The sequence below is a fragment of the Lagenorhynchus albirostris genome, chromosome 1 (genome assembly GCF_949774975.1).
Source record: "Lagenorhynchus albirostris chromosome 1, mLagAlb1.1, whole genome shotgun sequence".
Classification (NCBI taxonomy): domain Eukaryota; kingdom Metazoa; phylum Chordata; class Mammalia; order Artiodactyla; family Delphinidae; genus Lagenorhynchus; species Lagenorhynchus albirostris.
The window spans coordinates 132521280-132782606 of record NC_083095.1 but is presented as its reverse complement, the minus strand read 5'-3'; the positions used below and the strand labels follow the sequence as shown (position 1 = coordinate 132782606).

At 49.2% G+C, this 261327-nt stretch overlaps 8 protein-coding genes and 1 non-coding gene across 17 annotated transcripts; 6 read left to right on the top strand and 3 right to left on the bottom strand.

Annotated features, from left to right (window-relative positions):
* Window positions 1–47678: 47678 nt before the first annotated feature.
* CIMAP1C (ciliary microtubule associated protein 1C) lies at window positions 47679–50894 on the bottom strand. The gene is made up of 4 exons (XM_060170190.1): window positions 50706–50894; window positions 49776–49886; window positions 48768–48881; window positions 47679–48160 (listed from the first exon to the last, which is right to left on the bottom strand). The coding sequence occupies exons 1-4, from the start codon at window positions 50824–50826 to the stop codon at window positions 47679–47681; spliced, it is 828 nt and encodes a 275-aa protein (XP_060026173.1). The 5' UTR covers window positions 50827–50894.
* Window positions 50895–61520: 10626 nt separating this feature from the next.
* Window positions 61521–99100, top strand: CSPG4 (chondroitin sulfate proteoglycan 4). Of its 2 annotated transcripts, none has more exons than XM_060154570.1 (10): window positions 61521–61710; window positions 82607–82770; window positions 84264–87785; window positions 89159–89641; window positions 89974–90150; window positions 91786–91984; window positions 92064–92198; window positions 92298–92464; window positions 95902–96085; window positions 96403–99100. In XM_060154570.1, the coding sequence occupies exons 1-10, from the start codon at window positions 61623–61625 to the stop codon at window positions 98229–98231; spliced, it is 6948 nt and encodes a 2315-aa protein (XP_060010553.1). In that variant the 5' UTR covers window positions 61521–61622; the 3' UTR covers window positions 98232–99100. The 2 variants fall into 2 exon arrangements, with proteins under 2 accessions (XP_060010553.1, XP_060010563.1); XM_060154580.1 differs by lacking the exon at window positions 61521–61710 and adding an exon at window positions 70752–70910.
* Window positions 83262–123981, bottom strand: SNX33 (sorting nexin 33). 6 transcript variants are annotated; one of them, XM_060154625.1, is made up of 3 exons: window positions 121275–123977; window positions 115004–115209; window positions 83262–83341 (listed from the first exon to the last, which is right to left on the bottom strand). In XM_060154625.1, exons 1-3 carry the CDS (start codon window positions 122743–122745, stop codon window positions 83303–83305), a joined length of 1716 nt encoding a protein of 571 aa, XP_060010608.1. In that variant the 5' UTR covers window positions 122746–123977; the 3' UTR covers window positions 83262–83302. The 6 variants fall into 6 exon arrangements, with proteins under 6 accessions (XP_060010608.1, XP_060010618.1, XP_060010588.1 ...); XM_060154635.1 differs by lacking the exon at window positions 83262–83341 and adding an exon at window positions 109940–110460; XM_060154605.1 differs by lacking the exon at window positions 83262–83341 and having other exon boundaries at window positions 113995–115209; window positions 121275–123123; window positions 123224–123975.
* Window positions 123982–130672: 6691 nt separating this feature from the next.
* Window positions 130673–131958, top strand: IMP3 (IMP U3 small nucleolar ribonucleoprotein 3). Its single transcript, XM_060170189.1, has one exon. It carries the CDS (start codon window positions 130927–130929, stop codon window positions 131479–131481), a length of 555 nt encoding a protein of 184 aa, XP_060026172.1. The 5' UTR covers window positions 130673–130926; the 3' UTR covers window positions 131482–131958.
* A 16971-nt stretch (window positions 131959–148929) lies between these two features.
* Window positions 148930–168005, top strand: SNUPN (snurportin 1). 3 transcript variants are annotated; one of them, XM_060170180.1, is made up of 9 exons: window positions 148932–149388; window positions 152549–152706; window positions 154583–154730; window positions 159744–159848; window positions 160088–160184; window positions 161316–161413; window positions 164236–164310; window positions 165839–165919; window positions 167378–168005. In XM_060170180.1, the coding sequence occupies exons 2-9, from the start codon at window positions 152549–152551 to the stop codon at window positions 167699–167701; spliced, it is 1086 nt and encodes a 361-aa protein (XP_060026163.1). In that variant the 5' UTR covers window positions 148932–149388; the 3' UTR covers window positions 167702–168005. The 3 variants fall into 3 exon arrangements, with proteins under 3 accessions (XP_060026171.1, XP_060026163.1, XP_060026153.1); XM_060170170.1 differs by having other exon boundaries at window positions 152544–152706; XM_060170188.1 differs by lacking the exon at window positions 165839–165919 and having other exon boundaries at window positions 148930–149388; window positions 152544–152706.
* Window positions 168006–177813: 9808 nt separating this feature from the next.
* Window positions 177814–257709, top strand: PTPN9 (protein tyrosine phosphatase non-receptor type 9). The gene is made up of 13 exons (XM_060154558.1): window positions 177814–178339; window positions 212672–212815; window positions 215113–215202; window positions 215905–216029; window positions 220934–221039; window positions 235270–235380; window positions 237199–237527; window positions 241733–241826; window positions 246952–247018; window positions 252742–252820; window positions 254028–254178; window positions 254600–254807; window positions 255830–257709. Exons 1-13 carry the CDS (start codon window positions 178277–178279, stop codon window positions 256042–256044), a joined length of 1782 nt encoding a protein of 593 aa, XP_060010541.1. The 5' UTR covers window positions 177814–178276; the 3' UTR covers window positions 256045–257709.
* LOC132531987 (protein preY, mitochondrial-like) lies at window positions 202036–202415 on the top strand. The gene has a single exon (XM_060170154.1). It carries the CDS (start codon window positions 202036–202038, stop codon window positions 202366–202368), a length of 333 nt encoding a protein of 110 aa, XP_060026137.1. The 3' UTR covers window positions 202369–202415.
* Window positions 202465–202690, top strand: LOC132531984 (phosphatidylinositol N-acetylglucosaminyltransferase subunit Y-like). Its single transcript, XM_060170140.1, has one exon. The coding sequence runs from the start codon at window positions 202465–202467 to the stop codon at window positions 202678–202680; it is 216 nt and encodes a 71-aa protein (XP_060026123.1). The 3' UTR covers window positions 202681–202690.
* LOC132506386 (small nucleolar RNA U13) lies at window positions 225238–225332 on the bottom strand. Its single transcript, XR_009535813.1, has one exon. It is a non-coding gene; the product is annotated as a small nucleolar RNA U13 (small nucleolar RNA).
* Window positions 257710–261327: the final 3618 nt, after the last annotated feature.

Sequence of the window (261327 nt, the reverse complement as noted above, 5' to 3'; positions counted from 1 at the left end):
CTTGGGAATTTATGCCCCCAGTTTTGCTGTGCAACCTGAGATAGGCAGCACACCCTCTCTGAGCCTCAGCTTCTTCCCTAAGTATGGAGACATGCTGGTGTGCCACACAGGGGCAATGAACATAAATCTAAGTCATTTATTTTCCCTCAGCAGGCCCAGGCCATGTCCCTCTATCCAGGAACTCTGCACAGAGGTAGGCAGGTACAGAAGATTCTTTCGGACCCCCTTATGTCCTGCCGTTGTGCTAGTGACCAGGAACTGTTACCGCCTCTGCCTCCCAGCAGGCTTTACAGAGAGGCAAGGTATAAATATGAACAGACCCGCTTGGAGGAATCACTCTCCACTGCCAGAACAGCAGAGGCCAGGGGCCAGCCCACTGTGGGCAGCTCCAGGAAGGAGCTCCTTCACGAGAAGCTGGGAACTAGCTGCTTCCTGCCACAAGGGCTGAGTCAGTGCCTCTGCTGATGTCTGCTCAGGGCTCCTCTGCTGTTTTCAGCCAGGTCTGCAGGCCAGTAGGGGAGACCTTGGCAATGTCCCAGATCCAGTCACTAAGCCAAGTCCAGCCGGTGGCTAAGTGGCCCACATGGAGTCCCAGGAGGCAGTGGGCATTTCCTGCCTGCCTTCTCAGCCAATCCCTGGCTTCCTGGATCAGGCTGAAAAATAAATAGGGTCACTAAGGCGTTCAGGGAAATAGCCCATCCAGGCAGGCTGTCTCTGTGCTGTCTCTCATCCCATCTCCCCACCTCCAAGTCTTTCCCCACCTGTTCTACGGCCTCTTGGCTTCCACACACCCATCCACCTCTCAAGTCCTTGCATCCCTAAACAGCTTTCCTCAAGTACCCCCGCCCACTCCCGTCTCCCTCCTCCTCTACTCTTAACCTACTATGTGTCAGGAGTTTTCATACATCGGTTCATCTTTACACTAATCCTGATGTTATCATTCTCATTTCAGAGAAGAGAAAACCAAAGTTTAGTGTGTGGTTCCAGGATTTGAAGTGAGAGCCACTGTTGTTCATTCTTTCCATGAACATTTGTTGAGGGACTGCTCCATGCCAGCCTCTGTGCCAGGTGTGGCAAATACACATCAGAGGACTTAGAGTCTGGAGAAAGAAACAGACAGAGCTCAAACAGACAGAACTCTTTACATTGCAAAGAAATGTAAAATTACAACTAGGACAAGTGCCATGAAGATCTATGGGGCTGTTAGGTTGAGGCCCAGGCTGGTTTTGGGAGTCAGGAAAGGCATCCTGCAGGATGTGACATTTGACCTAGCACCAGAAGGTTGGGTAGACATTAACTTAGAGAAGTAATGAGCTCCAGAGAGAGGGACTAGCACGTGCAAAGGCCCTGTGGTGAGAGGAAGGAGAGAAAGCCCATGTGGCCAGAGCATAAGGAGAGGGAATTGGAGATGGGGCTTCATGGGGCCAGGACAACAGGTTCTGGTGGGCCCTGCAAGGAGTTGAAGGTTTAGCCTGATGGCTCTGGGCTGGCCCTGGAGGTTTGAAGCAGAGGACAGTGTCCCACTGTTCCTCCAACTGCTTCCCAGACCACCACCCAGCACCTTTGTACCCAGGGACCACTTCTACCCCCTTCTTCTGATGCCCCGGCCCTAGCACAAGGTGGGGCACGCTGGAGGCTCTTGGTAGCTGAGCTGGCAGCATGGTGGGGGGAGCAGGAGACCTTGGTTCACCTTCACTGAGACTCCAACGGAGTGACTCTCAGCAGCCCCCGCCCCTCTCCGTCCCTCATTTAACCGTAAGGCAGAGATTAAGACCGATTCCCTCTGCCATCTCTGGTTGATCTCGGGCTATAGCCCATAGCAAGGGAATGGAGAAGTCACAACCGTCAAAATGACCCCACCTGAGCCAGATTCCAGGGCCTAGAGCCCCGCAGTGGGGACGGGGGTGGGGGCTGCTTGGGGCCTGGGGCTGGCCTAGTGCCTTCCCATCCCACCTCTCCCCCTGAGCTCACCCTCCCCAGCCCTTCCCAAATGAAGCACTCTAAGGGGCTTTCCTCCTCCCCTCCACCCCCAGCATGGCCCATGCCCTCACCCACTTCTCCCCCATCAGATGTCTGTTGGCCTGTAAGAGCTGAATTGGATTCTTTGGGCCTTTGGTTTTCCTATCTGTAAAAGGGTGTCATTCTTTGCTCCTCCTGTCTCCCTGGGCAGGAGAGAGGATGAAGAAGTGAATTCTTGGTATAACCTCCATCTACTCCATCAGGGGCGCTGCTCCCTTGTCAAGCATCTTCCTGGGACCTTGAAGTCAACAGCACTGGGGGAAACAGACACACCAGCGAACATTTCAAAACCTACTCCTGGCAGACCGTAGCCAGCTGCCCCTCCTTAAGGACACCACATACCTTCCAATAGGACTGCATCACCCTCATGAGTGCCACTGGACAGAGACCGGCTTGTGGGTCCCAGGTATAGATGGGAAAGTGAGGCTCCAGAGACAAGAGGCTGGCCCTGGTCATCGCAACAAGCCCTCCTGCCTTGCTTCATCCCAGCCACCTGGGGGGAGTTCAGGGAATGGGGACTCTGTGGAGTGCCACCTCCCCTCCCCCAGTGCTCCCTTGTGCGTCCAGACAGCAGCCGGAGGGGGGCTGCTTCAGAACTTGCTCCCTTCCTGGGCAGCACTGCCCTCTGCCCTGTGGGAGGCTCTCTTCTCTGAGTTGTAATAGCTGCTTCTGAGCTGGCCTTATCTTTTTAAGGGCCCATCCTAAGGATGCTGGGATGGCCCTGCAGGAACTGTCCCCAGGTCAGCAGGGACCAAGCCAGGTCAATCCACAGTTCTGTCACATCAGCTTTTTCTACAATAATCACACCTACCTATAAGTGGGGAAGTACTTTGCTGTCCAGAAGACTATCCCGTGTGCCTTCTCAGCGAAGGCGTGCTACAGCCTGGAGAAGTAGGAACAAGGATTATCCTCATCTTACAGATAAAGAAACTGAGGCACAGAGTTAAGGCCAGGATGGACATGGGGGACCTGCAGTCCAGCACAGTCACATGACGGGGTGTCAGGAAAGGATGGTGCCAGGGGCAGCAGGAGTGGTGGCTATTGGAGATCTGGGCAGAGCGGTGACCCTGCCTACTACTGAGAGCTGGGGTTGGAATTGCAGTTTGAGAGGCCAGTGGGGCAGGGGGCAGTTTAGGGACCTGGGAGTGTGCACAGCTCAGGGGATAAACCTACACTTCAGCTCCCACTCACAGAGGACGTGCTCTGTGCCAGGCTCTGTGGGGCCCTGTCCTCAGGGAATTCACAGGCTGTGAGCAGACAGGCACCAGGACAGCCACATCCACAGAGGAAGGCCAGGTCTGGAGTGGGCACTGTGTTGGGGTGGCTGGCAGGATCACAGAACTGAGTGGGGAGCCCATGGGGCATGTCCCTGAGCCTCAGAGGAGAGGAGGGGCCTCCTGCACTTACCTGGGCTGGTGTCAACGGGATCTGGCTCTCCCCAAAAGTCTGTGGATTGGCTGCCCTTGAATGGTGCATAGGAATTCACTGGGCGTTGGAAGGGCGCCTGGGGAGGGGGAAGTGCAAGCAGGAGTCATCTCTGCGTCCTCAGCCCCCAGCAGTCCAGGCCTGGCTACTGCAGGGATTTAGGGAGTATGTGCTGGCCACTTGGATGGTGTTTGAATGAAAGAGGGAAGCCAGGGAAGGAGGGAGGGAGGAAAATAAGGAGAGAGGGAGGGAGGGAGGGAGGACTGCATGAGAACAGACAGAAAAATAAGGAAGCACCCACACTGTCGAGGGAGGGGCAGGATAGCAAGTGGGGTACACTGGGGGGAGGTGGCAGGGCAACAGGGCCAAGTCACCAAGGTCCTTGAATGCCATGGGAGGATAATTGAACTTTGAAGGATTTTGGGGGGGAGGCAGATGATCAGATCCGAACTTGTGGACACTTCCTCCAGCTCCTGTGGGGAAGATGGATGGAGGGGCTAAAACTGGAGGTCAGAGCTGGAGAGGAGGCTACTGGGGTCCTCCAGGCAAGGAGATGGGGTGGGGTGGAGGGTAGATACTTAAGAACTGAGGGAGCAGTACTTGGCGAGTGTCTGGGTGTGGAGGTGAGGAAAGGAGGGGCCCCCAAGGCCTTTCAACAGAGTCTACTGTGAGCTGACCCCTCCAGGCTTCATGACTTCGTTCCAGGGAACCCTCACACCGACCTCCCTCGATCGTCTGCCATGTGCAGGGGGCACAAACCCCCTTCAGGCTGAAGCACTTCTCCCTGCTGCTGGGACAGTTGAGGCTGGCTGGCCACAGATGAGCACCTGCCTCTCAGCTGAAGAGAGAGGCTCCCCGCCCAGGGCCTTGCCCCTCCATGGACAGCTGCATCCAACGACTGGTCAAGACAGGGGATAATGGCCCAACCCTCTTGTCCCAATTCAGGACAACCCCACAAAGAGAGCTCAGGTCCAGAGATTCCCATGGCTCTGTACTGTGAATGCGTCGCAACCCAGCTTCCCCCTCTGCCCCATCCTGCTTCCCTCACTCCCTCCACGCCAGGGGGCTTGACCCCAATAAACCTCTTGCATGCTAATCTTCCTAAATACGCTGGTATTAACATCCCCATTTCACCCACAAGGAAATTGAGGCTCAGAGATATAAAGTGACTTGTCCATGGCTGCACAGCTGATAAGTGGCAGGTCAGGGGCTGGCTAGGGAGGGAAGAGGCCAGGGACCCTGGCTGGCTGAAGCAGGGAGACAGAGGTGGAGTCAGTCCCCAGGGAAGGCTGGTCCAGCCTGTAGGCCAGCACTAGACCAGGAGGGACTTATTCCATCTGCCTCTCTCTCCCCATTGCACAGACGGGGAAAAGGAGATCAGAGAAGAGACAAGACTTACCCAGGCTCATAGTGTCAGTTAATGATGGCCCTGGGAGTATTCCCTAGGGTTCTCCCTCTCAGACCAGGTGGGTGTTTCCTTTGGACCACACTAATGTTCTCTTCCCAACTGCCTCCCTTCCCAAGCCCAGCACTAGGTCTCAGGCTCAGAGACGTGGCTGGATTGACCCTTACTCGATTTCCCAAGGCTGGAATGAGGTGCCTGCAGTTCCCCAGGCCTGCAGAGACCTTGGCAGCAGCCTGAGCTGTCCAGCCCTAGCGTGAAGTTGGGATGTCCTGGGCTGGGCGGACTGGATCCGACTGGCACAGCAGAGCAGACGAAACAGACGGGAAGGAAATCAGTTTGAGTGTTTGATTTCCATTTTTAATTTGCACAGAGAGTAATGCAGCCCATTTGACACTGCATACTCCCTGTGAGCTGCTAGCATTCGCCATTGCTGCCACCGCTGCAGCTTGGTGTGCCCAGCGGCTCCCTGCCCTTCTGTCAGGCGAGCCAGTCCCTCGCATGGCGGAAGGGCCTTCTGCAAAGCAGGAAGGAAGGGTTTCCTCCGGGACCTCTGCCCCTTCTGGCCAGGAGAAAAGTGTCTGGTAAGCCCCTTCTGGGCAAGGTGGGAGGAGCCAAAGATGTGCTCCCTCCTGGGAGGAGACCAGTAGGCAACTGTCTGTTCCAAAGTCAGGGCTGGCAAATGAACTCTCGGGAGAGGTGACAGACCAGTTTGGGGGGAAAGGGAGATTCTGGCTGCACATCAGTTCACAAGTGCTAAGTAATTGCCCAGGCCACCTATATTCAAGGGCAACCCTGTACCTAGAGTCAAATCTGTCTTAAAACTAGGACAATCTCAGCTCTTGTATTCTGAGACTTCACCGGCCAAAGCCCTGCTGTCTCTTTGTTGATTTGGAATTTAATCACATGCAGATGGGGAAACTTGGTCTGAATTGAAGAGCTTCCTACATTGCTGGACATAAAGTAGATGCTAATTAAATGCTCATTATAAATGAGATAACTTCTGTGATAAGGCCAAGAATGGGCCCAGTTCATGCTGGTCGAATCTGAGCTGCTAAGAAGATAAATGTCTTACCACTTGCCACTGGAATGGGGCAGAGCTGTGGGTGGAGAGGGGGGCTGTCCAGGACTATGGGACAAAGGAGTTGTCTAGGAACCCAGAGCATTAATGCTAAGACAAAGCATAGAGAAGGGGTAAGGCCACAGGAAATGGACCACTAGAGGCCAGAATCCACTCATCCTTTTTTTTTTTTTGTGGCCTCTCCCGTTGCAGAGCACAGGCTCCGGACACGCAGGCTCAGCGGCCATGGCTCATGGGCCCAGCCGCTCCGCACGGCATGTGGGATCCTCCCGGACCGGGGCACGAACCCGTGTCCCCTGCATCGGCAGGCGGACTCTCAACCACTGCGCCACCAGGGAAGCCCCACTCTTATCTTTTTAAAAGCCTCTCTCTCTGAGGTTTGGGCCTGGATGGGCCGACTCCAAAGGTCCCCAAGTCTTTTGTATTGGACCAAGTGAGGCAGTCAAGGAGAAGGGATGAGAACTTCATCCACTGGGACAGAGAGGGGAGTGGAAGAGACCCAAAATGAGATAGAGACATTATGAAGACAGTCATGTGACAGCCACCAATACACAGCCCTTAGAGCACGTGTGCTTGGCCTTTGCCTACATTTTCTCAACTCATTCTCCAAACAACCATGTCAAGGGTATTGTTATGCCCATACACAGTTGAAGCTCCAAGAGGCTAATAATGACTTGCCCAAGGTCATTGCCTATAAGCCTTGGAGCCAAGATTTGAGCCTAGACCTTTCTGGTTTCTCAAGACCATGCTTAGAACCATGTGAAGAAGAATCAGGGAGGGAGCTGGTGCCAGCCTCTCCTCTGGGTTCCAGAGCCCCTGGCCCAGGGCAGTGGGGCCTCCCAGTTTCCAAACCAATGCTTCCTCAGGTCCTCCAACAGTTTACAAGCCCAGGAAATGTCTGCCTCTTCCCAATCTGATGCTGGAAGCAAAACTGGGAAGAACCTGGCCATGCACCAGAGCTGGGGCAGACATGCTTGAGGTTAAAAAATAATAATAACATTTTGCTGCACTAACTACATGCCAAGCACTGCTTTAAGTACTTTATATATTATGATTCATTCTATAGCACCCTTTGAAGTAGGTGCTTTATCATCCCCATTTCACAGATAAGGAAACTGAAGCATAGAGAAGTTAACTAATGCCCCCAAGTTCACACAGCCTGGAAGAGACAGAGCCGAGATTCAATTTCAGGCAGTGACGTTGCAGAGGCCGTAACTATAACCATCTACCATGCTGCCTATCAGAAGGGCGAAGTACTGCCCCCAAACCCACAGCAACCAGGATGGTGTTGGGGGTAGGATTCGACTCACAGCACTCTTATTTGCACACACTTTTTAGAGTGAAGAAAGTGAGACACCTGTGTCTTTGCAGACTCAGCATAGAGAAGCTAGCTGGGCTGTCCCTGCTTTCGCCTCCGTTCCAGAAGACACATCCACAGGCAGTCAGGCTGCGGGGAAACCTGAGGCCACCGACCCACTGAATGACTTAGGCAAGTCATGTTCCCAGGGCTCTAGTCCCCAGGTCCCACCCATATGATGATTTCCCAGGATGAGCCAGTTCTGAAAAGCCCAACTCCGCATTCCACGCACCTCCGGGGAGTTTGGGGCACTCTCCAGGGTCCTGAAATATCTCTCCTGCCTGTAATCAGGGAGTCTGGAGACCCCAAAGCAGCTGACTTGGTTCTCTGAACACGTTCTTAAAAACCAGGAAGATACATCAACATTTTGGACATGGGCTATTACCCTAAGCACGTGTGGGGAGCTATTTCTGATTCATCACCACCACCACCAAGGACAATCCTTTTGTGAAGTCAATGAATTGATGCACCTCTCCCTCCTCCCTGTGCGTGGCTCCGTTTCCATTTGAATTTTCATGTAAAGGATGTGCCTCAATGAGGTAGGCTGGTCTGTAGTCCTGGAATTGAGGCGAGTGCAGCACGAGGTGTTCAGCCCAGGTGCTCGTAAATGCCATCGGCTGCCATCATCACCACCACAATCCTCATTTTCCCTGGGTAGACCCATCTTCTGGGATAGCAGCCACACCCAGATGCGTACCTCCAGCTTGTGGTCCAGAAAGCACACCTGGGGGGAAAGCAGTGGTCTCCATCGCTGCGTGCAGAAGATGGCCAGATGGCAACCTTTAGGGGAAGGAGGAAGAGGGCCTTCCTTTCAGAGGCTGCTCAGATCCTCTCTGTCCAAAGTTCCCCCTTGAGAGACCTGGAATATCCTTGTCCTACCTGTGCTTTCAAGTTAAGACTGGGTAAGGATCTGAGAGGGTCTCCCTCAGTCCCCCACCCACCATTCACAGGTCCTGACGGGGAAACCCCATGAAGTGACTCCAGGACCAGTTGATTATAGAGCCATCTTCCCCCTCCATACCCGCTTCTTTGGGCCCCAAGACTCCCCATCTCAGTGGAAAATCAGGCAGCCAGGTTCTAGTAATTCTTCTTCTGCCTGAAGAAGGCAGGGGCCCTCCCCATTTAAGGAAGGGGCCCAGATGCTGCGGAAAGAGCTGTGTCCCCACCACACGGGTGGGGAGTGGGGAAAGAGAAGGACTTACTACCCTTTGCTCCCCCCTCCCACCTTCTCCCAGTTAACCCAGCTTGGAAGGGGCAAGGTCTCAAGGCAGAGGCCCCTTACTCTTGTCATCACGTTCAGCCCCAGCCAGCCAGCACCCTGTTACTCAGTCTCTATTACAGAGCAACTCTGCAGGCTCCACTGCTGGGCCTGAGAACCCTCAAGTCCTCCTTTCAGCAGACACTTATTAAATACCTACCGTGTGCCTGACCTGTGCCAGGCAGTTCTCTTACACTTGACCCCATTTGATCCTATGACAACACATGCAAGTAGGTATTTTACAGATGAGAAAACTGAGGCTTAGAGAGGTTATTTTCCCAAAGTCACAGAGCTGGGGAGGGGTGAATCAGGAACACCAGATTGCCCCTTTTCCAGTCTGATGAGAGTGGCTCTCCTAGCCCTGCCCCAAATGTTTGATCCCACAGAGCTGACTACAGCACAAACTTTTGCCTTAGAACAGGTGAGCTTCACTGAGGAATCAGAGGGGAAAGGAATGTCTAGCCTCGTTTACACCTGCTCTGGGAGAACCTGCCCAGCTGGCTCCCTCGGTCTTGGAAGGATACCCCATGTGGGCAATGGTCAAGATGATGAAGGAGGAAAAGTCGTCACTTCCAAGGCTCGACTCCTTCCTTGCTCCCCACCTGACAGGCCATCAGGCACTGCTGAGACTGAGGGGTGGGGAACAGAGGGGGTTGTGCACCGTGAGATCCAGGAGGCAGACGTGCCCTCCTCCCCCACCAGAATAGAGGCCCCTCATTTCTCGGGGCCACCGCAGAAGACCCCTTCTGAAATGCCAACATTTTCTGAAAGGGTCAGGGGTCACTACCCCCAGGGTCAGGCAGGTAACCAGAAACGGACCTGCTGAGGAAGGGCCAGGGAAGTGCAGGCTCTCCCTAAAAACCCCAACTACCCTATGTGGGCCTGCTGATTTTTCAAGAGAAGCCAAAAGCCAGACTTCCCACGGAAACTGCCCGTTTTTTAAATATTGGCCACTAATCCAATTTTTTAAAGTACCCCAAGGGCCAAACATTTGCCATCTCTGGCTCATGCACTTCGATGCTCCCACTGACCGAGGCTTCAGGGGAGACCAGCACAGGGTGGCCCAGCAGTTCACAGAGCCCCTGCCCAGCCTCCTTCTTCTGAGCCTTGGGGATCATGGTCCCCTTTTTACAGCTGTAGAAACGGAGGCTCAGAGGGAAAAGAGTCCTTGGTGAGGCCAGGCCCTGACCCCAGCCGAGGCCCCCTTCTGCTCCCCAGGGCGGTGAGCTGACCCCTCGTGGTAGCCTAGGGAGCACAGGCAGGCTCTTCTATGGGAGGAGACCAAGGCTCCACCCAGATGGAACTGCCCTGAGCACAGACGAGGACACCAGGCTGCTCTGAGGAGCAAGGCTCAGGAGCCTGGGGCAAAGGAGGCACAGATCTTATTCACCCCACCATCCTCAGTGGGCCCTTTCGATTGAGGTGCCAGAGCAGGGCCCCAGGGCCCAGAAGAGGTCAAACTGGGTGGCAAGAGGGCTGCCAGCAGCCCTGGTAGTGGGAAGGAATGATGGATTGGATTGGATTTTCTCCATTTGGACGTGATGTTGGCTCCACCGTCCACTCGTCTCATCAGTATTTTTCATAGAGAAATTGCTACATTGGATGGGGTGGGGACTGAATGGGGACAAGGTTCAGGGGTCTGGGCCCCCAGGGAGCTAGAAGCCAGGCTTCTGATGGGGAGACCACAGGGGTGTGAGAAAATCCACAAGTCCAAGACAAGGAGGCACCAATGTCCTTTCTCGGCTTTTTACACACATGCACACGTGTGCCCAAGACTTGTGCATGGAAACACCAGCACATGCACACATATGTGTATATGGGCAGGTATACGTGCAAATGTTCTCACACATGCCTCCAAAGCCCTTGCTTAAACTGTGCTCCCCGCCTAGGTTATCCTCCCCTTCTCTCTGAATCCTCCTGTATCATTTCTTGGGCCGCCTCCATGCCTAGTCTCTGGAGCCAGAGAGGCGTGTCTGGATCATGACTCAGGCCTGGGGGTAATGGGCCCTGGGTGTATGTCTGAGAGAAAGGGAAAGGGTGCTAGGGAGAGGAGAGCTCAGGGACCAGGACAGCGCCAGTGCTGGCAGCGGGGCAGGGAGGTGTCCCAACACTGCCAGGGTGGGAATGCTGAGGCTGCCGTCAGGGGACTGAGAAGGATCCACTGTTCATAGAAAAGGGGACCAAATCTGGGCCTGAAAATCTTCCTTTGGCACCCCGCTGGAAGTCCTCCAGGATTACCCCAGGCCGGGTGCTCTCTCCTCTTTCCTCTGAGCTCCAACAGCCCTGATGGTGGGCTGAACCCACTGGACACTGTGCTCAAGAAATTTTAAATCCATCTTCCCAGAGCACCCAACCTTCTGGATCAGCTCCAGACCCAGGACTGTACTTTTAAAACCCAAGCCCTTTGGTGGTGGGGAGGTAGCCTTCAGCACCTAGCAACAGAGAAACCCGGCTGAATGTGATTGGTCAGTTCCAGCTTACGGGAGGGAACGTGTGAGCTGATTGGTTGGCGATGCTTATAAAAGGGAGACACCAGCGACCACGAAGGAGCAAGTCCATGCAAAGGTCCGTGGTAGAGTTTGGCTGTCCTACCGAGAGAGCCAGAGAGCCGGCCGGAAGAAAGAAGGAGGACAGTCTGCAGCTCAGAATTCCCCCTCCCACCCAAGCAGGCCATAGAGGAGCACTCCCATTGGAGGTAAGTGTCCAGTTTCAGATCCCAACCTTGGTTTTCCAGGAAGGTGGGCCCGATTCTCAGTCTGCTCATGGAGACTGGCAATAAAGCAAAAGTTTCTGGCACTCAGGGGGTTAAGCCTGAATTAACTAGAACAAACCTAAAAGCATTCCCCAGAGGGTCACAACACCTGTGTCCCCAGGCAAATTCCTGGAAGGTAGGCCAAGAGCTTCCAAGCTGGAGAGGCTTTGGGGATGAAGTAACCCAGTTCCCATTACACAGATGAGGAAACTGAGGCCTAGAGGAAGCAGTGGGGGGTAAGAGGAGGATTTGTCCTTGGTCACACAGGTACTTAGAAGCAGAGCTGGGACTGGGACCCAGGTCTGCTGACTCTTGGTCTGTCCAGCAATCTTCCATCTGGCCCACACAAGCCTGTAGGTCCTTCATGAGGCCCAGCTATTGTGTACCTCCATGCTTTTGCATATGTCCCTGGAATGCCTTTCCCTCCATCTCTACCAGGCAAACCCCTACCCATCCTTCAGTTTTCAACTCAGGGATCACCTTGTCTAGGAAGCCTTCTCAGATGCCCCCTCTGTCCATCCTTGTGCTCCCATGGCTTCCTTCATGCTGCCTGTCATAGCTCTGGTCACAGTGGACTCCTACTGTCTGTTTACATGTTTGTCCCCTGACAAGGCTGTGGCCCCTCAAGGGCAGGGTCAATCTGCTCCATCCTCATGTTTCCACCACCCAGGCAGGGCCCAGGGTGCAGCTGGAAGTTGAGAATTAAATGTCTTTTCAAGAGAGGAATGAAAGACTTTGATGTTTTAATTTCAGTTTGCCTCCAACATGATTCCCATTTTCTATGTGCCCAGCCCTGTGCTTGGGAGGAGAGAAGGGGAGGGCAGAGGGCCAAGCCCTGCCCTCCAGAGCTCCCAGACTGGAGCCATAGAAGATGTGTTAAGGCAGGGGTTCAGGCGTGGTGTGCTCAGGGTTATTACTTAGAGGCCTGGGTGCCAGTAGTGGGAGTAGCACTAGGGCTACTAGGGCTAGGACCCTGTCTGCCCTTGCCTGGGTACCCATTAGATCCAGGGGGAGGGCTGTCCCCTTCCTCAGGTCTTCCTGGTAGCTGTAGAGCTGTGAGACTGCTACCCCGAAGAGCTCTCAGGCCTCAACTGTACACCTCCAGCGGCATTATTCATGTTATTTTCCACTAATGGCACCCCCTGGAGCCCAACTCCATAGCCTATAATGTGAATGGTACCCCCTGGAGCTGGGTAATGTGGTGGCTCTGGGCGCTCAGGCAGCCAAGCTGATGGTGGACCCCAGAGGGAGTCTTTAGTCTCACCTTTGCAGTATCCCTAGTGGTGGTCATGGGTGGGGGCTGACTAAAGACTGCCAGCTCAGATGCCCCTGTACAAGAGAGTCTGGACACTGTCAGCCCGGAGCCTCTCTTCTCAGCCCCTGCTCCCAGCCTCCCCCCTTAGCAGTCATCGACCAGCTAGCTGGACAGGTCCATGGATGACATGTCTGCAGCATGTCATCCATGGCAGCCCGGCAGTTGAAAACCACAAGATGCCCATTTACTGCAGGGCAATATTTACATTTTCCAATACCAGGCGAAGAGGTGGGTAATGTAACAATATTGGGGGCATAAGGGCTGTCCCATACAACAGTGACACCATTAGAGGAGAACCCTCTCTGTGCCAGACACCATGTAGCGTCTCTGATTCTCACAAAAATCTTGGGAAAGAAGTATAATTACAGTAGAACCACTTCACATATGAGGAAACTGAGGCTCAAAGAGGCTCAGGGACTTACCAGGCCACACTGTCATGGCAGAGCTGAATTGAAGGGTGCCCTGCCTGATACCAGGGCTTTCCACCTGCCCCCTAGTAGCCCAGTCCCCAGTAACCTTCTGTCCTCAAGGGCTATAAAGGCAGCAGGAACTTATGTCTGAAGTGGCTTTGGCCAGTCCAGTGTGATGAGAGGGCTGCACTATAAGGGTCCCCTCCCCAAGGCTGTGGGCTATCCTTTCCTGTAGCAGATAAGAGCTGTCTTTGTACTGCATGCAAATATGGCTATATGTGCATGTGACTTTATGTATCTGTGCTACATGGAACAGTCATGTGCTCTGGTCCCAAACAACCTGGCCTCAAATCTCACTCATTCACACAGTAGCCTGGACCCTGGGGAGTCATGTCCCAGCTCTGCCACTTACCATCTGTGTGACCTTAGTGGGCTACTTAACCTCTCTGTGCCTCTGAGTCTTCATCTGTACAATGATAATAGCACCTTCGTCAGAGGTATATGAGTTTAATACAGTGCCTGGTGCATGGTAGGTGCCATATGGGTGCTGGCTACTATATTTTTTCAGCAAAGGCTTACTGAGCACCTACTATGTGCCTGGGAGTCTGATAGGTGCTAGGACCACATCCTTATCCAGACAGGCACAATTCCCACCCTCAAGGGGGTCTAGCAAGGTTCCTCAAGGCTGCCTCCTTCCACAAAGATGCACTTGCAGAAGGGACGGGTAATGATTGAGACAGAAGACGGGAGAGGTGGCATCAGGGACCCTGCTCTCTCTGGTTTTCCTCCTGCCCTTCTGGCTGCACCTCCTCCAGCTGCCCTTAGGCTCCCTGTCCTCCACCAGCCCCAGCTGTGGGGGGCTCCCAGGGCTCTGTGCTTTGCCTCTTCTCTCCACACTGCCCACCCTCACCAGCCCACCCACCCTCTCCCATCTCCACAGCCATGGCACCCACATCTCTTTAACCTGGCACACCCAGCTGCCTGCTCCACACCTCCACCTGGGAGTCCACCATGTCCAGATAACAAATCACCCTCCTCCCCCACCAGGTCTACCCTCTTTCTGGGTGCCCATCTTAGAACCTAGCCCTCCCAGCTACCCAGTCACCCAAACCAGTAGCCTGGAAGCCCCCTTGTCATCTCATGCTCCATCACCCCTTCATTCAACCACTAAATCCCATCAACTCTACCTCCTAAATCACCATGAATCCATCCATTTCTCTCCAGCCCCACCAGACTCCACCTCCCCCAGTAACAGGTGCTGTTGGTGCCTCACCCAGATCCCTTTCACCAGTGCATTTGCCCCCCAGCTGCTGTGAGTGCTGGCTGTTAACAGCTCACAGCTGCCCTTCTCTGGAGCATTGCCCTCCACCAAGGAAGACTGACCTTATCAGGAAATGCTTGAAGGTTTGCAACCCACAGCCAATGGCTGACAGATCCAGGAACAAAAGCCCACTCCCCAGCCCCCTTGTCTCCTGACAATTCTGACACTATTCAAGCTCCAGGGCTCCCCTGGGATCAGGCTGAGACCAGACTTCAGCTGACCCCCCTCATCCTTGCCTAGCTTCCTCCCCATTCTATCTCACTTTCTTGTGGGCATCACTTGAAAGAACTCATTTAATAAACCTCTAGACTCAGATCTCCTTCTCCTACTCTGCTTCTCAGGAACCCAATCTAAGAGACCGTCTCCTTGCTGGGCTAGTCAGAGTGACATAACCCAGCCCCTGGGGGAAAACTTGAAGGACAGGTGGGGGCCAGGCTGGTGTAGGGGACCATTGGGCCCTGGGAAGGGAAAGAAAATGAGCCCTGATTCTCCCCACCCATTCTGTATAGGCTGGCCTGAAGGAGCAGCTAGTACCCACCTGGCCTCCCAGACACTGTGATTAAGTTTTGTGCCAGAAGGAGAATGGGGAGCTAGTGCTTTCCCTCCTCCCCTTTTCTTTTTACTTCTCTTGCTTTTTTTCAAAGGCTGAGCCCAAGTTAATCAGATAAATTCTTCCCCAGTTGCACCAACAATTTTTCTAAGGTTCAGTCTCCCCAGAGCGAATCGTAATTACTCCAGACTGAGACATTAAAGCCAAGGGGAAAGAAGAGGGGGAGAAAAAAATGTTTTTAATTAAAAAATTAATTTTTCCAACAGACCCACTGATGGCTACCCGGCTGTGGTGCTTCACTACCCTGGAGACAATCCCCCTCCATCCATCTTTTCCTCATTAAATCTCGAGCAGGGGGGTGGGCCTGGAGAGAGGAGCCCCTCCCTGAACAGAGCTTTCTCACCCTCCAGCTGAAGCATCCAACTCTCTGCCCTCTTGTAAAGTAAGTGGTTGGATTGCAGGAATCTAGGTGGGAACAGCAGACCCAGAGTGCAGGCTTTGGAGTCAGACAGACACGGGTCCCTAATCAGTCCCTTAGGACATATGCAACCTGGCAGAGGTCCCCGGCACCTCCCTACTCAAGTGAGGTCCTCTGACCAGCAGCATCGACATCACCTGTTAGAAACCAGAATCTAGGACCCCTCCCCAGGTCACCTGAATCCAAATCTGTGTTTTAATAAGATCCCTGGTGATTAACGTACAGACTACATTTTATGAAGCACTGCTGGGACTTCCCTGGTGGCACAGTGGTTAAGCATCCGCGTGCCAATGCAGGGGACACAGGTTCCCTGGTCCAGGAAGATCCCACATGCCGCAGAGTAACTAAGCCCGTGCGCCACAACGACTGAGCCTGTGCTCTAGAGCCCGCAAGCCACAACCGGTGAGCCTGCCCGCCACAACTACTGAAGCCCGCGTGCCTAGAGCCCGTGCTCCGGAGCAAGAGAAGCCACCGCAATGAGAAGCCGGCGCACCACAACAAAGAGTAGCGCCCGCTCGCCACAACTAGAGAAAGCCTTGGCGCAGTGATGAAGACCCAACCCAGCCAAAAAATAAATTAAAAAAAAAAAAAGAAGAGGAAGAAGCACTGCCAAGTGGCTCTGAGCCTCAGTCATTTCCTCTAGGAAATGGGCAGAATAAGGACCTCTGCCTTACAGCTTAGTTTGCAAGGATTATGAAGATGTAGAAGAAAACAGTTTGGCAAACCATAAAGCAGGAACCTCAAAAAACACTCACTACTTATTACCCTGAGCCACTTTGTTGTTTGCTGTCAAACCTCCTCACATCCAGTAGCATTTCAGGAACTTGATTTGGTGAGCCAGCAGCCTTCCTGCTCACTCGGGCACTTTGTTCCCTGTGTCTGGGGCCCAACCAGGAGTCTCTTAAAGGAACTAAAAAGTTTGTAATCAGGGAACTCTCAACCAGAGGAAATAAAGTCACTCACTGTCAGAAGCATTATCTGGGTGCCTCCCCTACTCACAGCAAGCTAGGAGCTGCTGGGAGTGGGTAGGCTGGGGTGAGGGCAGCTCAAATCCCAATGTCATAAGGATGCAGGTATCCACTCTAGACAGATAACAATAGCCAGGGCCTCTGATTTTTACTTCGTCATTCCCTTCTGGGGTCTTTCCTGAAGACATAATCTCAAGTGTGGACAAAGCTTTATGCTATCAGATTACCTCTAATTAAGAGTAACTGGGGAGCTCTGCTACCCTTGTAGGGTGTGAGAGCTCCCCTTTCTGGTCTCCAACTCTATTGTAATTGAGGTTTCTGTTTATTAACTTTTTACAACATTTTACCTGAAAGTTTTGATTTTTCCCACTCTCAAGTGTCTCCATTCCTGGCGAGAACACCAGAATCACAAATAACTGCTGAACAGTCATCCACAGGAAGACACTGGAATTCACCAAAAAAGACACCCCACATCCAAAGACAAAGGAGAAGCAGCAGTGAGACAGTAGGAGGGGCGCAATCACTATAAACTCAAATCCCATAACTGCGGGGTAGGTGACTCACAAACTGGAGAACACTTAGACCACAGAAGTCCACCCACTGGAGTGAAGGTTCTGAGCCCCACGTCAGGCTTCCGAACCTGGGGGTCCGGCAACGGGAGGAGGAATTCCTAGAGAATCAGACTTTGAAGGCTAGCAGGATTTGATTGCAGAACTTTGACAGAACTTGGGGAAACAGAGACTCCACCCTTGGAGGGCACACACAAAGTAGTGTGCGCGTCGGGGCCCAGGGGAAGGAGTAGTGACCCCATAGGAGACTGAACCAGACCTACCTGCTGCTGTTAGAGGATCTCCCGCAGAGGCGGGAGGTGGCTGTGGCTCATTGAGAGGACAAGGACACTGGCAGCAGAAGTTCTGGGAAATACTCCTTGGCGTGAGCCCTCCCAGAGTCCGCCATTAGCCCCACCAAAGGGCCCCAGTAGGCTCCAGTGTTGGGTCACCTCAGGCCAAACAACCAACAGGGAGGGAACCCAGCCCCACCCATCAGTAGTCAAGTGGATTAAAGTTTTACTGAGCTCTGCCCACCAGAGCAACACCCAGCTCTACCCACCACCAGTCCCTCCCAACAGGAAACTTGCACAAGCCTCTCAGAGAGCCCCATCCACCAGAGGGCAGACAGCAGAAGCAAGAAGAGCAACAGTCCTGCAGCCTGTGGAGCAAAAACCACATTCACAGAAAGACAGACAAGATGAAAAGGCAGAGGGCTATGTACCAGATGAAGGAACAAGATAAAACCCCAGAAAAACAACTAAACAAAGCAGAGATAGGCAACCTTCCAGAAAAAGAATTCAGAATTAAAAAAAAAAAAAAGAATTCAGAATAATGATAGTGAAGATGATCCAGGACCTCGGAAAAAGAATGGAGGCAAAGATCGAGAATATGCAAGAAATGTTTAACAAAGACCTAGAAGAATTAAAGAACAAACAAACAGAGATGAACGATACAATAACTGAAATGAAAAATACACTAGAAGGAATCAATAGCAGAATAACTGAGGCAGAAGAACAGATAAGTGACCTGGAAGACAGAATGGTGGAATTCACTGCTGCAGAACAGAATAAAGAAAAAAGAATGAAAAGAAATGAAGACAGCCTAAGAGACCTCTGGGACAACATTAAATGCAACAACATTCGCATTATCGGGGTCCCAGAAGGAGAAGAGAGAGAGAAAGGACCCGAGAAAATATTTGAAGAGATTATAGTCAAAAACTTCCCTAACGTGGGAAAGGAAATAGCCACCCAGTCCAGGAAGCGCAGACAGTCTCATACAGGATAAACCCAAGGAGAAACACGCCGAGACACATAGTAATCAAATTGGCAAAAATTAAAGAGAAAGAAAAATTATTGAAAGCAGCAAGGGAAAAATGACAAATAACATACAAGGGAACTCCCATAAGGTTAACAGATGATTTCTCAGCAGAAACTCTACAAGCCAGAAGGGAGTGGCATGATATACTTAAAGTGATTAAAAGGAAGAACCTACAACCAAGATTACTCTACCCGGCAAGGATCTTATTCAGATTCGATGGAGAAATCAAAAGCTTTACAGACAAGCAAAAGCTAAGAGAATTCAGCACCACCAAACCAGCTCTACAACAAATGCTAAAGGAACTTCTCTAAGTGGGAAACACAAGAGAAGAAAAGGACCTACAAAAACAGACCCAAGGGCTTCCCTGGTAGCACAGTGACTGAGAGTCTGCCTGCCGATGCAGGGGACACGGGTTCGTGCCCTGGTCCGGGAAGATCCCACATGCCACGGGGCGGCTGGGCCCGTGAGCCATGGTTGCTGAGCCTGCGCATCCGGAGCCTGTGCTCCGCAACGGGAGAGGCCACAACAGTGAGAGGCCCGCATACCGCAAAAAAAAAAAAATAATAAGAAAATGGTCATAGGAACATACATATCGATAATTACCTTAAACCTGAATGGATTAAATGCTCCAACCAAAAGACACAGGCTTGCTGAATGGATAAAAAAACAAGACCCATCTATATGCTGTCTACAAGAGACCCACTTCAGACCTAGGGACACATACAGATTGAAAGTAAGGGGATGGAAAAAGATATTCCATGCAAATGGAAATCAAAAGAAAGCTGGAGTAGCAATACTCACATCAGATAAAATAGACTTTAAAATAAAGAATGTTACAAGAGACAAGGAAGGACACTACCTTGATTGATCAAGGGATCAATCCAAGAAGAAGATATAACAATTATAAATATATATGCACCCAACATAGGAGCACCTCAATACATAAGGCAACTGCTAACAGCTCTAAAAGAGGAAATCGACAGTAACACAATAATAGTGGGGGACTTACACCAATGAACATATCATCCAAACAGAAAATTAATAAGGAAACACAAGCTTTAAATGACACAATAGACCAGATAGATTTAATTGATATTTATAGGGCATTCCATCCCAAAACAGCAGATTACACTTTCTTCTCAAGTGCACATGGAACATTCTCCAAGATAGATCACATCTTGGGTCACAAATCAAGCCTCAGTAAATTTAAGAAAATTGAAATCATTTTCAGACAACAACACTATGAGATTAGAAACCAATTACAGGGGGGAAAAACATAAAAAACACAAACACATGGAGGCTAAAGAATACATTACTAAATAACCAAGAGATCATTGAAGAAATCAAAGAGGAAATCAAAAAATACCTAGAGACAAATGACAATGAAAACATGACAATCCAAAACTTATGGGATGCAGCAAAAGCAGTTCTAACAGGGAAGTTTATAGCTATACAGGCCTACCTCAAGAAACAAGAAAAATCTCGAATAAACTATCTAACCTTACACCTAAAGGAACTACAGAAAGAAGAACAAACAAAACCCAAAGTTAGCAAAAGGAAAGAAATCATAAAGATCAGAGCAGAGATAAATGAAATAGAAACAAAGAAATCAAGAGCAAAGATCAATCAAACTAAAAGCTGATTCTTTGAGAAGATAAACAAAATTGATAAACCATTAGCCAGACTCATCAAGAAAAAGAGGGAGAGGACTCAAATCAATAAAATTAGAAATGAAAAAGGAGAAGTTACAACAGACACCACAGAAATACACAGCATCCTAAGAGAATACTACAAGCAACTCTATGCCAATAAAATGGACAACCTGGAAGAAATGGACAAATTCTTAGAAAGGTATAACCTTCCAAGACTGAACCAGGAAGAAATAGAAAATATGAACAGACCAATCACAAGTAATGAAATTGAAACTGTGATTTAAAATCTTCCAACAAACAAAAGTCCAGGACCAGATGGCTTTACAGGTGAACTCTATCAAACATTTAGAGAAGAGCTAACACCTATCCTTCTCAAACGCTTCCAAAAAATTGCAGAGGAAGGAACACTCCCAAACTCATTCTATGAGGCCACCATCACGCTGATACCAAAACCAGACAAAGAAACTACAAAAAAGGAAAATTATAGACCAATATCACTGATAAATATATATGCAAAAATCCTCAACAAAATACTAGCAAACCGAATCCAACAGCACATTAAAAGGATCATACACCAAGATCAAGTGGGATTTATCCCTGGGATGCAAGGATTCTTCAATATACATAAATCAAGCAATGTGATACACCATATTAACAAATTGAAGAATTAAAAACCATATGATCATCTCAATAAATGCAGAAAAAGCTTTTGACAAAATTGAACACCGATTTATGATAAAAACTCTCCAGAAAGTGGGCATAAAGGGAACCTACCTCAACATAATAAAGGCCATATACAACAAACCCACAGCAAACATCATTCTCAATGGTGAAAAACTGAAAGCATTCCCTCTAAGATCAGGAACAAGACAAGGAGGTCCACTCTCACCACTATGATTGAAAATAGTTTTGGAAGTCCTAGCCACAGCAATCAGAGAAGAAAAAGAAATAAAAGGAATACAAATTGGAAGAGAAGTAAAACTGTCACTGTTTGCAGATGACATGATACTATACATAGAGAATCCTAAAGATGCCTCCAGTAAACTACTAGAGCTAATCAATGAATCTGGTAAAGTTGCAGGATACAAAATTAATGCACAGAAATCTCTTGCATTCCTATATACTAATGATGAAAAATCTAAAAGAGAAATTAAGGAAACACTCCCATTTACCATTGTAACAAAAAAAATAAAAACCTAGGAATAAACCTACCTAGGGAGACAAAAGACCTGTATGCAGAAAACTATAAGACACTGATGAAAGATATTAAAGATGATACCAGGGCTTCCCTGATGGCGCAGTGGTTGGGAGTCCGCCTGCCGATGCGGGGGACATAGGTTCATGCCCCGGTCCAGGAGGATCCCACATGCCACGGAGCGGCTGGGCTCGTGAGCCATGGCCACTGAGCCTGCACGTCCAGAGCCTGTGCTCCACAGTGGAAGAGGCCACGGCAGTGAGAGGCCCACGTACGGCAAAAAAAAAAAAAGATGATACCAACAGATGGAAAGATATACCATGTTCTTGGATTGGAAGAATCAATATTGTGAAAATGACTATATTACCCAAAGCAATCTACAGATTCAATGCAATCCCTATCAAATTACCAATGGCATTTTTTACAGAACTAGAACAAAAAAATCTTAAAATTTGTATGGAGACACAAAAGACCCCGAAGAGCCAAAGCAGTCTTGAGAAAAAAAAGTGGAGCTGGAGGAATCAGACTCCCTGACTTCAGACTATACTACAAAGCTACAGTCATCAAGACAATATGGTACTGGCACAAAAACAGAAATATAGATCAATGGAACAAGATAGAAAGCCCAGAGATAAACCCACACACCTATGGTCAACTAACCTATGACAAAAGAGGCAAGGATATACAATGGAGAAAAGACAGTCTCTTCAATAAGTGTTGCTGGGAAAACTGGACAGCTACATGTAAAAGAATGAAATTAGAACACACCCTGACACCATACACAAAAATAAACTCAAAATGGATTAGAGACATAAATGTAAGACCAGACACTATAAAACTCTTAGAGGAAAACATAGGAAGAACACTCTTTGACATAAATCACAGCAAGATCTTTTCTGATCCATCTCCTAGAGTAATGGAAATAAAAACAAAAATAGACAAATGGGACCTAATGAAACTTCAAAGCTTTTGCACAGCAAAGGAAACTACAAACAAGACAAAAAGACAACCCTCAGAATGGGAGAAAATATTTGCAAACAGATCAACAGACAAAGGGTTAATCTCCAAAATATATAAACAGCTCATACAGCTCAATATTAAAAAAACAAACAACCCAATCCAAAAATGGGCAGAAGAGTTAAATAGACATTTCTCCAAAGAAGACATACAGATGGCCAAGAAGCACATGAAAATCTGCTCAACATCACTAATTATTAGAGAAATGCAAATCAAAACTACAATGAGGGGGCTTCCCTGGTGGCGCAGTGGTTGAGAGTCCGCCTGCCGATGCAGGGGACATGGGTTTGTGCCCCAGTCCGGGAAGATCCCACATGCCACAGAGCAGCTGGGCCCATGAGCCATGGCCGCTGAGCCTGCTCATCATCCAGAACCTGTGCTCCGCAACGGGAGAAGCCACAGCAGTGAGAGGCCCGCGTACTGCAAAAAAAAAAAAAAAAAACAAACAAAAAAAAAAAAACCTACAATGAGGTATCACCTCACACCAGTTAGAATGGGTATCATCAGAAAATCTACAAACAGGAAATGGTGGAGAGGGTGTGGAGAAAAGGGAACCCTCTTGCACTGTTGGTGGGAATGTAAATTGATACAGCCACTATGGAGAACAGTATGGTAATTCCTTTAAAAACTAAAAATAGAACTACCATACAACCCAGCAATCGCACTACTGGGCTATACTCAGAGAAAACCATAATTCAAAAAGAGACATATACTACAATGTTCATTGCAGCTCTATTTACAATAGCCAGGACATGGAAGCAACCTAAGTGTCCATCAACAGATGAATAGATAAAGAAGATGCGGCACATATTTATACAATGGAATATTACTCAGCCATAAAGAGAAACGAAATTGAGTCATTTGTTGAGACGTGGATGGATCTAAAGACTGTCATACAGAGTGAAGTAAGTCAGAAAGAGAAAAACAAATATCGTATATTAACACATATATGTGGAACCTAGAAAAATGGTACAGATGAACCGGTTTGCAGGGCAGAAATAGAGATACAGATGTAGAGAACAAACGTATGGACACCAAGTGGGGGAAAGTGGCAGGCATGGTGGTAGTGTGATGAATTGGGAGATTGGGATTGACATATATACACTAATATGTATAAAATAGATAACTAATAAGAACCTGCTGTATAAAAAATAAAATAAAATTCAAAAAACATACAAAAGAGTAAATGGAAATAACACTGAAAGACTGAATAAATAATAGTAAGGACCTTTGAAATATTAAACTATTAATGACAAGAAGAAATGTTTATAATGTAATGTAGGATATAGAACAGCTATAAACCTATACCTATGTTTTAAAAAATTGTAAACATAAGTTTGTGTGTGTGCAAGTGTGTGTGTCTGGGCTTCTGGCCAGAGAATGCTGTAGTCCTGGTTTCCAGGGTCTCTACAAGCCCAAGTCCCCGTAGCCAGGGCATCCTGTAAGCCAGGCCCCGCCCCGGGAGAAGAGGACTGAGGGAGGAAGAGAAAATAACAGAGGCGAAGGATCAGGGCCACAGCAGACAGAGCCAGACTTCAGGGCTTATCTCCAGCACCCACAGAGAACTGCAGAGACCAATAGAGGGAAAACAGAGAATGAGGCAGGCATGGACCACATTGCAGGGGTGTGAGGGGAAGGCTGAGGCCCCAAGATGGAGCTCACTCTGAGCCATGGGATGCAGGGCAGAGCAGCTCCCAGTATACTCCAAGCGTGGCTCCTGGAGCTGGGGCCAAAGCTTCAGCATCAAGCCTTACAGTTACGTTAGCCCAGAATAGGCAGGAACTGACACCTTGTCACAATATCCAAAGGTCTTTGGCACTGGCAGTGTTTAGGGGGAAAGATGTTGGAGTTATAGTAACGTTGAAGTCTATCCAATAGCTAAAACGAGTGGAGCTTCAGTCAACATGCTTCTCTAAATTTGTGCTCTGTGGGGCTACCACTAACTCCCTCTACTTTTCTGCAAAACTTTAACAGTGACAGAGAAAATTTAAAAATAATAAATAAGGCATAACCTAGGAAGGCCAGAGGAAGATGACCCAGCAAAGCCACATTCTGGCTCTGGGACTGGATTTGCAATACCTACAAAATCACCAAGGGCTAAGAGCCTTAAGCAGGGTATAAAAGGAGGGTAAAACCAAAATTTTAGACAATAATAAAAAAAAAAATAAGACCTGGTTTTGCACTTGGGACTTCAGGGGATTATGAGAGCAACTGCAAAACCAACAGTTGTTAAGGACAAAAAGACAGAGAAAAACTTTGTTTTGAAAGTTATCACTTGTTTGGGTAACCCCATTATAGCTGATGTTTTTCTTTTCAGGAGGTTTGATGATGGACTTTAAATACAGGCCTGAATGTTTTGACCAGGGAGTGGGGGTAGAAATCTTTGCCAAATACTTTTAGGCTTCCTACCTCATCCCCATCCTCTCAACACCCAGTGAAGTGGAAGGTGGGGCTATCACTGAGGACCAGAGAGGCAGAGACTGTGGACAATGGCTAGTGGCACAGCCAGAAACAGAATCCATGTACCCCCCCCACAACCCCAGTTTTTCCCGTGTCTCCCCAGGCCACCTCCTAGTTGCAGGGGGTTGTGAAGTCCTTGAAGTCTCCTTCCTGGGGCTGATTTCAAACCAACCTCATGCATATGACCTCATTCAAGATGCCAGAGGTGAGAAAATGCCAGTGCCCCTGGGGGACACTGCCAAGCAGTCCAGCCTCCCCTCACTCTCACTTGGGGAGTACGACAGGTCTTAGACCAGGAGAGCTCTGCACTGGAGCGCAGTCTCCAGCACCTGGTGTTTGAGGCTCACCTTTGCAGGCAGACAGCAGGGAGGGGCTGCCTTATAAGATCAAAGACAGCTTTTTCCAGATGGACAGAAGAAAAAGCTCTTGTGAAGAAAATCGTCGTTCTTTGGATCTGCTTAAGGTGATGCCCAGCCATTCTTTAGTTAATCTCTCCACCTACTTAGGAAGAAAGGTAAATCATTGACAGCTTCTCACTAGAATGACTTGGCCCAATATTGTGGTTATAAAACCTTAGGCTGGTAAATTCCCTCATCTGTGAAACGTCCTTCCCCAGAGAGCTACTGGAGCACGGCAGACATCCAGCGATCTGAGAGTGGCCACAATTAGATCCAGCCTGAGATGGGCCAGAGAGGCCTGCACTGCCACCCTTCTCCCTGCATGGTCTGCTCCATGTTTATTGAATCAAGATGGCATCTGGTTCCCCCACAAGCTCTGACGTAATGGGTTGGACTCTAAGACAACCTTAAAGAGAGTCACCAACCACTGGCCTGGGGGCTAGTAACATGTTTCGCTGGAGGAGAAAGAAGGATGCCCTCATTGCCTGGGGTTCCTGTGGAGCGAAGGGAAGACAGAATCAGCGTGCCCACCCAATTCCTTCACACTGTCATGATCTTGGAAGAAAACACTCTGCAATTTGCTTTGAAATCTTAAAAAAAAAACAAAAAAGCTAAGTCACAGGAACCTCAGAGAACAACTGGTCCAACCCCCTGACTGTTCTGAGAAGGAAACTAAGGCCCAAGGTCACACAAGGAAGATGAGGTGGACCTCAGTCCGCAGCCCCCAGGGTTGGCCTTCACTGCCTACAGCTCACATCCCCAAGACCCAAGCTGCAACGGGGACTGAATCTCAGCTGCCCAGAGGGGAAGTCTAAGGAGCAGGAGAGAGAGGAAAAGAAGGGGAAGGACAAAACACAAGGTGGCAGGGAGCAGTGTGAACTTGCTCAGCGCAGTTTTACTTGATCAATCGTAAGAGGGGCGCGGGAACAGGAGCGGGAGCCGCTGCTGGAAGCACAGGTCCCCGGAGTCCCATCACTCAGCGATATGATGGGTGGCCGGGGCTGGAAAAATGCTATGAGATTCCAGAGAGCTCAGTCTCATCCTGCTGGATAATAACCCTGTTATTGACACCCCTGAGGCTTGTTCTGTCTCCCTCGGCCCCAGGAGGGGATGCAGGCTGACCCAAGCCCAGGGCTGGGAGAGAGGGGAGGTAGGTGGCAGGAGAAACTGACTCCCCAGGGCCACACCTGCCATCAATGTCCCTTGAACCCCAACTCCTGTGTCCACTGAGCCCTCAGCCATTCACGGGCTGTGCCATGAGGGACAGCGGGAGGAAAAACTGGGGTCAGGCTTGAGGGTCCTGGAGTGCTGGGAGCACAGTCCTCACCTGCCAAAAGGTTAGCAGATAGCAGAGATTGTGCGGTTCAGCTGTTGATACTCAGAAGACAGAAAAGGCCATGGGGGTTTCAGAGGGGAAGACAAGCTTCCGGGGGGAGGTGCGGCTACACCGGGCTGGAAGGGTCATCATTCTATTCCGGAACCATTGCCACAGGCTCCCACACATGGATCAGAGAGCATTCTTAACAGCAGGCGCCCGCTGTCATTCTACAAGAAACTCTCCCCAGCAGGCCAACACTTCCAGGAGAAAGTCAAATCCCATCACGTAACAATAATATTCAGCCATGACCAGAAATGAAATTCTGATACATGCTACAACATGGGTGACACTTGGAGTCATTATGCCAAGTGAAATAAGCCAGACACAAAAGGACAGATACTGTATGATTCCACGTATAGGCTGTACCTAGAATAGGGAAATTAGTAGAGACAAAGTAGAATGGTGGCCGTCAGGGGCTGGAGGCAGAGGAGGGGGGTGGGGAATTACTGCTTAATGGGTACAGAGTTTCTGTTTGGGAAAATGAAAACGTTCTTGAAATGGATAGTGGTAGTGGTTGCACTACGTTGTGAATGTACTTAATGCCAATGACTTGTACACTTAAAAATGGTTAAAATGGTAAGTAAACTTCATGTTATATATATTTTACTACAATTTTTAAAAAATCTTTACCCTTGAAACTAATGTTGTATGCGAATTATATCTCAATTTTTAAAAAATCCATCACACGCTGCCATGCAAGGTGCCTGCCACCTCTCCCTAATTTCAAGAGGGCATGGGACTTCCCTGGTGGCGCAGTGGTTGAGAGTCCACCTGCCAATGCAGGGGACACAGGTTTGAGCCCTGGTCGGGGAAGATCCCACATGTCACAGAGCAACTAAGCCCGTGTGCCACAACTACTGAAGCCCGCACGCCTAGAGCCCGTGCTCTGTAACAAGAGAAGCCACCGCAATGAGAAGCCCACACACCGCAACAAAGAGTAGCCCCTGCTCGCCGCAACTAGAGAAAGCCTGCGTGCAGCAACAAAGACCCAATGCAGCCAAAAATAAAATATAATAAAATCAAAAAAAAAAGAGAGCATGTGCCTAGAATGATGGGAGAAGCAGAAGTCTTGCTGAGCACAGGTAAAGTCACCACAGGCACGTGGTTCATCCCCTGAATGACCCTCTGTCCTAGCCTCTGCAAACTGATGCCGCCTCCTGTCGGCACCATGTCCTGTCCTGTCTCCGTGACTTTGCACATGCTGTTCCTTGGCCTAGAACTCCAGCTCCCCCTTCACTTCCTGGCTAATGCCAGCTGGTTCTTCAGGACTCTACGGATGTGACACCTCTCTGTGAATTCTCTCCCACCATGCTCGCTACACAAGCAGAGTTAGAGCCACCCTCCTCTGGGCATCCACATCTCCTTGGATGCCTGCATCAAGGAACCTATGCCGACATGTGCTGAATTTGTGGACACATAAGATGATACCACCCTCTTGAAGTGAGGCTGGACAAGACAGCCCAAGACATCAGAGAGAAGACTTCAGTTTCACTTGCTGTAGGTATTTTTTTTTTTTTTTTTTTTTTTGCGGTACACGGGCCTCTCACTGTTGTGGCCTCTCCCGTTGCGGAGCACAGGCTCTGGACGCGCAGGCTCAGCGGCCATGGCTCACGGGCCCAGCCGCTCCGCGGCATGTGGGATCTTCCCGGACCGGGGCACGAACCTGTGTCCCCTGCATCGGCAGGCGGGCTCTCAACCACTGCGCCATCAGGGAAGCCCTGCTGTAGGTATTCTTAATTAAAGCAACAACAATAAGCCACATCGCTGATCAGAGGTAGAATCTGGGTTACTTCCTAAGCACTTTCAATTTGAATGTAAGCCATGGCTTAAAAGCAGTAGATTCATTTCTAGGGTCAAGCTTAATATTAACTTCCCAAGAGAATGCAGTGATATTTTGGTCCACCAGCAACTGAGAAAAAAAAAAGAAGATAAGGACTTAGAGAAAATCAGAAGAGCAGCTAAAAGCTGGAGCTACACATCTCTCTAGGAGAATTTTTAAGTGGCCCCAACTAGAAGAACTTAAAACATGGATATTAGCTTAAAACCTTTATGATCTATAAAAATGATAATCTACCAATCAAGATTTGATTTCCTATTCTATTTCGGTACAGAGGATACTGAATTTACATAAGTAAGATCACATTCACTAGACGGATGGATAGATAGATAAATAGAGACATGGAGACATAGAGACATAGACGTATATGTAACTAAAAACACTTAGATTATTTGAATCCTTGTAAATCCACGATGTGACTTGCACCCCTGCACATCTTATACATCAGCAAGTCCAGTACAGTGTCTATGTCCCTGTTTCCTCATCTAGACCGGGAACCACTTGAGGACAGGTCCCTTTGTTTGTGGTCCCAGCCCAACAGAGTTTGGCGCTTTGTAATTTAATGAGTTAGTCTTTATTTCTCCAGCGCCCAGCACAGGATGTGGTTCTCAGCCAAAGCTTAGTGTGTGCTGGAAAAAAGGAAGGAAGGACCCGACCACTGACACAGTGTCCTCCACTGTAAAATGGCCCGCCTCCTGACATAAGCACGTGGAGAAGCAGAAGTAGCTGCAGACAGAGAGCTGTGTGTCCCTGCTCACTAGTCCTTCCGCAGGGGAGGACAGCAGGGAGGTGAGGAGGCCCAGCGGAGTTGCCTCCGTCGCTGAGAGGCCAGAATGCCTGAGTTCTGGGGCCACAAAGGCTGAGGCAGGAGCCGCTTGGAACTCTCCGTGAGCAGCTCCAAATCTGCAGTTTGGGATGATGAAATCCAAGTGAAATTTCAAGATGAGACTGTTCACAGTAGCAGTGTTTGTAAAAGCAAAAACCAAAAACACAAACAAATAAAACCTGAACGATCCAAATGCTCTTTGAAAGGAAAATGGGTACATGGTGATAGAATCATTCTATGAAATACTGAACTGTAATAAAACGGGAGAAATCACAGCTACATACAATCGTATGAATAAATCTTAGCAACATAATGTTGAGTGAAGAAGTAAATCTCAGAAGATCACATGTAACATGATGGATGCCTTTCTATAAGGTTCACAACTAAAATCAAAAACATATTTTCGGGCTTCCCTGGTGGCGCAGTGGTTGAGAGTCCGCCTGCCAATGCAGGGGACACGGGTTCGTGCCCCGGTCCGGGGAGCGGTTGGGCCCGTGAGCCATGGCCGCTGAGCCTGCATGTCCGGAGCCTGTACTCCGCAATGGGAGAGGCCACGACAGTGAGAGGCCCGCGTACCGCAAAAAAAAAAAAAAAACATATTTTCACTCATCACAAGGAAAAAAATTTTTCTATTTCTTTAATGTTGTAGCTGTATGAGATGATAGATGTTCACTAAACCTATTGTGGTCATCATTTCATGATGTACGTAAGTAAAATCATTATGCTCTACACCTTAAATTTATACAGCACTGTACGTCAATAATATCTCAATAAAAACAGAAGAAAAACAAAAACAAAAACCTATTATTTCGGTATACTCAGGTATGTGATTTTGGTAACATTACCCAAGCTCGACAAAACTTGCAGTTCTTCCTTCTTTCTAGGTACCTGCCCTCTTGAAATTAGGGAGAGCCATGGGAAGAGCTTTGGCAGTGAAACATCACTGAAGTGTTCAGTGTCACTTTGGAGCAGAAACATCTAACTACGTGTGCTTAGTTCTTACTCTCTTCCCCTCCCAAAGCAAACCCCAGATCTTAGTGTTGAATAGCAATCTCGGAGGATGGTGGCTGCACCGTGCCTGGGGCCCATGTCTGCAGTGGTCTCGGCCAGTCAACATTTATTTCTCAGCATGAGTGAGAAATAAACTTTTGTTGGGTAAAGCTACTGAGATTAGGGGTTATTTGTTACTGTGGCATAACCTAGTTTATCCTGACTGATACAATAATAAAATTATATTTAAAGTCAAGAGAATAATAAACACAAAATTCAGCATTGTAATTAACTCTGAGAGGCAGTCAGGAGAATAGGATAAGGTAGGAGCACAAGACAGGTGCAAATATTGTTAAGGCTACGGATCTCGGGTTGAGTTCTGAGCCCATACGTGTTCACTATATTGTTGTAAACAAAAATATATCACTGTAAACTAATGACTTCATTAATTAAAGTGGCCCTGCATGGGCCAATAATGAGCGTGTCATAACCAAGGTTTGTGATTACCCAGCTCTGTGTACCTGAGGTCCATTTAAAAAGGAAAAGAAAAGAAAAGAGAGTGTCGTTCAGATATGAGCTGGAAACCCAGCCACCATACCTGCCGAAGGGCGCTTGCCTCTCATCCTGTAGCAATGAACACCCACCAAAGTGTGGAAGGAGGGCAGGGGACGAGCTCAAATGTGTGGCTTTTTCCCCTAATTCCCTGAGGTCCAGGGCCAGAGATGCCATTCCCCACAGCCCCTCCTCCAGACTCCCCCAAGGAAACTGTCCAGCCAGCTGGTGGGGGAGGTGGGAGACAGGAGCATCACAGAGCCTTTGTTCCTGGCAGCTTATCAAATCCGCCCAAAGCCTCATTTCAATATATTTGCATGAAATGGTTTCATCCCAGAGTCTCCTCCTCCCTCTCCCCATCGCCGCCCCGCCCCCCCCCCCAGGGTGCTCGCAGGCCTGGCCTGGCTCAGTGTCCTCACAGGCCCCTGGACCAACACCAGGTCCCCTTTGATGATGTCACATTTACCAGGAAGAATTCTGCTTTTTCTGCACCCCGGGCATCATGAATCTTACATAATTTTTTCTCCCTCCACCATGATGCTAAAATCACTGCATTCGATGGGGAGCCATTGGGGAGTTTTCAGCAGAAGAGGATGTGGTGGGATTTGCGACTTGAAGGCTGCTCTAGTTACCAGTGAGGGACAAGGGTGGAGGCGGGGGTACCGCTGGGGCAACAAACAAGACATCCGAACTTGGGGTGGGGGGAGGGAGGCAGAGGTGTGGGAGGCCCCTGGGCAGACCCGAGAGCCACTCAGAAGGTGGAATCAAGAACTTGGCAGAGAGTCAGAAAGGCAAAGCCTGACTCCACGGTCCCTGGGGAGGAAAGAGGAGCAGGCCTGCCACCCACCTGCTCCCGACACCACTCGGGGTGTGGAGAGGGAGAGAAATATCCGGGGAAATGCCTGCATGAAGTTGTGGCCTCTGGAGGAGACTGGGCCGTAGGAGGGGGTGAGGCAGGGACAGCCATTTATCTTTGAACTTTTAAAACTAGTTGTATATATTAATTTGACCCAAAAAAATCAACTGAAAAAAAAGCCCTTAGAGCCAGAGCTCCTCAGTCATGCTTTCTTACACATGTGAGGTTCCAGGAGTTCATAGTCCAAGAGATTATGCCAAGTTGGGTTATGTGGGTGCGGATTTTTTCTGAAAAGGGGTCTATATGTTTTATTGAATTCTCAGAAGAGCCTGGTGACCTGGTAGTACTAATTAACATTTACATAACACCATACGTCAGGCTCCGCACTATATATATGTTCATTTAATCTTCACAGCAGTCCTGTGAGACAATCTACTGTCAGCCCCATTTTACATATGTAGGGACTGAGGCACAGGGAGACGAAGCAAGGTGCTGAGGTTTGCTCAGGTCAGTGAGATTTGAGTTTCCAGAGCGTCAGCCACTAACCTGGACCCAGTCTGGCTCTATACTGAACTTGCCCAGATGGACAAGTAAGGTCCCAGGGCACAAGCGTTCACCCCAGGTCTGAGGTCAGACAAAGCTGGGCAGCCAGGGCGCGTGGACCTCTGTGCTCCCAGCCCTTCTCATGATCAAGTTCAGGGGCAATAGGAAATCTGGGCCCCTCACTGTCATCCCGGCCCATGGCAGGAAAGGCAATTTTGTGCCAGGGTCATCTCAGGAGCAAACGTCGGGGAGGGAAGCCTCCTTCCAACACCCACTGGTACCCCTGCTGCTACTGGTCTCCCAGGCACCACTGCAGACGCCAGCCTAGCCTGGCCGACCCCCTGCAGGGACAGGGATCCTCCTTCCTCAATAACCAAGCCTTGTTGTCTCCCTGGCCTCTCCCCCACACCTCTGCCATCAGCCTCATCTGTGGCTGAGGACGAGCCCCAGGCTCTCCATGCTGGGTGGGCCCAGCACCTCTAGCCTCACTTTCCCTGTCTCTCCTCCCTGCTGTCTAGCCTGAGCAGGGGTTGGTCCCTGCCCACCAGGTCTTGTCCTCTGAAGCCTTGACTGGGTCTAGCCCCGCTCCCTCCTGGGAGTACGTGAGCCCCTCGGCCAGGCTGGAGCCCTCCCCCAGGGAACTGTGACAGAGGCAGGGCCTGGAGTAGAGGCAGGGTAAGAGGCTGCCAGCAGGGTGGGGCTGCCTCAGGAAGTAGCGAGGGCCCTGCCCTAGGAGACATGTGAGCAGAGGCTAGACCCCCAGTCTCTGAGAGGGGCGTGGACCAGCGGTCGTGCCCAGATCTCCAATTCTCCCCTTCTAGGACTCTGTGGGGGGCACGGCGACACTTACAGGATGTCACAATAGCATGTCCAATGGGCTCCAACCAGATGGACCTCAGAGCCTGCTCTACCTTGATTTCACAGAGGGACAGTGGCGTGTCCAAGGTGCCACAGCATCTTGAGGTGCACTAGGGGAAGGGCAGCCCTGGGGGGAGAGGGCTATGTTTGGAGGAGTGGCTGGTCCCTTGAACAGGAGGATCCGAGTAGCTTCCTGGAGGACAGAAGACATACACAAGGGTCCCTCAAGGTAGATGGGACATCTTCAAGCAAAGCGGATGGCTGGACTCAGACATCCTGATGGTGGGTCTCAGTGGGGACGCTGAGAGCTTGAATGCCGAGCCTAGCAGGAGAGTCCCCTATCGAGAGCCCCCCACCCCACAGCCCACCTAGGACAGAACCCATCCCGGTGCACCGTCTCAGCCTGACAAGGGGACTGCCCCAATTATCCTAACAGTGTGGCAGTCGGGGGGGCAGTTCTGGGCCTCCCCACACACCCTCAAGTCGGAGCTCTGTCTGCCCGCCACAGCCTTCCCAGAGCAGGGTCCTGGCTCTCACCAGCCCCACCCACCTCTGGCCCGGCAGGCGGCGCCGACACCGGAGAGGTTGCCCCAGCTGCAGCTCCTGAGCTGATTTTTCCCGGTTCCGGTGGTGGCGTCAGCCAGGAGGGAGCGGGCTATTTTTAGCGGGTTCTCCGCAGCAGCGAGAGGGCTCAGAAGTGCCGGCGTGGTCGGTCCCACACCGTTCTCAGCTTTTAGCCCTTGCAGGGAATGATTCTCGCACCCAGCACGCTCTGATTACCAGGGTGACCTGAGCAGCTGCCAGACATCTCCTTGTGGGCTAAGCCCGCAGGCGGGAGACATGAGAGGAGCCAGGACAGGCCTCCCCACCACTCTAGTGCCCGTCACATTCCAGGACCATGGGGGCAGAGGGTGGGGTGGGTGAGTGACTTCACTGGACTTCGTTGGCTTGATTGGCATAGCCTACCTGGTGCTTCACGGGGTGTGAGGAACATTCCAGGAGCCCACCTGCCTCCGCCCTTTGCAGAAGGACATGCCATGGAGGGGGTAGACGTAGGTCACCCCAGTGAAACGGAGCTCTTTGAGAAGGGCCCCGCGCACTTCCCTTGACAGGGGTCAGACACTCAAATGTTTTCAGGGGGGTTCAGCGGGTGCCAGGAGTGAAATGATCTGCTTTGCATGTAAATCGTTTGTGCCATTCTTCAATTCCACAGAGGGGTGTATGCACACCGTGTGGATAGGGCTTCTCGTTTTTTTAAGAGAACTTTAAAATTCAAAATCTGTTGTGGAATCTCCCAGGTTTTAAATGTTGGCACCCATGTCAAATCTTAAACGAACATTGTGTGATTTAAACAAAACACATTCGGGAACCACACCTGATCCACAGGCCCGGAGATGGGAGCAGTGTTAACAGTGGGGGCAGCTTTCTAATGCCTCTCTTGCCCCAAACCAAGATGTGTCCCCGTGAGAGGCCCCTCCATACCCGGGGGCGGAGCAGGCCTCAGGACCCCAGATCCCAAAAGACAAGGCACCACGCGTTAGGGCCCATCCAGCATTTTTCAAACAGTGATCCAGGGAAACTAGTTCCTAGAGCAGTTCAAAGATGTTCCTTATCTATGGGCAAACACTCTGGGAATCTCTGCCTTAATTAAAGAGAAACAGACTTCTTTACTACAGGACTTGTCTGATCCTTGAACATGCAACAAAGCGCCTTGTGAATCTCTGGGAGCTGAAGCGTATGCAGTGCTTCTCAAAATAGTTCCACGCGGATCCCGTTTTCGAGGCAGGCATACACGTTAACTCTGGAAAAACACTAGTGTTCTATGGAATATGGTTCTGGAAGTAGGGCTCACAACACTGACCTAGGCAGTCCACAAACCAACATCCTAGAGTGGCTGGAGCACGGGAAGGGTGTGGAGAGGGGCATCAGAGAAGCTGAGACCAGCAGGCACTGGTCAGGAGCATGGCTTTGTCCTCAGGGCAGTGGGAACCACCAAAGGGTTTAGACAAGGAGGGGTGTAGTTGGTGGACCGCTCTCACTGCACGGCGAGCAGACTGAAGAAGGGACAACAGGCCGGAGGCAGGGAAGCTGGTGCAGAGGGGATGGGTCCCAGGGGTGTTTTGGAGGTGGAACAAATTGTCAGGACTAGGTGGCTGGAAGGCTGTGGGGAGTGTAGCGGAGGGAGGAGGTGAAGACGAGGCCAGGCGATAAGCTAAATGGGCAGAGCCCAGACGGAGGCTCTGAGCCAAAGGAGGGGAGAACTTCAGAGCCCAGGCTGGGAATCAGTCCTCTCCCTGCTCGTCTCATCAGGGAGCCGGCTTCAGGTAAACTTCAGCCACCTGGGGTTCCCATGGCAACCGGGAGAGCGAATCAGCTGAGCATCTGGTGGGGAAAGGGTCAGGAAGGGTTTCTGGCCTGATCAGTGTGCTGTGGGCCCCAGGGGTTCACCCCATCCCCCAGGCAGCTGGCAGTGGCCAAGGGGTGGCCAGGAGAGAAAAGCTCCTACCCCCCCAAGGCTCCTGATCCCAGAGCCAAGTTAGGAGGGCTGTGCGGGTTCTTGCTGCTGCAGTAAACCCAGCCCCGCTCTGGGACCAGGCCTGTGTCCCTCATCTTTCAGCAGCCCTGGTTACTTCCTCTGAGAGAAAAGGCAGGGTGATTCCCGTGACTGTGTTTCCTGCTGCCCTCACAGCCACGAGGCTAATTTTAGCCCTGACATCAGCTTGTAGCTTGGGCGCTGGGTCGGAGAGGGCCATGTGTCTGCCCAGCTCAGAATGTAGGCCCCGGGAGCCCTACCCCCAAACGAGCCAAGCAGCTCAGCTACACAGCCCTTCTGACACTCCCACCTCCCTCTCCACACCCTCGCCCACCCTCAGACCTCCAGGAGCTGACCCTGCCCACTTTTCAGCTAACTCCCGAGGCTCTGGGCTCTCTCACCAACCGAGTTTAGACTGGTTGGCAGTCAGCTCCCCCAGTCCCCAAAGCAGAGCAAACATGCTACACCATCTCTGTCGACAAAGATAGGATGCTTCCAGCAACCCCAGAACCACATGCTAACCACATCCCACCTTGTGGCGCTGGTCAAATATCACCCCCTCCGTGAAGCACCCCTACTCCTCAGTCAAAGCTAAATTCTCCCTCCTCTGTGCACCCCAAGCTCCCCGTGTCCCCATATGTCACTGTTTTGGGACACACTGTCTCCCGCGTGAGACTCTAAGCCCCTGAGAGTAAGGACTGAGTCTTGTTCATCTCCGTCCCCCCATAAGCCCAGCGTGGTGCTCGGCACACGGTAAGCATTACTGGAGCCCAGGTGGAGGGGTCCGGGGTGGGGGGCGTGAGTGTAACCTCTGAGCCAGGGAAGACAAGGCTGCTGAGCCCAGCTCAGCCACCAGTTTGCCCGGTGGTCGTGGTCCCCTGTCCCCCTCCCTCCCTCCAAGGAAAACAGCATCACTCCCAGGTCTGATGGCTCCCTCTGGGTCACCCTGGAGCCTATGAATGTCTGACCTCTGAGGCCACGCTGTGGGCTGTTCACTGACCGTTGGCCTGGTGGGAAATAACCCAGACCAGACTGTCCCCCTAAGTAACTTGACCTGGGACCTTCCACATGATGCAGTCAGTTCATGGCAGAGGCAGAAGCAAAGAGCACACGTCTAGAGTGGCCAGGATGTAGAGTCAGGACCATAATGGAGATGTAGAAGATGAAGATGAGGAACAAGCAAGGAAGAGAAGGAAAGTTCCATCCCGGGCTCAGCCTCAGCCCTTCCTCCACTGCTGCCCCACTCCCACTCAGTCCCGCCCACCCAGCCCCGCCCCAATCCCTGCTCTGTGCAGAGGCCCTGGGCCGTTCTGCCTGGCAGGTTCGTGAGGCTCATTCAGTGCCTGCAACCCCCCTAAATAGACTCCCCACGCAGCCCAGGTGGTGGGTGACGGTCCAGTTCCCTCTTGCCCGGGTGGGCTCTCGCTCAGGACAGGGAAGCCCAACCTTACCCCTCCCTGGAGGAGAAGGCTCAGGGACGGTGGAAGGACCGCAGCAGGGAGAACACTGTGCCCTCCCACGGAGGTCAGTGGCTTCTCTGCTGGGGGCAAGTGGGCTCCCGAACACGGCTATGGGCCCCAGCTCTAAGGAAAAGACACCCCTCAGCTGTACAGGCCACAGGGATCAGGGTCTCCAAGTCCATGCCACTGCTCTGGGAGGAGAGACAGGGGGTTTCCTCAGGGCCTCTACTTGCCAGCCCACAGAGAAGGGTCCAGCAAGCCAGCATCAGGCAAGGCCCATGACCTCTCCAGCGGGTGCCAGAGCTCCCTGCCCACGGGCCACGGCCTCTGCTGTCCAGTCCTGCTGCAAGGACCCTGATGCTTCACCTCCTAGGCCGGCAGCTACGGATGTGCTGGGCTGAGGCAGGATACCACTGGCCACGTGATTCTCCCCCTGGGTCTCAGTTGCCCCTTGTGTGAGCTCCTGAGGGCAGGACCCAGGGTGGCCCCTCTGTCTCCCAGTCTGGACCCTCTGTCTCCCAGTCTGGACATTCTCCCAGGCAGGGGTGGAGCTCTTCTGATTCTATCCAAGGGCACCAGGGCTGGGCACACGCCAGGCCTGACACAGATTTGTTCCCTCCCACCCCCCTGAGCCAGGAGATGCTGGAGGAGGGGAAGGTGGAGAGGCCCCAAAGCCTGGGATAGAGCAGGCCCAGGAATGACCACCCTGCCTTGCCTCACCCCCACCACGGGCAGCGGTCCCCGAGGAGCCACTTCCCAGGTGGCAGCTGGCGGTCACATAGCATCTCAGAAATGCTCCCGGCAGCCAAACATAAGCGCCCGTGCCGCCGTGAGTAGCACAGCTGATAAATTACCACTGAGGGTTGCACACACGCCCCTTCTCTATTTACATCCGCCTTGGTGCCTAAAAGTGGATATTTATGCATTTTCAATACTCAGGGCAAACGCTCCGTCGCTCAGCGCCGCGCGGCTGCAGCACATTACCCCGGCCCCGCCGAGACACTCCTCTTCCACCTGGTGTGCCAAACCACCTGGTGTGCTTCCAAGTACGGCCTAGACCCTGAGCCCCTGCACGCCCCCCACCCCCATCTGCAGGCCTGTGTGCCCCAAGGGGAAGTGGAGGGAACAAAGGGCCAGGCCAGCCTCCCCGCGGGGCCCCAGGGGTCCCCTCCCCCACTTTACAAACCAGCAGCCAAGGCTCAGAGAGGTAGGGTGGCCTGGGCAAGGTCACACAGCATCTCCTCTAGGTCGGGGTTACACCCCCATGTCCCCAGGTGGAGTGGCTCCCTCACCACCAAGGAAAGTGGCGGAGCTGGGCTGTCTCTCCCGCTCTCCCAATCCTTCTTTGCCTCCTTTACTTGAGGTCTGTCTCCTCTGGCTCTGATTCTCTCTCTAGATTCCTCTCTGTGTCTCTGCACCGGGCTGGCTCTCACCAGCTCAGTCTCAGCGTCTCTCACATCTGTCTCTGTCTCTCCTTAGTGTTCCCATCTCTTTCATCTCTGGTCCCTGTGTCTCTGTCTTCCTCCCACACACCCCCCACACACGCACCCTTTCTCTTCCTCAGAGCCCCTGTCCACCCTGTCTGAGATCAGGGTGGGGGGGAGGCAGATGTACTGATGTCCAGGAGGGGCCTCCTTAGGCCATCGTGTCTCCCCCTCACTGGCCCTGTGAAAGGGGAGCCTCCACGGCCCCTGAGCTGAGAGACCCACAGAGCAGAGTGGGGCTGAGGTGAGAGGTTCAGGGGGGCAGATTTCCACTCACTGGGAGCAAGTGAAAGATGGGCTGAGTTTCCCATCCCAGGATCTACAAGATCAGCCCAAACACTTGACTTTAAAGGACCCATCTGGTTTGGTGATTGGGGCAGAGTGATGGGGTCCTGGGCCTGCCCTGAGCTGAAAGGGTTAATGCCCTGGGCCCTGAGGACTTCTCACACCTGCTCCCACCCCCCCTTCACCTGCACCCCTCCAGCTGCTCCTTTTGCTCTCTCTCTCTCTCTCTGTCTCTCTCTCCATCCATCCCTCTCTCCCTCTGTCAGGAATGATAAGAATTAATTAAATGTGTCCTCAGCTCCTGTCTGCTCACTTCCCCCAGGGAATTAACCAGTCCCAGCACTTCAGGCCTTGTTAGATTCCAAGAAAAACATACCACTTGTGCATCTGTAACATGTATGTGTGCACATAGCTGTCCCTGCACACAAAAGTGCACGTCCCGTCTGCTGGCTCATCAACACGTACAAGATTGTGTACAACTCCATATGCGCTCCTGAATGTGGAGACACGTCAGGATGTTGTTGTGAATACGCATATGAGTCTCTTGGTGTGGCTGTGTGTCTACGCCCTGAGTGGGCATGCACACGTGTGCATAGTATGTCTTCACATTCAGGTTCACTCTGTGTGTGGACAGGTCTCTACTGAGTCTCTGTGCTTGTACTGTGAGTCTGGTTAGACCTCATTACCATGCAAGTCTGTTTGGATGTAAACATATATGTCTCTGTGTTCTGTGTGTGTGTGTGTGTGTGCATAAACCTGTGTGTGCACATCTAACAGTATGCATGCACTGGTGCATGAGCATGTTGGGGGGAGCACATGGGCCGTGTGTGTGCGGTGTACACACACCCATACACCCTGGCTGCCTTGCACTCACATCTCCTTCCTGGCTCCCCGGGAGCCGGCAGCCTTGTCCCCGGCAAGAGCCGTCTTGCCGCATCTCCGGGGGGATGATGGTGGCAGCAGTGGCAGTACAGGTGGCAGAAGCCCGAAGTTAGGAAGGGGGAGGTGGTGGAGGGGAAGACGCTCGCTAATGAGGCCACCTTCCTTGCCAGCCTGGGAGCTGGTGCCACTCATTATCGTCTCAGTAAGCAGCTCCCCTGGGAAGAGCTGCTGCCGGAGCCCTGCTCTCTCCCTCCCCTGGGATCCCTTTCCCCACCTCCCCACCAGTCGTAAGACACTGCAGGAGCCCTGGGCACCAAGAAGAAGGGCAGACAGAGAGGAAGGCCAGTGCCTGGTCCCACCAGGGGACCCAGAATGCCCGCCTGCCTGCCTTCCTGCTGCCAGGAAGCCCACCTTTCAGTGTACTCCTCTGTGTCAGGACCTGGTTTCCAAAAGGCTTCTGGAAATCCAAATGTGCTTCTGGAGAAAGGAAAGCCTACGCACCCTGACCAGTCCCATCACAAACAATGAGCATGCTCCTGTAAAATAAGCACTAGGCGAGAGTCAGCTTGTCTGGCTGATAATCCCAGTGCTGTGTGACCTTGGGCAAGTGCCCATACCTCTCTGGCTCTTGGTTTTCTTGTCTGTAAAATAGGGGAAGAAGACTAGAGCCACTGTTCTCAAAGAATGGTGCATGCATCGTTGGTGAGATATAAGACTATTTTAGATAATACACAGAGATGGGCATCTGCTATTTTAACTATGTATTTATTTTCATGTATATACTCTCATGTATGTGTGTGTGTGTTTGTGTGTATTTAACTAGCACATCAGGCCCCTGACTTCACAAACATTGCTTAAGACAAGGCTTAACACATTTAAATTTTTTTTTTTTTTAAAGAAAATGTTGGGGGTAGGAGTTTATTTATTTATTTTGGCTGTGTTGGGTCTTCGTTTCTGTACGAGGGCTTGCTCTAGTTGTGGCAAGCGGGGGCCACTCTTCATCGCGGGGCGCAGGACTCTCACTATCACAGCCTCTCTTGTTGCGGAGCACAGGCTCCAGATGCGCAGGCTCAGTAGTTGTGGCTCACGGGCCTAGCTGCTCTGCGGCATGTGGGATCCTCCCAGACCAGGGCTCAAACCCGTGTCCCCTGCACTGGCAGGCAGATTCTCAACCACTGCACCACCAGGGAAGCCCCAACACATTTAAATTTTAAAAGTGAGCCAGTTTAAAGAAAAATATTAAGTAAATGAGAGGAAAGGCTAGCATCTGAGTATGACAAAGTCCTGGTGGAAGCTGACAAATGACTGTGGCCCTGGCCCAGAGCATCTCTGAGGCCCTTCCCTCTCTGAGAGGCAGTGGATTTAGGACCCCAGACGCCCGAGAATGAGAAATACACAGATTGGGCCCCGGTTCCCACCTCATCCTCATCATCACCAAGACAGACCATCATGAGGAGTGGCAGGAGAAGCTGCTCTGCAGTAAGTGGGGTGGTCCCTCCTGGCACAGGCCCCCATGAGAACTCAGAGGACACAGAAAGTGTCCACACATGTGACCCCTTGGTGTGATTCAGGCCAGGTCAGGCCGGGGCACAGGAATGGCTGAGACTGAAGGCAGAGGTAGCCGGGGTCTGGACAGAGAGGGCTCAGGCTGGGCCCGATGTGCCACGCAGAGTCGGCAGCCGCATCTCCCATAGAGGCTGGAGGGGAGGCTGTCTGAGCCCCCAGGCCGGTGAATGAGCTATTCTACCTGTGCTGCCCAGGGAGGAGCAGCCTGTCCCACAGCCCCAATGCCTCTGTCCTCCAAGTGGCCGAGTGTGAATCCCAGGAATTTACAGCCCAGCTTCCAGTGGGATTTATGAGTCTGCCTCAAGCCTGGCCTGCAGGGAGTGGCCACCTGTCAGCCCCCATCGCCCCCCATGGCTGCTGATTGATGAGGATGTTTCCTGCCAAGAAAAACTCCCCTCTGTGTCAGGCAGCAGAGGGAAAGTTTCCCAGGCCCAAGGGCCAGCCCCTCACCCCATACCTGTCCTCGATCTGGTCCCTTCTCCTTCCCTTACAGCCCACGCCTTCCCACGATCCCCGCAGCCCCACGCGCTGACACCCAAACAGGAGGTGCGCCCAAGGAGCCCAACTCCTGGGCCAGAGCTCCACCTTCCCAGACCTGCCACTTGCTCATCCCTTCCCAGTGCCCTTCAAAACAGATCCATCCCGGAGCCCAAGGCTAGAATGCCAAATTCCAGAATGAATTACTGAGGGAATCCAGCACACACACACACACACACACACACACACACACACACACACACACACTTCACAGATGAGGAACCAGAAGTCCAGAGAGGGATGGGCCTTGCCCAAAGTCACACAGCAGAACAGTGGTGTGGCTGAGACCTGAACCACAAGACCCTGGACTAGTCATGTCCATGTCTGGTCACGGCTGATTGTCACACAGTCATGCAGATAGTTGTCATCTCCAGATAAGGACTCCTCCTCTCCAGAGAACTGATGGACCTGGGTTTGAATTTCTCCTCTGTCACTTTGGATCTGAAAGTCACCACTTCTCTGTGCCTGTTTCCTCACCTGAAAAATGGGGCTCAAAAATAATCCTGACCTCCTGGGGTCATTATGAGGTTCAAGTGATATAATACAGGTGAAGTCCCAGGACAGAGCTGGGACCCTGGCACTGCTCACTAGGTGGTGGAGATTGTCCTCCTGCATTCCTGATGTCTCAAAGGGCCCCACTCCCTGATTTGCTAGGGGATGGGATAGGGTAGTTTAGGGCAGCTGGAGCAGGAGGAAAAGGAGAGGATGTATGTGGGGCTGCAGGGCAGGACTGAGGCCATTTCTTGCTGGGGGAAATCCTGGAAGGGTCCCTGGAAGAGGTGACTTCAAGCAGAGGACGCAGAGCTCTACCTCTCTTGCTCTGAGGCCACTTGGGGACTTCCTGAACACCACAGGGCTGAGGGGAAGCGCCCTGCCCTGGAGCCAAGCCCAGCCCCAGCCCCAGCTGCTTCTCTGAGTGATCGGGGTCAAGTCTCTCCCCTCTCGAGGCATCTGCAAAACAGGGCCAGAGAGGACCGGAGAACACACTCTACAGGCATCTTCCAGCTCTGACCTTTATGGAAGCCCATCTAGACCCATCCCATGCAATACCTAAGTTTTACCACTGGGTGGAAGAAGAGAGCGCAACTGGAAGCCAGCCTCCCCACAGCTGCCGCTGGTCACTCCCTCGCCCAGCACCAGGTGTTCTTTGCTCCCCCACACCATCAGCTGGCTCTCCAGGGAACCAGAACTGAGTGATCACCCATATCCAGACATCTGCTTCTCCCCACAGCCCTGCAGTGCAGCCAGCATTCTCTACTTTTCAGATGGGGAAACTGAGACCAGAAGCGGGGAGGCCTTGTTCAAGGTCACACATCAGACATGGCAGAGCCAAATCTCTAACCCTTTTTCCCAGCCCCCCACAGCCAGCCCCCTAGCTGAGGCTGTGTGAAGGGAGGACTGGAGTCAGGTAGACTTGGGCTGGAATCCTGGTGCCCCCACCCCTAGCTGTGCATCACTAGGCAGGTTCCTCACCCTCTCTGATCCTTGGCTTATGTAGGCGTCTGGCACATGGCAAGTGCTGAACACACGAAGCCACTGCTTTGTTTCCGGTATATTTTACACTCCACGAGAGCAGACACCTGTCTATCTTACTCACCTTGGTGTCCCCAGAGCTAGCATGGGGTGGATGTCCAGAGAATAGCGCCTGGAGGCCCTCTCCCTCCTGGCCCTGTCTGGCACTCAGTATAAGGGTCTAGCCTCTTCCCGTCCCTTCCACCATCCCGGATCAACCCCTTTCCTTCCCCTCCCCCCACACCCTTGGCAGCCCACAGCCACCCAGGCCCTGAGGTAGTGGCTCCTTCCCACCTGCTCACCTTTTCTCCCCGTGTCTCTCAGCCCCACTTTTCCCTGTCCCTGCCTCTCCCTCAGCCCCTGTCTCCTGCTGAGCCCCCGCTCTGCACCATACACTGTGTTTACAAGAAAACCATGACAGTTTTTTATTTCTGTCTTTTGTCTCCCTTCCTCCCCTGAAGGGAACGCGCTTCCACTCTCCTAGGAAAAAAGGAAGGCTCCGGAAGAGAAAGAGCAAACAAAGGACAGTGGGGCCATTGGTGTCCCCAGCCCCACCCATGGGCCACACGCACATGCGCACACACAATCCTCCTCTTGTCCAGGCCTCCAAGAGCCATTCTGTTATTTGGGGGGTTAATTGAAAAATGTCGATCTTTATTGTAGAGGATAAACTAGGCAGAGGGACATGGGGAGCAAGAGGGAGAGAGAGACGAGAACCAGAGGGAGGCAGAAAGACTTAGAGAGGAGAAGAGTCAGATGGGAGAACGTGGACTCGGAGAGGAGAGAGGAGAAGCCAGAAGGAGCAGGTCGGTGGCAGACTCTTCCCCTACAGGGAGGCTGGCAAGGCAGCTTCTGACCCCACCGGGGATCCCGGGAGAGCCGGGCGGCAGGAGCTCCTATTCGAGCCCTCCTGTCCCTGGGCAGCCCCTGGAGTGGGGTCTCGGAGAGCTGGGGGCAGGGAGAAGGGGTCTGGCTTGGTCAGGGAGGACTCACAACCACATGCGCCCCATCCAGAGGTGGGACCCCAGCCTGGGACCCTGCTGGGCTCCCTTCCCGAAGCCCTCCCCCACTCCACTCCCTCTGCACGGTGTCGGGGAGGGGAGGGTTCTCACGGTTTATCTACTCTGAATCTCCAGGGCAGTGGGCTCTGCAAGGGAGCCTGGGGGACATGAGTACGTACGTGAGATAAGGAGGCGCCTGGAGAGAGGGGTGTGTGTGGTAGTAAATGTGCGTGGAGTATGCGTGTGTCTGTGTCTATGCCTTTCCCTGGGAATGTAATTTAAGGGCCGTGTTTGAGTGGGTTTGGTGTCAGGGTGTGTGTATGGAGTAGGATGCGCGTGCCTGCGCGTGCACGTGTGAGCAGTTCTGTCAGGAGCCTCTGTGTCCTGTCTCCATGCGTATGTGGGTAAAGGACATGTGTTTGTGCACAACCCCCACCTGTGAGCCTGTGTGTGGTGTGGCAGTGTGTCCCCGCAGGCAGGGTCCCTCTTTTGCCCCTGGCCCAGGGCCATCATCCCCCCAGCCCTGGGAGCCAGAGTGACAACTGGCCCTCAGAGTCCCTCCAGCAACAGCAGAATGACGGCGACCTATCATCCACCCCGGCCAGTGTCCAGGAGGGTTATGTGACTTCAGTTTTACCATCAAGCCCTGGCAGGGGCGACCCACGGTGGCCAGGCCTCCCCCTGGCCCTGGGAAAGGAGGGCGGGAGCGCTGGCAGGTGCCCTGCCATGCACTGACCCTCACCCACCCTCCTATGTCTGCCCCCGCTTGGAGAGCGCTGCTTCCACCAAGCCACGCTCTGAATTCCTGGAGGGCGCAGCTGGGACTCCGAGGCACAGCCAGAGCCTGGCATAGGGCGGGAGCTTAGCAAATGTTTGTTGAACGAATGAATGATTGTGTCTGTGTGATCATGTGCCAGGCTCTGGGACCTAAGTACCTGAGGGCACAGGCTGAAGTCCTACAAGAATCAGACCAGGGCTTCCTGCCAGGTCAAGCGTGGCCCCCGATTTGTTCAGAAGGGGCAGGGTCATCACCCGGCCAGGCCTGAGACGCCATGCCCATTGACCTTCTCCAAGTCATCTACATGGTCACCACCACAGGAGAGGCAAGGCCAAGAGATGGGGACTGCTTCGTCCAAAGGTCCGTCTCAAGCTAAATGACCCTGTCACTTCGTGGGCTGAGGACAAGGGAGGCCCCGTTTATCTTCTCTGGAAGCCACATCCCTTTCTTGGCGGGGCCATCTCTCTTCCAAACATCTTCATCCCCCAAAGATTCATACTGAATCCTCCAGCCTCCTCTCCTTCCCTTGGGGCCTCAAACCAAGGGTTAGTTCTAGCTCTAGGGCTCACACCCAGCCCCTGCCCATAACTGGTGGCAGCTGGGGCCAGGCTGAAGGTCTGTCACAGACTGAGCCATGGAGGCAAAAACTAGGATTTAGTCCTAATGTAAGTCAAGGGTCTCACCCCAGACTGAGCCCTCACTCTAATCACACTGCCAAACCTGGCCACACTCTGAGTCCTGACCCTGTCACACATTGAACCCTGACCCTGTCACACACTGAGCCCTAACCCTGATCACAAACTGAGCCTGGACTTTTATTTAGAGACAGGCTATTCATTTGTCATAGAGCCAAAGCTGTTTCCCTGCCTCTGGGCCTCAGTTTTCTTCTCTCTTTAATGGAGGGCCTTGGGATGGGCTGAACGCTAAATCAGAAAACCCCTACTCAGAGGTTGGCCTGTAGCTTCCCTGACCTGGTGACACAAGAGAGCATCAGCCATGCCACCTGCCAACCTCCACCCCTACACAACACTTTCAGCCCAAGCTTCCCTAATTTTTGCAGCCGCCGTGATAAATGGCATTGTCAGCAAAATGACATCTTTCCAATATGCTGCAAGACAGATGGGTCCCCAAGCTCACTTGCTGTCTCTTGAGCCTGCCCAGACCAGCCCTGTGGACAAGTGGGGAGGACAGGACAGACACAATATCCCAGGCATGGGGGCTGGGGCGGGAGGGGGAGGAAATTTCAGGCCCAGAGTCAGGTATGACCCCAGTGGGGTTTTCTACAAGCCCCTTTTTTTAAATATTCAGTTGTTTGTTTCTTTTTGATATTCCAAAGATATTCTCTGCTCCTTTCTATCTGAAATTAGTTCTTCAATAGCATTTTCATTTTCAATGAAAACCTGAATATTGCTCAAATTCGCAGTGATGAGTCACCAGACACTGGTTCCTAGTGGCCCTTTCCTCCCGCCTCCCTGCGCTTTGGGGAGAATGGCTGCAGAAGGACATGCCTCTGCCTGAGACATCGGGCCTGGGGGACATTCAGCCTCCACTCCTCCTTCCCTAAGCCCCTCTCCCTCCACAGTTCCTGCCCTCCCTTCCCCACTTCCGCAGGCTGCAGAGCAGGTGTGGAATTCCTCCCCACATCTCTGGTGACCGGGGGAGCTAGGAGAGGGGCTGGTCCTAGGGCTGGGGACAAGTCGGAACAGGGGATCTGGATACCAAGAATTCAGGAAAGATGACTACCAGACCCTGAGACCCCAGCCTCCCCAGACACCGGCAGGAGAGCTGGCACCAGTCTGTCCAAAAGCGGCGCCTGGAGAGAGGGGTGTGTGTGGTAGTAAATGTGCGAAGCCAGAAGAGGTAGGGGCTGCGGGAACCGCCTGGACTCATGAGTGAGGCGATACTGCCCCCTCCTGGCTGGTTCATGTCTCCTCCTCTCCTCCTCCACGGGGCCCCTGACAGCTAGGCCGTTGAGGCTGGGGACACACAGGCAAATCTCCAAAGACAGCCTGTGACATGCAGACCCTCCTCCCAGCAGCCCCCCTGCGCTTTGCCTATTCCCTAGGCTGATCGCTAGCTTCCAGGCTCTGCCCATCTTGTCCAACTTTCTCTCACTGCCCAAGGAATTCTGAAAAGACCACGTCTTATCTAGCCCCACTCACCAGCTATTCCTGCCCAGCTACAGCCCAGGCGCCTGCCCTCTGAGCCTCCCCCGGTTCCCTGCCCCTGTACACTTTGGTCCCACCTGCACACCTTCCCTCTCATCTTTACCTCCACCAAGAATACCCTCCCTCCTACACACTGTCTCTACTTGTCCTCTTGGGTTCCTCCCGCAGGAAAACTGCCCTGTCCCCCCAGCCCAGCCAGAATGGCTCCTCCCTCCTGCTCCACTTGCCCTGCTCCTCTCTTGGGGGCTGACCACCGTCAGGGATCAGAATCAAACAGTTCGGAAGCTGGAGGGAACTTGGACATCCTCCAGGTCCACCGTCCCCCCTCACAGAGGCCCAGAGAGGTGAGGGAGTTGCACAAGTCCACACGGCACATTAGTGGCAGAGGTAGGCCTAGAACTCAGCTCCCCGGCGCCTCTGCCCAGAGCTCCTTGGAGGACACCTGGTGAGCCACAGCAGAACATCCCCCAGACAGGGACTCCTACTACACTGCCAGTATCCCCAGCCCCTCATCAGGGCCCAAAGAAAGCCACGGTGAGAGTTTGCAAAAAGAAGGAATAAATGAAAATATTTATCTAATGCCTTCTATGTGCTGGACACAGCAGGCATCATCTCTGTTACATAAAACCTTGCTAAGTTGCTCGATTTGGTATAGAAACATAACTTCTGGGGACGGGGGGTGGGGGTGAGTGCACCAGGAGGGGCCTCAGTCATGAATGTCAACAACCAGTGGACACAGGTGGGGCGAGTGCTTGATGCCCATGGTGAAAGCAGGCGTGCGGGACTTGTGCACCGTGACCTGCTGGACGTCATGGGAGCCGGGGCCAGGCCGAGGTGTGTGGTCCAGCGGGTAGGCAAAGCGCCTGGCCATGCTGTACATGGGGCTGCGGTTCTGGTAGACAGACGGCTCAGGCCGGGCGTGCATGGCAGGTCCAGGGCCTCCTGCCACATCCTCCTTGTAGAACCAGTTCTTGTGCAAGGGGCTCAGGCTGTAGCAAGGAGCAGCTCTGTTGGCGGGCAGGTTGGGCCCCAGCAGGAGTGGCAGCTGGTAGTGGTTGGGGCCCGGGTTGGTGTCCATCACTCTGTATGGGCACCGGTAGCCAAAGGTGTACTTGGGAGCCCTGCGCTCCCCAGGCGGGTGGGTCTTCTCCAGGTGGTAATGGCAGGAGGCCAGGGTGGGGCTCAGGCCTGAAAGTGGATGAATGAAGGGGAGGGGTCTCAGGGCAGGAGCCAGGCCACATCTCCTGGTGTCCAACTAACGGATCTAGGGAAGGAGCTGAGGTCGTGGTTAGCCTGGTATGACTTCTCTATAACCACCTTAGCATAGGGCAGGAAGATCACCGCCCCTGTGTGGGACTAAGGGATGGAGGGACTTCAGCCATCCTGATATCAGGATTGTGACACTGTTTTCATAATATAAAAACCCCAGGTATCATAAGAACATCACCCTTGGGCTGTCATTGTCCCTGTGACAGCACCAAGAAAACATCCTGAAATCACTACAGTCCGTGAACTCATTTGCATGACGATATTGCTACCGAGACATGAGCCCTTTGATATTTTTATCATAACATCACCCTGCAACATACATGCATAACGTTGGCCTCAAGACGTTAAGTACTGTGACACACACTGTGACATCAGTGTCTTGATATGACATTGCAGGGAGAGGCCAAAATCCGCAGACACACCTGGCGAAGGGAGTCATCACCCTTTTGCCCCTGCTCCTGTCCCAAGCATGCACCCCCATCCCCCAACCTCCCAACCCCGACCTCCCTCTCCCGGCCCATCTTACGCAGGTTAGAGATGCGCTCCGCCATGGGAACCTGAGGGCAGCTGGACATTCCAAACCGAGTTATTTTAGGATCCAAGAAATAGCAAGGCCCAGGGTTGCATATGTCCACGATCCCTGCAAGGCAGCCAAGGAAAGGCCCAGTCAGCCCCAGAGGCCGCCCCAGGGTGAGTCTGGCCTGCCTCCAGGCAAGATCCCCCTCCCCCAAAAAAGATCAAAGGCTCCTTTCCAGTTCCTCAGGCTCTTGAGTGTTTCGGGAGCCTTGATTTCCTCATCCGTAAAATGGGGCTTTTAACACATGAACTTGTTCAGAGGAACAGATAAAATAACAGCTGCGCAGGAGTTTGGTCAGCCCCCACCCCGCCGGGGATTGGTGCCAAGGGGATAATAATAGGCATAGTGGCTACTGTTAGTATGAAGAAGGGACCCAGCCCTGGAAAGGGGGTTCCCCTGCTGAGGAGGGTGGGTCACCTCTGGGAGGGGCCGAGGTCTCAGACCCCCAGATACACGCCCCTGCCCACCTTCTCCTCTCACTGGCCTTGGCTGTCATCCCCAGCTCTTCGATGGCCCTCTGCTCCCCACCTTCCAGGGGTTTCTAAGCCACCTGGGAAGCTTTGAGGCTGCCCCCCACCACCACTTTCCCTCCACTCACCAGCTATTCCTGCCCAGCTGCTATGGCAGTTGAACCCATGGCAGCCAGAGTGGAAGGGCCCCAGCCAGAGACCACACAGAAGGGAGACCCTTCCAGCTGGATGCAACAGGTCCCTTCGAAGCTCCCTCAGGAGGTCCAGTTGGGAAATGCCCGGAGTTGCCTTCAGAGGGATGGGTCACCTCGCACCCCTGCTGGCTTCCTTGTGGACCCAGCAGGCCACGTGGGTGTCCCACTCAGGACAGGCCTGGGTTCCCAGGCCTCCGGCTACAGATCATGACTCCTCACCTCTCAGCACAGCCCCAAACATCCAACAATAGTAATCCTACACCCACGGGGATGATGGTGTGGTGGGCACTCACGCTTCTCCGAATGCAGGGTGTGCAGGGTGTAGGCTGGCTCCTGGAACATGGAGACGTCATGGTCTACGTAGCCCGTGCAGGATGGCCGGAGGTATTTAGCAGGCCCTGGACCTGTGAGCACCGACAGAGTGGCCCTCAGCCTGGGCCCGCCAGATCAGAGGCAGGGGAAGCCCCAGATACAGGGTGACTTAAGAACTCTGGGGTCTTTGCTCTCACTGATGTCGCCCTGAGACAAAGACCACCATTGAGGTGCTTCCTTTGGGGAAAGTGTTCCCAGATAAAATGTGATTTCCCTTGGACAGGCAATGCATAATCAGAAAAGTAATAGTTACAAGTAACTGAGACCTTATTCTGTGCCGAGTACTATGCTAAGCATTTTCTGTGGGTTATTTCAGTTAAGCCTCTCGACAATTCTGTAAGACAGATACCCTTGTTTTTCCCATCTTATGGATGAGAAAATTGAGGCATAGAAATATCAATTTACCCAAAGTCACACAAGCCATTATTGTGAAAATTCTGAGACACCAGCCAACAGAGTCTAAACGTTTAATCACATACTAAACCACCTCCCACATAGAGCAACCATCAGTCATTAACAATGTAGTAAGAATTAGTTTGTCTGCCTTCAGTTGAGAGTAAGATTCAAGGGAAGTGAGGAAAGCTAGAGCTGGGCTAAAGATGACACAGAATCCCTAGCCTTTTTCCAAAACTGGCCTCACTTCAAACCCCTTCCTCCCACCTCTCCTCCCCCCTCCCCCGCCCAAAATATTTCCCAGCAGCTAATACCGCCTGCAAAGTTTAGCTTGGAAGTGCTGATCTTCTGTGGCTTTGAGGAGAGTCTGCAAGGGCTTTGCAGGAGGCAGGACTGGAAGGCTAGGACACCTTCAGCAGCTCTGCAGAGAGACGAATGAGCCCAAGCCCAGGTCTCACCTTTAAGTGTTGCCAGGACAACAGGGGTCTGCTTTATCTCCTGCCCTGAGGGCACCTGCACCTTCTTCTCTGGCTGCTGCCCATAGAACACAGGGTTCCTGACCCCCTTGGGTAGTTTCATGTCTGGGGCCAAGCAGAGGGCAGTAGCAGCTGCTGAGAGACCCTAAGCAGCGGGCAAGGAGCTGGGCCTGGGTGGGGCCTGTTCCAGGGGCCCCTGCCCAAGCCCCTCTTTCCACTTTCTCTCCCTGAAGCCAGAGGCTGTGTGGAGGCTGGGAAGCAATACCGTCCTCCTGCTTGTGCAGCTGAGGCCGTCTGGGGTACAGCCAGCTGCAGGGCTCGGCAGGCTGGAGCTGGGGATGACATCACTGCAGAACTTAGACTGTTTATTTCCTCCAGTTTCCGTGGCGCCTGAACTGTAGCGTAGAAATTCTACGCTGGCAGCTCAGCTGTGGAACCCTGAGAACTCGGCCCCCCTGTCCCTGCTCCCAACCTGGCTAAGTAGCCTGAGGGTCCCCAGAACCTTGGGGCAGGAAAGCAAAATGGAGAAGTGGAGTGACAGATCCAGCTCTTCACTCCTGGTGGGTGCCCTGAGGTTTCTGAAAGAGCGGACGGGTCATGGGTGAAGGGTTCTTGCCACCTGCACAGCACCCTGGGGTGGTCCTCTGTTCCCTGTCCCTCCCACCTATCTCCCAGGCTCTGGACACGCCCTCCCTTCTATCACAGTCTGTTTTTTCTTGGGAAAGTATCAAGCCAATTATTTCACACTAAGGTGTGACTGTCTGGTAGCTCCCCAGACTCCTATCCCACAGTGTCTTTAGGGATCCACGTCTAGCTCAAGGAATACCTGCCTGCCGCTGGCATTTCAGGCAGGCAATGGGGAGCAAATAAAGGAGGAGGGAGGGTGGTGCTGAGGCCTCAAGAAGCTACTTCCTGTGCCTGCGGTCAAGAGCACCCCCTGTGGGGGCGGAAGTGTGAGAGAAAACACTGAGGGATAGGGAATATACCCAGCTACCATATGATTGATGGATAAGCCCCAGGGCTGAGGAAATGCTAGACACTCCTTCACCCCGAAAAACCCCAGAGGCTCAGGGGCCCTGGGGCCTGCTTGCACCTAGCAGTTCATAGCTCAGACTAAGGGTTTGATCTAGAGGGGTTTCCATCTCGGGGAACAGATGACTGCTGGCTTTAGAGAGAGTGTCTGTCACAGCCCCGGTACACAGATAAGGAAACTGAAGACCAGAAAGGGGCAAAGACTTGCCCAGAGTTTCCCATTACATTAGTAGCAGAGACAGAACCAGAACACAAACCCCAGAGCTCTCTTTAGATCCTAGCCTCTGATCTAATGGGAACCAAACCATGCTCTGAACTCATTCCAACCAACAGGCGCAATGAGGACTCAGAGCAGACCAGCCAGGTGTGCTGGGTGCTCCAGAAACCCCTGGTGGGGCTGAAAGGCTTGGAACAGAAGGCAGGGCTCCCCCCTCCACCAGCGGCAGCAGATCTTTCCCGTGCCTCTCTCATAACCCGTGGGGCAGCCAAGCCTCTGATTTCTGGAGACGGAGGGCTGGGCAAGGCTGGGATTGGCCCAGCCTCAGCTGGCCTCGGGCCACAGGCAGTGCCTCTTCCTCACCTCCGTCACTGTCAGCTTTTCCTGGAGGAAGCTGCAAGCCTGCTGGGCCCAAGCCCTGACGGTCCCCTCTTGCTGATGGGGGCCAGATGTGGGGCTGGGCTCTTCATCTTCCTGGGCTGGGGGGAAGGTGGTGATCTACAAGTATTTCAGACCCAGGGAGCCTTCCTGACACCCACACAAACACTGTTGCTGTCTGCCATCCTTGTACCTGGCTGTCTTAGGGAAACCGAGCCACTCTACACCCCGGAATGTCACAAGCCACCCCACTTCTGCTCCAAAGGCTCCCTTCCCTCCAACTTTAACAGAGACTTAGCTCACCCCTGGAGACAGCCTTCGGCTAGCTTCAAAGCTGCTGCTCTGTCCCTCAGAGCCCAAGGTGGAGCAAGTCCCTGGTTTCCTTGGTATCCACCCAGGCAGTGTCCCCTCCCTGACAAGAGCACATCTCCCCAAGACTCCAGCCTCCAGGGTGCCCCGCTTCATCTCTCAGGGGCGCCATCTGTCTTGACGTGTTGACCTGGTGGCCCTGGCTCATGGTCTTCTTCCCCAGCCCCCAACTCCTGCTATTACCCCAGTGACTTAGGCCTCCCCAGGGACCACCCACCATCCCTTGGCCTCCCAGGTCCCAGACCTCCTCATCTCCAAATGCCTCTGCTCCACTCCCTCTCAGCCACCCTCCCCAGCACATCCTGGGCTTCTCACCCTCCTCCCAGGAGCACCATTCCCTGTCCTTCCATTTCTCACCCTGTACAGATTGCCTGCTATCACTGAGGTCCCATCGGTGACCCTGCACCTCCTCCGCATCCTTCAGGTTGCCCTCCTTGTCCCACTTCTTTGCTGGTAAATCCCAGCCCTGAGTCACCGTGTCTGCCTTGCCCTCCTGTACCAGGCAGCTAAAAGCTGCTGGGGGTAGACCCATGACCCACAGACACTGGACTTTTGTCCATGCCGCCCAGTTGCCCATGTCCGCGCTGGTCAGCTTGCTCTCTCCCTCTCCCCAGAGATCATTCAGACATGGCTTATTCCCCTATGTGTGCCTGGCCCTCCCTGCAGCCCCTGCTCTACCTCCTGCTCACAGAGAGAACAGAGGACATCAGACTGGCCTTGGACTCAAACCCTCCGTACCGCGCTGTCAGAACCAGCAGCTTCCATCTGCTGTCACCTGCTCCCACTTCCCTCCTGGGGTTTAGGAGGACCCACCAAGACCTCCTCCCATCTCCTCTGTGTCTCAAGAACATTTCACTGTTCATTGTCACCTTCTCCTTTCTTTAAAGGAGCCTCATCTGGCTCCTTGCTATCATGTTCTACATACTCTGCATCCCTTCCATCTATTAAGAACCATCTAACACAGGAAACTATATTCAATATCCTGTGATAAATCATAGTGGAAAAGAATATTTAAAAAAGAATGTCTCTATATGTATAACTGAGTCACTTTGCTGTACAGCAGAGATTGGTACAACATTGTAAATCAACTATACATCAATTAAATTTTTTTTTTAATTACTGCTATCGAAAAAATAATTAAAATATTTTTTAAATTTAAAAAATAAAAACCATCTTCCTGGCCACGCACACCTCTCCCCAGTCCACAGACAAACTTCCCCAAAGAGGCATTTTTCCTACAGTCTCATTCTCACCTCCCTTTCACATTCTGACTCCCTGCAGGCTGGCTTCAAGCCCATCGCTGCACCTAAACTGTGACCTGCATGTGGAAGCTGCTGCCAATAGCCACCTCTCACCCTCACTGGACCGGCCTCTCAGCAGCCCTGGGCCACAATGACCGGCCACTGCCTCCTTCTTGCAGGACTTCTTCCTGGTTCCAAGATGTTCTGGTCTTCCTCCCATGTTCCCATTGCCCCTTCCCAAGCTTTCTTCCTGGCTCTTCTTCCTCAGCCTGACCTTTCAGTGTTGGCATATGCTCATTAATTGCAAAGGGAAAAACAGTAACTTTACAGGGAGAATCTTGGCAGGCACCACCCCAACCAAGAGATGTAAGTTAACATTATTGGGACTTCCCTGGTGGCACAGTGGTTAAGAATCCGCCTGGCAATTCAGGGGACCCGGGTTCAAGCCCTGGTCCACGAAGATCCCACATGCCGTGGAGCAACTAAGCCCATGCGCCACAACTACTGAGCCTGCGCTCTAGAGCCCGCGAGCCACAACTACTGAGCCCACGTGCCACAACTACTGAAGCCCGCATGCCTAGAGCCCATGCTCCACAATAAGAGAAGCCACCACAATGAGAAGCCTGCACACCACAATGAAGAGTAGCCTCCACTCGATGCAACTAGAAAAAGCTCGCACACAGCAACAAAGACCCAACACAGCCAAAAATTAATTAATTAATTTTTAAAAAAGAGTTCCTTGTACATTAAAAAAAGAGAGCCACGCTGGTTTAAAATAAAGAGAGAATAAAAAGAAAAAAAAATCATCAACAATGGGACAGATAGATGCTGTGTACCTCCTGAGAGGATACACTGAGAAGGACACAGGATCACTTCTGGGGTGTTCCCACCAAGGGTACATAACCTGAATCTAATTGCAAAGAAACCAGATAAACTCGAATCAAGATTCATGTTCCCAAATAAAATAGGTCTGTACTTGCCAAAAATGGCAATATCATGAAAGACAAAGACACACTGAAGAGCTTTTCCAGGTTAATAGAAACTCAATGTCGTTTCTATTCAAATGCAATGTAGGAGCCAGGAGTTTCTTTTGCTGTCAAGGATATTACTGGGGAAATTGGCAAAGCCAGAAAAAAACCTGTAGCTAGTTAAAAGTATTGTACCAATGTTAGTTTCCTGATCTGGGTTCTGAAAGAGAAGGTCCTTGTTCTCAGAAAATACATATTGAAGTATTTAAGGATAAAGGAGCATTATATCTGCAACTTACTCTCAAAAAAATGCTTACAGGAAAAAAATATGTATATACGTAGAAAAGAATTTAAAGGTGATAAAACATTACCATTTGGGAAATCTAGGTGAAGAGTATGTGAAAAATATTTGTAATGGCCTTGCTACTTTTCTCTAAGTCTGAAACTATGTTAAAATAAAAATTTTTTATGAAAAAAAATGTTGGTGTCTCAAAGTTCAGTCCTGCAGTCTTTTATTGATCACTCTCTCATATATCACAGCAACAAAATATGTATGCAAATTTGTTTAAAATTTGTTTCCTATAACCATAAATAATAAATAATTATTAAATTAAAAAAAAAAAGTTCAGTCCTGGGCCTTCCTCTCCCATTTCACCACCCTCCTCTCACTGGGAAGTATCCCCACTTGTTGCTTCAATCCCATTATCTGTACCCCAACAATTCCCGAATATATATGTCTCTGGCTCAGATCTTCTTAGGAGGTTAGACTCCCATATCTGACAGCCTGCACAGTGTCACTTGAGATTCTCACAAACATCTAAAAGTCAATAAGCCCAGAGCTTTTCTCATGAGATGCTCCCTGTCCCCCATTTATCTCAATGAATGATGTTACCACCTATCCAAGCCAGAAATCTGGGCTTGTCCTGGACACCTCCCTTGTCCTTACTCCCCACATCCAACAATCACCAAGTCATTTGGGGAGCCTGTGAGCTCCCAAAGGCAGGGCTCTGTCACTTACTCTTGTGTCTCCAGCCCCCAGCATAGTGCCCTGACATATGGTAAGTGCTTAAGAAAGGATTGTGGAATGAATAAATGAGTTGATCCATTGATTGATCAAGGAAACATCATTCCTCCTCATGCGAACAGAGTCTTACTTTCTGAACCCAGACACAGACCCAGTCTGGCTGACTGGACTGCAATTTACATTCGTGGAGGTCTGTTTCAGTTATCTCTTGCTGTGTAACAAATCCTCCTCAAAGCCTGAGAGCTTAAAATAGCAATACACATTTATTATCACACACAGCTTCAAGAGTTTAGGGGCCAGGAGTTTAGAAGTGGCTTAGTTGGATGGATCTGGCTCCAGGTCTCTCCAGAAGTAGCAGTCAAGATGTCAGTAGGAGCTGCAGTCATCCGAAAGTGTGACTGGGACCGGCACATCCACTTCCTAGACGGCTCACTCGTGTGAATGGTGGGCTGGTGCTGACCATTGACAAAAGGTCTCGGTTCCTCTCCACAGGGGCCTTCCGCAGGCTGCTTAACTGTCCTCAGGCCATGGTGGCTGGCTTCCCCCAGAGCAAGGCAGAGGCCGCCATGTCTCTTGTGACCTGACCTTGGAAATCATACTCCTTCGTTTCTGCAATGCCCTATTGGCCATTTGGGTCAGCCTTATTCCATGTGTGGGCGGTGACTCCACAAGGTTGTGAATGCCCAAAGGTGAGGACCATTGAGGGCCACATCTTGGAGGCTGGCTACCACAGGTTTGTCACTATACAAGGACACCTAGCCAATGGGGCCAATAGGAGCTGAAATTCAAGCTGTATGTCCTTGGGTGAAGTGGCTGAAGACAGCCCTGCCAGCTTGCTCCAGCTGCCTCTTGGCCGTCAATCTTGCCTCCCCTTCAAAGGATTCCTGGAAGACGTGCAGAGAACACAACCCTGGCCTCATCATAACCACCAGGCACTGCCCTTCATAGTTTATAAAGCCCCAGCACCTCTGTTGGAAGGCATCACCCAAGCATCATGGCGGTTCTACTGTTTACAAATGAGGGAAAAGGTGCCTAGAAGTGAAGAGACTTGCCTGAGGCCACACAGAAAAGGCTTGGCGGAACCAGGCTTCTGGCTCCTAACCCCACATTCTTTTCACTGCCCTGCCCAGTCGCCAGCTCAGACCCATGTCTCCTAAAGCCCACTGAAGCCTCATTCCCAGTTCTGAGCAGGTATTTCTAACCCTCAAGTATGTTCACAAATATTCCCTCCAAATGAGGGCTATTCATTCCCCCTCCCAGAGGCTCTCTCTGCAGCCAGCTGAATGTCCATTGGTGGAGCAGAGCAGAGGGTAAGAGCATGAACCAATATTTAGAAATAGCACAACCCCAGGAGGAATCAGCTGCGGCCAGCTTGTCATAGCCACTGAAGCCACAGCCTTTGTGGATGTGGTGTGCAAGACGACTTCCTGCTCCCGGGAACAGAGGCTCTGAGAGGGTCCTCTACCACCCCCAGCCCCTGTCTCCCCAAGACAGCTTTCCCCTGGCCAGGGAAAGCCCTGCCACCGGCCACCCGACCACAGCCCACAGCCAGCTCCCGAGGGCAGCAAACATAACATTTCAGCTCCTGAATTGTGCAATTGTTGGGAAGAGCTGCCCCCATCCCTCCTGATCCTGGCTGCCTGCACTTGGAGGAGCCCCACGGATGCCGCCAGCCACGAGTGGGAGCAAGACCACGCCTAGCATAGGCCCTGGCCTGGGGCCCACCACCGTGGAGCTCCTGGCCATGTGACTACAGGGCCACAGAATCGGGGCCAAAAAGCCCGTGTCCCCTTGCACAGTAGTGGCCTGAGTGCTATATGCTTCATGGCAGAGGTCACTTCCCTGAGGTTAGGACACAGCGTGAGCTGAGGCACTGTCCCATCTAGGACACAAGCACCGGCCATTCACCAGCAAGCTGGCTTTGGCCACAAGCTCCCTGGGTGGGGCCCAGGCGGTCAGAGTGCAAAACACAGAGGCATTCAGATGCCAGGCACTGGCCAAGGGCAGGACTGAGCCACAGCCGCTGCCAGAGCAGGCGCTCTTCGTCCAAGAGGCATGAGGATAAGAATGACCAGGGGGGCCTGGCCGGCACGCCTGGCTGAACTCTGCCAGCAGAGAAGCGGCAGAGTTGTCTGTTCTCCCAGAGGCCGATCACTTGGGGAAACTGAGGCAACACACACCACAGGTCACTGTAGCTTCAGAAAAATTTGAATCCTCCTTCATCCCTGGGGCGTGGGCATCCTTCTTCAAGTGTGTTCTGAGTCTTCCTCTCCCCTATCCCAGGTACCCTGTCCGGTGATTTGCTGGGAAGAAATCTGTCCAGGGGGCCAGGAGGCATTGACTCAACTACGTGTGCCCTGGGGGGCACTGGGAGAATACAGAGATCAGTACTCGAGGGAGTCTATGGAAAGGGAGGTCAGTGGTGAGAAGGAAGGCTGCGAGGGCTTCCTGGAGGAAGGTGAGATACGGCGACAGAGGCAAGGGCAGTCGGGGATGGTCACCAGGGACACCCGGCCAACCCAAGCCAGAGAAAGTCAGGGCAAAAGTCAGAAGGCAGAGGAAGAAGGCCTGAGGATGCTAGGGAGGCCCTGGTGGGCTCTACTCAGGATGGGGATGTGGTAGGGGCTTCAGTGGGGGCATGCCGAGGAGGCTGGGGAGAGGACAGTTGAGGAGCAGGCACTGCCTGGTCTAACAGCCTTTGCTCTGAGACAGTAAGAGGAAGTCAGGGATCAGTTCCCAGGCAACAGGAGGCCTCAACTTTCTGCCGGTTTTCCTGGCATGAGGCTGCTCAGCACAAGGCGGGGGGTCAAGTTCTAGGCTATAGGCTGAACAAAGGCCAGGCCTATGTGCGCCGGTGCCCCAGCATCCCTTCTCCACTAGAGCCTCAGTCTTCTCATCAGTGAAAAGGGAACACTGTCCCCCAACACACACACTCCCCAGGGTTGCCAAAAAACCAGGTCAATGTTTTGTAAACTGAGAAGTCCCAGCAGAGAAGCCAGTGTGGGCTATTACTGCCGTGCTTGTTGCCATTATTTTTCCAGGCCTGTGTTTCTCTCCCCGGTTAGCAACCAGGCAGGGGGAGGCTGCAAGCTAATCCTGACCTGAATCTCAGCTGTGGGCGGGAATTCCGTCTGGAGGCTCCACAGACAGACCAATGACTCCTGGTAGCGGGTGGGTAAATCTGTGTGGGTGGGGATCAGGGGAGGACATGGGAGAAGATGGGGAGGGGGAAGGATGGGCAGATGGGGTGGGCGGAAAGCGCCACCCACATTTTTGATTCATAAGCAAAAGTCTTCTCCTCCTTTCTTTTTTCATTTCTAAAAAGAAATCTCTTTTCCTCCAAATGTTGTCTTCTCAGCAGCCTCCGCAACTCTGGGCCCACACTTTGCCAGTAATTAGCCCTTAACAAGGACCAGGTGCCTTGCTGACCTGGGGAGAAGGAAAAACAAGGGACAAGTGCAGAATCAATGGCTTTATTGCCACCGAGGCCAGCTGAGCATAGCCCCGACCCAGGCTTCCTAGGGTGAACTGGATGGGAGTTGTTGCGTTTGCCAAAATCCCCACAGAACAGCAACAACTGGCTTCTTACTCAACCCCAGCATGCATTTATTGAGTATCTACTGTGTGCAGCCGCCTCTGGAAGCTAAATGCAAACTTTGAGACACATGGAGGATGTGTAGCAGGACTACAGGGCAAGGAGGAAAAAAGACAAGCATATGTTGAGCACCTGCTGTATACCTCGGGCTGGGCACTTGAGGTACGTTAAAGGATTTAATCCTGGGACTTCCCTGGTGGCGCAGTGGTTAAGAATCCGCCTGTCAATGCAGGGCACACGGGTTCGAGCCCTGGTCCAGGAAGATCCCACATGCCGCGGAGCAACTAAGCCCGTGAGCCACAACTACTGAGCCTGTGCTCTAGAGCCTGCAAGCCACAACTACTGAGCCCACGTGCCACAACTACCGAAGCCTGCATGCCTAGAGTCCATGCTCCGCAACAAAGAAAAGCCACCGCAGTGAGAAGCCAGCGCACCGCAACAAGAGAGTAGCCCCCGCTCGCCACAACTAGAGAAAGCCCACGCACAGCAACAAAGACCCAATGCAGCCAAAACTAAATAAATAAATTTATTTTTGAAAAAAAGCATTTAATCCTCACAAAGCCAATTTTACAGATGAGGAAACTGAACTACAGAGAAGTGAAGTGACTTGCTCAAGGTTGGACAGCTAAGCAGGAGAGCTGGGATTTGAACCCAGAGCCCTGGTTACCACTGTGCTGTGGTGGTAAGAGCCCTGGGCTTGGGGTCAAAGACCTGGCTCCACCTCTTTGCAGCTGTGTAGACTTGCTCAAGTCCCTTAATCTTCCTCAGCTTCAGTTTCTTCTATTGCAAAACGGGGCAAAATTTTGTTGCAAACTCTGAAGGGCCGTACCCATGATAGGACTGTCATCAGGCAAGGGGAGGGGCTGGGGAGACAGCAAGTGGTGGGATGGGGTTGGGGGGTGGGCTGAAGCAGGCAGGTGTGACAGAGAGATTCTGATGGAGGAAAGGAGGGGGAAACACTCCAGGGGTACTCTTCCACCCATTCACTGGACAGAGAAACCGAAGCCAGGCACCGCTGATGCTGGGGCTAGGCAGAGCGCAGGCAGAGCCTCTAGGTGCTGGACGCTCTGCGATAATATTGCCCTTTCTCCTGCTTGGGACAAGGCTGATATTGTTGCCTGGGAGGGAACCAAGAGGAGCAGGACCCCAGCCTGAAGCTGTTAGGTAGGCGCTAAATCTAGGGTCAGATTTCCAGGAGGCAGCCCAGGAAGTTGAAACAGCCAGATTCAGGAGTCAGGCGGCCTGGGGTTCTGGTCCCATGTGGCCAGGGACCTACTCTCCATCTGGTGGCCTTGCAAGAACCACTTCCAGCTCTGAGCCAGCTTCCTCCTCCATAAAGTGTGGGCAGGAGTGTTGTCACCCACCTTGCAGGATTAGTTAGAGGCAACTAAATGATACCAGGGAGTTGAGAATCCCTCCTGCCTTGTGGAAGACTCTAGAACATCTCTCCTTTAGAGACTGGGAAACTGAGGCCCTGTCAGGGTTGCAATGCCAGTGGGCACAGAGCGGGGTAGAACCTCAGGCTGGTGCTTCTCTGTCCAAATGGCGTCCTGAAGAGACTTCAGAGGCAAAGCAGCCCAAAAGCTGTCTGTGGGGTGGAGGGCATCTGTCCTTCCTCCTAGGCCTGGCGTGAGGACGCCCCTGCCACAACCCAGGCGAGAGCAGAGGGCAGAGAAGTGACGGGATTAGCTCAGCTCACATCTCCTCCCGGCGGAGCTCTCCGGGAGCCCTTGCGCCAGAGCCCAGGAGGTCTGGGCTCCTCTGGGATTTTGTCCCAAATCTCTAACGTGGAGCCTGGGGCTGATCGAGCTATAAGGGTCCCCTGACCCCTGGCGGGGAGGAGCAGTCCAGCACGGGCCCTTTAAGAAGACTAGGGGTTGGGGGGCAGACAGGACAGCCCCGGCCTGAAACCGGAGCGCGCGCGCCGGTCGGCGCCTGCCCCGCCCCCGTGTTAAGTAGGCGGCGGGACGCCCAGAGCCCCAGCCCGCGCCAGTTCTCTCGACTCGAGACTCTGGCGTCCAAGCTCCGGGCTCCGAACTCCGCTCCTCGCCAGTCCCGCTGCCCAGCCCGCCGCGATGCGCTCCGGCCCGCGGCTCCTGCTCTCAGCCCCCGCCCTGACCCTGGCTCTGACCTTCGCTACGTTGGTGGGACCAGCATCCACAGGTGAGTGAGGGGCCTGAGACGCCGACCTAGACTGGCAAGAGCTGTGGAGGGTTTCTTAGGTAGACGAAAGGGACAGGAGGACCCAGAGGGGGCCCCCAGACTGGGAAACGAGGGGACTGCACTTCTGCCACCCCAGGTTGGGGTCTCTGGCAGTACCACCCCACCCCCAGGGGATGCAGGACTCCCAGCCGTGGCTCTCAATCTAGGGGGTCATGTGGGCTCTGGTTATCTGAGGTTGGCCCCAGGGTCACTTCCCTAGGGTGTGGCTCTGTGCAGGATTGTTCTCTAGACCCAGTGGAGACACCCCAGTGCCGCCTGGGCTCCCTGTGCCCAGCAGGCTTTCTATGACTGAGTTGGTGCCCAAAGGACACATAGTGACAGTGAGAAGCGGGTCCCCCACCTCAGACACCCAGGCAAGGAAGGGGGAGTGCTGCAAGGCGTGAAATGGGGAGGAAGCCACCCTGCCCCACCCTGTGTGGGGCCCCACAAGCACCCCAGCCTCCTGGGGCCTCCTCCAGCTGCGCCCCAGCTCTGCTCCTGTTCCCCTTGTTCCTGGGTGCATTTTCTGTCTGGCCTCTTCACCACCACCTTCCTCCTGGCCTCCTCCTCCTCCTCCTGTCTTCTCTCTCCTCTCTCCTCACTGAGAAGGCCTAGTTAGTGACAGACAGGACCACCCACTCTTCAGCCTCCTAGAGGCAGGGCTGGTGCCCCTCAGATATCCTGTGCCCCTCAGACAGCTCTGGGCACCCCCCTGCCACACCTCCCTGTCCCAGGCATTGGTGCTTGCTTCCAGCAGAGACTGCCGTCTGAGAGGTGCTAGGATGTAACTGTCTCTATTGCAATGCCAGAAATCCCACCGTTATGGCATTCTTCCCTTAGTTAAGGCATGGTCTAGTTATGCCGTAAGAACTGTGGCCTCAGGACCCATCAGTCATTACTACCCATGTACGTATGAATCAGTGCTTCAGCCTACATCTTTCAGGACCATTCCCAAGAACAACTTTGAGCAAAAGAAGGGCCTGAGTCTCCCTTCCAGGGACCTAGGCCACACCCCTCTCCCCATTAGATGGCAAAGGCAGTTAGAATGGACAGTAATCACGAGGCACCCAAAAGGGAAATGAGTCAGGAGAGGACCCCCCAGTGGAGTGAGTCAGAGCTGGATCCCCAGGCTCCCTGTTCCTGTCCCCAGGGACCCCATCTTTCAAGGTCTCAGGGCCTGGGTTGTGGGCTGGGCCTCTAGAGGGATAGGAAGGGGGCATCTGAGCTGACTAGAGAGGTCTGCTTGCCCAGCCTCCAGCCAAGGGAGGGACTCCGGTACCCACCTCCTTGGGCTTCAACGGAGAGCCATTCTCAAATACCTTCTCAGCATCAACAGTGTGCAGACATTGTGCTGGGCAGTCAGGAGTGCACAGAAATGCATAGGCTGGACTTGGACTCATTCAGGAGGCAGGAAAGCAAATTAAAACTCAAACAGCAATTCCGATCGTGTCTGCAAAGATCCAGATGAGGAGAATGGTGAAGAGAAATTCAGAGGCAAGCTGGGGCAGGGCAGAGGGTGATCCTTGAGCCAAGCCTTGGAGGGTGGGAAGGGGATCTGAACTCCAGGCAAGGGCTCGACGAGCAAAGGCTCTGAGGGCGGATGAGCAGAGGGAGGTTGAGATACGGAGTTCCAGCAGCCTGGCTGGAAGGTATATATATTTTGAGCACAAGCCAGGAAGAGCCATTGGGCTGGGGCACAGAAACCTGAGATGGCTATACCCTATTGGCAGTGGGGAGCCGGCGAAGCTTCTAGAGAGGAGAGCAACATGGTGCCCGTGGGGTTTTATAGCATCAAGCTGACCCCGGCCCTTAGGAGGGATTTGGAAGCGGTGAGGGGGTGGGCGAGCTAGTATCCTGTCCCCCTCACAGGCAGAGCTCCCCTCCAAGAGCCCACCTCTGTTTCCATGCCATGTCCCCCTCTGTCCCCCATCCTGGTCTCTGCAATAGGGACAGCCCCTACCGAGGAAGGTATCACTCCCACCCCTCCTGGACACCCATAGCCCCAAAGGCCCCCAAGTCTCAGGTACCAGAGTGAGGCACACTGGGATGCTTTCCCTGCACTCATCAACATTCCAGGGCATCCAGGTCATGGGACCTGAGAGTCAAGCACCTTTGGAGACCATCTGGGCCAACCTTCCAATTGTACAGACGAGGAAACTGAGGACCCAGGGAGGAAGCAAAGTGCTGTAACCCACAGAGAAGCCCAGCTGCCCAACAAGAGCCCCTAGGCGCACTTTGTGGGAGCTCCCCGCCTGCGTGGGTGGCTAGACTTGACCCCTGTGCCAGTGTGGATGCTAAGTGTGATGTCCAGCCGCTTCCAAGCCCTGTGGGAGGCCCAGCAGAACCACAGGCACTGGGGAGATTGGGTTTGAGCCGAGACTGGGTTTGAGCGGATGTGCTTCCAGCCAGGGGGTACAGCACAAGCAGAACTGGGAGGCCAGAGTGAGCACAGAGCACGCAGTGCCGGTGGCTCCCGCACCTCCTCCCTGCCTGGCATAGCTGACTTTGAAAGGCAGAGGGTGAGGGGCTCACGTGGGACTCAGGCGGGAGTAGCTGGCAGAGAGGGTTCCTGCGTAATCTGGGTGAGGGCTCTGAACTGATGGGGGTGTCTTATAGAGCAGGGCTGGGGTGGGGACGGGGGAGCCTCAGGTGCAAGGAATTGAACCAGGGTAGATTCTGTTGCCTCTAAGGATGGTCTGGGGGAACGAGTGGTGCTGGAGACAGCCTCTCAGCCTTGTGTGTGTCTGTGTGTGTACGTACACTGCCCCAGCCCTCTAGAGCAGGGCAGGGGCCAGGGCCCTAGGCCCAGCGCCACCCCCCGCCCCCCGGACTCTGAAAAAGCCGTTCTAGACCAAGTATAACTGAGCCCCGCTCCCAACATCCACCCGCCTGCCCAGCCAGGACAACAAGAGACTTTCAGTGCTGCCCGCCTGGGGGGCCCCAGGAGGGGGCTGCGCCAGGTGGGCCAGGCGGCTGATGAAGGGCCGGAGGGGAGTGGGGTGTGAGGAACTGGGCGTGCTGCCAAGGAGGGGGCGGGCAGGGGAGGGGGAGTTGGAAATAGCCCTGACCACACTCACTGGCGCACACAGATGTGAGCCCGCGCAACCGTGAACACAACCAGCGGTGCTCGCAGACCTGGGCTGGGTGGGGCCTTCAGGGAAGGAGGTGAGGACAAGATGGGAACAGGGGCTGCTGAGCTGCGCTGGGGCTCCTATTCAGTGCCAAGAGCAAATAAACAAGGGGGCCTTTGGGTCTGAGACTTGAGCCTGTTCCCTTCCAGGTCCCTCCGCTCCTTTACCGCCTTGCCGCCAACTCCTGGCCCCATCCAGCTCCCCTTTTGCCTCCAACATGCCCCTGACCCAATGTGGGTCCAGTTCTGTAGAGCCTTCCAGAGTTACGACTCGTCCTCCAGGTGCAGGCGTAGGGTGTGTTTCAGAAGTATTGTATTACCATTATTACTGAGTGTGTATGAGTAATTTTTGAATGAACCAAATTTGTGTGAACAGTTTTGTACTTGGATTCTCCCTGGGGTAGGGGCTCCTGGCTCTCTGCTTCTCAGGAGGGCCCGTAACTCCAAACAGGGGAGAGGATGGAGCTCTCTTATAACAGAGCTCCTACCTCCCGAGACACCCCGTGGGGGGCACTAACCATGTTATCCTGCAGCTTCACAGCTGCCCTATAAGTCAAGAAACATTCCCCATTTTACAGATGAGGAAACTGAGGCTCTGAGAACGAGAAGGACTGGCCTCAGGTCCCTCTTGGGGTACACAGGCCATGGTGTTCTCACCCCAACCACAGCCGCCTTTCCCAGATCAGGCCAGGTGGGCGGCCACCGACCAGTGGACTCAGGCCCCCCAGCAGAGGAGAGAGACGGGTCCTCAGGAGAGAGACAGGTCCCTGAGGACCCCAGATCTCTGTTCCCATCTCTGCAGACCCCTCCAGTAAGTGACCCCTACCTTTCCAGACCCTCCCCACTTCCTCACAGCATAAGCAGATCTTCTTCAAGGAAGCCCACCACTCCTCCACCGACAGCTGGGGTGGCAAATGAAGCCCCATCTGTCTCAGATGTAGGGTGGTGGCTCTGGGGCTGCTGTCAAGGTGGCTTGGTGGCACGGCTCCCTCATCTTCTGGACAGTGCCTCTCCTGTTGACCATTCCTTCCTCCCACCCAGCTCCTGCCCACGCCCGTGCCGCTCCCCGCCTGCAGAAGAGCCGGCCCCGCCAGCTCTGACGTGCATTAGCCAGGCCTCCCGCCACTGCTCATGCTAAACCGTTTCAGTGTGTGTGTCTCTTGCGGTTTAAGTGTCATGGTGGGTCAGTAAGTCAGCCTCCCCTCCCGGACCTCACTGCAGAGACTCCCCAGCCCAGGCCAGCCCCCCATGGTTCATAGGGAAACCAGGGCCCAGAGAGGGACAGCTATTTTCTCAGAGTCACACAGCAGATCCTTAGCAGGGTAGGGGGTAGACCTCTCTGCTGTTTGTCCTTGTACCCTGGTTTGGGTGTGGCCTTCCCCACAGGACCAGCAGCTCCCCGAGGGCAGACCTCCCATCTACTTTTCTCTGAGGTCTCCACTATCTTGCTGCACCCAGGACTGGGCCCACAAGGGGCATAGAGATCACTGAGCCAACCAGGGCTTTTCAGACTGTGTCCAAGGTGCTCCGGGGCTTTACATTCCCATATCTGGGAATACGGGATGCTTGCACCGCCCCGATCCCTGCACAGCAGTCTCATGAACATGTGTTTACAGATCGGTGTTTTACGTAAGATACAGTTTTGATAAAGTGTTCTGTGGCTTAAAAGAAAGGCTTGAAAACCAATTAATTGCTTTGAGTTAAAACGTACTGAGAGCAGGGGAGAGTCAGGTCACATACAAGAAAGGACTTCCTGGCTTTCAAAGAATACGGATCAAGATTGATATCAATGGCCCCTGGGAGGTGTCCTTCCCCAGGTGGAGCAAAGTCTGGGGACTTGAAGGCAGGGAGCAGAATGTAGTCCCAGCTTCCTCCCAGCCAGCCCTGGGGACCTGGGCTCTCCTGCCCCAGCATCCCATTCCTGTCCCTCTCGGAACCAAATGGGACACTCCTGAGTATCCAGGTAGACAGCAGCCTCATGGTGCCACCTGCCTGCAGGCCCAGAGACACCATGGCTGTGGCTGGGCCCTCTCTCCCCCCAGGAGATCAGCCTCCACATTCAAGATGATGCTGTGTCCCACAGGCTGGCTGATGAACTAGACCATCAGATAATAATCCATAATCCCTGGCACCCTTCCACCTTTGCCCAAGCTGTTCCTTGCAACGGCTCTTCTCTTCTTCTCTCCATCCTTCAAGGTCCAGCTCCAGCATCACCACCCCGGGAGGCTTTTCCAACCATTGATTATTCAGGCCTACAGCCTGGTCTGCCCCCCTTCTGGGGCCCTGCCCTCCATCTCTGTGAGATTACAGGCCTTTCTCCCCCTACCTTCATCTGGCCCCTGCCCCTGTTCTGTGACCTCCATCAGCGTGACACCCAGTAGGTTTACGTACATGGGTGTGCAGATACACACTTGCAAACACACACACACACATAGTGTTCTCAGAAGCCTGGCTCAGGGCCTAGCAAAGAGAGTGTCCATCCCGGAGCCAGAAGCCTGGGGGAAGCCCCCAACTCAGGACACACAGCCCCCAGCTCCACCACCAGGCCGGGGCCTCTAGCCTGCGCCATCCTTCTCTCTGGGAAGATGGAGAGGGGGTGGAGGAAAGGAGACCAACTTCCGTTCCCACCTAAGAGCAGCCCCCACCCCCGCATTCAGCTATAAATATCAATGGGCCCAGGATGCTGATTCCCACGACACCAGCCCTCCCTGCCCCTTCCCTTGTGTGCAGTGACTGGGGCAAGTCCAGCTCTCCTACAGCTGGAGGCCAGCCAGGCAGGCCTCCAGCCCAGACACACACACACACACACACACACACACACACACACTTCTTACCCTGGTGAGGGCAGGAACGAATCACCCTTTTTGGGCGTCTTGGAGCAGCTGAGAGTAAGCTTCCCTCCCGCCCCTCAGTCCTGACTCAGGCCCCACTTCTCCCTCCTCTGAGTCCTCAGCTCCTGGAACCTCTACAGGGCTGGGGGAGACCGGAGGCCAGGCTCACGGTGGTAAAGAACATGGTGTTAGAGAGCTTAGAATTTAATTCCAGCCTCAATACCGGTGACCTGGCCTTTCTGAGCCTCAGTTTTCTCCTCTCTGAAATGGGATAAATAATTCCTACCTCCTGTGTGTGTTGGGGATTAAAGCCCTTTGCTTGGAGTAAATGCTCAGTAGATGCCTGGTCCTGAGGTTGCTGTTATCCTCTTATTCCCATCTTCTTCTGGAGTGGGGCAGGCCCAGCAATGGTGGCGGGGGACGGGTGGGGGCTGGTTCCTGCTTAGGAATCTTTGAGAAAGTTTCCAAAGCAGGGGATTAGAGAGGGTCTGTGTGGGATGAAGTGACATGGAAAGGGGGAGGCAGGCTCCCAGGGGACCTGTCAAGCCAGCCTCTGCCCGCCAGCCCAGGACCCTTCAGAAAGGGGGGTGGGGATGGGTCCTGCATCTGACTGACTCACTGGGCTGAGGTCCACACACCTCTCCTGTGTGAGGAGAAGCAGGACAGCCCCTTGCAGCCCCACCCCAAAGCCTAACGGTCCCTTGGATGGAGATGGTTGAGCCAGGACGTAGCACAATCAATCTGTTGAACGAATGACCAAATGAAACTCAGACCCTGTCCCAAGAGCGGATGGGTGGGGACGGAGAGAAGGAGCAGGCCTCGGGACCTTTTATAGGATGGGGAGCCTAGAAGCCTGTCTTTTCCCTGCTCTCTGCCCACCCTTCAGGGGCCCCTCTGGAGGTAGGGGCTGGAGGCCAGGGCCCAGTGATGTGAGACGGCTCCCATGAAGCTCCCTGGGGCTATTACCACCACTCATTAAGCAGTAGTGGCTGCATCGTGAGAAGCAGGATCCAGAATGAAGGACTGAGGGATTCTGTCTCTCCTGGGCTGCTTGGACCCATCAGGGGTATTGGTGACGCCTGAGTCCATGTATGCGTAAGATCAGAGTTGGTGGAGGAGAGGGGAAGTGAGTCTCGGGAAATGGCTACAGAGTGGGGTGAGCAGCCTTGGGGAGTGCCAACGGGAGGGACACTGGATAAAAAGCCTGGGCCCCCAAGTCAAGATCCCAGTGTGGGGGCATCCTCGACTTTCACCCCCAGAGAGGTAACCTTCTGAACAGACTGTTGGGCAAAGACTGGTCAGCTCCCCAGATGTGTGCCAATAGAATCCAGGCTCCTGCCCCCGGCTGAGGCTCTATCTCTGGACATCTGGTGCCCATGTGCTTCCAGACACTCATCTGGAGCCCAGCTGAGCCTCGCCAGGGGCAGGTACTCAAATGGGAGCCCATCCTTCCAACTGTTGACAGCCCCGGGATAGAAGAGATATTGTAGGGACATGAGCCAAATGTGTAATGGCAGCCCTTGGGATACCTGGCCCTGCTGTGTGGCCTTGAGCAGACCTCTGTCCGTCTCTGGGCCTCTGGGTAGGATCTTCATTCTCCAAGGTCAGCTCTAAGCCTCTTGGGAAAAGGACAAAGATCTCTGCTTCTATCCAGAGACAGCCGGCTGCTTATCTGGGTCCACACAGCAAGGCAGGCTAGGCTCAGAACGGGGCTGAGAGGCAGCCCAGCCTGCCAGAGCTCTCTGGCATCAAGAAACCGTTTTCCTAAGTTGGCACGGAGCCCTGGGGCTCTCCTGGGATGAGAGCAGCGGCTCCTCTCCACCCCCAGTTCCCCTCTTCCACCCCCACCCCCGGCCCCAGCCCCACCCTACCAAAAATAAACCCAGTCACCCCATCTTGTACCAGCCAGACCCACCCAGCCCCTCCAGAGCCAGTTGAGTCACTGCTCAAAGCTGCTCCTTTTTTTAACTGTCTGAGTCACCCGCTGTGGCTGTAGCTGCATGACACATGCCCCAGGCTGTAGCCATCCCACAGCCCCCAACGGCACAACCAAGGGAGGGGAGGGGTCTGAATAGAGGCTGGCAGCAGGTGTGAGCCCAGGCCATAGCCTCAGCCTGTAACTCCTCCAGGCCCGGGGAATTCACCTCCTAGCAAGTCAGAGCCCAGACCTGTCCCCAGCAGTCCTGGAATTGCCCTGCCCGCTCTGTCCAGGACAGTCCTTCCACGATCTTGGTGACAAAGCCCGTGTGCATCAGCTCTGCCCCCACAGCTTTGCTTTGCCTCCAAACGGACCTGGGCCTCCCAGCATTAGATTGCCGGGAACAGAGGGTCTCCAGGTCCTGGGGCTGGGAGGAGGATGCAAGGCCTGGCCTTCTTGGGTACAGGCCACAGAGATGCCTAATTCTTGCCCTTTCTCGCCTGGATCCAACTGACCAGTCTGCCCAGAGCACTGTGAAGACTTTCTGTGGGACGGAACCCCCCACTTCAGATCTCCCCTTGCTTCCTCTATCTCCCCTCTATTCAGGGCGTCTGCTGGGCTGCAGATCTCTCTCCGCGGACCCCTGCCTGTCTCTGTGTCCTCACCAAGGCTGTCTCTCCATCTCTCTCTCCCCATCCCTGCGTCTCTCTCTCTGGCTGCCCTGTTCTCTTTCCTTTACCCAGTGCGCTGGCAGGCGGCACCCGCACCCCCAGAGGTCCTTCTCTGCCTCCTGTGCCTTGCAGACATGTAACACACCCTCACCTCCACCCATTCCCACAAAGGACTCTGGGCCCCAGGGACCGATTCTGAGAGAAAATTTCCATCCTCCTCACCCAAGTCCCCTCCTTCCCCTGCCCCAAAGAGCAGGCTACATCCTGTCCCAGGGAATGTCAGGATCCCACAGGCACTGCCTTGGGGGCTGAGAAAGGGGGGCAGGGGGCCTGGGAACGGCTCCACCCCCAGCGCCTGCCTGAGCGGGAGCTGTGCAGCCTCAGACCCCATCCGTCTCCTGTCTGTGGCTGTGGCCTCCAGCTATAAATAGGTGTTCTGATTCTATTTTCTTTAAAAACAAGCACCAGACTGTCACCACAGGCCCAGAAAAGCTCTCCCTGGATGGGGCAGTGCCCCACTCCGCCCCAGCCATTGTGTCCAGCCTCACCCCACCCCCGGCTGCAGGCACCGGGGCCCTGCAGGGCAGAGGAGGACTGAAAGAAGCTTGGAGGTAAGACAAGTGGGGGGCAGAGCTGGGGCAAGCTCCCAGGTGCAGCCCCTCGCTGCTGGGTCAGCCAGGGAATGTGGCACCCCTCCTGCCCCGTTGGGCCCCTCCCTCCTATCTTGCCATCTCCCGTCACCAGTCTTGTCCCTTTGAGGCTCACAGTGTTAACAGAGAGAGGTGACAGTCACACAACTCCCCAAGCCACGGTTGAGTCTCTTTGCACCCCAAATGCGGAGAAGGAGCTATGGGGAAGGGTGGGGGAGGACTTCTTCCCTGAAGGGGCATGAGGGCATTTCACAGGCAAAAAGGAAAGAAGAGCTTGCTGGGCAGAAGGCCCAGCCTGAGCGAAGGCCAGAATGGGGACCTGTTAGGTGCCCAGGGTCTGGTGAGGCTGACACGTGGGGTGTTCAAAGGAGTGAACAGGAAAGCCTGGCGGGGCAGGGGCAAGGTCACCCAGCACCTTCAGTGCCACACCAGAGGGCAGGGGCTTGATGGTGGGGCACTGGGGAGCCATCGAAGGCATCCAGGCAAGGGAGGAGGTTGGAGCACCTCAGTTTAGGTTAACTGTGACTGCACCTAGCAAAGGGAGGCAGCAAGGGATGGTGACCATGTGTCTTGTGGGATGGCACAGAGAAGCAAGAGGGGGAGACAGACTTGAAGGACAAGTCATGGAGCTGAATGGAGGGAACGTTCATTCATGGTCAGGAAGAGGGAGAGGGTCAGAGCAACCCTCAGGTTTCTGCCCAGCGGTGGGTGCGTGTGGGGCCTTCACTGGGTGGTGAGCAGGTTGGAGGAGAGATGATACTGAGTCTGGCTTGAGCGGGTGGCCTTGGGTTTGGGGGTTCCTATAAATGTTCCCGGTGTAGACGTCTAGGGGACATTGACCAGCAGGCCCAGAGCCCTGGAGACTTGGTGCTTGAGACAGAGATATGGGTACAACAGCAAAGAGGCAGTGCCTGAGGTCAGGGGAGAAGAGGTCGGCTGGAGAGAGGGTGGCAGAGGTGGGGCACAGCTCAGTGAGTGCTGACGGACTGAAGGGGTCTGCAGAGTTGTCAGATGGGGGTACTAGGCAAGGAACTATTCCAAGAGGAGTCAGGCCTGCCCAGCAGTGGAGCAGGGGCCGGGGGGTCTGGGGATCTCTGGCAGAAGCTGGTTAGCACAGAGGCCACCAGCAAGGACACTGTGGTGTCCTGGTCCACCCTCCTAGGCCAGGCACAGCACCAGTGCCAGGAACTTGCTCCTCTGCTTGGCTGCTGTGAGACAGCAATGCTGTTAGAAAATCCCTCCTACGGGGCAAATGTCACCACCATTTGATCCTTGCATTCCCTTAGGTGCTCATGTTTCATCTGTTGGTACCTGTGTATGGGCCTCCTGGATGGCAGATGCGCTGGCCCGGAGATACAGGCCCTGGGTCCTGTCCTCAAGAGCCTGCAGTCTAGCCAGGCCTGTGGCCTCTCAGGCCAGAGGTGGCTGTGCTGTACCCACTGTAGTGATCACACCTCCCCACCAGCCCCTTCCTGCTGGGCTGGGCTGGCCAGGGGCCAGGTGTGTGTGCGTGTGTGTGTGTGTGTGTGTGTGTGTGTGTGTGTATGTGTGTTGGGGGGCTGATCCCTGACCCAAGCCTCTGCTACCCCCAGTCTCCTGGATGTGGGACTTCTGTCTGTGGGGTCCTCCCACCCCTCCTTCCTATATTTCAGATGGGGGAACTGAGGCACAGATGGCTGTGGCTTCGCCAAGGCACACAGCCCGTTGAGCACAATCTGTGCCAAATTCGTCCAGGCTTCTGTCCAGACCCACAGTCATTGCTTCCACTGTCCCCCATCCCAGCTCACACACTCACTGTCTCCAAGGCCAGCCTGCCAGGCTGGGGGAAGCCCTGAGACACCTCCCCAGCAGCCCTGCCCTTAGCGGTTTCTCATCCCAGAGCGATGGGGAGACTTGGAGATGAGCAACAGGCGTCCCACCTCTGGCTTCTGCCCAAGAGAGGGGCTGGCCCATCAGAGAGCAGGCTTCTCACCCTGGGCAGAGCCCACACCCCCTGCCTCTCCACCCTCATCTCTCACCTCCAAGACCCCCATGGGCATGGGTAGCACTATCAGAGGTTTCTGGAATGTGCCATCTGCAGCCAGCCTTGAAGAAGGTCCCTCCCTGATCCGGTGGCCCCAGACCAGACCCCATCCAGCCACACTGGGAAAGGCCAGCTGCCAAACCACCCATCGAAAACAGATGCTCTCCCCTCCCTTCCTCCCTCCCTCCCACCTCCAACCCCGACCCTGAGACAGGGGGCTGAGGACTGAGGACCGAGGACCCGGAAAGGAAGGGGAAAAAGTGTGTCTTCCCAGGCAGGAGGCCAGCTCTCACACCCTCCTCCCACTGGGGCCAGCCACAGATGCTCCACTTCCGATTCACAGGCAGCAACAAAACCCACCCCCACCCTCCCGCCTTCTGTGTGCGCACCCCCCCCCGCCTTCTGTGTGCACACCCCCCCCCGCCTTCTGTGTGCACACCCCCCCCCGCCTTCTGTGTGCGCACCCCCCCCGCCTTCTGTGTGCGCACCCCCCCCGCCTTCTGTGTGCACACATCCCCCCGCCTTCTGTGTGCACACCACCCCCGCCTTCTGTGTGCACACCCCCCCGCCTTCTGTGTGCACACCCCCCCGCCTTCTGTGTGCACACACCCCCCCGCCTTCTGTGTGCACACCCCCCCCGCCTTCTGTGTGCACACCCCCCTCCCGCCTTCTGTGTGCGCACCCCCCCGCCTTCTGTGTGCGCACCCCCCTCCGCCTTCTGTGTGCGCACCCCCCCCGCCTTCTGTGTGCGCACCCCCCCCCCCGCCTTCTGTGGGCACACCCCGCCCCGCCTTCTGTGTGCACACCCCCCCCGCCTTCTGTGTGCACACCCCCCCCGCCTTCTGTGTGCACACCCCCCCCGCCTTCTGTGTGCACACCCCCCCCGCCTTCTGTGTGCACACACCCCCCCGCCTTCTGTGTGCACACACCCCCCGCCTTCTGTGGGCACCCCCCCCCGCCTTCTGTGTGCACACCCCCCCCGCCTTCTGTGGGCACCCCCCCCCGCCTTCTGTGTGCACACCCCCCCCCGCCTTCTGTGTGCGCACCCCCCCCCGCCTTCTGTGTGCGCACCCCCCCCGCCTTCTGTGGGCACACCCCCCCCTTCTGTGGGCACACCCCTCCCGCCTTCTGTGGGCACACCCCCCCCCGCCTTCTGTGTGCGCACCCCCCCCGCCTTCTGTGTGCGCACCCCCCCCGCCTTCTGTGTGCGCACCCCCCTCCCGCCTTCTGTGTGCGCACCCCCCCCGCCTTCTGTGTGCGCACCCCCCTCCCGCCTTCTGTGTGCGCACCCCCCCCGCCTTCTGTGTGCGCACCCCCCCCCCGCCTTCTGTGTGCACACCCCCCCGCCTTCTGTGTGCGCACCCCCCCGCCTTCTGTGGGCGCACCCCCCCCGCCTTCTGTGTGCACACCCCCCCGCCTTCTGTGTGCACACCCCCCCCGCCTTCTGTGTGCACACCCCCCCCCCCCGCCTTCTGTGGGCACACCCCCCCCCGCCTTCTGTGGGCACACCCCCCCGCCTTCTGTGGGCACACCCCCCCCGCCTTCTGTGGGCACACCCCCCCCGCCTTCTGTGTGCGCACCCCCCTCCCGCCTTCTGTGTGCGCACCCCCCCCCCCGCCTTCTGTGTGCACACCCCCCCCCGCCTTCTGTGGGCACACCCCCCCCGCCTTCTGTGTGCGCACCCCCCCCCGCCTTCTGTGTGCGCACCCCCCCGCCTTCTGTGTGCGCACCCCCCCCGCCTTCTGTGTGCGCACCCCCCCCGCCTTCTGTGTGCGCACACCCCCCGCCTTCTGTGTGCGCACACCCCCCGCCTTCTGTGTGCACACCCCCCTCCCGCCTTCTGTGTGCGCACCCCCCCCGCCTTCTGTGTGCGCACCCCCCCCGCCTTCTGTGTGCGCACCCCCCCCCGCCTTCTGTGTGCGCACCCCCCCCCGCCTTCTGTGGGCACACCCCGCCCCGCCTTCTGTGTGCACACCCCCCCGCCTTCTGTGTGCACACCCCCCCCCGCCTTCTGTGTGCACACCCCCCCCCGCCTTCTGTGGGCACACCCCCCCCCGCCTTCTGTGTGCACACCCCCCCCGCCTTCTGTGTGCACACCCCCCCCGCCTTCTGTGGGCACCCCCCCGCCTTCTGTGTGCACACCCCCCCCACCTTCTGTGGGCACACACCCCCCCGCCTTCTGTGTGCACACCCCCCCGCCTTCTGTGTGCACACCCCCCCCGCCTTCTGTGTGCACACACACCCCCGCCTTCTGTGGGCACACACCCCCCCGCCTTCTGTGGGCACCCCCCCCGCCTTCTGTGTGCGCACCCCCCCCCGCCTTCTGTGTGCGCACCCCCCCCCGCCTTCTGTGTGCGCACCCCCCCGCCTTCTGTGGGCACACACCCCCCCGCCTTCTGTGTGCACACCCCCCCCGCCTTCTGTGTGCACACCCCCCCCGCCTTCTGTGTGCGCACCCCCCCCCGCCTTCTGTGTGCGCACCCCCCCACCTTCTGTGTGCGCACCCCTCCGCCTTCTGTGGGCACACACCCCCCCGCCTTCTGTGCGCACCCCCCCCGCCTTCTGTGGGCACCTCCACCCCCACCCCCCACCCCTGAACCCACAGCACTCAGCTCTGGAGCCACACCCACAGGGGCTCGAGTCCCAGCCTTGCAGCTGCTCATCGAACAGATAACTGCTGTCTTTGCCCCTCAGTTTCCTCACCCGTAAAATGGGAGCAGCTTCACAAGGACCCTGCTGCAGTGGGGGACTGCAGACCCATGCCAGGCGAGGGTCCTTCACTCTGTTTCTTCCCTGCCGGGACCCCTACCTCAGCCTGGGCCCACTGAGATGAGGATCCCACCTTGCTTCTGGGGCCAAGAAAGCCAGAAGGAACGGGATGTGGAAAAGGGCATAGACATCCACTCAGCTGCCCCATAAGGAGGAAAATTATAAGGCAAGGGAAGGCCGCTCGGAATTGCTCCATGCCACAGCAGCCCCACCCTGGGGAGCAGCAGGGCCTCCACAAAGACTCCATTGAGGGCCCCGCTTCCTCCACGCCCCTGCCCTCCAGCCTGGGTGGACTCTGGGCTGCTTCTTCCAGCAAAACCTCTCATTTTCCCTCCCACTTCCTCTGTGCCCCACGTGGCCCCGGGGTTGGAACATGTGGCTGGGATCCCAGGACACCAACCCTGCCCCTGTCGACGTCTGTGGACCAAGCTCAGCACCTCGCACCCCAACCCGTTCCCTGCTTCCTCTCCAGGGGTACTCACCTTCCAGAGGGGATCCCTGAATTGGAAGTGTTCCCCAGTGTATGCCACTCAGCATGGGTGGCCTCCGGATGCCTGGTTAGAGGACCAGTAGCTGAGATCAGTGACCAGAGTCAGGGCTCAGCCAATAGCTAAGGAAACTGTTGTCCTGCCCTGGCCTCCTTGGCCTTGCAAGGAACCAGAAAGGCAACCAAAGACGTCAAGTACCCCGAGAGTGAGTCTCAGGGCTCAAGAGTTCTTGGAGCGAGGAGGGATGGGGCCACCTTGACCCCAGCGAGATCTTCGTAGTGTTGAGACGGGGAGGTGGTCAGACAGGGCCTGGCGTTCCTGCTCTCTGCTGAGACAGCTTTTGTCTCCCAAGAGGAAGGCTGCTTCTTTAAGTCCCATGTGATTTTGAACTAACCTACCGTTGTTCCTATGGCTGTGGCTCACAGGGCAGGAGAGGAGCAGGCGGTCGGTAGGCCTCTGGGTTATTCCCCGGTCTGGAATCAGTGGGTAGGAGAGCCAGCGCGGTGAGCACAGTGGGTCTGCAGGTGTGTGAGCCTCTCGCAGGCAACCAGCCCTGGCAGGTAGTGAGCCACCTAGCCTTGGCTCTATGACCCCTGTGTCACCACCAAGGGCAGGTTATGTTGCCCCTTTGGTCTGACCTGAAGTCATCCCCGTCACTTTCGCCCGTTACCTTCAGTGGTAACAGGCTTGGTGGAAGGTCATAGCTCGGTTTGGGAGGGCTGAGCCTTGGGGGGGGACTATGGAACATGCTGAGGGAGGGGCAGACACCTGAATAGATGCCGTGACCGCTTCCCCCTTGCCCCAGAGCCCAGGGAGGCAGGCGTGGCCAGGGAGTCACGGTCCAGTACCCAGAGCCAGACTGGGCCCACCGCACCAGATCCTCACCTGCCCACGCTCACCTCGACCCGCTGTGACGCGTGGCGCTGCCCTGCACTCATTCACACTCAGGCCCACACGCAGCCCACTGTGTCCGTTCAGGAGTCTGCAGTGCTCTGTGGGGCTGAGTCCTCATCTCAGAGTATTTGCTTTCCCAGCCCTGAAATGGGCAGGAGCAGTCAACCTCACCTCCCCCAGGCAGTCCTGGGAGCTGAAGCTCTGGTTCTAAATCAGAGGGAACTTTGCACCCCATCCTCCTCAGGGGTCCCCTGGCTTGGCGGCAGAGTGCTGGTAAAGAAAAAGCAAGTCCCTTGGAGGCGTGAGAGGAGGGGATCAGGCCTGAGGTCCAGAGGGCCTGGGTGATGGGAGCAGAGCCCCGGGCCCATCCCTGCTCTCACACAGGGCCGGCATTCAGCCCGCAGGTGGGCCACTCCACACACACACACACACACACACACACAAACACACACACACGAGGGGAGACAGAGAGCCCTTCATCCCTGCCTTGGCCCTCCCGGAACATCCCACCCCGCAGCTCCCCGTCAGACTCCCTCAGGGGGACTCTCCCAGCCTCACCACTGCCTACCCAGGGCCGGGATCTGGAACCAGCATCTGTCACCCCTGGTGCCAAACCCCAAGAGGCTACGGTGGAAGAGCCCAGCTTCGCCCCTCCCTCCGCAGCTGGCTGGTGGGGTGCCCCCTCCTCACTCTCCTGGATCCTGTGCACAGCAGCAGGCTCACTGCCAACATCCTGCCTTTTCTGTCTCTCTTGGTTTTTCCTCCCCCATCTCCTTCCTCAGGCCTCCGTCTGGATCCCTGAGTTCAGTCTTTGTGGAGGAGGGGGTCTTTATGTCTCATTCTCACTTTTACTGCCTTTCTCAGGCTTTCTGTATCTCCCAGGTTAGTTCTCCTCTTCCATCCCCGTCGCTACATTATTATATTTGTGCGTGAATGAATGAATGAATGAATGAATGAATAATGGTTCCCAAGTCTCTCCCCATCCGTCTCTCACCTCCTGCTCTGCCTTGGTACCACTGGATGTACCTTCCCCACATCCTCACGTCCAGGTCTCCCACCACCCACCCTTGACTGTGGGGCCAGGCACTTTCCACCGGCCATCCTGCCGGCAGCTCTGGGCTCCCAAACTTTCTCCCTTATAAAGTCAGGCAGCAGCAGACACCCAGGAATGCTGCCGCTGCCCGTGACGCATGCCGGCTCTGGGGCCGCCTGGCTGCTCCCAGGCAACCAGGAATGTGGTGGGAGGGAGCGCACAGAGATTGACTGCCTGGGGTGGGGTGCCAACAGGTGGCAAGGCCAGGAGCTGCAGGCTTTCTGCTTCTCTCTGTCAGATTGCTTCTCCCCTGGAGCCTCAGTTTGTCTGTCTGGTAAGTGGAAGCCAAGTACCCTACTGCAGACAAGGGCCACAGAGAATCTGATGTTGTGGAACCCATCACCAAGGAGCGAGGGTCCCGGGGCTGGGGAGGCACGTCTGGCTCTCTGGACTGTTCTGGGGCAAGGGCGGTACTCCCAGTTACAGCCGGGATGGGACAGAGGGAAGAGGGGGGCCAAAGACCAAGAGAGGGAGAGAAGAGGAAAAGCAGAGGCAGAGACAAGGGAGATGTGGGACAGAGACGGGGAGAGAGACAGACTGTTCAGCCCCAGGGGTTCTGAGGACCCAGAAGGAGCAGGGTCTGCAGCAGCCCCAAGACTGGAAAGGCACTCATGCTTGAGACCCTGCCCCTGGCCAGCCTGGGAGGGAGAGGGGAGCCTGAGAGAGACTGAGAGGCCAAAACCCCGCTGATAGGCAGAGGGTTGAGCGCCATGATGGAAGTAAGCCTCATGTTTGGGGTCCCCCAGGGACAGGGACCAGGTCCCCATTCATAAACATCCTAGGAGTGGCCCAGGGAGCCAGGAGATGCCAGCATAACCCATGCTGTGCCAGAGGGTGGCTTGTTGGGGGACCTTGGCCTAGGCTTCATCCCCCTGTGTGAGAAAGGGCCGCAGTGGGGACGGATACAGACTCTTTCTGTGCCCCCAGCCCTCCTCTCAGGAAGAGGGATGGAGCGCCCACCCTGGGCCCAGACAGCAGCGCCCTGTTCGTGGGCAGGAAGGGTGGGAAGCTGTGGGATTCTCCACCTTCAGCAAACCTCTCGGGTGGATGGGTGCCGGGTGGGAGGGGCTGCAACCCTCCAGGAACACACTGCCCCTTTCATGGAGCCAGGCACAGCCAAAGTCATGGCGGGCGGGCACCGAGGGGCAGGACAGGCCTGGGCACAATCACTGCTCTGTCCTGGCAGCTCCCAGCCCACACGCATACACATGCACAAGCACACAGCCTTATGCAAACCCAAAATACACTCCCAGCAGCCACCCACACACTTGCACACACATGCAAGCACACATCTACAGCCCCCTGGACATTCAGCTGTGTATCCTCTTCCAGGCAGAGAAACCCATACCTGTGGCACTCGTCCTGACCCTCCTACTTGTCCCCCAGACCCTTTGGGGCATCCTGCCCCCCCCCATGCCAAAGGCCTGGAGCCACCCAAGCAGTCCACACCATTAACCCTCTGCACAGTCACATTTGAGAGCAGACCCAGACCAGAAAGGGACCTCCAGGACTAATCCCCACAGACAGGAGGAGGAAAGAGTGGGAAGGAGTGCCCATTTTACAGAATGGTGACACTGAGGCCTGAGTTGGGCCCCTTCTTCTGGCCCAGAGGGCAGCACACACAGCTGCTGCAGGCCTGAACTGGTGTTTTGATGAATCATGGGTCTTCTTGGCCCAGGAGAGTCAAGGACAGTTCTCCAGGCAGTAATGATGCCTCCCCTCCTCCCCCCACTGCCCTGGCAGCCCTCTCAGACTGCTGAGCCTGGTGTGGCCCATGCTTCTTTTCTCTCTACGCCTCTGTCTTCAACATTTCCAGAACCTGTATGTCCCTGCCAGTCTCTTGTCCTTGCTTCCCTCTGAGACTGCCCATTTCCCTCCCTCTCTGCTCCTCTACTCAACCCTCACGTCCCCCAAGAAGGCCTCCGGGATTGACTCCAAGCTCACGACTTCTTTATCCTGCATCCCCTCTCCATTCGAAGTCCCTCTCCAACTGTCCCCCTGCCCCCAGCCCAGAAAAGGGACTCTGGGTTCTTACAACTGCAGCCCATCAGAGACAGTAAGAGAGGCAGCAGAAGGAGACCAGGAGGTGGGGGGAGTGGCACTGTCAGAGTTTCCAAAATCCTGGCCAGCAAGGCCTCAGAGGCCTCCGTTGGGGCGAGGGGGCTGCCCGGCCTGTGCGCTCCCAGCAGCACAAGGCAGCTTGTGTGAGCCCTTTCCCGCCTGGCCCCGCAGGAAACAGCAGGGCTCAGCCCCTCAATGGGCCCATTCAGCCCCCAGTTCTCTGGAAAGAACCTCTGCTTCCTGTCACCCTCCCACTCTGACCTGGAGAACCAGGCCTAACAAGCTGCTACTCTCCCCTGCTGGGAGGGTGCTGGAGGCAGGTGGTTCAGTAGTTAGAGACAGCCAGCTACTTAAGTTCCTGCCTGCTCCTCTGCTTGACTGTGCCCTGACAGGTTGACATCCACCTTTAGCAAAAGGGAGTGTGGGTGCGGGCTTGTGCTCACTCCCACACAGGGGAAGCAGTGGGCCCCCAACTCCTGCGTGGCAGGCAGGTAAATGTTTAGCAACAGACTCTCCTGGAGACAGGGAGCCCTGATTTGCAGTGTTTGCCTCTTGCCGTGGTATAAATATTCTCACTGGGCAACATCACCTGGCTTGCAAAATTCCTGAAAATGTAACAATCAGCTCTTGCCAGCCGTCCTGAGTTCCTACGTGCCACCGTGGTGGCCCCACCCTCCGGGGCCACCTGCCCCCACTCTTCGGCTGTGGCTGCCCTCAGCTTAGCGTGCTGCGTTTTGTCCTTAAGAATCGATGATCTTGCAGGTAAGGCACCCCCGTAGGTGCCTGCCAGCTGCCAGTTCCCTGGTCTGTCCCTCACGGGCACCGAGGTGTCCTGGGCCTGCTGGGCTGTGTCCGCCTGGATGGTTTTGCAGTTCTCCTTTGATTCCTTTAGCTTCCCAGACAAGGCTCTGGTGTTGCCAGCAAGTGCTGGCCAGAGGGGACAAGTAGAAGGGACTTCAGCTCAACCCCGGGGGGAAGAGCGTCATCCTTCTTGGACATCCCTCCATCCCTCCAGGCTGTGTTGGCTGCCCTTAGGACATACACGTCTGGGACTCCTCCAGTGGTTGATGCTACTTCTTCAGGTGCATGTCAGCTGGCTCAGGCTGCCCGGGGACCAGCATGTGTATGGCTGGTGCCAGATCATTCCTATCAAGGCCATCAGCCTTTACTCACTCTCACCGGATTTAAGAGAAGCCCAAGGCGGGGTGAATCATCTCTGTAACCCATTCCCGTCTCCCCAGCCCTGGGTGTCAAGTGGGGAGAGTCAACATCATATTTGGCACTAAACTCCACAAAAGGAATGGACCAGAAATTGTGGCATCAGGTTAGAGGCCAAGGGAGGCTAATTTGGGGAAACTGCCTGGAGGGGGTGACAACTTAAAAAGAGGAGGTGTCCCTACCCAGGGACCCCTGACCCTGGGAAACCCCAAATATGACCTCCTGTCTTGGGAGGCCCTCTGGCCTGCCCATCAGGCCGTCATCCCCCTCCCAGGCCTTGTCTTCAGCCTCAGACCGAGGCTTGAAGAACTCAGCTCTTGTCATCCCTGACTTCCTGGCCATGGTGGAAATAAAGGGGCCGGATCTGACCACTCACCGGGGACCTTTACTAGCTAAGCAGCAGGAAGCAATACAGGGTGATGGAGGAAGTTGGGCCCATTTTGGGTCCGGCACTGCACGTGGTCTCCATCTAGCCTCAGAGCCTTTGCTCTTTGATGGACTCAGGCCAACAAGCGGCCCCCCCTGAGCCCCAAAGACGGCTGGGAGCATGGCCCAAGAGAGATGCAGGGATGGGTGTGTTGCCTGACTTGCCACCACCAGAGCCCAGCTGTGGTCCCAGCCAACCCAGGGGCTAAACCATACGGGCGCTTAGAAGGAATTTGAGCAGAGATCAGTTTGGGTAGAGGTGGTTCTCCTAGAGCTTCATTCCTGGGGGTTTTGACCATCGAGCCAGGTGATCAGGCCAGTGACCATTTCCCTTTGAGCCAGACCCAGGATGGAGATTCCTCTGGGGCCCAGGGGAAGAGAGCCAGAGCTGCCAGAGACCTCTGGCCCCAGAAACCTCCGAGGAAGAGACCTGAGATGCTTGAAATGCTGGGTCTGGCCTCCTTCAGAGCCAGGGTCTGGGCTGGACACAAGGTGAGGCCGTGCCTTCTGGTGCCAGGACCAAGCAGGTGCTGGGACCAGCTGAGGTCACGGGAGAGCGCCACATAGGAGAACCGTGAGGGTGTACCAGCATGCAATGCCCTCCCTGCAGCCCACCCGTCCACCCTGCAGCACCTCTCCTCCAGGCAAGGGGCTAAGCTTCACCACAGCTCTCTCTGTCACACAGCCTCCTTCTTCGGAGAGAACCACCTGGAGGTTCCTGTGGCCATGTCTCTGACTGACATAGACCTACAGCTGGAGTTTTCTACGTCCCAGCCCGAAGCCCTGCTTCTCCTGGCGGCAGGCCTGGCTGACTACCTCCTCCTGCAGCTCCACTCTGGACGCCTGCAGGTCAGTGACATCTCCCTGCTGGATTCCTTCTCTAACTTTGAGTGGCCCCCAACCGGCTGTGTGACCTTGTGGGAGTCACTTTTGCCTTGAGGTCTCAAGTTCCCCACTGTGAGATGGACAGAGCATCCCAGAAGGTGTGACTTCCTCGTGAACCAGCTCTGCCCTCCTGCCCTCTAGCCACACTTCTCACCACGACCCCTGGCCGGTCCTTTGTGTCCTGACCACCCTGGCTGCTTTCAGCTCCCTGCCGCCTTGTGGTCTCTCGCTTTGGCTCACTACACTCCCTCTGCCTCGTGCAAGCCTCGCTCGTTCCCTGCACCTGCCTAACTCCAGCCTCTCCTTGAAGTCTCAGCATGGGCATCCCTTCCTCACCTGGACTGGGTCCCCTCTCCTGGGTCCCAGCACCCCCGTGCGCTCCTCTGGCGTAGCACCAGTCACCCTGATTCACCACGGTCTGTCGATGATGGAACGGCCAATACTGCCACAGCTTCCTCAGTTTTCTGTTTCATCCTTCAAGTCACCACAAGCTTTATTAGCAAAGAGTCTTCTGGCTCTCTCTTGAGGCTTCCCCCTAACCATGAAGAGTTTGAGAACATGAGGTCTTAGTCCAAATTTGGGGGAGCCATCTGCTTCCACACCCCAGGGGAGAGAGGCCTCTGGTTCTCTGAATCCCTCAGCTGCTTTCAGTCCATCTGATGCTGCCATTGCTTCTCACTGCCACAAGGTGTCACTGTTGAACATGGCCTGGTACAACCTAGCACTGATGCTCTTCCTCCCTGCCAGGTATATTGATGCCACACCCCTAGAAAGGTGCTCCGTACGTGGACTCTCAAGGCCATACGTTCTTAGTGCTCTGCTCTTTCAGCTTCCGTACCACCCATTTTACCATCTGGTTGTGGGAACACCACACCAGAGCCAGCTCTGGTGTCAGTGTCCTGGGGACAGAACCATGTCTCTCTTCTCTCCCCAAGGACCTCCCCTTGGACAGGTCAAAACACAGATCATCTGATTGGGCTCCCCATTTCTGAACAGTGAGCCTGGCTGCCTCAGTGACCCCACGGTGTTTTGGTCTACTTAGGGGGACTCATCAGGGGATTCCCAGGTGCCCGTTGTGCCAGGGGAAGAATCTTCCGTATTCCAAGGTGATTTTTCTAGCACCTCTCACCCAAGGAAAGAGGGGAGACATAAAGGAATCTAGGCTGAATCTCTAGGAAAGCATCTTGCTGTATGACAGGTCTGTGTGGGCAGGGACCACATCGGATTCACATCGGGGTCCCCTGAGCCCATCCAGGCCCGGCACAGAGATCACTTTGGTGAGTGTTTGGGGGATGCGTAAAGAGATGGCAGGAAAGGGAGAGGAGTGGCGTGAGAAGCCTTTGTCCTAGGCCCTCTGCTCTGGGGACCCCAAGTGTGGGGGACCAGTTATGCTTTTACTGCAGAAGTGATGGATTCAGTGTGCCTCCCCCATCCCCCATTCCCCCGTCTCTCCTCAGGTCAGATTTATCCTGGGCCAGGAGGAGGTGAGGATGCAGACCCTGGCAGAGACACTGCTGAGCGACTCCATTCCCCACACTGTGGGGCTGACCGTGTCAGACAGCTGGGCCTTGTTGTCAGTCGATGGGCTCCTGAATGCCTCCGCCCAAGTCCAGCAGGCCCCCCTGGAGGTCCCCTATGGGCTCTTCCTGGGGGGCACCGGGAGCCTTGGCCTGCCCTACCTGAGCAGAGCCAGCCGACCCCTGCGGGGTTGCCTCCACACAGCCACCCTCAATGGCCGCAACCTCCTTCGGCCACTGACCCCAGACGTGCCTGAGGGCTGTGCTGAGGAGTTCTCTGCCGGTGATGACGTGGCCATGGGCTTCTCTGGGCCCCACTCACTGGCTGCCTTCCCTGCCTGGGGCACTCGGGACGAAGGCACCCTGGAGTTTACACTCACCACAAGGAGCCGGCAGGCGCCCCTGGCCTTCCAGGCAGGGGGCCGGCATGGGGACTTCATCTACGTGGACATATTTGAGGGCCACCTGCGGGCTGTGGTGGAGAAGGGCCAGGGCACCGTATTGCTCCACAACAGTGTGCCTGTGGCCGATGGGCAGCCCCACGAGGTCAGCGTCCACGTGGATGCTCACAGGCTGGAAATCTCCGTGGACCAGTACCCCACACGTACTTCCAACCGTGGGGTCCTTAGCTACCTAGAGCCACGAGGCAGTCTCCTCCTTGGAGGGCTGGATGCAGAGGGCTCTCGCCATCTCCAGGAACACCGCCTGGGCCTGGCTGTCAACGTCTCCCTGCTGGGCTGCCTGGAGGATCTCAGCATCAATGGTCAGAGACGGGGGCTCCGGGAAGCCTTGCTGACTCGCAGCATGGAGGCTGGCTGCAGGCTGGAGGAGGAGGAGGAGGATGCCTACGGCCCATACGAAGCTTTCTCCACCCTGGCACCTGAGGCTTGGCCGGCCATGGAGCTGCCTGAGCCCTGCGCCCCTGAACCAGGGCTGCCTCCGATCTTTGCCAATTTCACCCAGCTGCTGACCGTCCGCCCGCTGGTGGTGGCCGAGGGCGGCACAGCCTGGCTGGAGTGGCGGCACGTGCAGCCCACGCTGGATCTGAGCGAGGCCGAGCTGCGCAAATCCCAGGTGCTGTTCAGCGTGAGCCGTGGGGCCCGCCACGGCGAGCTGGAGCTGGACATCCCGGGTGCCCAGGCACGGAAAATGTTCACCCTCCTGGACGTGGTGAACCGCAAGGCCCGCTTCGTCCACGATGGCTCCGAGGACACCTCCGACCAGCTTGTGCTTGAGGTGTCGGTGACAGCTCGGGGGCCCGTGCCCTCCTGCCTTCGGAGGGGCCAAACGTACATCCTGCCCATTCAGATAAACCCCGTCAACGACCCGCCCCGCATCATCTTCCCGCATGGCAGCCACATGGTGATCCTGGAACACACTCAGAAGCTGCTGGGGCCGGAGGTCTTCCAGGCCGATGACCCAGACTCCGCCTGCGAGGGCCTCACCTTCCAGCTCCTCGGTGTCCCCGCCGGCCTCCCTGTGGAGCGCCAAGACCAGCCTGGGGAGCCAGCGACCGAGTTCTCCTGCCGGGAGCTGGATGCGGGCAGCCTAGTGTACGTCCACCGCGGCGGGCCCGCCCCGGACCTGACGTTCCGGGTCAGCGACGGGCTGCAAGCCAGCCCCCCGGTCACGCTGAAGGTGGTGGCCGTCCGGCCGGCCATTCAGGTCCGCCACAACACGGGGCTGCGCCTGGCCCAGGGTTCCACTGCACCTGTCTTGCCCTCCAACCTGTCGGTTGAGACAAATGCTGTGGGGCAGGATGTGAGCGTGCTGTTCCGACTCACCGGGGCCCTGCAGTTTGGGGAGCTGCAGAAGCAGGGGGCGGGCGGGGCGGAGGGCACCGAGTGGCGGGCCACACAGGCCTTCCACCAGCGGGACGTGGAGCAGGGCCGCGTGAGGTTCCTGAGCACCGACCCGCAGCACCGTGCCGAGGACACCGTGGAGAACGTGGCCCTGGAGGTGCAGGTGGGCCAGGAGACCCTGAGCAATCTGTCCTTCCCAGTGACAGTCCAGAGAGCCACGGTGTGGCTGCTGCGGCTGGAGCCTCTGCACCCCCAGAACGCCCAGCAGGAGGCCATCACCACAGCCCACCTGGAAGCCACCCTGGAGGAGGCAGGCCCGAACCCCACCGCCTTCCACTATGAGGTGGTTCAGGCCCCCAGGAAGGGTAATCTTCAGCTGCAGGGCCTGCGGCTGTCGGACGGTCAGAGCTTCACCCAGGATGACCTGCAGGCTGGCCGGTTGACTTATGGGGCCACGGCACGTGCCGCAGAGGCAGTCGAGGACTCCTTCCGTTTCCGGGTCACAGCCCCGCCACACTTCTCCCCACTCTACACCTTCCCCATCCACATCGGTGGTGATCCGGACGCCCCTGTCCTCACCAACGTCCTCCTCTCCGTGCCTGAGGGTGGCGAGGGCGTCCTCTCTGCTGATCACCTCTTTGTCAAGAGTCTCAACAGTGCCAGCTACCTCTATGAGGTCATGGAGCGGCCCCGCCACGGCAGGTTGGTGTGGCAGGGGGCACAGGACAGTGTCCCCGTGGTGACATCCTTCACCAATGAGGACCTGCTGCATGGCCGGCTGGTCTACCAGCATGACGACTCTGAGACCACGGAAGATGACATCCCCTTTGTGGCTACCCGCCAGGGCGAGGGCAGTGGTGACGTGGCCTGGGAGGAGGTACGGGGTGTCTTCCGGGTGGCCATCCAGCCCGTGAATGACCACGCCCCTGTGCAGACCGTCAGCCGCGTCTTCCACGTGGCCCGCGGTGGGCAGCGGCTGCTGACCACCGATGACATGGCCTTCAGCGATGCTGACTCCGGCTTCGCTGATGCTCAGCTGGTGCTGACCCGCAAGGACCTCCTCTTCGGCAGCATCGTGGCTGTAGATGAGCCCACTCGGCCCATCTACCGCTTCACCCAGGAGGACCTCAGGAAGAGGCGGGTCCTGTTCGTGCACTCGGGAGCCGACCGCGGCTGGATCCAGCTGCAGGTGTCCGACGGGCAGCACCAGGCCACAGCGCTGCTCGAAGTTCAGGCCTCAGAGCCCTACCTCCGTGTGGCCAACGGCTCCAGCCTTGTGGTCCCTCAAGGAGGCCAGGGCACCATCGACACAGCTGTGCTCCACCTGGACACCAACCTAGATATCCGCGGTGGGGATGAGGTCCACTACCATGTCACAGCTGGCCCACGCTGGGGGCTGCTGCTCCGGGCTGGCCAGCCAGTCACAACCTTCTCCCAGCAGGACCTGCTGGATGGGGCCATTCTCTACAGCCACAACGGCAGCCTCAGCCCCCGTGATACCCTGGGCTTCTCTGTGGAGGCAGGGCCTGTGCACACAGATGCCGCCCTACAAGTGACCATTGCCCTAGAGGGGCCGCTGGCCCCACTGCACCTGGTCCAGAACAAGAAGATCTATGTCTTCCAGGGGGAGGCGGCTGAGATCAGAAGAGACCAGCTGGAGGTAAAGGGCTGAGGGCGTGAGCAGGGGTATGGGCCAGGTGAAGGGGATCCTTCCCTCCAGCCTTCATGCCACGCGTGCTTAGATGGTTTGGGGTGTGCCTGTGGTGGCTTCTGGGCCAGTGTGTGTATGTGCCTTAGGTATGTAACTGTACATGTGCATGTTGGGTGCCTGAGGGTTTCTGGGGAGTTTATTGTACATACGGCTGCCTATGGGTTACGTGTTCCTCCACGTGTCATGTGCACGCATGTACATGCTGTGGCCAACCATTCAAATTCCTGGGCCCCACCCAGACCACAGACTCTGATATGGAGCCTGGGAATCTGTATTCGAACAAGAGTAGGCTCTCTGGAGGATTTTAACAGGTACAAACTTTGAGGACTATAGGCCTTGAAGACAGGCTTGGTTGCCCCCACCGCCCAGCTCCCATGTCCTCAGTTGTTTTTTTTTTTTTAATATTTATTTATTTATTTTTATTTTTGGCTGCATTGGGTCTTAGTTGAGGCATGCAGGGCTTTTGTTGCGGCTTGCAGGCTTAGTTGCCCCGAGGCATGTGGGATCTTAATTCCCCTGACCAGGGATCAAACCCACGTCCTCTGCATTGGAAGGTGGATTCTTAACCACTGGACCACCAGGGAAGTTCCCCATGTCCTCAGTTCTTTCCCCAGACCTCAGACCAGGCCTCAGGGTCTGGACAGGGCTGCTGACCACCCAGGAACCTCACAGAACAACCACAGGCCATCCAGCAGACCCATTGCCTTGCTGTGCAACCTCACACCAGTTGCTTGCCCTCTCTGGGCCTTATTCTCTTACACTGCCAACTTCTGAGCCTCTTGTGGTTCTGACTGTCTGGACTTTAGGGCAGACTGTGACTAAACATGTCTGTTGTCGGGAAGTCTTCTGCCGGGAGAAGGCAGCATTTGAGCCAGGCTTTGAAGAGTCTGGGATTTAATAGCAGAGAATGAGGGGACAGTATTCCAGGCAGAGGGACAGAACAGGAATGTGAGTTTGGGGGTGGTGTATAGCCTTTTATGGCTGGACCATCAGATGAGGAAGCACCTTCTCTCCAGGCCCTAGACTGGGCTAGGGTCTGCAAGCTGCCTGGGGCCTGTACTGTAGGAGTCTGTGTCGCTGAGAAGGATGGGGCGCCCTCTTGTGGCAGTAGCGTGGCAGGGGGAGTCAGTGTGTGTGTGTGTGTGTGTGTGTGCGCGCGCACATGTGTGCGACATATATGTGTCTCTGTCCAAACATTTGTGTGTGGAGAGACTGTATGTCCGTGTCACTGAACCTGAGGATGTGTGATTGTGTACGTCGCCGAGGGAGTGTGTACCTCAGAGGCTTCAACAGCCTCCTTCTGTGACCCCTCTCCTAACCAGGCAGCCCAGGAGGCAGTGCCACCGGCAGACATTGTGTTCTCAGTGAAGACCCCACCGCGCTCTGGCCACCTGGTGATGTTGTCCCACGGCGCCACGGCAGCCGAGCTGCCCAGCCTGGACCCTGTGCACAGCTTCTCTCAGGAGGCGGTGGACGCGGGCAGGGTCCTGTACCTGCACTCCCGCCCTGAGGCCTGGAGTGATGTCTTCTCCCTGGATGTGTCCTCAGGCCTGGGTGCGCCCCTCGAGGGCATCCACGTGGAGCTGGAGGTGCTGCCCGCTGCCATCCCACTGGAGGCGCTGAACTTCAGCGTCCCCGAGGGCGGCACCCGCACGCTGGCCCCTCCGCTGCTCCGCATCACGGGGCCCTACTTCCCCACGCTGCCGGGCCTTGACCTGCAGGTGCTGGAGCCACCCCGGCATGGGGTCCTGAAGAGAGAGGAAGGACCTCAAGACAGGACCCTCAGCACCTTCTCCTGGAGAGAGGTATGGTCAGGGAGGCCCAGGGTGCAGCCCAGCTCTGGGGGCAGAGTCTGGGGGTATGCACAGATAGGAGGCAGGAGCCCGCATTTACAGAGCACCTCATCTCACCCTCCCTCACTGGCAGAGAGAGATGAATGTCCCCATTTCCTCCACTCCTTCATTCCTTTGCTCTGGGAGAAATGATTGTCCCCATTGCCACCTGCAGAAACTGAAGCTCTGGGGGAGTCAATCTCCTCCTGCACCCAAAGGCAGGGCATGAAACGTGCTGGGCCTGAGACCTGCCATGGGTCTCAGGCCTGCTGGGGCCTGACCTCTAGCCCTGGGCCTGCCTGCAGGTGGAACAGCAGCTGATTCTCTATGTGCATGACGGGAGCGAGACGCTGGCAGACAGTTTCGTCCTAGTGGCTAATGCCTCAGAGATGGACCGCCAGAGCCGTCCCGTGACCTTCACCATCACCATCCTGCCTGTCAACGACCAACCCCCCATCCTCACCACAAACACAGGCCTGCAGGTGAGAGCATTCTAGGACCACCTCCCACCTCCCCTCACAGAGAGAGGCCAGCACATAGCTCCCCGTCTGTGAGCCTCAGTTTCCTCCTCTGTAAAATGGGGATCCTGCCACATGCCTCACTAGGTTATTGGGAAGAGAGAAGAGCAACTGCACTGAAAATAGAACACAGGTGTGGGGCTTTATCACTGGACACTTATAAGTGCAATAGACAGCCTTGTGAATGGACATGCTTGGTCCTGCTGTTCCCTGGACTCACCCTCATCAGGAAGCTTTTTCCATGGCTCAGGACCAGGACTCCTGAAGAAAGCTCTTTCAGACCCTTAAGGGTGGATTCCAACTGCTCTCTACTCCCACCGCCAGCAAGTGAAGGCCACCGCTTGGCTGGCCAATCCCCTGCCTCTTACGCTACTGCAGAGTAGTGGTGCTGCCATCCAGCAGAGGTGGAAGTTGAGGCCCAGAAAGGTGACGAGACTTCTCCAGGGTCACAGTAGAAGTCACTGGTGGAACAGAAAGGGTGTGGCTTGACCAGGGCCGCACAGCAGGGTAGCAAATGGGCAGGGCCTTGAATGCTGACTTCTAGAGTGTGGACTCTGGGTCAGCAGCAGCCATGGAAGGTTTCAAAAGAAGGCTGACTTGGGCTGCCTGTGACGTGGGGCTCTGGGAATCTTTGGTCGTGTAGGATGTGCCTGTGGAGAGCAGCCCCGTGGTGGGGAGGCCAGCAGAGGTTAGGTTTCAGGCTGAGGGCTGCCCTGGACCCACAGTCAGATGGTGCTGTGTAGCACTTCAGCCACCAGGTGGTGCTGTCCACCGTGTTTGTGCCAGGAGCCCGGTGCTAAAGCCTGGCATCTATGCCTTGCCGCCTTCTTTCCAGAGCTCTGGCTGAGGTCAGCCTTGGTGGGGGAGGGAATCCGAGAGGGCTCAGTTTTCCAGGTATGGGAGCCCCTCCCCAGTACTGCTCATAAGTTGCTGACGCAGCAGGACCTGTAACAGGACCCTTGGAACAGGAACAGGATCCTGCCCTGCTCGCAGGTGGGAGGCTTGAGGGGGGATCCCCTTCACTCTGAGCGTGGGGTGGGGCTGCCTGCCCCCAGGAAGCCTTCACCCACCTGCCTGGGGGCTCGTGATTGCACTGGAAACACCTGGGCCCCCATCCCAGTGCTGCAAGACCCTGGCCTCTCCAGCTCACCAAGCCTCGCGCCCCATCCCTCACCAGGAAAGGGAGCCCATTTCTAAGTATCCTGGGCAGACAAAAATCACGATTCCCATCGTGTGCCAGCCCCTGCCCAGACTCACCATGGAGGGTCTGAAGGGAAACCCCTGCCCTGCCAGTGAGCCACACTGAGCAGCACTTTGGGTCAGGGTTGGGGATCTCTGGGGAGGGGGTGAGAGCTGGGGTCTTCTTGGGGTTCATGAGCTGGCCTTGACGGACAAGCAGGACTAGAGCAGATGGAGAGCAGGGAGCCTGGGCGTGGGAGCCCTGGGCCAACAGGGGAAGATGAATGAGGTGGAGGGCCCTTTGCGCAGGGGAGCCCAGATGGCAGTGTGGTTGGAGCCCTGATGGTGGCCCCAGGGCCAGGGAGGAAAGAAGTGGGTAAGCTTGGTGGGGGCAGAACCTTCGCACGCTTCTATCCCCAGATGTGGGAGGGGGCCACTGTGCCCATCCCTCCGGAGGCCCTTAGGGGCACAGACAGCGACTCAGGCCCCGAGGACCTGGTCTACACCCTTGAGGAGCCCAGCAACGGACAGGTGGTGCTGCGGACAGCGCCGGGCGCCAAGGTCCACAGCTTCACCCAGGCCCAGCTCGACGGTGGGCTCGTGCTGTTCTCACACAGAGGTGGGTGCCGAGAGGTGGGGGTACCCCAAGGATGGGCGCCGGCGTGGGCCAGCGAGACCCAACTCCACGTTTGTCCTAGGAGCCCCGGACGGAGGCTTCCGCTTCATCCTATCTGATGGCGAGCATACTTCCACTGGACACTTCTTCCGGGTGACGGCCCAGAAGCAGCTGCTCCTCTCACTGGAGGGCAGCCGGACGCTGACCATCTGCCCAGGTGGGTGTGCCATGCCAGGGGCAGGCTGCCTCCCCAGCAGTCACAGGCCTTGCCCTGCCTCCTGGTCAGAGGCTGACCGTCCCCTTTTGCCTCTCGCAGGGTCCATCCAGCCACTCAGCAGCCAGAGCTTGAGAGCCAGTTCCAGCACAGGCATCGACCCCCACCACCTGTTCTACCGTGTGGTACGGGGGCCCCGGCTTGGCCGGCTATTCCACACCCAGCAGGGCAGCACCGGGGAGGCCCTGGAGAATTTCACTCAGGCAGAGGTAAGGACCACTCTCTACAGCCACCGCTTAGACTCCATCCAGCGTCGAGTGGCCCACTCTGCCCCTGGACACACATGTAGACACGGGTACCAGCTCCAGCCTCGTTGGCAGCCACTCCCTGGGGCTGCCGTGGTCCAGGTTCTGCATGCCCCGCCCTCCAGGAGCTACCAGGCTGGTAGGGCAGATGGGGCTTAGCGTTCCAGGGGGAGGAAGAAGGATGCGGGGAGTCAGGGCTATAGGGTCCCAGGGCAGGGATCAGGTTCTGGGGCTTGGCTTCCAGAAGGAACTGCTGTTGGACCCTAGGGGGCTGGAAAAGGCACACTGCATAGGGGACCCTAGACAATCCAGTGGCTGGTGAGGGGCAGTGTTTGGTCTGGAGGGAATAGAGTTTGAGATAAAGGCAGCAGTTGGGCTTGTGGGCAGAGGTGTGAGCCTGGGGCTCAGGTCAAGAGCCAGCCAGAAGCAGAGTGGGTCCTGAAAGCAGACGAGTGGACAGAAGCAGCCGAGTAAGTCAAGCTGGGAGTGGAGCTGCCATCCATCCGTCGTGGCAGCTTCAGGACACAGCTATCCCAGAGCACAGCAGAGGCCACCAGCCGTGGGAAGAGGCAGGCCTCTAGGCTGCCTCTGCTGGCATCACAGAGCTCTCTGTGCTAACTGTGCCAGTGGGGCCAGCAGCCATCGCTTAAATTAAGGCCCCTTCTAAGCGCAGGAGGTACCAGGCATTCCAGGGCAGCCTTGGATCTCCCTGAAGGCCGAGTGGGGTGGGGGTGGTCTTTCAGGCATGGGGAAGGAAGTAACTTTAACGAGGGTGGGAAGATTTCTCAGGTCGCTGACATCAACATCCCCCAGGCCTGGGTTCTCTGTTCTCCCAGCTTCTGCCATGGCTCCCTTCCTGCCCCTCCCCACAATGAAATATTGAGCAGGCTGCAGCAGCTGTGCACCTGAATCCCTGGGAGGCTTTGTCATCGGATGCCCAGGAAGGGGGAGGGAACAGGATGAGCCCTTCAGGCCCCTCCCCCACCCTGCAGTGCTTCCCTCACACCCCAGCAATCTGAAGGACTGAACTGAATGGCCACCAGGGGGCCAGGCTGGCAGCGCCCCCCCCCCCCCCCCCGGGGAAGCTGGGAGGAGGCTTCGTGGCAGACACACCCTCCCCCCTTGGAGAAGTGGGCAGGGCAGGACTGGGTGGTATCTGACAGTGCCACTGTGCCACAATACTCTGAGCTGGGTAGGGCAGGGACCAGGTGTCCCCATTTTACAGATAAGGAAACTGAGGCTCACGAAGGTCAGGTGACTCTATTTAGAGCCCATGGCTAGTAAAAAGCAAAACCAGGGCTATGCCTTCGGACTGCTAGTCCAAGATTCTTTGACCAAAGGACACTACTGATTCCCAGAGGTCAGGGACCCCTCCCCACCTTGCCTGTGACTTACTTCATCCCCAGCCAGACACCTCCCACCCACGAGTAGCTCCTGTACGCAGGCATCCCGGCTGTCACCCCCACTCCTGAGGGTCTCCGTTTCCTTCCTGCCCACCCGTCAGCCTGAGCCAGAGGTTACAGCTGGCAGTCCTTGCGGGCCACAGCTGGCCCACAGATGTGTTTTATTTGGCCTGCACATGCATTTAATATTTTAAAATTAGGGGATCACACACACCAAAAAAAACCAAAACCCTGATTTCCGTTTCTTAAAAGGCCTGCGTTCCCTCTTCAGGCCATCAGCTGAAGAGCAGCTACCCCTTTGACTGGGCTCTGCTCCCCTTCTCGACCATGCAGGGCTCCCCACTTCACCACAACCCCGCTGCTCCTAGAATCTCCTGCACACCGTGACCCCAGTCGGCTTCCATCTCACTATTGCATAAGTCTTGTTTTTCTGAGAGAAGGAAAATAGTTCCCTGTGTCTCCTAAAAGGGGAAAACAGAAGATAAGCCAAGAGGACACATTGGGATTAGAAGGGGGAGGGAACGGATTTCTTGATGGAAGTGGAGACTATTCCTTGGTGTTTAACAGCGGAAGGCCCTAGAGAACAGTGGGTGTGGCTGGAGTGGAGTTGCCATGGGAGGAGTTGGAGGAGGTGAGGTCATGGGTAACGGGGTCACATGGGGTCTTTGAAGCCAAATGGTGGTGAGCCATTTCACTGTCTGAGCAAGAGAGACAGAACCTGACTTTCGTTTTTAAAGACTCACTCTGATTTTTGCATGAAGGACAAACTGTAGAGGGGGGTGGAGCAGGGGCCAAAGCCAGGACACGGTTAAGAGGCTCTTGTGGTAATCCAGACCAGAGATGATGGTGTGTGAGGGGAGGAGAGGAATCAGGGGTGCCTCCAGGGTGTGGGGCCTGAGCCACTGGAAGAACAGAGCTGTGCCCTCTGGAGTGGGAAGGCTGGGAGAGGCGGGGCAGGTCAGGGATTGTCTGGGACATGCTGAGTTTGAGATGTCCCTCGGACATCCTCGAGGAGCTGCCCAGGAAGCAGGTGGCTACGAGCCTGGAGTTCAGGAGAGCACAGCCCGGGCTGGAGATACAAATAAGGGGGTCATCTCATGGCTGGCATTTGAGGACATGAGACCCACCAAGAGCACATGGGCAGTGCCTGCAGATAGAGTCTCAAGGCCAAGCCACGGACATTGCGGAGAAGGGGAGGGACCAGCCAGAGCATCTGTGAAGAAGCGACTAGTGAGGTTGGAGGAAAACCAAGGGAGCAGAACTTCCTGGAAGCCATCGGGTGGGCTGGGGGAAGGAATGCTCAATTGTGTCCAGTGCCTCTGAGAACCAGCCGCCGGGTCCAGCAACACAGAGGCCGTCGTGCCCTTGGTGACAACAGGAGTGGAAGCCTGGGTGGAGTGCACTCGAGACAGCACGGGGGAGAGTATAGACTATTCTTTTTGGATTTTTGCAGCAGAGAAGAGCAAAAGTGCGGGAGGTGGGACAGCAAATGTTGGTGTAAAAAGTGAAGTCGAGAAGTTTCTTCTTTACGGTGGGCGGATAGCGTAGTTGCGTAAGGATGGGAATAATCCGTTTGGGGGGAAATTGATGCCATGGGAGAAAGACAGGAGTTGGTAGAAGCAGTGTCTTCGCTAAGGAAGAGGGTAAGGGATTTCATGCAAAAGAGGAAAGGCCTGCTGTCGAGAGAAGCACGGATAGAGCATTGCTTTTCCCAGGGGCTCAGAGGTTTGAGGTGACTTGCCCAAGGTGGCAGAGCTGGGATTTGACACGGGCATCTGGCTCTAGAGCCTGGCTCTTCACTGTCATGTGACTGTTTTCTGGCGACCCACTGAGTTGGTGAGGGAGAGCATGGGCTACAGACATAGAGCGAGGCACAGTGGGGAGATCCTCCAGGGAGGCTGGGGTCCGAGGGGCTGTCAGGGAGACCCAAGTGCCCAATGCTCCTGGGCACCATGGGCTGGACCTGCCTCTCGTCCCAGTAATGGGCTCTCCCCGCAGGTATATGCTGGGAATGTTCTGTATGAGCACGAGATGCCCCCCGAGCCCTTCTGGGAGGCCCATGACGCCCTGGAGCTCCAGCTGTCCTCACCACCTGCCCCTGACGTGGCCGCCACCCTTGCTGTGACTGTGTCTTTTGAAGCTACCTGTCCCCAGCACCCCAGCCGCCTCTGGAAGAACAAAGGTGAACAGCATGGTGGGATGGCAACGTTGGGGGGGCTGGACACTGGGAGAGGCCCAGATAGGAGGGGACACAAGGCCAAGGTCAGCAGCTCATGTCAACTCCCAGGACCTGGTAAATTATAGGGAGGGTGGGCAGGTGGGGAGGCTTTGAGGTCAGAAGGAGGGACACGATCCTGGTCCTCCTGGGACCCTGAGCCCCAACCTGGGGTACCCGGTCTGAGGAGGGAGGGACAAACCTGGCCTTGGGGACCCTAATCTGAGGGTCCATGGCTTTCCCCTCAGTGGACGGGACCTTCATAGCCTGTGTCCCACCCCCAGGTCTCTGGGTCTCGGAAGGCCAGCGGGCCGAAATCACCACAGCCGCCCTCGATGCCTCCAACTTCCTGGCCAGCGTTCCGGCCCCCCGACGCTCGGAGCACGATGTGCTCTTCCAGGTCACGCAGTTCCCCCAGCGGGGCCAGCTGTGGGTGTCCGAGGAGCCCCTCCACGTCGGGCGGCCCCACTTCCTGCAGTCTGAGCTGGCCGCAGGACAGCTTGTATACTCCCACGGCGGCGGGGGCACCCAGCAGGACGGCTTCCACTTCCGTGCCCACCTCCAGGGGCCCGCGGGGGCCTCCGTGGCGGGACCCCAAACCTCAGAGGCGTTCGCCATCACAGTGCGGGATGTGAACGAGCGGCCACCGCAGCCGCAGACCTCCATCCCGCTCCGGCTCACCCGGGGCTCCCGCAGCCCCGTCTCCCGGGCCCAGCTGAGCGTGGTGGACCCAGACTCGGCTCCGGGGGAGATCGAGTACCAGGTGCAGCGGGCCCCCCACAATGGCTTCCTGAGCCTGGCAGGGGCCAGCCCGGGGCCTGTGACCTGCTTCACTCAGGCCGACGTGGATGCAGGGCGGCTGGCCTTTGTGGCCAATGGGAGCAGCGTGGTGGGCACCTTCCAGCTGAGTGTGTCTGATGGGGCCAGCCCGCCCCTGCCCATGTCCCTGGCCGTGGACGTCTTGCCCTCGGCCATTGAGGTGCAGCTGCGGGCACCCCTAGAGGTGCCCCAAGCTTTAGGGCGCGCCTCCCTGAGCCGGCAGCAGCTCCGGGTGGTTTCCGATCGGGAGGAGGCAGACGCAGCCTACCGCCTCACCCAGGGGCCCCGGCATGGGCATCTCCTGGTGCACGGGCAGCCTGCCACAGCCTTCAGCCAGTTCCAGGTGGACCAGGGCGAAGTGGTCTTTGCTTTCACCAGCTTCTCCTCCTCTCACGACCAATTCAGCATCCTGGCACTGGCCAGGGGTGCCAATGCATCCGCCACGGTGAATGTCACCGTGAGGGCTCTGCTGCATGTGTGGACAGGTGGGCCGTGGCCCCAGGGTGCCACCCTACGCCTGGACCCCACTGTCTTAGATGCGGGCGAGCTGGCCAACCGCACAGGCAGTGTGCCGCGTTTCCGGCTCCTGGCGGGACCCCGGCACGGCCGCGTGGTCCGCGTGCCCCGGACCAGGACAGAGCCCAGGGGCGGCCAGCTTGTGGAGCAGTTCACCCAGCAGGACCTTGAGGACGGGAGGCTGGGGCTGGAGGTGGGCAGGCCGGAGGGTAGCTCTCCTGGACCTGCAGGCGACAGTCTCACTCTGGAGCTGTGGGCCAGGGGTGTCCCTCCTGCCGTGGCCTCACTGGACTTTGCCACGGAGCCTTACAACGCAGCCCGGCCCTACAGAGTGGCCCTGCTCAGTCTGCCTGCTCGGACAGAAGCAGGGGAGCCAGGGAGCAGCGCCCCCACTGGTGAGCCAGGCCTGGCGGCCTCCAGCCCCACGCCCACCGTGGCCAGGGGGCGCTTCCTGGGCTTTCTCGAGGCCAACATGTTCAGCATCATCGTCCCCGTGTGCCTGGTCCTCCTGCTCCTGGCACTCATCGTGCCTCTGCTCTTCTACCTCCGCAAACGCAACAAGATGGGCAAGCACAACGTCCAGGTGCTGACTGCCAAGCCCCGAAATGGCCTGGCCGGCGACACGGAGACCTTCCGCAAGGTGGAGCCGGGCCAGGCCATCCCCCTCACAGCGGTGCCTGGCCAGGGGGCCCCGCCGGGGGGGCAGCCTGACCCAGAGCTGCTGCAGTTCTGCCGGACATCCAACCCTGCCCTCAAGAACGGCCAGTACTGGGTGTGAGGCCTGGCCTGGGCCCAGATGCTGATGGGGCCAGAGACAGGCTTGCTCAGGCCCCGGCCCCAGAGAGCCCTGGGGACACCAGGGGTGGAGGGTGCTGAGAGGAAGCCCCAGGGGTCCGGGACCAAGTGGAGTCAAGAGCTGCAACCTCCCCAGCTCACTCTGAGCCAGGAGAACTGCAAGGGGCCAAGGGCAGAGGCAGGCTTGGAGTCAGTCCCCTGCCCTGGAGCTAGTGTGGGCTGTCAAAACCAGAGCCACTTCCTAGATGGTCAGGACTCTGGGTCCTGGGTCTGTGACCTTGGGTAAGTCACACCTGACCCAGGCTGCTAAGAAGGCAAGGAGAAGAAAGGGAAGGGAGGGACAGATGGGGATTCCTGGCTTTTCCGCTCCAAGCCAGGCCTCCCCTCGTCTCTGCCCCAGGACTGAGAGGAAAACTTGTTCCCTTGGTTTTTTAGGGAGATGGTATTTCCTGGAGCAGAGGGCAGGAGGAGAGAGTCCTCCCACTCTCTAGAAGGCATAAGCCAGTGGAGTAATGTATCCAGGGTGTAAGGTGGGGGGGTTGCTCTGGGATGGGTTTATTTAAGGGGCATTGCAAGGAAGCTATTTAGCGTGGTGCTGAGCTAGCCCAGACTGCTGGAGCCCCTGGGGTGAGGAATAGAGGAGGGTCTGAGGCCAGCTCATTCCCAGGGCCCCGCCTTGATGGGCTGATGGCTAGACAAGCATGGGTCTGTGGCCCCAGAGTGGGCTGGGCTGGGGAGCGGGCAGGGCCTCAGGCCATGGGCCCCGCGGTGCCTGTGCTCCCCTGAGGACTGGGGCGGGTACTTGGGGACACTCGGCTCCATGGGGCCTGGATAAACGGTGCTTCTGGATAAGAGGTTCTGGACAGCCGTGTGTTGTTTGTCTGACCGTGCACTGGGCCCTTGGCCACACGAGCCTGCACTCCACCAGGGTAGGCCATCCCGCCAGACCTCAGCCACCAGGAGAGGTGGGGCCCGAATTCCCACCTGTGGCCGCACCGCGCGGCTTGCAGGATCTCAGTTCCCTGACCAGGGATTGAACCCGGGCCACAGCAGTGAAAGCCTGGAATCCTAACCACTAGGCCACCAGGGTCTGTTCCTCTGCATTCATCTCTCAAGAGGCTGGAGCAGCAAAGATGAGGAGGGAGGGGGACTTGGGGATCCCAAGGCTGGGGGCAGAGGGGGACCACCAGAGGTGCCTTCCCTCAGCTCCCTGGAGATTTTCACAAGGAAGATTTCTGCTGGTCTTTACCCTTCCAACAAGAGGACCAGGAGTGCTGCTTCTCAAAGGCAGAGCAAGCAGCAAGGGTTCTGAAAAGTCAGCTGTCCCTGTACATGGCCCGAGAGTCCATCATGTGGTCAGCGATGAACACAGCATCCTCAGAAGGCCCTCAATGAGCTGCTGAGGAGCCACCACTCTCTGGTCCTTTCCCTCTAGAGGGTTTCGCAGGGTCATGGGCAATGGAGACAGATTCTGGGTCCCAGGGAATACACCAAGCCCTGGAAGCAGGTTGAAGTCCTCAGAAGAAAAGCAGCTGGAGAGCTGTCTGTGCTCTGGGGGGAGGTGGGAGGGGGTGGCTGAGGCCTGAGCACAGCTGCATTGGGGGGGGGGGGGTGGAGAGCACCGGCCAGCTGAGCGGCATCACCTATCCCTCGTGCTCGACATCTGTAACACCTGAACCGAGAGTTAGGGCAAGAGAGGAGATTCCCTCTCCCCATGGTGCTGCCCCTGGACCACCCCTCCCCACAATGCCTTTCGCATTTCAGCATCCAGCCTCCTAGAGCCTCCCCCACTCTCAGAAGTTTCGGGGAGGAAACCCAGAATCCTGGTAGATCACTGCCGGAAGGGCCCCCAGATAACCAAGAGGGGATTGAGAAAGAGGAGAAGAGGCTTGTCCAGAGTCTTACACAGCAAGGCAACCATAGAGTAGACCAGAGGCACAGCCAACTCCTGTTGCCACACTGAAAGCCTCCCCCTCGTGGAACGTGGCCAGGACCCATAAGTGGGGGGCTCTGCAGAGATCCCTCCATACCCAGAGCTCGCGATCCTGGCCCCAGCTTCCTTTACAAGCCTGGTCTCTCCAGCACACCCCAGGCCAGCCTCATCCAGAGGCCCTGCCCAGGGCATCACGCCACACCCCACACTCTGCCCAGCTTCTCCCGGGAGCTCAAGGCTGCATCCTCAGGGCCCTGATATCCGGGGCCGGTCTCCACCCAGGGCGACGACCAGTTTCCCGGGGAGAGTAAGCCGAGAAGAGGGTGATAGACCTGCCAGGCAGGATCTGGCCTCAGCTCAGGTTTCTCCAGAGGCCTGATGACACCCTCTCTGTTCACATGGCCTGGCCTGTCCTGTCCCCGGTGACCTGGCACGGGCTGACACTGATCCGGCCCCCCCAAGCCTGGGCTGGACAGTGGGCGGGACCTGGGAGAGGGTCTTTCACTGGGACACCAACCTCAGAACCCATTCTAAATGCGGGGCCTCAATTTATTAGGTAAATACCTTGCAGATTTCAGATATACACCCCAGGCTTAAGGAGGTTGCTACCCACCTTACAAAATAACTCACCATTCGTTCCTTTAAGGAGCTGGTTCCTCCCAGGCGCTGAGGATAGGAGCCAACCTATGCACAAGTGCTCAGGAATGTCCAGGAAACTCTGACCCTCTTACACACACACACACACACACAATGTGCACTTGTGCTCACAGCTGTGCACTTACAGACCTTCAGAAACAACACAGAGATCAATACTTTCCTATGTCATTCATAGGCACACACACACAGGTGCACATACAAACTTCAGAGTTAAGTGCTCCTTGCCTATGGCCTTCCCACAGTCCCAGGAGCTGGCCACGTTGGGCCAAGGGCCAGGATGTCCTGCCCATCACCAGACCCAAGTTGACATCAGCAGAGCTGGGAAGTGACCCCACGGTAAGGAGGATGGTGAAGGGGGTGTGGGGAACAAAGTAGGGGTTGCCAGAGAAGCCCAGATTCCCAGGTCCCCAGCTTGGAAACCCTGCCCACCACCCTCAATGGTTTAGCCTCTTGGGTGCTAAAGGTGGGGTTCCTTTTGAGCCCCTCTCCTCATGCTACGAGCTGGCCCTTTAAGTGGAGTTGCTGTGGCAGCTGTGGAACCCATAGAGCTGGAACCATTGTCCTCCAATAGGAAGCAAGAGAAATGGTCCTCCTCCTCCTCCTCCTCCTAGCCCCCGCCCCAACCAACCACTCCTGACCAGTGGGAACTGCCAGGGGTGCTAGCATCTTCCTCTGGGCCCTGAAGATTCCAGATTTTAAACGGATAGAGGTACCTGGGCAGCCCCCCCAGAATTCTCTCTTTGGGTCTCCTGTTCTCCTGGGTTTTGGGGGTTTTTTTGCTGTCAGTGGCTTTTATTGGAGTTGGGCACGATTCCTGCCCTCGTGGGGCTCACAGTCTGGTGGGAGGGACGGGTGTGCAGACAGGAAGTTATGACACAGGGCAGTTTGGCATGGCGCAAGCATGGGGCTCTGTGTGAGCAGCTGTCCCTACTCTTATCCAAGAGGAACACAGGGAGTTCATGCAGCGCTGTCAGTCATCTAACCACCATAACACAGCTGCCCTTCCTGAGGGCTCCTCCGGCCGGGCACCACACCTTTGGTCACTGGGTCCTGATGCTGCTGCCACTGGGTGTGTTAGGGGTATACATAGCATCCAGGCTATCCTCCGAGGGGTGCTGCAGCACCTGGGGTTGGCAGCAGTGGGGAGCTCATATTGCCCGGGGCCGAGGAGTCAGAGTTTGCAGAACTTGGAGGCCACGCTGCGCTCGCTGGAGAGATGGGGTACACGGATGATGTCACTGTGAGGGAGCCCCGCAAGTGAGTGGAGCCAAGATGGAGGCCAGACGTGCTGGACCCCTCTCTCTACAGCCCCTGTCCCATCCCGGGTCCTCTCATAGTTAATGCCATCCCTGGGTAGTTACCGCTAGGATTAGTCAGGCATTTTTGGCAAGGGCATTTGGTGCCAAAAATGCTGTGGGAGATGCAGATAGAAATTTACCTGGCCCTTCCTGAAGAAGCCCAGACATGCCAATGAGTAACTACCACACCATGTATGCCCTAACCCAGCGGCATGAGCTCGCTGGTGCGGGGAAGCCCAGAGTAGGAGGGCAGCTGGCTCTGGCTGCTTCCTTCTCTCCTTACAGAGTGTCGGGCCTTTCCGTGGAAGGAGCAGCAGGGGCTAACGTCAAGCATGACCAACCTACCTCCTGCTCACATTTCCATTCTCAGTGCAATGAGGTACAGTGTTTAACTGATAGCTGCTGTCCTCATAAAACATGCCAACTCCTCAGAGAGCCCCTTGTGGCCACCAGGATAACTGGTGGGTTGTGCTTCACATTTCAGATGTCCTAAGAGCCCCTAAAGACAGGAGCAGCCCTTGGTTACATCAACCAGTGGCCAAGAAGGAATTTTCTACCCAAACGCAGCCTCAGCTGGGAGCTAGAAGAGCTCCCCGGGTCCCCAACACGGCGACTGCCAGCTCTGGTAGCCCAGAGCCTAGAGCTAAACCCAAGGCTTCCTTCTGATGCCTTGTAAGTTCACAGAGGGCTCAAGTGTCAGTCCTGAAGCCCAAATTAGACGGGTTGTCTAAGTCCTTGAAGCAGAGGAGGGTGAGGCCTTGTCTAAGTCCTTGAAGCAGAGGAGGGTGAGGCCGGCAGCCAGGTCCGATCCAGTGGGGAGGGTCTGCAGGGAGTTGTCCACTCCCACCCTTACCTCCCAAAGACAGGTCCCTGGACAGTGCAGCAGCTCCCTGCACCCTGCCTTCTGCAATCCAGCTGGTCTTTCCCTCCCAGGCCCCTCCCTGCCTGCAGAGGGAGGGACTAAGGGAGGGGTCCAGCCAAGGTCACTAGTCAGTGCATTGGGTCTCCCCCAGGGCAGAGCAACAGCAGCAGAGGAGTGGAGAAGCTGCTGTCCGGCCCAGGCCTGATCAAGAAGGGAAGACGGGCCTCCCAGAGCTCTCTATCCTACAGAGGGTGGGGAGCAAGAAAGGCTGAACGGAGGCTGCCAAGCTGTCCCTTCTGCCCCCCAAAACAAATGCTGGCTGTGACCCCCAGCCTATGTGCTGCCCTGGTACTGGGAGTGCCTTTGGGGCACCCAACTCCCCTCCCCTCCAAGGCTGCTGAGGCCCCAAAGCCTGGCGAAGGCCTCAGCCCTCTGCACCTTGTAGTAAACGTAGTTCAGGGCTTCCCTGGTGGCGCAGTGGTTGAGAGTCCGCCTGCCAATGCAGGGGACATGGGTTCGTGCCCCGGTCCGGGAAGATCCCACATGCCGCGGAGCGGCTGGGCCCGTGAGCCATGGCCGCTGAGCCTGCGCGTCCAGAGCCTGTGCTCCGCAACGGGAGAGGCCACAACAGTGAGAGGCCTGCGTACCGCAAAAAAAAAAAAAAAAAAGTAAAATAAAATAAAAAAACATAGTTCAATGCTGTGTGCTCCCTTGGGTCAGTGTCCAGCCAGCCCAGTGCTAGGCATGGAGAGATGACTGGGAAACACCTATTGCCAGAATGTATCCCCTTCTTTCCCGCAGGCCTGGAAGGTCTCTAACCACCAGTCCCACCCAGACTTCCTTTCCCGGCTTCTCTCATCCCCCAGGAGGGCAGGCGAGGCTCCCTACTGCTGCTCTGGCCCCCATCCAGAGCCCAGGCAGACGTTAAGTTTCTAAGGAGCCTGTTTGACTCTGTCCCTTCTCGCTTCTCTGTCTCTCCACGCCCACCCATGGCTCCCTCCCATCCAGACACCTGGGGTCTATCTGCTCCGAACCTCATGGGCAGAACATTTTGACCACATCAAACGTGGAAGCCCACCACAGAGTCAAAGTGGATTAAATAGGGCAGGAGCGGGGAGACCACCCGGAACCCCTCCTACTCAGCTTCTCCCTGCTTCTCCAGCCCCTTCTCAGAACGCCCTGTGCCAGCTGGTTTACCCACCTGATCCCAGCCTCTGTGGGCAAGGAGTAGAGCAGGGCCAAGGGTGGCCCCCCTCTCCCCTACCCACGGGACCCCCTGCACTCAACTTGGAGTCCCAACCTTAGAGGAGTGACTTGCCACCATCACACAGCCATTCACTGGCAGAGCTGGGCCTCCTGGAGGCTCAGAACCCCTCCAGATGCCAAGGATGTGTCTCTCAGCAGTGGGATTCCTGGCACCCAGAAAGGCATCGGGGCAAGTGCAGGTGGGCCAGGGCTGCCAGACATATTGGCCAGGACAGAGACCTGCAAGAACCAGAGAGCGGCAAGGGGAGCCCTGATGGGTCTTGTTGGGGAAGGCGGAGCCTGTTGGAAAGGGCTGTTGAGCAAGCAGGAAGGTAGGCGAGGCTGGCAGAGCCTGGGCACGCCTGGAAGGCGGTGACTCAGGCCGGAAGGGCCCTTTCTGAGTCAGCCCTGCTAAAAGGTTGCCTTGTGGGGGTGGCACCTGGACAGGTGGCTGGGGCAGGGCCTGGGGACTCCAAGAAGGTTCCAGGTCTCGGCACCTTAGCCCTTGCGCCCCATGATCTGCCCTGAGAACCTCAGAGTCTGGCGACAGAACACATGAACTGAAGGAGGGAGGGCAGAGGCCGTGACTGCGTCTGCCCAATGAACTTGTACAAGTCCACCCACCTGTTTGAACTCATGATGGGATAATTGACCCTAGAGAGGATGGAGCCAGGCCTGGGGGAGCAGGCTGCCTGCTTTCTGCCTAGAGCCCCACTTCTTCATTTCTGCCCCATTTCCTGTCCCTACTGGCAGCCATGGGATGTGGCTAGCTAGAGGGCCAGGCCAGCGCCCACTCCTCTGCCTGAGTTAGGACCTATCAAAAGAGAGCAACTGGGGGCTTCCCTGGTGGCACAGTGGTTGAGAGTCCGCCTGCCGATGCAGGGGACACGGGTTCGTGCCCCGGTCCAAGAGGATCCCACATGCTGCAGAGCAACTAAGCCCATGCGCCACAACTACTGAGCCAGCATGCCACAACTACTGAAGCCCGCGCGCCTACAGCCCATGCTCTGCAACAAGAGAAGTCACCACAATGATAAGTCCGCGCACAACAACAAAGAGTAGCCCTGGATCGCCGCAACTAGAGAAAGCCCGCGCGCAGCAACGAAGACCCAACGCAGCCAAAAATAAATAAATAAACGAATTTATTTTTAAAAAAGCAGAGCAACTGACCAAGGCTTCTTCTCAAAGGGTCATTGCTATAGCAAAGCTCTTAGAACAGCACCAGGCACATAGTAAACACTCAGTAAACGTTGACCGTTGTGACGAGTTGCTGTTGTAAGAGCAGCTGTTACTGAACAGCCTAGCGTGGGTCTGGTATGGTGTAGGTGCTTCACAAATGTTCAAAGTTGGGGTTATTGTTATTTTTATAATTTATTACAGGCATCACGGTGCCTGGCTCATAGTAGGTGCTGAACAAATGTTCAGTCTTCCTGGAAGGCCAAATGCAAGCATCCCCCATGTGGCAAGAGGGACATGGAGACACTCTGCTTTGCTGGCTTGGGCAGGGAGAGTGAGGTGTACAGCAAGGGGTCAAGTTCTGGGTAGGAGAAGCCAGCAGCCCCACTCTGACCTCCTCCCTTCACCCCCGCCCCACTGATTCAGAGGACCTCCCTGAGGCTGTAGGGAGCGACCATCTGGCTACCTTGGAAGAGGCTTGGCTCCAGGGACCCAAGAGGGAGGAGGCCCACTGGAACCTGCCTGCCCGGGGGGAGGAGGGCAGGGTGGTGGGGTGAACTCAGGGGGGTCCAGAGCTCCAGGGCCTCCTGGAAGAGGAGGCTAGGCTGTGCCCTGAAGAACAGGGAGTGCTGAGGCTAAGGCAGAGCTTGTGGAGGGAAGAAGATGATGCAAAGCCTGAGCGAGGAGGCGATGGACCCTGGGGCAGACAGGGCTCTGGGGACCAGACTGAGGGACACTCCTGTGGAAGCCGGGTCTGAGTGGAAGCAGCCCCCAGGAGTAAACTGGTGCTAGGCTGGAAGCACTTCTTCCCACTGCCCACCTCCCAGGCTCAACCCCTTACAGTGCAGAACTGGGGTGGGGAATGGGGGGCTCTGAGCCCTGGACCAGAACTTGGCACCCAGTTGCCCCCAGTTTGAGTGGCCTCAGTTGCCCAACTACCCAGGAGTCACCCGAGGAGCCTTAGGAGTTGGCCAGGATGGGATACCACTACCCCTCAAACATACCTACTCAACACCCCACCCAGCTGATGCCCAACAGGGCAGGTTGCACTGTCAGGGAGGAAGGGGGCTGCCTGCTCTGCCTGCTGGAACAGCACAGCCTCCTGCTCTGCTGTGTGTGGAGAACAGGGAGGGGCTCTCCAGGCCACCTTGGCCTGGAACCCAGCCCTCCAGAGCGGGGGTGGGGGGGGGCGGGGTCTGATGCGTATCCCCTTCCCACCCTTTCACACCCCATGCCTTGCTGAGAAAGAGGGAAATGCTCCCCAGAGCGAGTCACTGGGTCCTGGGCGGTGTGGTAGATGACTCCAGGGAGGAAGCATGCATTCAGCCACCAGCTGCCGCGGCAACACACACGTATGCACACACACACGCATATTCAAGGGACTGCCACATGCGGCCACGCACACAGGCACGTGCAGATTCACTCCCTGACAGCAGCCGACCTGTGCAAACCAGAACCCACACACACCCCCTCCCCAGAGACCTGAGACACAGCCGTGTAGACATCCCGGGTCACTGGCTATGAGCCAGGCACCGTGCTGAGCACTGGGAATAGAGCACCGGGCAAGACAGAGTAACACCAGCTCCCTGGTAGGCTGCCCTCTAACAAACAGATACATTTAAAATCTAACTTTTGCACTGAAGTATTTGCAGAGGAGGTTGTGTGGTGCTAGAGTTTCCTGGAAGCAAGTGTTATGGGGGAGTAAGATACTGGCCCAGGATTGGTAAGTGTTGAAGCTGAGGTGTGGACACACAGGGATCCGCTATATTAGCTTCTCTATTTTTGTATATGTTTGAAACTCTCCAAAATAAAAAGTTAAATACATACACGTATATAATTGGCAATTGATAGAAAGTAAAATGAAGAAAAATAAGGCAGGGTAAAGGGACAGAAGACAAGAACTAAGAAGTTAAGGAAGGCTTCTCCAAGGAGGTGACATTTTAAGAAAAGACTTGAATTAACTGAGGTTCACACCGCACAGACATCTGGGCGGAAGAACATTCCAGACAGAGGGAACCAACAAAGGCAAAGGCCCTGAGGTGCAACAAGCTTGGCATATTAAGAAATAGCAGTAGGTCTGGAATTCTGTGACCTAAAGGAACAGGGTTCCAAAGTGAGATCAGAGGCCCTCGTGGGCTGAGGTAGGAGTTTGAAATCTGGCCTAAGAATGGCAGGGTGTCCTGGAGGTTGAAAGCACAGGACAGACATGATTTGATTTAGAATATGGTCTTAAAAGATCACTCTGGCTCCTGTTAGACCGTCGGGGAACGGGAGAGAGCAGAAGAAAGCTTGGAGACTACTGCAGTAGTCCAGGCAGGCGTGGCGATGTCTTGAGCCTCACGGTGAGATGGTGAGACAGGTCAGATGTGGGATCTCTTTTGAGGAGCTAACAGGGCTTTGCTCACAGCTGGCTATGGAGCGAGAGATAGAGAGGAGCTAAGCATGATTCCAAAGCAGGACCAGAGCTTCGAGGTCTGGGGTGTCGCCTTTTCCAGGCGGGTACACGGGGAAAGTCATGTGCAGCCAGATGACTGCAAGCAAAGAGCGTCCCGGTGGGGACCTACACACGAGCACAGGAGCGCACACCGGCCGGCCCCCAGCGAACACACAGGAGGATGCACGCACTCCGGGACACCAGGCACAGGCACAGACACATCGCCCCACCTCGGCCTGCCCCACCCTGCCCCACGTGGCAGCCCCAGGACCAGAGCCCACACCCTCCCCAGCTCAGCCTCGGCACTCGCAGGATCCCCAGTCCTAGCATTTCCCTCCCAGCTCTCACTCCCATCCCCCATATTGGCCCCTTGAACAAGGAGGCTCCTGACTCACTCTCTTCCTTCCCCAGAATCCTGCCTCTGACCCCAGCTCCCTGCCCTTGGCCTCATCTGTCCAGCCGCCTCCACCGCAGCCGGATCCTGCTCGCACACCCCAGCCTGAGGCCCTACAGAAAATTAGCATCGCATATTTGCTCGATGCTCTCTATGGGCCAAGCCCTCTGCCCTTCCACCTGCTGCCTTGAAGGCACGCAGCCACCTCCACCCAATGCCCACCAGCTACCCCCACTGCCCCACTCCCCTCAATGCCCGGCACTCCTGCAGTCGCTCTACAGCAGGACGGTTGCCCCCACCCTGCCCAGCCTGCCAGCCTTGGAAGGGTGGCCTGGTGCAGCGGGAACAGCACAGCTCTGTGTCCAGGCAGGATCAGCCCTACCACTGAGCAGCTGCACGATCTCACACAGGTGACTCAGTGCCCCTGAGTCTCCGCGTGCTGTAAAATATTGGCAGTAGCTCTCACCTTCCAGACCGTTGTGACCAGTGAGGTAACTCATGGGAGGTACTTAGCCCAATGCCCAGCACAGAGCAGCACACGGTCGCTGTTGCGCACTCGGGCCCAGCCCTGACATCCACCCACCGTGTGGCCTCAGAGGGCTCATCCAATCAGTGTTCTCACTCATTTAGTCGGGTAACAATATTCTTGGCCCTGCCTCTCTCAAGTGCTGCTCAGAGGCTGGTAATCCCAGCTACTCCCTGCTGGGCACTTGCTATGTGCTCATATAACCCTCCTAACAGCCATCTGGAACTCCTGTTATAAATGGAGAAATGGAAGCATGGAACAGTTAAGAAACATCCCTAAAACAAGTAGGTGTAGAGAGGATTTGCACTCAGGCGCAGCCACTCGGGTCCTGCCTCTGAGGGTGGAGGGAAAGGGGCTTTGCTGTCTGGGGGGCAGCAAAGGCTGTCTGCTGGAGCCTCATTCTACCCCCACTCAGAGCACTGCTTCCAAAATGGCAACAAAGGGAATAAGGTCAGCCTGGAAGAGGCTCCAGGTGCCTCCAGGCTCCGGCCAGCCTCCAGCTCCTACCTCAGGCATCAGCCATTTGCCTCCCAACACGGGTGGCCCAGGCCCGCGTACCACTCACAACGGCTCGGTTACTCTACGCGTCCCTCACTGGGCCCCATTTCCTGGCCTGCAAAATGATGTTGATAATCTCTTGCATACAGGGTGGTTGTGCAATACTGGCCATCCAGTGTCCACCACAGTGCCACTTGCACTGGGGGAGGTAGAAGCCCCCGAGGCTGGAGATCCAGGGGGATTGGAGACTTGGACCCCTTCCCAGGTAGAACCAGACCTCAGGAGACACAGGGTTACACAGGGTAAGCAGCCTCCCAGAGCGCCTTGTGCTTGAGCGTGCGGTGGAGGCTGTGGAATGATTGTGCCAGCCCCTTGAGGTTCCCTGAGGCCCACAGGGGCGATTGAGGGAATCTGGAGTGCCCCAAACTGAGAAAAGGCCAGACCCACAGAGGCTTAAGGGTGGGGATCAAAGGAGCAGGTGGTGGGAAGGCAGGAGGTAGGGGAAAATGACCAAAGGGTCCAATGCTAACCTAGGACCATGGTGGGCACCACAGGCCCAGTGCCAGGGTCCAGGAGCCCTGCGAGAACCCACAACAATGCAGCCAAGGGGTAAAAAAAGTAGCAGAACACCAAAAGGCAAAAGAAAGAAAAGACAAAAATCAAAATGAAGAAAATTTAATTAAATATCTACAAGACATTGTCAAGTAATTAACAGAACCCAGCTCAAGTAGGTATATGTGAACGACCTTTAATGTGGAATGCCGGCAAATTTTCATGAGTGATAGGATGAGGGAATTCAGCTTCTAAAATTCAAAGTGCCAGGGGCCTGCGTAGGATCTTCAAATGTACCATCCCCAAAACTTACATGCCTCCCTGGGGAAGGGAGAGGTCCCCAAATTGATGTCAGATTACTTTTCTGTCAGGTGGGTTAATGAGAAAGCAAAAGAGAAAGTCAGGTCAGTTACAGGAAAGTGAAGTGATGTTCCTCGCACATGTTCATTTGTAATCGGAGACCCTGAGTCACTGCAGACGTCACTGTGCAATGCTGCCCTCAGCCTCTTCATCCCTGGGGGGCTGGCGGGACTCACCGGACCCTCAAAGCCCCTGCACATTTCAGCAGCTGGTTTGCCAGCCTCCCATTCTTTCACAACTCTGGAGCGAAGATCTGCTACCCCTTCTTCCTCCAGACCTACGTGAGTTAATCAAGGTGACTTTAGGGAATGAGCCAGAATGGGCTCAAGTCCAGCCCCACCTCGGCCCCACTGTGTGATCCTAAGCAGTTCCCATCCTCCCTCTGGCCAAGCCTCAGTTTCTCTGTCTGTGAAATGGAATAATAATGCCTACCAGGGCTGCCATGCGGACCAAGGAGGCCGCAGCTGTGTGAGACACTGCTTTTTAAACAGACTGGACTGCATCGGGATTTGACTCACAAAACAAAACCAAAGGAAAAAAGCTTTGTTGAACCCGGGAGTGGGGTTTCACAATCGACCCTTCTGAGCTATGTCTGGGGAGGTGAATTTTTATGTTTCCTCATGGTCTTTTCGCCAGGGCTCACCATCTCCTCTTGCCCCAAACAGCGTAAGGAGGTACCAGAGCCGCAGTGGTGGGGAAGCAGATTGGGGTGGGTTGGGGGTGGGTGAGGGAGCCAAGCTGGCTTGGCTCCTGGAGGACTGAGTCAGCGGGCAGGCAGGCAGGGCGGGCCCAGTCCTCGAAGGCTTGGGGAGGAGATGGTGCAGGAATGTTCCTCCCGCCCAGGCCTGAGCCCTGCCCACCACATTCTGGCTCCTGCTCTCTGATGCTGCAGCCTCAGCTCTGGCTCCGAAGATGGGAGATGCTTGGAGCTTTGTTGAGCTTTGTTCAGCCAGGGGCCTTCAGAGGCAGTCTGGCCCTGGGGACTGACCCAGGGGTGGGCAAGGCCAGGCCAGAGCCTGATGGGAATTGGGCTCTGACCCTAGAGCAGACCCACGCCCCACTGGGTGATGCAGCCAAATGCCACCGCTCCCTAAACCCCAAGTTTCCCGTCTCTGCAATGAGGAACTGAACTTGGTGGTGTCAGGTGAGGGATGATCGCGGCTGGCTCCCCCAGGAGGCGTTGCAGGTGGAGTCCAAGAGCATCTACATCTGTGACACATTGGCCATGTGCATGTGTGACTTCACGGCCGCGTGTGTCTGAGTGTGTGTGTCGCTACGTGAGTGTATGACCGTGCACAGTACCATGGTATGGCTGTGAGTGACGACGTGGCTGAGACTGACAACATGTATGTGGGCGTGGACGAGTGTGGACGTGGCTGTGAAGGTGTGACAGTCTGTGGCACTGTGGCTGGGACTGCAGTTGTGCAAGCACATGACCGTGCATATGTGTGTGAGTGTGGAGCCTGGTGTGACCTGTGTGCCGCACGCAGGTTGTATGGCTCTGTCTGCTTTGGGTTGGGCAACTGCGTCTGTGACCAGGCCTGGCTCTGCTACAGCCGTGGCACAGCTGTGGCATGGTGGTTCATGGCACTCCTGTGTCCAGGAAGCAATAGGATGCAGAATCTGAGGGCTGCCTCCATCCCCAACCCCCATATGTGGCCACAAAGCAGACTCCTTTCCTGGGCTGGGCCAAGACTGGGGATCAGAGGTCCCCCACCCCCCAGCTCCAGGTCCTGGTAGTTGCCCAGGGCAGAAAGAGAAGCCTTGTTTTCCACCCGCCTCAGGGAGGAAACTGGAGGCAGCTGGGCTCAGCTCAGTCTGGAACATCTGCCTGGCATGAGACTGAGGCCAGCCCGCAGGCCCAGCCACCACCAGGATACCCCCACACACACACTGGTCCCCAGTCCCCTGCCGAAAGAGGCTCCGGCCAGCCCAGACAAATCTCAAATTCCCCCAACACTCAAACCCACACAGAGATAGAAAGAAACCAGAGAGAAGGGCTGTGACGTCCTCACTTCCCATCACATGTATGTCTGTCCCTGCCTAGAGCCCTCAGGATGCCTGGAGGAGGACTGGCCCATCCCCAGACTTCACGTTCTGATGCTTTTCCTAGGCACAAGCCCCTCCTGAGAAAAGCGTCAGACCAACCTCTCACCCGGAGGATGGAAGGCATGGGAGGTGGCCCCCCGCTCAAGAAAGAGACACAAGAGGGCAATACTATTCCCAGGGCAAGAAGAGTGAACAGGGGACTTTCCAGGCACCGTGTGTTGAGAAGAGCATTCCCACCGCCCCAGCGCTGACTGGGCCTGGGAAGGAGACCCCCACCGCTCTGCCCATGGTCAGAGCGCTCACTGCAGAAGGCCGCAGTGAGGTTGGAGTGGGGAAGAGGTTAAGGGTGGGAAGGTCCTCGGATGGAAAATGAACGAAGGAGGGCAGGGAGGAGAGAAAGGAAAATTCCACAGAAAGTCCCAAATCTGACCTAATTTTGACCCAGGGCCAGGGGCCCATTCCAGAAGTTCCTCTGAGGACTCTCTGCCCTGAACAGGGAGCCTCTGCTGCCCCTTCCCCACTGCACCTGCCACCCCTTACTCTACCTCACTGCCATGAGCTCCCCTGCCCCCAGCCCGGCCAAAGCCTCCCCTGATGTCCAGACCCCAGCAGCCCTCCTTCCACCAAGTCCCCATTGCCCCAAGAGAACCGCGGCCCCCCAGCCCTCCTCTTTCCCGTGTGCAAACAGATTCCTGTTCATCCTGCCTGGGACACCCCCAAGGGCACGGCTGGGGGGTCCACCTCAGTTTCCAACTGGGCAGCCACAGCAGGCCTGGGCAGCCTGGACTGGACGGCTTGGGGAAGGACACAGGTTCTGAGACCCACCCCCTCCCCTGGACTGGGGCTTTCCTGGGGGCAAGGCTGGGACATGCCCTCCCGGGGAGAGGAACCCCCTATCGATTAGACTGTCCCTTCCTCACGTGACCTTCAGTCCTAGATCACAGAGCAGCAGAGCCAAACCCCTGGCAAGACTCCACCCATTTGAGAGATGAGGACAGTGAGGTCTGGGAAGGGTATGCATCCAGCTGGGGTCCAGGGCCACCCAGAGGTCCCCAGCTAGCTCCTGCCTCCAGCACCGTCCTCCCCCCAGCTTCTGAGGTTCTGGGGTAAATGTTGTGCCCATCACGACCTCAGAATCTGGTCCAATCGCTCCCAGGGACAATTAGGGCTGTATCCTTCCCCACCCCCTCATCCCCCGCTGGGATCCAAATAAGGAGTCATATTTTTGTTATCTTAACTGTAAAAGGTTTATCAAGAAAACAAGAAAGAAAGAAGATTGAAGCAGCAGCAGCCAGGAACAGCCATGACCTCCTGGGGGGGGGCCAGCAGTGGCACCTGTCAGTTCCCCCAACCCACTGCTGGACCACACGCTGGCCTGGGGGTGTGGGGGGAGCCCCCTCGAGGATGTAAACATGGGTGGGAGACAGCACAATCCCACCAGGACCTGAACCGGCATCACAGTGAGGCTGGCTATGGGCAGGTGGGCCGAGGATCCCTGGGGTGGTGGGTAAGCTGGCCCCTGGGAGCCTGAGGCCCAAGCCTGCTTGGAGTGTGGGAGCTATTGCTGGTGAACTCAAATACCCGGTAACTTCTGGGTGTCCCCTCCAGAAAGGTGCCACCAGGGTCCTGGGATCCGAGGCTTGTCTTAGCACCTTGAGCCCAGGGCAAAGATGCTGCATGGTCCCCTAACCAAGGGGTGAGGGAGCTCAGCTGGTGAAGGGGAGTCAGGAGGGAGTTGGCCTGCAGCCCCTCCTGTGGGCGGGGGGGGGGGGGCGGGGACAGGGGCATGGGAGCAAGGCAGATCCCTCCCCTCTGTCACACAAGGGGACACCACTGAGGGGTGCACCAGACTTGCTTGGGAGGGGCTTCCCTGGCGGTGCAGTGGTTGGGAGTCCGCCTGCCGATGCGGGGGGCGCGGGTTCGTGCCCCTGTCCGGGAGGATCCCGTGTGCCGCGGAGTGGCTAGGCCCGTGAGCCGCGGCCGCTGGGCCTGCGCGTCCGGGGCCTGTGCTCCGTGGCAGGAGAGGCCACGGCAGTGAGGGGCACGTGTACCGCAAAAACAAACAAACAAACAGAAAACTTGCTTGGGAAAGGTAGAGGAGAGAAGACGGGGTCTTTCCATGCCTCCACAGCCTTGCCCATGCTGTTCTTCTCCTCTGAATGCCCTCCCCACCTACTGTCCCCACTTACTGTCCAGCAGGTCCTTGTCATTCTTCAAGACACTATGCCATGGAGTCATCCCTAACTGGCAGAACGAGTGGTCCCTTCTGCGAGCTATTTACCATCAATCTTTCTGTACTGCCCCTGCCTGTTTCTGGGTCTGACCCCCACCTCAACTGGGGACTCCCCAAGAGCAGGCGTGTCGCAGCCCTGGATGCCCAGTGTCTGACCCGGGGCCGCAGCAGGCCTGCGCGTCTGCTGAATGAACGAGGGGATGGTGGCCAGGTGAGCGAGCGCTATAGGCTCTAGGGGAGGCTAAGACCCTGGCCTGACCTCAAGTGACTGACCAGCAGCCCAGGCCTTGGCCTGGAGGGCTTCTGGCCCCATCCTCACCCCTGCTGTGCCCCTATCTCTAAGGGGTGGGGGACTTCCCCAGGGATATCCATGACTCCTCCAAAGCCCACCCCTGACCAGCCAGGCACTGCTGGTGTGGGAAGGTCTGGAGGGCAGCATGCATCGCAGCCACCAGGCCCCAGGGGCGGGGAGAGGACCAGGGACACGTGGTCAGAGGCTGTCATACATGTGCAGCGTCTTCTCCAGCTGCTGGCCTACCCGCTGGTAGAAGAGGATCTGCTGGCGCAGGTAGTTCTGCATCATGTGCTTGAAGTCGAGCTCGCGGCGCTGGTGGAAGTGGTTCATCTCAGCCTGCAGGGCGAAGCCCACCACGCGGCAGCGCCTGCGAATGCCATCTGCCTCGTCCTGTGCCATGCGGCCCTCGTCACTCATGCGCTGGCTCTCCTTCACCTTGGCGAAGGCACCTGGCACGGGCAGAGCACAGGACAAGTTAGGGCTCCGGTCTCCCCAGTTCGCTCCCTAACCCCACGGTGAGACCCGGGTCCAGGCAGACAATACCCTCATCGGCTGAACTCAGGCCTCGCTCTTGGACTCCACAGAGTCCAGACCCATGGTCCAGCCGCCTGGGTGTCTCCACCAGGATGTCCACCAAAACCTCACCTTCAGCACATCCTAAACCAGATGCACCATCTTCCCTCCAAATCTGCGGCGACGCCAGCAGCCCACACCTGACCTGCCCTGCCAGCTGATTGATTTCTAGGACCAGGCCGTCCCCACCCACCACAGGCCTCATCACCCCTCACGCTGGCTCCCCATTCACCTCCAACATCACCTCCTCCAGGAAGCCTTCCCTGCATCCCCAGTACATCAGGTGCCTCCCAGTGCTCTCAGGTGCCCTGGGCTTCCCTCTGCCACAGCTCTTACCACCCTGTGGTTTCTCTGACCGCTTCCTTCTGGGCTGTGAGCTCAATGTCTCTAGCATCCAGAACAAAGCCTAGCCCACAGCCGATCCTGGTATGTGTCTGCTAAGCTGATTCAACCTCACTGGACTGCTACCATAGGCCCCTCATGGGCCTCCCCACCTCAGTCTCAGCCTCTGAGAGGTTCTCCATACCCACAGCTCCAAGCCTCCCCTGGCTTCCTTCTGCCTGCAGAGCTAGGTCCCCCATTCTCCTGGCCTGTGAGGCCCTCTGGGAGTTGACCCCTGCGCCCGTTCCACGCTGACCCCACGTTCATCAAATTCAGCTTTCTTTCCTACCTTCCTATCTCTGCCCCCTGGATCCCTACGCATAATGCAAGGCTCTGACGGGGTGCCGCTTCTACACGGAGCATCCCCCAGGCAGACCGCCTCCCTGTCTCAGCTGACCAGGGCTCTCCCCACCCCCATCACCCAGCCCATTCTAAAACAGAGCCTCAAAAGCCACCTGGAGTTTTCCTTTGTGTGTGTCTCCCCACATATAGGCCCTGCTCCCTCCTCACCCCAACCCCCAGGGGACTAGAGGAAGCCATTATAATAACCAGGTGACAGATGTGGGGGGGTCAGGGGATGAACCTGGGGAAGGGACCCAATTTGGAAGAATGGGAATGAATCAACAAGCACTTGGTGAAAGAATGTCAGCTCTGAATTAACAGCACTCGACTGATTCCATGCTGAAGCCGGCGGGGGCAGTTGCTGAGGCGGTGAGGCAGTCTCCCTGCGCCTGGCAGGTACTCCTCGCAGGGCTGTGGGGAATCCACTGTGTGAAGAAGCTTAAGGAGGTGGGAGGGGTTGGCACGGAGGACAGCACACTCCCCGAGCGCTTCAAAAGCATCCACTGCACACAAGTAACACGCTCGTTTTTCATGTTTCCCACCTCTCCCTTAAGGAGGTCTCTCGTGGACCTTTGAAACGTGTTCCTTTTACTCCAAACTGTTCAAATGCATCCAGGATGCATTTATGGAGCGTCTACCACAGGCTGGAAGTAACTCTGAATGCCTTTAGAAGGAGCAGTACCTATATTAGATGGCAAGTGTGTGGCTAACTGGCAAAGAGCGGCATTTCGGGCGGACAGACTCAAATTTGGAGCGTTTCCAGGGCTGCTCACACAGCACCTAAAAGAACTCTGCAGTCCCCAGCCCCAGCCCACTCAGTCCTTTGGCCACCTTCCTTGAGCCACGTCTCACCTCCTGTTCCACACTGACTGCCCAGGTCTGGGCAGCAGGAGAGGGATCACCCCAAGGCCCAAGAGGAGGACCCCTTGAGAGGCTTCGGAGCTGGAGTGGCCCTAGAGACTAGCTGTCCAACACCCACATCCACCCCTCACTCTCCACCCCCACACCGTGCAGAGGAAACTCAGGACCCGGCAGGAGGGCACTTGCCGAGGGGCTCGCAGCCTCTTTCCTGCTCCAAAAGTGGGGGATGCCTGGCCCAGAGGCATCCCTGCACAGCTGGGGGTAGACACCACTTCTACTGCAAGGAGCCTAGGCCAGGTCCCCCAGGCATACGTGTGGGGCATCCAGACAATGGACTTAGGAATTTGAGAAGGTCCCAAGGGGTAAAAAGAACCATAAGAAGCAAAGTAGGAAAGAGCAGGACAAAGAAACTAGAGTCAGGCTTCAGCAAAGGGCACCTACTAGCCTGGATTCCACCTTCCTGAGAAAGTCTGGGTGCGTTGGGGGTGGACTTGCATTTAAGAAAGCTTTTCTTGCCCATGGGCTTAGAGGAAGGAAACTGAGGCCCAGATAATAGGAATGAATCTATTGCAATTGCTAGGTATCCGCAGACAGGCAGGGAGCCAGAGATGGGGGGCAAAGGCTGTGGGGGAAGGGGGAGGCCCCACCCTGCTCCCTGTCACCCCTCCACCCTGTGACTCCGATGTGGGACTGGGACCAGCTAACACTAATGCACCCCAGAGACAGACTGGGACTCAGGACTCAGGCCTGTCTCCCGTCACCTGACACATTCCACCTAGGACTCAACCTGAGAACTGAGGGCCCAGGGGCACCTCCTAACCTGGCAGTTGTCCTGTAGGCTGGGTCCCAGGAACAGGGAAAGGAGGGTTGGAGCTTCAGAGCCCCAGGGTCCCAGGCATATCCCCTAAACTGCCACCTTAATCTATCTTGTCCCTACCTCTTGGAGGTAGTTACCACCCACCCTAGGTTGAGGGCAGGAGGTCTGAGTCCTAGTCCCACTGTGTCACCTCCAACAAGGGCTACAGGCCTCCCCACTGTCAAATGGGACACACGTTGGACTAGATGTGATGCTGCTGACAATTGCTCACAGCGGAACAGCGCTTTAGAGTTTCCACATCAGTAAAATGGGATGATAATAGTACCCACCCTATAGGTATACCTGAGTTTAACTGAACTAATATGTTTAAAGTACTTAGGATGGCACCTGACAGAGTAAGAGCTCCCCTCGCAACTATGTGCGAACTGCTTTTCAGTCCCAGCCAAGACCCAGCTGGTGGTGGCTCCTGGTGATACAATTCTTTGTTCATCAGCGCCTAGGTAGAGGGAGAGCTAGATGATGGCCCACAGCATAGAGGCTGGACCCACCTATTCCCCCAGGCAAGAACTTGGTCCTGCAAAAGGGCCACTTTGCCTTGGCCAACCTGAGAGCACCATGGCCCCTCCAGCATGCTCTGTGGTCCAGGGCCTGCCTCCAGCCTGCAGAGGATGCCAGCTCAGTTGGTGCTAGAACACCCAACCCCCTCCCTGCTCCCTCCCCTTCTGGCTTGTCTACCCCAGGCACCCATCCCTTAGGGAGTTCCCTCCGCTATCTGTCTGGCACAGTAGAAACAGCCTGGCTGTGGAGTCAGAGACACCTGGGCTCCAGCTCCTGCTCTGATTATCATTCCTCCTCACCGCCCCTCACCTGAAAACGGAGGGAAGCACACCAGTCTCCGCAGCTTGTGATGAGTCTTAGGACCGAGCCCTGCCCTGGCTGGCTCTCAGGCAGGGGCCCTGGACAGTCACTGTTGCCCCTTGGTGTCCCAGGGTAACTATTACTAAGGCTCTCTTTCACCCCCAAGATTGCCCTGGTTTGGATGGTAAATTACATGGTTGCCCTTCTCTTAGGAGACCCCTAAAGTGAGCTCCAGGGGCTGGGCCAGTGGGCAGACAGGCTGGCACCCCGGTGCCAACCAGGTTCCACGGCCCATTTTCCTAAGTTTTCTGAGGCGAGGAAACTCTTTCAGGGTCACCTCAGAGGCAACATTTGTCCAAATCCTGGTCTCCTGACCTCTCCTAGGCCTCCCATCTCCTTCCTTCCAAGGCCGGTCCCACATGCTTACCATCTTTCAGATGTATGAACAGGCTAGACAGAATCCTGGGGACCCAGGGCCCAATTTTCTTTCTCCTTCCTCTGTGAAAGGGCTCCATCCACAGGGCCAACACGGGATCCCCCCTCCCCCCATCAGGCTGTGGTTCCCCCAATTCTGTCTCAGCCAGATTCCAAGCCCCCCTCCCTAACTTGCCCCACCACGGGCCTAGGAGTGGCAGTGCAGAGCCCAGAAGGGGGAAGAGTAAGCCCAAAAGAACCTGGCTTATTGGGGAGGGGTCCTCCAGGTCTGGGAAGGTGGGGCAGCCTCTGCCTGAGGTTGAACACATCACCCCAGGCCCCTCACCTTAGAAACACCTCCAGTGGAAACTCAGAAGTGGCCTCTCTCAGCTCTGTCTCCCTGCCCCAGGGTCAGAAAGGCCAGTCTGGCTTTACTCCCTCCTGCTTCAGTGGGAGCCTGGGAGTATGAGTATGGGGTTGCCTTCCTGCCCCCTGCTCTGCCCTGGGTGAGGGTCCCCAGACACTGCATGGGGGCAGCTGTTTAATCACTACGTCCCTGCTTCCCCCCATCCTGCTGCCCACACAGGAACATGCCATCCAAGGAGCTGGTTGAACCAGCTTTCCCAGGCCGTAGCACAGCATTGAGCGTGGCTCCACTTCCGCACAGGGTGACGCCTGCCCCAGTGGGCCCCAGCCACCAGCCCTGCCCAATCCCTGCCCAGAGCTCAGAGCCAGATCTAAGGCATCACTCTGTCCTCGACCAGACCCTCCCCAGGAGTCTCTCCCCTACCCACCCCTTTGAAGGCCTAAGAGCTCACTGTGTCCGCCCTCCCTTGTCTTACAGATCAGGAAACTAACTCCCAGAGAGGGGAAAGCACTTCCCAGGGACACACAGCAAACTGGGGGCAGAGCCAAGACCAGAACTCAGGCCTCATGTCTCCTGAAGCTGAAAGAAGGGAAGGAGGAAGAGAGGAATGCGGAGAAGAGAAAAAAACGGCAGAGAGGAGAAGGAGGAAGAGAAAGTGAGGGGAGAAAGGAGGCTGGGAGCTGAAGAAGTTCTAGAAGTTAACCTCCTGGTAAAGGAGAACAAGGCGGGTTTACTCCAGACTCTCCTGGGGACCAGGTAGTGTGGTGGTGTTTGCTGTCCCCCAGGCAGTCCAGAGGCCTGCCTCCTGGCCTCACCCAGAGGAAAACTCCCCACCAAGCCAGGCCTGACCTCAGGGCCTAGGGGCCTGGGAGCCAGCCCCACGCCCTGCAGACGTTCTTCCTTAGTTACCCAGCAGCCCTGGGGAGGACCACACCTCTCTCCTGCCCTGCCTGTAGTCCCCAAGACTCAGCCACCTGCCGGGTCAGCTCCTGACTCACTGCTCAGGCAAGAAGAGAAGCCAGGCTGGGGAAGGGGGAATTGGATGGACCATGGGGGTAGTGCCCTGGACCCCCGCTTCCTCCCCCAACCCAGCCCGGCTGCCCCTAGGTGACCCGGCTATGAGTCACTTCCCTGGAAGTTCCTTGACAGCCCCACAGTAACAAGGACCCATCCTGTCCCTCCCGTAGGGAGGGGGCCGTGAGGACTGAACACATGGCTGGGCTTGGGAGGTGGCCAAGATGGATGTGTCCTTGGGGAGGTGCAGGAGGAAGGGGCAGTCCCAGCTGGGCCATGGACTCCTTGTGCAACCACCATTCTGTGGACGCAGCTTCTTCATCTGCAAAATAGGGGCAGCCACCCTCCAGAACACAGATAGGGAGGGAGCTCACAGATAGGATATGCAGTGCTGAGAACAGGCTCTGCTGCTGCAAAGGAAGGGAGGCAAGCTTGTGACAAGTGGGAAGACAGGCTACACTCTGCTCTTGTTATCTGGGTCTGTGTCCATGACCCCTTGCGGGCTCCTCAAGGGCAAGTCCTGGGCCCCAGTCAGCTCCGTGTTCCCAGACCCCAGCCTGATATCTTGAAGGGCTCAAAGCATGATGGGTAAATGAGTAAATGAGACAGAAACAGAGAAAACGAATGAATGAATGAACGAACGAACAGACAACAAGAAGGTAAGCAGTGAACTCTATGAGGACAGGGATCAGGCCTGCCCATAATAATATCCCTGCACCTAGAATAGCACCTGCCACCTGGTAGGTGCTCGACACACTTGTTGAACGTATGAATGAGACACAGAAATTCTAGCTGCACCGTTCTGCTCGGTCTAGGCCATCTTCATACCCCCAGTGCCCAGCAGAGTGCAGATGCTGTAAGGATCTCCAGTCCACACTGGCTCTTACCTTTCTGCAGGTGGATGATGTCGGGGAAGTTGGAGAGCAGGCCCTGGTAGAGAGACAGCGTGTCGAGCATCTGGAAGAGGTCGTTCTTGGGCTGCTCGGCAAACATCTCACCCACGGCTTCATAGGTGCGGCCCGTGTGAGAAATGGCGCTGTTGAGGGCTTCGGAGCTGAAGGGGGGGTCCATCTGGAAGGCATGACTGATGGCCTGGAAGGCATTGCCCAGCTTCTGGAATTCCTTGCGGAAGCCCCCCACATGCTTGCGCACCAGCTCCGATGCTACGGTGCTGAGCTGCAGGACGCTGTCATCCATCTTCTTGCTGAAGGCTTTGAAGGTGTCCACACGATCCTCCACATCCTGCAGGTCCTGGTGCTCCGTGGGGATCTGGAAGGTGAGCAGGAAGCTGGCGCCCACCATCTCGTCCTTCTCGGCCCGGCGTTTGCCCATCTTCCACTGCTTGGCATCCAGGCAGCTAAGGAAATGTTGGAAGCCCTCGTACTGGGACAGCACGGGGTGGCTAGTCATGTGGTCCATCCAGAGGATGAGCCGCCGCTTCCGCTTCTCAATGAAGTCCTCCTCGAAGCGGCCTGTGGCCTGCTTCTCTGGCAGGTGGGGCACCGAGATGACAGTGAACTTGTGCAGCAGGCGGTTGTAGAGCCAGTCGAAGTGTTTGTAGCGCCTGTAGACAGGGGAGCCAGCGTGTGTGGGTGTGAGCTTGTAGGAGATGTAGCTTTTGATGCCCTTGAATTTGGTCTGTTTGGTGGGGTCCTCCACGGAGCAGGCAAATGGGTGGGGGTTGGCCTTCCACTGGGGGCCGCGAGGGCCCATTTCAATGGAGTATGTCTCAGCGATCTTGGCCATCATGGGCACGTCACCCAGGATGAAGGCCTCCACGCCAGAGCGCACAAAGCACGAGAAGCGGTTGAGGTTGCGTCCCACCACGCTGCCTCGCTTGGCAGATGCCAGGCTGTCCTGCCGCTCCAGGGGTGGCTTGGGCCGGAAGGCCGTGTGTTGGCTGGGGTAGGCACCAGGGTAGGAGAGGTTGAGTGGGGGGTGCCCGTTGGTGCCCAGCCCACCAGCCCGTGGCTCCTCCACCACTGTGCATCCATCATCCCAGTCATCCCAGTCATCATCATCGTCCTCCTCGAAACTACCCTGGTTTGAGAGGAAGCCACTGCCCCCCCCACTCCAGGAAGGGTCTGCCACGCTGGAGCCGTCGTATAAGCTCACCTGAGTGCCCAGAGAGCCTGCAGGACTGCTGGAGTAGTCGGCATGGTTGGAGCTGGTGCCAGAACGGATGATCTCCACGTAAGAGGCAGGGAAGAGCCCTGTCTCACCGCGGCTGTTCTGGCCCTGCAGCCATCCATCCAGCGAGGTCTCGCTGAAAACAACCAGGTCCTCATCCTGCTGGATGCTGATTTCCTCCTTGTTCTCGCTGCGGAAGTCATAGAGGGCTCGGCCTTTTAGTGCCATGTCTGGGCCAGTGGTAGAGAAAGATGAGGACAGAGTCCTGCCCAGAACTGGGGACACTTGCTAGGGTGTCCAAGAATGCACTAGCAACTCAAGGTCTGCCACAGCCCTCAGTCTCTCAGCCCCTACGGCGGGGTCTCAGCACCCACAGGTGGTGTCCAGCCTCCCTCTCTTCAAAGCAATGTCCACGGCCCAGAAACAGGTCTCCCTGCACATGCCTGTGAGCAGGGAGAGCTCATGTCCATGGTCTTCCTCCCTTCCTTCCTCAGCCCCTAAAAGGGAGAGTCTCTCTTCCTCCCACTCCCAGAAGAAAAGTCAAGTGACTCGGAGAAGTCAGCTCTGAGAGGGCAAGAATTTGACACTCTCCACTGGAACAATGTTCTAAAATAGAAGAGAATCACTCAGAAACCACCGTCCCAGAAACCCCAGCAGCTCTGGCTCCCAGCTCCTTCTGGCTCCACAGGCCTTGGGAGGCTCTCACATTCCTCTGTAGATCTGCTCCTTCCTCCTTCCTCCTCCTCTTCCTGGGCCACTGGGTTTTCAAAAATCCAAGAGGGGCAAGGAGAAAAGCAGCAGCCTCCTGAATCGAATCCAAGGGTGGATGTGTCCGGCTTCACAAGGAGCCAGGCCGGGAAAACAAGGACTGAGGCTTACACAACAGGCCGCCAACGCTTCGACCCCGGCGGCCCGGCCCGGCCCGGCCCCCAGCCCCCAGGCGGCTGGGGCGCCCTCTCCCCGCCCCCAAGTGACCGGCCCCCGCCCCGGGGAAAGGAGGGGACGCGACGAGGCGCTCGGGCGACTTCTGGCCACTAGCTGAGTGGCCTCTTTTGTTTGCCTAATTTCTCAGCAGTTTCTGAGCCTGAAGCTGACCCAGATCTGAGTCCAAGGACCTCCGGCCAAAGGTAACCCTGCGGTAACCGGTCCCCGCACGCGGGACGTGGACCCCCACCCTTCGCGTGCACGCACACACTCAACAGGAGTTTGAAGAGTGAGCTCTGGAGAGCAGATGGCCCGGCCGACTGTCCGTCCTCCGCTCTGCCCCGCGGGGTCCCGCCGGTGGGCGACGGGCTGCGCCCCCAGCCCGCCTTCCTCTCCAGCGTTCGCAGCCCCTCTGCGCCGCCAGTGAGAAGCCAGCTCCAAAACAACAACAAAAAAGGCGATTCCGGGAGGTGGCGTCCCGAGGAAGGAAGGAATAGCCGACGGGGGGGAGGTGAGGCGGGGGGGGGGAGGTGAGGGGTGGGGAGAGGGAGGGAGAAGGACAAGCAGGCTGGGGAATTGGGCGAACTCCACAGCACTTCCGTGCGTCCTGGCTGGCCGCGGACTGCCCGGCTCCGCCCTCCCACTGGCCTGGGGCGCAGGAGCCGGGGCTCCCGCCTACTCCTCGCTTTTCCTTCTGGCAGTCACCCTCACTCACTTGCGCTGAGATCTGGATGCGAGAGAGAAAGGAGACGGTCGGGGAATAGGGCCAGCCCGTCCGCCCTGGCTGGGAGACACCTCTCACCCCGAGGGGCTTAAGCGCCGAGGGGCTTAAGCGCCGAGGGACGGAGCTCTGCGGCCGCCGCCTCGCCTCCTCGCCTCCTGGGCTCCGTCACCCTCCTGCCTTTTCCGCGACGCAAGTGAGGCAAACTCCTAAAGTTTGTGAAGTGCGGTGCTTACAAGGAGGGCGCCAGAGCCGGGACCCCGGAGAGAGGGTGGAGGAAGTGCGTGGAGACCCGCAGACGCCCCCCTCTCGTTCCCCTGCCCCACACCCCAGCTCCTGGGAGGGGAACGGGGCCGTGGCGCCGCCCGGGGATTGCTCTCTGGAGGGGGCCCCAGAGCCAGCGGCGCCTTCATGGAAGATGCCTGAGAAGGTTTGGATAGTTTAGATACGGGCTGCTGCGGGTCCTAGTACCCTAGCCAGACAAGGCCAAGAGCACCCCTGTCTTGGGCGACTTCCTTCGGGGCGGGGGAAGACAAGACTCTACATCTGTAGCGACGGTAACAAGACCCGGCAGGATCGGGTTCCGTGTCGCTTCGTGCGGCGGCCGGCGGAGACTGGATGTCCTGTCTTTGCCGGCAGCACCCAGGAGAGAGGAGTGGTCGGGGTAGGGTTCCGGGAAGAGGCAAAGGGGACTTGACCCTGGGCATTGATTCTGCCAGGCACTGTGCTGGGCACTGGAGATTACAGTACAACAAGGCAGTCGGAGAGTTTGACACCCTCTTGTCAAATGACAAGTCCACCCTCTTGTTCTTCATTCATTCATTCTGTCTCTCATTCATTCAACCTTCCACTCAAGGAAACATTAACTGAGTATTCTGTACCAGGCCCCTTGGTTTACAAAGACGAATAAGGCATTGTCCTTACGTACCAGAAGCTCAGATGTGTCAGGACAAGTAAAGAGATGTTCCCTGCCCGGTGAGACCAGTGCCATGAAATGTGAATGGGAGGGCACCTATTCCAGCCTGGGTTGAGCAAGGATCAAGGAAGGCTTTCTGGAGGAGGAGGTACCTAAGGTGAAGCAAAGGCTTTGGGCCCTACTCCCCTTCCTGGCTAAGCCCTGGAGCCTTGTCTACCGCTCTAACTAGAACTTCCTTCCCCCTCATTCTCATTCCTCCCACTTGTTGCAGATGAACTGGCACAAGGTAGCACTATAAAGGTGGGCACCTTAGGCTGTTTTAAGGGGTGTAATTTGCATGCCTCTGGCTCCAAAAACCAATTTCACTGATGCAGTGAGTAGATCCAATTCCCTAGGCAGAGCTGGCATTTGGCCAGGATACAGGCTTATGTCCAAACCCCAGAAGCCCAGGTATTAACTTACACAGAGAAATTCAACTGTCAGACCCAAATATTTGTATCAATAGATCAAGGCAGTTTGGGCTGCTTCTTAGGAAGCCCAGTTACCAGAAATTTAGCGCAGGGAACCTGGAAACCCCAGGAGGGGAAGAAAGGATGGTGTAAGTCTCTCAGCCAAGAAGCCTTGAGATCTTGTCCCCCGCCATAGGGGCAGTCTTGATTCTAAGGACTCAGTTCAGCCTAGTATCTTCAGGACCAGAGCCTGAATATGTTTCCCCAGCTGCTTTGGGGGCACCCCTTTTCTTTGATCTTCTGTTCGCAGAGCCTCTCTCCAAGCTGGATTTAAGAGTAGCAGCTACTTCCTTAGTGCTTGCTGAGTGCTAGACTCCTGTAAACATTTTACCTTTATTAGCTCACTTAATACAATTGATGGGATCTCTGCTCACCCAGCTAGGGGCCTAGTGCAGCCCCACCCCACTGAGGGGCCCACAGCCACCACCCTGGTGGTCTTTAGTTGGTTCCCAAATACTTCAGTCACATATTTATGCACATTTACACCTTGGATTTACTCTCATATCTGTTCAGGGGCGGAGGGAGGGTGGTTTCTATCTCACAGTGGCCACCTTATTTCCAGGTTCTTGGGGGAAACTCATTCTGCAGCTTCACAGAGATTTCCAGAACCTATATCTTCTATTTCCAACCCTCTTCAAATCTCTGGGTAACAGGGCCCGCAGTTACTAATCTCAGGCAACTGCACTAACTTTTGTGTTCCCTACACCCTGCCCATGCCTTTGGAAAAAGTCCCTTTATTAAATTGTCCTCACATTACTCTAATTGGAGTGTGTTCTCTCTTTCCTGATGGGACCCTGATTTGGACACAGGAAACAGCATCCATCCCCCATCCAGATAGCTAACTTTCCTCCTTTAGAAAAAGGAATCAGCAAGGGAGAACTGTGGCCAGTGGTTTCCAGGCTGACTCCACTGATGGCAGCGTGGTGGACACACTGGACTATTACTATAGTGACGCAGACAAGAGATGATGAGGGCCTGAGGTAGGGCAGGGGTAATGGGCTGGGGAGAAGTAAATTTGAGATTCTATGGGGGTAGAACAGACTGGAATGACAACCAACAAGATGTAGGTATTGAGGGAAAAGTCAACCCACATCTTTAGAACATAGATTCTCAACTCCATTCTCCCCACCAGCTATTTCCCCATTTATGTGCTCACCTTTGCAGCAAATTCCTCAAAATAGCCATCTCTATTAGCTGCCTGCAACATCTTTCCTCCCTTTCTCTTCTTAAACCCCTCTAGCCATTCTTTCACCCTCACACTCCACTGAAACTATGCTTATCAAAGTCATCAGTGACCTAATGGCTATTCTCAGCCCTCCTCTTAGCCTCTCAGTAGCATTTGACCAGGTTGATCACTGCTTCCCCCTGGATACACTGTCTTCACTTGCACTGGGGAGACCATACTCTCCCGGTTTCCCTTCTGCTACACTGGTTCATCCGCTTCTCTCCAATAATTCTTTTCTTTTTTTAAGATTTATTTATTGGATGCTTTTGGGGTCTTCGCAGACCAGGGCTCGAACCCCTGTCCCCTGCATTGGCAGGAGGATTCTTAACCACTGCGCCACCAGGGCAGCCCCTCTCCAATAATTCTTAACACTAGAGTGACTATTAGTTAAGTGGTCCTCTTGTCTTTTTCTCTCTATATTCACTTCTTTGACGATCTCACCCAGGCTCATGACATCCAACACCATCTTTCTACCAATAATACCCCAAATTTTAAATCACCAGCCCAGGCCTTTCTCTAAAATACCAGACTCAGGGAATTCCCTGGTGGTCCAGTGGTTAGGACTCCGCACTTCCATTGCAGGGGGCACAGGTTCAGTCGGGGAACTAAGATCCTGCATGCCGCAAGGTTTGGCCAAAAATAAAAAAGTAAAAATAAAAAATAAAATACCAGACTCACGTATCTTTCTCCTTGACATCTCCCTTTGAATGTCTAATAGACAGCTCCAACCGAACATGTCCAAAATTGAATTTCTAATCTTGCCCCCCAAATCTGACCTATTTGGCAGCCTTCCCCATCTCAGGTGATGAGTACTTTCTTCCACTTGCTTAGGTCCCAAACTGGAGCCATCCTTTGACCCTCTCCTTATTCTGGGACTCCTCTCTCATTGGCATCTCACAGCTGCTTTCCTGGTCCCAGCTACCACCTCTCTTGCGTGCACCACCACAACAGCTTCCTAATGGCCTCTATGTTTCCAGCCCTGCCTCCTGAGAATATGTCTATTCTCAACACAGCAGTCAGAGCGATCCTTTTAAAACATGTTAGATGTCAATTCTCGGCTCAAGACCCTTCAGTGTCCTCATCTCACTTAACCTAAAAACCAAAGTCCTTAAAAGAGCCTATGGAGCCTCTGTTATCTGAGCCCCCTTTCCTCACCCCCTAGAGCACTCTGCTCCAACCAAGATGGCTTCGTTATTCTTCTTCTGATATGCCAGGCACATTCCTGTCTTAAGGCATTTGCACTCACTGTTTCCTCTTCATGAAATGTTCTTCCCCTAGATATCCACATGGCTAACCCCCTATGAAATATCACCTTCTCAGTAAGACCTACCCTGACATGCCCTGCTTAAAATTACAGCCCATCCTCATCCCAAGCTCTCCTATATCCTGCTCAGTTTTGTTTCATGACACTTATCACCTGCTAACATATATAGTTTACTTATTTATTATGTTTATTGTCTGGGGAGAAGGAAGTTAACCAAGAGTCCTCCTGCAGACACATTGAGCAAGGGCTGAAGATAGAAGGGAGTGAGGCTGGGGGAGTATGAAGGGTGGGGATAAAGTGCAAACTGGGAAAAGGTATTTGCACCATAGATAACTGATTAAGGATTAATATCCAGAACATACAAAGTACACCTTCAAATCAATTAGAAAAAAGCAAACAGTCTGTATTAGTTTCCTATTGCAGCTGTAACAAATTACCACAAACTTAGTGGCTTAAAACAACACAAATTTATTATCTTACAGTATTAGAGACCAGAAATCCAAACTGGATCTCACTCCGCTCAAATCAAGGTGTCAGCAAGGGCTATGTTCCTTCTGGAGGCTCTAAGTAAAATTCCATTTCCTTGCCTTTTCCAGCTTCTAGAGGTTGCCCACACTCCTTTGCTCATGGCCCCCATTCATCTTCAAAGCCAGTAATCACACCTCAGACTTCTGTATGTATCACCACATCTCCCTGACTCTTCTGCCTCCCTTTTTTACTTATAAGGACACTTGTGATTACATGAGACTCACCCAGTTAATCCAGGACAATGTCATGGTCTCAAGATCCTTAATTTAATCACATCTGCAAAATCCCTTTTTTCATGTAAGGTAACATTCACAGGTTCTGAGTGAACATCTTTGGGGGGCCATTATTCTACTTACCCCATAATCCAATAGAAAAATACACAAAAGACACAAAGAGGCATTCTATAGAGGAGGAAACACATATGAAACCTTTATTCATCAGGAAATGCAAATTAAAATCACAGTTAAATACCATCACACACTCATCAGATTGGCAAATATTTTAAAAATCTAACAACCAAGTGTTGTCAAGAATGAGGAGCAAAGGGAACTCCCATGCACTGTCAAAGGAATATAAACTGGTACAGCCCCTTTGGAAAACAATTTGGCAATATCTAGTAAAGCTCAACATGCACTTTACATGTTCATGCATACTTTACATGCATACTTTACAACTGAGCAATTCAACTTCAAGATGTATACTATTCAACAGAAGCTACTACATATGTGCAACAGGAAACCTACAAGAATTTTAATAGTAGCACTGCTAAAAATATTCCCTCCAAAAAAATCCAACAGGAGATGGATTAATAAATTAGATAGAACCAAACAATGGAATATAATGCAACAGTTAAAAAAAACACTGCAGCTACAGATAAAAAACTCCACACGATGTGATGTCTTCTAAGCAACACTTCTCAAATGTCAATGTGCATGCAAATTACCTGGGGGTCTGGTTAAATGCAGATTCTGATTCTGTAGGTCAGAAATGGGGCCTGAAATTCTGCATTTCCAACAGCTCTCTGCTGATCCATGGACTACACTTTGAGTAAGAAGGTTCTCAGTATTTAGGGATGCATTTACAATGATAAAACTATTTTCCTTTTTAAATTTTTTTAAATTAAAAATTTTTTTATTTTTAAACAAAAGGTAAAAATAAACACTAAATTCAGGAGAGTAGATACCTTTACCTCTCACTGGGGGAGTGGCTGGAATATGTAGATGAAGTGGTCCTGGTGATGCTTTCTTAAACTGGCTCTTGGGTCCACAAGTATTCATTATACTTTGTATCTTACATATAGTATATTCCATATATCAAATATTATATTTAAAAAAAACAATGAGAAGCGTACAAAAATAAAACAAAATGATAGGCGAAGAAGCTAGGTGGCGTCAAAGTCTTGGGCAAATAAAGAAGTTAGTCCTGTAGCGCTACACTAAGCTAAAACAGATATAACTAGCAGAAAAAGTGTTAAGTTAACTAAATACTCGGCACCAGAAATGCACCCTGTCAAGCTAATTCGTTTGAGCCCGGATTAAAGGGTCAGCACTTGTACTATCCAAGCTTTTCAAACTTACTGGGTTTTATGAATCACCTGGCATTCTTGTTAACAATACAGATTTCCAGGTGACTCCGGTGTAGATCCCGATTCTGTGGGTGTAGGAAGCAGCCTGGGAAACGGTATTTCATAGGTTCGGTGGCGCCTAGCCCCACTTGGCAGGGAGAAACCGTTCCGCCCGCCTGCTAATGGACCTGGCGCTAGTGGGCGGTGGGCATACCCGATCAGCCCCGGCCGGCTCGGGGAAGCCCGCCACGAGGTGGGAGGACCCCCCCGCCCCGCCACGGTCAGCACAGTAAATTCAACCAAACTAGCCCGACAGTCACCCCCCTTTCCCGGAACTGGCCTCTTAAGCCAGTTTCAGAGAGGCACTGAATGGCAGAAATCTAAATGAAAGGAAATAATTAATTATTTAATTATTCTAGGCGACTTAAAACCGCGCAGACTCGTCTTTGGGCCGAGGTGATTAATTCTAGGCGACTTAAAACCGCGCAGACTCGTCTTTGGGCCCTCCCCTCTCGTCCCAGGTGTCTACCAGCGCTCTTTCCCCGCCTCCCTCAGAGAACGCGAAGAAGAGAAGAATCGCGAGATACGGACGCGGGGCGTGGCCCCACCCTGACCAGTGGAAACAGAGGGCGTAGCACTGAGCCTTTCTTTTATTGGCCCAGGGTCCCCAGGCCCGGTCTAGCAGCGCTGAGGCGGAAGTCGCGCGGGCGCCGGAACGCGCGCTGAGCCACGGGTGCTGCAGCATCCAAGCGGCCGTCATGGTGCGGAAGCTTAAGTTCCACGAGCAGAAGCTGCTGAAGCAGGTGGACTTCCTGAACTGGGAGGTCACCGATCACAACTTGCACGAGCTGCGCGTGTTGCGGCGTTATCGGCTGCAACGGCGCGAGGACTACACGCGCTACAACCAGCTGAGCCGTGCTGTGCGCGAGCTGGCGCGGCGCCTGCGGGACCTGCCGGAGCGCGACCCGTTTCGCGTGCGCTCCTCGGCCGCGCTGCTGGACAAACTGTATGCTCTCGGCCTAATCCCCACGCGCGGGTCTCTGGAGCTCTGCGATTTCGTCACGGCCTCGTCCTTCTGCCGCCGCCGCCTGCCCACCGTGCTCCTTAAGCTGCGCATGGCGCAGCACCTCCAGGCCGCCGTGGCATTCGTGGAGCAGGGTCATGTGCGCGTGGGCCCCGACGTGGTCACCGACCCCGCCTTCCTTGTCACGCGCAGCATGGAGGACTTCGTCACCTGGGTTGACTCGTCCAAGATCAAGCGGCACGTGCTGGAGTACAATGAGGAGCGTGATGACTTCGATCTGGAAGCCTAGCGGGTCTTCCCTCGCCAAGACTGCATTTTATTGGTGGGGAAGCTGAGACCTGATGCCTGAGAATCTGTGAAGGCGCCCTCCCCAAGAGTGTGTCAGCCAAGAACTTGGCTCCTCAGCTACAGGCCCTCACAGAGCCAAAGGGTACGCCCTTTTTCCACAAAATTTTCTTAGCCTTTGGACAATTGGTAATTAAATGACTGCCTTAAGAGACAATGGGAAGCGGTTTTGCGCTGCCCTGGGGAATTGTTACATTCTTGTACCTGAAACATTGTAGTGTGAAAGCAATGACTTTTGGCGGGGGGGGGGCCTACCCCCGGGGGCTACCCCCGCCCCCAGCTTTCCTTTCATTTCTTTGTAGCAGGACAGTTTAGTTTAATTTGTATTTAACCCGAATTCTTGCGCTTGTTCGTGATTAAGCTGTGTACAGATGTTGGAGAGTTTGGTATCAAGTTTTCATATAAAGTGGATGAGATTTTAGTGTTCAGAGTCCTTTCTCTTGTTTAAAGGAATGCTCTCCTAATGCCAATAAATGGCCTAACTGCTCTTTAAGTGCAAATTTCTGTCTGGGTTTCTCACATAGGGTCACATCTATAAGTCTCCCTGGCTCAGGAATCCAGAGAAGACTAGAGACAGCAGCGATCTGCCTGCAGCAGAGCCTGCGTGTGGAGGTTGCAGAATGTTGTACAGGGCTGGGCAAATTTGTCAGTTTACCAATCCCTTCCTCGGAATGAGTGTTTTGGCAGAGCTCTTCCCCACAGGACTTCCTGTTGATATTCCAGCCCCAGGAAATACCATATTAGAGGGCTGAAGTGTTTGCTTGCCTAAGGAAATAATCACCCTGTAGCTTGGCCATCTAGCGGTTAGAAGTGGCCCAGGAGGTTCCTGGAAACTTCTTATGAATGGAGCCCTCAGGAGGCCCCAGGGCTGCCTTCCCGGAGCAGCACCTGCACAGCCTCTGCCCATCACAGCCCACCATGGCTCCCTGCCCAGCCTTTAATTTAGACAGAGATTAATTCTAATTCCCCAATTGGAATGGGTTTTACTGAAAGAAGCAAAGGATGGGTTGGGAGTCAGGGTGCCTAGCCTGATGACAGAGGAGGAATGTGAAGCAAGATCTGCTCTAATCCACTCCCCTCACTGGAAGGGAGAGTAGGGAGACTACCTCATTTATCCAAGACTTCTACAAGGAGAATAATAGAATGCCAAGACCAATGGATTGCTTTTATGTGTGCCTTCTCCATTTCCCCAGGTGTAAGGCAGCATTTGGTGAAGAAACAAGGGAAGGTGACACTGGGGATGACAGTAATAGCAAATGCTTCTACTGTATGTCAGGCACTAAATGCATTACATATCTTAATCCATTTAATCCAACAATCCAATGACGTGGGGAGCCCAATTCTCTACTTTTCAGATGAGGCAACAGAGGCAGAGATGGGTCAAACTGCCCCAGATTGTATAGCCAAGAAGTGGTAGAGCTGGGATGCTCCTTTAAGAGTCGTGTGAACATTGGCACAGCCAGCGCAAGGGATACATCAGGATTTAGAGAGAGTCCCTGAATCAGTTTCTAAGCCAGCAGAGAAGCAGTAGCACTAGCCAACGTTGTTGGTCCCCAACAGGGTGCTGTGTAAAGGTTTGAACAAGGAGCAGACACTGAGCTGCTAAGCCTTGGCTAACATTCATTGAGGCCCTGCTTGTGCTAGGCTGCCCATTTACTCTTCCCAACAACCCTGACAGGTAGGTGGTGTTATTCACACCTTTTCAGTTTGGCAAACAGATTTGGGACAAGAACTTCTCCAAGACTGTGGTTCAAGTCCAGGCTCATGCAACTCCAAAGGCCATGTTTTTTTTCAGTGCCATTCCTTTAGGAGAGGAAGGAGAGAGAATCCCATTCATCAGCTCTGGTGGCTGGGCATAATCTTTGCCCATTTGAGGAGGGATCCCAGGATTAGGGATCTCATCGGGGGAGAGTCTGGTGGCTCTAGAAAGCAGGAACCCCTTGCGGCCCTCCAGCTCTCACCAGGCCCCACAGGGCAAGACAGGTAAACTGGTCCCTTTGGTGTAGTTGAATCCTGCCCTTATTACCCAAGTAGATACAACTTCAAAGTTCACTTGAAGGAAACTGGGTTTAGGAACTTAGGAGTAAAATTCAAGATTCTTCAGAAAAGCTATTCCTTTTCTCCTTTGGGGGAAAATGAAAAAGAAATGACTTACCAGAACCTGTAACCAGAAACTTTGGGCTTTAAAAAAAATAATAAAATTGGGGACATCCCTGACGGTCCAGTGGTTAAGACTCTGCGCTTCAAATGCAGGGGGCGCGGGTTTGATCCCTGGTCAGGGAACTAAGATCCCACATGCCATATGGCGTGGCCAAAAAAATTTTTTTAAATTAAAAAAAAATGGGGGACTTCCCTGGTGGTCCAGTGGTTAAGACTCTATGCTACCAATGCAGGGGGCACAGGTTCAAGCCCTGGTTGGGGAACTAAGATCCCGCATGCCGCACAGGGCAACCAAAAAGAATAAAAAATAAAACTGCAAGACAAGCGATTCAGAAGGAGGCTAAAGCCGGACTGCCAGGTCTGGATTGGGGCTTCTGTGCCTAACTTGCTGTGTAACATTGATTATTTTACTTAGCCTCTCTGTGCCTCCATTTTCCTTGTCACAGATATATGGTAATAGAGGGTGGGAGGAAAGAATGCAAAATTATTGTTTAATGGATCCAGAGTTTCTATTTGGGGCAATGAAAAAAATTAGGAAATAATGGTGGTGATTGCACAACATTGTGAATATAATTAATACCACTGAATTGTACACTTAAAAATGGCTAAAATGACAAATTTTATATATATATATATATATATATTTTTTTTATATATTTACCACAGTTTTTAAAAAGTGAAAAAAAGAGGGGTGGGTAATAATAGTACTGACATTAAAAATTATAGAGAGGGACTTCCCTGGTGGCACAGTGGTTAAAAATCCGTTCAGTACCTGGTCCAGGAAGATCCCACAAGCCGCAGAGCAACCAAGCCCATCTGACACAACTACTGAGTCCACATGCCACAACTACTGAAGCCTGCGCGCCTAGAGGCTGTGCCCTGCAGCAAGAGAAGCCACCGCAATGAGAAGCCCGTGCACTGCAACGAAGAGTAGCCCCCGCTTGCTGCAACTAGAGAAAGCCTGCACACAGCAACAAAAGACCCAACGCAGCCAAAAATTAATTAATTAATCAATTAAAAATTATAGAGAGAAGTAAATGGCATAATTCCTACAAAGCCCTAAGAGAAGCTCCTTGCATGTGGTAAAACCCCAAAGCTGAGCTCCCCACCTGCTATCTCTCCCCAGGCCCCAGAAGTACAGGGAGCTAAACATTTTACAACAAAAAAAGCCTAATGGATTACAACAATGTAAACACAGTGGGCAGCAGGGCAAATTGGTACCTTTCAGGAGAGCAGTTTTACAACATGTATCAAGAACCTTAGAAACATACATTATATACCCTTTGACCTAGAACTGCCACTTTCAAGAATTCAGCTTAAATTAATTATGGATATTTGCAAAAAATTACAAGGATCTTCATCACTGTGTTTATAATATAATATAACAGAGAAAAATTGAAAATGTATCCACAAGGGACTGATTAAATTACTAGATAGCCTTATGATGAAGCTCAACTACTAAAACTTATTGTAGCAAGATAGTTAATGACTCAAAAAGTTAACAGTTAAATAAAACATAAAACAGTGCCAATAGGGGCTTCCCTGGTGGCGCAGTGGTTAAGAATCTGCCTGCCAATGCAGGGGACGCGGGTTCGTGCCCCGGTCCGAGAGGATCCCACATGCCGCGGAGCGGCTGGGCTGGTGAGCCATGGCCGCTGAGCCTGCGCGTCTGGAGCCTGTGCTCCGCAACGGGAGAGGCCACAACAGTGAGAGGCACCGCAAAAAATAAAATAAATAAATAAATAAATAATGGTGTGTAGCAAACCCAACCCAAAACTCAAGAGCTAAAACAATAAGCATTTATTTAGCTCATGAATTTGCAGGTCAGCTGGGCACTTCAGATCTTTGCAGGGCTCACGTAGAATTTGTGATTGAATGTGTGCTGGATTAATGACTCTGCTGACCTTGACTGTGCTTGCCCTTAAGTCTGGGGGTAGGCTGGCTGGCTGTCAGCTGGTCTAGGATGCCTTGGCTGGGGTAACTGTGGCAACTTGGCTGGGATGCATTTGTCTCATCCTTCAGCAGCAGCAATTAACCTGCATGACATTTTAATATTACTCTCAAGTTGCCTGTGGTGGGTATGACTACCCAAGAGAGTGGCTCAGGCACAATGGAAAACTAGCTATATCACCACCATGGCCCCCAGGATGAGGCCCTGCATACAGTAGGTAATTAATAACTGCTTCAAATTCAGCCTCTTTGTTGTGACCAGCTAGGCTGGGATCAAGGTGAGGCAAGGGAGGTACCTAGGGCACTTGTCAGACCCCAAGAATGAGCACCTCCTTACATTTTGCACCCTAGGTCCTAAAACTGTACACTTCAGATTGGGACTTGAACCCATGTGCCAGGACTCGAACCCAGCCAAAACCCACGGTCTTCCAACTGAGATCACACACCTGGTTTCAGGACTTAATGAAGCTCAGGCTCTTGATGTCTCATGGCAGAAAGAATTCAGTGAGAGACAAAGTGATAGGTGAGAAGTGGATTTATTTAGAGAGAAACACACTCCACAGTCAGAGTGTGGGCCATCTCAGAAGGTGAGAAAAGGCACCAAGGTATGGGTTGTCAGTTTTTATAGGGATGGGTAATTTCTTTTTTTTTTAATTTAATTTTATTTATTTTTTTATACAGCAGGTTCTTATTAGTTATCCATTTTATACATATTAGTGTATACATGTCAATCCCAATCTCCCAATTCATCCCACCCCCCCACTCCCCTGCCACTTTCATAGGGGTGGGTAATTTCATAGGTAATGAGTGGGAGGAGTATTCCAACTATCTCAGGAAGGGGCGGGGATTTCCAGGAATTGGGCCACCTCCACTTTTTTTTTTTTTTTTTTGTGGTAGGCGGGCCTCTCACTGTTGTGGCCTCTCCCGTTGCGGAGCACAGGCTCCAGACGCGCAGGCTCAGCGGCCATGGCTCACCAGCCCAGCCGCTCCGCGGTATGTGGGATCCTCCCGGACCGGGGCACGAACCCGTGTCCCCTGCATCGGCAGGCGGACTCTCAACCACTGCGCCACCAGGGAAGCCCCCACCTCCACTTTTTGATCCTTATGGTGGGTCTTGGAACTGTCACAGCGCCTGTGGGGTGCCATTTAGCTTGCTGATGTGTTACAGTGAGCATATACTGAGGCTCAAGGTCTAGTGCAGGTCGACTTGTCTGCCATCTTGGACCCATTTGGTTCTAATCAGATTATGTCATGTCCTCGGGCTATGTCATTCTTTCAAAGGTTGTGCCCTGCCCCCTTGCCTCCTGTTTTCACTCCATTTGCCTCTCCTTAGCTCCAGCCCTGGTGATAGGCATGGTGCTCTCAAAGCAAGGGAGATATGAGTACAGAGGAGGCACGGTCCCTATCCTGAGAGGACAGAGGCTACAGTAAGCTGGCTACTTACATCTCTGGGTTCAGCTCTGGGCTCGGCCAGCCCAGCCAGGCCTCATGCTGTGTTTCCCAAGGTCTGGTCATTCTGAACCATTATCACACCATTTGCCATAGCCGCTTCCCACTAGTATTATAGTATAGTAAAGAATTTAACATTGCCCCAAAAGGTCATCGCCCTTTCTTCTGGGAGGTAATCCCTAAACCTTTGGAATGCCATGTCTGTTAGGAGTGTCTTTGTTTGCCTGGGGTCCTTGGAGCAGTCAGATAACGACAATGTGACTAAGGGTAGGGCTCTGAGCCACACTCACAATATGGTGGAGGGCGGGAACTTTGGGGCAGCAGCTGGGCTTCTTGAGGGGGCTGAAAACTGCCCCCAGGTGGACACTTAACCATCTCTGTGCAATGGAGCCCCAATAAAGACTCTGGCCCAGAGATCTTCCCTGGGTGGCAGCACTCCATGCATATAGTCATCCACGGATGCTGGCAGAGGAATGCTGTCCTGACCCCACAGGGAGAGGACGATGCAAGCTTTTCAGTCTGGGCTTCTTCCCTTAGGTGACTTTAATCAGATCTTTTCCCTTTCCCATAACTGAGAATAACAACTTTCAGTGAGTCTTTCTAGTGAGTTATCAAAGCTGAGGGTGGTTTGGGGAGCCCTGTGAATTTGTAAGTGCTGTCAGAAATGAGGACAATCTTATGTTGACTGAACCCCCCTACTTTGCACTTGGCTAACTCTCACAACTATTATTTTCTCAATCATTTTCTTTACGTTATCTTTCTTTTCTTTCAACTTAAGTATATTTTAAAAGGAAACTGCCCAGGGAAAAGCTTTAAGGATGTTAATCTTCTAGAATCGCACATTCAGGTCTAAGAGAGAAGGCAAGACAAATCACCTTGATGCCTTTGGACTTAAAAGTGAATCGAAGATATATTCTACACCAGTGAAATTACAGAATAAAAGCACTGAAGTCATAGCAGGTGGATGTCAACTGAAGAATGTCGCTCACCATCTGGCTCTACAAGGGTTGAGTCATTAGTCACTGCGGTCGCTGACCTTCAACACACCCTAAAAGGAGTTCAGAGTGGCGATGAGGCATGAGGCACTCCGTGCTCTGGGAAAACTGGCAGAACAGGCCTTCAGATAGTTAGATATTTTCAGGAGAAAATTTTATGAAACTAATTTCTTGCACCTTCCCTCATTTAGAAAAACACTAAAAGCATTAACTAAGGTATGTGTTCCTTGTGACTAGCAGTAGCCTTCTACCAAGATGTGTGCTTAATTGCATGTACCCCTTCTCCAAAATCACATATGTGCTGCCCACCCCTGCCACTACCTTTTAGGAGCAATTCCTTGGAGTTATCTGAGAGGCTGTCTGCTTGGCTACAGTCCTAAATCCCCAAATAAAACAAAATCAGCTCTCACGTTGTGCATTTTTATTTCAGTCAACATAGGTTAACATATCAATATTTCCCCATTAACAAACACCTACTAATACCTGCTCGAAATGAAGGATACATTCCACAGGAGATAACTATAAGCTTTTTTTTTAATTCAAATATAGTTGATTTACAATGTCGTGTTAATTTCAATAAGCTTTTAATATTAAAATGTCTCCAGAGAACTTCCTGACAAACTAGCCAGGCCATTTTCATGAAAATAGGAAAATGAATAAGCATATATCGAATAAGAAAGCAGCTTCAAGGTAACATTGATTTTTTTAATTATAATCAAAGAAAAATACACTTCAAGCATTTTCCATTTCTTTTTTTATTGAGATAACACATACATAAAATTTTACCATTTTAACCGTTTAAGTGTACAGTTCAGTGGCATTAAGGACATTCACACTGTTGTGTAACTGTCACCACCATCCATCTCCAGAACTTTTTCATCATCCCCAACTGAAACTCTGTACCCATTAAACAATATCTCTCCATTTCCCCTCCCCGCAGCCCCTGGCAATCACCCTTCTACTTGAAGGGTGAACATCTACTATGAACATTACTACTCTAGGTATGTAAAGAAAAACTCTTCTGTGTCTCTTCTCTACCCTACTACAACGCTACTCACAGAATACTTACTTCACTTCTGACACTTCCGGTCACCAAATGTGTGAGGCGTTTTTCACACATCAAGCAGTTCTGCAACACAACTGGTTGTCTACAATTCAATTCAGTTCTGACACTATCTATCTAGAGATAATGTCAGATCCCACAGGTTAAGGGTTCAGTCCCACAGGACTGCATCTTCCCTCCCCAATTGAAACCGTTAAGTGTCGTTTCGGGGGGCTCTGAAGAGCTCCAGTCCTTTATGTCTCAGCACAGAAAGAATTCAGCGAGAGACAAAGTGATGGATAAGACGTGATTTATTAGAATAGGATGCTTGTGAAGCTTACAAGCGGGTGGGTGGGTGCCATGCCCTGAGAACATAGTGAGCTACAGTTTTATAATCAAAGGAAAAGTGGGGAGGGGGAAAAGACCATTTTCTTCGTCATTCTTGAGTAGACATCAAACTTCCATCATCAGCTCCTCCTCCAGGTTGGGCAGGGGAGTTTTCTTGTCCCTACATGGTCAGGCTAGGACTGTCATGGCACTATGGAAAAATTATTTCAAGTCTCAGTACTATGAGGGTCTTTCACTTTGAAATGTCACCTTTCCATAAATTATTGATTTTTATGTGTGCAGAGAGCATGTCTTAGGGGTCATTCACTTACTGAGCTCACTTGGCAGGATGTGGGTCTCATGCCACCACTGTTTTATTGTTTGGGGGCATGTCTCATGCTTCTGTTGCATGGTTTGTTGCTAAGCAAGCCTACTTGGTTTTGTGGTTAAGCAAACCTGCTTTTCTGAATGATCATTAACTTACAGGGGTCTCCCAAGCTTTTTTCTTTACTTACAATCCCTAGTGGAGTTAACTATTTAATTACCTACTTTGTCCCTTTACTCTGCCCCATCACAATTTCAGGTGCCAATTAAAAATCTAGGTTATTATGCATGCTTTTGGATGGGCTGGCTATAAATCAGAGGTTCCCATGACCCCCCTTCCTGGCTAATTTGCTAGAGCCATTCACAGAACTCAGGAAAACGGCCTACTTATTAGATTGCCAGTTTATTATAAAAGGATGTGGGATTTCCCTGGTGGCGCAGTGGTTAAGAATCCGCCTGCCAATGCAGGGCACACGGGTTCGATCCCTGGTCTGGGAAGATTCCACATGCTGCAGAGCAACTAAGCCCGTGTGCCTCAAATACTGAGCCTGCGCTCTAGAGCCCATGAGCCACAACTACTGAGCCGGCATGCTGCAACTACTGAAGCCTGCACGCCTAGATCCCGTGCTCCGCAACAAGAGAAGCCGCAGCAATAAAAAGCCCATGCATCGCAAGGATGAGTAGCTCCCACCGCAACTAGAGAAAGCCTGCACACAGCAACGAAGACCAAACGCAGCCAAAAATCAATCAATAAATAAATAGAATTTTTAAAATAAATAAACAAATAAAAGGATATAACTCAGGAACAGCCAAATAGAAGAGAAGCATAGGGCAAGGTATGGGGGCAGGGGCACTGAGCTTCCATGACCTCTTTAGGTATGCCACCCTCCCAGCACCTCCACATTTTCAGCAGCTCAGGTGCTTTCCAAACCTGGTTGGTAGTTTTAAGATTTTTAATGGAGGCTTCATTACATAGGCATAATTGAGGATTATGATTAAGTCAACCTCCAGCCCCTCTCCCCTCCCTGGAGGCATTAGACTAAAAGTTAAAACCCTCTGGGACTTCCCTGGTGGTCCAGTGGTTGACTCCCCTTCAAATGCAGGGGGCGTGGGTTTGATTCCTGGTCAGGGACTAAGATCCCACGTGCTGCCAAAAAAAAAAAAATTAAAACCCTCCAATCTCCCATTGGTTCCCCTTGCAACCAGCCCATCCTTAGGGGCTTTCTAAAAATTACCTCACTAACTTAAATTCAGGTGTGGCTGAAAGGGAGCTTGCTACAAGTAGCAAAAGACATCTTTATCACTCTACTCATATAGGAAATCCCGAGGGTTTTAGGAGCTCTGTGCCAGAAACAGGAATAAAACCAAATGCATATTTCTTACTAGAAATCACAGTATAACAAATTACCTCATATAAGTGGAATCATACAATATTTGTCTTTTGTGACTGGCTTATTTAGCAACATGTCCTCAATCCACATTGTAAGATGTCTCAGAATTTTCTTCCTTTTTAAGGCTGAATAATATTCCATAGTATGTAGTATGCATACACCACATTTTGTTTATCCATTTATCTCTCTATGGACACTTGAATGCTTTCACCTTTCGGCTATTGTGAATAATGTTGCTATGAACCTGTGTGTACAAATATCTTTTTGAGTCTCTGCTTTGATACTTGGGGTATATACCCAGAAGTGGAATTTTTGGATCACATGGTAATTTTATGCTTAATTTTTTGAGGAACCACCATACTGTTTTCCATAGTGGCTACACCATTTTATATTCCCACCAGCAATGCATATGGGTTCCAATTTCTCCACATCCTCACCAATACTGAGTTTTGTTTTGTTTGTTTTTTAATAATAGCCATCCTAATGGGTGTGAAGTGGTATCTTACTGTAGTTTTGATTTGTCTTTCCCTAATGATTAGTGATGAGCATCTTTTTATGAGCTATTGGCCATTTGTATATCTTCTTTGGAGAAATGTCTATTCAAGGGACTTCTCTGGTGGTCCAGTGGCTAAGACTCTGTGCTCCCAGTGCAGAGAGTTGGGGTTCAGCCCTGGTCAGCATCCCATATGCTGAAACTAAAGATCCTGCCTGCCACAACAAGGACCTGATACAGCCAAATAAATAAATAAATAATTTTTAAATGTCTATCCAAATAAAAAATTAAAATAAACAAAACTAAAAAAGTCTATCCAAGTCTTTTTATTTTTTTTAATTTTTTATAAATTTATGTTTTTTATTATTTATTTTTGGCTGCATTGAGTCTTCGTTGCTGCATGCAGGCTTTCTCTAGTTGCAGCTAGTGGAAGCTACGCCTCGTTGCAGTGCACGGGCTTCTCACTGCGGTGGCTTCTCTTGTTTCAGAACATGGGCTCTAGGTGCGCGGGCTTCAGTAGTTGTGGTGCGCGGGCTTCAGTAGCTGTGGCACACAGACTTAGTTGCTCCGTGGTATGTGGGATCTTCCCGGACCAGGGCATGAACCCGTGTCCCCTGCATTGGCAGGCAGATTCTTAACCACTGCGCCACCAGGGAAGTCCCTCTATTCACTCTTGATAGTGTCCATTTTTGTTGTTGTTGTTTTTGGGTTTTTTGTTTGCTTGCTTTGGCCACGCCAAGCGGCGTGCGAGACCTTAGTTCCCCAACCAGGCCTCAAACCTGGGGCCCCAGCAGTGAAAGCGCAGAGTCCTAACCACTGGACTGCCAGGAACTCCTGACAGTGTCCCTTGATGCACAAAAATTTTTAATTTTGATGAAGCCCAATTTATCTACTTTTTTCTTTTGTTGCCTGTGCTTTTGGTGTCATAACCAAGATATCATTGGCAAATTCAATGTCATAAAGATTTTCCCTTGTGTTTTCTTCTACATTATAGTTTCAGTCCTAGTTTTTTTTTCAGTTCTACTTATTTCTTTTTTAAAAAATTAATTAATTTATTTATTTTTGGCTGCGTTGGGTCTTCGTTGTTGTGCGCGGGCTTTCTCTAGTTGTGGCGAGCGGGGGCTACTCTTCGTTGCGGTGCGTGGGCTTCTCATTGTGGTGGATTCTCTTGTTGCAGAGCATGGGCTCTAGTCATGTGGGCTTCAGTAGTTGTGGCTCGCGGGCTCTAGAGCACAGGCTCAGTAGTTGTGGCACACGGGCTTTGTTGCTCTGTGGCATGTGGGAACTTCCCAGACCAGGGCTCGAACCTGTGTCCCCTGCATTGGCAGGCGGATTCTTAACCACTGCACCACCAGGGAAGCTCCAGTTATTTCTTAATATAACTTTTATTTGAGAATAGTTTTAGATTTACAGAGAAACTGGGATGATAGTACAGTGTTCCCATGTATCCCACATCCAGTTTCCTTTATTATTAACATCTCGGGTCAGTATGGTACATTTGTCACAGTTAATGAACCAGTAGTGACACACTATTATAAACTAAAGTCCATATTTTATTTGTTCAGATTTCCTCATTTTTTACCCAATATCTTTTTTCTGTTCTGGGATCCTATCCAGGATACATTATGTTTAGCTGCCATGTCTCCTTAGGCTTTTCTTAGCTTTTGCAGTTTCTCAAACTTGCCTTTATTTTATTTTTTTAATAAATTTATTTATTTTATTTATTTTTGTCTGTGTTGGTCTTCGCTGCTGCGTGCAGGCTTTCTCTAGTTGCAGCAAGCGAGGACTACTCTTCATTGTGGTGCGCAGGTTTCTCATTGCAGTGACTCCTCTTGTTGCAGAGCATGGACTCTAGGTGCGTCGGCTTCAGTAGTTGTGGCACATGGGCTCAGTAGTTGTGACCTGCAGGCTCTAGAGCACAGTCTCAGTAGTTGTGGCACACGGGCTTAGTTGCTCCACGGCATGTGGGATCTTCCCGGACCAGGGCTTGAACCCGTGTCCCCAGCATTGGCAGGCGAATTCCTAACCACTGGGCCACCAGGGAAGTCCAAACTTGCCTTGATTTTGATGAAGTAGATAGTTTTGAGGAGTTGATAGTTTCAGGCATTTTGAACATTGTCCTTCAATTGGACTTGGGCATTTTGTGGGTTTTCATCCTTATCTGAGGTCAGGGCCCTGCCTCCTGGGTGTATCTGTGTTGACACTGTTTGTTCTCTCAAGGTTTTTCTTTTCTTTCCTTTTCTTTTTTTCTTTTTCTATTTTTTGGCCACACTGTCTGGCATGTGGGATCTTAGTTCCCCGACCAGGGATCGAACCCATGCCCCCTGCAGTGGAAGCACAGTGTCTTAACCACTGGACCGCCAGGGAAGTCCTCTGAAGGTTTTTCATTGGAGCTGCTAGCTGAAGCTCACAGCTGTGGCTCTGCTTTAATCTGTAGTTAGGGCTGAATTGAAGAATGTGGATTTTATCATTTTCTCTTTCCACAAAACTTTTTGTATCACTACCGTAAATGGAAAAGCAGTTGCATTTGGAGCAAACAGGTAAAAATAAACACAAAGGAAACAATAGTGTTATTCATTATTAGCTGGCTACAGTTGCTGGCTGAAAGCACTAAACCTGAGATAGGCTGTCCCTGACTGGGTGCTTCTACGCACCACGCTTCGTGCTATCTCATGGAGTCCTCACAGTAACCCCTGTGGGTACTATTATTACGACCATTTTATAGATGAGGAAACTGAAGTTCAGGGACAATAACTTGCCCAAGTCACAGAGTTAGTAAGTGATGGAGGCAGTTTGAACCTAGGTCCCTCTGTCTCCAAGTTCCACACACCTATGGCTTAGAGCAGTGATTCTCAAACTTGAGCGGACATCGGAATCACCAGGAGAGCTTGCGAAAACAGATACTGCCCATCCCCTCTGAGTTTCTGATTCAAGAGATCTGGAATGGGCCTGAGAATTTGCTTTTTTTTTTTTTTTTTTTTTGGCCACGCTGCACAGCTTGTGGGATCCTCGGCAGTGAAAACTTGGAGTCTTAACCACTGGACTGCAAGGGAATTCCAGAATTTGCATTTCGAACAAGGTCCCAGGTGATGTTGGTGCTGCTGGTCGGGCTGTCACACTATGAGAAGCATGAGCCTTGTGCCTATAGCCCAGCCCTTGGCACAGAGCAACCACCACTGAAATGTTAGATCATCTGCCAACAGCTGAGGGGCAGAGGTTGGACCAGCTGCAGGGAAGGGTGGGCAAAAAAGAAAGTGAAGTGGCGTCTTAACTCTGCAGATGACTGGCCCCGTGACTTGGGGCACATCCCTCTCCTGCTCTGAGCCTCACTCCATCTCCTCTCTGTAATAAGAGGAGGCTGAATCAGATGGCCTCTAATTTCTGCTCTGAAAGTTTCTGATTTGGAGGACAGGAAATAAAAAAAGTGTAGTCTGCACTTACAAAGAAACAGAGAAGAAATTAGAGGTGCTTTGCCTGGCCCAGCATCCCCACCCCTGACTCAGGATGAAAGCTGTGCAAGTTTGGTCTTAGCATCTGAGAATGGGCTCCAACTACCTGGCCCTGGGGAAGTTTCCAGAGGATAGCCCTCCTCCCGCCCCCATCTGGGGCTGTGACTCTTCCCAGCACAGAGGGGCAATGTAGAGATAAGCCAGGTCACCCATTCAGCTCACCAGCTGAAAATCAGAAGTGAAACTAGACCTCTTAAGATATAGAACAGGCAATGTCCAATAGGGTAAAGATTAGGACTTTGGAATCAATAGGGCCTGGATTAAAATCCTGGCCCCATCGCCTTCTGGATGAGCTGCTTCAAGCCCTTTAATCTGGGCAAGCAGTTTTATCTGCAGGGACGAGATTCTCTTGGGCTCACCTAGAGGTTGATTTATTGATTTTTTTATGATGTAAGTAAATCAGTAAGGGAAAGGTTATCTTGGTTTTATGTTTGTTTGTTTTTTTTCCGGCTGCACCACGTGGCATGCGGAACTTCCCTGACCAGGGATGGAACTTGTGCCCTCCACAGTGGAAGCGCGGAGTCTTAACCACCGGACCACCAGGGAAGTCGGGGAAAAGTTGTCTTGTAATAAGAAGTTAAATACTAACAAAACAACATTTTTGAGGACTTGGTCTGTGCCAGGTATTATTCTAACCATCCGACGTGGATTGACTCCCTTAACTAACTATAACAATCTTATGAGGTAGATACTATTATTAGCCACATTTTACAGAGGGGAAAACTGAGGCATATGGAGGTGAAATAACTCCACCCAGGCCACAGAGCCAGCATGTAGCTGAGTCAGGATGTAGACCCAAGCCATCTAGCTCCAGAGCCTAAAACCCTAATCACTCTGATGTGCTTCCTGCAACCCAGAGCTGAGCCCCAGGGACCTTGTAGTGATGGAGAAGAGGTTTGCCACCTCCCAGAGCTTTAGAGTCTCCTGTGACTGCAGTTTCTGCCTCCTGGCACATGTGAGTCCCACTGATACATGACTTTGTCACCCTCTCAAGTCAGCTTCTCCTTCCTGCCACAAATGGCTGAAGAAGCCCTCTCCTACAGGTGTCTCCAAGTGGGCGGTGAGAAGCATTGGTCCTCAAGATGACTTAGATGGTGGGCTGGGTGAGTTATTTCACCTCCATAATCTCAGTTTCCCCCTCTAGGCCTTAAATAATAACAAATTACATGGGAGAAAGCTATTCCCTTTTCAGTTCCAATAACCTCAAGGGGAAAGTCTTCGCTGGGGGCTAGACTTGCAGGTGTGTATAATTCTTGCTGACTTCCCCCTTTTAAGAACAATAAGTCCTCTTGGTTTTCTTTCCAGACTATATCCCAAATCCCGCCCTTCCTACCACATCCACTGCCACAACCTGAGTGCAAGCACTGCTTACTGGCCTCCTGACCTCCATGCTTGCTTGGCTAAATTCAGTTCTCTACCCAGTAGCCAGTGTGCTCTCTCTACAGCTCAAATTCAGTTATGTCACAACTGTTTAAAAACCTTCATCTGCAATGGAGGTAAAATCCAAACTACTCATTTTGGCCTACAGGCCTCTGTATCCCACCTGCCTCAGTGACCCTATCTCCCTCTGTTCCCCCTCCTCCTGGCCTTCTCTCTACCACTCACACAAAGCCTCTCTTTACACCCACTAGAAATGGTTGGTTCCCCCATCCTTGTAACTGACTCCTTCTCATCATTTAGGCCTAGATTCAAATGTCACCTCCTGGGAGAGGAGTTCCCCAACACTGTAACTTCAGCAGCTCCACCTGTCTCATTCTCTACCCAGCCACCTGAGCTCCCTGGTACTAGTCTGCACTCAGCTACAGTATCTATCTTTTGTCTTTCCTACCACAGTTGGGCTGTAAGCTCCTGAAGGGCAGGGACCAACTCAGTCTTGGTCATTTTGGTATCTCCTGGGCCTGGCACAGTACCTGACCAACGGCAGGCATTAAACACACATTTGTTAATTGACTGAGAGTGACACTCAGGGCTCCTGGCAAGAGCCTCCTCTTGAGAAAAGGGGGGACACCTTCCTGCCCTCAAAGTCCTGTTTTCTAGATAGAGATTCCCCTGCCTGTAGGTGCTTACGAGATTTTGGGGGGTACACAAATTCCACCTTACTTATTTTTTTTTTTTTGGCCCTGCAGCACAGCATGCAAGATCTTTGTTCCCCAAGCAGGGATTGAACCAGAGTCTTAACCAGTGGACCGCCAGGGAAGTCCCCAAATTCCACCTTAAGTAACATTAAATCATAGCGTGAGAAAGTGGATCTTCTGTTCTCTGTGAATTTTTCTGATTACATAAAAGAAAAATTCTGTTAGTGTTACTCCTTATCAGTTTTCCAACACTTGCTAATCTCTGATTTTTACAAAGTCCACAGTCTTACAGTTTTCTACAGACATCAGTATGCAGCTAGATTATAACATTATACTATTTTCACTATAGAGTTCATAGATGCTTTCTATTAAAGTGGGAAGTGATTTAAGGTAATGTTATGGTGTTCCTCTTTCAAATAAATGTATTAGGCTTTTTTAAAAAGTAAATTGGTTTAAAGACATCAAATATAGGTGTATGTGTATGTGGCCAAGGTTGTGAAGGTGGAGTGCCAATGGCTACAGTTGGAGAATCACTGTTCCAGGTAGAGCAGCCCTTTATGGAACACTAACTGGCCCCAAATGAGCCCCTGGGCTGAGTGACATTTAGTTGGTTTTTTAGTGATATGAGAAGTTATTCAGCTGGTGTGAATGAGGGGCTGGAGCCTTCCTCCTGGACCTCAGTGCATGAATTTGTCCATCTCAGTCTATTTTCCTCCAGCGTAGGGCCTTTGTTCTTTTCTGTGACTTCTGTGGTCATGGGTAGAGAATGGTGGGTTCTGAGACACAAAATACTTAATATCCTGGTGTCAAAGTTTCCTAGTGAAGTCAGGTCCTGGGCTCTTCTTTGTCAGTCTCATAATCAGCTTTTATTTGTCGATGCACCAAATAACCTAGTGCACAGCCTGACCACTGAAAGTTAGAGCTCACCTATGTAAATTCTGAAGTAAAAAAAAAGAAAAGAAAAATTGGTCTTCCACAGCCCCAAGCACCCTCTACCCTCCCTGTCAATCTGACCTCCAAATGGACGGAGTCATGTACATAAAATATGCAACAAGTCCACACCTTGGACTCAAAATGTGCCAACTTTGTGTACGTTGTTTCTGTAGTGTGGTATTGTAATATCCAACTTCTCTGTAAGTCAGACATGCAGCAAACTTAAATATTTGGCTCAAAAGCCGTGTAACTTTGGCCAAGTTGCTTAACCTCTCTGAGCTTTAGTCTCTACTTCCTTGTGCTATTTTAAGATTAAATAAGATAATTCATGCAAAGCACGGGGTCTGCCTCAATGTAAGTATTCAATAAATGGCTATTCACAGTTTTATTTTGCATCTCTTCAATCTTAGCCCACAAAGGCTGCTCTCCAGCTTTATTAAGTTCGTAAATCTCGGCTGCTTCCCTCCACCCTTCGCACCAATTCATTCCTTCACCAGAGCCATGCCTTGTGCCGGATGCAGGAATCAAACCAGGTCCCTACCATTGCCAAGCCCACAGGCGAGAAGGAAAGAGAAACTCCTAAAGCGAGCAAATGGCTGTAATCGAGGTTTCTTTTCAGTGTTCTAAGGGGCGAATGGGTAGGGGACGACTAATTGTCTGAGACTTAGTGGTGGGTGTATGTGTGGGCGGGGGAGGGAGTCATTCAGGCAGCGCTTTCCCGTATAAAGCATGGTCACGGGAGAGGGAGCGGACTGTTGGTGCACTCCTAAGGACTGTGCGTATCTGCGGGAGGCGGCAGGATCCAGGGCCTGGAGGGCCTTGAACGCCCGGCCACGAGACCGGGGTTCCAGCTATTGGCGAAAGTAACCCGGAGAAGCTTCTGCCCAGGAGTGAGGCTTCGGCCCGGCCAAGTCACCTTGCAGGAGGGTAGCAACATAAAAGCAGAAGGAGGACCCCCGCCCGGCCGGACTGGAAAAACCCCGGTAATTGCGGGCGGAAGTAACCGCAAGCCCGTGACAGAACCGCGGAAGAACTCCCGGCGTTCTCTACGTCCGGAGGAGCCGGAAACTCCCAGCACTAGGTGGGTGAGCCCGGCGGCACGGCGGCGGCCAAGGGAGCGGGGCCGGCTCTCTAAAGGCAGCTGATTGGTCGGCCCCCGGCGGCGGCGTTGGCGGCTGCGCGTGGAATTGTCACCTCGCACTGGTGAGTCGTCGGTTCTAGCTTGGGCCCCGCCGGCTCCCGAACTGACCCTGGGCGCCGGCTGTAACTCTCTGTGGCTGGCTGCACACTCCCGGCTTCCCGAGCCATGACCTGGAGGGGCAGAGCGAGGCCGGGGCCTCTCCTTGGGCGCGCTTCCACTCTTCAGTTCCAGGCTGTCGGGCCAGGACCCCTCAGGGATTTTCTTTGTGGGGGAGGGGCGAATCATGCAAGGCCTAGATGACCCCATCCATAGAGAAAAGCTGTGCGCGCCTGTAGCGGGGAGGGCGGCCGAGTGGAGTTCAGTTCCCCCGGCCGCATTGAAGCCCGGTGGGAGACGCTGAGGAGGCCTAGATCCTGGCTGGGGGATTCGAGGCGGGGCGCCCCCGGAGGGGGAGGAGGAAGAGGCAGTAGCGGGGGACAATTGGAGTCTGGAGCTCGGGGGAGGGGCCTGGGTGGGTCGGAAATGGGATACAGGTGGAGTTTGAGACCGCCAGGTCAGAACCCTTGGAGTCATCATCCTCCGAAGAATGGGTTGAAAGAGCAGGAGCCAGCCAAGGACAGCCATAAAGGGAGGTACAGCCAGCCGCCCCAGTATCCAAGGCATCAGTTTTAAGAAGGATTTTATGCTTCTTGGTAGAGCATGAACCCACACCGAGATAAAGCACGATGAGGCCTAATAAATGTATTTTAGATTGGGTCATTACTTTGGTAAGACGAAGACATAATGAATTTTTAAAAGATTTTATTATGGAAGTGTTCAAACTTACACAAAAGTATAGGAAAATACAGAAAATAGCATACCATTTAGGATCCTAAGTACTCATCACCCAGCCTCAACTACGAATGGCCACCCCGGTTGCATAACATACATGTTAAGACACGCCTCAAATCCACACATAATATGCTAATCTTAAGTTTTAAAAAGGTGGGTTTTTTGTTTTTGTTTCTGTTTTTTTCGTGTTTAATGGGTATAAAGGTTCCATTTTGCAAGAATAATAGAGTTCTGGAAATTGCACAGCAATGTGAATGTAATTAACACAACTGGAGTGTACATTTAAAAAGGGTTAAATGGGGCTTCCCTGGTGGCGCAGTGGTTGAGAGTCCGCCTGCTGATGCAAGGGACACGGGTTCGTGCCCCGGTCCAGGAAGATCCCACATGCCGCGGAGCGGCTGGGCCCGTGAGCCATGGCCGCTGAGCCTGCGCGTCCGGAGCCTGTGCTCCTCAACGGGAGAGGCCACAACTGTGAGAGGCCCGTGTACCACAAAAAAAAAAAAAAATGGTTAAGTGGTAAACTTTATGTCATGCGTTTTTAACCACACACACACAAAAAGTTCCTTTCAAATTAGAAAAAAGAAAATCTAGGGAATTCCCTGGTGGTCCAGTAGTTAGGACTCGGCGCTTTCACTCTGGGGGCTTGATCCCTGGTCTGGGAACTAATATCCCGAAAGCCGCATGGTGCGGGCATTAAAAAAAAAAAATCTAATGCTGTAAATTAAGAAAGAAAATCTGAATTCAAATGTGCAATGGAAAATAACTCTTTGCCAAGTAGAGGCCTATAGAGTTGTATTTTTAACTGTGGAGGCTCTGCAATGAACCTGTTGGTTTTGAGGCTCAGAGCATTGGGACCTGGACTGGGGTGGAGTTTAAGCACTGGTGGTACCCTCTGGTTTATACTAGAACTTGAAGGGTTGGGCCAGCCCAGGTGTGTGAATAAAATTTCTCCCAAATATTCCTCTTTTCTTGCAGTCTGAGGCACACTTTTTTTTTTTTTAATTTTTTTTTTCTTCCAGCCTTGGCGGCTTGTGAGATCTTAGTTCCCCCACCAGGGATTGAACCTGGGCCCTTGGCAGTGAAAGTACAGAGTCCTAACCAATGGACTGCCAGGGAATTCCTTGAGGTGCACATTTAATCTTTAGGTGAGCTCCTGTGCTACCTCATACCTTCATTCATGGAAGGGTGAGTGAAGTGTGAATTCACATCTTTCTCTCTACTCCCGTTCTTTAGGGTGGCCCTTGGTAGTCTGTCTCCAATATGATTTGCTCTGTGTCTCCCAAGTGTACCACATGTCTGTCCTTCACATTTTCTAGAGCAGCTGGTGTTAACTGGGAGGCACCCTTCCATATTTTAGCTCTTTTCGAAATGAGTCCTGCATAGGTAGCCCTGAAACCTTCCTTCTGCCCACCTCAAACAAGCAAATAAACAAAACAAGCTATAAAGCAAGAAAGTAACTGCCAGGTTTGGGTTTTTGGCTCCTCTTGTCTTCCTCCCTGGGCTCCAGAACCAGCACTTCTCCTGGAACTAAATTTTCTTGATATGAGTTGGCATTTATTGGAGAACTAAACAGCCAATCAGATAAAACTTGCATCAGAAAATTACATATTTTATTTATTTATTTAAATTTATTTATTTTTGGCTGCCTTGGGTCTTCGTTGCTGTGTGCGGGCTTTCTCTAGTTGCGGTGAGGGGGGGCTACTCTTCCTTGTGGTACGCGGGCTTCTCATTGCAGTGGCTTCTCTTGTTGCGGAGCACGGGCTCCAGGCGCACGGGCTTCAGTAGTTGTGGCTCGTGGACTCTAGAGCACAGGCTCAGTAGTTGCGGTGCATGGGCTTAGTTGCTCCGCGGCACATGGGATCTTCCCGGACCAGGGCTCGAACCCGTGTCCCCTGCGTTGGCAGGTGTATTCTTAACCATTGTGCCACCAGGGAAGCCCTACATTAAAAAAAAAAAAATGTTAAGAAAGAAAATTACATTAGTTATTGAGTAACAGCTTTTTAGAACTATTCAGGAAAAAAATTAGATGATCGATTACTTCACTGCATGTCAATGATTGTAAGAAGGAATTAATGACAGGGTCCCTGGTGAATGATGACAAAGAGCAAAAGTTAGATTCAATCACAAGGTGAATTTGATTGATGTTGAAGTTTATACACTCAGAGCTATCAAAATGCTCATTATTAAAATATCTGCGAGAAAAACATTACTGCTCATATGTAACTCACTTACCCTTTAACTTCTTTTTTTTTTCCCATAGAAATAATTGTGATTTTGGATTAAGTGAGGTTTTTTAGGAATGTAGCCATCATGTTACACCATAACTGCCTGTACCCGAAAGGTGATACAAAACGATTGAACAATTTTCTGATGTTTTCCTTTGTAGGGAAGATGGAAGAGCTGAGTCAAGCCCTGGCTAGTAGCTTTTCTGTGTCTCAAGATCTGAACAGCACAGCTGCCCCACACCCCCGCCTGTCCCAGTACAAGTCCAAGTACAGTTCCTTGGAGCAGAGTGAGCGGCGCCGCCGGTTACTGGAACTGCAGAAATCGTAAGGGATACTTTAACTCCTTGGCTTCTCTCTGTAGGCTGGGAGCTGTGAACCATTCAGGAGGCTCCAGGCTTGTCTCTACAGAGCCACCTTCAAAGTGGACCCTTTGTAGGTTGTTCTTCTTGCCCACAAGGTTGGGAGGGGTAAATCCTGGCAGAGGTAGACATCCTTTACACCCGGAGCTTGGGAAAAATGAGGGAGTAGGGAGAGACTGAAGTTTGAAAGCAAAAGCTCAACTCTCTGGTTAAATTTTTCTTTTCTTTTTTCCTGGCAGCAGTACTGAGCTTTGTAGTTTAGGGACTTGTGAAAGCCACTCCCATACTTCCACTCCCCACATTCCCTGTGTGCCTTCTCCTGCAGTCTGACTCCTGGCTTTGGTGTGGGCTTCCTGTCTTCCTTCAGCCCAGATGTTTCTGTGGAGCCCTTGGGAATTCAAGACAAATAATTCCACAGGGAATCTGAGGAAATGTGTTCCATACACTTCGGTCTCAATACCAAGATGAGCAAACAGGGAAAGAGATTGATTGCAGGATAGGAGTGTTTGAGGATGGGCTGCTCTGAAGGCAGGGCCTATCCTTTTATTCTCAGTGCAACACAGGCCTCTTCTGGTTAAGGAATTAAGGATTAGGAGGAACTATCGACAGCTGCATTTTGCCCACTGCTTCATCACTAGATGTGTTTATCAGAGATGGTTCCCTGTGGCCTCTGGGTTGCTTGTAGATTACATTCTCAGATCACGCATTCCCCCGATCCCCAGTTTTTAAAAATTGTGATTAATTTGGAATAGGTAATATGTTCGTATGGTTCAAAATTCACAATACATAAAAGAGTATATGGAGAAGGGACTTCCCTGGTGGTGCAGTGGTTAAGAATCCGCCTGCCAATGCAGGGGACATGGGTTTGAGCCCTGATCCAGGAAGATCCCACGTGCCGTGGAGCAGCTAAGCCTGTGCACCACAGCTACTGAAGCCCGTGTGCCTAGAGCCTGTGTTCCGCAACAAGAAAAGCCACCACAATGAGAAGCCCCCGCTCGCCACAACCAGAGAAAGCCCACATGCAGCAACGAAGACCCAACACAGCCATAAATAAATAAATAAGTGTTTTTAAAAAAGAGTATGTGGTGAAAAGTCTCCCTCCAAAATGTCAAGTTCCTCTCTCTCTTTTTTTTTTTGGCCACGCTGAGCAGCTTGCAGGATCTTAGTTCCCCAACCAGGGATTGAACCTGGGCCCGCGGCAGTGAAAGTGCCGAGTCCTAACCGCTGGACCGCTAGGGAATTCCCAACATCTTATAGTACACTTGTTACAACTAATGAACAAATATTGATACATTATTATTAACTAAAATCCATACTTCTTTACTCAGATTTCCTTAGTTTTTTCTAAGTGGCCTTTTTTGAAAGTTAGGAACTGCAAAAAGGTCTGGCTGTTCCTCAGAAAGTCCCAGAAGCTGTCCTTGTCTCAAACTTCTCACAGCATCTCGGTGTTTCCTCTCTGCAATCCCTGGGAGCCTTCAGACGGTATATCTGCCAGGCAGGGAAGTGTCAGCTCTCACCTGGGGTGGAGATGGGAGTCTAGGGTGGGGTGGGTAGGAGTAGGATCAGCCACTAGCGAACCCTGAGAATTCCTTTAAATATTGTACCTTGCCTATTCTTAGGAAACTGAGGAAAGCTGAGTGTGTTCAAAGGGGGTTTCCTATTTAGGATCTGTGAGGAGGTGGTCACTAGTTAAGGCTTACAAAGGAAATTTTGTCATCTCTTACCCCACCACAATTCCCAAGTTGCTCTTGAATTTGGAGACTTTGAATTACATCTGTCACATTTCAGGGTGTCTTCCTATAAGACATAAAGACCTGTCCTTATGCCTTTTCTTTTCTCAGAAAGCGGCTGGATTATGTGAACCATGCCAGAAGACTCGCTGAAGATGACTGGACAGGGATGGAGAGTGAGGAAGAAGAAGAAAAGAAAGATGATGAGGAAATGGACGTTGACACTGGCAAGAAGTTACCAAAACGCTATGCTAATCAAGTGAGTGCTCCAGAGAAGATTAGGCGCAGCTGGTCCTGCTCCCTTTACTGTGCAGTCAAAGCTCTTTACTTGCCCTAAAGAGGAGGATGAGGCAGGAAGAAGGAATAGCATCTGCAACGAAAGTGCTGATGTACATAAAAGTTATGAGATGAAAAGAGGTGACTTACAGTTTTGTGTGCTGACAGGGGTCACTGATAGAGTCTGGGTAGTGGGTTTGGGAATCATTACCCCATGCTGTTAGCAAAGGCTTCTGGCCTGCTGCATTTAAAGCCCCTGAGCTACTGATATGCTAGCGGACGCCATTCTTTACTAGCCGTTATACAGTCGTTTTGGATCAGGCCTGCCCAGCCCAGCACTGTCCCCCACCCCACCTCCCAAGCTGGTAGTCTTTCCCAAGTGGTGGACTAACATGCCAGCCTTGGGTCTTCACACTCAGGTGGTAGGAGCTTGGAGGTCCTTGAATACTGGGAGCCTGCCCAGCCACCCCAGGCCAGCCAGTTGGCCTAGGTGAGGTTGAGGCCATGAAACAACAGATCGCTATAACAAACTTGACTAAATGGCCTGTTGATTCCGGAGAGGAAATCAGTGTGGCTTGTGGCGCCATAGGTGAAGCAGGCATGGAGACTGTCCAGTGCTCTAGGCAACACAGTTATTCTCCAGAAGGCAGGGCATGTGTCTGAGTGGGGCTGGGGGTCTACCCTGCTATTGTATACTTCTCTCTATAACCCAAGTGTCTTGTCACTTCAGAATCCTCTCCCACCTTAAGAATATGGTTCCTGGGTGCACACACTCCCATCCTCTTTCTCTGCCTCAAATATAGCACAGACATCTTCTATGACAAAGTACAATTCTGTTGAGCAAACATTGTTTTTTTTGTTGTTTTTTAAATTTTTTGGCCATACTGCACAACATGCGGTATCTTAGTTCCCTGACCAGGGATCGAACCAATGCCCTCTGCAGTGGAAGCACAGAGTCTTAACTACTGCACCACTAGGGAAGTCCCGAGCAAGCATTGTTTTGTTTTGTTTTTGTTTAAAACAGAATGTTGGCTTTTTAAAAAACATTTATTTATCTATCTGTCTATCTGCGCCGGGTCTCAGTTGCAGTACGCAGGATCTTTGTTGCTGCATGTGGGATCTTTAGTTGTGGCATGCAGGGTCTAGTTCCCTGACCAGGGATCGAACCCCGGACCCCCTGCATTGGGAGTGTGGAGTCTTAGCCACTGGATCACCAGAAAAGTCCCCCCGAAGCAAGCATTGTTGAAGGCCCTGTTCTATGTTAAGCTAGGCTATTCTCAGGGGAAGATAGACGTGGGCCAGAAATAGCCCATGCACTCCTCTAATAAGTGTAGATTATGGTTTTTGCAATAAGAAAGTGAAATTAACTTCCAACAGAGAAGGAAGCAGGGTTGTGAAATCAGGAAAAGCTTAATGAAAGAGGAGACAGTTTGGAAACATGGGTAGGACAGGTGGAGGTACAGAGCATTTCAGGGCATTCCAGGCCGCAGGATCAGGCTGAGCAAGAGCCCAGAGGTGGGAGAAGAATATATGATGTGTTCAGGAGGGGTGTGCAGAGTGTGTGTGAGGATGGAGCAACATAGGGTAGGGGGAGGAATATAGCAGAAATATGTACAAGGTTTTAGACTCTGGGTCTAGATTGTGAGGAACCACCGAGACTTTTTGAGCCAGAGGCAGAGGTGGGACTTCATGTGATGACTACCACATCAGTGTAGAAAGGCCTGGAAGAGAGAGACTGTGGTAGGCGGCTTAGGTTTGCTAAAAGATCTGATGAGTGCTAAGGGCAGTGGAAGTGGGAAGGAAAAGAGGTCATGAGTATGAGAGATGTTGCCAGGTGGAATGAACAGAATTTATGGCTAGGAGAGGCAATATGAGAAGCGGGTAAGGGTTTAAGCTCAGGTCGCATGGACTGACCTCAAAGTCAGGCTCTGTGTTGACCATGGGCAAGTTACTTAACCAGTCTAAGTCTCTAGTTTCTTATCCGTAAAATGGGACATCGTAATAGTACCTATCTCATAGGATTGTTAGAAGGATTAAATGAAATAGTGTACCTTAAATACCTAGCCCAGAGCCCATAATGAATGCCCCACAGTATTAGCTGCTACTGCTATTTTTTTAAACAGCCATATTGAGATACAATTCACATAACATACAATTCACCCATTTACAGTGTACAATTCAGTATTTTTTTAGTAATTCACAGAGCTGTGCAACCATCACCACTATCTAATTCTAGAATATTTTCACACCCATTAGCCCATTTCACTCCCCATTTCCCCTTCCCTCCAGGCCCAGCAATCACTGATCTACTTTCTGTCTCTATGGATTTGTCTGTTTTGGACATTTCATATAAATGGAGTCATATGAGATACATCCTTTTGCTTCTGGTTTCTTTCACTTAGAAGGTTTTCAAGATTCATTTATGTTGTAGCATGTGTTAGAACTTCATTCCTTTTCATGTCTTTTCAAATAATATTCTGTTGTATAGATATACCACATTTTGTTTATCCATTCATCAGTTGATGGCCTTTTGAGTTGTTTCCACTTTGGAGCTATTATGAATATTGCTGCTATGAACATTTATTTACATGTTTTTGCATGGACATATGTTTTCATTTCTCTTGGGTATATACCTGAGAGTGGAGTTACTAGGCCATATGATAACTCTGGAGCTATCAGACTATTTTTCAGAGTGACTACACCATTTTACATTCCCACCAGCAATGTTTGAGAGTTTGTTTCTCCACATCTTTGCCAATACTCGTTATTGTCCGTCCTTTTGAATATAACCATCCTAGTGGGTGTGAAGTGGTGTTTCATGGTTTTGATTTTCATTTCCCTAGTAACTAATGATATTGAGCTTCTTTTCATGTGTTTATTAGCCATTCGTATATCTTTGGAGAAATGTCTATTCAAATCCTTTGCCCATTTAAAAATTGGACTGTTTGTCTTTTATTATTGAGTTATAAGAGTTCTTTATATATTCTAGATACAGGTTCCTTATGAGATACATGATTTGCAAATATTTCTCATTCTGTGGGTTGTCTTTTCACTTTCTTGATGATGTTTTTGGCAGCACAGAAGTTTTACATTTTGATGTAGTCTAATTTATCTATCTTTTGTTTCGTCATTTGTGCTTTTGGTGTTGTATTACTATTATTCTTTAAGGGAGTGTTCATTATGCCTTGGGTTTAATTGAATAACACAGAGGAAGGTGATGATATTAACAGGGCACAGAACGCAGAAGGGGAAGGGTGGGTGTTTCAGGGATGGGAGGTACTTGGGCAACAGAAGCCAGTGAATTCTGTTTCGGCTATGCTGAGTTTAAGGTACAGAGAGGACCAACAGAGAAAGAGATAGCAAATGGACAGCTGGAAATATAGGTTTGGAGGAAAGGAAAGAAGTCTGGAGATGAAAAAGAAGAGAATTAGGGGACTTTCCTGGTGGCGCAGTGGCTAAGAACCTGCCTGCCAGTGCAGGGGACACGGGTTCGAGCCCTGGTCAAGGAAGATCCCACATGCCATGGAGCAACTAAGCACATGCGCCACAACTACTGAGCCTGCGCTCTAGAGCCCGCAAGCCACAACTACTGAGCCCGTGTGCCACAACTACTGAAGCCCGTGCACCTAGAGCCTGTGCTCCACAACAAGAGAAGCCACTGCAATGAGAAGCCCGTGCACCGCAATGAAGAGTAGCCCCCACTCGCCACAACTAGAGAAAGCCCGCACATAGCAACAAAGACCCAACGCAGCCAAAACAAAAAAAAGAGAGAGAATTAGGAGGCATCATCTTAGAAATGACAAGTGAAGTAGATGAGTTCCACCCCCACGGGGGGAACAGCATCTAAGAGAAAAGAAAAGGGGGACCTAAAACAGCCCCCTGAAGATTATCTACATGTTTTGGGGGAGTGTGTGGAGGAATGTTTGGAGGAAAAACAGAAAAGTACTGTCATGGGACCAAGGGAGCATGTGTCAAGGAGGAGGATGTGACTGGCAGCATTACACCAGGAGTAGAGGAAGGAGGGGGAGGTGAGGAAATAGAGGTACTTGGCTGCAAGGAGGTCAAGTGGGGCTGTGAGGTAGCAAATCTGGACTGCGGGTGTCAGAGTGGGTGGGAAGGCAGCAGCAAGAAATACGAAGTAGTTGGAGGGTGAGAGGGAGGGAGACACAAGAGGGAAGAGATATGGGAACATATGTATATGTATAACTGATTCACTTTGTTATAAAGCAGAAACTAACACACCATGGTAAAGCAATTATACCCCAATAAAGATGTTTAAAAAAAAAAAGAAATACGAAGTAGTTGAAAAAAGAGGGAACGTGGAATATCTTAATAGAAATGTAGAGTGATAAAAGGTTTTCATTTTTGCCTTGGTTTTGAGGATTAGGGGTTAAGTATTTTGTGGCCTAAGGGGAAGGAGAGATGGGAGAGATGAGAGATTCAGTGGGAAGTATTAATTGATAGGCTAAAGTCTTGTATAGATGGGAGGGACTAGTGATGAATGGAAGAGTAAATTTTTTCAAATTCATTTCACCACAGCCCTTTTTTTAAAAAAAAATTTAAGGTAGATTTCCTAACATCCTTTAGTATAGTATTTGGGTCACTAGTTTGGGAAATGATCTAGTTTAGAGCATCTCAAGGTCAGGGACTTGATTCATCTCTGAGGTATAGCCCCTGGAACATAATGGTTGTGATAGTGGTAGGTGGGTGGACAAAGTAAGGAAAGATAGAGGGTCCCATCCCCCCATACAGGAGGTGAAGTAGTAAGAATGGATATGGATGCAGATAATGAAGGTGAGAAGTTGAAGTTCACAGTGAGCAGGAGATGAGTTGACTACTAAGAGCTAGTGGGGTGGAGGTCCCACTGTCACCCTTTTCTGTTCTCATTCTTTTACATGTATTTTTATTATATATATAGGACGTGAATTCTTTGTCATTGTAAACATGGGAGCAGCACAGCCCTGTTGATTTTTAACACCATTTTTTGTGTTCCCAGTTAATGCTGTCAGAGTGGTTAATTGACGTCCCTTCAGATTTGGGTCAGGAATGGATTGTGGTCGTGTGCCCTGTTGGAAAAAGAGCCCTTATTGTGGCCTCCAGGGTGAGTAGCTGCTCCTGCCCCCGGCACCAGCATGCCTGGCCTGTGGCGGGAGGGGTTCTCTGCACACTCTGTGTTCCTCATCTGCCACAGCAGCTGTCCCTGCCATGGGGATTGAAACGCTTTCCTGCAGGAGGGATTTGATGAGAGCCATCTTTGGGCTGATGGCACCCCTGCAGAATGTGGAAGCAGGAGGGTGAGGAGACCTTGATGCCTGACAAGAATGGTAATTGTCCACACAGGGCTCTACCAGTGCCTACACCAAGAGTGGCTACTGCGTCAGCAGCTTTTCTTCCCTTCTGCCAGGAGGCAACAGGCGAAACTCAGCAACAACAAAAGGTACCTACATACAATTGACTGTTTATTAACTTTTATAATCAGTGCTTGGTTAGTTGCTTAGTTAGTTGTTTTAAAGACCCACTTTAAAAGCATACTTTTGAAACTGCGCACAGGTAATATCCTGCCCACTGGGCTCTCCCTCAAGGTCAGGCCTCCTCAGTAGCAGAATAGTTGCAACTTGTGAGGCCTGCTGGGCAATAAACCCCTAAATTAAAGTCAATGCACCTTTCCCATGGACTTCCATCACAAGATGACAGGTGCAGTTCTCTGGGGAAAGGACCCCCAGAAGGCCAAATGTAATGTACAGTAAGCTGTTGCTGCGACTTCCTGCCGAATTCCCTTTTCTCCTTTCTCAGTGTCCTAATCTTAGCTTATTCCTCCCACCTGGGCCCAGCCAGGGAGACTAAGGTCACGAAAGTTTGCCCGGGGTCATTCAGCGAGGAGTTGGCAGAGCTGCCAGAACCGTTCTCTCACCTCTGTCTGCCCAGGCTCTGCTGGTGGTTATTCCTGTCCTCTGTTCTGAGCCCTCTATTGGCTTTTTTTTACTCGAGCCTGAAATGCGCTCCCACCTCCCCTCTACCCTGTTATTTTAGTCCTCTGATCCCAAAAGATTGTTCATATCCCATCTCTTCCATGAAGCATTTTCTGGAACTCTCGTTTTTCTTAGTTGGTGCTGTATAATTCAGGTCTTGGTTCTTTCCTCTGTAATCATCTTATCTCCTTAACTGGATTGTAACTTCCTTAAAGGCAGGGATTACTTATAGTTAATATTCCCCACAGAACACAGTGCCTGTGTTAGGAACTCAAAAAGTAATTGTAAACTAAAATGGAAGATTACTTCCCTTCAAACTTGAGCTTCTCTAAGGTGAGTAAATGTCCCAGTTTTTCTAAAGGTTCAGAGTTCACACTGAACCTTCTTGTGCTGTCATACCTCAGGTCACCCCTAGACTGTGCCAGGTAGCCAGAAAAGGCTGTGAAGAACTTTGTCCTGTAGTGCCGGTGCTTGCCGTGAGCACTGAGGATTGTTGGATTCGGTTCCCAAGCCCCTAAGATGGGGCTCCCCAGATTGTGGTGGAGGGAACCCTGATGGGAAGGGGTACCCTGTACTGACTTTCTACTTTGCGTCTCCAGACTACACCATTCTGGACTGCATTTACAGTGAGGTGAACCAGACCTACTACGTTCTGGACGTGATGTGCTGGCGGGGACACCCTTTTTATGACTGCCAGGTAAGGACTGACACTCCCCTCATGTCTTCTCCTGTTTTCTCCTCTCCTCCCAGGAAAGTGGCTCAGCATGTGTGTTTAGTACGTGACCAACTTCTTGGTGTGTACAGGATGTGGTATATCAAGAACATTGTCTAATGTTCCTTGCATCTTTGGGTGTGTTTAAATTAGCTTCATTTATAAAAAGAGGTAGGAGGAACTAAGGGAAGCATAGCAATTCTTGAGGGGAGGAAGGAGAAACAGAGTGTAGGGTAGGCTGGGACTTCGTAGAAGCTGTAACCGCCCCCTCCCCTCTCTCCAGAGTGTGGGAGGCTTGCTGGCAGGGAAGGTTGCAGGTGAAGGGGATGCTGCCTTGTGCAGGCGGCACAAGGAAGAGAAGGTGGAATGTTAAGCACCATCAAATAGACTTCTGTCACCTCCACTCTTCACCAACCACATCTTGACCCTGAAAATGTCAGGGCCTCCTTGGTATGACCGTAAGGCCTCGAATCTCTGAGGGGTTAGCTTTGGAAGGAGATTTTCCAAATGGAGAGAGGCCCCCCACCCAATATTCTCCCCTTAGGTTTCACCTTCCCACAACATTTTTCTCAGATTAGTGATTTTTTCGAGTGACAGACGCAGTCATCAGAGAGAGGCTAGGTCACCCCACAGGGTCCATCTCTGCTCCTATGCTCCCCATCGTTGTTCCAGTTTTAAAGTGGTGGGTTTTTTATGCTCCTGTCAATTAGTTTATCATAGTGGTTCTCAGAATGTTGAATGTGTGGCCTCAGAAAGTTGTTAGTAATGCAAATTCTTAGACCTACTGAATCAGAAACTCTGGGGATGGGACTTACGTTTTAATAAACCTCCAGGCGATCCTCATGCAGGCCCACGTGTCCGAATCACAGGTTATCACCACAGGCTGCTTCTTTCTGTAGCCATTACCCCAAGCTAGGTTTCCAAATTGTGCTAGGTGCTGGTACTTCAGAATTCTAGCATGCATCTCATTCAAAAAATAATAGCCAAGGGACTTCCCTGGCGGTCCAGTTTAAGACTCTGCACTTCCAATGCAGGGGCCATGGGTTCAATCCCCAGTCAGGGAACTAAGTTCACACATGCTGCACGGTGTGGCCAAAAGATAAAAAAACAAAAACAACAACAAAAAAATAGCCAAGACCTGCATTGCTAAGCACTTTGTGAGCATGATCTCATTGAATCCCTTACAACTCTAAAAAGTAAGTATGTACTATTGTTATTACTCTTCATCATTTAGATATGAAAGCTGAGAGCCACAGATGTTAAGTACCTTGCCCAAATGCAGAGCCAAGCCTAAAACTCAGAACTCAAAAATTCAATCGAGGGACTTCCCTGGTGGTGCAGTGTTAAGAATCTGCCTGCCAGTGCAGGGGACACAGGTTCAAGCCCTGGTCTGGGAAGATCCCACATGCCGCAGAGCAACTAAGCCCGTGCACCACAACTACTGAGCCTGTGCTCTAGAGCCCACGAACCACAACTACTGAAGCCCACACGCCTAGAGCCCATGCCAACAAGAGAAGCCACCGCAATGAGAAGCCCGCGCACCACAGCGAAGAGTAGCCCCCGCTCACCGTAACTAGAAAAAACCCACGGGCAGCAACGAAGACCCAGTGCAACCAAAAATAAAGAAATAAATAAATTTATTTTTTAAAAAAAGAGAGAGAAAGGCCACGCAGCAACGAAGACCCAATGTGGCCAAAAATTAATTAATTAATTTTTAAAAATTAAAAAATAAAAATTCAATCAGGAACATATTTTCCTATAATTCTGTTGAAGGATGTTTCATAACATGCATTTACAACTTACAAATTTGATAACTAAAGCCACCTATATTTTGACAATATAAAGAAAAGATTGTGGGTTTTTTGTTTTTGGTTTTGGAAATTAAAAAAAAAAGAAAGAAAGAAAAGTCCCTAAATAACAACAGAAGCATATGTATCAGTAATTTAGATCAATAGTAATTTGGAATAAAGTAGTTTATGTGAAGTTACAGCTATAAAGTAGTTTCTAATTCTTAGGTAAAATAAAACAGAGGTTAAGGTAATGTGCTTTGGAGTTGGTGAGTCCTGGTCCCATAGTATTTCTGTGTGCACCTGGGTGAGTGATGTAATCTCTCTGAGCCTCAGAGTCCTCACCTGTAAAATGGAGATAATAATAATACGATTCTCAGAGGATGGTTGAGGATTAATACGATTATGTATGTAAGGTCCTTAGCATGGAGCCTGAGACATAGTAGGCCTTCAGTGACAAATGTTGGCATTACTACTATTAATAATTCTATTGGATTTTAAGGTAAAAACATTTAAAGATTTTATGAACATCTTCCTGACCTTACAGCAGTGTTTTAAGGGAAATGAGGGTGAGAGAACGGCTTAGGTCTTCATAAATCAGGTGGCTGTTTTTTTCCCAGTTTTATTGAAATTAAACTGAATTGCAACACTGTAAGTTTAAGGTGTATAGCACAATGATTTGACTTACATATATTTTGCAGTAGTTACCTGAGTAAGTTTAGTTAACACCCACCATCTCATATAGATACCAAAAAGAAAAGAAAAGAAAAAAATAAATGTTTTTTTTCCCTTGCCATGAGAACTCTTAGGATCTGCTCTCAACAACTGTCATGTATATACCAGACAACAGAGTTAACTATTGTCATTGTGTTGTACTTTCCATCCCTGGTACTTATTTATCTTATAACTGGAAGTTTGTACCTTTTGACCATCAGGTGCCTTTTTAGAATGGGGTGTTTTTGTTCGTATTAGAGTTTGAGGTGAGCAGTTTTTAATCTTTCCCTTTCTCTTCTCTGGCAGACTGATTTCCGATTCTACTGGATGCATTCAAAGTTACCAGAAGAAGGACTGGGAGAGAAAACCAAGCTCAATCCCGTAAGGCCTGGTGTTAGGATTGCAGAGTTCTTTATGGGGATTGGTTTGGATTGGTCTGTTATCTAAATATAATCATTATGAATGAAATTATCTTTTTGAGGCAGCATGGCATAGTGGGAAAAGTATGGACTTAACAGTTATCTAGATTCCAGTTTTCGCTTTAACAATTACCAGGTTAAGTTAATATCTTTACTTGGCCTTAGTTTCTTCATCTGTTTAATAGGGTTAATAATACCTACTTTACAGGGTTGTTCTAAGAACCAAATTATATAAATATACAAGTCTTTCTAGCATAATTCTTACGGTGAGCACTCAATAAACAGTGGTTGGTATAAAATGCTAATAACTGTTTTTATTAATAACACTGTTTAGAATTCTCCAACTGCAGCCTGCATCAGCAGCCTCTGGAGGCTTGGTAAAATGTAGGCTCCTGGGCCTCACCCCCAGAATTTCTGATTCAGTAGGTCTGGGGTAAAGCCTGAGAATTTGCATTTCTAACAAGTTCTCCAGTGAAACTGATACTGCTGGTCCATGGACCACACTTTGAGAACCTCTGCCTTTGCATCTGAGCTAAGAGTGACCTCATCTAGTCAGTCCCCTGTTTATAGATTAGTATATAGGCTCAGAGAAGGGACTGCCTTCCCCAAGGTCCCATAGTCCAGGATGATAACCCAAATGTCTTGGCTCTTCGCTCAGTGATTAAATATGGGACAGTTGTTTTCATTGCATTTTATTAGTTAAGCCCTGTAGACTGGCATTTGCTTGGGTTGCTTACAGCATTTTTAAAAGCAACTGAATAAACAGTTACAGGACAATAAATGGGACCAGTACTTCCCGTGATGTTATCAATAAGGTCCTAGAAGAACATGCACTGAGGAAAGGGAACATGGGTACTGCTTTCTCTGAGATGCTGTTTGGTGTGTGCTACATGTACTATCTCGTATCTGCATAACAATCCTATGAAGTAGATATTTTATTATCCCTTTTTACAGATGGGAAAATGGAGGCATATGGAGATTAAATGATTGACAGAGCTGGGATTCAGACCTAGGCAATCTGACTCAGAGGTTGTCATAGTCCTAATCACTTTGGTATACTGCTTAAGTGTAAAAACTTTTGCTGGTGTGAAAGGGGCTTCACCAGTCCTTCATTAGGGGCAACTGTCATAGAGCTGGGAGAATAACATAGAATCCCTAAACCTAGCACAGGGCAGTGGTTCTCAGTCCTGACTGCATGAATCAACTGGAGAGTTTAAAAAAAAAAAAAGACTGGATCCCACCCCAGAGCAGTTCAGTCAGAATCTCGGGGTGGTGCTTGGGCATGAGTAATTTTTAAGAGTTTCCCAGATGGTTCTCCTGTATAAAGCAAGGTTGAGAACTCCTGACCTAGTAATTCAGAGGATAAGTAGAGGGGAGTGGGTAGGGAAGGATGAGACTGAAAACTTCTCTTCTTTGATACAGCTGTTCAGTTGCTGGAACCAATATTGTTTGTAACATGTACTAATTCTTTGTTCTAATTTATGTTTTAGTTTAAATTTGTGGGGCTAAAGAATTTCCCTTGTACCCCTGAGAGCCTGTGTAAGGTGCTGTCTATGGATTTCCCTTTTGAGGTAACAAAACCATTGTTTTTATTGCCCTGATCTGATTGTAAGACACAGGGAAACTTGGTTATACAGTCTTAAGAGAGCCTCTGACTTTGCTGTGTCAAAGCATCAGAAAAGGGCTAAATGCTGACTCTTGGAAAAGGATGTGCTCGTGGCCCTTCATAGCCTCAGTGCCACCCTGCCAGATACGTCAGAATGCCAGAGCTGGAAGGGCCCTTGAAAGGACAGCTCATCTAACTCCCTCATTTTACAGATGGAGAAACTGAGGCCCAGAGAGAGGTGAGGCTTCCATTCCTAGGTCCTTCTCGTGTGCCTCTTTCTGCTACAAGCCAGAGAACGAGGCCCCTTGTTTGACTGCCACAGCTGGGGCTTCTGTGACTGACAGACTGCAGGGCTGTGAATTCCTAATCCTTCCTTCCTCCGAAGAGCAAATGGTCCCCAGGGATGGCAGTGCTTGCTGAGCAGTGGAATGGCAGTGGGGCGACCAACTTGTCCAAGGTTGCCCAGGACTTCCCTGGTTTTAGTGGTGAAAGTCTCACATCCCCAGAATCTCCTCAGTCCTGGGCAGTCTTTTGTCATCCTCAGAACCTGCAGCTACCCTACAAGCAGACTTCCTTTGCCCATGATACCCTTTAAAATTCTGCCTGGTCACCTGCAAGTATTTGCTTGAACTGGATATAATTTTGCTAAAAGGATCACAGCTTCCCAAATGATGAAATGGCAAAGGCTGAGTTGCCTTCATTTCTGGGAGTCAGTTAAGAAGGTGGTAAGAACACCATCTTTGTTTATAACCCTTATGCCCCAGTGACAATAAATGCTTTTTAGAGATGAGTCACTGAATCACAGAAAAGAACATATGGGACTGTGGGAGGTCTTCCCGTTGAGAAAAACTGAGCTCACAGACAATTTAGGGGGAGGTTTAGGCAGCCAGCAATGGCTGGGGAGCAGGGCTTCTTGACAGGCTGTTTCCCATGCACTCAGCAGTCCAGCATCTTGGAGGGGCTTGTCCAGTCCCCCGGCTTTGTTCCCGGTGTGGAGCACATCCCCCACTACAGAGACCTCCGGGTGGTGGAAAGCGAATGGGATTTGAGGAGAGAAGACCTGGGTTCAAGCTGAATTTCTGCTTCATACTCACTGTGTGTTTGAGGGAGGCTCCAGAACTCCCTGAGTCTGAGCAGCTTCATCTCCCAGACACTTCCATGGTGGGTAAGAGGGTGAAATACTAGGTAGGAAAGCACGCTGTAAACGGGAAAGTACTTTTTATGTTTTTATTTTCTAAAATTTAGTTTTCTAGGCCATTTCTTCTTTTAGAGAAATTCATGTGTGAGAAACAAAGACTCTTTTTCTTCTCGCAGTGACCCAGAAAAAAAGAGCTGGACCACAAGAGCTACCCCAGTGCACATAGGTCTCCTACAAACATGTGGCCCCAGAAGTCGTTCTGATCCCTGGTTTTCTTTCTTGTAGGTAGATGGGCTTCTCTTCTACCACAAGCAGACCCACTATAGCCCTGGAAGCACTCCTCTGGTGGGCTGGCTGCGCCCCTACATGGTGTCAGATGTTCTTGGCGTAGCTGTGCCAGCTGGCCCGCTGACTGCCAAGCCAGAATATGCTGGGTACCAGCTCCAGCAGATTATTGAGCACAAGAGGAGCCAGAAGGAGGGAATAAAGAAGATACTCACACACAAGTCCTCTGAGAATGGACGCTATGAGTTGGAGCACCTGTCTACCCCCAAGCTGAAGAGCCCTCCCCATAGCCCCAAGCACCCAGGGAGCCTCATGGATAACTAGAGAGGGCAGCGTCCTTTGGGAGTCACAGGATGGGGGTTGGTCCCAGAAGGAAGGCTGGGGAGGAGGACAGTGACGAGAACAAGATGACTTCATTTTAGAGCAGACTTTCCAAAGCCACTCCAGCTGGAAACAGCTTATCTCCTATCTGAAGTGCTGGCTTTAACAGTTGGGGGAGGTTTCCAGATTGGGTAGTCTTTGCATTTGAGCAGCAACTCCTGTGAAAATGTATTTCAGATCCACAATGTAAATATATGTAATTCTTACGGAAGAAGTTGTTCGTGATTGTTAAACTTTATTTATTTTATTTTTGTGTGTGTGTGATTCTTAAACTTCAGATAGTCAGGAATCTCCCCCACCTCTACCCCTTCAGGCCCCCTAAACCGTGACTGTTCAAGTCTTGGCCCATTTCACTCTGTTTTTAGCACTTAAGCATTCTGCTGAGTTTCCAGTTGCTGCTGTTGGTAACGTCATTTTCTCAAAGGTCTTACCAGGAACTGCAGTTCTTGGTATTTGAATATGTTCCCTCTTCTGAGAAGACAAGTGTGATTTTCTTTGGTTTAGACACAGCCAGAGATAAAATGCAAATGGAGTTCATTCACTACTTCAGCCAACATTTGAGCACCTTCCAGAAGATAAGCCTTGTGCTTATGTAGAGTGGGTTATGGTGAGGGACCATACTTCATCCCTGCCCTTGAGGAGCTCACGATCCAGTGAGAAAATAAACCCACCAGCATCTAGAGTGGGTCCAGATGGTGGGATGATTGCTTTAGTGCAGAAAGGGGCATAGAGCATGGGGTGTGGGGGGATGCTGGGAAGAGCAGAGGGAGGTTTCACAGAGGAGTTCAAAGCTGGGCTGAGGCTCAGAGGAGGGACAGAAATGTGCTCTGCAGAGAAGGAGGGCAGGAGTTTCTCACAGAGGCAGGAGGGTGTGCAGATGCACCCCTCCAGAGCTGGGAAGGACTTGCTCTGGGACCTGAAGTCGGTTCAGCGTGGCTCAGTTGTCAAGTAGGGCTGGAAAGCTATGGGAAAGGAGGCTGGAAAGAGGTGGGTCTGATCATAAATGGCCTGTGTGTTATGCAGAGGTTTTGGGTTTTATGTATGGATGAAAGGGAGCTGATGAAGTGCTTTGAGCAGGCAGGATCCATTCAGATTTGTGAACTAGAGCTCTTTGGCAGCTGTGGGAGTGGAAGGTGGCGTCTAACACCAACCAGTTTCTGCTCTGTGTTCAGGAAATGTGTCCCATTTCCCGTGGCCTCAATCTGCTCCCCATACCACTTTCCACTTTTCTAGGACTTCTCTTACAAGACAAAAGGACTTCACTGTTCCACTCCAGCAGTACTAGTATCCTGTGGACAAAATTTCAGAGGGATCCAGGGCAGATCTTGTCTGACACGCAGTTGTTTCTTTGTGTTGATTAGTTCTGGGAACAGATCCGGGCAGAAGTTGTGGTTAAGCAGAGCCTCATTACACAAATTCAGAACACCATTGGAACTAGCCTCAGTGTTGGGCTCTTAAAGAGCTGCTCGGGCTGACTCTGTAAAATTGGTGAAGGAAGAAACCCCTTCCTCCCCTACACAATGATGACCCAGGTGGCTGCAGATTTAAGCGTGCCTATATCAATAAGCTCTTTCCTGAATTTAGGTCAACTCTGCAATAGAAACATTGTGTTCCTCTTGCCAAAAAGCTTGTTGTAGGCTGCTTAAAGGTTTAGTCTCTTCTGAATGCTCTAGTCTGCTCTCAGCAGCCAACTGTATCATTTCAGGAGATGTGCATGCTAGTATCAGTAGAGACTTGTCCGGGCTCTGCCCAGAAATAATCGGTCTGGAAGGACTACTTCCCCAAAGAACGCTCTCTGGGGACAGATGCATGAACCAAAGAACATATTAGCCAAACTTATCACCATGCACGACTTGATACTGCTGAATGGTAGCTTGAAGGCTGTATCTCAGGGGAGTGCCCTTATATTTTTAACTGAGGAGCCAGTATTATTTATCATCACTGAATAGAATATGTCTCTTGGTCATATTTCTCTGCGAATTATAAAGTCACCTCCTGCCACCTGTTTCAAATATGGTTGCGTTATGGGTTTCTGGGATTGGATATTGGTTATTTTAATGTTAACTCATAACTTAGATTGTAGAGGAAATGGAGAAGAAAGAGGTGGGACCTAAGGACATGGTGACTCACTAGCTGTGAAAGGTAAGAAATGGACAGGAATCATCAGAATGATTCCTAGGTTCCTAACTTGGGTGACTAAATGCTATTAAGAAGGACAAGAATCCCAGGAAGAACATAATTGAGGGGGACTGGGGGGAAAGATAATAAGTTCAGTTTGGGACATGCTGAGTTTTAAGTGACTGGGAGACTGACTGGTAAGTAGTTAGGCCTTAATTCAAGTCTTCATCATTTCTTTTCTGCAGCACTGCCAGAGGCTCTTACTCTGCCACCAGTTTCCCTGCCACCAGTCTTCCCCCCTCCCCAACAGCTCCAATCCATCCCTGTCACAACTGGCAGAGTGATCCTTTCTAAAAATGCACATCTGATCATGTTACTTCAAGGACTTCCCTTCGCCTACAGGGCACATGTGAAGCTTCTTGGCCTGCTATGCAAGTTTCTTCATGACCTGGCCTTAGTGTATCCGTCTAGGCTCATAAAATACCTTGCTTCCTTTTCTGCCTCCTTTCTAGTGATGCTGCTTTATAGTTCGCAGTACAAACACACGTATTTTATATTTTTTCCCCCCAAAACCATCCCTTCTCACTCTGATTTTATCCACCTGGTGAATATACCTACTCATCTGTTGAATAAACAGATACCTGTTTGAAACTTTACCTCTGCAGGTAGAATTAGCAGTTCTCATCTTTGTGCCCTCCCCATCCCACTACACATCTGTTTCCCAAAGTTACGGAGAGTCCCCAAGACTGCTCTTTGGTTTGATAATTCACCAGAAGGACTCACACATTCACTGAAAACTGTTTTACTCACAGTTACAGTTTATCACAGTGAAATGAAACAGATTTAAGTCAGCCAAGGGAAGAAATGCATGGAGCAGAGTCCAGGAAAGTTTCAAACATGGATCTTCCAGTTGTCTTCTCCCAGTGGAGTCATGGACAGCTTTAAACTTCCTACTAACTGTGTGACAAAACTCATGGAGTATTGTCAACCAGAAAATCTCACCTGAGCCTTGGTGTCCAAAGTTTTTTATTGGACTTGGTCACACAGACCTGGTTGGCCAACATCAATCTCCAGCCCTTCCTGGGGTCTAGTTGATAACGTGTGGTCCAAGTCCCCCTCCCTCCTAGTCACATTACTGGATTATCTAGTGTGGCAAAAGACCCCCATGCAAACAAAGACACCTTTATTAGGCAGGACATTCCAAGGGCTTAGAGGTTCCTTACCAGGAACCAAGGGCAAAGGTCAGCCTCTCTTTGGGCAAGATTAAATTCTTTTTTTTTTTGCAGTACGCGGGCCTCTCACTGTTGTGGCCTCTCCCGTTGCAGAGCACAGGCTCCGGATGCGCAGGCTCAGCGGCCATGGCTCACGGGCCCAGCCGCTCCACGGCACGTGGGATCTTCCCGGACCGGGGCACGAACTCGTGTCCCCTGCACTGGCAGGCGGACTCTCAACCACTGCGCCACCAGGGAAGCCCCAAGGTTAAATTCTTTATTGCACACTTCCTCTATTAGATTGTAAGCACTTTGAGGTCAGGGACCTTGTCTTATTTATCTTTAGGTCGCTGGTGCCTGGCATCATGCCTGCTACTTGTTGTACCAATATATGTTTGCTGAGTGAATGAAATGATGAACTGGAATGAGAATGCAGTCTGGAGGGAAGCCCCTTCACTCTCTGCTGCCCAGGTTAGTGACCCTGGAGAGAAGACTGAGTGGAGGTGTGTGGCAGGCTGCTAAAAGTTGTTTGGATACGTTTCAGACTTCTAAGAACAAGAACTGTATTTAATTCTGTGAATGTGATTAAAAGGATAGCCAAAAACCTTCTCACTACGTACATTGGAAGAGGGAAAGAAATGATCTTCCTAGCTATAGACTTCCTTTCTAATAAAGAAATGAGTAAAAAACCCATAATATGTATTTTTTAAGCAAATGCGGTCTTTTGGTTTATGCCTTCAGATATGTAGGGCAGGAAAAGTTGACAAAAAGCCTTGAGGTTTTAGCCAGAGTATGACTGGTTGCTTTGGTAAAATAAGCTGATTTTTGAGTCCCATGTTATGTTAGGATTCTGTTATTATACCCAATCTTTACATCAAAGAAGGACCAGATTAATCTGTGGACTTAATTTATCCATTCTGCTCTGGCCTCCCCATTAACACAGGTAAGTCAAAGAGAGTGAGAGTAAAGTAACTCAGTTGGTACCTCTCTCCTGTATTGAATGTTTTCCCCGTGAGCAATTAAGTACCCAAGGTAACCAAACCTGTTTGGTACTCTTTGGCAAGAATTGTACCTTGTTTGCTGGAAAAGGATGGGTGCATTCTTTCAGCAAACATTGATTGAGCACCAGCTACTCTGAACTATATATTATGCTAGGTTCTGAAGAGAGAGCGATGAATAAGACATGGCCTCTGCCCTCAAGGAACTCATGGTCTAGTGGGAGAGACAGACAAATAAGCAAATAATTACAATTCAGAGTGTTAGGTAAACTCTAGACAACAGGTATCAAGTATTGAAGTAACAACAGGTATCAAGAATAGTGACTGATTAACCTGTGATCTGGGAGTAGTAAATAGGGGTGTCAGATGAGAAAATTGTTTGTGTGAGGAAGAAGCCAGATCATATTTTAGTTTAGAGAAAAAGAAAAGAATAGAAAAAGCAGAGAATAGCAGTAGGTAAATACCAGGCCCTAAAGTATTGGGTAATGGGGGAAATGTTATCTACAAGGGACAAGATTTTTCACCTTCCTTACATAGCTTACTTCAGCCATCCTAGTGATTATAGCTTTGGCCTATGAGTAAACAAGAAAAAATTTTTACCCTAGACATCGGTTAGTACTTTGACCTTACTTATTCTGTATCTGTCTTTTAGACATGTCTCTTTCATAGGCAGTAGGTATTTTGGAGCAATTTCTGAGAGAAGCTTTAGATTTCAGAAGTAAAGGTGTTTTGGGGGAAAGGTTACAAAATTCTAATCACAGCTTTGGAAGTATCTCTATTCCTAGATCCAAACAAATATAAAAAAAGGCAGGAGAGGGACTTCCCTGGTAGCGCAATTGTTGAGAATCTGCCTGCCAATATAGGGGAAATGGGTTTGATCCCTGGTCCAGGAAGATCCCACATGCCCCAGAGCAACTAAGCCTGTGTGCCACAACTACTGAGCCTGCACTCTAGAGCCCACAAGCCACAACTACTGAAGCCCACGCGCCTAGAGCCCGTGCTCTGCAACAAGAGAAACCAACGCGATGAGAAGCCCTCGCACCTCAATGAAGAGTAGCGCCCGCTTGCTGCAACTAGAGAAAGCCCGCACCCAGGAACGAAGACCCAATGCAGCCAAAAAGAAAAAAAAAAGGCATACGACAATGGTAAGACAGAGGTCTCAGAGTTAAGGTGGCTGTCTTTTTTTTTTTTTGTAATATTTATTTATTTATTTGGCTGCACCGGGTTGGGGATAAAACCTGGGCCCCCTGCATTGGGAGCGTGGAGTCTTAACCACTGGACCACCAGGGAAGTCCCAAGGTGGTTGTCTTTTTTTTTTTTAAGAGAATTTTTTTAAATTAATTTATTTTATTTTTGGCTGTGTTGAGTCTTCGCTACTGCCCGTGGGCTTTCTCTAGTTGCAGCGAGCGGGGGCTGCTCTTCGTTGCAGTGTGCCAGCTTCTCATTGCGGTGGCTTCTCTTGTTGCGGAGCACGGACCCTAGAGCACACGCTTCAGTAGTTGTGGCATGCAGGCTTCGTTGCTCCGTGGCATGTGGGATCTACCCGGAGCAGGGCTTGAACCCGTGTCCCGTGTATTGGCAGGCGGATTCTTAACCTCTGTGCCGCCAGGAAAGTCTGGTTATCTTCTTAATTCAGTCATTCAATACATATTTATGAAGAATCTGTGTACTAGGTTCTAGTCTCTAGGCACTGAGGGTACAGGGGCCTACAGATGTGGTTCCCGCCTTCCTGGCTAAGCAGGCAGACTCTAGGCCAATGACATGGAAACACGTACACAATTACAAATTGTGATCAACTCTCTTTTAAAAAAAACAAGATGGTGCTAGGAGAGAGAGTAACAAGGAGCAGTTCAGGGAGTAGTCAAGGAAGATCTTGCTGAGGAAGTGACTTTTGAGCTGAGACCTTAAGGATGAGTCAGATTTGTCTGGTGAAGGAGGTGGGAGGAAGGGGAGGATAAGCTTTCTAGACAGAGACCTGAAACCTATGCTTTAAAAGCAAAAAACAAAAGTTCAACCCATAACACCCCTCCCCCAAAGGGTCCCTCTTTGTAATTTATTTTCCATTTTCAGATTTCAGTTCATGTTAATTTAATAAAAATGTGATTGTCTGTCACCTATACTCCCCCAACCCTACCCTAGCCTTCCTTCTGAGGTCCTGCAGCCAAGCATTCAAAAGTCCAGGGCTATGTCAACACATATGGACTTACCTTATATATATATTTTGAAGATCAAAACTTCAGCTATCTCATACTGTGATGGAGAGATTAGATGAATGAAACTCATTTAGAACAGTGTCTGGCACCTGGTAAGGATACAATAAGTGCAACTTATTAGTTCAGTGTATGTGTGTACCATGATTTATTTACTGAGTTTCTTAGTGATGGGCCATTATATTGTTTCCAATCTTTTGTATTACAAATTGTTTTACAGTCTCTAAGATCTGATTGAGCAGGATGACAGTATCATTCTTGATTTTGTTAGTTCAAGCCTGCAGTTAAAGGCAAGACTTTGTACTCTGATTCTCCTAAGCTTTGCCACTCAGAGCAAATCCAGCCAGCCGCCTTGCACTTGGTTTTGTTCCCCACGCCTCTGCTCAAAAACTTCCAAACATTGTCCTGTTTGGACTGTGATAGGCAACAGTTCCAGAAAACTGTTCCCTTACACACCCACACGCCCACACACACAGCTGTGCCTCTGAAAACTCCGCTGAGTTCTCTCTCCTAGCTCATTCTGTTAAACTTCTTTTAAAATTTTCCTCACCCAATACCTGCACAAGGAGTCAGAATGCTTGGATTCAAGTTCTAGTTCAATACTAATTAATTAGCTGTGCGACACCAACCACTGGCGTCCTGAGGATCACTGGGCAAAACAAATGTAAAAATGTAAATAGTGGGTTGAGAGACACCATCCTCTTCTGTGTCCACTCAGTGGTTTGTACTACTCAGGTTCTGCAATTTCTTACTCTAGCTTAGTCCTAGAGCCATTTGCCTGCTTAGGGAGAAAAACTAGATTTGTTACTATTCAAAAAATTTTTGGAAAAGTTTATACATCCACGTGCAAAATTTAAACATACATACACACAATGTTGTTAGAGGCCAAGATAGTGGTAACTCGAGTAATGACTGGGAGGGGACATAAGGAGGGCTTTGGAAAGTTGGGAATTTCTTGATCTGTGTGCTGGTTACGTGGGTGTGTTTAGTTTATGAAATTCACCATGCTGTACACATATTTTCATCTTTCTGTATGTATATTATATGTTGTTGACTTTAAAAAAATTCACAACGTGAGAGTTGCAAGTTAAGTTTTATTTGGGGCAAAATGAGGACCACAGCTGGGGAGACAGCATTTCAGATAGCTCTGAGAAACTGCTTCAAAGAGGCAGGGGGGAAGGTCAGTATATATGTGATTTTGGTGAAGGGGGAGTACATGCAATCAAGCACATATTTTTTACAGAAGATTTCTGCTAGTCTCGTACAGGTTACTGCTAGTCACGAGGAGCAGACGTCACCACGAAGGATTTTAGTGCTTTTCTAGATATGAGGAGATACAAGAATTGGGCTCATAAAATTGTCTCTTGAAAATATCTAACTATCTGAAGACCTGTTCTGCCAGTTTTTCCCAGAGCACAGAGTGCCTCATGTCTGCTCTCCACCTGAACTCCTTTCAAGGGGTGTTGAAAGTCAGCAGCTGCAGCAGCACATGATTTAATCCTTGTAGAGGTAGATGGCAAGTGCCAATGGAAAATGCCAATTTGTAGTTGACAATGTCAATAAAAAGCTTTAAAAAAACCTTAAAGGGACTTTCCTGGTGGTGCAGTGGTTAAGAATCCCCCTGCCAATGCAGGGGACACAGGTTCGATCCCTGGTCCAGGAAGGTCCCACATGCTCCGGAGCAACTAAGCCCATGTGCCACAACTAATGAGCCTATGCTCTAGCGCCCGCAAGCCACAACTGCTAAGCCCACATGCCACAACTACTGAAGCCCCCACGCCTAGAGCCCATGCTCCACAACAAGAGAGGCCACCGCAATGAGAAGCCCGCGCACCGCAATGAAGAGTAGCCCCTGCTCGCCGCAACTAGAGAACGCCCACGCACAGCAATGAAGACCCAACGCGGCCAAAAATAAATAAACACACAAAAAAACCTTAAAATGTATAATTGACCATATAGGGAAAAGTCTCCCTCTTCCCTTCTGTTCCTTAGAATCCCAGTTCCCCTCCTGGGAGACAGCCACTGCTATCTTTCTTGTGTATCCTCTCAAAGCTTTTCTATGTATAAATAAATTTACAAATACACATTTTTTTCTTTATACAAATGACAGCATATTATACACACTATTTGGGTCTTGCTTTTTTTCCCTTAATAACATAGCTCAGGGATCATTCCATTCCTTACATGTGGAAGAGACCACTGTCTTGTTCATTGTTGTAAACTTAGTGCAGACCCCAGTGCCTGGCATATAAACATACTTGCTAAATAGTCTTCCAGAGGAGCATCTGGTTACAATACTGAAACTGTAACTCCTGTATGGGGTAATGAACTCAACCTAGAGTCAGCCTTATTGGTGCAAAGGATAAAGTAACCCACCTGAGACAGAAACAGTACCAACCACCAGGGGTTTCTTCTCTAACCAAGTGCAGCCTGAAGTTTCTATTGCAATGGTGCAGAAATGAGGTGAGGTCAGAGGTTGCTTTTAAAGTCCTAGAAGGAGCATCAGAACTCAGGACATCTTCCTCAGTTGTCTGAAGACCTCTCCTGTGGGCCTAGCTCTGTGCGCTCTCCAGGTTTCAGCCTTTGGCACTAGTTGTGGCACTCACTTGTTAGCTGGGTCCCTTTTAGAGTATTTATTTTTGGTCTGGAATGATGCAAAAACATGCCAGACCCAGCCCTGCCTTCCCAGTGCCCCCTCTACTCCCAAACTGACTCCCGTAAGACCCCCAAGCTCTTTGCCGCGCTCGCCTTAGTGAAAATCAAAGGCTTGCAAATGCTGCATGATTCCTGAAAGAGGTTCGAAATCTGATGCTGTTTTCCTGAGAGACTAAAATTAGCCATAGGTGATGGATTACAGGATACCGCGGGCCAGGGTCTGCTCCTTCCACCTGGGCATCCTGGACTTAGTAAGCAACCTTTTCAGGGTCTTTCAGTCAGGAAGTGACGTGGGAATAGATGAGGATTGCGGGTTCCTCACAAGTAAGTGGTAGTAGCAAGTAACCCCAGGCCAGGTGTCCGTGGGCAGCTAGTTTTCAAACATATGCATTTTTTTCCCTCCTCCACGGAGCTTAACCTCTTGAAACTCTTCCTTTTTTTCGCTCCACGCTCCTCCAGTCGCCGAAGCCCCTCCCCCGCCCTGGTTCCTCTGGGTCTCCCCTCCCCCCGCCGGCCTCCCCCGCCCCCTCCTCTTGGCGTCCCCCTCCTCTAGCTCCGCTGCCCCCGCCCCCGGGCTCCTCTCTGTCTCCCCCTCCCGGGCTGCGTCCGAGCTCTGCCGGGCCCTTTTCGTCGCCTGTCTGTGAATGAGACGCTCAGTTTCTCAATGGAGCCGCGGGGGGCTCGGGCGGCCGCAGGGCGGCCGCAGCACTGGCCTTGAGCCGGGAGGGGGGCGCGTTTCCCTCGCTCCCTCCCTCCCTCCCGTCACCGCGGCTTTTGAGGAACGGGGCTGAGAGGCTGCAGCGCAGGGGGGGGGGGGGGGGGGGGGGGCTGGGGGGGGGGGGGGGGGGGGGGGGTCGAGGGCCCCGCATCCCCGAGGACTCCTGCAGGAGCCGGAGTGCCGCCGAGGAAGCTGGACGCCGAGGAGGCCGGGGGCCTTCCGAAAATTTCCCCCGCGGCCCTTCGTTCTGGGCTTAGAAAGTTCTCGATTTCACGTTTCCTTTTTTTAATCCCGATTAGCTCCTCGCCTGCACTATTTTTTTTTTTTCCGGGAGAGGTGGGGGAGTGTGAGGAACGGAACGAAGAAAATAAAAAAGGATTTCCGCCCAGAAGAGAGCGACAGTTCTGAGAGCTTTTTCTTAAGGAAACAGAAGCGGCGTTTGCGGCCGCTGCGGGCGCCGGGCCCCGCCGGCCTAGCTATGCGCGAGCCGGCCCCGGGCTGCTGAGGCGCGGGCACGCGGAAGCGGAGGCCCACCGCACCGGGCTCCCCGCGCTCCCGGGCGACTTCTGTTCGCCGGCGGGAGTGGCGGCGGCGACGGCGGTGGCGGGATGGAGCCCACGACCGCGCCCCAGCCCGACATGGCGCCGGAGCTGACCCCGGAGGAGGAGCAGGTAAGCGGGGCTGCGGCCGCGGCGGTGGGTGTGTCCGGACACCTCAGGCCTAGCCCGGCTGTGCTCTTCGCGGCCGGGGGTCCGCGGTGGCCTCCAACCCCCCGCCCCCGGCGGCCGCGCCCCAGGCCGTCATCCCCCGAAGCCGGGGGGCGCTGCTGGTCGCTGCTCTCGCTCCCGGCCTCTTCTGTCTGCTGCTTACCGGTCGCATATTGCCCCCTCCCCTATTCCGTTGATGATTAAAGTTTCTCGAATTGGGGGCCTCCCTTTACCTCTGCCAACATCTCCCCGCCCCCGACGTTTGCAGAACACCTACTTTGCCTCCGGCCCTGCCGTCCCTGTACGTGTTTTGCTTCATTCCGTGAGGGTTTGTGGTTTTTTAAGGGCAGGAAAAGCCCCACTTTGGGGGCCGGATTCCTGCGGGAACTGTCTCCCCTCCCCAGGACAGTGATAGGCACTGGGTCCATAGATGCCCTAGATTTTCAGACGAGCTCCTCAGGCTTCTTAGAGGGCTGTGGCCTACTTGGACAGATTCTGGAAGATCCAGGCCTTCTCAGGCTCCCGAAGTCCCTAGCCTTGACCGCCCTCTTTAGCTCTCTGCCGCTGGGCACATCCCCTCACCCCCACTTCCCTCCCCTCATCTCATTTCACTGTCTCCATCTTTCTGAAGCCTGCATTGAGCTCCATTGTCCCTTAAAGCTTAAGACTTTCAGTTCCCAGAAGGAAGTGGTTTGTCATGTCATTTGGGGGGCTTGGGTAAGGGAAGAGCTCAGGGCCTTTATAACTTTCCCTCGCCCACATTCCTGTTGGGGAGACATGGACCACTCCTGAGGATGGTAGGAAAGTCTTGTTAGCTGAGATTGGAACCCTAAAGTCTTTTCGCTGTCTCTTCCTTGGCACTGCCCACACCCATGCTCAAATAAATATAGCCATGGTCTGATTTGTTTAAAAACAAAACAAACAAACAAAAAACCCCTAAAATAAGAAAAAGGTGCACTATGCTGGTAACCCATTTCAAGCTTGCCAGCCCTTGCTCCCAAAGGACCACATTTGGTAGTACAGTCTCTAGTGTGGAGACAGTCTGGTTTTACAAACTAATATTGGTTAATGGGCTTAAGACCTGATTTTTAAAAAACGCTTGACTTTTCTCCTCGTTTGTGGAGATGACATTTTTCATATTTGGCTTCAGACCACAGTCTTTTCTTTTGACGCCTAGAGATAAAATCAGCATGGGGAAAAAAAAATCTGCTGCTCTGTATAAGCAGTAGTAATATCCTGGTAACTGAAATTAATGTTAATAAAATGCTAGTCAGGGCCTAGTGCAAGCAGGTGGCCAAGGAACCCACCTTGCCAAAATTAGGGAAATACTATCAGTACTTCAGCACTAAGGTGTGATGGTGTTCGGTTGATTTTAAAGGGGCCAAACTCTTTCACTTCTTTTTCTAGGGCTAGTCAGATTTGAAGTTTTTATGTTTCTAAGACTTGAGGGAATCAGTATTCCACTATGAAAATGCCATGTGAGTGTGAATTAAAAAATTAAAACTGAGAAAAGTAAATATTAAAGTATTCATAGTATTGATAAAGTATTAGCTTTACTCTGTATATGTATGTGTGTATGCATATATACAACTGTGTTTAGTAAAAATCTTTTACATCGAATGAATGTGATGAGAATTAACAAGGACTGGATGGAAATAGTAAAATATATATATATTACGATCACCAAGGTTTCTACAGGCACTTCAAAATGTTGAAACACAAACATAAAAGCATAATTCCAATTGTGGTAATGCCAGATAAAATTTCATATTTTAGTTTAATATCACATGAGAGTACTCTTTTTGTTTTTTGAGAGTACTCTTAACTGTTAAGATTTCTTTAAAATATCTAAATTAAACAGCAACAAATGCATGTTAGTCTTATCAAAGTAGTTGTCATGGGAAATGACATATTCATTCCATAATGCTGCCTCATTGTTCAAACCAGTTTTAGAACTCATTTGGAGTTGATTTCAAAACTTGTGGCAGAATCTTTGAAATATCTTCAGTGTTGGAAAAATCTTGTACATTTGAGAGTCAGTTTGATTTTTGGAAATAGAAAAAAATCTTTTGGAATCCTATTCCATGGGTAAAGTAGGGGATCAAACTGGATAACACAGTTTCAGACCCTTTGTGTGCTGTGTAAACTGCTTTAAAGATGTTTCTGGAGCAGATCCCTCTCAAGTGGTAACCTCTTTCTGTACAGTCATGCAAATCATAAACCCAAAAGTTTTCTTGGATACTTTGTTCTCCCTCAGCCCCTGTGTATTATATACATCATCAGGTTTTCCTGAATATCTCCTGAACTCTTTGACTTCTTCCACCACCACCACCATTATCATCATCCTAGTCCAAGCACTGTCATATCCTGACAGAATTTTTGTTTCCTACTTGATCCATCTGCATTCCTTAGCTCTTATTCGAGAAACCAAAGGCAAACTGCAAATCTGATTGCATCTTCCCTTTGGCCTACCTGCCACCAAAATAAGCATTCATAAAACCCTCAGTGGCTTTTCATCACTCTTGGGATTGACAGCTCTTGAATGATTGTTACAGCTCTTGAATATGGTCTACAATGCCTCAGCCCTTGTGCGGTTTAGATCCCTAGCTAATTCTCACACTTCATCTTTGCTCCAGGCACACTGGCCCTTTGGTCCTGCATTCTTGCCTGTTTCCTTCTGTTACAGGGTCTTTGCACAAGTTGCTTTCCTCTCTCTGGAAATACCCTCCACTGGTAACTCCCTCTTCATCCTTCAGCTCCCAGCTTTCACTTCCTCGGGAAGGTGTTTCTTGATCTCCCCAATTAGGTTAGATCTGCTGCTGGCTCTCAGAGTACCATGTACCGTCCTTTATATCACTTATCACAAGTTTACACTATTTGTATGATTGTATGACTGGAAGCTCCGTGAGGCTTGGAACTGTGTCTGCATTTGCTCACCATCATACACACATTGCCAGTCATAATGACTGGCACTCAATGGACGTTCAGGAAGTACTTGTGGGATGAAAAGTAGTTCTCTATGTGATTTGTACATAGACAACGTCGTCTCCTTTCAGAGTGGCTTATACAAATAAGGACGGGGTCTTCCCTGGTGGTGCAGTGGTTAAGAATCCGCCTTCCAATGCAGGGGACACGGGTTTGAGCCCTGGTCCGGGAAGATCCCACGTGCCGCGGAGCAACTAAGCCCATGTACCACAACTACTGAGTCTGCATTCTAGAGCCCATGAGCCTGTGTGCTACAACTACTGAAGCCCGCGCGCCTAGAGCCTGTGCTCCACAACAAGAGAAGCCACTGTAGTGAGAAGCCCGCGCACCGCAACAAAGACTAGCCCCCACGCGCCGCAACTAGAGAAAGCCTGCACGCAGCAATGAAGACCCAATGCAGCCAAAAATAAATAAATAAAATAATTAATTAAAAAAATAAAGATGTTCCTTATTTTTATATATGTTTTGAAGGTCATCATTATTACTTCATAGTTTCATTTCCTATCTAGGCATGTGCTGAACTGATATTATACCAAGTCCTTTGTAACTTACGATGTTTCTTGCCTTTATGTTTTCAGTTCTCAATATTATAAAGCCTACAGTTGAGTTACAAGAAAAATGTATGCTTTGCCTTTAACAAGTTTACATGAATAACAACAGAGTAATAATAGTAATTGTTTCCTGTGCTCCTGCTTTGAGTCAGGCTCTGTGCTGGGCATTTCACATACAGCTAATCCTCATAAGATTGGAATAATTATCTCATTTTGCAAACGAGGAAACTCAGACTGAGAGGAGGAAATTGCCCAAGTTCACATAGCTAGCAAGTGATGGAGCCAAGATTTCCACCCAGCTCTAGGTTATTCTGCCTCCACTGCAAATGTTCCCTCTATTACACTAACTACCTTACATCTCATGAAGCAATTAACCAGTTTAATAAGATGCCTACATGGGTTAGCTAATTTTGTGGGGTTTGGTATTGATATGTGTGTTTGGTTTTGAAGATGCTTTTTTAAAAAATAAATTATTTATTTGTGGCTGTGTTGGGTCTTCATTGCTGTGTGCAGCTTTCTCTAGGTGCGGCGAGCAGGGGCTACTCTTCGTTGCAGTGTGCGGGTTTCTCATTGCAGTGGCTTCTCTCGTTGCAGAGCATGGGCTCTGGAGCGCAGGCTCAGTAGTTGTGGCGCACGCGCTTAGTTGCTCCGCGGCATGTGGGATCTTCCCAGACCTGGGCTCGAACCTGTATCCCTTGCATCGGCAGGCAGATTCTTAACCACTGCGCAACCAGGGAAGCCCTGATGATGCTTCTTAAAATATAATTTAAAAAATGCAGACAGGAAAAAATTTGGAAAACCTTTACTCAGACCTGTTTATTGCTAGCAGAAACATATTGTACAGCCTGTGCAAGAAATTATTTTATTATTATTATTTTAATATATTTTTTGCATTTGCTTTATTTATTTATTTATTTTTGGCTGCGTTGGTCTTCGTTGCTGCACGGGCTTTCTCTAGTTGCGGCGAGTGGGAAGAACTCTTCGTTGCGGTGCGCGGGCTTCTCACTGAGGTGGCTTCTCTTGTTGCGGAGCACGGGCTCTAGAGCGCAGGCTCAGTAGTTGTGGTGCATGGGCTTAGTTGCTCCGCGGCATGTGGGATCTTCCCAGACCAGGGCTCAAACCCGTGTCCCCTGCACTGGCAGGCGGATTCTTAACCACTGCGCCACCAGGGAAGCCCTGTGCAAGAAATTATGATGGAAATTACTCTTGGAAAAAATTTTTTCCTTAAGATAGAGTTGGCAACTCTGTTTTGAGGTGTGGTCACAATAAAAATTTATTTTTTAAAATGTGTCCTTTTTCTTTTGTATAAGAGAAATAACTATTCTTAGAGCCAAATATGAAGAATATTATTTCTCCAAACTGTAAAAACCAAGGTGTTTTTGTGTCAGGAATACATTCTTTTTTTGATATTTTTATGTGTAAATATAAAAGCCTTTCTTAATAGGTTGGCAAAATTGTAAATTTGCCAGTGTGAAGGGTAATTTCTACATTTCAGTACTAATCTTCATTCTTATTATGTTATTGTCTTAATTTTATTTTTCCAAAGCATACACTCACATTTGTAACTTGACCTGAAGTTGGTAATTTTATCAAATTTACTAAATTATAATTAACTTGACCACCAGGGATAGTTAAGGGTGTCTTACTCAACTGTTCTATGTCCATGTAACCTACAGAAAGTGGGGCACCTTCGGTTACGTCTATTTGGGGTAAGTTGTGAGGAGAACACCCTCTTTGCAATAAACCATAACAGAAAGACTTTTAGCGCGGATTATAAGGCTATTTGATGGAATATCCAAGGAATTATAGCCTTTTAGGGTCTTTTGGGTTTTCATGGATTTCCCAGTAATGACCGATAGGACAGAATAGTAGAGTAGTTTTCTAAAGTAGTTATGCTTTTATTCATATCTTCATTTTAGATGGTTTTAATATCTTACATAGTATTTCTATCACATTAAAAATAATTCATGAGTTTTTAAAAGTTGTTGCAACAAATAATCTACTAGTATTGATTTTCAAAGTCTCCAAAGAAAATTTTTATTTTAGAGTTCATGTTGTGTAGAGCTTATAGCATTGTTGTAAAGATTAATAAGCTAGTGCACATAGATAGTAATGTATTACATAGTAAGCACTCAGTTAAGTTAGCCATTATCATGATATTCTCTGTCTTTGGATAGTGAAAGATTTTAGAGCCAAGTTAGCTTAAACCAATCCCAAGAGGGGAAAATATTCATGCTGGGGACCATCGCTTAGCATGGATTTTTATGAATGCCAGAAAATAATCATCTTGCAACTTCATAGTATAGTTTTCAAAAACCTATTTTAATTCTGTGCTGTGGTTTGTATTCTTATAACGGGATTTTCTAAAGTTAAAAATTTAACTGCCTTGCAGTGGATTTCAGAGATTTTTGGAATTTTTCCCAAGGGCAGGGGTTTTGTCCTGGTTCTTGTGGCCAAGAACTTCCCTTTTCCCACAGCCTCACATGTCCTGTGCTAAATGTCATCTGTCCCCGTGGAAGTAACCATACGTCAAGGACCAAATGATTCATAATGTTGAGGCCTTCCACAGAGGGGAAGGAGAGGAGGGATAGATGAAGAAGACTCATTCTTTTCATTATTGCCAGTAACTAAAGATATTGTAATTAGCAATTAGGTGAAATCTCATTTGGATGTGAGAATTTTATTCTCTTAAAACTTCTGAGCGTATCAAGGGTCTTGGGCTTTAGGTTTGAATGTTAAAGAGACCTGGAGGTTTTCTCCAAGGAACCTGACCTCTAATACTTACTAATGAATTGAAAAGTAAGACAGACACTCTAAAAAGGAGCTGAACTGTTTTACAGAGGTAAAAGTTAAAACTCATTGTAGATCAGTACATCTGAGTCTCATTTTATGACTTGTATATACCTTTTTTGTGTTGGAAAAGACATAGTAATGTGGGAATACTCCAACTTTGATTTCTACATATTAAGACCCATTTTATAGTAGAATGGCTGGTCCACTGCAGTGTCAAGATTAGATGTCATAACCCCTAACTCTGGTTATTTGTTCAGATACTTGGAAGTTCAGTGAAATTTCAGGCATTTCTCATCAGTTTTATCATTCTGCTTTGATGTCTCAGACAATTAGGGGTACTTTCTTTTTCCAAGTCAATCACTATCTTCCCCCACCACCCCACCCTATGCCTCCACACAAGAGATCCTTGGTTGGCCTTTCTGGACACTGGAATAGTCACTGTTGTTTTTTTTTAAATGAAATTTAAAAAAAAATTTTTTTAGTTTATTTTTTGCTGCGTCGGGTCTTTATTGCTGTGCGTGGGCTTTCTCTAGTTGCAGCGAGCAGGGGCTACTCTTCGTTGCAGTGTGTGGCTTCTCATTGTGGTGGCTTCTCTTGTTGAAGAGCACGGGCTCTAGGCACGCGGGCTTCAGTAGTTGCAGCAGGCGGGCTCAGTAGTTGTAGCTTGCGGGCTCTGGAGCCCAGGCTCAGTAGTTGTGGCGAACAGGCCTAGTTGCTCCACAGCACGTGGGATCTTCCCAGACCAGGGATAGAATCCAAGTCCCCTGCATTGTCAGGTAGATTCTTAACCACTGCGCCACGAGGGAAGTCCCCTAATCACTGTTTTCTATTCCTCTTCCTCTGGAGTAGGGCCAGATATTCCTAGAACAGGTAGTTTAGCCTGCACTGTTTAGTGCTGAAGGACCTGTACTTACTGGAATGAGCCCTTTCATATATGATTTTGAAAAGGCTCATTAGAACCTAAATGAGATGGCCTGGGGATGCAGGCTGGGAGTGGGAGGCTGGGAAGCTTCAGAGCGCATGGGAAGAGTTGTTTGTTTATTAAGGATTGGTTATCTCTTAGGTCCAGACTATAAAATGATGAAACCAAAACGGTAGATTAGAGGTGACTTTTTCTTTAATTTCTGCTTCTGAGGGAAGTATTCCATTTTTTCTCTGGGAAAGACAGTTTCTGTTATATGTACTGGTTTCCTCTGGAATACCAAATCCATTCAAAACACACATGCACACTTCTTGTCTTTTTATCCAGCATGGGTGGCACAGATCTGACTAGCCTAATAGAATTATTATGAAACCAGAATTTATTCTCAGAATTGATGGGTAGATTCTAAAGAGCCATCCATGACTTTAGTACTGAAGTGTTTGGGGACATTAATCCATTAATTACTTTTTCATTGCTTGAACAACTGGCTAATCTTTACCTTTGCATTTGTTTTTCTATACCTCATTATTACACAATAGACATCATTATTAAAATCAGTCTTTTTTAAAATAGGTTTTTTATATTCTCTACAATGACCATATGTTTCTTTTATAATTAAAACGAATAACTTTTTGTGGAAAGTGCTGCATGCTCTATACAGGTTTAGTATTATACTTATATATAATTATATATTATAAACTGGTGAGATCACAGTATTTAAGATTAATGCAAATCTGGCCCTTTTCTAAACAGAGCTATTTACAAGTGAAATCTGGGCCTTTGGGGAGATGATGGCAATAAGTCTTAGGTAAATTTCAGGAATCCCTGGCTTGCTTTGTGGCTCCAGGCATTTTAATTAATATTTTTGAGTCTGTTTTGTGTTCTTTCCTTAAGGAGCTTTTAGGAGACCTGCTGAATTTAAGTAAAATCTCTTATGGTTACAAAATGCTCAGTAGATATCTGCGATAATAGTATTCTTGACCTCTATGCTACAGGAGACAATTTTTTTCAGGTAAGAATAGGAGGAAAAATTAAGAATCCTACTTTGTAGCAGTGAAATAGAAGATTTCTAGGTAGTCTAAGACTTCTGACAGTTGCCATGAACAAATACTGTATCTAGAAAGTGGTAGTGAGGCTACCTGTGCTCATTTTTTTGTTTGTTTTTAATTTATTTTATTTATTTATTTTTGGCTGTGTTGGGTCCTCTTTGGGTCCAGGCAAATTCTTAACCCCTGGGCCATCAGGGAAGTCCCTATCTGTGCTCATTTTATGCTGTTAACGCTTAATGAACTATCCATTGGTTCATTTGTTTATTTATTCTTCTAGGTTATAGATTTCTTCTTTAGGTGCACTGATTATCATCTTTTTTTTTTCAGATAAAACTTCAAATGGTCATCTGATGATCTAAAAATGACTCATATTTAGAGTGAAAAGAGTGACAGTTTATATCCTCTTCCATATCTTATTTGAACAGCCTTTGTGAAAAAAATTCTCATTCCACTGTTTATCTCAGTGGTTCTCAACCAGGGTGATTTTAAAACACACCCCCACCCAACATTTGTCAATGACTAGAGATACATTTGATTGTCACGGTTGGGGGGTGCTACTGGGATCTAGTGGGTAGAGGCCAATAATGCTGCCAAACATCTTATAATGGTGGGCATACAGCCTACCACAACCAAAAGTTAACTGGCCCAAAATGTCAGTAGTGCCAAGATTGAAAGACCCTAGTTTATAACTGAAGAATTTTGTAGTTCTTAGGGACAGAGTTACAAATTCTTACTTTTTAATTCAAGGTAAGTCTTTGTTTCACATATTAACTATTCAAATTCTGTGTCCCCAAATACTGGTTTCTGCAATTGACTTCACATACTGAAAAACTCCAGTCTAAAACATAATTATTTTGCAGCATAACCATCACAGAAGATAAAATGAGACGTTTCCACAGCCTTTGCAGGGGTTTTCAGAGATGGGGAGATTTTGTATGACAAGCAGAACACTACTGAGTCCTGCCATGGAATGATGATAATGGGAATTGTAATTTTTGCTTTCCCTTCCAAATATTTCTGTGTTGCTACCAAGTGTCTCTGTTCCTCCAGTGAGTGAGGTGATTATTCTGTATCAATCTCTTTTCCTTTTCATGTTAACGTCTACTAAGAGGAAGGTTTAACAGATCATAAACAGAAATACAATTTCATTCAGGAGTCATTTATTGTCTGTTGCTGTGTGCTAGGTTCTTGTTCAGCATGGATTGAGGGCTCTCTGTCCTTAAGGAATTGCCCTCCAGTTCTCTGTAGGCAGTTCTTGAATTGTGGGGTACCCACCAAGGAGGAGGACCTCTTATCTACAGTGAGGACAGGGACTCAATCTTATACATCCTTAGTGTACATTGTGAGAGTTCAAAATATGTTTGCTGAAGAATGAGTGAAACTGTATACATTGAAATTATTTATTCCTCACACACCCATAAAGTATTATTTTGTTTAGGATGATTATCTTCCTGACATAGGAATGATGTTCAGAGGCTTTCAGTAATCCACCGAGGAGGCAACACTGGAACTCAAACTCTTCTGATTAAATGTAGTGCTCTTTCTAGTAGACTTCATCTCTCTTAACCACGTGTTTCTATGTATGACACACCTATATACATATACACCAGAAACGGCTCTTTCTTGGCGTTTGTGGGTTAAACGTTCCTGGTTTCAGCCATTCACAAGTTCCTCTACAGAGATGTGCCTAAATTGTTCCTAGCTGCTTATTGTACATTTATGAAAAATTATATGCTTTAATGGGGTCAGTGAACTTGAAGTTTCATATAGGTCTCTGACTGTACCTCTCAGAATGTTGTAGGTCTGCTCTTTGCCTTTATAAAACCAGTCTTTAGTTTTCTATAGGTAGAGTTTAATCTTTCAGATATTATTATCAGCATAATGGGGAAGTATATATGGTATATTTGCCTACCAGTAATTAGGATTAGACTACAGCTCTTTAAATTGTTTTGTCCATGACACCTTCAGTTTGCCCATGTTTTTGTCTGTACTTAAGCTACTACTAGATTTCCCTTCTTAACTCTCGCCAAGTGTAAAAGTTGAGGATGAAAATTTTTCCAAAAAAAGGATTTTTTTCTCCTTTTTACTTTCTATACTTACAAATTTTCTCTTTCTTAGATTTGTAAAGGAAGAAAAAGAGTTACTAAGAGAGAGACCTGAAACCTTGAACATGAACATGAGCAAAAGAAAACAGATTTATTTGGGAATGGCCATTTGTCTCATTGACTTTAGCTCTTCTGTCCCAGGAAACTCCAGAAGTGAAGAGAAAACACTATTTCTGGCTAGGTCAGGGATATAGCTAGTAAGATTAAAATATACAGAATTTTCCATCATACTTTTGTTTTCAAAAATAAATCTTTTTAGATTAGGATTCTAAATGTTTTAGAGAAACCATCTGACATTTCTCGTACTGAATGCTGGTATACCATTTTGTTTATAGGAAAAACTCAGCATTGTTATGGAATTAAGTTAACAGAAACATTTTTAAAAAATTGAAAACCATCGATCTTTTTTTTTTTTTTTCCTTTAAGCACCCAAAGCATCATTTTCTTTCATAATTGATATCAAGCTAGGGAAATGTTAGCTTTGGAGGTGATTTTGTCAGAAAATTAGAAGCAACTAGAAACTTGTGTTTTGAATGAAATTGCTAAGACCATTTGAACATGGAAACTAGTCAGAACCTCTAATTGTTGTCATGCTGTCCTTACAGCGCTACAAGTAATTGTAAAAGCCCACGTCAAACTCATGATAATAATAGTGGCTAAGCACTAATTAGGATGGCTATAATTTTAAAAAAAAGAGAGAGAGAAAGAAAATAATAAATGTTGGCATTGCTGGTGGGAATGTAAAATGGTACAGCCACAGTGGAAAACAGTCTGATGGTTTCTCAAAAGATTAAACATAGAACTACCATATGACGCAGGAATTTCGTTTGTAGGTATATATCCAAAAGAATTAAAAGCAGGGAATTCCCTGGCGGTCCAGTGGTTAGGACTCCACACTTCCACTGTAGGGGGCGCAGGTTCGATCCCTGGTCGGGGAGCTGAGATCCTGCATGCCATGCAGCGCAGCCAAAAACAAACAAAAAACAAAGTTATAAAAGAATTAAAAGCAGACATTCAAATAGATACATGTACATGCATGTCATGGCAACCCAAGTGGCCAATGATAGATGAATAGCTAAGCAAAATGTAGTATATACATACAATGGAATATTATTCAGCTTTAAAAAGGAATGAAGTTTTGATATATGATACAATATGGATGGGCCTTGAAAACATTCTGATTACTGAAGTAAGCCAGACACAGAAGACAAATGTATGAGGTACCTAGATAGCCAAATTCATGGAGACAGAGAGTAGAATACCAGGGGCTGGGAGGAGATGGAAAGGAGGAGTTATTGTTTGATGGGTACACAGTTTCTGTTGAGGGTGATGGAAAAGTTTTGGGTATAGATAGTGGTGATGGTTACCCAACTTTGTGAATGCATTTAATGCCACTGAATTGTATACTTATGAATGGTAAAAATTATAAATATTTTGTATATTTTACCACAGTAAAAAAATAATGGCTAAGCACTATTCAAAGTGCTTTACGGGTTTTAGTTCATTTAGTGAATAATGCGGCTGGTGAGTCAAAGGAAAGAGAATAGGTGTTACTTCCATTTCTCCTCTGGCTGCTGATCTTGAGCCTAGAATCTCTTACATAAGTACCATTTATTGGTTACAGGATGTATCTATGTTAATGATTTGTTAGAATGTGAATTGTCATCTGTTTGAACTCCGGAATATTTCACCTGTGAGATCCAGTTGAGGTTTACTCTGTAGGAGAAAAAGGAGTTTTCTGTGTAGGACAAAGCACTGAGTGTTATGATGCAAACGAACCCATATATGTATAGTGTCCTCATCTCCCCCCGTCCCCCGTCCCAGAACTATACTGGGAATGACTTGAAATATTGTTGATCTAGAGCAGTGGTTCTCAATGTGTAGTCTCCAGACCAGAAACATGGGCATGCCCTCGGAGCTTGTTAAAAGTGCACATATTCAAGTGCATCCCAGACCTACTGAATCAGAAACTCTAGAGGTGAGGTCCAACAATATGCATTTTAACAAGTCTCCAAATGCGCGTTCAAGTTTGAGAACTAGTAGTCCAGAGAATAACTAGGGTGCTGTTGTGCTTGTCGGGAAACCATCTAGAAGTGAGTTTAGACACTTAGGCTCACTTCAGAAAGGGAAGGCCTGGATTTACTAATTGGCTGTGGAACTCTAGGTATTAGAGCTAGTCTGAACTGGATGAAACCTGCAGGAATCATCTGATTCTGTACTAGAACTGTGCTGTTCCAAGGGAGAGGAACTGTAAGGCAAGGTTCTCAAAGACTAGCATTTACCTTGATTTCTCTGATCCAAAGAAAGAGCAGAGGGCTTCCCTGGTGGTGCAGTGGTTAAGAATCCGCCTGCCAATGCAGGGGACACGGGTGTGAGCCCTGGTCCGGGAAAATCCCACATGCTGTGGAGCAACTAAGCCCGTGTGCCACAACTACTGAGCCTGCACTCTAGAGCCCGCAAGTCACAACTACTGAGCCCACGTGCCACAACTACTGAAGCCCGCGCGCCTAGAGCCCGTGCTCTGCAACAAGAGAAGCTGCCTCAATGAGAAGCCCATGCACCGCAATGAAGAGTAGCCCCCACTCACTGCAACTAGAGAAAGCCTGCGCACAGCAACGAAGACCCAACACAGCCAAAAAATAAATAAAATAAATAAGTAAATAAATAAATAATAACAAAGAGCAGAGCCCTTATCTACTTGAGAAATAGAAATGGAACCAGGATGTCTGCAAAACAAGGCATTGAGACACTTGATGTCCACTGCTGATGGCATTACCTAGAGAGATGCTTGGCTTCCAAGGGAGTATTGAATGAAAGAAGACACAGGCTGTTCTGACTCAGCCAAGAAAACCTGCCAGCTTTGACAAGGCCAGTCCATAGGAAAGCTCGTGTTACTCCAATGTCAGTTGCCCTTAGAATCTGGACCTAGGAGTTACCAGATTTTACTGTCTGAGTCCTGCCTGGGAGCTGAGCCCAGTTCTGTTCAGAGTTGAAAATGGGGCACTGCAGTGAGGACAGCCAGATTGTAGGCAGCTTTTCCAGGCTTCATTCTTTGTAGGTTTGCAAATGGCCTCTGAGGTACAGTAAGCTGATCTACTTGTACTATTTTATGAGCATGAATAGGTTTGTCCTTTAGTTTATCTGAGAGGCCTTCTTGGATTTGGAAGTATTGATGCAGTGAGTTTGAGATGGCTGAGGTCTGAAATGACTGATGTTGCCTAATTGCAATCTCCCAGCCAGCTGTATGCCTTTGAGGGAGTAATGAAGCTCTAGGTCATGGTCCCAGTTTCCTGAATGTGTGACACTCAGGATTCGGTCACCTGAGGCATAAGTTGGGCTTGGCCTCAGGAAGAAAACAGGAGGGCCAGTTAAATTTGGGGTCGATTAGCAACAGCAGGTCTAATCTGCAGGCCAGGGCCAGATTAGCCTCAGGTCTGACGTGCTGAATCCTAAAGTGTTGGACTAGAAGTCCTCAAGTCACTCCTGTCAGATCCATTTGACATTGGCAAAATTGAGCTTGACGTGTGGGAGAGGGAGAGGAGAGGGGAAGGGAGGGAAAGAGGGAGATGAAGATGGAGGGGAGGAGGTATGGGGGGTGGTGTGTTAGTTATTAGGGAGCAAAGCAGGTGAGAGGTAGCTTCATTGTGTGGAGTGGGAGGGAATATAGAACGAGGAAAGAAGGAACTAGCTACTATGTTTTCAAAGCATCTCACCATTCTCATCTTTTCCTGGACTGATTCTGATTTGCCAGTGACCTTCTTAAAGTTTAGCATCAGAACTGAAGACAGTATTACAAATGAAGTCTGATAGGCCCCTTGTTTTGGGCACCGTGCTTCTGTAATGTGCTCCAAATTCAAAATAATTTTTGGCAGTTTTAGTAAACTGTTGACTCATAGATTCAAGTCAGCTAAGATTCCTAAGTCTTTTCTTTTTCTTTTTTTTTTTTTGTGGTACGCAGGGCTCGCACTGTCGTGGCCTCTCCCGTTGCGGAGCACAGGCTCCAGATGCGCAGGCTTAGCGGCCATGGCTCACAGGCCTAGCCGCTCCATGGCATGTGGGATCTTCCCAGACCGGGGCACGAACCTGTGTCCCCTGCATCGGCAGGCGGACTCTCAACCGCTGCGCCACCAGGGAAGCCCCCTAAGTCTTTTCTTATGTGCTGCTGTTAAATTTCATCTGGTGCCTCTACAATTGATTTTCTTGCACTTATCCTTAAATATCATTTTGTTAGATTTAATGTTCATTACGATTTGTTGAGCTTTATGAGCCAAAAACTTTACAAATATTATGTTTTCTCCCCTCTTACACCAATTCTATGGGGGTATTACTCCCATTTTAAAGGTGTAGACATTAAGGCTCAAAGAAGTAACTTGCTTGCATTCTAAACAATAAGTGTTAGAACCTGGTATTCAAACCCTTGTCTGTCTGACTCCAAAGCCTCACCTTTGAGTACCATTCTAGCCCATTGTTCTGTCCTGTTTTGATCTTTTAGATCTGTGTTCTCTTTTACAATATATTTGTTCTCTTAGTTTATCTCTCCTCTTACATTGTCATCGTGACCCAGTGCCCTTATCTAAGTCATTTATAGCAATGGGACCAGGCCAGGGATGGATGCAGAGCAAATCAAGGGAAAGAGTGTGAGCTTTAGAGTCAGACTTGGTTTTGGAATCTTGGTTGTATCATCACGAGTAGTGTGAGTTGGCAAGGTCCTTAACTTGTCTCGGCCTCCATTTCTTCATATATAAAATGTCTTAATACCTGCTGTTGGAAAGATTGAATAAAACATGGATGCAGAGTGCTTGACTTATGGCCTGGCAAGCATACTGTAGGCTCTCAATAAACATTAGTCCATTTGTCTCCCTCCTTTCAGGGAATTCCTTTAAAATCTTTTTTTTTTTTTTTTAATATTCTTTGGGTATGTTTGTGTATTGTTTCCTGCAGGGTATCGTCTGCCCCACTGTGGCAGCACACTTGGCCATAGGAAGGAGTGGTTAAGAACTGTACCATAAATTTCTCTGTGATTATGAGTAAGTAGCTTAATCTCTTTCTGCCTTAGTTTCATCATATATAAAATGTACGTAATACTAGTACCTACCATAAAGAATTGTTATGAGGATTAAATAACTTAATATATGTGAAATCCTTGGAACAGTGCCTGGCAGATCATGCTGTTTATAATCTTTGCTACTGTGAATATCTGCAAATTACAGATAATAATGCCTACTTTGTAGGGTTATTATGAGAATTAAATGAGGTAAGTAGTCAGCTGCTTGACATTTTGACTGGCCAATATACATAAATTAATAGAAGGATATCTTATTGTCCACAAAGATGCCATGAAATGCTCATCAAATGCCTTGCTGAAAGTAGGTCTGTTCTGTGTTTCAGTGATTTTCAAACTTCATCATGCACAGGAATCATCTGGGATCTTGTTAACATGCAGATTCTGATTAAACAGGTTTGTGATGAGGCCTGTGGTCTGCATTTCTGACTTCCTAGGTTGATGCCACTGCTACTGTAAAGTAAGACTGCTGAAGTAAGACTTCACTTTGAGTAGCACTGCTGTATATATGGTACATTCCTTTACTTTTCAGTCTAATGTATTCTTTCTTGAAAGACTTGTTTTCAGTAAATCACTTTTGGTGATCAGTATTCCCCTTCCTAAAAGCTCAAAACCCACTTTTTTTGGTTTGTTTGTTTTTGGGTTTTTTTTGGCCACGCCACTCAGCTTGCGGGACCTTAGTTCCCCGACCAGGGATCGAACCTGGGCCCTGGAAGTGAAAGTGCTGACCCCTAACCACTGGACCGCCGGGGAATTCCCTCAAAACCCGCCTTTTTAAAAAAAGAATCTATTGGCCAGGGCTAGGTGTATATGTATGTGAAAGAAAGATCAGTTGTGCAGTTTGCCAAGAATTGATGTCAAAATTGTCAGGGACTGGGAACTTTTGTAGCCCTCGGTAGATGCCCCCTCTTGAAGTTAGGACTATGTTTGCTCATTCTCAGGCTTCGACACCTTTCTTGTCTTTTAAGTTCTATAGCAGATGTTCATCAGGTTCCTATGGAGTTCCCAGGATTGTCAGGTTTTGTAGGTCTGGAGGCTTGAACCGATTTGGAATAATTATGGGCTCTATTATTTTGAACTTCAGCTCTTGCTTTCCACAAGGCTTGTTCTTCCCCTCTTCAGGTTGAAGGTTGTACTTTTTTTTTTTTTTTTTTTTTTTTTGCGGTACGCGGGCCCCCCACTGTTGTGGCCTCTCCCGTTGTGGAGCACAGGCTCCGGACGCGCAGGCTCAGCGGCCATGGCTCACGGGCCCAGCCGCTCTGCGGCACGTGGGATCTTCCCAGACCGGGTCATGAACCCGTGTCCCCTGCATCGGCAGGCAGTCTCTCAACCACTGCGCCACCAGGGAAGCCCGAAGGTTGTACTTTTTGATAGAGAAATAAAAGAAGCAGGAGTTGATCTAGACAGTTCTCACAAAGCTCTTTTTGTTATCTTTAGTTTACAGGCCTTGGCTCATTCTGGGCTGTGACTTTCCCAGCACTTTTCCTTTAGGTCAGAACCACCACTCTATTATTATTATTATTTTTTTTACTGTGCCCTCTTCCTTTATACATATGTGTGTTTGTGGGAGTGCTTTTAACATCTGTACTCCTTGGAGAATGCTATGCAACCATACTACTGGTTTTTTTAGCTTGTTCTCATTTTAAATTTGAATTGGCAGGAAGGGGGTGGGATGAACTGAGAGATTGGGATTGACATATATACACTAATATGTATAAAATAGATAACTAATAAGAGCCTGCTGTCTAGCACAGGGAACTCTACTCCACTTCAGTGTACAGTAGAAACTGACACAACATTGTAAAACAACTATACCCCAATTAAAAAAAAAGCAATAGGTTATATCATATCCAATTTAAGTGTAAGCCAGATTGCTCCCACCCCCCAAAAAGAAAAAAAAAAATTTGAATTGGTATAATTCATAATTAATTGCACAATTTATTGTCAGAATCTTGCTTTTGAGGATTTCTTTAAAAAAATACCAACAACTGCCTTCTCTTTAGAGTTTTAGATTATGAGATTTACTTTTGTGAAATCTACATTTTGAAAGCAATATAAAGCACAATGGATAAAAATGTGAGCTTTCTAGAGTCAGAAAACCTGGATTCTGAGTCAGGTTCCACCAATTTTTTTGTTTGGGGGCCTTGGGCATGTTACTTAACAGTTGGAAATCTTAGTTTTCTCAACTGTAATATGGGGATAATGAGAGTATCCACCTCCTAGGGCCACTGAGAGGACTTGACCATCCCTGTAAAACTAAGTGTCTGGCGGTTAGAGCTCAATACCCAATAAATATTTTCTGTTGTTAATAGCTAATTTTGTTAACGGTCTGGTGTTATTTACTGATGTGTAGTAAGGTTTACATAATGCCTTCCCAGATAGCCAGTTATTGGATCCTGTGAAGTAGGCGGGTATTATCCTTTTTTGGTTGAGGAAATTATGGGGTGAAAAATTTTGACTGACTTGAGGGCACATAGCTGTGGCAGAATTAGGTCTTTAATACAGGATTGCTGGTGCCACATCTAGGACTTGCTCTCTTTACTGCAGCCTTCTGACAGCACTCAGCTGTTGGCTATCAACCTTTTTTCTCTCTTTTTTTTTCCTTTTTTATTGAAGTATAATTGACATACAATATTATATTATTTTCAGGGGTACAGCACAGTGATTTGACATTTATATATATTACAAAAACTGAGGAACAGCCAGATGGAAGAGATGCATAGGGCAAGGTATGTGGGAAGGGGTGCAGAACTTCCATGTCCTCTCCAGGCCCAGGTGCGCCACTCTCCCCAGATCTCTGTGTGTTCACCAACCCAGAAGCTCCTTGGTTATCACACTTTCAAAGATTACATGGTTACTTTCTCTTTGAGACCCTTTCAGTTTTTCAACTAGTTTATGTTCTTGATCTGAATTAAGGCCAGTATAGTAGTTCCCCCATCCTTTTATTTTTTTAGATTATTTATTTACTTATTTAATTTATTTTTGACTGCATCAGGTCTTAGTTGAGGCATGCAGGATCTTCGTTGAGGCATGCAGGATTTTTCGTTGCAGTGCGTGGGCTTCTCTCTAGTTGTGGCGTGCAGGTTTTCTCTTCTATAGTTGTGATGTGCAAGCTCCAGGGCACGTGGGCTCTGTACTTGCGGCGCGGGTTCCAGAGTGCGTGGGCTCTGTAGTTTGCGGCATGCAGGCTCTCTAGTTGAGGCGTGCGAGCTCAGTAGTTGTGGTGCGCAGGCTTTAGTTGCCCTGCGGCATATGGGATCTTAGTTCCCTGACCAGGGATCGAACCCACTTCCCCCTCATTGTAAGACAGATTTTTTACCACTGGACCACCAGGGAAGTCCCCCCTCATCCTTTTAGAATGAAACTGTCAGCAAGATTTTATTAGATTTTCAGTCCCTACCCCCTTTTAAGATAAATTTGATATCCAACTAATGATGAGGTACCTGAAGTTTCCTATCTCTAACATCATCATTACCAGGCCAATTTGGGGATCTGAACCAAGAAACTAATCTATATTCTCCATTATCGAGCAGGCTGAAGTGTACTCCAGCAGCTGTATCATGTCCATTACTCTCTTTTATCCTCATTCAGAAATTCTTTAGTGTGGTTTATAGATTTCTACTGGGAATATCATTTTGAGACACACTGCCGTCCCACTTCCCCCTTTAAGATTTGAATGAGATTTGCCCATCATTGGCATACGGCATTCACAAATTCATTAAACTCAGATTTTTGTGGATAGGGACCATGTCTTATTTATTTCATAAAAGTCATGAACTTTAACTGATTTTGGATATCTCTATTATAGATGTCTTTTTAAAAAAAATAATAAACTTCCTTTGTTCCTTTGCTTTTTCTCTTTCCTTCAGTCCTTTTTATTTTATCTTATTTATTTATTTTTTGGCTGTGCTGTGTGGCTTGCAGGATCTTAGTTCCCCAACCAGGGATCGAACCCGTCTGTGCCCCCTGCAATGGAAGTGCAGAGACCTAACCACTGGACCACCAGGGAATTCCCTAGATGTCTTCAGTTAAGATATTGGCAACTTAATTTTCAGATATTTTCTTTTGTGGCTTACTAGTTACCTCTCCCATTGCTTTTCTTATGTCATTCCTGATGTTCTTTCCCAGTTTTATCTGGGAATTTTTCTCTCTTTATTTTCAATTTTAAGCTCTCATAATCAGATTGGCAAGTATTCAGACAAACATGTTCTTCCCACTCCCTGTCAACAACACTCTTTTAGCAGGCTGAGAGCCCATCATCATTCGTATATTTACTCATCAGTATGGAGCCATATGCTGTGCTTGGTGCTGAGTATGCATTTGTGAGCATGGAAGACTTGGCCCTTGCACCTCTCTAAACTTATAGGCTAATGGGAGCAGGTAGACAATAACATAAGCTTTTATAACACTGTGTGCCTGGGTGGAAGACAGTAAAAACTTCCGGATGAAGAAGTGAGATTTAGACTGATCTAAAGGGCGAATAGGAGTAAGCCAGGGTTGGGAGGAAGGGAAGGAGAAGAATGTTCCAGCAGGATCTGGAAGGTCAACTCCAATTTATTGACAGTCATAAACATTCCTCCTTTCTTTCTGAAGTCTCAGCCATCAACTGGAAGCAGAGAGAAAAATTGTTACTAAAGGCCTCCCCCACCCCTATGTTCTCCAAATCCTTTAGATTTTTTTTCCCTAGAAAGACTTTCCAGGGTTCTTCTGGTTGTGTGGTTCACCCCCTTATTAACCAGCTGGAATGGGTAGCAGCTGGCAAGCTGCCTTTGGGTTCTTCCTTATAGGGAGTGACCAATTATGCACCCTCCCCCCGCCACTCCCCCCAACCCCTGTCTCCTTCTGGGAAGCTGGATGACTTTGCACTTGCTGATGGTGAGGAGCTTCCTGTTTGTTCTCCAGATTTCTGTTTTTTTCTATGTTTCTATTCTGTGTTATATTCTTCTGCCCCTCAGCCTCTTGACATGAATTTTCTCCTGTGACAATTTAGAAATGTTTACTTCCTTATTTTTTTGTTGAATTATTTCCTCCATTGTCTCTGGGAGTTCTTCATCCTCTTTGATAACCTTTGTCTGGAGAGTGGTATTTAAGCCTGAGAATAGAGATGCCAGCTTATGTTTAGTAAACATGCTGTTGGCAAAAAACCTCCAGCAGGAAAGCGAGTGTGGCACAATTGCCCCACTGCAAGGGCCTTGGAGCATCCCCTGTTTAGTGCTAAAGCTCCTAAAAGTAGCTATAATCCTTTACCCCTTTGTAGAGCTCCCTAACTCATTATCTTTGGTCTTGATAGGAAGACTATAGAGTATCAACAAACTCATCATTTGGTGGCATAGTTTAAAGTACCCCGCCACCCCCGTCACGTGGCTTGTGGGATCTTAGTTCCCCGACCAGGGATTGAACCTGGGCTCCAGCAGTGAAAGCACTGAGTCCTAACCACTGGACTGCCAAGGAATTCCCTAAAGTACTTTTTTAAACATTATGTTCAGATGTCCTTATTAGATATATATTTTAGTTAAAGACTATATAAAATTGGTACATTTTATTTTGGGGGTGGATAATATAGTCACATGATTTAAACTTAAAAAGGTACAGAGGAGAATTTGGTAAATATTCTCCTTCTTGCCATGTCTCTCAGCCACCTAGTTCTCTGAGGCAACCAACGTTACCAGTTTCTTGTATATCCTTCCAGAGTAATTTTGTGCATAGACAAAGACACGACTTAGTATATATGTCATAATATATATGTCAGATAACATATCTGCTGATGAGATGAATGATGTGTATCCTGTATTTCTCAAGGCCACTTAGTGAGTGGGAAGACTGGAATTTGAAAAGTTTTGAATTCAAACCTCAAAACCTCAGCTATGCCATTTATTAGTTGAGTGACCTTGGGCAGTTTGCTTAGACTCCGTATGCTTTGATTTCTTTATGTGGTTAATAATACTCAGTGTGCCAAGGCTGTTGAGTATGATGTATGTACAGTTCTTCCTCTGGTGCATGTCAAAATGCTTCACAAATGGTTGCTACCTTTGCTGTTTCTTGCTGGACCACACTATTAGGCCTGTGTGAACTGGGAGGGGCAAAGTCTTGCTCTAAAAAATGAATGGATTGAATTGCCTTTACTGTAATATGTGATCAATGCTCTCTACTTATGAAGGGAACCATGAGCCAAGGAAGATAGAAATAGCACTTTGAAAAGAATAGAACATTTTTTGCTCCCCAGGTATTGGAGAACAGCTATTCCTGGTCTGGGGTCTTCACACTTGGCTGGTGGAGTGCTGATAAACCCTAGGACTTCACTTCCCCTGGTAGGAAGTTATTAACACTGAGGAGCTTTTCATGTTTAATGGCTGAATTAGCTCTGGCCCTTCAGTATTGCTTGAAGCTTTGGACTATTATGGGAAGCTTCACTTGGTCAGTCCTATTTTGGGTTTCCTGCTATTCGGTTCCCATTGTTATGTTAATCCTTTAATAGCAGTTAGCTTTCATTCTTTTTGGTTCTTGCACAATGCTTGATGTAATAGATGGAAGAGTCTCGAATTTCAGAACCAGTCCCATGTGGTTTCATCAGGAGGATGGTGTTAAGCCTTCCTTCATGGTTATCTGGACTCAGCATTCTTTTAAAAATTATTATTTATTCTTTTTTATTTTGGGCTGCATTGGGTTTTCCTTGCTGCGCGTGGGCTATTCTCTGGTTGTAGCTGGTGGAGGCAACTCTTCCTTGAGGTGCAACTCTTCCTTGAGGGCTTCTCATTGCGGCGGCTTCTCTTGTTGTGGAGCACAGGCTCTAGGCATGCGGGCTTCAGTAGTTGTGGCACGTGGGCTCAGTAGTTGTGGTTTGTAGGCTCTAGAGCACAGGCTCAGTAGTTGTGGCGCATGGGCCCAGTTGTTCCACAGTAAGTGGGATCTTCCCGGACTAGGGATTGAACCTGTGTCCCCTGGATTGGCAGGCGGATTCTTAACCACTGCGCCACCAGGGAAGGTCCCTAGTTTGCTCATTTTTAAACAAAATCATAATGGGTGTTGAATTTTATTCAGTGCATTTTCAGCATCTGTTGAGACGGTTATATACGTTTTCTTCTTTAGTATCTGGTAATATAGAAAATTGTGTTGGTAGATGTCCCTAGGTTAAACTGTCTTTTCATTCCTAGGATAAGCCCTCTTTGGTTATGATGTATTTGTCCTCTGTTAAACTACTCTTTCTACAACATCAGAGTTATCTGGACCATGAAGGTTTAATAGAATATGGCATAAAAACCATCTGAGCATGTAGGTATTTTTTTTGTGTGTGTGTAGGGGATATTTGACAACTCTTGTTTTTTCATTCACATTTCTTTGATGCTCAGTGGTCACTAGTACTGCTAAAAGTGAATCTTAAAAGTTCCTTGGTTTTTCCTCCTCTGCCCTCTAAATGTTAATGTTCTTTAGAGTTCTGTTGTTCATTATTCATTCATACATATTTATTAGATATTATTAGAGATATTTATTAATGCCAGGCACAGTGCTAGGAACTTCCCTCCCTGCTGCTAGATTTTTTCCTTCTAGTCTGGCTTCCCCACTGCTGGCAGAGTCATTTTTAGCTGGGAGAGGAAGACTAAATGTATTTCATACCTTCTCTTAAAAATCTCTGTTAAGGGACTTCCCTGGTGGTGCAGTGGTTAAGAATCTGCCTGCCAGTGCAGGGGACATGGGTTTGAGCCCTGGTCCGGGAAAATCCCACATGCCGCGGAGCATCTAAGCCCGTGTGCCACAACTACTGAGCCCCCGTGCTGCACTACTGAAGCCTACGTGCCTAGAGCCTGTGCTCCGCAACAAAGGGATGCCACCGCAATGAGAAGACCCTGTACCACAACGAAGAGTAGCCCCTGCTCGTTGCAACTAGAGAAAGCCCGTGTGCAGAAACGAAGACCGAACACAGCCAGAAAAAAAAAAAGTCTCTGTTGAGTCCTTCATGTGTATAGGATCATGGGCCTTTCCTGTGTGGCTCAGCCTCCATGTCAGCTCATATCCCACCATTCTCTGTCATATACACTGGACACACTGGCTACACTGTATCCCCCAGTAATCCCTGTTCTTTCATGACTCTGCCTTTACACATTTTGTTTTCTCTAAAGAGAATTCTTGTCTCTTCCTGGCAAATTTCTATTCATCCTTCAAGGCACTCTTTTAAAAAGATTTGTTGTTGGCCAGAACATGCTGAGCGGAGTGTGCGGCCGGCTCGCCTCAGCGCTGTGGGGGACACGTACACAGCCGTCCGCGGTCGCCCAGAGGTATCTGCACATGTTGTCCACAGACAAGAGCGAGAGGACAAGGAAACCTCCCCGCGCCTTCGACCCAGCGCTGCTGGAGTTCCTGGTGTGCCCGCTCTCCAAGAAGCTGCTCAGATATGAAGCATCGACAAATGAATTGATTAACGAAGAGTTAGGAATAGCCTATCCAATTATTGATGGGATTCCTAATATGATACCACAGGCAGCCAGGATGACACATCAAAATAAGAAGCAAGAAGAAATGGAGCAGCATTAGATCATACTTAAAAATAACAACACACACAACTAAATTTTCTAAATACCATCCACCTTTTAAAAAGTCAGAGTGACGGGTAATAAGTGGAGGAAAAGAATGTTTCTGTCTCTTCCTACGTTGACTGTCCTTATTCCATTGGTCTCTTTAGCAGGACTGTTATACTCGTCCTCTGTGGAAGAAAACTTCCCACAGGGCTGCACTAGCACAACCAGCCTGTGCTTTTACAGTCTGCTCTTGCCGATTACCATACCCGTTTATGTGTTCTTCCACCTTTGGACTTGGATGGGTATTAAACTCTTCAGGCATAATTAATACAACCAGAGCCAAGATGGTATAGCCTAATGATAAGCTGAGTGTCTGTCTCTGAAAGCTCAACTACATGGAAATACTGGAAACCCACTTAATTTGCAAGAAAGATGCTTTGCCTCGCTTCTGTCAGAGGTTTAGGACTATAGGAGGCTTAAGCTGCAGAGGCTTCTTTATTGTACTTTGGTCTTCCCTTGTTTTTTGAAGGTTCTCATTTATACCTGGGGTATCAGAAGAAACATTTCAACAGTGTCTTGTTGGAAGTTAATAGCCCCAGACATCATCTGATGGCTTTATTTCTTATCCCATTCATAATTAAAAGTTACTAATTTGAAATTTTATATGTTTATTTTACATTCAAAGTCTGGTAAAGTCACATGTTAAGGATGACTGAAGTAATTCTAGAGGAGCTCTGTTGGAGTAGTTGTAGAGAAATGCATTTGAACTAATGTGGTATAAAACTGTAATAAAATGGAAATTTCATGTATTTGCCAAAAAAAAAAGATTTGTTTTTAATTCTCGTAGAGAGTTTGAATCCCATAGTACTCTGTTCATAGATCTGTCTTAGAACTTATCAAATTATATGATGCTGATCCATTTATACATGTCTCCATGTTTAAATGACTGTAACCTGCTCAGAATGGGTCTTTCTCTCTCTAAATTATGTCTCCTCAACAGCTACTGTACTGCTTAGCATAGAGTAGGCCCTCAGCAAATACTTGTGAATGCTTGACTGACTACATGAGTGGATGCCTGAAAGAGCTCTGCTGTGCTCTTGCCTTGAAGGGGGATACTACTGCTACTAGTCATGGAAGGTTGCCAGAGAGGAAACAAGTCTCTGCACTAAAACAATGTCTACTTGAATAGTCCCTCTTTCTTCTTCCCTTCCCCCAAGATGCGTGTGTGTGTGTGTGTGTGTGTGAGGGGGGGTGTGTGGTTGTGGGGACATAAACTTAGAAATGTATATATCTATTAGTATTTTTCTGTTGACTTTAACTTTTAAATTATTATTTTTTAAAAATTTATTTATTTATTTATTTTTGGCTGTGTTGGGTCTTCGTTGCTGCGCGCGGGCTTTCTGTAGTTGCGGCAAGCGGGGGCTACTCTTCATTGCGATGCGTGGGCTTCTCATTGCAGTGGCTTCTCTTGTTGCGGAGCACGGGCTCTAGGTGTGCCGGCTTCAGTAGTTGTGGCTCGTGGGCTCTAGAGCGCAGGCTCAGTAGTTGTGGCGCGTTGGCTTAGTTGCTCTGCGGCATGTGGGATCTTCCCAGACCAGGGCTCGAACCTGTGTTCCCTGCACTGGCAGGCGGATTCTTAACCACTGCGCCACCAGGGAAGTCCACTTTTAAATGATTAAAACATGAAAACAGCTGTAGGGTGATGGGATTTTTGGTTGACCTTTTCCTTTTTTTTTTTAATTAAACAAACATTTTTAAATATAGTAATAAGTCAATAAGGGAACTGAACCAGATTCAGGATTGAAATAATGCAGTCTTTTTTAAAAAAAACATTTATTTATTTATTTGGCTGCGTCGGGTCTTAGTTGCAGCATGTGGGATCTTCATTGCAGCATGCAGGATGTTTCGTTGTGACACATGGGCTTCTCTCTAGTTGTGGCGTGTGGGCTCAGTACTTGCAGTGCATGGGCTTAGTTGCCCCAAGGCATGTGGGATCTTAGTTCCCCGACCAGGGATCGAACCCACATCCCCTGCATGGGAAGGCGGATTCTTAATCACTGGACCACCAGGGAAGTCCTGAAATAATGCAGTCTTCCATGAAGATATCAAAGCCATATTTTTCACCACAACCTCCAACATTTCACGTAGGTTAAGGATGTCCCTCAAGCATCTCTAAGCCCTCCGTCCCCCAGCTTCTAACTCATGGCGTTCTGCATGGTGACCTGTGCAGGACCACCAATGCTTATACACAGTGGACCACCTTAGACTCTCAGGAGGCCTGGCCCAGCCTGCAGAGACTGACGGCAGCCCACCCTCAGCCGTTCAGTCCTAGAGGCACCCGCTGGCTGACCGCTTCCTTTTTTTTTTTTTTTTTTTACAGATTTTCTTACATTATTTCATAACAGAAGTTATGAAATAAAATCAGAAAGTTTTTCTTAAAACTTTTTCCTTCCAAGATGCAGTAAAACCCTATTTAAGAGAGCACTGGGGACTTCCCTGGTGGCGCAGTGGTTAAGAATCCACCTGCCAATGCAGGGGACATGAGTTCGAGCCCTGGTCTGGAAAGATCCCACACGTCGAAGAGCAACTAAGTCCGTGTGCCATGACTACTGAGCCTGCACTTTAGAGCCTGCAAGCCACAACTACTGAAGCCCACACACCTAGAGCCTGTGCTGTGCAACAAGAGAAGCCACTGCAATGAGAAGCCTGTGCACCTCAACGAAGAGTAGACCCTGCTCGCCGCAACTAGAGAAAGCCCACGCGCAGCGACGAAGACCCAACGCGGCCAAAAATAAATAATTAATTAAAAAAAAAAAGAAAGCACTGGCTCTTACATGTAAGGCTTACATATGTTGGGTTCTATTATCAATGAAACATTAATTCATTTAAACCTCAACGTTCCTATGAGCAGGGTACTCATCACTTTTAACAGATAAGGAAACAGCACAGAGCTAGTAAGTTGTAGAGCTGGGATCGAACAGAGTGGTTACTCCAGCAGTTAGAATTGCTGAATTTAATATTGCTCCACCTCTAGCTTCATTTAAAGTTTGGGTGCCCAAACAGCACCACTGTTATAGTGATTTGAATTAGTAGCAGAGTTACTAAGGTTTAAGGGTGGCAGTCTTGGGGGAGAATACTTTGCTAGGGACTCAGTACTTCAAAATTGATTTGTCAAATTTACTCCCAAACCTTCCCCTCCCCTTTTTTCTGACTACAAAAGTAACGCATGTTTATTGTAAGGAAAAACTGGGGAAATACAGGAAAACACCAAGATTTCAGAGTGTTCATCTTAACACTTAGTGGTGGTAATAACTACTGCAAACATTTTCATATTTTTATGTATTCAGACTTTAAGAAATGAAAATGAGATTCTGTTGTTACCTATTTGTTAATGATCTGTGTTAATGTTTAATGAGCATTTTTTCATCTTAATGTTACATTCTGTGTACTACCATTGTTTCACCAATTTATATTTTGAGGTGATTTGTACTGTTTTGTTAATTATCCTTATTGATGAAAATGTTCACAGATCTAGGTTATTTTTCTGGGAGTGGAATTGCGGGGACAAAGAATATGCTGTTTTTTATAGTCTTTTAGTGACTGCTGGAGTGCCTTTGCTGAACCCTCACCAACACTAGGTAGTAGCATTGAGCGGGGTGGGAGGGAACCTTGGCTGGTTTTGGTTACATTTCCATGATTACTAATGAGGTTGAATATTTTCTGTAACTTTATTGGCCAGTTGAGTTTCTTTGAAGAATTGCTTATCCATCCTTTACTTGTTATTAATTATTCATTCAAGTATTTTTGCTGAGTGCCAAGCACTGTTGTAAACCTCAGATATAAGGCAATAAAATAATAATAAAAGAAAAAGAAAGCAAGCACTGGCTCTTTTATTTATTTTAGGCTGCATCAGGTCTTAGTTGTGGCACGCAGGATCTTCTTTGAGGCACCCGCGTGCCTTTTTTCATTGTGGTGCTTGGGCTCTTTGTTGTGGTGCGTGGACTTCTCTCTAGTTGTGGCCTGTAGGTTTTCTTTTCTCTAGTTGTGGCCCACAGGTTCCAGAGCATGAGGGCTCTGTAATTTGCAGCACGTGGGCTCTAGTTGAGGCACGCGAGTTCAGTAGTTGTGATATGTGGGCTTTAGTTGTCCCCCTGGTGTGTGGGATCTTAGTTCCCTAACCAGGGATCGAACCCGTGTCCCCTGCATTGGAAGGCGGATTCTTTACCACTGGACCACCAGGAAAGTCCCAGCACTGTCTCTTTTTTTTTTTTAATTTTATTTATTTTATTTTTGGTTGCGTTGGATCTTTGTTGCTGTGTATGGGCTTTCTCCAGTTGCGGCAATCGGGGGCTACTCTTTGTTGCGGTGTGCGGGCTTCTCATCGTGGTGGCTTCTCTTGTTGAGGAGCATGGGCTCTAGGCACGCAGGCTCAGTAGTTGTGGCGCACGGGCTTAGTTGCTCTGTGGCATGTGGGATCTTCCCAGACCAGGGCTTGAACCCATGTCCCCTCCATTGGCAGGCGGATTCTTAACCACTGCACCACCAGGAAAGCCCCTGGCTCTTTTTAAAATTAATTAATTAATTAAAAAATAATTTTATTTTTGGCTGTGTTGGGTCTTCATTGCTGCACACAGGTTTTCTCTAGTTGTGGGGAGCGGGGGCTACTCTTCATTGCAGTGCGCAGGCTTCTCATCGTGGTGGCTTCTCTTGTTGCAGAGCATGGGCTCTAGGCACGCGGGCTTCAGTAGTTGCGGCACACGCAGGCTCTGTAGTTGTGGCTCGCAGGCTCCAGAGCGCAGGCTCAGTAGTTGTGGCACACGGGCTTAGTTGCTCCACAGCATGTGAGATTCTCCTGGACCAGGGATCGAACCTGTGTCCCCTGCATTGGCAGGCAGATTCTTAACCACTGCAACCACCAGGGAAGTCCCAAGAGCGTAGTTTTTAGGTTGAAAATTCAGCAAACTTCACCTTGCTGCCTTATAGCAAGCTAGTGTATTTTAGCTCAGATTCTGTTTCCTGGCAGATTGATGTGGACTAAAGGGATTACTAGACGTTACAAGAAAATTCACAATGAAGGAAAGGTGGGAAAACAGGCATAAGAGGAAGGTAATTTACTAATGCATCTGTCACTGAAATTAATGGGGAAATGGCATATTTGCTGAAATACGGAGGTAACCTCACATTTGTTAAAAGGCAGACACTGAGTCTTATATTGAATCACTTTCCTTATTTAGGTATTCAGTGCAGGGTGACTGATTGCATTTTTTGCATGGTGTTTGTCCTGAGCAAAATTGTTCCTATATTATGATGAGAAATACTCTCAAGTCAGTTTGATGCTGTTAAAAAGGATTAGTGCTCAGGATGGCAGTGTTAATCTCCAGAGCTGCCAGTGTAGGGACAAAAGCATTGAGAGTTGGGAGCAAGGGTATAAATACTTCTTTTTGTTTGTTTGTTTGTTTTTACATCTTTATTGGGGTATAATTGGTTTACAATGGTGTGTTAGTTTCTGCTTTATAACAAAGTGAATCAGTTATACATATACATATGTTCCCATATCTCTTCCCTCTTGCATCTCCCTCTCTCCCACCCTGCCTATCCCACCCCTCCAGGCGGTCACAAAGCACCAAGCTGATCTCCCTGTGCTATGGGGTATAAATACTTCTGGACCTAGCTTTTCCTATGTTGCCACAGAGCCCTGAATGAGGATAAGTTGATCCTTTAGAGACTTTTGTATTACAGTTTAACACATATTGGAAGTTTCTAATTTAAATTTATGCTTTTGGATAAAATGGATTAGAGAGGTTGAATTGCTACAGGCTAAAGAGAAACAACAAAGGTCACTTGATTTTGAGGAACTCTCTGTTGAAAGAAGTTTTAGTGTGAAATGACTGGAGTTAAGAAAAAAAGAGAATGGGCTTCCCTGGTGGCGCAGTGGTTAAGAATCCACCTGCCAATGCAGGGGACATGGGTTCGAGCCCTGGCCCAGGAAGATCCCACATGCTGTGGAGCAACAAAGCCTGTGCGCCACAACTACTGAGCCTGTGCTCTAGAGCGCGCGAGCCACAACTACTGACGCCTGTGCGCCTAGAGCCCGTGCTCTGCAACAAGAGAAGCCACTGCAATGAGAAGCCCACGCACCTCAACAAAGAGTAGCCACCTCTCGCTGCAACTAGAGAAAGCCCGCGAACAGCAACGAAGACCCAATGCAGCCAAAAATAAATAAATAAAGTAAATTAAAAAAAAAAAAAAAAAGAAGAAAGAATGAACATCCATTCAGAGACTGCCTACCAAGTGCCAGGTAGTGTGGTGAATGCTTCTTATCTGTTGTCTTGTTCAAGCCTTATCTTTTCATGAAGAAATAGAGGCTCAGAGAGGTTAAGTGACTTGCCCAGATCATACAGGAGTGAGTGAGAGGATGGGTTCTTTCTGACTCCCAAACCCACTACACTGCTAGACTTGTTTCTTGGTGGTTAGATGGCTGACATCCCAGGACTTTATTTCAAGAGTAGGTTTCACTCTTGCCCACATTGTCTTGGAATACAGGATTTTAGGTACTAACTGTGGAACCAAGGGTGCCAGCCCATTCTTCTGGACCTTTTGGGTTGCTAGCCCCTTGCCTAGAGTTCATCTGAAAATTATAGCTGCTCTTGGGAGCTTAATATAACATGAAGACTATGATGTTGGTTTTATTCTCTCCTATACCATACAACACCAGTAGATAGTGTCCAGGGTGTAATCACTTAACTGACAGATTTCTCAGCCATTTTATAGTGGTTCTCTGGTTTCTTAGTCAAGAAACTTGTTTTTATCAATTTAAACATGATTGTGGGAGAAGTATGTAATTACAGTAAGCTTTGACTATGCTGTAACAAATCTTACCCATACCTAACAAGCTGGTTGAGGAGGGTTGTAAGTGATAATGTTAGTTTTTCTGTACATCAGTTCAGACCTTTTCCCAAAGGAAGACCAAAGCTGTTTGAACTGTGACCACGCCTTTGTTGCCAGGTGTGAACAACTTGTGATTACTCATAAGCCTAGATAGCTTCAAATTATTCACCTTGATCTGAAGTATTTTGTAAGCTGTGACTTAACCATTTGGCTCATTCTTTCTTTCACCAGGAAATACACTGAATATTAATTTCAGGAATTTCAGTGATCCCTTCTGAAGAGTGTATCGCTCATTAAAATATCTGGGGCTTGTTTTTCTGGTAACAAACAGAACCACAAATTGGTCTGTACTTCGTGGCTGTGCCAAACCCTTGTGTAGACGGAGGGAAGGACCTGATGAACTGTTTAGAGAGGGGCTGTGGAAGATGAGACCATCTTTCTAGCTTGTCTAAGAGGTTCATCTCTTTGACCAGAGGAATGGGCATGCAGGAGAGAGAGAATGAGGCTGAACATAGCAGGCGATGTATGAGTGTATTTGTATCCGTAAATATCACATCACTGTTTATAGTACACTGGACTCTCTTCATGCAAGGCCTAGTCCTGCCAAATCTGGAGGAATTTTTCCCATGCTTAAAGCCAAGAACAACATCCTGACCAGCGGGGGACAGAGGTCAGCTCAAGGCAGCAGCTCTTGGGAGCTACAGGACATTAAGAACCTTGAAGGAACTGAGTTTAATGAGAAGGAAGCCAATATGTACCTGGAAGGAAGTGTGTGAAACCTGTGTGACTCTTGTTGGGGTGTGGCTTATTTATGAGAAATGAAAAATCATCTTAATAGTTGGATTTCATATCACCTCCTGGTCATTTAACTATATTTCTCCCTCCCACCTGCATATTGTTTTGTCTTTTGATTGTTTTTATTAGAAAAAGGGGAAAAAGATATTCTGTTATTCTGGTGTTTTACTCTACAGGCAGCTTCAGAGATGCCCAGGAGAGAGCTGGCTTGAGAAGATGATATGTTAATTAAACAAATAGCCTTTACAAAATCTCCTAGGACCTTCCGGACTTGCCACACTTTTGTTTCTGGGATCTTTCTGTGCCGGCTTCTTTTCCCTTCCGTCTTTCCTCATTCTGATGCTGGCCACTCACCCCACAGAGGCAACTCCAACTGTTTTCTGGTGGAGCATTCTAAGTTTGTCCTGTTGTCTTCTCTGGGACTCATTTCTCTGGTCTGACTGTAACTGGTTCTGGGCCAAAGTGATCGTCTGAAAGCTTTTCTTCATAGCCTTTATTTCTTGGCTCTCTTTATGCACTTTGCCTGATTAGTTTTGCTGGTTCTCTCCTTTTCCAGTTGATGTGAGGTATGTTGCCTCAGTTGGAGGGTTCTAAAGCTCAGGTGCAGCCCCAGGCCTCTTAGATTTTACCCTGGTTTGTAAAGTGCCTTTATCCTTTCCTAGAAATTGGGGGAATGAATCAGGTGCTCTGTTATATGAGGTACTGCTGACCCTCTTGGGATTCTAGTTTGCTAGTTATTTAAACACGTATGTAGCAATTTGGATTGTATTTGCAAGGTAGGACTTGTTGCCAAGACTCTGAAGTAGGTCATTCCTGTTACCCTTTCTCCCCTGTTTTTTTTTTTTTTTTTTTGGCCACACCATGTGGCATGTGGAACTTCCCAGACCAGGGATCAAACCCATGCCCCCTGCAGTGGAAGCGTGGAGTCTTAACCAGTGGACCACCGGGGAAGTCCTCTCCCCTGTTTTTGAATTGAAAAATTAGAGACTGGGACTTCCCTGGTGGTTCAGTGGGTAAGACTCCCTGCTCCCAATACAGGGGGCCTGGGTTCAATCCCTGGTCGGGGAACTAGATCCCGCATGCATGCCGCAACTAAGAGTTTGCATGCCACAACTAAGAGTTCATGTGCTGCAACTGAGAAGCCCCCATGCCACAACTAAAAAAAGATCCCACATACCGCAACGAAAAAAGATCCCGTGTACTGCAACTAAGACCCGGTGCAGCCAAAATAAATAAATAAACAAATATTTTTAAAAAGTAAAGAAATATTAGAGACCACGGTCACATAGTAGGTTGATCTTACACCTCTTGAAACATTTTTTTGTATTCCTTATATGTAGCACAGATATTAACAAATAGTTAAATACACAATAGTTTATTTTTTAAAAAATATTTATTTTGGCTGTGCCGGATCTTCATTGCGACAGGCGGGATCTTCACTGCGGCATGTGGACTCTTAGTTGTGGCATGCACGTGGGATCTAGTTCTCTGACCAGGGATCGAACCCAGGCCCTCTGCATTGGGAACGCAGAGTCCTACTGACTGGACCACCAGGGAAGTCCCCACAATAGTTTAATAAATACATCTTAACTGAGGGGTTGGTTGGTTGATCAATTAAATTTCAGAATTCTCATCAAGTTGATCACATTTTGGACCAATAAGTGAGAAACGTTTCTGATTGGAAGGGAAAAAATAACCATGCAGAAAACGTTTAGCAATTTAGAAAATGCATGCAAAAAAATCCTATTCTAAAATGAAGAAACAGAAGGGTGGTTTGGTTAGAGCAGAGGCTGGTTAAAATGTAAGGAGAAATAGGGTGAGAGAGTATAAAAGAGCATGGATTAATCAAGAGATAGGAATAATTATGGAAATAGGCATCTTATCAGCTTGGGATTAAACAGTAAAAATGAAAATTCCCACTCTTCCCCCAGTAGTAGGTTCTCTACCCTCACACCCCTCTCCCAAACCACTATCCAGAGGAGCTGTTAATGACCCTCTGGGCACTGGTGTCCAGTTTTGGGGGCTGCCATATGAAGCACAAAGAGGTCCTGTGGGGTCAGTCAGTGCAAAGAGCAGTTGGCCTTTACATTTGTTAAATTCTTCTAATCATTTTGCTGCTCTCAACAGTATTGCTAATTTCAGAACTAAAACCATTTTCTGATTGTTTTACTTTGTGTGACTGGCTCACGGGACCAAAACAGCAGCTGAGACTGCTATACTACACTGTGCGTTAGGCAATAACTCTTCAGAGGGCCCATCCACTTTTTTTCTAGCCTTAAAAAAAAACAACAACAAAAAACAAACTCTGCTGTGTTTTTTTTTTTTTTTTTTTTGCTTTGGGGCCAGTAATTTGCATCATATTTGGGAGCCTTGATCTTCCCCTCATTATATTTCTTCATACATTCCTGTGCTAAGCCCTGCTCTCTGGACCTGGCTCTGGCTTCTGGCCTCATTGAGTTGTATGAAATTTAACAATTTCTGGTTTCAGATCTGTTTCCAACTTTTGTTTTCCCTGTTCCGTCTAGTAAACTTTGGGTTCAAACTTGCTTGGGGAAAGTTCATTTTTTTTCTTGCTTATTTTTTTGTTTCTGTAAATATATTCTCTAATAACTATCTTTACTTTCTTTGTCAAACAGGCCACCAAGCAGTTTCTTGAAGAGATTAACAAGTGGACAGTTCAGTACAACGTTTCCCCCCTCTCTTGGAATGTGGCCGTCAAGTTCCTCATGGCCCGGAAGTTTGATGTGCTCCGTGCCATAGAGTTGTTTCACTCCTACAGAGTATGTACCTCAGGGATGGACCTGCCATGTGGCACCTGGGTTCTCTATGTTGCTGTTGTTTCTGCCACAGTCTACACAAACAGTGGTTCTCCCCACTACCATTAAAAAAAAGTGGATCGGTATCTAAGAGCCCTACCTTGGAGTGAGAAAATCCTTCTGAAGATACTTAGAAGCTCCCTAAATAAATTTAAAAAAAAAAAAAAAAAGGAGACTGAGATAAGAGGCACTAGGATTAATTTAAGAGTTTAAAACTAAAGCTCACTTACACCCATTTTGTGGGTCATCTTGTTCAATATTCATTCATTTATTCAACAGATATTTATTGTATATCTACTATGTTCCCAGTGCAGAGATTACTGTTTAGAAAGAGAGTAAATAAACAATTATAGAAATGTTATGATACGACAGTGCTGGGTTCTGTGGAAAGCACATTTAATTAAGAGGGTCAAGGAAGCTTTCCTGAAGGAAATGACTTCTAAATTAAGAGTAGAAGAATGAGTAGGAATCAGACAGTAGGGGAGTATGGCAGAGAGAACAGCAAGTTCAGATGCCTAGTGGCAAGAGACAAATTGAGCTGATCGGAAATGCTGAGTGCGAGAAGGGGGCATGGCAAAAGATTGAGCAGCAGGTAAACAAGGCCAGATCAGAGAGTATCTGCTTTTTCTTAAGGGCAGAGAAATTCATTGAAGGTATAAACAACAGAATGCCTTGATCAGATTTGCTTTCTGAAAGATTATTTTCACTGTGATTTAGAGGATGGACCAGAAGGGCTATACTGGAGACAGACCAATTATAAAGCTGTTGTACTTACTAGGAGAGAGATGATTGTGGTGTCATTAAATGTAGTGTCAGGGAGATAGAGAAAAAGTGGTCGGATTCTAGAAGTAAAATTGATAGGACAGAGTTGCTTATTAAACTAGTGTGAGGAAAGGGAAGTGGAGAATTCCAGGTCTCTGACTTGGGTGGCAGGGTGGTAAATGGTGGTGGCATTCACTAATTAAGAGACACTGAATGGGTACAGGTACGTGGAGAGAGTAGGTCATGAGTTCAGTTTGGCCGTGTTAAGGTTGAAGTGCCAATGGGATATCCAAATAGACATGTCCTCTAAGCAGTTGGGATGTGAGTCTAGGGTTGGGAAAAGAAGGCTGGACTGGAAGTAGTGATTTCAGAGTGACCAAAGTAGAATATTGGAGGTGAATATTGGAGCCATGAGAATGGGTGAGGTCATCCTGGGAGAGTGTGAGGAATAGGGAGATGTGTAGGGCAGAACCTCATTTCAGACTTTTTGCTTTCTTTGGTCCAGTGTTGTTTTTTAAAGTTAAGTTTGAATGCTTTATGTAAGGCATGCACTCTCCTGTGATTCCAGCACTCATACTGTCTTCACTTGCTGCCTTGCCTCTGAAGGCGTTTGAATTTGATTTTAGGGATGAATTGGGGAAGAATATAAACAAAGACCTAGTTTGTTTTATTCACCAGAGTGTTCTTAGCACTTAGCTGAGTGCCTGGCACATAATAGTTGCTCAACAAATACTGACAGAATGAACGAATGAGTCAGTGAGTGAAATGAGTGAACAAATGAATGAAAAAAAGCCCACAAGAGACTTAGAAGGAGTAGCTGAAGAAATAGAAAAACCAAGAGAGTATTTTTTTTTTTTTAGTCAAAAATAGAGAATGTCTCAGGAAAAAGAGAATGTGAGTAGTCACCCTTGTCATGTAGAAGGAGGACTGAAAATGCCCATTGGATTGAGCAGGAGCTCTGGATGGTATAGTTAGTTTGGGAGGAAACGAGAGTGCAGTGGAATGAGTGTGAGGGAACTGAGGATGAGTTTAAAGAATCTGGCTGTGAAGATGAATTAAAATGAGGTCATGGTAGCTGTTGTTGGAGAGTATATTGAGGGGAGGGATGGCTCCTATTTAAGACAGGAGAGGCCTAAGCCTGGAGGATGTGTTAGGATATCTGTTTCCAGACAGTTTGGGGTGCATATTTTAATATCAGTGCTGCTGCATGTTTAAGAACTTTGACCTTGCACTGTAATGATTGATATATAGTGGTTGGTCTTCAGGGTTAGGATTCTCACTGATTCAAAGAAAAAACCTAAGCCCGAAGAGGCTGATAAGCTGGCATTGGACAAGAATTCTGACAACACTCAGTTGGCCTAGAGGGGGGTTACAAAGGAATTCATGATTCAGTAAGCTGATTTCCAAAATCCCTTATCTCTGAGATTTGGTGGTTACATAAAGCTGTCATGGGTGTACAGTATTTTTATATTAATTCATCTTGCTTTTTTTATTTTCAGGAAACACGAAGGAAGGAGGGCATTGTGAAGCTGAAACCTCATGAGGAACCTCTCCGTTCTGAGATCCTTAGTGGAAAATTCACCATCTTAGTGAGTATTAATGAACCCCTCTTGTAGTATCTTGTTATTTTCTTGTGTAGCTGTTCTCTTTGGACTTTGTTCCTAGATATCTTATCCTGAATCAGAGAGTCTCAACAGTGGAGAGCAGATGTGAAGTTTGGCATAAAATTATTCTAGTAATAATTGAAATAATTGAAAATCAGTTGTACAGTACATTTAGAAAAGTTTCTTCACTGGTCCATTAAGGTTAGTTAAGGCCTTTGGGATGGGTATAAAATGTGTCAGAGGCCCATCCTTCCTTATTTAATGCAAGCTCTCTCCACTTAGAGACCACAGCCTTTGCAGTAAGTATCCAGCAGTACTTTTAAGGCAGAGTATAGAAACCATTGTTATAGTCTATGGATTTCTCCTGTTGCTTATTTCTTTGCTATCCTGCCTGGGAAAAATTAGCTAGGCAGCCAGTGTAGACCATTGTTTAATTTCTCTGTAATTGAAGAGTTAAGAGAATGTGGTTTTTTCCTACCACAGGGGGAAGGAATCCAGGGGGTGCTGAGAATCAGACATGGGATGATAAAAAGCTTTCTTCCTTTTCTGGAGCAATTGATGCAAGTCAGAGAAGTATTATCAGCATCTATTCTCTTCATAACAAACCTTTGTGCAGGATAAGAGGGCTTCGTGATTTCTGTGATTTTCTATTTGATTTCTAAATATTTCTTGTTTTGTTTGCTCTAGAATGTTCGGGACCCAACAGGAGCCTCCATTGCCCTCTTCACTGCCAGATTACATCATCCCCACAAGTCAGTCCAACATGTGGTACTTCAGGCTCTGTTTTACTTGCTAGACAGAGCTGTGGATAGGTGAGCATGGAAATTATCTTTTGGGTGTTCTACATCCAGATGGGAAAGTGACACTGTTTGATTTGATTAAACTCAGCAGTGCATTCTCTATGCTCCTAGGATGTGCCCTGGGCAGTGCTATGAATGGAAAACATTCCATGTCTTTAGGGCTTGGCATGTTTCCAGGTACTATGCAGATGATGGGTATTCTGCATCTTGACCTGCTTGGCTGTATTTCAGGGTAACAGAAGCTGAGAAAGCTAGTTAACTAGCAATTCTTAGTGTATTGAGAATGACGTTATTGAAAGGGAGTGAAGGTGAGATGACCTGTGCTGGTTCTTTCCGATCATTCTCCCCTGATGTTGAAGACCCTGTGGGACCTCAGTTTCTTTGTCTGTAAAATAGGAATAATGCAGAGGATTTTGAGACTCAACATTCAGGAGAGAGGAGTCCAAGAGTATAAGTTAAGCAAAATCATTTTTATAAATAGGTGCATAAGCCAAAAGAACCAACTCAGGTCATGTCTCCTTCCCTGCTCTTAGGTAAGTAGTATCATCACTGTTCTATAGACAGAGAAACTGAAGCCCCAAGAAGTTTTGTGGCTCTTTTACAGTCATCACATATTGATCCAGCTGGTCTAAGATCCTGGTTTCTTCACTCTTGGTCAGAGCTATTTGTACCCTACTATGTTGTCTTCCTCTTTTACTTTCTTTTTTCCCTGGTGCTTGCCATTTACAGTTTGTTATTGCTCTCAATGTCATTGGCTGGTCCTCTGGGTTAGATGTGATATATCGAGGGCTAAGACCAGAGATAGTGAGAGACAACTGTGCACTTCAGTCATACTTCTGGACTTAGAGGATGGGAATAGCCAAAGGATTGTCTGAAGCAGGGCTCTCTGTCTAGTTCACTTGTTGCTGCCTTGTTAATGTTAATACTTTCATATACTTAGCTTCTGCTGGTGGTGTTCGGTGAGAGATATATCCAAACTACACACACAGCATTATTCTGAAAAAGAGAAGTTACTAGGGAGAGAGGGCCAGCGGTCAGCAGCCAGTCAGAAATGTGGAATTTCTCAGTTCTTCTTTCTTATGCTTGGTCTTCAGGCATAATTTCTAGAGTATAGTTCCCTTTGAAATGTTTCTTTAGCTCAGGAATGAATGGAAGGCTCTTTTACCAGAAAATTTAGCATTGCCTTCCTCTTTGAGCAGCTTAGAGAGTCAGAGCTCTTGTGTAGGCATGACAGTGGCCAAAGCTTGCTTTTTCTAGTGTGAGTATTGAATCCCATAGGAATACCACACAGGTAAATGTAATTAAAACTTTGTTCTCGTGATGTCCATCCCTTTCTTAAAAACCCTCAGTGACTCCTCATTATTCAGAGGGTGCATGTAAGGTAAGTAAATGTGAACCTTTTTTTTTTCTTTTTTTTTTTTTTGTGGTACGCGGGCCTCTCACTGTTGTGGCCTCTCCCGTTGCGGAGCACAGGCTCCGGACGCGCAGGCTCGGTGGCCATGGCTCACGGGCCCAGCTGCTCCGCGGCATGCGGAATCTTCCCGGACCGGGGCACGAACCCGCGTCCCCTGCATCGGCAGGCGGACTCTCAACCACTGTGCCACCAGGGAAGCCCAATGTGAACCCTTTTTTTTCTGAATGAAATATTCTCACTAATGAATAGAAATTCTTGTTTTCCTTTGTTACCGTGAACCAGAATGGAAGAGGAGGAAACCCTTCCTCTTCACTTAATCTTCCCCTTTCTTTAAGGCCCAACTTCTGTGACTTGTTCCCTCACCACTCCAACTTGTCATAAAATTCTTTTTACTCTGACTTCAATCGCAGTTATTATTAATACCAATCATTTCATATTTAATTATACATGGCCTTATGATGTCATTTGTCTTATATGGATGTTTTTTTCATCTACCGGTAGATGGTAAGCTCCAGGAGGGCAGGGAACCTTCTTTTCAACATTATATAATGGGAAATTCCCAAATCTCCATGGTGGAGAGGAAGTGGTGTCATCAACTTTCACATGCCTTTCATTCGTCTTCTTCAAAGTGATCTGTAACCAATCTTGTTTCATTGAAAGCCCCTCACCCACCCCTTTACCCTAGATTATTTTGAAACAAATGTCAGGGACTGTGGTAATCTTGGTGTTCCCAGTAACATCCTAGCTCGGGAATCAAACTCAATAGGGTAGGGAAGCAATTATTCTTAGTAGGGAACTAGCGCTATTATTGTAAACCTCATCTTCTGTACCCAGAAAAGTGAAAATGCTATTGCATTTGTATTTATTTCATGTGCCTTCAAAGGATGAGCAATTTCAGGTCTATGAATATAGAACTTGCATCATTATGCATCATAGCTTCTTTTGATTAAATTCTATTTCCCCTGGCACTGACTTCTCTTTGTTTTAGTGTCCTGCCGCAGGCTGGAGCTGTGAGGGGAAAACCTGTAATTCTTTGAGTTTGGCCCCTGTTGAGCTTGTGGAAAAAAGGGAAGTCTCTAGATCTGGATAGTCTACTCACTGACTGTGCCACTCATTGAACAGAATCTTTGATCTTGGTGAATCAGTCTCTCTGGGGTCATGAAAAAAGGAGACAAGATTTAGCACTCACTTTATCATGTTAAGGGCCATTTGAAATTAAGTCTGCTGGAGAAACTTGGGTCTACTTCAGAGATTTTTTAAATTAATTAATTTATTTTTGGCTGCATTGGGTTTTCCTTGCTGCGTGCGGGCTTTCTCTAGTTGCGGAGAGTGGTGGATACTCTTCGTTGCGGTACGTGGGCTTCTCATTGCATTGGCTTCTCTTGTTGCGGAGCACAGACTCTAGGCATGCGGGCGTCCGTAGTTGTGGCTCGCGGGCTCTAGAGCGCAGACTCAGTAGTTGTGGCGCACGGGCTTCATTACTCCGTGGCATGTGGGAACTTCCCGGACCAGGGCTTGAACCCTTGTCCCCTGCATTGGCAGGCGGATTCTTAACCACTGCGCCACCAGGGAAGCCCTACTTAAGAGATTTTTGAAATGCTGCTTCATGGGTAGGTGCTTCCGCCTTGTATTCTGTTGAAAGGATGAAGATATGGAGGCTTCCAGGAGGTGATGCAAAAAAAAATACAGATACAAAATAACATTGAGACTTCTGATTTCAAGAATGTGTTTTGTGTCAAAAAGTTTTCTCAATTGTAAATAAATGTGAAAACTGTTGCTATCATCAGTGAGTAGTCCAATCAAATAATTTATTCTGAACAACCATTTAGGTGTGCAGATCAGGAGCAGGTAAGGATCGGGCTTGGTGGAAGAGTGCAGCTTTGAGAAATCTTTAGGAATTAAGAAGATGGGATTGAGTAATACTTTTTGTATCTTCACATGTTCCTAACCTCAATCTGGGAATAGGCTCACCACCTCTTAATCTACTTTTTAACATGCCTTCCAAAGGCCATTTGTGGGTTTATTCTCTTCCTCCATTAAAGTCATAAGAGACAGATACACCATCATTGAGCTTAGAATTTTGCTTTACAGTTTTCTATGGGCCTAAAGTATTTTTTTAGTGATGGGCTCTAGCCCACTGAATTACAAATCTGTGACCATTTATTATGTATCTGTTTGCAAGGACTGTGCTGGGGACTGTTGAGGGTTATGAGGTAAACTTTTGTTTGGGCCCTCTAGGAGAGACTCAGATGGCTACACAAGGTGGGAGTACATTAAGAGCCACAAGAAAAATCCACAAAGATTTATGGGGCTTCAAGTGGGTGAAGGATGGTAGTGCATTTGGTGACAATTATCAGGGGCACCTTCATAGAAGAGGAAGCTTTTGAGTTGAACATAGAATGGTATAGAATTTGGATAGGCAGATTCAGAGATATAGGAGGAAACAGTTCAAATTTTGATAACCTAGATGCTCTGGAACATTCTCAGCCTGTGAGTTTGGTACTTGATGAATCTGGATAAATATGCATCAATAAGTATAATTCCAATTCCAACATGTGGGGTATTCCCTCCATACCACCAAGCAATTCTCCCCCATAAACTGGGTGTTCTGCAGTTCATTTCAACTCTGACACTATGTACCTGGAGATAGCCTCAGATCACACAGGTTAAAGGCTCAGTCCTAAAAGACTGTCCCCTGCCCCCTTCAGACTCCAGTGGCAAGTCCAGGTTGTCACCTCTGTTTCTGACCATAGATCAGAGGTTCCAATGCCCCCTCCTTGGGTTCGATTAATTTGCTAGAACGGTTCACAGACTCAAATGTTATACTTTAATAGGTTACCAATTTATTATAAGAGGGTATAACTCAGGAACAGCCAGATGGAAGAGGTGCACAGAGGGCAAGGTATGGGGAAAGGGGCATGGAGCTTCCATTCCCTCTCTGAGAGAGCTACACTCCCTGCACCTGCATGTGTTCATCAACTTGGAAATTCTCCAAATCTCATCCTTTTGGTATTTTGTGGAGGCTTCATTCATTACAAGGCATGATTGATTAAATCATTGGCCATTGGTGGACTGAGCTCAATCTCCAGCCCCACAACCCTTCCTGAGTGTGTGTGGGGGGGATGGGACTGGAAGTCCCAACTCCCAACCCTTTCTAGTCACGTGGTTGGTTCCTCTGGCAAGCAGCCCCCATCCTTAGATGATCTAAGGGCATTCTAAAAGTCACCTCATTAATATAGCAATGGATGCCTTCCTCGCGCTCCTGGAAATTCTAAGTTTTAGGAAGTTTGCCAGGAAACAGGGTCAAAGACCAAATATATATTTCTTATTATAAATTCTTCTTGTAAGGCCAGTCACAAAAGTTCAGGCCAGTTCAGGAAGGCAATTATTTCAGTCCCAGATGTGTCCCACACTCTCTGTGTCTTTGTTTTGACCCAGGTTTTCAATTTGCCTCATCCATCTTATTACTTATAAATGTTTTCATTCAATGGTTGCTTTACAGCTTTGAAACTCAGAGGAATGGACTGGTGTTTATCTATGACATGTGCGGTTCTAATTATGCCAACTTTGAGCTGGATCTTGGCAAGAAAGTCCTAAACTTGCTGAAGGTAAGGCTGTGAAATGGCCCTTTCAACCCCCCTTCAATGGTTAGGGTGATTTTTTTCTATTCTTTATGAGATTTAGGAATGATGTAAACTTCAGACATTGTGTTCAGTTTAAAGGTCACCTGTAAATGATGACCAATATCTGCTTCCTCAGAACAAGAAACAATCTTAAAAGTAAAGTGGGAGGAATTAAAATAAAATACACAGGAACACTGAGTCATAAAGGTGGGATGTCTCTTTCCGGGAGTTTTTTTTTTTTTTTTTGCGGTACGTGGGCCTCTCACTGTTGTGGCCTCTCCCATTGCGGAGCACAGGCTCTGGACGCGCAGGCTCAGCGGCCATGGCTCACGGGCCTAGCCGCTCCGCGGCATGTGGGATCTTCCCAGACCGGGGCACGAACCCGTGTCCCCTGCATCGGCAGGCGGACTCTCAACCACTGTGCCACCAGGGAAGCCCTCTTTCCGGGAGTTTTGTAAAATAAGAATTAATGAAGCCTAGGTATGGCTATTGTCTATGAAAAATGTCACCTAACCAGTAACTTGCAGACTTTTTGTCTCAACCTAGTCAGAAATATGTTTTACATTGCAACTTAGTATACAATAATATCAATATATGTACACTAACTATACATATACATGTAAAGTTATATACATAGATAGGTTCTTAATCTCTTACCTCAAACTCTTAGGTTCAGAGATATTATTTAATATTTTGAACTTTAAAAGATAATATGGTCTGTATGTCACCTTAATATCAAATATTTCTGCAATGAAATGTATTATTCATATCATAACCTTTGGAGAAGAACAAAGGTTATAAATAGCTTATGGGATTTCAGGTCAGATTTTGCTGTCCCATGAATTTTTGCACCAAACTTACAAAAGAAACTAGTGGCTTTCAGATTTCAGAATTTGAGCATACAGGTGTATGTATGTGTGTGTACATATTTATAAAACAAAAAGTTTCACAAAACAAGCTTTACTTTTACTCTGTACAATCATTTTGATTATTCTGTTCTATAACATTCTAAAAATGTTAGTCATAACCTACTAAATTGATTTCAGGACCCACTGAGTGACAACCTGCAGTTGGAAAAACATTGATCGAGGAGTCTGTGTAGTCTTTTTTTTTTTTTTTTTTTTGGCCAAACTGTGTGGCATGTGGGATCTTAGTTCCCCCACCACGTATTGAACCCATGCCCCCTGCATTGGCAGCGCAGAGTCTTAACCACTGGACCACCAGGGAAGTCCTGTAGGAGTCTGTGCAGTCTTTGTTCCAGGACCTCACTTGGGAGTACTGTGGAACTAGATGTTTAGAAGTGTTTATTTACTATTACAGCTTTACAACAGAAATTATATAAAGAGAGTACTCTACTGCATGTTGTTTTCTGGGACTTCACTTGTGATTGTATTACTAAAATTCCTATTGTGGCATTTAGCTTTGATTCATTCCTTTTTATTGATGGGTGAAGGATTTATACCTTTTAATTCCTCATCCATTGATGAATACACCAGTTTATTTATCTACTTCTTTTGATGGCTCTTTGGGTCATTTTCTGATATTTGCTATTGTGAACAATGCTGCTATGAACATTTTTATACATGTCTTCTGGTGCATGTGTGCAAGAATATCTCTAGGGCAGTGTTTCTCAACCATTTTTTCATTATTGCCTCACTAAGGAGTCTTTTTTAGACTCCCCCCACCCCCAGTTGTTGTTCTTCTAATGAAATTTTAATACCACAGATATAATGTATATATCTTGATGTACTGAATGTATTAATATATATATCTTGATGTACTGAACATATATCTATGCTTTATGCACAAAAAGAGTGTGTATGTTTGGGTTGTTTTTCCCATTCCCCACTCTCCTCAGAACTAATTTCACCCCCTTGAGTGTGATATCACCTCTATTGAAAATGCATGCTCTAGGGGAATTCCCTGGTGGTCCAGTGATTAGGACTCCGCACTTCCACTGCTGGGGGCCCGAGTTTGATCCCTGGTTGGGGAACTAGATCCCGCATGCATACCGCAACTAAGAGTGCACATGCTGCAACTAAGAAGCCCGCATGCCACAACTATGAACCCACATGCCGCAACAAAGGATCCTGCATGCCAAAACTAAGACCTGGTGCAGCCAAAATAAATAAATAAATATTAAAAAAAGAAAAGAAAAGAAAATGCATGCTCTAGAGTATACATCTAGGAGTAGAATTACTGTGTCGTAAGGTCTGGGAAGATTCAGTTTTATAAGATAGTGTTTAATTATTTTCCTAAGTGGTTGTACCCACCTGCCATGTGTAAAATTTCTACATCCTCTCCAATACATGATAATGTCACACTTCTTAATTTTTCCCAATCGAGTGGGTATAAAATGGTATCTTGTGGTATAACTTACCTCTCTCTTATTAGTGAGATTAAGTATGCCTTCATATATTTATTGGCCATATGTTTTCTTCTGCTGCAAAATGCCTGTTTATGGCTTTTACCTATTTTCCTATCATCCATTTATGTAGTTTTGTACTAATCTATTTCTCTGTGTGTGTGTATATGTACATACATATACTGTCTCAGTTTATAGCTTGTTTTTTCACTTTTTGTACAGTCCTTTTGACTAACATAAGTTCTTAGTTTTAGTATGATTAAATGAGTCTGCATTTTATTTTCTGCTTAATATGTTTTGCATTGTAAATCCTTCCCTATTCCAAAGTCAGAAAAAATATATTAGCTATTTTATTTTATTTTACTGCTGTACCACTGATTCCACCATGTGTATTAATGTTTTTAGTGATTTTTTTTATTGTGGTAAAATATACATAACAAAATTTACCATTTTAACCATTTTAAGTGTACAATTCAGTAGCATTAAGTACATTCACAATGCAACCCATCACCACTGTCCATTTTCAAAACTATTCATCATCCTAAACAGAAACTCTGTGCCCATTAATCAATATATCCCCACCCTGCCCCACAGCCCCTGGTAACCTTTATTCTACTTTCTGTCGCTATGAATTTGCCTATTCTAGGTCCTCATGTAAGTGGAATCATGCAGCATTTGTCCTTTGTGTCTGATCACTTAGCATAATATTTTTAAGATTCATCCATATTGTAACATGTATCAGAATTTCATTCCTTTTTAAGGCTGAATAATATTTTATTGTATGTATATACCACGTGTTGTTAATCCATTCATCTGTCAAACAGTTGGGTTCTTTCCACTTCTTGGCTATTGTGAATAATGGTGCTATGAACATTGGTGTTACAGCATCTGTTTCAGTCCTTGCTTTCAGTTCTTTTGTGTATATGCCTAGAAGTGGAATTGTTGGATCATGTGGTAGTTCTATGTTTAACTTTTTGAGAAGCTATTTTCTTTTAAAAATTTAAAATTTTGTTTTTGTCATTTAAGACCTTAATCCATCTGGAGTTGATTTTTGAGTATGGTATGAGATGTAGGAATCTGACTTTTTTTTCCATATGGATAGCTAATTTTTTTCCAGTTTTGCATACTAAATAGTCCCTCCTTTCCACAAAATAGGCTTTCTGTTTCTGTTTTAACAGAGTCACAATAACCTGGTAAGTTAATATATCACAGACAGTTTAATCATCTAACCATCTTTCTGTATTATTCATATTGTTTTCAGGTTTAAATAATACTATTATGATCATTTAAGCTTTTTCTTTTAAATTATTTTAAGAAGGTATTTCTAAGACATGGATTATTTGGCTAAAGATTATGAATATTCTTAATCTCTCTTATACATTACTAGGTTACCCTCCATAAAAGTGGAAAAAAATTTACACTGTCACCAAGAAATACGGGTATCTATTTCCTTCAGCCATCCCAGTACTGCATTCCATAAATTTTCTCTTTTTTTTAACATCTTTATTGGAGTATAATTGCTTTACAATGGTGTGTTAGTTTCTGCTTTATAGCAAAGTGAATCAGCTGTACATATACATATATCCCCATATCTCCTCCCTCTTCCGTCTCCCTCCCACCCTCACTATCCCACCCCTCTAGGTGGTCACAGGGCACCGAGCTGATCTCGCTGAGCTATGTGGCTGCTTCCCACTAGCTATCTGTTTTACATTTGTTAGTGTATATATGTCCATGCCACTCTCTCACTTTGTCCCAGCTTACCCTTCCCCCTCCCCGTGTCCTCAAGCCCATTCTCTATGTCTGCATCTTTTTTTTTCATGTCAGATGGGTAATGTGCCACAAGGTTGGAAGGAGGCACATGTCACACAAGCACGTGAACACCCAGTCATCACACTTATGAACTACAAAAGGATCGATGTCTGCATCTTTATTCCTATCCTGCCCCTAGGTTTTTCAGAACCTTTTTTTTTTTTTTGGATTCCATATATATGTGTTAGCATACAGTATTTGTTTTTCTTTTTCTGACTTACTTCACTCTGTGTGACAGACTCTAGGCCCATCCACCTCACTACAAATAACTCAATTTCGTTTCTTTGTATGGCTGAGTAATATTCCATTGTATATATGTGCCACATCTTCTTTATCCATTCATCTGTCGATAGACACTTAGGTTGCTTCCATGTCCTGGCTATTGTAACTAGAGCTGCAATGAACATTGTGGTATGTGACTCTTTTTGAATTATGGTTTTCTCAGGATATATGCCCAGTAATGGGATGGCTGGGTCGTATGGTAGTTCTATTTTTAGTTTCTTAAGGAACCTCCATACTGTTCTCCATAGTGGCTGTACCAATTTACATTCCCACCAACAGTGCAAGAGGGTTCCCTTTTCTCCGTACCCTCTCCAGCATTTATTGTTTGTAGATTTTTTGATGATGGCCATTCTGACTGGTGTGAGGTGTTACCTCATTGTAGTTTTGATTTGCATTTCTCTAAAGATAAATGATGTTGAACATCCTTTCATGTGTTTGTTGGCAGTCTGTATATCTTCTTTGTTGGCAGTCTGTATATCTTGGAGAAATGCCTGTTTAGGTCTTCTGCCCATTTTTGGATTGGGTTGTTTGTTTTTTTGATACTGAGCTACATGAGCTGCTTATAAATTTTAGAGATTAATCCTTTGTCAGTTACTTCATTTGCAAATATTTTCTCCCACTCTGAGGGTTGTCTTTTCGTCTTGTTTATGTTTTCCTTTGCTGTGCAAAAGCTTTTAAGTTTCATAAGGTCCCATTTGTTTATTGTTGTTTTTATTTCCATTCTGTAGGAGGTGGGTCAAAAAGGATCTTGCTGTGATTTATGTCATAGAGTGTTCTGCTTATGTTTTCCTCTTAGAGTTTTATAGTGTCTGGTCTTACATTTAGGTCTCTAATCCATTTTGAGTTTATTTTTGTGTATGGTGTTAGGGAATGTTCTAATTTCACTCTTTTACATGCAGCTGTCCAGTTTTCCCAGCACCACTTATGGAAGAGGCTGGCTTTTCTCCATTGTATATTCTTGCCTCCTTTATCAAAAATAAGTGACCATATGTGCATGGGTTTATCTCTGGGCTTTCTATCCTGTTCCATTGATCTAAATTTCTTGTTTTTGTGCCAGTACCATATTGTCTTGATTTACTGTAGCTTTGTAGTATAGTCTGAAGTCAGGGAACCTGATTCCTCCAGCTCCGTTTTTCTTTCTCAAGATTGCATTGGCTATTCAGCATCTTTTGTGTTTCCATACAAATTGTGAAATTTTTTGTTCTAGTTCTGTGAAAAATGCCAGTGGTAGTTTGATAAGGATTGCATTGAATCTGTAGCTTGCTTTGGGTAGTATAGTTATTTTCACAATGTTGAGTCTTCCAATCCAAGAACATGGTACATCTCTCCATCTGTTTTATCATTTTTAATTTCTTTCATCAGTGTCTTATAGTTTTCTGCATACAGGTCTTTTGTCTCCTTAGGTAGGTTTATTCCTAGGCATTTTATTCTTTTTGTTGCAATGGTAAATGGGAGTGTTTCCTTAATTTCTGTTTCTGATCTTTCGTTCTTAGTGTATAGGAATGCAAGAGATTTCTGTGCATTAATTTTGTATCCTGCTACTTTACCAAATTCATTGATTAGCTCTAGTAGTTTTCTGGTAGCATCTTTAGGATTCTCTACATACAGTATCATGTCATCTGCAAACAGTGACAGCTTTACTTCTTCTTTTCCGATTTGGATTCCTTTTATTTCTTTTTCTTCTCTGATTGCTGTGGCTAAAACTTCCAAAACTATGTTGAATAATAGTGGTGAGAGTGGACAACCTTGTCTTCTTCCTGATCTTAGAGGAAATGGTTTCAGTTTTTCACCGTAGAGAACAATGTTGGCTGTGGGTTTGTCATATATAGCCTTTATTATGTTGAGGTAAGTTCCCTCTAAGCCTACTTTCTGGAGGGTTTTTATCATAAATGGGTGTTGAATTTTGTTGAAAGCTTTTTCTGCATCTGTTGAGACGATCATATTTTTTTTCTCCTTCAATTTGTTGATATGGTTTATCACACTGATTGATTTGCGTATATTGAAGAATCCTTGCATTACTGAGGTAAACCCCACTTGATCATGGTGTATGATCCTTTTAATGTGCTGTTGGATTCTGTTTGCTACTGTTTTGTTGAGGATTTTTGCCTCTATGTTCATCAGTGATATTGGCCTGTAGTTTTCTTTCTTTGTGACATCTTTGTCTGGTTTTGGCATCAGGGTGATGGTGGCCTCGTAGAATAAGTTTGGGAGTGTTCCTCCCTCTGCTATATTTTGGAAGAGTTTGAGAAGGATAGGTGTTAGCTCTTCTCTAAATGTTTGATAGAATTTGCCTGTGAAGCCATCTGGTCCTAGGCTTTTGTTTGTTGGAAGATTTTTAATCACAGTCTCAATTTCAGTGCTTGTGATTGGTCTGTTTATATTTTCTATTTCTTCCCGGTTCAGTCTCGGAAGGTTGTGCTTTTCTAAGAATTTGTCCATTTCTTCCAGGTTGTTCATTTTATTGGCATATAGTTGCTTGTAGTAATCTCTCATGATCCTTTGTATTTCTGCAGTGTCAGTGGTTAGTTCTCCTTTTTCATTTCTAATTCTATTGATTTGAGTCCTCTCCCTTTTTTCTTGATGAGTCTGGCTAATGATTTATCAATTTTGTTTGTCTTCTCAAAGAACCAGCTTTTAGTTGTTTTGATCTTTGCTATTGTTTCCTTCATGTCTTTTTCATTTATTTCTGCTCTGATCTTTATGATTTCTTTCCTTCTGCTAACTGTGGGATTTTTTTTGTTCTTCTTTCTCTAATTGCTTTAGGTGTAAGGTTAGTTTGCTTATTTGAGATATTTCTTGTTTCTTGTATTGCTATAAACTTCCCTCTTAGATCTGCTTTTTCTGCATCCCATAGGTTTTGGGTTGTTGTGTTTTCATTGTCATTTGTTTCTAGGTATTTTTAAATTTCTTCTTTGATTTCTTCAGTTATCTCTTGGTTATTTAGTAGTGTACTGTGTAGCCTCCATGTGTTTGTATTTTTTACAGATTTTTTTCCTGTAATTGATATCCAGTCTCATAGAGTTGTGGTCAGAAAAGATACTTGATGCGATTTCAGTTTTCTTAAATTTACCAAGACTTGATTTGTGACCCAAGATACGATCTATCCTGGAGAATGTTCCATGAGCACTTGAGAAGAAAGTGTATTGTGTTGTTTCTGGATGGAATGTCCTATAAATGTCAATTAAGTCCATCTTGTTTAATGTATCATTTAAAGCTTGTGTTTCCTTATTTATTTTCATTTTGGATGATCTGTCCATTGGTGAAAGTGGGGTGTTAACGTCCCCTACTGTGATTGTGTTACTGTTGATTTCCCCTTTTATGACTGTTAGCATTTGCCTTATGTATTGAGGTGCTCCTATGTTGGGTGCATAAATATTTACAATTGTTATATCTTCTTCTTGGATTGATCCCTTGATCATTATGTACTGTCCTTCTTTGTCTCTTGTAATAGTCTTTATTTTAAAGTCTCTTTTGTCTGATATGAGAATTGCTACTCCAGCTTTCTTTTGATTTTCCATTTGCATGGAATATCTTTTTCCATCCCCTCACTTTCAGTCTGTATGTGTCCCTAGGTCTGAAGTGGGTCTCTTGTAGACAGCATATTTATGGGTCTTGTTTCTGTATCTATTCAACCAATCTGTGTCTTTTGGTTGGAGCATTTAATCCATTTACATTTAAGGTAGTTATCAATATGTATGTTCCTGTTACCATTTTCTTAATTGTTTTGGGTTTGTTATTGTAGGTCTTTACCTTCTCTTGTGTTTCCTGCCTAGAGAAGTTCCTTTAGCTTTTTTTGTAAAGCTGGTTTGGCGGTGCTGAATTCTCTTAGCTTTTGCTTGTCTGTAAAGGTTTTAATTTCTCCGTCGAATCTGAATGAGATCCTTGCTGCCTAGAGTAATCTTGGTTGTAGGTTTTTCTCTTTCATCACTTTAAATATGTCCTGCCACTCCCTTCTGGCTTGCAGAGTTCCTGCTGAAAGATCAGCTGTTACCTAATGGGGATTCCCTTGTGTGTTATTTGTTTTTTTTCCCTTGCTGCTTTTAATATTCTTTCTTTGTATTTAATTTTTGATAGTTTGATTATTATGTGTCTTGGCATGTTTCTCCTTGGATTTATCCTGTATGGGACTCTCTGTGCTTCCTGGGATTGATTGAATATTTCCTTTCCTATATTAGGGAAGTTTTCAACTATAATCTGTTCAAATATTTTCTCAGTCCCTTTCTTTTTCTCCTCTTCTTCTGGGATCCCTATAATTCAAATGTTGGCGTGTTTAATGTTGTCCCAGAGGTCTCTGAGACTGTCCTCAATTCTTTTCATTCTTTTTTCGTCATTCTGCTCTGTGGTAGTTATTTCCACTATTTTATCTTCCAGGTCACTTATCCGTTCTTCTGCCTCTGTTATTCTGCTATTGATTCCTTCTAGAGAATTTTAAATTTCATTTATTGTGTTGTTCATCATTGTTTGTTTGCTCTTTAGTTCTTTTAGGTCCTTGTTAAACATTTCTTGTATTTTCTCCATTCTATTTCCAGGATTTTTGATCATCTTTACTGTCATTATTGTGAAGTCTTTTTCAGGTAAACTGCCTATTTCCTCTTCATTTGTTTGGTCTGTAGGGTTTTTAACTTGCTCCTTCATCTGCTGTGTGTTTCTCTGTCTTCTCATTTTGCTTAACTTACTGTGTTTGGGATCTCCTTTTCACAGGCTGCAGGTTCGTAGTTCCCGTTGTTTTTGGTGTGTGCCCCCAGTGGCTAAGGTTGTTTCAGTGGCTTGTGTAGGCTTCCTGGTGGAGGGGACTGGTGCCTGTGTTCTGGTGGGTGAGGCTGGATCTTGTCTTTCTGGTTGGCGGGACTGCGTCCGGTACTGTGTTTTGGGGTGTCTATGACCTTATTATGATTTTAGGCAGCCTCTCTGCTAATGGGTGGGATTGTGTTCCTGTCTTGTTAGTTGTTTGGCATAGGGTGTCCAGCACTGTAGCTTGCTGGTCGTTAAGTGGAGCTGGGTCTTAGCATTTAGATGGAGATCTCTGGGAGAGCTTTCGCCGTTTGATATTACATGGATCCAGGAGGTCTCTGGTGGACCAGTGTCCTGAACTCGGCTCTCCTACCTCAGAGGCACAGGCCTGACACCCGGCCGGAGCACCAAGACCTGGTCAGGGCACGTGGTACGGCCTCATCCAGGGGCACTTGCGGGCAGGTAGGGCACACCCGATTGGTGCAGTCACTGAGAGGGCGAGTCCGCCTGCCCGCCCGCCGGTCCCATCCCCTTCCCTCTGACTGCCTGAGCGGGTGCAGTCTCGCTTCCTCCAGACGGAGTCTGGGAACCCCACCTCCCTTTGCTCTTTTTTTGAATTTAGAAGTTCTAAAATAATAACATCCTTTTTTTTGTTGTTTGAACTCCTTTAAATAATAACATTGTAGTATCTTTTTTTTTTTCAAATGTTCTTTTGCTGTTAATGTGTCCTCCTTTATCTGGTTCAAAATAATGAAACTACTATGGATGTTTTGTTGTTGTTTTGCTATATAAATTCAAAGAGAATGAAATAAAAGTTTGGTTGCCTTAAAATCCATATCATGTTTTTCTTAGTGACTTACTGCTCTGTCATTGGGAGCAGGTAAAATTTTAGATATAGTCCCCTAACATCCTCATTCTCATGAAAGTTGCAAGTAGAAGTTTAATGCACAGTCTCATACTTCAGTTTTTTAAAATTAATTAATTTAATTTTGGCTGCGTTGGGTCTTTGTTGCTGTGCGTGGGCTTTCTCTAGTTGCGGCGAGTGGGGGCTACTCTTTGTTGTGGTGCGCGGGCTGCTCATAGCGGTGGCTTCTCTTGTTGCGGAACATGGGCTGTAGGCACGCGGGCTTCAGTAGTTCTGGCACACAGGCTCTAAAGTGCAGGCTCAGTAGTTGTGGCGCACAGGCTTAGTTGCTCCGCAGCATGTGGGATCTTCCCAGAGCAGGGCTTGAGCCCATGTCCCCTGCATTGGCAGGTGGATTGTTAACCACTGTGCCACCAGGGAAGTCCTTACCCATTTTTCTATTGAAGTGTTTGTCTCATTGATTTACAAGACTTGTTATTAAGAATATTAAGAGTATTGTTAAGTATGTGTTACCAGCATTTTTGCAGTTTATAATTTGTTCAACTTTATGGTGTCTTTTGTCATACTACTATGTTTTCTTAATTTTTCATTATCGTTTTAATATACTATATTACATGTAGTATATTTAATAATATATCATATTATATATGGTACATAATATTATGGACAAAATAATTTGTTTTCAAATAGCTGTCCTGGCTACATTTGTTAACTAATACATTTATTTCCCTATTCATTTGGGATAACACCTTTATCTTATACTTAATTTCCATATGGTAAGTATGTCTATTTCTGGACTCCCTGTTCTGTTGATCTAGGCATCAAAACCAACATATTCACTTTTTAATTCATTGTAGCCTTATAATAAAGTTTAATATCTTATACAACAAGCTTCCCTGTATTCTTTTATTTCTAAAAGTTGTTTTGACCTTTTTGCACTTTTATTCTTTTACATGCACTTTCATGTGTTTTTATTTAAATTTTTACTGATATATAACATGCATACTAAAAACAAACTTTATAACTAGTTTTTATAAATTATAAAAGCAATTAAGAAGTAATTCAAGGAGAAGTCTCTGACCACTCCCTCACACACCCCAGTGCCATTCCCCAGAGATAACCACTTATTCAAAATTATAAATCTGATGAGAAAATATTTTAAAAAATCATCATCTTTTGATTAGATGAATGTTAGAGTCATTCAGTCAAGTTCTGGAAGATAAAACACTTTGGGATTTAATTTGGATATAATGAATTAATTGGAGAATTGACATCTTTACAGCATCATCTTCTCCTGTCCAGGAATGCTATGTTTTGTTTTATGGATTTTTTTAAAGTCTTTTGTTATGTCTTTCAATAAGATTTTAAAATTATGTGTCTTGCATGTTTCTTATGACGTATATTCCTAGGCTAAAAAAATGTATACCTATATATGTATGTATAAACGTAGCAGACACCAAGGATAAATCATCTTTTTTGTATGACCAGTGACTTACAGGGGGAGAGAGACAGGGAAAGAGATGGTGCTTGTGTGCACAAGTGCTATTATAAACCAGAGGCTTTTTACCATTATACTTTTATGCTGATTATTATTTATAGGGTGGCTAATTTTTTCATATTTATCTTTTACACTTTAAAATACTATTATAATTTATATTTATCTTTTGTACTTTAAAATGCTATTATAATACTTTAAAATACTATTATAAGGACTTCCCTGGTGGCGCAGTGGTTAAGAATCCGCCTGCCAATGCAGGGGACACGGGTTTGAGCCCTGGTCCGGGAAGATCCCACATGCCACAGAGCAACTGGGCCTGTGCGCCGTGGCGGCTGGGCCTGCGCTCTGGAGCCCGCGAGCCACAACTACTGAGCCCGTGTGCCACAACTACTGAAGCCTGTGCGCCTAGAGCCTGTGCTCCACAACAAGAGAAGCCACTGCAATGATAAGCCTGTGCACCACAACGAAGAGTTGCCCCCGCTCACTGCAACTAGAGAAAGCCTCCACGCAGCAACAAAGACCTAACACAGCCAAAAAAAAAAAAAGTACTATTATAGTGGCGACTCCCCTGGTGGTCCAGTGGTTAAGGATCTGACTTCCGCTGCAGGGGACATGGGTCAATCCCTGGTGGGAGAGCTAAGATCCCATGTGCCGCAGGGCAACTAAGCCTGCATGCCACTAGAGAGCCCACGTGCTACGACTAGAGAGCCTATGTGCCACAACTACTGAGCCTGTGCACTCTGGAGCCCACACAGCACAACTAGAGAAGGCTGCGTGCCACAATGAAGAAACAGGAGCAGCCAAAAATAAATAAATTTTTTTTTTTTTTTTTTTTTTTTTTTTGCGGTACGCGGGCCTCTCACTGTTGCGGCCTCTCCCGTTGCGGAGCACAGGCTCCGGACGCGCAGGCTCAGCGGCCATGGCTCACGGGCCCAGCCGCTCTGCGGCATGTGGGATCTTTCCGGACCGGAGCACGAACCCATGTCCCCTGCATTGGCAGGCGGAATCTCAACCACTGCGCCACCAAGGAAGCCCAGTAAAAATATTTTTTAAAACTACTATTATAATGTAACTGGGAATAATTTCTTTCCAGTTAGAATACCAGTATTATTCAGTATCCCTGCCTATGAGAAGTGCTGAAATATTGAGAAACTAAATGAAACTAAGAGCTATGGATTAAGAAGGAATAATTTTTCATTCTTATGCCTTGTGCAGATCAGGGTGTCTCTTTTCTTTTAGACCTCATTTGCCCTTGTGCCCGCTAGATCATATTGATTGATTGAATGAATGAATACGTAAATAGATGAAGAGATGAGTGGAAAATCAATGATTATAAACACACAGATATCAGAATAAAGGAAAGATTATGAGAAATGTTTCATGTTCATTTTATTCGTGATCTAGTTGTTCCTTAAAGTTTTAATAATCAGAACTTAAGGATGCACACATGTATGCTGACAAGAAAAATCAGAGTAGTTTTGATCCATAAAGCTTATATTAACAACATAACATTGTTACTTTTATTTTTTATTTTATTTATTTTCTTCACAAATAAGATTTTCTCTGAAAATGCAGCATTGTGCTGACAATAAAAATCATAGAGAACTCATGTGATCAGGGAAATATAATCACGGGAAAAAATGGTAAGGAGTTATCCATCTGTTATCAAAGCTTCCTTTGAGATTCCTCTTTCAGATCTGCCGGAAGACTTGAGAATCTTTAGGGTATCTCTTACTAATGTAACTACAAGTCCTGAAGTCTTTCTCTGTCATTAAATGGGTCCAGATCAAATAACTCAAAGCCCATGCATTTAAATGTGCAGATTCCAGCACACTCACCTATAATTCTGAGGTGTCCCAGGCCAAACTTTTGTTCTTCTCTGTTTCTCCATAACATGATTACTTTTACAGGTAAATCAGCTTTTAATTTCTTTCTTTCTTTTTAAAAAATTTTTATTGGAGTTTAGTTGATTTACAATGTTGTGTTAGTTTCAGATGTACAAATCAGTTATATTGATATATCTACATATGTACACTCTTTTTTTTTTGTATTCATTTCCCATATAGGCCATTACAGAGTATAGAGTTCCCTGTGCTATACAGCAGGTTCTTATTATCTATTTTCTATATAGTAGTGTGTATATATCAATACCAATCTCCCAATTTATCCCTCTCCCCGCCTCATCCCCTGGTAACCATAAGTTTGTTTTCTACATCCGTGACTCTACTTCTGTTTTGTAAAGAAGTTCATTTGTACACTTTTTGTAGATTCCACATATAAGCGATATATGATATTTGTCTTTTTGTGTCTGACTTACTTCACTCAGTATGACAATCTCTAGGTTCATCCATGTTGCTGCAAATGGCATTATTTTGTTTTTTTTTTATGGCTGAGTAATATTCCATTATATATATATACGTACCACATCTTCTTTATCCATTCCTCTGTTGATGGGCATTTAGGTTGCTTCCATTTCTTTCTTTTTAACCACTTTTTCTCTAGCTACTAAGTGAAACCTGAATTAAGCTATAGACTCCCCCTGCTGGGTAAGAATGGTGAGAAGAGCAAAAAACCTAAACTTTGTACTTGAACAGTCAAAGGTCCCATTAGGCACTGTTGCAGTGCCCTAACTGGTATTTTTAAATCCTTGTATTGTTCTCCGCAGGGAGCTTTCCCAGCTCGTTTGAAGAAAGTGCTGATTGTGGGAGCACCCATATGGTTCCGAGTGCCCTATTCCATCATCAGCCTCCTTCTGAAGGACAAAGTCCGGGAGAGGGTAAAGGAAGCTAACTTAATTTTATTTGGGGGTGGGATAGATACATTTCCATCTCTACTGCTGAAACCTGCCAATTAATTTTCTACCTTCAAAAAACCTTCCTGGCTTGTTTCTCTTTCTGCTTCTGTTAGTGTGTTCACTTATATTCTCTGCTTTATTCTTTACTCAGCCCAGTATAGGCTGCCTTTCTTACTGTACAAGTTCCTTGGAGTTAGGACCTGGACATAGTTTGGGCACTTCCCCTGTATGTAGCACCTTGCATGCAGATAGTATCGAAGGGATGTGTCCCATGAGTGACTTAGAGATAGCTACTACTTCCAAAATTTAGTCCTGTGGCTCTACAGGCTTTTAATATTTAACAACTTCTAATATAATTACGTCAGTTGAACTGGTGTTTGAATTTGTTCAACTGGAAATATTCAGTCCCCTTGACCACCACGGTGGTGGAGGAGACTCTCAATCTCTCTTTTACTTTATTCCTGGCATTTTCTCTTAAAACAGCTTGTTGCTTCCCAACTTCAAAAGCATTGTCTAAAATTATCTTGATTCTATTATCATCCACTGAGTATTCCAGGATGGAAAGATTATGGTTTCAGTCATTTACTCATTCATTTCTCACCCTTGAAAGAAAGGGTATATGAAACATTGGTATAATAGAATAAGATAATAATGTTGTAAAATATTATCAGAGGGTTTTTTTTTTTAGTATGAGATTATATGAATAATAACAATACAGATCTTTGTAGCTGAGGCGACTTGGGTTGGAGAGGGGAAACTAAAGATGTTTGATTCTGCGGAAGCTACTTAGTGACCTAGTGACCCCAGAGTAGGAGATGTCTTTCCTAAGATAACTCTTTGAGAGGACTCCTTAGGCAAGTTCTTAACACTTGAACTATATACAAGTATATACATGCATATATGAACTCAGAATATATTGAGCACCTTTACAGTCCAGGCTCTGGGCCCTGGGAATTAAAAGTTGAGTAAGATAGCCTTATTCCTGAGGAGCTTATGGTCCTGAAAGGGGACACAGACATGTTCAGAGAACTGTGGCTCTGAGAAACATAGAGGAGAATGTTATCTCAGACTGTCAGGGAGGGCTTCACAGAAGAGGTTGAGCTATAAGCTCGTCCTTGAAGAGGCCAAAGAGGAAAAGAGGGCATTCCAGGAAGCAGCATTCCAGGAAGAGGCAACAGCAAGCAAGGCAAACATTCCCATTCCACACAGATTCCAAAAAGAACCAACTAGGCTAATTTAGTCCAGTATGGCTGTGTCCAAGCAGAGAGAGGAATTAAGTATTACAATTACTTCTCTAGCATTTTTCCTGGGCTACCCAGCCTCTGGGAGGCTGGTCTTGTCTTGCTTTCACAGAAACCTATCTTTGAGAATGTCCATACCAAGCTGTGAGTAAAACACAAGACAACAGGCTTAGAATTGATTGCCTTAGTATGGGGTTGACAAAAATAACCACTTCCCATGCATTCTTAGTAGTCAAAAAGGCGAATACCCACATGAGATGGTACTGGAAAGCCTTGTAAATAGTATAAAGCCTTGGTTCACTACACCTACGTTTATATAAGGTTTATAACAGGGCCCCTAATTCCAGGAATGAATTTGCTATACATTGTGGGAAGTCAAACCTTTTCTGGGAAATTCGTAGGACTTCATTCCCAAGCAGATGAAATTCAGTCTACTCCTTTTCTAAGTTTACCAGGTATTTCAAGCAAATCTCATATCATTCTCCAAAGCACTTTTGTTCTTTATCTTTTTGTTCCCCTCCCTCCCCACATACTCACGTGGTTCTTTCTGGCTTTCCAGATTCAGATATTAAAGACATCTGAAGTCACCCAGCACCTGCCCAGGGAGTGCCTTCCAGAAAACCTGGGTGGGTACGTCAAAATTGACCTCGCCACTTGGAATTTCCAGTTTCTATCCCAGATGAACGGCCACCCAGATCCCTTCGATGAGATCATCCTGTTCTCCCTCCCTCCGACCTTAGACTGGGACTCAGTGCATGTCCCAGGTCCCCATGCCATGACCATCCAAGAGTTGATGGACTATGTTAGCACCAGGCAAAAGCGGGGGATATATGAGGAGTATGAAGACATCCGTCGTGAGAACCCTGTTGGCACTTTCCACTGTTCCATGTAAGTAGGAAAGGTTTGGGCCAGCGATCACTTTCCAGGATGCTGTGGCACGCATTGGTACCCCTCCTTCCACACCTCACTTCCTTAACAGAGGCTTTTCCTTGTGTTAGGAGCCTCACTCTCACTTAGATGATAGTTTCTCTCATCCAGAAAGAGGCACCTCTTGGTGCTTGTTTCCAACAGTGTATGCTGTGAAATTTCTGAAGGTCTTTGGTCCCAGTGGAGGAACTGTGTACTAATGGATACATTTTTTGATATTTCCCTGATATGCAAGTGTTTTTAGGAAAAAAACAAAAATGTAGGCTCAAAATGTAGGCTGTCGATTTGATCTCTGGTCCTTTCATTTGGGCAGTTTCTCCCTACAGCGTTTATAGTATTACATTACTTTCTGGGGAGGGATACTGGTCCATTTAAGATAATCCACAGTCAGTAAGAGAAAAGAGTTGCCTCTTAGGAATTCAGCCTTGTGGGATTTTCCTTCTACCTGAATTCTGTAACTGGTTTATAACCACTTGATAACTATTGTTGGCAATAGAGCATGGATCATTTCCCTTACTGCTGCTGTCATTTATCTTACCATGTTTTCATTGGCTGTTGCAAAAGCTTCTTTTTCTCCAAGTTTTGAGACTGTTCGTTGAAAATTAAGGAAGCTCAGGGACTTCCCTGGCGGTCCAGTGGTTAGGACTTTGCCTTCCAATGCAGGGGGTGCAGGTTCGTTCCCTGGTCAGGGAGCTAAGATCCCATATGCCTCGCAGCCAAAAATCCAAATGTAAAACAGAAGCAATATTGTACCAAATTCAATAAAGACTTTAAAAATGGTCCACATCAAAAAAAAAAAAATCTTAAAAAAAAAAAAAAGAAAATTAAGGAAGCTCTCCCCAGTGGGTCCCAGGCTCAAGTTCCAGCTTAGCCAGAAATACCCTCTGTAACTTACCCAAGTTATTTCTCTTCTTTGCACCTCAGTTTTCCTGTGTGTAGTATTTGATATTAGACTCACTGATATCTACTTACTCTTTTGTAGCTTAAATGTTTTAGGAATCCGTGATTCTGTGAGTACCTCTTTCCCCTTGTAATTCCTGTCCAGCTTAGTCAGTGTGCTGTAAAGAAGGTACGCAGGGAGTGAGGAAAGAGGGAAAAGGAAAAGAAAAAGAGGGAAAATAATGAGTTAGGAAACAAATAAGGGAAGTAAGAGAGAAGAAGCAATTGAGAAAAAAAAATCAATAAGCAGAACAAGAATGCAAAGGAAAATAAGAAATAAAAAAGAGAGAGAGAAAGCAGAGTATATATCATGTGGGGAGAGTATTCTTCTCTCCCACACAGCTCTGTTTCACCCCTACCAGCTCAAGACCCTTGTATGTATCCAGTCTTTTTCCCAGCCAGTGCAGAGGATGCACACTTGTCCTGGGTATTTCTGACCCTGCTCTGGGTGCTTCTACTGAGGGGTCCTTGAGGTGTCATTTCTACAATGGTTCCCCTTCCCCACATTAAAAAAGTGGGTTTGGATTGTGCTCCTTGCATCACCCAAGCCAGCTGTCGGGTTATAATCAGAGAATATGTCCTAGTCCTATGGAAGGACTTCCCAATCTTGCCTCTTTTTTTTATTGAATCAATGAAAACGTCCCACTTCAGGAACTAGAAACCAGAATCCTCAACATCTTCAGGCCCCTGTCTTACACCAAGTTCCAGTAGAACTACTTACACAGAACAAACTGTTTCCCATGGAATTCTAGATTAAGAAGTAGATAGAGTATTCACTGCTGTCCAGGATGCCCGTGGACCAAGAGACTTTCTTTCCCTTTTTTTTCCTCCCCTATACCATCCTTTCAAAGGATTTTTTAAAATTTAACTTTAAATTTTAACTTTATTATGAGATGATTGTAGATTCACATGCATTTGTAAGAAATAATAGAGATCATGTGTACCCTTTCCACAGCTATCCCACGGTAACATCTCCCAGAAGTTTAATATAGTATCACAACCAGGATATTGATACAATCCACCAATCTTATTCAGATTTCCCCAGTTTCAGTGTGTGTGTATGTATTTAGTTCTTTACAATTTTTATCACACAGGTAAGTTTGTGTATACATAACTGCAGTCAAGATACAGAATTCCATAACCACATACCTCCATTCCACCCCTCCCCATCCCTAGCCCCTGCAACCACTAATCAATTCTCCATTACTATAATTTTATCATTTTAAGAATGTTATTATATAAATGGAATCATGCTATGTGTAAACTTTTGGGATTGCCTTTTTTCACTCAGTAGAATTCTCGGGAGATTCACCCAAGTTGTTATTTGTATCAAGTTTGTTCCTTTTTATTGCTGAGTAATATTCCATGGTATGGATGAACCACACTACAAACTGTTAACCAATTAACCATTTACCTGTTGAAGGACATCTGGGTTGTTTCCAGTTTCTATTACAATTAAAGCTGCTCTGAACATTTGTGTCGAGGTTTTGTGTGAAAATAGGTTTCTATTTCTCTGGGATAAATGTCCAAGAGTGGGATTGATAGGTCATATGGTAACTATGTGTTTAGCTTTATGAAAAACTGCCCAGCTCTTTTCCAGAGTGGCTGTACCCTTCTGCACTCCTCCCAGCAATATATGAATGATGCATTTTCTTTGCATCCTCACCATTGTTCAGTGTTGTCACTATTTTTTATTTTAGCTGTTCTGATAGGTGTGTGATGAGATCCCTAAATTAAAATTAGAATTGTGGTTTTAATGTACATTTTCCTACTACCTAATGATATTGAGCATCTTTTCATGTGCTTCTTTGCCGTCTGTATATTCTCTTTGTAAAATGTCCTTTGCCCATTTTCTATTTGGATTTTTTTTTAAACTGTTGGGATTTGAGAGTTCTTTATATTCTAGGTACTGGTTCTTTGTTGGATACATGGTCTGCGAATATTTTCTTCCAGTCTGTAGCTTTTTTTTTCATCCTCTTCTGGGTCTCTTGTGAAGCAGAAGTTTATTTTGATGAAGTTCCTTTAACAGTTATTCCTTGTACGGATCATGCTCTTGGTGTCAAGTCTAAGAACACATTGCCTAGCCCTAGAATAAGTTTATGTTTTACATTTAATTTAAGTCTGTGAACCATTTTGAATGAACTTTTGTGTAAGGTGTAAGGTTTAGGTTGATGTTCAAATTTTTTTCCCTATAGGTATCTAATTACTCCAGCACTGTTGGTCGAAAAGAGTATTCCTTTTATTGAATTGTTCTTGGAACTTTGTAAAATATCAGCTGGGCTTATTTGTGTGGGAAGAAGGATTTTTTTTTTTTTAATTCACAGAGTACTCAAACTGTGTTTAATAAATTTATTTATTTATTTTTGGCTGCGTTGGGTCTTCATTGCGGCATGCAGGCTTTCTCTAGTTGCAGCAAGCGGGGACTATTCTTCGTTGTGGAGCGCAGGCTTCTCATTGTGGTGGCTTCTCTTGTTGTAGAGCATGGGCTCTGGGTGTGTGGGCTTCAGTAGTTGTGGCATGCGGGCTCAGTAGTTGTGGCTTGCGGGCTCTAGAGTGCAGGCTCAGTAGTTGCGGTGCACAGGCTTAGTTGCTCCATGGTATGTGGGATCTTCCTGGACCAGGGCTCGAACCCATGTCCCCTGCATTGGCAGGTGGATTCTCAACTACTGCACCACCGGGGAAGCCCGGCAGGTGGATTCTTAACCCTGGTGCCACCAGGGAAGTCCGGGAATTTTTTTTTTTAAATATGAAAAAGAACAGAGCATAACGTGACAAACAACTATTTCCTATCACCCCATTAGTACTGACAGTGTTTATCATTTTGTTGGATTTGCTTCATCTTTTTTATTGTATAAAAGAATTAATTGTAAAGTTGAAATCCTTCTAATCCTCACCATCAGTTCTCCTCATTCCCCAGAAGCAGTCACTAGTATGAACGTGGTATGTTTCCTACCAGATCATTTTGTTTATACTGTTACAAATACATTCATACCTATGAACAATATAGAGTATTACTTTATATGTGTGGTCTTTATAAGTTTTTTTTTTTGCTTTTAATCAATATGTATGCAAATGATTTTTTCAAAACCAAATAGTACCAAAAAGAAAAAGTAATGAATGACAACAATCTCCTGACTTGCGCTCAGTTCCACTTGCATTGTCATCCATTTTCAACTCTTGTAGCTGTTTTTTTTTTTCTTTATTTTAGTTTGTTTCATTTCCTTCAGGTCTCCAGGAAACCTAGAGAAGAACCGCTATGGGGATGTACCCTGCCTGGACCAAACTAGAGTGAAGCTGACAAAACGAAGCGGCCACGCTCAGGTAGAAAGATAAATGCCATCCTTTTAGGAGCACTGAGGGAAATTTAAGCCTCTTCCAAAGTGAAGCTTACTAATACTGTAGTAGAAAGAACATGGACTCTAAGCCAGAGAGAGAAGGTTTGAGTTTTATTTTTTTAAACTATATATATATATTTTTTTTTTAATTAATTTATTTATTTTTGGCTACGTTGGGTCTTCGTTGCCGCGCGTGGCCTTTCTCTAGTTGCGGTGAGCAGGGGCTGCTCTGTTAGGGTGCACGGGCTTCTCATTGCGGTGGCTTATCTTCTTGCAGAGCAGGGGCTCTAGGTGCGCGGGCTTCAGTAGTTGTGGCACGAGGGCTCAGTAGTTGTGGCTCGCGGGCTTAGTTGCTCTGTGGCATGTGGGATCTTCCTGGACCAGGGCTGGAACCCATGTCCCCTGCATTGGCAGGCGGATTCTTAACCACTGCGCCACCAGAGCAGCCTCAAGGTTTTAGTTTTAGACTACATACTAGTTATTAACATACACAAGTCCCTATGTGCCCATCTCACAGTACTAAGTAGAAATTAAATGAAATATTTTATGTACATGCTGATAGCACAAAGTTTGGCATATTACTGTAGGTGCTCGATAAATGTTCAATTATTTCGCCTTTTACTCCTAATAAAGTCATAGTCATGTCATCCACCATACTGGTGAATGTATATGCGTCAATACCAGGCGACTCTCGTTATAAGTGACCTCTAGGACTTCCCTCGTGGCCCAGTGATTAAGACTCCACGCTCCCAATGCAGGGGGCCTGGGTTCGATCCCTGGTCGGGGAACTAGATCCTGCATGCCGCAACTAAGACCCAGGGCAACCAAATAAATAAATATTAAAAAAAAGAAAGAAAGAAATCCAACTCTTAAAAGAAAAAAGTGACCTCTGATTTTTCCATCTAAAAGATCTGACAAAAATTTTGGACAACTAGTGTATACATAAATATATAGGGGTAGAGATAAATTGGTCAGATGCCTCTATTATTTAATGTATTAATTTGATCATGTCTGTGCATATTAAAAATCACATGTACTTAGTAGAGATATTTAGTGAAAAGTTATTCAAACTTTTCACATACACCTTTAACATCAGTTTCTTTGTCCTCATTTGAGCTACTTTTTGAGTCAATCGAACACAGTTTTCCAGAACACATCATTTTTATTTCCTTTTTTAAGTGCCTGATATTGTCACTGGAAAGTTTATTCTAAGTCAGAAAAGTCTATTAGCATAACATTAGCACAGTTTTTTCGTTTCATTCATCCTGTATCTCATGCATCCTCTGTAGCATTATCATTTACTTATACCTTTTTAAAGTCCTCTTTATTATAACTTGTTTACAGCAGCATCCAACACTTAAGAATTTTGAGATCAACAATTAAATAGGTGTTACATTTCTTCTTTTTCCTTCCGATACAACAGTTCTGTCCAGTGACCTCTGTACACATCAAAAAACAGCATTGATTGAGGTTGCTGTTCACTATTTAAAAGGAGTTTAAATAGTGCCCCTTAACATGACACAGTATAGGGACTTGTTATATCCCCCCTTTTTTCTGGAGGATAATTCTTAGGAACATCATTGCCTTATATTTGGGTATGTATGGTACATGAGTCAGTACCCTAGGATCATGGTTTTAATCTCTTTTGACCCTAGTGTTTCAAGCACATAAACTGAATTCATAATCCTGTCTAGGATCCTTACAGAGGGTTTTCCTGCAGTGGCATTAGCTAAGAGTCTGGCTGACTGAAGGCAAATTCACCAGTATTATTAAGATCATCTTAGTTGAGTTGGGGCTCTGGAGTCAGAGATAATCTGAATGTATGTCTTGTTGACTACTCTGTCTCTAAGACCTAGAACAGTGACTGGCATGTATCAGACATTCAGTAAATTATTTGTGAATGAATGAGTGAATCCCAGTGTACTAGGAGACTATTCTAGTCATCCTGTAATTAATCTGAAGTTCATCGCTTGAGTTATAGTCCCTCTCATTACTACAAATATTGGTATAGCCTTTATTTCCACAATAAGTGGAGGATTCAGGTTTCTTAGTGAATTGTTCAACAGATTTCACCTGGAATTACAAAGCCGTTAGTCCAGTTTCAGTTGAACCTGGCCCATAACATAATGTGCATGCTGTGTTTCTTCCTACTATTTCAGTTTGCCCCTAAGTCTATACTTTATCTCTGAGGTCATTTTCAGTTTTTAATATGTAATGATTCTTCTGAAATTGCTGATTTTAATTCCCAGTGCTCTCAGAGACAAGGATGCTAAGAGCTGGTATCCTTAGTTATAAAGAAATGTCTCCTTTAAATAGGTGGCATTTCTTTTCAAAGCATGAAGGTAGCTCCAAGAGTAACAGCTCATATATTACTTATATAATATGTTGATTGGCATGTACCAGGTAAATCCTTTGTACTTTTCTATGCCTTCTCACCTGGGTCCTGCAGTGTATACCATTTGAATGTGCCAGGCTGAACAGAGGATGGGCTTTGGCTGACTATGGTTGGGCCCTGGATTGAGAAGCCTGGTTGGGGTGAGTGAGACTTTTAGCTTTCTGGGTCTGCTGCAGATGATCCATTAGCTCAGTGAAGGTGTCCAAGTCAGGGTAGAACACTAGTAGTATGAGGTCAATACCAGTTGCTGTGGGAGAAGAACAGAGCAGGAAACTCTTGAATAAATAATTAGTGGGAGGATAAGTTGGTAGACTGACTATCTAATGGACATATATCCAAATAACATGGGTTTGACCATGAGATGGAGATTTTTTTTTTTGGCCGAGCCGTGTAGCTTGCAGGATCTTAGTTCCCCTGCCAGGGATTGAACCCGGGCCTACGGCAGTGAAAGCACCAAGTCCTAACCACTGGACCGCCAGGGAACTCCCTGGAGATGTTTTCTTAGGGTGGCTGTGTGGTACTGACAGTTCAGACTGTCCTCCAAGTGTTGGAACCCAGTGGAGAAAGGGTTGATGGGGAGTCATTCCCATCTCTCTAGAGTGGAGTGGAGTATGGATTTTCCCTAGTTTGCTGTTGAAACTTTTTTACTTTTGTCCTCCTGTAACTCTCCATATCCTATTTAATTTCCCTGATGGCTAATGATGTAAATAAGACCGAGGACATTGGGAGGTGGGAAAAGGCCCGCAGAAGAGAGTGAGTCAGGAGCTATTCATTGAGACTCTTCTGAATGTGTGTGGCTTTTTGCTTTGTGTTAATTTAGGCAGTAATGGAGCCCGTTTGGCCCATGCTCTTGATGGTCCTAGCTGTGAGGTATAGCTTTCTTCCTTCCCCAGTCACACTTTGCCTTTTGTGTGTCACAGCATGGACAGGTGTTCCCGCTTATGTTGCTTGGCTTGCCTGCCTTTTGGTTTTGGTTCTGAGCTGTAGTGCTACAAGTCCTAATGAACTCCTTTTTTGTAAATAACAGCTTTACTGAGATATAATCCACATACCATACAGTTCACTCATTAAAAGTGTACAAGTCATTGGTTTTTAATATATTCTCAGAGTCACGCAATTATCACCCCATTTTATCACCTAAAGAAGAAACTCGCCTTGGTAGTCACTCCCCATTTCCCCCAAACCCACCTACTTTTTGTCCACTCTTTTTGCCTATTGTGGACATTTCACATAGATAGAATCATACAATATATGGCCCTTTGTGTCTGGTTTCTCTCAGCGTGTTTTCAAGGTTCATACATGTTGTAGCATGTATCAGTATTTCACTCCTTTTTATTGCTAAATAATATTCCATTGTATGATATATACCACATTTTATTTACCCATTCATTAGTTGATAAACAACTGAATTGTTTCCATTTTTTGGCTATTATGAATGATGCTGCTGTGAATATTTGTTTATGAGGTTTTTTTGTTTACATCTGTGTCTTCATTTCCCTTGGGAGTGGAATTGCTGGGTCATATGGTAGCTCTGTGTTTAACCTTTTGAGGAAGTGCCAGACGGTTTTCCAAAGTGACTGCACCATTTTACATTACCACTAGCAGTGTATGAGGGTTCCAGTTTCTCTACATCTTTGCCAATATTTGTTATTATATTTTACCTGTAGCCATTCTAGTGAGTGTGAAGTGGTATATCTCAGTGTGGTTTTGATTTGCATTTCCCTGATGACTAATGATGTTGAGCAACTTTTCACATTGCTCATCGGCCATTTATATATCATCTTGGAAAAATGGCTATTCTGATTCTTTGCCCATTTTAAAACTGAGTTGTCTTTTTACTATTTATTTGTGGGAGTTCTTTATATAGTCTAGATACAAATCCCTTATCAAATGTGTGCATTCTGTGGGTGGGTTTTTCACTTTCTTTCTTTTTTTCTTCTTTTAAAATATTTATTTATTTATTTATTTTGGCTGCACTGGGTCTTAGTTGTGACATGTGGGATCTTTAGTTGCTGCATGCATATGGGATCTAGTTCCCTGACCAGGGATCGAACCCAGGCTCCCTGCATTGGGAGCGCAGAGTCTCAGCCACTGGACCACCTGGGAAATCCCCTGTTTTTTCACTTTCTTGATGGTGTCCTTTGAAGCACAAAAGTTTTCAGTTTTAATGTAGTTCAATTTATCTGTTTTTTCTTTTGTTGCTTGTGCTTTTGGTGTCATATCTAAGGAGGCTTTGCCTAACCCAAGGTCACAAATATTTAATCCTATGTTTTCTTCTAAGAGTTTTATAGTTTTAGCTCTTACATTAGGTCTGTGATCCATTTGGAGTTAGGTTTTTTGTTTTTGTTTTTTGGGGGGTTTTCTTGGCCTCGCTGTGCGGCTTGCAGAACCTTAGTTCCATGACCAGGGAGTGAACACAGACCATAGCAGTGAAAGCACTGAGTCCTAACCACTGGACCGCCAGGGAATTTCCTGGAGTTAGTTTTTGTATATGATGTGAAGAAGGGGTAAGCTTCATTTTTTTCTGCATGTGGATATACACTTGTCCCAGTAACATTTGTGGAAGTGAGGTTTTGAATTGGTTCTTTCACTCCTCGTTTTCTGCGTGACAAAAAGAGAAAATTCATACCTTGAGTTTTATTTACTTAGTACATCATTTTCCTACCCAAATGGTATATCCCACACAGCTGCAACGATATTTCCTTTTTATCATTAGACAGATTACATCAATGCCAGTTTCATGGATGGCTACAAACAGAAGAATGCTTACATTGGGACACAAGGTAAGTAGTCTGCCCCTCACAAATTGGTTTTGTGTCATCTACCTGTGATTGTTGGCATCAGATGATAGCATAATTTTTAAAGGAAATGGTAGCTTGAGGTGATATTGCAGCCACTAGATCCTGGCCTTTCATAAAGATTGAGGGTTATTGAGGAAGGCAGATGAGAGGTGTAGAGTTTCTGTACCAGATGTGCCTGGAAACTCACTGCATAGAGATAAACTAGAGATTTGAACACACAACATTACTACAAGTTTTTGGGCTGTGTCTTAGTGTTGCCATCCCAAGGGAATGGGACATCAGAGTTCACTGGGCAGTGAGATGCTCTTTATGTCAAGTAGGACATAAAGGAATGGCAATGGAACTTCCCAGAGATTGAGTTCAGTCTATGAATGGGTGTTGCTGGCTTAAGAGGCTTTTGCTGGTCCCTGTACCATCACAGAGCACGCCAGCAGTCTCTGACATGGATAGTCTCTGCTAGGTCTGACAGTGAAGTATTGGGCGCTCTAGGAGGATTTCAGATGGAGCCTCTGTTAATATTCTTGTGGGCCCTAGTACTACTCCTGACCTGTTTTTTGCCATCTCAAGGAGAATACCAGGTTTTCTTCAAAGAGGGTGGTGAGAAATCACAACATAGGAGGACATGACAGGCCATCATATGGAATTAAGGCCCTTTGACCATTGTGGAATATGGCCAGCAAGAGATCTGACGGATACCTCCTTAACCAAGTGATCACACTTAATATCACCAATAATGGACAAATAGATATTATATGCCTCCTGTTGTGGTATAGTGAGAACTACACAACATAACCTGTGTTGTATGTTGCCAGTTTTTTGGGGTTTTTAAAATAAATTTATTTATTTTTTCAAGTTTTGGCTGCGTTGGGTCTTTGTTGCTGCGTGCAGGCTTTCTCTAGTTGCAGCTAGTGGGGGATACTCTTCGTTGTGGAGCACGGGCTCTACACGCGCGGGCTTTAGTTGTGGCATGTGGGCTCAGTAGCTGTGGCTCGTGGGCTGTAGAGCGCAGGCTCCATAGCTGTGGCGCCCGGGCTTAGTTGCTCCGCAGCATGTGGGATCTTCCTAGACCAGGGCTTGAACCCGTGTCCCCTGCATTAGCAGGCGGATTCTTAACCACTGGGCCACCAGGGAAGTCCTGTTGCCAGTTTTTAAGTCTGAATCTAATAATGAGAGACAAACCTGACAAATCCAGATTGTGGAACATACTAGAGACCTGGGTTAGACTTTTCGAAGTTAATGCCATGGGGGAAAAAAAAAGACAGGGAACTGTTCTGGATTAAAGGAGACTAAAGAGACATTGATAACCAAAGGCAGTGTGTCATCCATACTTGCAAACTCAATTTGGAAAAAATTTGTTAAGAACAAACTATTGGGACAGTTGGAGACTGTGTATTAGATAATATTATTGTATTAATGTTTAATTGCTGCAGTGTGATAATGGTATTGTTCTACAGGAGAATGTTCTTGTTCTTCTAAATACGTGTTCAAGTATTTAGGAGTGAAATGTCATAATGTCTGAAACTTAAATAGTTCAGTAAAAGAGAAAATATGTGTTGTGTATATATAGAGAAGCAGGCTTTGCAAAACGATAGCCAAAAATGATAGCTTTCGAGCTAAAGAATGTATGAGTACGTTGTACCGTTCTTTCAACTTATTTTTTTTTTTTTTGATTTATTTTTGGCTGTGTTGGGTCTTCATTGCTGCGCACGGGCTTTCTCTAGTTGTGGCGAGCGAGGGCTACTCTTCGAGGTGGTGCGCAGGCTTCTCATGGCGGTGGCTTCTCTTGTTGTGGAGCATGGGCTCTAGGCGCGCAAGCTTCAGTAGTTGGGGCACGTGGGCTCAGTAGTTGTGGCTCGCGGGCTCTAGAGCGCACGCTCAGTAGTTGTGGCGCACGGGCTTAGTTGCTCCAAGGCATGTGGGATCTTCCCAGACCAGGGATCGAACCCATGTCCCTTGCATTGGCAGGCAGATTCTTAACCACTGTGCCACCAGGGAAGCCCCTCAACTTTTTGTAGGTTTCAGATTTTTCAAAATAGAAGTTGAGGGAGAAGAAAAGGGAAAAGGGCCTTTGGATTCTTGGTATATTGTAATTGGTCTGATGGTCACAGATTTATTGTTTGTCCCTTAGGAGGGACTACTCTCTCCAACAAGTCCTTTCAAGACCCTAGGAACAAATCAGAGAACTATCAGGAAAGATTTTGGGCAGGTATAGATTAGGATGTGATCTGCCTGAGAGTAGGACTTTGTTGAGGAGGATGACCGTGGCATGGATGGGCTTATGGAGGCTAAGGATTCACTCTAAGGGTCTCAGAATGCTCCTCTCTCCAGGTTTAGAAGGCAAGGGCACTTCTTAGAGTTGCTAGTTCTGCAGAATCCAGGGATTGAATCCTTTAGGCTGGCTCTGAAGGCCCTGTGCAGGAGAAGCAGCTCATCCAGGAGTATGAGAAAGAGGATTTCTTAAGTTAAACACTGATCATCTTCAGAAGGCATCAGCACTCTGTTAGGACTGGAAAATGGGATCCTGTGATGTTGAGAAGGCTGGTTTGGTTTGTCTGGTTAACCTTCTTGGCTGTGTTCAGTATTCTGATTTTTATTCATAATATTTCTAATAATATCTGTCATTTATTGAAAGTATCTATTATATATTAGATATATAATCACCATCTAATTATTATAGACACTCTGCAAGGAAGGTTTATTAATCCACGAACAAACAAGCCCAAAGAGATTAGGTGACCTTGGGTCACACAGCTAGTAAGTGACACAGACAGGATTGGGCACATGTCTGTTTGATTCAAAAGTCCTTGCAAGCCAGGTTAGTGGATTGTTTCATCCATGTCAGCATAAACTGCTGACTTTATTTCTTCGCAGAGTCTACTGTTAAAGAGTCTAACCTGGGAAGTGTAACTTTCCCTTCTAAATCTCTCTTTTATGCCTTTGAGGAAATTATGACCCTTCTCCCTCTAGCCTTGAGTCTAAGTGGTATTATCAGGTGCTCTGATTGGCAACACCAATTTTGCCAGTGGTTTGAATGTGGAAAATAAAGTATATGAGAGCTGCTGTGATGCAGTATAGTGCGATGTGAACAAGGCTAAGAGTCAGAGGTGGGGAAAGCGTGTTTTTATTATCTTCTTGACATGCATGCTATGGTAATGCCATGTCCATTGTAGAAAATGAAGATGAAAATCACTCATAACCCAGAGACCCAGAGAAAATGTTAACATTTTGCAGCATCTCCTTCTAAACCTCATTCTGTGCATACAAATAGATATAGACATATAAACTATCTAACAAAATGGGCTTTTTCTGTACATTATCTCTTTTTTCTGTTGATGGCTGTCTTGTGGATACCTTTCCATAGCAAAAATACAAAGCTTATAATATCACCTTTATGGACTGCTTAAATTTGGGGGTATGCCATAATTTAACATCCTCTCTTGTTAGACATTTAGCTTGTTTCCAAGACTTCGCATGCTCCTGGGAGTGTCCACTTCTGCAAAGAGGGAATTCTAGTATCATAAAATGTTAGTGCTTCCTAAGAGACTTCAGCAAAAATGGTAGTGCAATTAGCAGATTTCCACGACAAAATCAGCCCTTGGTAGTGCCCTGCTTCCCTGAAAGCAAAGGAGAAAAAAGCACTGGGGAAGTACAAGGAATTATCCTCAGTTGTTACTCACTTGATTGAAAGGGAGTTATTGGCTCACAGGCATCTTCAACGTTCCTGCTGAGTGCCCAGCCCTGTACAGATTCTAACTCTAAAAGGAGTAGTTGATGACATAGCCCTTGCCCTCAGCACCATGTTTGCCTGAGATATGATTACTTCTCACAAAGTAAAATGACTGATGTAAGACCATATACATTAAACGGTTAAGATGTTTTGATCCAGATGTGCCATCAAGAACTGAGATGAGAGGAAGCCCTACAAGGAATGTGGTGTTGGGGCTTCCCTGGTGGCGCAGTGGTTAAGAATCCGCCTGCCAATGCAGGGGACACGGGTTTGAGCCTGGTCCGGGAAGATCCCACATGCCGCGGAGCAGCTAAGCCCGTGAGCCACAGCTACTGAGCCATGCGCCACAACTACTGAAGCCCGCGCGCCTAGAGCCCGTGCTTTGCAACAAGAGAAGCCACCGCAATGAGAAGCCCACGCACTGCAACGAAGAGTAGCCCCCACTTGCCACAACTAGAAGAAAGCCCACGTGCAGCAACGAAGACCCAACACAGCCATAAATAAAGAAATAAATAAATTTTTAAAAAAAGGAATGTGGTGTTAAGAAAAAGCTTTAAGGAAGAGGCAGCACTTGAAAATGGGTAGAGTGTTGATCATTTTGCAGTGTATAGAAATATCGAAAAACATATAAATCCCTGTATGTTGTACACCGGGAACTAAAGTAGTGTTGTAGGCCAATTATACTTCGAAAACAAACTCATAGAAAAAGAGATCATATTTATGGTTACCAGGGGTTGCGGGGAGGGGGAAATTGGATGAAGGCAGTCAGAAGGTACAAATTTATTGATATAAGCTGAATAAGTACTAGGGATGTAATGCGCAGTGTGATAAATATAATTAACACTGCTGTGTGTTATACATGAAAGCTGTTAAGAAAGTAGAACCTAAGAGTTCTCATCACAAGGAAAAAAGTTTTTTTTTTCCTTTTAAATTTTGTATTTATATGAGATGATGGATGTTCACTAAACTTATTGTGGTAATCATTTCATGATATAAATAAGTCAAATCATATGCTCTCTATACCTTAAACTTACACAGTGCTGTTTGCCAATTATAGCTCAATAAAACCGGAAGAAAAAAAAACAGAAAATGGGTAGAAAGTCCAATGGCAATGGAGGTGAGAGAATGTGAACAAAGGAATAGAGGCAGAAGTGCGCTTGTGTGTCTATATTGTGATGAAGCAATTTTTTAGAAAGATTAAACTGGCAAGGGTATCCAGAATAGACTGGAAGAAAAATTCCTATTCAGAAAAGTAAACCAAGATGGTACTACAGGAACTCAGACAAAAGATGATATGGTCTTTGTGGCAGTGAATTTCGGCAGGAAGACCAGGATAGGGGCAAAAGGGTAAAAACCAAAAACATTCCAAAGGCAAAAAAAATCTAGGACTTGGTGTCTGTTTCTGGGATATGAAAGAAATGGGTAAGTCAGAGTTGACTCCAACTTTTTGAGACTGAGTCATTTAAGAATGCCAGTACTGTTAACAGAGTTGAGAAAGTAGAGAGAGAAAGCTAATTTTGAAGGAGGAGACTGAATTGCGAACATGCGGGGTCTGAGGAGATGGATGAGGGGACATGGAAGGGGAATGGTTTAGTAGGCAACTGGTGATTATAAGGCTTAGGTGAGGTGAAAGCAGCTAGAGACATGTGCACAGTTGACACTCTCAGTCTGGATGTGGTAGCTGAAGCCCTGTTGATGAGGCTCTAAGAGGATATGTAGCAATGCTTCTCAAACTGTAGCCTACCTACAGTTTTACCTGGGAATCTTGTTAAAATGCAGATTGTGCATTTCTAATACTCTCCCATACGATGCTGGTGCTGCTTGCCCAAGGACCACCCTGAATAGCAGGGATATAGTCAAAAAGGCAGGGAGCCAACGTATGTGCTTTGGATTTAGTAGTTGGGAAAAAACAGAAGAGCCTAAGAAGGAAAGAAGAGCTTCCCAGGGTCACGTTCCTTGTCTTCTACTTTCATTGTAGGCCCTTTGGAGAATACCTATCGTGATTTCTGGCTCATGGTATGGGAGCAAAAAGTCTTGGTGATTGTCATGACCACCCGGTGAGTTCATCCCTTTTCTACCCATTGCACTTCCCCCCCTCCCCCCGTCCCCAAGCATGGGTGATTCTAGAGGGGAGTTTAGCTCTTAGAAACAATGAGGATTAGGAAAGCCATGGCAAAGAGTTTGAGATGTCTTAGCTTTTTTCTTAGCTGACCCAGAGTTACCAGAGCCAGGGTATGGTGGAGATTGATAGATCTAACTTGTCAAAGCTTTAATCCATGGCTCTGGTGACCCTGTGCCAGTTACAGCCTATCCTGAGGTCCTGGCCTTAACTACTAGAGGAAGCATTGGGAAACATGGAGCAATTTACTTTTAGCCTGCTCCCTACTTCCAAAGGTCAGCTGTCTTCCTGGCTTCTGAATTACCAGTTCCCCTTAGTTCTCCCTTTCCCTGCTACTTTTGACCATTTTTCTTCTTGTTCATATTTCCACCTGTAGGAGATCTTGAAAAAAAGAGATGTGAAACATAATAGGTCAGGCAGGAAGCTCTTGACGAAAGGAATATTTTTGAAATTTTGGTGTATGTATCTGCCAAAACTTTAGGAATTAATATTTCATGAGTATCTTCATTATCATTATGATAATTATAACCCATTTCAGATGAGGAGAAAAAAATTAATGAGAATGTTTGCTCAGGTCCCTTCCTCATGGCACTGTTACAAGCCACCTTTGATTTGGAGGGGAGGTAGTGGAAGAAGTACCACCTTGGAGTACTTTGGAGCCACTGAAGAGTAGTGAGGTGGACTTTAGGCCTTTACATAAACCTCCTGTTGGCATCCCAGGAACTGTGCCTTTCCCACTCGTCTGTCAGCCAAGGGCTCTCACTGGGGAAGAGAATGAACAGTAACTGAGATACAGGGCAGGGAGTTCGACCTGGCCCACCATATTTTCTCTACTGTCTTTCTTTGTACACCCAGTATTTATGCCAGATATGTGAGGAATACCAAGAGGTATCAGGAAAGGGACCAAATGGATGTAGCTGGTGCTCAGTAAATGTCCACTGAATGAGTACATGCAGAAAATTTAGCTGTTGTTACATCTGTTTAGAATGAAGGTTTCCTTTTTCTGCCAAGAAGCAAGGGGATAGATTAGACAGAAGCAATGCAAGAGATGACATTTCTGCCTAAGGGTACAGCAGGTCATGGGTAGAGCAGAGTTGTTGCTGTGGAGAAGGATGGAAGGCTTATCTTTCTCTGTGTGTCTTCAGCTTTGAGGAGGGCGGCAGGAGAAAGTGTGGCCAATACTGGCCTTTAGAAAAAGACTCTCGGATCCGATTTGGCTTCCTCACAGTGACCAATCTAGGCGTGGAGAATATGAACCATTATAAGAAAACAACGCTAGAAATTCACAACACAGAGGTAAATTTTATTTTCTCACTCTTTTGAAGCTGGGGGAAAACCTTTACTGTAAAGAAAATCTCCAAAGGGAATAGGCAGGATTCCAGGGAGCTTATAAGTTACTTCCATTCTTCTGGAAACAGGATCAGGATATTCAACTCAGAGCCAGAATAGCCATATTGTCTCAACACAACAGTGGCATTACTTAGGAATGAAACTTTTTATAACGTAAGAAATCTGGATCATATAATATAGGAATTCTGCCCTCTCCAGACATTTAATCTTTCCTTTGCGTTCGTAGGGAAGCAATTGTGGAGAAAGTTGAGGGTGATAGGAACCTTGGTGATAGCAATTCCAGAGGGTTGAGAATCTGGAAAAGCCAAAGGTAGTCAGAGGCAAGGAGAAATGACCTCATTAACTTTTGCTTCTTTTTTCATCCAAGGAACGGCAGAAACGCCACGTGACCCACTTTCAGTTCCTGAGTTGGCCAGATTATGGTGTCCCGTCCTCGGCAGCTTCCCTTATTGATTTCTTGAGAGCCGTCAGGAACCAGCAAAGGCTGGCCGTCAGCAGCATGGGAGCACGCTCCAAAGGGCAGTGCCCTGAGCCACCCATTGTGGTCCATTGCAGTGCAGGCATTGGCAGGACAGGTAATGCACCTGATGCAGCTCTTGGAGCATCCAGAGGCACTAAGGGTGGGGGAGGAATAACAAAGCTCTTAGTTGCCAGAATGTGAGTATTTGATCCATTGGTGGTGAATTACCATGAAAAATTCCTCTTTAATGTCCTTTTAGTATCCCTAGTGTTAGGTGTACTGGCCAGGATATATACTTCACAAGCCAAGTCCTCTAGGGGTTTGATGCTTTATACATCCCATCAGCATGATTATCTTCTGATCCCATCACTGTCACCTGGGTGTCGAGAGAGCTTCAGCTGGGCTGTTGCTTTCTTCCCATACCCTTCCCTGGGGAGCTTTCCACCCTGGACCGTGCTCTCCATTCTGGAACCAGTTAGCAGCTTTTGCCTTAAGGGGATGTACATTGCAGGGACTGTTGGCCTTCTAGTTCAGAGGTCCCTTTGGGAGAAAGGAAGAATAGGTTTGTGATAGGTCTCTGTGGAGAAGTTGTGGATTCTGAAAATTCGGGCCCAGGTGTGGGAGTGCTGTCATTCTATCTGTCTGGGATTGAAGAAAGAAGTCCCTCTGGGGCTTCCCTGGTGGCGCAGTGGTTGAGAGTCCGCCTGCCGATGCAGGGGACACGAGTTCATGCCCCGGTCCGGGAGGATCCCACATGCCGTGGAGCGGCTGGGCCCGTGAGCCGTGGCCGCTGAGCCTGCGCGTCCGGAGCCTGTGCTCCGCAACGGGAGAGGCCACAACAGTGAGAGGCCTGCGTACTGCAAAAAAAAAAAAAAAAAGTCCCTCTGTCACCTTCCCACCTACTCTTCCTATTACCCCCATATATGTCCTGAGAGACAAGAGGCCTTCTCATTTTTCTGGCCTTCAACACTCCCTGTGACCTCCTCCTTGATCCCTTTCAGGCCTAAGGCCAACTGGCCTCCTGCCATGAGGCACCTTGCCATTGAATTCATTCATCCAATCCTGCCTGGGTTATTTGGTAGAGGGAGGGAAAGAGGAGAGGTAGATCAGGTATGACCACTTCCTTCCTTCCTTCAGGTACCTTCTGTTCATTGGACATCTGCCTGGCACAGCTGGAGGAGCTTGGCACCCTAAATGTGTTCCAGACGGTGTCCCGCATGAGGACCCAGAGGGCCTTCAGCATCCAGACCCCTGAGCAGTACTATTTCTGCTACAAGGCAATCCTGGAGTTTGCAGAGAGGGAGGGCATGGTGCCCTCCAGCCACAACCTCCTGGCCATGGAGGGTCAGTAACTGTCCCACGAGCCTCCTATCTGCTGCCCAGACTTCCTTAAACTACCCTGGACACCGCTGAGCCTATAGGTTGCCATCAGTTACACTGAAGCCATGGACCAACCTCTTTCTCGTGTCTCCCGGCGCACGCGTGCACGCAAGGCAGCCTTTCCCTTTGGCTAGATAGATGTGGTGAAATTGCCACTAGAAAGGGCCAGCAGCAATGTGTTCTTAATTCCTAGCACCTGCTATCGAACTGTGCCTTATTAAAACCAAATTGTGGCTATCGATTTTTGCCAGGGGCCCCGAGGTAAGTGGGGAAGGAACCTCCCTCCCCCCTTCCCCAATGCCATTCTCCTTCTCAAGGTCTCTTTCCATTCCTTCCCTTTGCTAGGATTTCATGGGGAGGTTTGGTGAGCATCCACCTCCTTCCCAGAGAGCTTGACCAAGTTACATATTCTAGAGAACGTCCTGAGTGCCAAGCACGTTTATACCTAGGGCGTGTATTCCAGTCTTTTCTGTCATTCTCTGTGTGTGCGTGTGTGTATGTGCACTTATGTGTATGAGTCCATACGTACGTGTGTATATAATATATACTGTATGTGATAATATGGTCGTATTCTATAAATACATATACACAGAGATACTCCTTTGTAGAAGTTCCTGGGGCTTCTTGTTGCAGTTCAGGACTCCGCTTTTTGGATCCTACTGTTTATCCTGGACGAGCTGGGGTTGGGGATCATGTTGCCTGTTGTCAGACCGCAGAGTGGTGGAAGAGGACACACACACATCCACTCTCCATGCTCCTGCCACAGGCCCTCATCCTTATATAATGACTTATCTCTCTCCAGGATGCTGCCTGTTGGAGCCAAGAATACTGGTTTGTGGTGACACTGGTTTAATTCAGCATGGATTGCCCTTATCTAATGGTTTTTCCTCCGTTTACTTTGCCAATTTTGGGAATAGACCGCCACTGTGATTCCAGACCCTCTCTCCCCTCTCCCTATCCCTTGAGGATTGGGATCTGGGCAGAGATGAATTCACTGAGCAGCCAGAGCCAAAAGCAATCGGTACGAAGTCTTAGAAGGAGAGAGAGGGAGCCCACGTGTGAGAGAGAAGAAACTACATACCATGAGACTCCCTCCCTGAGAGAATGAGCTGGGGCCCCTTTTTCTTTTGCTAGAATGTTCTTTTTCTTATGCAGCTTGGCCCTGTCCACTCATATGCCCATCTCTTTCTTGCCTCTAGCCTGCCAGACCCTGGAGCTCAAGCTGGGTGGGTTCTGTGTCAATCAAAAGCTTAACCCCTGTCTGGGTGAAGCAGTCCCCTGCAATCACTGTTTTCCCCCTATTCATTCAACCTGTCCCTGTCTGCTCCCGGCCTACCTAGCCTGATATGCCAGGGATGGAATCAAGACTCCCAGCATTCCACATTCCCAAGAAAATCCCAGGAACCCCTAAAACTTCTTCCCCTATCACAGATGAGGTTGGCAGCTGATCAGACCTCAATAATTTTATACTGTAATAAGCTTTTTGAATGTATATATTCTTATTTTTACAATCTTTTCATTTTGTATTTAACGTCAATGGACTGAGTCAGATTCAGAAAATAATTGTAATGTTCATATTCGATATCTTACAGCGATACAGTTTTGTATTTACATATAAATATACCGACATGATCAAATCCTTTTAGCTTCATCAATTTAGTAGCAGTCTGGGGCTGGGAAGGTGAGGAGGGGCTCCAAGAGCTGGTCTGGGAGGGATGGGGAGGCAGGGAGGAACCCAAGGCCTCATAGCCTTTCAGTTCTGAGAGCTGCCCATCTTGCCCAAGGCCATGGCCCAGCTCTGGGCAGACAAAGGGAACCAGCACCAGTTGACTGCTTGCCAAGTGCCAATCGCTGTGTTTGGTGCTTTTCCCCCCCATTACCTCATTTAAACCTCACAACAATCCAGTGAGATGTTACTCTCCCTTCCTTCTGTTTCTGTGTAGATGAGAAAGGTAAGGTACAGAGGGTTACAGTGAAGGTAAGGTTTAGCAGGTCCAGCTCTAGAACTGGAGCTCAGGCTGGTCTGCTTACAAAGCTTTGGCCTCTTTACTGCATTGCTATCTCAAAGATCGAGATAGTGTTTTCTCTTTGGAAATGAGTTTTTTTAATGTTCTATTCAAGATATAGACAGTTCTTAAGTTCCAGGTAGTTGATCTTGACTAGATCTGTATGTAATAGACAAGAAGGGTTTCTGACAGAGTTGGTGACTGATTCTCCCAGGTAGGACCTCCTGGTACAGGTCCTCAAGTCTGCAGGGTACCAGAGGGGTCATTCTCCCAGGGAAACCCCATACATTTGGTTACACTGGTACCTTTGTGGGAAGATCTTGAGTCATTTGCATCTCTCTCTCAGAGTAGAACCAGAAGCTTTGTCCACGTAGGACCACTCCCCATGCTGTGTAGCTCCTCCCTGTTGGCCAGTGACACCTGTGCAGTTGGAGCAGTTCTGGCATGGGGTGATCTTAATAAAAGTGACAGCAGCTGACATTTACTGGTTGCTTAACTCTGTTCCAGGTACTGTTCAAAGTGCTTTCTCGGTATTATCTCATTCACCCTCAAACCAAACTTTTGAGGTAGGTATTATTTCCTGAGGCACAGGAAAATTAATTTGCCACAGCAAGAACTTGGACCGTCTGACTCAGACCTCTAAGGATCCATCTCCTGATCTTCTAACAAAATATTCTTGAGTTTCTTACCTTAATCAAGAGCTGACGTATAGTGCAAAAATTAAGCCAGACCTTTCTTTGGATGTTCCCTTGGGGACAAGCAAGCATAATAGGTAAACAGATACATGAAATCTGGGAAATCAGAGAGGTTAGGGGTTTGGGGAAGTATGTAGGAAACAAGATTAATGATAAAAGATTTGGAGGAGGTGGCCTTGAACTGTCATTTATTTGAAGAGACTGTAGCCCAACTGCTGTTAAATTCAGAAGTTATGCATGAGTTCTTCATTGCACATCTAAGGATTGGTGAGGTTATCACTTGCGAGGGCTCCATACAAATGCAGTTTCCTGGGTCCTGCCCAATAGGTGGTTGAGTGAGCGGCAGGATGAGCCAGGTTTTTGAACCATTGTTTTAGTCCATGCCCCTGACTCTAAGGAAGGTTAGCGAATTGATGTCTCCTAAATCTGAGAGAAAGAGATTAATAGCTTCCCCCCCACTGCTGTAGTCTGCTTGTAGCCTTTACCCTTGGGAAGATAATTAATACTCAGTGTGCGCCTACCTGTGTTGGGTGTTAAAGGAGATAAAGGGGAAGAGAGAGAAGGAGCCCTGAATCTGTCCAGGAAGTCAAGGCTGTCACATAGGAGATTTGGTGAACAAAGCAAGAGAACCCACAATGAAATGCTGGATTGCACAGTTGAGAACGTAAGATGAAGGAAGTGTTCAGGGGAGAGAGAATATTGTGGGTAACTCAGGCTTCTGCTTCTGATTTGACTATTTTTTCACTTAATTTACTCCCTCTAGGCTTAGTCCCTTCATTCTGCCCATCCCTGTTAGCTAGGATGGGACTCCTGAGGTGAAGGGTACCCTCACATCCTCAGCCTGGGAGGTTCACCATTGTCAATCTCCATGTCACAGTGTGCAGGCAAATGACAGAATGCGACTGGTTCTTGGGAGGCTGGACTGTTTAGCATCATATCTTGAGGAAGATGGGACTCCTGCCCTTATGGTCTTCCCATCTCTAGAGACAACCAGACACATATGGAAACTCTCATAAATCAGACACCTGCAGGTAGGTGGGTCAGGAGGTATGGCCAGGTAGAAAAGCCTTCTTAGAGTGACTGAGCTCTTTGGTAGTTTTGAGATCTCACCACTCAACTCAAGCCAGGTCCTAGCTTTTGTAAAAGAATGTGCTCTATTAGATGATCCTACTGCAGGCTTTGAGGGTCAACTCTGAGGGTCTAGTTCTTTGCTGGACGGTGCAGATGTCTATAGAGGAACTATCAGACCCTTCTCTGGTTGGGTCAGCTCCCACTTGAAATCCCCAGTTTTAGCTTGTTTTCAAAGTCTCCTCTTTCAAGGTGCAGCCACCTCCGTATTCCCTCAGTTCCCTTCCCACTTGGCCCCCAACTTGGTAAGCAGCAAGTCTACCCTATAATCCCCAGGCCATCCCATAGACCTTTAAGGTTTCTACGCTGTTACATGTGGGGCAGACAGAATGACTCAGAGCGGAGGAATGAGCTAATCAAGCTACCAGAGCTCCCAACCGAGGTCTTAGGTTTGTCTCCAGCCTGGGTTACTACCAAGATTACTACCCCCAGACCATCATTAGCTAACCAAGGACAGGAGCTAAAAGCTCCACCAGTTTGGGAACTGTATTTCCTCTTGGGAGATATTCACCCTATAGTTAACCATCACACAAACAGTTGTGAATATCAAGTGTTTTGGACTGCACTGCTCTTAACTGACCACAGAGAAGACTGGGTCTTTTCCACAGATAGAAATCTAGCACTCAGAAAACTGTTGCAGTGTTTAGCCTTCCTTCACCCCTCACCATAGCTTTCACAAAATCCTTCTTTTTCTTTAAGCTAAATCTGGCGTTCTGCAGTCTTAAATGCTCTCATTTTTTTCTGGCTAAGGCCAACATGGACATAACTAACTAAACCGGAAACCTAGAGTGTTGGATGGAGATGGGGAGCAGTGATCCCTTTTTGACAACTTAGGGTAATATGTTCCTGACATGGAAATATGTTCCTGATACAGTTTTTAGGACTAAGATGAAGGTGAAAGTAGGAAAGCAAGACAGTGAGTTGTGTAGAGAAGGTAGTCAAAAAAGGCACAGCGCCGTCTTCCCCACTCTAGGCTCACTTCTTTCTACCCCTCCCCCTACATCAGCACCTGGTTACTTCTCTAAGCTAATATAATTATCTTAGCCTCAAGACTGGCCAGATGCACAGCTGAGTCTAGGTCACCCACTTTATCTTGTGAAGTCTGTTTTACCTCCTTGACCTTTAATGAATACCTATTCTGTGGCCAGCAGCCAGTGGACGTATGGAGTACGATGTACAGAGCAGATGCTGGGCTGGAGATATCAGTTGGGGACTTAGCTGAGATAGAAGCTAGGAGCCTTGGAAGTGGGTGAGAACAAAGAGGAATGAAGAGAGCAAGAAGACAGGAGAGACCCTTGGGAGCCACCAATATTTAGGGGAGGATGGAGGAAGAAAAACCTGGGAAAGATTCTGATTAATAGGCAGAGGTAACCAAGGTCAAGACTAGGCTGTGTTCTCACAGACTGGTGAGAGGTGGGGAGTAGCT

What these genes read in the sequence shown, in the direction of transcription:
- SNX33 (XM_060154595.1), bottom strand. Translation starts at nt 122,745, where the DNA reads ATGGCACTAAAAGGCCGAGCCCTCTATGACTTCCGCAGCGAGAACAAG. An exon ending in CATCATCCACCTGCAGAAAG is followed by an intron (nt 115,210 to 121,274) that starts GTAAGAGCCAGT and finishes TGCCCGTGCCAG; the next exon opens with GTGCCTTCGCCAAGGTGAAG.
- SNUPN (XM_060170180.1), top strand. Translation starts at nt 152,549, where the DNA reads ATGGAAGAGCTGAGTCAAGCCCTGGCTAGTAGCTTTTCTGTGTCTCAA. An exon ending in CAAAACGCTATGCTAATCAA is followed by an intron (nt 154,731 to 159,743) that starts GTGAGTGCTCCA and finishes TTGTGTTCCCAG; the next exon opens with TTAATGCTGTCAGAGTGGTT. An exon ending in CTATGGATTTCCCTTTTGAG is followed by an intron (nt 165,920 to 167,377) that starts GTAACAAAACCA and finishes TCTTTCTTGTAG; the next exon opens with GTAGATGGGCTTCTCTTCTA.
- PTPN9 (XM_060154558.1), top strand. Translation starts at nt 178,277, where the DNA reads ATGGAGCCCACGACCGCGCCCCAGCCCGACATGGCGCCGGAGCTGACC. An exon ending in TGACCCCGGAGGAGGAGCAG is followed by an intron (nt 178,340 to 212,671) that starts GTAAGCGGGGCT and finishes TTTGTCAAACAG; the next exon opens with GCCACCAAGCAGTTTCTTGA. An exon ending in TAGAAATTCACAACACAGAG is followed by an intron (nt 254,179 to 254,599) that starts GTAAATTTTATT and finishes TTTTCATCCAAG; the next exon opens with GAACGGCAGAAACGCCACGT.
- IMP3 (XM_060170189.1), top strand. Translation starts at nt 130,927, where the DNA reads ATGGTGCGGAAGCTTAAGTTCCACGAGCAGAAGCTGCTGAAGCAGGTG.
- LOC132531987 (XM_060170154.1), top strand. Translation starts at nt 202,036, where the DNA reads ATGCTGAGCGGAGTGTGCGGCCGGCTCGCCTCAGCGCTGTGGGGGACA.
- CIMAP1C (XM_060170190.1), bottom strand. Translation starts at nt 50,826, where the DNA reads ATGAAACTACCCAAGGGGGTCAGGAACCCTGTGTTCTATGGGCAGCAG. An exon ending in TGTCCTGGCAACACTTAAAG is followed by an intron (nt 49,887 to 50,705) that starts GTGAGACCTGGG and finishes CGGTGCTCACAG; the next exon opens with GTCCAGGGCCTGCTAAATAC. An exon ending in GGAGCGCATCTCTAACCTGC is followed by an intron (nt 48,161 to 48,767) that starts GTAAGATGGGCC and finishes ATCCACTTTCAG; the next exon opens with GCCTGAGCCCCACCCTGGCC.
- CSPG4 (XM_060154570.1), top strand. Translation starts at nt 61,623, where the DNA reads ATGCGCTCCGGCCCGCGGCTCCTGCTCTCAGCCCCCGCCCTGACCCTG. An exon ending in AGAATTTCACTCAGGCAGAG is followed by an intron (nt 92,465 to 95,901) that starts GTAAGGACCACT and finishes CTCTCCCCGCAG; the next exon opens with GTATATGCTGGGAATGTTCT. An exon ending in CCGCCTCTGGAAGAACAAAG is followed by an intron (nt 96,086 to 96,402) that starts GTGAACAGCATG and finishes TCCCACCCCCAG; the next exon opens with GTCTCTGGGTCTCGGAAGGC.
- LOC132531984 (XM_060170140.1), top strand. Translation starts at nt 202,465, where the DNA reads ATGTTTCTGTCTCTTCCTACGTTGACTGTCCTTATTCCATTGGTCTCT.